This window comes from Neolamprologus brichardi, chromosome 18 (genome assembly GCF_056152115.1).
Source record: "Neolamprologus brichardi isolate AB-2024 chromosome 18, ASM5615211v1, whole genome shotgun sequence".
Classification (NCBI taxonomy): Eukaryota; Metazoa; Chordata; class Actinopteri; order Cichliformes; family Cichlidae; genus Neolamprologus; species Neolamprologus brichardi.
This window is the reverse complement of record NC_142121.1, coordinates 15477961-15733250: the sequence shown is the minus strand read 5'-3', so window position 1 is coordinate 15733250 and position 255290 is coordinate 15477961. Positions and strand designations below refer to the sequence as shown.

Below are 255290 nucleotides of genomic sequence, written 5' to 3'. Positions count from 1 at the left end.
TTTGCTTGTGTAGTAGAAAAAGAAAAAAGAAATTAAAACAAATGAAAGTTTTAGACTTCTGGGTAATGGAAATGCAAAACCACCACAGGATGTGTGCAGATGTAACATTCACAGCGAGCCACAAATAAAACAAAACAAAACATGTACCTCCAAGCTCTCGTCTTAATTGATTCCGCTCAATTAAGACGAAATTCAATTAATATCATTTTTGAACTCACATTTTTGTGACTGAAATCTCATTTAGAATTAAACAGAGTAAAAACTTTATGGCTGTTATACAAGAACATTGAAATTTAGAACTGTATCTCTCCAACGGGCATAACATAAGAATCTCACAATTTCAACTTACCAACTCAAATCTCCCAGTAAATAACTAGAAATTTAAAGTTTTTAAGTAAAGATTTTGAGATAACTTGATATTTTCACATATGATGTGATTTTTTTTCCAGTGTCACAAACAGTTTTTCAAAACCACCTCATATGACAATATCTGCATACATTTTAGATTTAAGCTCCAATTGTCTGACATTTAGATTTTGATGTGGTCAGCGCTTCACTTCTTTCTATTCTAGTGTCATTTCATACCTTTACTTCATTCTCCGATGTTGTGTTTGTTTTACTGAGTTGTGTTTCACTGTTGACTGCTGTAACACTGTAATTTCCCAGCTATTGGAATAAATAAAAAATACTAACACTTATTCCAATTAAATACTCACTTATTAAATTTTCCGCAAATATGAGTTTGAATGTCAACAGCATTACATTTAAATTCAACTTATGATTTGACCCGATTTCCAGCTTCATTTTTTTTTATTCTTGACTTGACTAATAAAATAATCAAAATAATTGTTTCCTATTAACCTTTGTTTAACACATGACAGAAAATAAGTACATTAGTGACTAGAGGATGTTGCAGCATACTGAGCCTTGATAACAGTTATTTGGTTTATTTCAGTCGGTGATATTGGCAAAACTTGGATGATGTCCTAAAATAAAAAAGAAAACGAAATTATAAACAGATGCTGACTTGGTGAAGTTGCACAGCTTTGCAATAGCAAATAAAGTCAGTCAGGTAAACTTAATCAGTCACAGTAGTGTAGAATTAAATCAATATATAACTAGAAATACAACTAAAGGAATGTCTTTGTGAGCAGGATGAGAACACAAAATGCAGCGCTGAAGTCTTTAGGAGACAGAATCACTTTATGTACAAGGTCAGAAGTTTTCTGGTACAAGCACAAGCTATTTATTCCCCAATAACACACAAGGCATTCATTAGTAACACAGTGATTGAGCTCAGAGTTAATTAGTAAAAGACACTCTTGTGTACTTGAGTGCTCTTTATCACGTTCTATATTTCTCGACAGAGCTCGTCACAAAGAACACGTCAAAAATATCTGCCTTTTATTAAAATCAGAGCTGTACAATTCTGAAATAGGTTAAAAAAAAATTACACGCAGTATACTGATACAAAGAGAAGTACTAATCCAGATCTGCCATAATAATAATAATAAAACCTCCCCGAAAGAACAGTCAGCATCATCTCCCATTAAATACATAAACAGTTATATATATATAAAGCAGTTAATTTCCATACCAGCATGAACAAATCGAAATGTCTACAAAACAAAGTGCACATTTTTTTGTTTCCATTAATACACATTTGGGAATTTTTCAAATTATAAAAATTTATGGTGTTATTCTCCGTTTAAATCTTCATCCTCGTCAATGTAAGGGATGTCCAGGTCGTCAGAGCTCCTGTTAAACTTCTTACTGGCTATCTGGGGCATGCTGGCTGGGGAGGGAGTGTCTTTTCGAGGCTGGATAACATCTGCTTTTTCTCCAGATGTGAACTCTTTCTGTTCAGGATTGCGTTGAACCATTAGATGTCCTTTTCTCTGTGTTAGGTCAGCAGGTTTGGGAGGGAGGTCAGGTTCCTGGGTTTTCACATTCGTGATTGATTTTCCTGAGAAAACAAACATTACTAAACACACTTGGTATGATGTAGTACACAAGAGAAGCTCCAGCTGAGGTCATAATTTGGATTAATTGTTAGGGAATTACTGCGATTTATACATAATTCCTCATTTACATGTGTTTCATGGCCAGGCGAGGCCTGTTCTTTTGTAATTTCATTAGAGATGCGGCAGATATAACACCTGAAGTTGGTTCAAAGTGTTGAATATGTACTTTAAAGCTTTGCACTGTAATTTTAAATATGAGGCCCAAAAAGAGATCAGTGCAAGTGAAAGAGACTATCATATCAAAACAAACAAACAAAAAAAACAACAACCCCTCACCCCTCCCCCAAAAACAAAAATAAACACACTCTCAGAGTGAGGGAGGGAGAGAGAGAGCAAAAACTTTAAAGTGGCCAAAATAGACCCCGGACCAGCTCAGTGACATCAAAAAACACAGAACACAGCTTAAGTGAATGGTGGTTTGTGAAAAACAACTTTACAATGTTTAACCAAGTGACAAACTCTCATTGTTACACCCAGAGGAAGGCCAAAGTACCATACCTCTTTACTGACCTTCCAAGTCCAGTGTCCCTAGTAGGTCCAGGCTGTCGGTGCTCAACCATGATGAGGAATCTAAGTTTTCAATGTCAGATTCTTCCTGATCCAGCTCAGGCAACCTGGAGACCAAGTCCAACCTGTAAACAAAAAAGATATTAACATTCAAATGAGAGAAATAAGAGGAATAAAAGGAGTGCAACTACAAGTAAACATTACTAGCTCACTTTTCTTGCTTGATGGACTTGATCCTTTCAATGAGGGTCTTCATCGCTTCATCAGGCTGTGTTTCCTGTGGAACCTTGAGCTCGGACTGTTCAACAACCTGCACAGAGGCCAGAGCAGCATTATTGTGAGCTATCTGTGGGTTTATCTCTCTCTTGTATTTGTTAGTGCTCCCGAACTTTTATAACTTCTACTTAATCATTTACCTACTTTACTTTTTTTGTGCTCAGAACTGTTTGCTAAGGACCATTTGCACCTACTATTTTGGAAAATGTCGAAAAATAGGAAGAAAGAGGAACAAGAACGTGATGAGTCGGCGAGCCTTGCTAGCACAATCACAGCTCCGCTAACCGAGAAGCTAGCAGAGCACAAAGCTGAACCTTTGGCAGAAATAAGAGACACCTACAAGAAGTATGAGACCAAATTTCCAGCTGTGCGGGAAGCGGTGGAAGACCACAAACAACGCATCTTGAGCTTGGAGCAGTCACTGAACCCCAGAAAGGCCAGTTCCAATATGTGTTTCTGGGATAGTTTACTTTTTCTCTTTAGCAGGGTCTGTCTTAATGCAAAACATCACCCGGGCTGATGCAGTTAAAACAGACGCTGTTTGGTGTTGGCATTTGTTCTGCCCTTCCTTTGTAGCGTCCTCTCACCGTGGCTTGTCTTCTGAGTCTGAGTTGATTGACAGCCATGGTCTCTGCGTGTTCCAGCTCCTGGATATTTTGCATCTTTTCCTTGTAGCGCCTGAACTGCTCAGTGATCAGGATCTCCACACAACTGTGCAAAACAGTCAATTAATATTATTATTATTTTAGAAATACAGAGAGTGTCTAACAAGGACTGTGTAAAGTTGCAGTAGTGCACAATATGATCACTCACAGTGTAGTCCTGGGCACGTCCTTCATACAGAGGAGGGGGTCATCAGAATCAGGTGAACGCAGGATGCAGGGGGCAAACACAATAGCAAGTGCACTTGGTGACATCTTATTGTGCTCTTCTTCCTTTGCAACTCTGAGAGAAACAAACGGGTCAAAATCTCACTGGACTTTCACCACATGACTGAAGAAAAGTCGACTCTGCCTACCTGACAAGGTGAAAGATCAGCCGCTCTAACGTGCTGAAATTAGCAGGAGGAAGTTCTTCGAGCTTTTGGTACACGGCCTTTATTCTCTCTTCTTCCTCGGGTAATTCTGGGGATGAATTAACATGGGAAATTTTAAATATCTGCACTCACATTTGTTTATATTTGAAAATACCGAAAATCTTAAAGTCACCATTGAAACACAGAGTCAACATGTACATAGTGTCTGTCAATATTATGCAGAATAGTCACAGTTATAACTGCTATGTTTCTTTTTAAGCAATAACATATACACATAGCAGGCCACATTATTAGTTACACATGTTCAACTGTTTATTAACACAAATATCTAATTAACCAAATGCATGACAACAAGTCAATGCATTTAAACATATAGACATGGTAAAAATAGCAAGCTTAAATTCAAACTGAGCATCAGAATGCAGAAGAAAGTAGACTTTGTGGTGTGATGTGGTTGTTTGTACCAGACAGGCTGGTCTGATTATTTCAGAAAGTGCTTATCTACTGGGATTTCTTACACAACGTTTACAGAGAATGATCAGAAACCGAATGAACAGGAGTTCTCTGGCCGAAAATGCCCTGATAAGCATCTCAGAATGCCACACCTACCTGCATATTGTTACCAACTGTGCCAAACGAAGATCACATTGTCTCATTGCTCTTGTGTCAAAAAGCTCAAATCATCTCAAACTGGTTTCTTGAACAGTTAGTTCACTGTACTTAAATGACCTCCACAGTCTCCAGATCTCAATAAAGTGGAGGACCTTTGGGACGTGGCTGAGCAGGTAATTAAAAATGTGGAGAAGCTGTGTGACACTAACATGTAAACATGGAACCAAAGTCTAAGAGGATGTTTGTAGGACTTTGCCAAATCTGTGTCATAGAGAATTAAGGCATTTCTGAAAAAAAAAGTGCTCAAAGTTTAAACAGTTCCTCACCCACAGCATGCAGAAAGTCGTGGTAGAGAGAAAATGTCATGAGGGGGTCAGGCAGCTCTCTGAGCCAGCGTTTAATGAGGCCTGTGATGGTGTGGATCGGGTAGTTATCTAAACATGCCGTCTCAGGATCTGAAGGTAAAAAAACAGGTCACACACACACACACAAAAAATTATACTCAAAAAGAGGTTATTTTAAATGGCTTTTTTTGCCATTAGGTTCTGGAGATTTGATGACTTTTTTAGAATTTATACTCTTGTAAAATAGTTTTTCTGGTAACTTCGTGCATTTCAACTTTCATTAATTTCTTACTTTTCTGCAGAACCTGGTGAAGCTCCTTCGCTCGGCAGGCCGAGCCCGACTTGCGGTAAATCCCTTCGGTGTAGAGGCCGTTTAGCTCCACGTGCATCAGCAACGTCTCCATCACTATGGGCACGGGGTTGGCTTTAGTGGTGAGGGCGCACACCTGCACGCCAAAGTGAGCTGAGGGTCGTAAATTGCCATCCTATCACAAGATAAGAAGAGTAGACATGAGTCTCAAGCAATAAGAGGGAACGTTTTTATACTTATTCTTTCATACTACGATATTTGATTGAAAAATACCTACCTGCCTGGCACACCGTGTCGAGCAGTCCGTGATGATTTTGCTCAGGCATTTCTTGTGACATATCAACTTACACGCTAAAATAAAAACAGGAGGAAAACACAGTCAAATTGAACTGTCTATTGTTTCTTGAAATGCTCATACAAATTGTTTTCTTAACTCACCACTGCACATATAGGCTTTCTCCATTCCCCAGATGTAGGAGCCACACAAGTCACATGACTGCATAATGTTCACCTGGTATGTGCTGAACAGGTGATCCAGAGGACTGTCAAGCTGTAGACACAAGAAATAAAGCAAGATCCCTCATGAGACTCAGCAAGATTCACGAGAAGTAAATTCAATTATGATATTTCACTTACACTTTTATCCTTTTTCCTTCTCTTCTTCAACGTCTAGAACCCAGAAGGGAAATATACATATATATGAGCTGTACTCTTAAAGTATTTTAGCAACTGAGGATCGACTGAATGCAATAAAATGTACCTTTGCAGGTTCAGACGCTGCTCGTTTCTTTGTGGCCCTGATGAAGCCGTCCAGCACAGACTGGAAGAGGTTTACCACCATTGGAACTTCTCCCTTTTCAGTGGGTCCTGCTAGCGTGTTCACCTTGTTATGGAAGCCTTTCATCAGATCTTTGTAGTGAATCTGGGGCTTCTGATGGTGCCAACAGAAAGTGCAGTTATTCAGCATTTTATTTTCAAGCTATTTGGTCAGTAAAAGTGTAAAAAAAATGAAGATTTTCACAAGGAAAACATGAAAAAGCTGCCTTCCATATTCCTCTGTCATTTGAGCCAACAAGTTAAAACACTGACTGACCTGGACAGAGTACATGCCTTTGATGTTCTCTCTGAACTGCATCGTGGCTGTGAGAAAAATCGTCTCAGCTGGCGACCGATCCTTTCTAGTTTGCAGCTCATTCACCTGATGACAAAGGTGAGGAAAATGTGAACAACTAGAAGTTTTTCTAAACGTGGATAGCTGATATTGAAGCTGAAGACAGGAAAAAATGTGCTAAATATGGACAATATTTACTGCCAAAAAAGGCATTATTTAAATAACTTGTAAATCTGGTTTTAAGGTTGTGTAAAATAACTGGGCTGGCTATAACTGAGACCCATTTCATGGTACCCATCTATGTGTACAATGATAATCTACCTAAGAAGTAAGTCCTGAAAATAGCACATTTATGGTATAAACGAGAGAGTCGTGTGGGTTTAAACTCAAGTTAGAAACCTGCTCCATCTCCCTCTTAAGTTGTGATCTCACCTGATTCCCAAGGAACTCGTCCAGGTTTCGTAGCTCCTTGCTGTCAGTAACCTCTTGGTCCAGAGAGGAGTCCCACTGCAACCCCCGTGTGGTACGGCTGATTCGAATGGTGGGGTTACGATTTGTTTTCGCACTGTTTTGGTTTGTCTTTTGGTTAGAATGTGAAGTGTGCTTGGAGAAGGTGACTGTTGGCAGCAAAAGGACAGATAGCAATATTAGTAATGACATTACAATAAGATTTGACTTAACTGAAGGTTAAATCCTGTAATTTTAATGAAATGCTCATTTTTTAAAAGAAACTGATATTATCTAGTGGGGCCTTTTATGCAAACTTTAAGACAGGGAAGTCAAACTTATTTTACATCGAGGGCCACATACACCTCTCTTTAAGTTTGCGTTAATTCACGCAAAATAAAAAACAAAACTTCTATAGTAAATCATGAAAAACAGGGACTTTTTTTTGCCATTTAACAGTTTATCTGTTACTTAACTATGTTGGTGTAGTAGGAATGGCCATGGAGGAGGTCTTTATCCAACAGTTAAAGCTATAAAACTTGTCAAATACAGTTCCAAATCCAACATCTTTTGACCTCCTTCACATTTTCCAAAGCCTTCCAAAGGGCCAGACTGGAGTTTTTGTCAGACAGATTTTGGCCCTCTGGGCTTTTGTGTGACACCGCTGCTTTAACGGCTATTACACTAAACAGAACAAGTGTGTCAAACAGTGGTATGACAATACACAAGGTAAACCATGGTAGGGAAGACACAACATTTACTTCCCTTTCTTCTCCATTTCCACACAAAAAATGACTTTAAATATCTTTAAATATCTCCTGCAGCCCATTTAAAGTTTACTACATGTCAGTCATCAAAGTGTCAGCAGTGTTGCATTATATAAATACACAGAATCTGCATTTCCAGACTTGTGGTTACCTGCTTTATCTGTTGGAGATTCATTGCTGGGGGATATTCTGGGTGCCATTTTCCTCAGGAATTTACCGAGAGACCAAGCCCTGCAAAAAAGACAACCTGCATAAATTCCATGTAGCAGAATATCAAATTACCTCAGAACGTTAATGTTGGATTTTGAATTTTTATAAATTAACTGAGTGAGGGCTTTACTTATCAGGGGTGCTGGTGTCGTGATGTCCTATGCTGTCCTCATTGGTGTTGTGGATTGGAAGGGAGAACGTTGAGCCATCAGTTATCTGAAACATAAAGATTCAAAAAACTAGAGCACAAATTGTGTAAAGAAGCCAACAGCAACAAAACAAATCACGTTCTGATCCAAAGTGACAGTCGCTCCTTTCCCCCCAACCGTGCTCCCCTGCTGCGCAAGCACCAATATCATCTTAAAGGCTTACATTTAAATTTACAAGTGCCTCCACCAAACCACACCCAATGCACATGATATAACTGCAGCACAATAGTGACAGTCCAGCACCAGCTTCAGTTAAACGCCAAAGAAGAAGAAGCAGTCTCCGGTATCTTAGCTGTGTCCAAGTTCAGAGGTGTCTTTTGCATGTTTCGTAAGCCGCATTTGTAGGTCGATTACGTAACAGCGACATGACAAAGGATGTCCAAATTCGAAGACTCCTCCAAATGCTGCGACAAATGCGTCCTCCTTTTTACCAGATTTGTGTCGGGTGTCTTTTTGGGTCACAAAATAAACTTTTAAGATAAACTTCAAATATTTGCCCAATTTATGAAGACATCACATATTTGCACAAGTGCCCTGACGTTTTCGGAGACGTCTGTTACCCACCAGCTCGATAGCTAGCCGGGTGGTCAAGGCTCACTAGAGCCGGTGTTCCAGATTAACTGGCGTCGCAGATCAACTGGCGTTGGTCGAATAGATGTGTGGTAGACTTGCTTTTAAAGGGCCGCTACCGACAAGCCAGCAAATAAACACCAAATATTAAATCTGTGACATTTGTGATATTACCTCAAACACAGTCCGTCAGTCTTGTTGCTGCTGAACAACAAAATGTTTAAAAATGTTGCGAGTTTACTTGGTGATTTTCTCATGCACGAGGCGATCGCGAAAACGGCAAACAATTAACATCACGCCGATGCTGTTCACAGGACAGCCAGATTAAACGATCAGGAGGATCTTGTATTCGTTATCGTTCCGCTCGTAAGTTTTATTACTCCGATTTCAGCGTTTTCGCTTCACAACTAAAGCATGCAGTTTACTTTGTGTACACTCAAATGGAGTCGAGTCAACTATTGCCACCTGTGGCCAAGTGCCTTAGCCTATAGCCAGATTAACTTGTGACACACACATCTGCACCACGTCTGAATTTGTTTCATGCATATTTGTAACTTTCAATTTTGTCTGTTTTTGCATCTTGCAAATAAATCTTTACACTGAATGAAATGATATTAAGTATTTACTCCAGTGTCCTGTTATATTTGATGGAGCAAAGGGCAGACGACTGAGTTTATTAAACCCCACCGAGACAATCTGCAAATTTCATTAAAAGTTTAATAAACTATCATCTTGTCTTTCTTTTTAGTTAGCACATACCTTAAACACTTCAAGCTGTAAGCTAATGATAGTTATATAAGAGCACATGCATGCTGGTGCAATAAGCTGTACGTTTTACGTCCAATGGATGCATGATCTGATTAGTCGACAAATTGCAAAAGTAATCGGTTACTAACAAAATAATCTTTTTGTGGCAGCCCTAATGTTAAGCAGTCATTAATAGACCAGGATGGCTCTGTAAAGAGGAAATCAACAAGTCATATTTGCATATATGCATTATCAGGGTCAAGGGGAACATATGTTACTTTAATATGTACAATTCCTTATGGTTAAATATTATTAGAAGTTTCAGTCCACAATTAAAAAGACTTGATGATAAGTTAATAAATCAAAACTGATTTAATAATGGACGTCTATTAAATACTGTATGTTAGTTTGTGTTGCATAATCATAACGACAAGAAGTGACCAAACACACTGACATCAGAGCACATAATAATATTCTTCTCATATTCTCATATTCTGTCCTTGCTGACCCTCTCCTCATTTTGGGTGGAAAGACAAGAAAGATCAGAAATTAGCTTTAAAAACGGGCTTTAATATTTCCCTTCTGCTTGAAAGCAACAGCCCATTTTTCACTGTCCTGGCCTGCACAGCAGAAATCAGAAGGCCCAGAACATTCCAAGCTATCCAACCATTTGGTACATACACATGCAAGAGTTGCATGCAGAGAAGAGATCTGGTTGGCAAAAAAATCCCTATATCCAACCTTGGATTTGAGGTCCCGGATATCGGCGCTACTGACCAAGCTCGTCAGACTGGCCACACGGGGACTTATGGGCGGCAGCGGAAAGCTCCAGTACTCGCTCTCCTTGGAGCCACCAAAGTTACACATCAAACCACTGCGGGCGTAGGCTAAGCGCCGCTTGTGTTTCTTGCGCTTGCGGACCCGGACCTTGACCTAATTGGGCCAGGGAAAGTGATGAGGTACGAGGTCTGCGAGACCTCCTTTGATGTGCAAGAAGCCTCCTTTCATGTGTTTTTCACTGTAACATTAGCTCACAGTACACAAAGCTACAACACTATCATAAATGCAGCAAGGACACTAGCAATCACACAATAAGAGCACAAAAATAATAAAGACAGGTTAAATTAAACTTTTTAGGTCAATCACTGATACAGGAGCTGATGTTACCTCGTTGACTGAAGATGAGCTGTCAGAGCCTGATGAGCTGATCTTGGAAAGTTCATCTGCAGACATGGACTTTTTGGTGCTGTATGTACAGGGAAATAAAAGCAATGAGTGATTGTTTGACTAAATATAAAACACTTTCCAATCATTATTAATAGCATGAGAATCTATACTTTAGGATCTTAAGGCAGAAATACTTATTCAAGATGCTTAAACAGAAAGCATGTCATACAGTTAGACCCATAACTATTTGGACAATGGTATCGTCTTTGTAGTTTTGTCTTTGTAGTTTTGAGTTTGAGACTGTGCAGACTTGCAGCTTTAACTCAAGGGTTGTACCAGTACTATTGTACAGGGTTTAGGAATTACAGCCTTTAAAAAACCCCCAAAAAACACAGACAGTCCCCCATTTTCAGAGGCTCAAAGGTAATTGGACTGACATAATTTCAGGTGATTTCATCTGTCCAAAATTCTTTTTTGTCTTCTTTTCCAGAACTGTGCTAGCCCAATCAAGTTTAATGCCTTTCTTTGCCTCAGTGTAAACCCTCTGCTTTTATTACACCATTCATTGGAAGCAAGTGGCAGAACCTGCTGCTGTTGTGCTTTTTGTTCATTTTACTAACTTTATCTCCATCTAACGTTGTTTTTTTTGGCTCACATTCAAGCAAATGAAGTGGCTGTCTTTTGTTTCCCCCAGTCTTTCAAAGTCCAGATCTAAAAGCCTACTACTTGTCTTCCTTTGCACTCTCAACGACAGAGAACTTCCAACACCTGATCATCAATGATGATGTGACTGCCCAGAGCAAAATCTGAAATCCCAGCTGGGATTTGAAATCTGGAGCTGTTCTAACGATCATCGGGGAGCATGTGATCTTTGTGGAATATAAGATGGACCAGCTCTGGTGAGCCGATTAACACCAGAGGGAACAAAGAGTGCAGTTTGATGCGCTTTACATGACGACACACTCTTACTTCCCGGACCACTGTGCGACCTTCCATGGCTTCAGGACTTTTCAGGCAGACTGGGATGTTGATTGCGTAATAATTTCCTGCAGAAATGCATCCGTATTACTCACTAAGGGAATTTGTCATTGCTACTGGTGTTTGGATCTAGTGTGAATCCACACACTGTTTGGATTCCTCTGTCAGCTGATGCGGAGGTCATCCAAATAACCGTGGCTGTGGATAATGACCATCCTCTGCACCACATAGTGGAGATGCAGCTGATCACTTTTCTCAGACATCTGTTTGCACTGTGCTGCCACAAAGACTGATTTAGAAAACCTCGGTCATACCGCACGCCCTACATTCATTTTGGGTTTAAGCTTCTTGCTGAATCATTTAGATTTGGACTCTCTGAGCTCTTCGCTGTTTAACTGAACTCCTTCTTTACTGTAACTTTCAACTTTCTGAGCAAAGTTTTTTTTTTTGTTTTTTTTTTTTAAAAAGCTGCAGTAACAGACATTTTCCCAGCTATTGTCTCATCTTCACCCAATTCACATTCATGAAGGCGTCTCTTGATTGCAGACCTTGACAATGATACGCCTACCTGCTAAAGAATGTTTTGGACTTGCTGGGAGAGGTTTTTCTTAGCTAAGGAAAAAATGTGTCTCCCATTTTGGGCCTTGGTGTGCTTAGCACTCCCTAGTCTTTAAAAATTTATTGGATTTGTTAATGTGGCCACGCCTAAAGTTTCAAAAATCTCTTGGTGGGTTTCTTTTCAGCCTAACAATGGCCTCCTTCACCTACATCATCGTCGCACTGAGCCACACGATCAGATTTTCAGTGAAAATCTACAAAATACCAGTTAAACACTTATCTGCTTAATTGGTCACCAAAGAATGAAGAAACAAGCTTCAACATCCTATTAAACCTTTACTTTTGAGTCTTTGTGAGCTCAAAGTCTTCACTTCAAAAACATCAATAATAAAATGTGCTGTGGTGGTTGCCCATATTTGGACCTTGGATCTAACACTGTATTCAAAACATTTTTCTGAGGCCATATTAGCAGAACCACTGACTGTAGAAGTTGAAAAACTTACTGAAATTTATTTCTCCTATAATTTCTGTGCCAGAGTGCTTCAGAACCTGAATCTCCTTCACTATGTCTGTTGTCCTTCCACTTATCGGCCTTCTCCTTGAATCCTCCAATATTTTTGTAGCGCTGAAGTGTGTTTCCCTTAATGTGGCTGGTGGAGTCATTGTTAATGGAAACTAGATCTACAGGGACGGAGAAGGGTCTGGTGAGTGATGGAGGGGATTTGCCTTGACGTTTCTCATTGCTTCTGTCCCGCTGTACAGCATTAATATTGACTGGGTCAGGCTGCTCCATTTTTTCCTGCCTCTTCAACTCCCTTTTTCCCAAGCTGTTATTAAAAAAAAAGAAAAAGAAAAAAAAAGAGAAATGAATACGAATCCTAACAGTTTTTAACTGCTAAATTCTCATTTTACCTGAAATTATTAAACCAGGGACCATCTTGCTGCCGTAAAGCTGTCACAGATACAGCAGATTAGTACATATCCTATTTTGTCCTACTATTATTTAGCCACCAGAGGGCACTGAAGCGGCATATTTTTCAAATGGTGCATTTCAGCGTACATACCCAGATAAATGCATGCCTTTAAAAATAGATAAACTTGATTTTCAAGGGCACGTGTTTGTGAGCAAACACATATTTCCTTATAGTATTAATCGGAAATCATCTACTGCTTGCTTGCATGCAGCACTCTGCGCCAGATAAATGAGCCTAATGCACTGAGTGTGGGATACATCATCAATTCAAAGAGATCAATCAGTGTAATGCTCACGATCTGAGTAATGACATATCTGAATAATAACTACAAGAGCTGTTACTTCTGTAATGCACTTCAGCCATGTCAGTACCTTTCCCGTCTGCCCCGGTCTTTGGAGCCGCCATCATCCTGCTTCCACTCCTCCATGGACGTCCTCCATGCTGCCTGCATCAATGTAGCGGTTCGATTTTGGGTCAGAGAAAAATGACGCCATCTCCTCTGTAAGAGCAGAAATACTATTTTAGCCCTAATCAAGTATGTTTTTGACTTTGACGAACATTTTCAGTTACTGGCGCAGCAAGAAAAAAAAAAAAAAAGAGCCTAAGTGACCCAAATCTTACTGGCTCAGCCTCAGTGTTTTTTGTTTTTGTTTAGCAGTGAGTTAAACAAAAGTGCTGCACCTGTATGATCATTGTAGCATCTCTTTTGTGCAGAAAGTGGAACCTTATGAGGCACGTGCGGAACCAGCGCTGCAGGGTGATGATGCGGCGCATCACTTCTTTGTTGAGTGTGTCTTGAAGCAGTTGCCGTTCTTTTTCCTTAAGGAAAACCTGAGTAGATAAGAAGATGCCATACATACAATAAATGCAGACACATTTGTGCAGTTAACTCTTCTCTAGATTTTAGCACACACACACCCTGCTTCTCTGACATTTATGTGTGTTTATTAGTTTACTTGCGTCAGAATTCTAAAATGTATTATTGGAATCTGAAATTGTAGTTATTAACGAACGCTTTTAAAGGGAGACCAGAGGCAATTTAATATGGGGCTGATTGGTTTGAAAAGTGATATTGTGATCTACCTTTGTTTTTCCTATTTGGTAAGTCTTCTTATCCAAAGCCATCCACTCAAACAGTGCAGTGATGTGCGCTGGAGTTGCAGCAGTTCCTTGTGGAAACAAAATCCTAAACTTCTCAACAAATTCCTGCCATTGAGAGAAAAACAGCATCAGAAGATGAAAATGAATGAATCAGTTGTTCCTTTCCCGAGGATGATTATTTATATACATTTATAAGTAGAATCACATTAAAACGAGTGCCCACCTCAAATGTGTATTTGGCACTGTAGCCAGACTTCTGGATGTGAACTATCTGCAGTAAGCCTGTATACCTGATTTGGTTTAGGACAAGTTTATCATCAAAGCACAGCTCCTTCTGTTTAAATAAACAAAAAAAAATGATGAAGTTTCTTATCCAGTGAAACATATAAACTTCATAATGATGATGCCACAGATTCACAGATTACCTTTTCAGCATTGGCGCGCACACAGAAAATGAAGAAAGGCTCGGCTTTTGCAATTCTGTCCATCAGAGTTGTGAGTGATGTCTGCAAGAAGCATACAAACAGTGAGCAAGTTTTCATTAAAGATCTTCATCTTAAACGGCAACAGAGTTTTTAAGCCTTTCTGATAGGGTGTCACTTGAGGATATCCCCGTTAAGAATGACATAGTATTAAAATGTTTCCACACCAGGGATATTTTAGACGTTATGCTGAAGACAAACCTGGAACTGAGAGCCTACTGTAGAAGGATTTGATTTTCGGTGAGGATGGAAGATGGATTTGCTGGTTAGGTCGTGCCCCGTAAGACCAATAATGTGTCGGAGAGAACGCAAATCAACAAGGTTCTGTTTGATAAAACATAAATATAACTGTGAGCTTCCTGACTCTAAAACAAAATCAAAGACTATTGATAAAGAATCAGTTAACATCCATGAGTTATAGTGAGGCTTTACCTTTGGAATAATCTGCTTCTGTCGACCGCTTTTAGTTCTCCTGCAGAAAACAGACAGAAAGAGGATTATGAAAAACTGTTATATATAATATAACTGTTTAACCAAAAGCAAACTCACCTTTTCTGCACAGTACAGCAGACGGGCTGGCTGGTTTGGTCGTGACCCATGGCCAAAAAATCAAATGCATCAACTGGTTGTTCATCAGAGCGTTCAAAGGAGAAATCCAGACTCGTCCTGGTACTGCAAGAATGAGAAAACCTCTTTAACTTTATCAGCACAGAACTATTCTTATGTTATGTTTTGTTTTTTTGCTTATATGACCATGTGAATCTTAACTCACTGGATGTTAAGCTTTTTATTCATGTTCCAGTGCTAAACGACATATGTCTTGTTGGTGTCTGCATCGAGACTAATTTCCAATATGTGCCATTCATGTACTTGTGTCTTATATTTACCTGGATAGTTGACTCAAAGTACTCCGGCGCTTATCTTGTATCTCTTTAAAAGACTTCCGCCTTGCAGCAGCTGTGGTGACAGTAAAGCAAGCTAGTTGTACATTATAACAAAAATGAGAAACATTTCACATAAAGAAACTCGACTGTCGGGATAAAGGCTGACAAACACATTAAGGAAAAAAGTCAAACAAAGGTGCCAATGTTGTCCTACAAAGGAAATTCACTTTTCTCTTCTTTTTTTTTAAGATAACTGTCAACCATAACTAAACTACCCACTTAATTTTTCCCGCCGACGTCCCAGGTTCTTGAATACTGTGAGGATGCGGATGGCTGCTCGGAGGACACCCCATCTGAACTGTGCTTCTGGGCTGGAAGCAACCAAGTGATGGATGAAGGAGCGCTCACTGCTCCGCAGAAGTGATATGACATCAGGACGCATGTGCTCTGTGTTTTTCTTTCTGAAGTCCTAATGAACGAGAAATAGTAATGATCAGTACACCACCGTGTGTGGTTCACAGCCTTCGCAGTGTTTACACATGTGTCTGACACTAAAAACTAACAATGCTTCCACAGTTTTCTCTGTGGAGGGAATTAATGATTCACTTGGCTGCAAAGAGTTTTTTCCCCCACACTTCCTTATCAAACAAGGTTACTGCAAAGCCAAAAAAAAAAGAGAAGAATTTTACTCCACCTTGATGTGATATTTAACCCTCCCAGCAAAGTGTTGAATCACAAAAGTTGGCTCTGTGTGTGGAGATGGTTTGAAGTATGGGTTGTCCTGATGCTGCTTCTTTATCTTTTCCAGCAGACTCTTGTCTGTGGCCTCGGTGAGGCTGAAGAAACACAGTGAGAAAGAAAAATACATGACATAAGGCAGCGGTCACCAGCCTTTTTTGGGCCACGGACCAGTTTATGTCCAACAGTATTTTTACGGACCAGCCTTTAAGGTGTCGCAGATAAATACAACAAAAAAAAAACCCCAAAAAAGAAGATTTATTGATAACACCCAGGAAAAGACCCAGGAAAACGGAGTTAACGATAAAAAACGCAAAAATATTAAAAAAATTAAAAAACGCTAAAAAAAAAAAAGAAGATAAAAACCAATAAAAACCCTGAAGACCTGAAAGCCTCAACTCTCGCAGCCCAGCACCAAACGACTCCTGGGGGTTGGGGACCGCTGACATATGGAATAAATGTATGACTAAACAATGTTAAGACGAGATAAAGGCAACCGCAAAAATAAAAAAAATAATTTCATCCCATAGTGGTTTTTTTTTTTAAACTGACGTTACATAGAGAAATAATTACATTTTAAAAAGAAAAGTTGGCTTTGGCATATTTACTAGACTGACAATACAGAAAGTATACAGTGATGAACTGAATCATCTCTACCTGTTATTAGCTGTGATTTGCCCGAAAAACAATTCAAACTGAATTTTTATTCAACTCTTTTTTAATTTAAGCGTTCAGAAAAGATTAATTACAGTCTGTTCTAATGCCATTGTACTTGATTTTTTTTCTCATTACAGTAACGGGTTACAATCATTTAAATATATAACCATTTGAATACGTGTACAACATGTTTTAAACAAAAACAAACTTCAATTAATATTAATGACTGAACACTTAAATAAATTTTACTACAATTAAATGAACGCTACACATGAACTACAGCCGCATTAATAAAAACAATGATTACACACAGAATTATGTCACGTATATCAATGTGTCTTTTACCAGGTCAAATAAAAGCCCATCTGAACTTGTTTTTACTACACTAAAAACTTCTTAAAGTGTGAAGAAAAACGAAAATGAAACAAAACAATCTGAATATGTGCAAAATAAAATTAAAACTGCCCAGAATGTGAGCCGCCTCGCTGGAGGTTTGTGCTCTCGGATACATCTTTGATTTCAGTATATTTTTGGTAACAAATAAACTGATGCAAAAGGCAAAAAGTTTAACTCGTCTGCTAATACATAACTAAAGTATAAAGTATGTCCTCACCGAAGTTAGAATTGTCATTATATGTCATTAATTCAAAATTTCTATTTTAACTACATTACCTTGTAATTAAACAATTAAATAGTTTCAATAATGTAAATTTTATTTGTTTCTTTAACCCCCCCATCACCAATATTAACAAAAACTAAACTAAGATTTCCCAGTAGTTTTAAAAAAAACATTTTAGCAAAAGTAAAAAAAAAATAAAAAAAAATAAAAAATTAGGGTTGATTAAAAAAAAAAAAATTCAAATTAACAAACAATATTTTTAATTTATTTATTTTTATTTATATTTTACTTATAAAGCAAATTAAAATATAGTAAAAACATGTCATAGTTTTTTTTCCCCTACACAGCCAGCCTGAGGTGGCTTTAAGTACTGAAACATTTTCTGTGTCTTGATAGTCTAATTAGAGTGTAAAACGAACACCTGAACTAATCAGACATTTTTATGTAACAAAACAATAATTTCAAAAAGCAAATGAACTATGGAAACTGATTTTTTTTAAAAATAAAATATAGATGAAAATTAAATTAATAAGGTCTACAGTAGTATGAGTTCACTTACCTGCTCTCCTTCTCCAGCAGGTCGAAGAGTCCGATCGACTTCTTGTCGAACAGCTGAACGCAGTCGGTGTTGTTGCTGAACTCGATGTTTTTCCAGACAATGCTCTCTTCCACAAACTCCTCCTGGCATTTATCATAACACATTTACGCAATCATGTCATGTGTTACTGTGAATCAGTCTTCCAAGCTCAGGAATGCCGTTAGTAACACAGTGTTGCAATGATAGTAAATTGAAATTTACCATCCGCAAATTTCAATTCATTGTACATATTCAATTTGTTGTCTGACTGCTCAATATTCTTTGATTTGAAAGTAAAGAAAACAGAAAAACAGAAAAAAATGTTTAAAAAAATGTGGCCATTGAGTGTATGTTGTAAGACATGCCAATATGTGTGTGAAATGCTGTGAAGAAGAACGTATTTCAGAACTTGTCAGTTAAGCGCACGTGTATGGTGTGTCCAGTTGTAATAATGAAAAGAACTTTTTCTTGTTGTAAATGTGTATAAGTAAACCTACTTGCTCAAGCCTGAAGATGTTCTTGTTGATGTAACATTGCAGTGTCTCGTTGGCGTAGTTGATGCACAGCTGCTCAAAACTGTTTGACTGGAGGTTTTCAAACCCAAACATATCCAGGACACCGATGGACAAACACTAAAAACAAAACAGCAATCCAGACAAATTCAAAGGCACCATACTCAAAAGTGTTAATTTATGAGCTAATATTACACAGACCTGTTCCATTTTAAAAAAAGCAAACATATATTAATGGATTTATTTGAATCTAATCGTATAAAAATTGAATCTAAAGTGAAGCAGCCTGGCAGGAATGAATTTGGATATGGAAAAGTAAGGAAAGGCTTTTCATCTCAATTATATCGTTATTATATTGAATCATGCGACTCACTGAGACAGACTCCTCCATGTCTCGTCTGTTCATGGTCGCATGGTTGATGTGAAGGATGATCCAGTCAAACAGAGCGCCGTATAAAGATTGGGCCATGGAGTCTCGCATTGCGACGGCCTGAAAGCACAGGAGCATAACATTACAGTCACATAATATTAGCATCACGAGTGTCAAAACTCGTTTTTCAGTATAAAAAGGGAGTGTTTCCTTTCTACCCTGATGTGCTTACATGCCTCTTCTGTACGGCTTTAACTTGCCTGCTTCTTCCCAGAGTTTGGGAAAAAGCCTCCCCTGATTGCGGTGACAGTAACCAACAGCAAATGATTGCTCATCGGGGAATTGCTGAATCACTAATGTTGCGGTGTCTATACCTTGTTATGGAATGTGGTTGAGGCGTGTTTTCAACTGGTACTATGGACGCTGCTAATAAAGTTACACAATTACACACTGAATTTGCGTTTATTATTATATTTACAAAACACCACAGTTTTTGTCTTGGTCGTATTGTTGTATTTATCTGCTACACATTAAAGGACGGTCCATGAAAATATTGTCTGACATTAAACCGGTCCGTGGTGCAAAAAAAACACTGGGGACCGCTGTTTTAGGGGTTTAATTCTATAAAAGTCTATGAGAGAAACAGGGCTCAAACCCCTTGATCTATAATCTTAGCAACACTTTTCCTCATGAGTTTTGTTTTGGTTCCTGTAAGAGTCAGAATGGAGACTAATTTTGGATTTATTTTTTTGCAGCTTCATACACAGAGTCTAGTCATCTTGATGATGACGCTGAACATGCTGAGGCTTGAGGCTTCCTAAAAAGAAACTAACCAACTACTGGGTGACATCAGGGTGACATCATCTCTCTCTTCTATATAGCTGATGATTAAAATGTGACGTTAATGTAGGAAGAAGGGAATAAAAGTTGACTTGTAAAATTAAAGATCAAGTTAACATTTAAACTACCTCATCTAGTGTGTACGGTAAAGCTATGGTGAAGCTGGCAGTTATCATTTTTCTCTTGATCAAAGTATTCACCAGTGATTCCTCTTCCACCTGGAAATAAAAAGAAATACATAAGTATTGAGGCATTTCTTCAATCTTCTGCAAATGCCACTAAAATTACAGGCTGAGACATGTTTATTTACAAACCACACTGATGCAGTTTAGTTTTCATTTTCTCTGGAACTTAACTGGACCCTTTCAAGTGACCATTACAAATGTAGCAGTATGCAGTACACTGCAGTAACACTAAGTCGGCTGTTTCTGATCCTACCTTCAACAGGTCTGACAGTATAGACAAGACTTCAGGAGGTCCAACCTCCAAACGCGGAGGGTCCTCTGACTGAGTGAATGTGACGTTACCCAAGTGGAGGATGGCGGAGAGGATGGAAAATATGCTGCACATTGGACACAAACACAGTCAGTTAATCTTATCAAATGTAAGAACCAAATGTCCACTTTGTCATATAGTATCACAGAATTTAAATTTCAATATAATCTGTATCCGTAATATAATCTGTCTATTCAACCTCGTCTGCTTCCTCCCACAGTCCAAAGACCTGAATGGATTGTGGGAGGAGGCTGGAGCACGTGGAGAGAACATGCAAAGTCCACACAGATGGATTCAAACCCAAGGGCCTGTCTTGGGGCAGGCACCAGGCCTCCGCCCCTTTAATTAAATAAGTAGAAGAAAATTGATGGATTTTTACTTTTTAAGTGTTCATATTAAAGGTGGTCAGTGTTCCTTAAAGCCTCAGATTGCTCTAAATGACACTGGCAACATCTTCAATGTAGTCATCTCAGCAAAACCCACAAAACAAACGTATGAGCTAAATACGGATTACTTAAAACTGTGAACCATGCAAAGTTAATCTAGTTGTGCCCAAAACCAAATGAGACAGCCAAAGGACACACAATTACTTTTACATTATTGTTTGAACTTTTTTCCCCCTCAATCTCATCCACACATCACTGATGAACTGGTGGCATATTTAACATTGTTTTGTTGCTCTAAATATATCAGTGCTGCCTTTTGGGACATCCAGTACTACTGATACTTCACATTATCTTAAAAGAAAAAAGCTTAAACGCAAGCTGCATGTGTAAGTCTGCACCTCCTTCAATATAAAAAGAGAGTTAATCATGACCAAATCTATGAAACCCTTTATTGCTACTTTTGTTTTTTTAAACTTCCCACCTTTTCAAACTATGAATTGCTGTGGGTGGTTTTTTGTCAGGGAAACCAACCTGAACAGCATGCAAACTATGTTGTTTTTGCTTTTCTGCACATGCCTTGTCCCGAGGCTGCCAGGTGCTTTCGTACAAGCTCTGACCTGTTACCGACACTAGTATAGTATAACTTTTATTCTAGTCTGTAGCATTTTAGCTCTTACTATCATTATCATACATACTGTTTCTTAGTGGAGGGCAGGAACCCAACCATCTCCATAGCTTGATGGAGCCTCCTGTACTCTTGCCCAAGTTTCTCCTCATCGTCTAAAAGCAGGTCTTCCTGTAGAGCATGCAGAACAGAAATACATGTTAAGCAAAGACCGATGTTTATGGATGTAGTTATATAAGAATCCACACACTGCATCATGCAAGTACATGCAAACTGAGGAATGCACAAACCTGTATGTTTGGTTTAACTCAGTAACGCTGAGATCAAATGCTTTCTCTGTGGATTTTTTTGTGTGCATGCACCGGTATGGAGTCTGTATTGCAGTGGGTATCGCTGCTGTTTCCATGTATACTTGTGCACTGGCACGTCTTCATGAGTGAAACTGAGCTGATCATGTTGGACTTGAAATACTGAGCAAAAGTTGCTTTTTCTGATACGTACAAGACTTCAGCAGTGATCGCGTCTTCACAGTGAATGAACTATTAGAGGAAAGAACACGAGAGCAGTGGCAGATGTATACACTGGCAGAATACAAGCTGCTGCACTATGGGCTCAAATTGTGGTAATAAATAATTTGTACTTCTAAATCAAATGCGTATTTGTGAACTGAGTTTTGTAATCTTGTAAACCGAAATATCTGAAAATTTGATGTTTGTGCATCTTTAGATGAGAATTTGTGCGCGTGTAAAAAAGATTTTTGTTCGTAAAAAATATTTACAAGTTACAAATTTTTTCGTTAAGGTCGCACAGGTTGCACACACAAAGCAAAAAACTACGTATAAAACTCTGCGCTCAAGTCCCTTTGCTTGTGTGCAAGTTTAAAGTTACAAGTACAAATTTTGACCCGATTTTTCTTCCTTTCATCTTATTGGTCAATGTCATATCATGGGTTTGGCTGTTGGAGAGGTCCTTTACTGAGCTTCAGGTCCTGGAAGAATAAATACCCTTTTACATGCCAGCCCAGCATTTCCCTTCATCACCACGAAAGAAAACAGTCTGCGCATGTCCGAGTGTACAAGCACTCTTTTCAGGTGGTTAAACTGTAATTTCAGTTAAATCTACATCTATAAACAGGGAGACAAGGGTAAAAGAGTCAGTGAAAAATAAACAAACATGCCAGACTTGTTCTTAAGTCCTGCATTTAATAATGTAATTTAGTGGAGAAGCACGGGCAGTGTTTCAGTTAAAAGTGCAGTTTTTCAGCTTTACGTGAACAGATGTTTATTTCCTGTACATCAGCTGCATAATGAACAACCTCAGGTAAAGCATACATACATACACATCTACACTGACACAACATTTATGTTTATCGTTGGCCAGCAGGTTCAAGTGCCTTCACTGTCCCCTGCTCTGGTTCTTAAACGACAATTCACTACGGCTAGTGTCTCTAGCTTAACATGTCTCAAAACAGAATCGCCATTACCCAGCGTTTGTTCCTCAGCGGGTGTGTCACCACAAGAGGAAAAACAATTAGAGACATGAACAGGTTGGTGGTGTACCAGGGACTCTTTTTAGGGTTATGGTTCCTCTTCATCCTCACAAAGAAGGCAAGTTTTCAGCCCCTACAGATAGCTATTGCTGTTGTTGCTATAGAAATGAAACTGGATTGTATTTACTCCAGTTTGTAGCATTTCAGTTACTGTTGCATTGTGTGGTGACATAGTATAAGTCAATGTTGCCACAAAATCCAATCACCTTCCTTTGAAGGTATGGGCTGCTGGCTATGACACACGACAGATGAATGTCACATGACTATAATGAGGAAAATATAAAAACAAATGTTTATCATCATTAAAATATAAAAGCTACTAAAAAAATTAAAAACATAAATGGAAATATAAATTTTCCCCGTTGATGCAATAAACAGAAGACACTCTTATCAGGTGGTTAAACTGTAATTTCAGTTAAATCTACATCTATAAACAGGGAGACGAGGTTAAAAGAGTCAGTGAGAAAAGTAACGAACATGTCCTAGGTCCTCCATATAGTAATATTATTTGGAGGAAAAGCATGTGTGGTGTTAAGTGCAATTAAAGTGTAGTTTTTTTTAGCTTCATGTGAATATCTGTTTATTAATTATACTGCAGCTGCTTTCACAGGCTTCTCTTTACTTCCAAGAAGTTTCAAGACCCTGTAGGTCTGTTTCCGTAAAACATATCTCGCTGGTTTTCACCTATTTGATAATGTTATATATGGCATGTATTTAAGCTGGTCTTCCACTTTCTCTCTCACTGCTGCTGTAAAGCCTGTGGATCAAAGGTACCTGTTTGAGGTAGAGATAATCCTGTGGCTTTAGAAGATGTAGCTCCTCCTGCTCGTCTTTGGACGCGCCCATCAGCAGATAGTAGAACACATGGAAGTTTCTGCAGGAGAAGCAATTTTCACTTCAACTTTCCTAATGACTCAGCCCCTTTATTGGGCTATGGTAGACATGAGGTTTCTTGTACAAACTGGGGAGTGGTGTGAACATGATTAGTGCCAGAAGAGATTTTCTAAAAATTGCACATGTTTGAATCTTGTATTCTATTTGAGTCTTATTTATACCTCTCACTCTTATCTCTGGTCACCACGCGGCATTTTTCCAGTAGGTACTTTTCAATAACGGCCCTGAACGAGAGACAAAGGAAGAGAACGTCAACAAAACCCATGAAGCTGCCATTGTTCTTTTGTGACACTGGAAGAAAAACTACTATGAAGCAAACGGTTAACTTTGAAGAGACACGACTCAATCAGAGGTGGTCCATGAGAAAAACAATAAAGGGCACTTTACCCTCTGATGACACCACTTTCCAGGTAGTTGAGCTGGATGAACTTCCCAAAGCGACTGGAGTTGTTATTCTTTGTGGTCTTGGCGTTGCCAAAGGCCTGTTTAAAACATAAAAAACATCAGTTTTCAGTAAAATAAACAGACAAATTTATTGGCATGTTTTCCACAAACACTGGCACCCAAACACAGTAAATGTAGGTTTGTGGATGGCAGATTACTGTTACCATTAGCCGGCTTTATGTAATGACATGGATAGAGTTGGTGTAAATGAGTTGTGCTTTAGTGCCCTTCTTATAAATCAGGAGTGAACACAAAAAGGAAAGCAAAAAAGCACCTTCACTTTATAAACTGTTTTTGTGTTTTCTGCAGATTAACCTGTTTTGCTCAGAGAAGTCGCTAACAGCTGTTCATCTCTATTACAAGCAGGAGCACTGAGAACAGAAGCTCATTAAAATTGTGTTTTGCTCATGAGTTCATGAAAACAAAAACAAAAAAGAGAAACAAAAGAGATTTGCTGTCATTTAAGGCCCAGTTCCTTCTTTGTTGGCTGGTATTTTCTGCCTGCTGTTGCTCAACCTCACAAATGTTTATTCAAAAACTAAAACCTATCAGCTAAGCGCTGATTAATGCATCCTTTTAAAATTCTCAACATCAGCTGGTTCTTATACCACCGGCTTTTTGTCTTTTATATTTGTTATCAATTAAACTAATATTTATTTCCCTTCCTTGAAGGAATTTTATGACCACTGTCACGGTTATCAGGTCTCTTCTTAGTCCCGCTATTAAAAGTCTCAGATAAAGGCCCATAATTGTTTGTCACTTAATAGATGCTGCTGACTCATCCATGCCAACCATCTAAAGCTTGCATGCATGTGCGACAGAGTGAGACGCACATGGATTCTGTCTACCAAACGGTCCAATTTGTCCCCCCAGATTATTTGAAAACTTTCTAAAAAGGAAAGCAAAGTTTTGGGGGCTGCTCATTTAAGCCAAATCAGAGCACTTAGGTCAGTTTGACTGTTTTAAAGACAAAGTCACCACCCTGTCACTGAAGTAAGGATGATAAATTGTCTGTGACTGTATTTTTAGCATGATGACTCAATGTGGAAAATCCGGGCGCTGTACCTTGCTCTTTCTTAGGAACCTCAGGCTGTTCAGGTTTTGTTGTAATGGGCGATGTTTACGGGAATTAATTACGCTTCTTCACACTCAAAGACAGCTAATCATCTGCATTTTTTTGGGGTTTTTTGGGTTTAGTTTTTCCTAATCAGGCCCAGGTGAAAACAGTTTGGAATGTCTGAGGGACACAAACTAAACTAACAATAATAATAATAATAATAATAATGGATTGCATTTATATAGCGCTTTTCGGGACCCCCCAAAGCGCTTTACAATACCACTATTCATTCACTCTCACATCCATACACTGGTGAAGGCAAACTACAGTTGTAGCCACAGCTGCTCTGGGGCAGACTGACAGAGGCGAGGCTGCCATATCGTGCCATCGGCCCCTCTGGCAATCACCAGTAGGCGGTAGGTGAAGGACACAACGACCGAGACTGTCCGAGCCGGGCTCGAACCGGCAACCTTCCGATTACAAGACGAACACCCAACTCTTGAGCCACGATCGCCCCAACATCCCTTCTCTGAAGATATCCTTACACTTCTTTCCATTATATGCTCGGCTGACGGTCATGTCCTAACAGGTCAGAGCAGCGGTGCAGACAGTGAGCTAGATACACACACAGCTCTGATCACATGCCAGGAGGAACAACTTTAAAAATCACTGAAAAGTTCTCAAAATTACACCCATGTAAATTTCGACAGACTATCAAATTGCCTTTTAAATTTCATATGAATCAATTTCACATAAAGAACAAAGGCAACTAAATAATGTTGGTGGATGCAGCTGGGAAAAAATGAAAGGTATGTGGAGAGACAAAAAGATAGCTGGTATGCAGTATAAAGAGGAAAGACTTTATACTGGGATCAAGACTCTGCTTGCTGCTCTCTCTAACACGGGTAAAATAGAAATTATACTGGAGAATACGTTATGTCTGTAGAGTGATTATGTATTGACTCTAATGCAGGTGTTTTATTTTATAATTTCTTATTGTTCTGTCTATGAAACTCAATGCTGCCTGTGTAAGAGGAACCTGCTTCTTTCATGTTTATGTGCCGTGGCTGTTGGATGGTGTGTATACAGATCCCAGGTAGATCAGCTTAGACCGAAGCTGATGGAGATCCTGATTAAAAACAAAAAAAATTGGAAATGAAATTATAATTGATGACAATAAAAATAAAGTTGCTAATACACAAAAAAAACGTGGCATTAATTCTGTTTATCGTTGGCAAGCAGTAGTTATTTTATTCTTTCATTAAATTTTGTGGTTCTCCAGCTTGTGTGCAGACAGTCTGCGACACCTTTCACCGCTGATTTGAATATGAATATTATATCAACAGCAGCAATGTTCTGTCTTGTTTTATTTGAATAATGCATTTGCATAATACAGTACTGTTTGACTTATTTGTTCTGTTAGCAGACTGTACTTAATCACACTGACTAAAGCAAAAAAAAAAAAAAGAAAAGTGTGGTAGAGGATGGTTATATGTAAAACAATAAAAAAAAAATCACCTAGCACATTGCTTTAAGCTTGTATGATTTGGCTTTTGACAGTACAGGTGAGAGGTTACTGTCATGACAATAAAAAAAATGGTTTGGTGCTTTTATTGCTAGGTGCATAAATGCTATCATGCTGCTAATATAATCATAATGCTAGGTGATTGCTGGGCAACACAATGACATGATAATGTCTGATATAGTAAATAACCTTCAGGGGCCTGAGATTTTTGTCACGTTTGATTGTCCAACTCTTGGTCAAGGACAAAGAAACAAACACTGAGACAGACAGACACGTACATCATGTAAAATGCATCAAGCACATCATCTAAACGCTTTCGAAATCCTGCTCATTTAACTTCTCCTTTTTTGGGGGCCAATTCCCACACTAAGAATGGTTGGCCTAGCTCATGTTTACCAGTGAACACCTAAATGTCACAGTTGCTGACTTGCAAATCAAAATAAGTAATGGAACTGGTGCCAAATGGACTGTGGAATACTGAAGGCGGAAAAGGGGAAAATGGGACAGAACAGCTTCAAATAATCTGTAATCTCCTTCGATATGTGGACTTGTGAAAATCCATGATCCATGGATTAAACTAACCAGGGGCATTGATTGAAAGAGTGCCTTTTTGAGAGAGCAGAGGGATACAGAGAGAGAGAGAAAACTGATTTATACTTTGTTCTTTATGTTTAGCAGCAGGCCTGCCCAAGCATGTTCTGACACGTTCCTGTTTCTTTTCTCTACTCTGTTTCATTCAAGACAACACCCAGCAAATTCTCCCAGTGGAACTCAGCAATCTCATTCCTGATCACCAATACCTACCCAATCAATCATTCACCATTTCTGGATAATGCAAGGTGTCGTCATCTGCGGACTAAAGACTGCAGATTTTAATGACACATGACAAATAGTCTGAAGTCAGTAGCCGTTTCCTAGCATCAGGAAGATCAAAGCTAGGTGTACTTTCCACTACGTGCCAACAACAGTTGAGATAACACTGAAAGTTACAGGGAAAAAACAGAAGGCCCAATATTTTCAGATTTTAGATAAAAAGGAACAACTCTTGAGGCGTGACTCATGCATACAAGGAAATCCCAGTGGCTTAACTACACAACAATAACCCCCCCCCCCCCCCCCCCCGAAAGAGATTAATGTCAACTGATCCTGATTGCTACAAGAGTGCCTTTTTCCTGCTGCAAGGCCAGACTTTCTGTGGTAAACACTGTGGCGTGACAACTCAGACGTCAGTAAAGATTTATTTTTTTTAAACTAGCAAAATGTTGAACAAAGAAATAAAATACAACAGATAAACCACAGTAAACACAAATAAAGATATACTAAATAAACCACACAGCTAAATCGGCGATTCCCCATAAGCTTTTTGGGAACAGAGCACAACACACTATAAAAGGAGGTAAAGCTCAGCTAACAGGAAAAATATTTATGCTGCAACCTGTTGGAAGGAGAAACTCGCTCAACTTGTTTAGAGCGAAGAAGAATCCATATTTAGCAACTGTCCAGTGAAAAGCTAGTCCTTTGGGATTGTGTTTGCAAGTGGGTGTGTGAATGTATGTGTGCGTGCATAATCGGAAACAAAGTGGGATGATATCCTTTGTGTAAGAGGTTAGTTGCTGTACCAACAAAGAGATAAAGCCTGTACATAAACTCAAACAGAGCATTCTTACACATTTTGGTAGCTGGGAGAGATTTAAGCGAATCTCTGTCACCAAGTCAGCGAACTCCTCTCAGTCCTTGAGCAAATACAACACACACTTAGATACGTTTGAAAGAGGAAAAGCATCTGGCCTAGTTTCATGTCTGCTCTCTGTCATGCATTGTGCAATTGTGCAACAGGTAAATGAAACAGAAAGCAAGTGGGGAATGTGTCGTTACTCATTTACACGGACACTGTAGCATGATGCTGGTGTGATAGAAACAACACAGACTACAGTGAAACTACAGCGGTGGGTTAAAAAAAAAGAAGAAGTGGGAATTCCCAGCCAGCAGACTTTGCTTTACTTTCTGGTGCCTTCACATTTTGGGAAATTGTTTGAGCTTCATGTAAATCCTGATGTGAGACATGTTTGCAAAACACATAGATCACAAACAAAAACAGCAATGCTCATTTGTTTTCCTATTCTAATGTGATGGTATTAATAGCTCTTCAGAGCTTTTCACTAGTAAAGGATTACAGGAGCTTCCTTTAGAGCTGAATTTGTTTGTGGTTTATCTTGATTAAGCTGAGGTTTCTGCTGCAGGAAGTTACTAGTCAGTGGTTTCACTATTTGGAACATTTTGTATTTCATTTGCATGTCTAAAAAAAGGATAAGAAAACAAAAATCACCCTCATCCATCAGAAAACTCGTATCAGCACAAGTCAGACCTCAGCTTGAAGCAATCTTTCCGCTTTAGTCACGTCAGTCACTGCAGCAGAATCAAATGATCAGCATTAGTCCGCTAGTGAGATGACATAATCACTCTCTAAAAACAAAAAGTGTCAAACTTGCGGGCCTGCAAATGCTTGTTTATGCTGCGAGCTGAGGTGAAACTTGAACAAATAGCACAAAAACTGACAAGTCGACATCTATTGGTGCCTGCGATAGTCTGCTGGCTACCAAACCAATCACAGAAGTTTTCAGTGAAGCACCCCTTTGTCCTCCAATTTTACTTTGCAACTGCCAGGAACCACTCCCCAACTGTTTACAAACTAGGCACTTTTCCCTAGAGACCTGTGGTTACCAGGGGGGTCCCCTATTATGGATTTTGCTGCCACAATTAGTCGACTATCAAAATCATTGACGACCAATTATTTTAATAGTCGACGCGTCGTTTGAAGCTTTGTAAGATCCCGAAAGCAGTAGGATAAACGTCAAACAGACAACTGATTAAACAGAAGTGTGAGATGATCGAGAATTTACTCCAATGTCCTGTTATATTTTGGATAGCAAGGAGTAGCTGGCTGAGTTTATTAAACTCCACCAAGACAATCTGCTAATTTCATGAAAAGTTTAATAAACGATCATCTTGTCTTTATTTTTAGTTAGCACATACCTTAAACACTTAAAGCTGTAAGCTAATGATAGTTATATAAGAGAAGATGCATGCTGGTTCAATAAGCTGTATGTTTTGCGTCCAATGGATGCATGATCTGATTAGCCGACTAATCGCAAAATTGATCGGTGACTAGTCGACTATCACAATAATCGTGTGTGGCAGCCCTACTCCACAGTGTAGCAGCTAACACATTCAGATAATATACAAGAAATCTTGGTTTGAGACCGGGAGAAAACACAAATCCCTGTATCGTGGACATGTTAGAAAGGGCACCCAGTGTGAAAATCTGTGCCAAATAACACCTGGTGAATGAGGGCATTTAGTTACACGTGAAACATGAAAGAGCACGCGGACTCCACACAGAGGAATCAAGAACCCCAGGTAAACCACGCTGAGCCACTCTCTTTGGTGACAGTGCTAACCACTACACCACCATAAATGGCAAAAATGCCATTGATCTGAAGGTTTTATGACTTTACAGTTTGCAAACCACAGTGGAATGTAATCTAATGAAAGTAGTGTCAAGATGTATAGATTTAAGTGTTTCACCACATTTGTTAAGACATTCCATTCTGTTAATCTGTCTGATGTCTGGTGTATAGCTGCAGCTTTCTAAGGGCTTGGCCTTGGCCCAGGTGGAAGTTTTGAATGTACTTTTTTTTGCACTTCTTTTATTTTTTTTTTTATTTAGTGTATGTTACAGTGGTTTTACTGGTTTGCCCCACTGTACCGTCAGCTCAAGCAATGTGTGACCCATAAACTAAAACAAGTTTGACACACCTGCTCTAAAATTAACCAAAACTAATATGTTTCAACGAAAAATGTTATTTGGGGTTTGCAGTATGTGCTGGTGAAGAAAAAAAAGAGAGGGAGAGAGAGAGAAAATTGGGGTTACAGGTAGAAATACTGAAAATATGTTTTCAGTAAAAGAAAAAAAAAAAAAAACCCGGAGAGGTAGATGGGTGTGCTGCTATCTGCAAGATCTAAAATCTAAAGTGATAATTTCTCATGCCAGGAAATCACCTCTCTTTTAAAGAAAAGGTTGACTGTTTTGTCAAATGTCACAAAGCAAGGACTGATTTTTTCCAATCGTGGGTTTTGCTCATCGAGTTTGGAGTGATATTTAACAGATAATAGAGACGCTGTGAAAAATGTTTGTGGCAGTTGGAATCAGTCGACTTGGTGAACTGTTTTGGTGAATCAGGAGGCAACAATGTGAATTCTTCAGTGTTTCTACACCTAAATGATAACAATTGAAGGTGATTTTTATCAGATGTTGTGCTATGTGAGAAGCTCTGGTATCTTGTTGCCTCTGCCTCTTTTTTTTGGGGGGGGGGGGGGGGGGGGGGGCAAACTCTGGACTGCTCCAACTTTTATTTTAAATTTTTTCTATATCAGTGGTTTGAGCTGCATCACATAACATAACAGTGACCTACCTCCAACACCGGCCCGGACCCGAGGATGGTCCTTTCCAGCCCGCTGGAGTACATGTTCTGGCTGAGTGAAGTCAAGCAATGAATGAGATAACTGCTGCTTTCAGTCTTCCCTGAGCCACTCTCACCAGTTATCACAATACACTGGTTAGCCTGCCTGTTCAGCATAGCGCGGAAGGTCACGTCGGCGATGGCAAAAATGTGAGGACTCAGTTTTCCCAGTGGCTGGTTCTCGTACATTTTGACGTACATGGGGTTGTAGTAAACAGGCAGGAACTTATTGGGATTGATGGCGATGAGGATCTTGTTGGCGTAGGTGTAGATTTTGTGCTTGTAGAAGCGTTGGCGTAAAACCTCCAGAACATTCTCCTCAGTCAGTGTGGAGAGGCTGCAGAGGTCATCACACTCCCCTGTGCAGATCTCTGCTCTGCACCCTCCTTTGTTGACCTGCTGCTGCTGCAGGATGAAGTAGTACCCTTTGCTCTGAGGGTGCCACTTCTGCACCTCTGTGGGCCACAGCAGGACTCGCTCCAAAGGGGAGTCCCCTGCGTCCAGCGGCCTCTCCTTTCCCCCGCTCTTCCTCACCTCCAGCAGGTCGTATGCCTGGTTGGGGTCCAGGTCCAGAGTAACCACAGCATTGTGGATGACCAACGCCACGGTGTCCCCAACACTGATCTGCAGGGGACAGTAGGCAGCTGTGTCATACGACACCCTGGGGTAGATCTGCACAACACGGGCCTCTTCATCATACTCTTGGGCCCCAGATCCATCTGTAGTGCTCATCCTGACAGTCAGAGACAGTCCTCAGCATAACTCACTGCTCCAAAACCTCAGCAGGGGTCCGCTGTGTAAGCACACACACACACACACACACACACACACACAATCAGGAAAAGAAGGACAAACAGCAGTGTTTAAGTTCCCACTATTCCCATCTAAATTCCCAAGTGAACACCCACACAGATAAACAGCACTAAAGAATTAAAATGCCAAAACGAGCCTCACCTTTTGAGCAAAACCTCTCATTTCATCTTTAAAAGCAGAAAAGACAGCCGCGGGGAAGACGAAGATCTCTGCACCTCCGTTTGGCGCTAACCGACTCCTATCGCACTACTTTTAAGGAGGAATAAATAAACAAACAAAAAACTACCTTCACCTGATTGTTAAAGTAAAAGCGAGCCAAGAAACTGTTAAGAGAGACTTTCAAATGAAGACAGAATAATTTCCCAGCAGGTCGGCGTCGTCTTTACTCCTAGAAATCACAACTTCGTTCAGAAACTCAGGATTTACGTCTCCGCGTCGTCCTGGTCCGAAAGTTAGGTTAACGTTACTTCCTACATTTCTACACACACACACACACACACACACACACACACGAACAGAAACACGCCCGTCGACGACGTTTTCGTACGTCACTGACCTGTAAAATATTTCTCTTTGAATAACAGCAAAAAACAAAAGCATCACCAAATAAAGAAAGAAAGAAAACCAGAGAAGAAGAAGTTACGATAACAGACTGAATGAGAAGTTTAATTGCCCCAATTTGTGTGCACAGGTGAGCGTGGGGTTTCAGCTCCACCTAGTGGAGAATTGGAGTATTACAACCAACTCACACCACTTTTTAAATGTATTTTTAAAACCAGTAACCAATCATATCTACTGTATTTACACTCCTTATTGTCTTTTGATAAATATTTCTGTTTTCATTTGGATTAGGAAATCACTAACACATTTCATTAATGCTGTCTGTACATGTCTAGTCCTAAAATCCTTTAAATTTTCTTTTCACATTAAATAAAATAAATAAATAAACTAGCTGACTATGCAGAGTTTGTGGTACTCAGTCACTGATTAAATGAAGGATGTCTTAGGTGTCCCTTGAGAACTAATGCCGTAGTTTGGTAGTAAACCAAAGATTTTTTTTCCAGCCTTTTGAATCAGGCTATTTTATGCATAAGTTAGAAATAAAAACATATGCAGAAGTGGAAGAACGCACACCATGTACTAACAATAAAAGTCAAAGGAATAATGTCACAATATTTCATTAGAAATAATGAAACCTGTTAGAAAAAGCTAAACTTTATATGATACTTTATTTCATTTTACTGACTGAGCAGTGAGTAAGGAGTGTTTTATTGTTTGTATATATAGTACTGTGAAAAAGTCTTGAGTGACCTCTCATTTCTTCATATTTTCCTGTTAAAATGAGAAACAGGTGCGCTGATTTATTGTAACATGAGCAAACATACATGGAAATACAGTGTATATAAGGCAAAAACAGCTTTAGCTGCCAACAACAGGGTTTAGGCCTCCCCAGAAATTTTCTCTCCTCAACTGTGTCCATTTATTACAAAATACTGCTGATTGCATCTGTGTGGGTTTTAAAGATATTTGAACAATTTCAGAAGTACTGTCTGAGAGCTTTCAGGCGAGTTTTCTTTCATCAACTCACCACAAAACAATGCATTATGTCACGAAAATGTAAAATTATGAATTAAGAAGTAGCAAGGTTATATTTTTAAATCACCTTCTTTGTTTTTTTTTCTTTTATACCGTATATAAAGTTGCTGTTTAGGATGGCAAAGATGTTGAAATCCATACATTAAAAAATGCTTGGTGGGTGCAAAAGAGGTTTCATATAAGATGATTTAAAATTACATGTCTTTTTAAAGGTCTGCTGAAGCTGTTTGTGTGCTTGTAAATAACCCTACAGTGCTTATAGTTCTCAATATGGAGACTCAACGTGTTACAAGCAATAAAAAGCAACACATGTGCATTATTATGCAAATCAATACAAACCTGAAGCAGCCTTTGTTTAATCATGAAGCCCACTGTGGAGGTTTGTACATTTGTACGAACAGTGTAATAATAAAGGGTGTGACATCCAAATGCATGCATAATAATGTCTGCACAAAGTTCTTGGGGGAAACATAAAATCTGACTTTTTACAGTTAAACATAAGTTAATGAATCACTACTTCAAATAAACTGGAGTACGTTTTCTGTCACCTGCTCAAACAGGCTCCAGTGTATTTGAATCCCCTGCTATTATAACCACAGTTTCATTGAAAGAGAAAGCAAAGGGCGCGCCCCCACCTTTTTTTTTTTAAATGCACCGTACACCGTCTTTAATGCTCTCTTGTTGTTCACAGTAGCACTGTGCTCACCTACAGTGAATTAATGAAAATCTATATAAAATTCCATTGCATTTTTGAGTAGGCTCTTCTCATTTTTGCACATCTCTGCAGATTTTTTTTAATGCATGAGTCCACAGGCTGATGGCCCAAGGTGAAAAGCAATTGTTCACACGGCACCTCAACAACTGAGGACGTCCAGAATCAATAGCATGTCTTATGATGATCAGTTTTGCTTATGCTAACGCAGGGCCTGTCCATTCAGGTATATAATGACTGCAGAGGTGTTGGAGCCGGTGTATCCCAATTTGGTGAAGACGCTTGGAGACACGCTGACAGCTTATTATCGTGTGAGGAATGAAGAGAGGCGACGCAAACTGTTACTCAGCACAAATCAGCTGCTGTTGGTAGCGACTCCCTGCAGAGGCAGCCAGATTCACCCACACAGGGAGACAAATTAGGACACACACACACACACACACACACACACACACACACACACACACACACACACACACACACACACACACACACACACACACACACACACACACAAACCCGTTCAGCTATCTCAGTGAGGACCCTCATTGACATAATGCCTTCCCTAGCCCTTTACCCTAACCATTACAAATGAATGCCTAACCCTTACCCTAAACCTAACCATAACCTAATTGTAACCCTGACACTAAAACCCAATTTTGAGCCTCAAAAATGCCTTTAAATGCCTTCAAAAATGTGAGGACCGGGTTGTGTGTCCTCACAAGTGACTGCTGGTTCTCACAAGTATAGTAGAATGCAGATTTCAGTCCTCACAAAGATAGCTAGACAGGAACACACACACACACACACACACACACACACTGGATGGATGAATGAGGACACATAATCTCTCTATGTCATCATTTCTCCTGAAATCATGCTGCCGAGTGTGGTGATAAACATGTTTGTGGTCATTTTTTGCCACGTTGTGATCGTTTTGAGGGGATATTTATGGCATCCTTGGTTATGCTGATGATCATTAGGTGTCACTCTTGTTCCTGCTGGACTGAGCCAGTTCTGCAAAGACACACTGAATCCAGTTCAGTAGGCACATGAGTACACACCCTGGAAAATGATTCATTATTTCACTCCCCAAAGCACCAACTTTGACAAGATGTGGTTCTATTTTTAAGCTCTGCAAAAATAATAAAAAGAAAAGCGCAAATTTGACACACCAGTATTCTTGTGACTCAAATCATGAATAATAACCCCATCAGAAAGTGAGATGTAGTGCTGAAAATCCTCTGAGAATTAGGGCTGTGCAAATTCACACTGATTCAACCTGCTGTTATCTATCGTTGCCCTTTTCTGCCCCTTCTTCAAACCACCCCTTAAATCAGAAGAACCTAAACTACCTTCCAATTTGTCTGGAAATGCAAAGTCTTTTACAGCATTCCTCTTTGTTTTACGGTGCAGCCGCTTTTTGTTCATCCCATGCGTCCGTTCTCTCCACTCGGCTCTCAGTTTGAGGAAAGCTAAGACTCTCAGGTATGCAGGAGTTCATTCTTTCATGTTGGACACTGAACTTAGCCACTGTGAACAATTTCCTTTTTTGTGTAATGCTCACTAATGAGCTAAGTTCTGCATCTTCAGAAAACTCAGCCCGGTGCGTGCCGCTTGCAGCAGGAAATCTGAGCTCGGTGAGGCTCATTCTGCAAGAAAAAGAACCTTTATACAACTTATTATAGTGTGGAGATTTTTTTTTCTTTAATGGAGCTCACAGATGAATAGTGTCTGCTGCAGAAAACAATCAGTTGCTTTCATGTGGTGATTCATTCCAAATGAGAACTCCAGGCTTGCTATAAACCCCCCCCCCCCCCCCCCCCCCCCACATAATTCACTCATCAAAACAGGCTGTATCAGTCTAATCGACCACAAACATGACATAAGATGAGGGGGTGGCCAAAGAGTTAGAGCACATTTTCACTTTCAAATACAACAAATGACTAGCTCTTTTCATGACCTGCGTTTTTAATAACGCTTTCAATCCCTGAAGCGATGTAACAAAATACTCTTCTACACATAAAGGTATTTAGGTCTCGCTAAAGTAAGGCACAGATGACTAAAAGTAAATTGTGTTCATGATATGAAAAGTGCAAGTTATTTAATCGCTGTGTTCTGATAAGCTACAGTTTAACTTCACAGATTAAAAGCTTCATATGGTGAGTTTTAGTGTCTAATACTTTAATACAGATACACAATGAATGTAGTATTTTTCCTGTGAAACACAGAAAATGTTAAAACCCAAAGCACTGAACTAAAGACTGCCTCAGTACTTGAGCATACTACTAATCAAATATCACCACAAAAGAAGAAAAGCTGGCCTCTCACATTCATGATCCATCTTTGTGCAGGAAAAACTAAAAAGATTTACTGAAGAACATGTGAACATTCACGATGCCTTTGTGCCCCAGAATCTTCAAACCCAAATATCAGCTTTCTCTTATTTCTTACCTTATTCTTTCCCCTGGCGAGCGTGCTCTGTTTTCGTCGTGTGGACGCATATAGTTTGTCTGAGCCTCGGGACACGGGCTCAGTTTTCAGAATAAACTGTTAGTCCGCTCGAACGGCGGTGTCATGACATCACCGCTCAGTGGAAAACAACTTGCTCTCAGGTTTGTGTGGCCTCGCTCAGGAGCCTGCACACATCAGCTCTGATGCTCTACACTTTGCTCTTTTCTGCCAGTTAAAACGTCCGAATGTGTTGCCTCTTAACTGCTCTCAGATTTACGAGTTCAGTCCTAGTAAATGCACAGAAAAAGTACAAAACCCCTCCCAAACTCGAAGCTTTTCAAATTTATAAATTATTCCTATAATAACTTGTAGACTCGGCTCTCAAAATGAGTTGGATTTCACTCTCTCACAATGGCACAAATCTCATAAACACATCCCAATAGATGGTTTAGTTTCAAGGGTATCGGTGTCCAAGTGAAGTTACCTGAGCTCGATGGCCATTATGTCATTTTCACCCAGCTTTCGGAGAAGAAAAGGCAGCTGCAGCCTTTGTCATCCTACCACATCCTCCTCCTCCTCCTCCACCTCTCCTGTGGAGAAAAAGTGTGATGATCCCTCTCAGAATCAAATAAGCAGGATAAAAATAAGTCTCCGCTATCAACTTCACACATAATCGTAATCAGGTTCTCTGGATTTCTTCTACTCAGGGTAATGTTATCTCCAACAAAGGTTAGCCGAGCAATGCATTTAAAACTTGTTATTGTAGAAATGAGCAAAAGAGAAGGATACAGTGGCACAGGCAAAAGAAAAGAAAATAGTTGCAGCACCAAATTCTGCTAAAATACTCCCAGAATAAGAAAAAATGCACTTAGGATGATCATTCCATTGCACCTTACATGCAAAGCAAAGAACCAACTGATCTCAAAAAAGCACCTGTTAAAGATGTGAATCCAAACTTACCTGTGTGCAGGGGGGTGGAAAGCAGAATGATGAGACAGAGCGAGGCCCTCTGTGTGTTCAAACCCTTCTCTGCTTTGTTGTTGCATGTTCTTAGCAAGACAGCGCTGCTATCTGCTCCTCAAGCTGTTCGGTGTGAGGTGTGGAGTGAATGAGGGGGGGGAGCATGTGTGAAAAGAGAGAAGGCACAAAAGAGGAAAGGAAGGGGAGGGAAGGGAAGGGGAGAGGGCCGAGGGGAGGGAGGGGGAGAGGATGATGGGACAGGTGTGGAATTTACACACCCCGCCGGTAGCGCATACTATTGGCATACGTGCTTTAGTGTGATGAGTCACCCTTGTTATGGTGAAAGTGAGGGAAAATGTGGCTTTTTGTAAGTAGTCTGCAGGCCAATCTGTTGAGTTTTAAGCTGTCACATTTTTTACATTTCAAGTGACCCCGAAAACAACTCTGCAGCTTCTTTAATGAGCATTTTGCAACAGGCAGATTGTAGAAAAGCACAGAAAACTGCTAGTTTTCATTTTGACATCTGTGGAGCACTTTGCACTGTGATTTCCCTTTTTTTGCCCCAAAAAGCATCATTTATATAACCTCTACCTACTTGCTTACTTACTTATGAACATAACACCCTGAACCTATAGTCAAGGTACTCAAACATTTAATATCAACTGCTAGGGTCACACTTAAAACAATGTCAAGGTGATTCTGATTTCTGGCTGTTTTGTTATGGCTCCATGTAAAAATTGTGAACTACAATGACATAAAAATGTAAAGTAAAATAGTGAAAAATCATTTACAGAAGTACCATATCTCAGGGTTTGGCGGAGGATTGTGAGGACTGGGGTTGAAGCAGGGATCAGAAATCATAAGTAGAGCCCTTGTTGTTTTTAACTTTAAAGTTCAGTATTTTAGCATTTATTAAAGAGTGCAACGCTGATGTGAATTATAAAACTGATTAAGGTCGAATTGCAATAGGTAGTTATGTAGGTAGTGAATAAATTACCCAAATAGCTTAGTCATTCTGTTTGTTTAACTGACACACATTATAATAAGGACTTACAGTAAATGTCTATATTTTTATTATATATATTTTATTATAAAATGTGAGCCCCAAAATTCGAAACTTTCAGTCTCTTTTATGCAGAATGTTATGTAATTAAAATAAATATATATAAATGACACTCATTTAATTACAGTGACCACATCCACTGTAGTTTACAGTTTATTTAACGAGTTAGCAAAGCACATTTAAACCACAGCTATAACCAATGTCCCCAACACAGATACCTGATTTACTCCTCATATGATAACGTTTACCCAAATGTACCTGAACAAAGGCATTGTTTGTCCTTGTACATCCCAGCAGAATATTAGTCCCACCTTCATTAGAAACACATATGCATGGGACTGAGCTCCAGGTAGGAAAGTTAGAAAACACCGAGATATGGATTAACAAATGGCTGATTTTGGTTTGTTGACTAAAAATGGGAGAAATTATTGATTTTGCAACATGTGATTTTGCTTCCTCTTGCATCTGAATATGAATATCTTGTATCAGCATATCGATATTAAAACATGGAGGCACTCTAAACAGTTTGATTTACCAGAGTCGCTACTCCACGAGTGTTTGTGGGTGTTTATGAGACTGAAAGTTAACCAACTTGCAGCAAAGGAGAAGAAAGACACCAGGAGACACATTTACAGTATTTACACTGACTAATGACATCACAGTGCAGCGAGACAATGCATGCTTTCTCCGATGAGATGAATAATATTATATATTCCATCCATCCATTCGCTTCCGCTTATCCTTTTTCAGGGTCGCAGGGGGCGCTGGAGCCTATCCCAGCTGTCATAGGGCGAGAGGCAGGGTACACCCTTGACAGGTCGCCAGTCTGTCGCAGGGCTAACACATAGGGACAGACAACCATTCACACTCACATTCATTCGCACATTCACACCTAGTGACAATTTGGATTATCCAATTAACCTATCCCCACAAGCTGCATGTCTTTGGACGGTGGGAGGAAGCCGGAGTACCCGGAGGGAACCCACGCAAACACAGGGAGAACATGCAAACTCCACACAGAAAGACCCCGGCCTGATGTTGGAATTGAACTCAGGACCTTCTTGCTGTGCGGCAACAGTGCTAACCACCGTGCCACCGTGCTGCCCAATATTATATATTATATTATATTATTCCAGATGAATAATTATTCATCTGGAATTGTAAAACTCTAATCCTGTGTCACACGAGGGCCTCAGTCATCAAACCCTCCCTGTACATTCCTGCCGTCACTCCATCAGGATCATTGTTTTGATTGGACAGCTGCAACCTGATATGTGGCGCTTCTCTACACGGCTGCTACATGTCACTGTCCCTCCGCAGCGAGGCTGAAAAAGCAGGGAGGCTGCTTTAAGTTGTTTTTCTCTGCTCGCCTTTTAAGAGCACTCTGCAGAGAGCTCCTCCCTGGCCCCTAATGCACCCGGTCCATTTAGCAAGGCAGAGCTGTGAAACCCAAGATCACAGGCATGGTCAAAAACAATTTCACCCTCTGATTGAGCCAATATCCACTTTACATTTTGAGGAGAAACAGGAATTTGATATGTGCTACTGTATGACTTCTTCATCTCACAATTTGCTGTGGCGAACATTTCAGAGTGCAGGTTAAACTTGTGAAGCCCTTTTCGCCTGTAACAACCCTGAAAATGTGTAAATGTACCAGTTCTTAACAGCCTTGTAAGACCTTTTTATCTTCTGAAGACAGAAACTGTATTTGTATGAGGGAGAGAAAAAAGGGCACCATTCTCTGTGCCGCATCCAGCAGCAACTCTTCCATGATCTGCTCTGTCCGGTTTCTCAGAGGTCATTGTTTTGGAGCGAGAGTTGCCCCGAGTACAAAGAGATGAGGCGGCTCCTGTGTGAAACCAGATCCAGTCTGGAGTGATGGGCAGCGTATGGCGGGGAGTCCTGGACGCATTAGCCCGGGCTAATGGGCTAGCTGGCTCCGAGAGGCCTGACTGTCCATTATGTGCTGCTACGGCTAGAGGAGTTTAAAGGTAAATGGCTCTCTGACTGCTTTGATAGCCAGCAAGTCCCTGAAGTCTCATACCATTATGTGATGCTGATTTTTAAAAACCTGTCTAAAATTGTGCTGGACAACCAGTTTGTTTATTGGCATTTTACTGCACGGCAGATTTTTGCTTTTAAAAAAAAACATAAACTGATGATTTCTGTCTGGCTTTTCTCTCTTTCAATCACAGTAATGGACGTAGAGATGGCAATGTTGCCTGAAATATCTCAGCAATAAATACTGTGCAGTCATCCATGCTGCACCTATTGCACGTTTCTGATCCCCTCCACTATTCATCTAGCACCACCAGCAGGTCATTGTTTTCACTTCACCAGGTAAGGACATTTTAAAGGCCCGCTCAGTGGATTCATTCAGTCCTGCTGAAGTGGTCGATTCTGTGTCATTTCTGTGATTTCAGCCTCTGTTTTGATAACTATTAGATGAAATTCTGTACTGCTATCAGCTGAAATTAATGACGACGTTTCTGCAAACAAGATGATATTACCACCAGCCACAGCAGCACTGGTATTTAGTGCAAAATACCACTAAATACCAGATGATCAGATTACCTTATTTGAACCTGTGAGTAGATGTGGTTTGCAGTAGGTGAGTCATCAGTCCTCACATGTACATTTTCGAAACATAAGCATATTGAAACACAACGAAGAAGAATAAAGAGTTCACACAGCAGGACATCAACAGCTACACTTTATTCATTTGAGTGATGGCTGCTTGAACAAAGCTGTTTTGCTGCTGATGTGTTCTGCACCTTTGGACTACAAGCATCCGCCCAGAAGGACGAAGCTGAAACTCACTATGCAAAGAAAAGAGCAAGTCATCGGGTAAAATCTGACCGGCAAATCGCTGTAATGGGAAGGCTGGGTTAAGCTGTGACTTGCAGGTGTCGGCATGGTAACGATGTTAAACATGGTAAACATACCAACGGTCGAGCTGTCCTTTTATAGTATTGTGGTAATGTAGGCAAGAAATCTGAACGCTTGAGTCCCATAATGACAGGATCAGGTGGTTCTGATACATCAAAGGTCATTTTGCAGACATATTTGGGGGTCCATACATTTTAGGTTGACTGGTGATTTTAAATTGTTTGTAGGTATGAAACTGAGCATGAACTGTTGTCTGTCTCTTTGACAGACTGACGTCCTCTATGCTGTACCCCGCAATATGAGCTGGGATGGGCCTGAGCCCCCCTTGTGACACTAAAATGATTAAGAAAATGATTTTTGCAGTACCTTTGGAAAAACAAAAAAAGGCTTACAAAACAGAAGGTGTTTTTTTTCCTTTGTTTCATTTCTATCATTTCATAAATGCACAATTGTTATTGTGATGGAAATACAAAGTTGAAGTACTGAATTATCTTAAACAGCCAAGAACAGATGGGTCACAGTGGTAAACATTCTAAATATTTATACACATCACTAATGTTGACAGGCTTATCTGTACTTAACAGGCTGTGTCACCTTAATCAGATTGTTTGTGGCTCCACCAATATTGGTTTGGTTTAAAGAGAAGTCTCGTTAGATTGTAAAGGTTACTGTTACAGTCCCTACATTTATGGCTCAAGGGAACCTGACATATAAAATATATAAGTCATGTTATTTTTAGTAAGATTTTAATAAGAAATTTATAGTTACTTACAAACAATCAGAGGAAGAAGGCCTTGAGCTAAGTCCTGGAAAATGTAACTATCAGAAACAAAACTGGGGGGAAAAAAAGACCTGCTGGTAACTCCCAACTCAATTCATACCTTATAATCTAATCTGTGAAACCAACAGGAATATAAAGCTAGTGCTGATGGAGGTGAAGGAGGAAAAGAGAAGTGGCTGACTACCGCTCTCTGGGTTTATACTCGAGCAGTGAGCAGCTAAGAATAAATCAGAGCAGTGAGAAAGCAGACCAACAAGGGCGACAGTAAGAACACAACAAGTTGACTGGACCAACACGCTCTGCCTCTTCCATCTTTAGGACATACTGGGTCACAGACCATAGTTTTCGATACCTAAGCACTTTGTCAAACATTCACACACACACACACACACACACACACTTAAACTCCAATGGATGAATCAAGGGCAAATTGGGGTTCAGTGTCTTGCCCCAAGATGACCAACTCTTTCTGAGTCACAGCCACCCCAAACATGAGCTACAGGTGGGATATCCCACACCTACAAAACATTTTAGACCAACCTATTAGATAGAGTTTTTCATCACCGTAAACCCCAAATTAGCAATTATGTATAGGAAGAATGGTGCTCCATCCTATCAGAGACATAGAATAAATGCCAAAGTGCACCAACAAGTGCACCCCCCTAATTTATTGCTCATATCCACCTTGAAAGAAACAGCCATGAAAGTGAATGAAAGTGCAGCCTGTCATTTTCATTTGACCTGACATTAACAAAAACGTCTGGATAAATGAGAGAAGAACTTGGGATTGTTGATGTTATTTCACTAAAGTCAAATGGAGGACTCTGCTTTTGTCCTTAAGGTGACTTCGGGATTTTGGCACAGCCCTGAAGGAATGCGTGTGGTAGTTAAAAAGGCCACAGAGGTTGAACAGCTCTTTATGCAGAGAGAAGTAGATTGATCTGCATGCTTTGCTGCATGTGTAGCCAACGGGAAATGTGGAGGGAGTGAGTAATGTAATAGAGCAGGAGAGAGAGACAGAGAGAGAGAGAGAGCACTTAGGCAGCAGCCAGGTTGTTGGATGCACTGCAGGTCTTTAGAGGATGTGCCATAGAGGGTGCTGTTGCATTAATCAGCTCTGGAGGTGATAAATGCCTGAATAAGAGCTTCAGCTGCCAAGAACAAGCATTAAAATGAAAGACAGAGACAGTCTGTGTTTTGTGGGCAAAAAAGGTTGTTTCACTCGGTGGGTGTATTCAGAAAAACATAAAGCAGATGAACATAATTTTACTGCAATCAAAGCTATACTGTTTGGGGATGTAACAGGCATATAAAAAAACATTTTTCTTCATCAAACAGGACTAAAAATGTTAAATCTTCAGGGGAAGAAATGGATTTGTTGCCGACTCACAGTCTGAAGGAAATTTATTCCCGAAAACAGATGACCTTGCAAAACTGTCAAGGATCATGAGTGCCACCTATTGATCATGATGAGAATGTATTTCAGAGGCATAAGAGATCATTTCAATCAATTTCATGCTTGCCTGGTTAAAAATTGGTTGAAAATGTGACAAATTTCACATTATACAAGTGGGATCATTTACTTAGAAGCAGCTTAGGTGATATCCTTGACTTACTGCAGGATCAGCAGAGACCCAGTTGCCTTTAAGAGCAAAAGAACACCTGTGAAAACAACTTGACAGCTGACCTTTGACCCTCCCTGTGGTTACTGGGACTTAGTAACACTTGTGCATACCGAGCTGTCAGCTCAGCTGCAGAGCTGCTCTCTGTGGTCCACGTGGTATCACATGTGGTAATTATAGTGAGTAAATTTTAAGTTGAGCTCCTAAATAAGTGTTTCAGTTTTAAGCTAAAAAACAGAGTAATGACCCAGAAATAGCGGCATGAACTAACAGTGCATATTTCATTGCTTGAAGGAAAGTTGGAGCTGATATGAACTCTGAACTCAGCTTCCTGTGAGTTTCACTGGATTCTCTGTAAGACATATAAATATCTTCAGTCTGTTTTATAAACCTTTTTTGTTGCCTTGACATAAAGAGACGATGAATTTTCATATCTGAGAAACTGGAACTTCTGCTGCTTCAAGAAAATATTAAAATTGTTAACAACATTCAATTTTCTGTCAGTCAGCTTGCCATTGCCTCGTCACTTACAGTTATTGTCAAACACTTGACCTCGGTTTAGCTCAAAGGCAGTTGACTAGTATGTGAAACTCTTCATGTTACTATTTCTCCGTCTTGCAGATGTTTGAGCACATTTAGGGAAATGACTAAGCACAGTTATCTACAGTCATCCTGAGCAGTCCCTACAGGCCTCAGTGAGCTTGTTAAATGTTAAAGTTCATGACCGTACAATAAAAAAAAAAAAAAAAAGACCGAACAAGTATGGCTTGTTTGAAAGGTGTGTCTGGAAAAAGCCTCTTCTCTCTGAAAAGACCATGGCTGCACAGCTAAGGTTTGGAAATTTACACCTAATGAACATCCCTTATCTACAACAGAATGAGTGAAAAAGAAAAGACTAAGGGCTCTTGCGGCCCTTTACCGCTTGTCTGTCCCCGCTTTCCTGTCCTTACTTCACTGTTTCTATCAAAGTTGAAAAAGGCCTCCCTCCAAAAAAGTTAATGCTACTTAAGGTGGCTCTACAGGCTATTGAACAGGGCGTACTTAGTTCTTACAATCTGAACAGTTCCTTGATGCATGTACAGTATATTTCTGATCAAAATAGACACAGACAGCTGGAGACATGAAAGCCAAGTTGTCGTTCCTATTACACTTTGAACTCCACTTGCATGTGCAGTTGCTGCATTGTAATGTAAATTCTCTGTGAACGATTCCAAGCGGTCACAAAAGCAGGCATACATGCAGACATTCACACGGACCCTCGTGCTCATCGTGTAATGATGACATTTTCATCACTCGGACTCAAAATAGGATCAAGGCTTTACTCTGTCTAACAAGTTAGAGTTTTAGTCATTAAACACACAATAGTCTATCTATACTGATCAAAAATATAAAACAAATTTTACATTTTTTTCCTGTTCACTATATTGAACTGGGTTGTGTGACCACTGCAGGAAAAATAAAATTGCTTTTTTTTAATGGAAAGAAAACAGAGACATGAGGAACGCCCTTTGAGCCCAGATCAAAACACTTTATCCACACAGAGATACAGTGTCAAAGCAACTTGTTGTTTTGATAGCAGTAACCAATTTACGACTTTTTTAACACATGGATTAAAGGTTTTGTGCGAGTTACAACTAACAATTCAGGCAGGAAGAGGGTGGGGAGGAAAAATCAGCTGAAAAGTTATACATGATAAAAAACAAAAACACAGATGGAAATATAAAAAAGCTTTACCTTTAAGGAATCTGCCAACTGTTCAAGATAAGTGGAATGCACAAAAATAGAGGTTTTAAAAATCAAAGACATAAACGAGAGAAACAAAATCCATGAATACTGTGTATTTGCATGCTAATCTTGATGGATTTACCCAGTTTGTGTATAAGATACCAACAGGAACTGAACTGGAAATTCATAATTGCAGAATTCTTGTTTTCGGAGATCCTTCAGCAGCTGCCTCGACACTACTTTATTTTAATTCTTCGCAGGTGTGACCACCACTCCAGTACCCACAGTGCATAAATGGCATTCAGCGCTCTCACACATCAAGCATTTTTAGTATGCAGCCCCATGTTTTAAAGCACACTTAATTTTGTTGTCTTTTTCTGCAAGAGCACACTATGTGTTAGACTAGCTGTGACCTAAATGTCCACACCCAGAGTCCTCTTTTCGAAGAGGCGAACATCTGAGGAAGAAATAATCAGAAAATGTCTCTAAAACGTTTCTGTAAATCATGCAGAAAATGTTGCATGACTGCAAGCTGCTGTCTACCAATCAATCTGATGCCCGCCGTCCAAAAGCTCTTTCAGGGAAAACATTGTTGTGACTGAGGCCAGCTGCTGAGGGACATTTCATTTATCTGAAGTGGCGCGCTCAGACGGCTCATGAGCTCACGCTGTTGCTTTCAGCATTTCGCTTCCTTTTCTTCTGCATGAAAGCAGAAGGAGTTTCAAAGTTCTATTTTTGAAAGTTTGTGAACAGCTCCTTTACTGTCTCACTATATCCAGTGATATAATGAAGATCAAAAGAATAACACCATAAATTAAATCACATGCCTGTGTGTTCATACATGAGCGAAGCGAACAAGCGCCGCAGGCTAGTACATTTAAATAATCATGAGTATAAACTGGAATAATTCACATTTTAAATGACTGATCTTTAGTTTTAGCCAATAACTTAATCCTTCTTTAAACCTTTTAAGACTAAACTTCAGAATATGGGCCTGAATTGGACTGAACATTTCCTCATATGATCTTCCCCACAGTTCAGACAGTGAGTTACAGGACAAAGAAGCCTCGGCTCCTGTAGACAATGCTAGATGAGCGCTGCAGCACTACTGCCACTTAAGAAAATAAAAGAGGTTGCGAAGCCAAGATTGAAGATTGAAGATTGAACAGCACAGCGTGTTAAACCACGTTCCCAAACCTGGCTCTTCCTGGAACGGGTTCAGCCGTGGTCTTTCAGGACTGCCCGTCTCTCTTTAATGGGTGTTTATGAAGCTTAAAAGACCTCTCAACACCTCCACTGACCATCAGTAGCTCTTCTAACTCAGACGATAGATGAAGTAATCTTCGCAAACTTTCTGGAAATGAGGTCAGCGGCCGTTTTAATGAGGCTCGATCTATGTTGGCACGCTTCTCCTCAGATTAGACATGAACCAAGTAATAGACTCACCACGAAGAGGCTTTTGCTCTCAAGTGGCTCGACAGTACATCAGACAGCGATTTTTATTCGCCCACCTCCTCATAATAAAAGCCCCGGACATCCATATAAAGATGTATATAAAGTTTTTTTTAAATATATTTTGTCACTGCAGCTTAATATGTCTCTTTTCTTCTGTGTGTTTAAAGTCACTGTTTGAAGATTATGTGAAATGGTGAGAAGCAAAGGATGTTCTGACATTACCTTGTTATCTTGGTGGATCTCATCGCATTATCGTAGCTGATGTGAATTTTAACACAATAGAAAGTGAGGGCCTGCCAAGTTGAGTACAGCTTTGATTTCTCCCTCGGTGCTCTACTTTAAGTGCATCATTTCAAAAGGAAAAATGATGAAGGCCAGCTGCTTCACCGTTTGTGTTAAAAGTCTTCTCTTTCCACACTTACCTCTTTTTCGCGTCCCTCAGTTTGCTGAAATTCCTGAAAGTTTTCAGATGCAAATCTTTAAATGGCATTGAATAAAATATTCAACTTGTGTATGTGGGCAAACATGAGAGATAAGTCTGAATAAAGCGATGATGACCCAAAAATTCCCTTGGCTGTAATGCAAAATGTCTTAAGGTGGTGGTTCTAATATGTTTGCCTGCCACTGGCGGTTGGATTTTTGCAATAAGGTTTTAAAAGCTTAGAAAATGACAGAAAACTAATTTTGGCAAAAAAATATATACGTGTTTTATGTATAGTCAGCATAATGTCAAGTGGTAAGACCATTATTTTACTTTAAAAGGAAGTATCTCAACAGTTATTGGGTCGATTTTCATAGGATGAAGAGCTTCCTCTTAACTTCACCCAGTTACCTCTGTTCTCAAATGTCAAAGTGTTATCGTCCCATCTTCCTAAGATCAAAACCTCTTAAAGGCTTAAAACCTAAATGGTCATGAAAACATGAAAGTGTTCAAGGAGAATTTATGATCAGAATTTCATAATTAAAGGATGCTGAAAAGCATCCAAGCTGAAAAATTTAGAAATAAATAATATTTCTCTCTTAGAGGGAGGGAACACCTTGGGAGAGAATTGATTTCTATACTCTTTCTGCATTCATTGGATTACAGTGATCTGCTCTATATGGTTGCACATGTCTGATATTTAAGGGAGTAGGATATGCTTTACGTTATATCCTACTTAGCAGCCGGTAAGCTCTAAATTACCGGCTGCTAAGTGACCATAGAATTCCCTCTTTTCTCTGTACATACATGTGTAAAAACCAGAATGGTCTTTGCCAACACAATATTTGGAAAGTGTTTGCTTTCAGAGCTACAACAGAACTTGGCAAGAAAGCTTTTAAATAGAGTGCTCCTTTTTTATGGAACAATTGACTGCTTCAACCTGGTAGGAAGGCAACAGTAACCCCATCGGGAACCACTTTGGTCAGCTAAGAACAGGAAACTGAAGCTGCAATTCACCAAAGTTGCCTGCACTCATGACTCTATATTTCTGCTGTGACATTTGGATGGTAGAGCCAAAATTAGGTATGAATGCACAAAGCCAGTCTGCCTTTTATTAGCAGTTCAGGCTGCTGGTGTTGTAACGATGTAGGAGATATTGTCTGGGCACACTTTGGAGCCCTTAGTACCGAGAGTTGTTTAAACACCACAGGCTACCTTACTCTAACCCAGGGGTCGGCAACCTGCGGCTCCAGAGCCGCATGCGGCTCTTTAGTCCTCATACTGCGGCTCCGCGTGGTTTGGGAAAATAAATTAGTATTTAGCTGAAGTGTATTTTATTTGTGTTTAGTTCTTTTTTTTAACTTGTAGTTCTAAATTGGAAGATTATTGTGATATTGAAATATAAAAATAAAATTATATTCTATTATTTTTTCATCGCTCAAAATAAGAGTCACACTCGCGGAAGTCGGTATACCCGCCGAAACGCCGTGCATTTATCGAGACTTTCAACCCCAGGTAGGCCAATTATGGATCTTCGGATCCACATTATGTCAGCAGCTATTCTCCACCATGAACTATGTTAAAGACAAACACCGCTCACGCCTGACAGATGACAGCTTACAGTCCTGCGTAAACTGACGTCGTACAGCCCCGATTAGCAAACGCTGTGCGCAGAGGTTCGGGACCATAAGTCTTATTGTAAACATATCACGGCAGACCGACGATGTTTGCATGAACACGCTTTTCAGCATCTCTTTATTGACCACTTTTCACACACAGTTGCTGTACAGCCGGCTATAGCTTTTCACCTCACAGACCGACATACACCACCAACAACACAACAGCACAGATAGCGCAGACGTAAAGGCAGCGAGGCATGATTGCGGGAGTGGCTCAGGTGCGTCCGCCTCCCCTGCAGCAGCGCTGCAGACCACGCCCCACCGCACGCATTAACCTGGTAAAATACATATTTAGGCAGAATTTTGCAAATATCTATTTTTAATTTTTCAGCAGCATAGTGCTTTTTTACCAATTATTTTTTAAAAGTCAGGTCAAGGCTCCAACTGCCCAAAGGCGATATAAGGGTGGTGGCTGAGAACAGTTTTTGTTTGCTACATGGATCATTTTAGTTCAGGTTGGTGTCTTTCCTTTTGTTATATTTCTTTAAGAGTTCAAAATGTGTTGATTACATAAATAAAATGTAATTTTCTCTGTAGCACTTCATGGATTTCATAAGCAACACACCTTAGTTGTTCACACAAAGCATAAAGGTAAAAAACAATATATACAGTGTTATCTTCATTTTAGATGTCAAAAAGTATTTGCGGCTCCCAGTGTTTTCTTTTGTGTGGAAACCGAGTCCAAATGGCTCTTTGGGTGTAAAAGGTTGCAGACCCCTGCTCTAACCTCTGAAGAATGTATTCATATCATGAAGAATCAGCACTCAAGGTGACCTGATTTTCAAAAAAAATTATATCAGCTCTAGCAGCAATTAGTATCTAACGTCACACAAAATTTGAACATAATATCTTGAAAACTGTGCATGCTAGATTGCTAACAAACAGACAAACAAACTAAACCGATTAGATACTCCCTCCCTTTGGAGCTTAGTTATAAAGGTAAAAAAGGGTCCAAACCGGTACCATCAAGGTGTACCGAACAAAGTGTTCAGTCTGTGTTCATATTTCACATATATATCATAAAATCCATTGCTCTGATATGCTAACATGCTATAAGAAAAGAACCCTTAGCATGTTAGCATGCTCGTTAGCCTTTAGCGGTTTTGTTCCAAGTTTCAGTGTGATGGCACAGAGAAATTGTTAAGAAAGCTCTAAATAGCTTTCAGTTGTCCTGAAATACAAAATGATAAACCACTTTGGCTGATTTATAGCTGACAGCACTCTATGCTGCAGGTAAAGACAGACTGGGTGAGTAGATGAATTTCTTTCTTTCTTTGCTGTTTCCAAGAGCCTGCTGTCAACGCAACACAGAACAAACTCCTTCCACTTACTGTACATGCAGACAAAATGTAGCATCTTCACAGAACATTTGTGCTTTGTTCCCTATTCATGATTTTTCTCTTCAGCAGTTGGATCGTTGAAAGCCAGTCTGTAACACGCTGAGCTTCTGTTGCCTCAAATATGCCTCCTCCTGCCAGTCCTACAAAATGTTTAGAGATGCACCAAATGTTTCATTCAGATTAAATTTATCCACGGGACACTGACACTAATTATTGCTTTGTCTAATTCTTAACTTCAGCTTTTCACCAGTGCATTTTTTATCACGATGAATACTTTAAACACATACTTTTATCTTCCAGGACTTGTAATTAAGTATGTAAAAGCTCTGAGTACTTCTTATTCTATTGAAAAATACATACAGTGCATGTAGTCGATAGAGTTTGGCAGTGGTCATTTCAAATTTTCAGCGCCGGCCTAATGACCAAAGGCACTTGCACTGCTTAATGAAGATAGCTGTGTGGACTTATCTGGGTCAGTATATGTTATTGCTGCAGGTCAGATCTGAGTGAAAAGCAGTCTGACTTTTTGCTCCTCTTTCAGGAGCAGAGTCAAAGCTGAGAGACGTCGAGGGGCCGGGCTTTCATGTCCGTGACTCATGTGTCACACTGTTTACTTCGAAGATGAAATACTGTACGGGTAGGAGCCAGACTCTTCAGTGAGATATTTTTATGTTGTGCTTTAGCTTGTAGCAATGCTGTAGTTTTTGAGTCAGAAGTAACGCCTTCTTGACATACTGAACTTCTGTCTGTCAGAGACGGTCGTGACCATTGGAGTCTTGAAATTACTTTTTTAGCATACAGCAGCTCTCTTTATGACTAGACTGAATAGACTGCAGCGAAGTCTTGGTTATGGATGTTCTTCAGGGGATAAATACATTTAATTCTTCGTCTTTAGAAGTAAAATACATGGACTGTATATACAATATGGGCATAACCTCTGTGACATTACCCATTGCTTGTTGAAGTCTCGTTGTGAAGCCTCTAGCTGAGCATTATTACTGTCATTATTTTGGTGTTTTGAAATGTGAAATGTTCTCAAAGTTTTAAAGTGACTGAGGGAGCCTTGGACACTGCAAATGAGTCTGTAAATTCATAAGGAGAGTGTTTGCTAAGGCCAAAATATAAAGGCACTGAGTATAGACGGAAGCAAAGACCTCCCATTGTTTTTTGATTCCACAATTTGGAGCTTTAGTCTTTGTGTTCTGGCTACACTATGTTATGAGCTTAGCCTTGAGAGACTTTGTTCTTGGGAAGTTTTATTTTCTCCAGTTATTTTTTCATTTTTAAGTTATTTTCTCAGACGTTTGAGCTGGTAAGTCGAAATTTGGAGAAACATAATCCAAATGTTTTGATTTGGCAAAAAGTTTTGTTTGCAGTGATGGAAACAAACTTCCACAGTTTTTTCCACACATTTTCTTGTTGCACCCTGGGGGTTCGGCCTCCTGCTGACAGTTTGAAAGAATGCACGTTTGAATATATTTGGAGATGGGAGAAAAATTCATGTCCCTCTCAAGATAAATTTGTTCAGTTCTGTGCCCATGTTTCTTTTCCCCGAGCCTCACAATAAGATCAGCATTTTAAATTGTAAAGAAACCTTCAGATAACAGATATTTAATGCTGATTGGCTAATACTAACGCTGATACATTAAACTGAGCAGGTAAACATGGCAAACATAAACACTCACTACACTAAAATACAACTTCAACAATATCCTAACATTGCTTTAACAACGCTTTAAACTCTAAGGACTGATCTGTATCCCACCCTAAACAATTTCACATCAGAAACAATACAAATAGAGGGTTTAATCCTGAAGAAGAAGACAAAAATTGCACTCCTTTCTGTCTTGGCGTGGGCTCATGAAAAAAAAATTCTCTTCAATATTTCACACATAGATGTGGTCTTAGAATTGCCTTGATCTGAGGAGGCCTTAACTGCAGCCCTGCACCTGCATTTGCTGTAATGTGTCCTTTTGTGCTGTCAGTGCAGAGCTGATAAAACTGGGCTCCTGTGCCCACCATCTATCTCTTCTCCTTCCCTCTTGTCATCATTCAGGAGCCGCGTAAACACAAGCTGTTTTTTGTTCTCTTCTCTGCACTTTGTCCCCATGGCAAGTGCAATCCTATGCTAACAGGGCAAAATGAATCATTTCATTCCCATTTTCTTACTGTTAGCCATGGCAACAGCTTTCTGCGAGCCATCTCAGCTGTGCTTCTCAAGGCAACACTCTCTCTCCTGTCATTATGCTGTCCATTAGTGCTTTTTGCCATTGTCATTTGGATTTCAGGCCTTTTCTTAACAGCTGGCTGCCACGTGGTGTCCTTGGTGCTGGTCATATAAAGACAAATTAACAACAGCGCCCTGAGGTCATTGGAGGTCTTTGCAGATTCACTCTCTGCATGTATTGTGAAAGGAGTCGCATGTGATGATTCACCACGTTAACTCATGTCAAGGACTTAATGCAATAAATTTGATTTGAATTCATGTAAAGTACATTTAAATGCATGAATATTTTCTGTCTTCTAAAGAATGGTTTTTAAAAGCCTTGCACAAAGAGTTATAAAATAAACCTTTTTTTTTTTAATGTGCTTTTGAGACCTTTAAAACAAAAGCACAGCGTCTCTGAGCTCCCAACCAAGAATAACTTGTGAATGAAATGCATGACGCAGCATTTTCTGTGGCACTATGATGCAATTGAGTTTCCTGGCTTGGAAATGGGAATTGTTTTGTAAATCCTCTTTGGAACAACCTAACCATTGTGCTCCCTTAAAGCAGGACATGCACAAGCACATTGAACCCTGATAGAAGATAAGACCTCCCTGTGCGTTTGATCTAACGCGGTCCTTTATCAGTGAGGCTTGACACAAGTCACTATCCCACACAGGAGATATTGCTTCTGTCTGCAGTTTTTTCTTTTTTTCTTTTTTTTAGCCCATCTCTCTTGTAAGTTAATTCCTGCTTCAAAGCCTTTCAAACACCTTTAGTAAGCAGAAATCTGCATGATTAAGTATGAATCTTGTCAGTTTTTGATGTTTCACACACAGAGTTGTTCACGTATTATTAAAGAAATGTAATCTCATTTCAAGACTAGATGAAATTTTTTTGCTTCCTTTTTTACCGTGATGGGGGCTTCTCATGAAATCCAATAATCTCCTCTCAATGGGAGATCAGTTTGGAGTGAAATTACATTGACCTCATCTACAGATACAGGAGCTCTTCATCCTCATTAAAGCACTCAGAGGGCTCACCCTGTTGTGTACTCGACAAATAACATGAAAACAGGTAAAGTCCTTTTTTTTGTCCCAGATTTATTAACACTGTGATGTCTGAATACCTTTAAGCCCTATTGTATCAGAATATGTGATATTTAGGTTTTGAAAAATTGTTCTCCCATGTCAATACAATCATAGGAAATATAATAAAATAAAAATTATTTTTGCCTTACGTAGGTTTAGGGCTATTTCTCGGTCATGTCAGAGTTAGAAAACTTCTCTCTGTAAAACGTGTAGCACTTTAAAGAGAAGTTTGATAGAAAAAAAACAACAAACTGTGAAAATTCCCCAGAGAGATCTATAGCCACATAACATGACAAAGCCAATCCTCCTGTTACGCCACATCTGAAAAATACTCACCTGGATTGAGCCCCTGTGACTGTAGAGGCCGTTTGAGTAAAGAGAACTCAGTGTCGTGAGTTTGAGAAAGCAGTTCGCAATGATGTGAACTTTATAACATGGTCCCTTCTTCTACTGGAAGCAGCCATTAGCCAGTAGTGTTGGACATAGTCAGCAACAACAGCCCATTCTCACTCCCGAGGCGTAACGTGACGATTTGTCACGTCCCGCAGCGTTCCTGAGGGACTCGAAAGGTGCCATAACCATAACCTTACCCCTAACCTTAACCAGCACCTTAATGACGTTAAATAGTGTTTTCCAAAGCGATTTAAGTAAAATGAACAAACGTGTAGATTGATTCCACACAGTTCTCATGTTTCTCCATTTTTCCGATCTCTTCATTTAGGGACATGTTGGGTGCCCAGAAGCGTAACATGCTGACGATTTGTCACCTAGCGTAAAATATTACGCTTTGGGAGTGAGAACGTGTTGGCAACAATGTTCAGGTAGGCTGTGGTTTTTAAATGATGTTCAACTGGTACTAAGGAGCCCAAAGTGTGCCAAGAAAAGACACCGTTACACCTCCACCACTACCCTGAACCACTGAACCAAGGCAGGATGAGCCCTACTTTCTTGTTGTTTACACCAAACTTGACCATAATATCTGAATGTTGCGACAGAAATTGAGATTCATCGAACCAGACAGTGTTTTTCTGCTGTTGTCCAACTTTGGTGATTTGTTTGAATTGTAGCCTTGGTTTTTACTGCTCTTAGCTGACAAGAGTGGCAACAGGTGTGGATTCTTGGAGCCCATCTTCTTCAAGGTTTGACATGTAGCAAGTTCAGAGTTGCTCTCCTGAATACGTTTGTTTTAATGCTGGTTATTTGAGTTACTGTTGCCATCCTACCAGCTTAAAGCAGTGTGGCCATTCTCATTTGACCTTTGAATTGATAAGACTTTTTCATCCAGAGAACTCACTGGATATCTCCTCTTTGTCAGAGCATTTTCTGCAAAGCTCAGAGAGTTAAGTAGTTTTGCAAATACCCAGATCATCCTGTCTAGCTCCAACAATCATGCCACATTCATATTATTGTATTATTGTAGGGTCCTTACTTTACAAGACAAAGCGCCTTGAGGCAAGTGTTGTTGTGATTTGGCACAATGTAAAATAAAATTCTCCTTTCTGTTTTGATAGTCTGTTTGATTTTTAGGAGGACGTCTTCAGCATGTCTACATGCCTAAATGCACTGAGTTACTGCCACATCAATGGCTGTTTCAATATTAGTGCTAATAACCCATTGAACAGGTGTACCTAATAAGGTTATATTATAAAAGACAAATTCTTGCAAATAACTAATTAAAATAGTAGTCAGCTGTTGCTGTAGCCACTTTCACACCGTGTAAGATCCATACTGTACGGAGATCGTGTGCTCTGATCTGTGTGCCGTCAAGATACCAGCACAGTACGATGTGGGAGTCACGTTTTTACATTTTGTTGTCAAAGTCTCACAACTCTCTTCTTTTTTCAAGAGTTTTACTATTACTTTATTTTTCTTGAATTATGACAACTGCTGAACATCAGAAGCTTTAACTGAAGCTTTTTCTTACATGTAGTTTGATCACATTTCTGCTTGAAGACATAGTTTGCCCATCTTATAGTGTTTTGTTTACTATAATGCTTGCCTGACAGCATGTGTTTTGAAAACACTTGAGAACTATGGCTTTTCTTTGCTGTATAGTAGAAAAATATTTGTTTTATCGGAGTACGAAGTAGAAAGAAGATAGTTCATTCGTGACTGTGAAACCTGGAGTCGAGAAGACAATATCACCACATGGCCCATCGACTTGCATCTGAAGCTTGAGCAGATGGAGTTTGCCCACTTCTCGTGGAATTGAGGATGTTCGCATTTCCATTTCCCTCTGTAATCTAAATTTTTGTGATAACAACAACTGGGGAAACTACATCTGCTCGTGATGACCATGTGATGTGATCCAGAAATTCTCCCAAATAGATCTTGTGTGGTCATCATGAACAGTGAACAATTTCAAACAATGCCTAGACATATTGAGGATATACATTTTTGTTTTTATAGTGGTTGGTCGCTCAGTCATGCAGTCTGACATTTTCTTTGTTTTTATTCAAGTCTGGACTAATAGTATACTACATTCATGTTGTGTACTTGATTTTATATTATGTTACAGTTACAGTAGGGATAAACAGGAAATATGGGCAGAAAGCACAGGGGTTGAGTTGTGAAGAAGGAATTAAACTGTGGATTTTGAATAATAAGTAACTTTTAAGGCAGAAATGCTGAATACTTACAATGAATGGCACATTTCAAAGATTGTGCAAAGGCACAGAAACCTTAAGGACCACTGCAGATTAAAATCAGTACTTTAACTTTTGGAAAAATGTGTTTTTTTTATATGCTGGATTACATATCACAAGGATAATCATCAGTCAGATGTTTCTTGTTGTGTTTGCATGGAGTGGTGAAACTGATACACATGCACACGGTGAAACAGGAGAGGACAACAGAAGGTCTACCAGCAATATAAATGACAGGAAAAACAATGGGACTCGCACTACGCTGAAATGAAACGAGTGCACTTAAAGTATTAGAGAAGTACTGTGATACTAATTAGACAGCATAATAAAAGAACGCAGCTACCCTGACATCCATTTGTTTCTGAAGGCTCAACATTAGCATTTTCACCGCCGCCATCTGAGGGTTGGGACAGACTGTGAAACCGCTTACACACCAAGGATAATCCGCAATATTTAAACATGGTATGACCAAGATAAAAAAAAATAGGCTTAAACGAGTGACTGAACCCATAAACTCTGCAATGGAGGTAAAGTCAAAAAAGTTGTTTCTTCAAGGACCACTTGAAGCAACTACAGCTATCGCCGTCTTGTGGACTTCAGATGAAGGTTTTCAGGCATTTCCACATTGGCTAATTTTGTTCGACCTGAAGGCAACGCCCATGTTTTATAGTTTCTGAGTTAGCTAACAAAAATTTATGTTACTGTAATTTAATTTACGAGGCCCAGGAAGCATTAATCTGTGTAAATGTGTTGTTTTTGATGACAGTTTTGTTTAATAGATGCAGTCACTGGATATTTTGAGCCGACCCCCCTGACATGCTAGAATAATGACCTTTCCCCCTTGGACGCCTGCTTGGGGTGACCCTTGTTTCTCTTTTCTGGACTGAGCGGGTTTTGTCATGTTTCAGGTCTGCTTCCAGATCACTGCCTTTTCTAGAGCTACCCATGGAAAAATCCAGAAGCTATTGTAATTGTCGTCAAACCACATCTTCATTGATAAACACTGAGGTGTCAAAACTCATCATTAATGATACAGGAAAGGCCGTTAAACGTTGTCTTTATGGGGGAAACAGTGAAGGAATGTGTTTTCCTCCTTTTGCTGAACTAAACGCACAAGTGGGAACCTAGCAAGAGAAGTTGTGAGCAGCTGGGGCCAAGCTTGCCCACAATTGCACACTAAGGGTGGAAGATTGAAATGGAGGGAGTGCATACCAGTCTGCAGATCCACATATTTGAAATATGCTGTGAAGCAGACTTACATGCACTCTATTTCAATCCATAAAGAGGTTATTTCTAATGGAGACAACTTTGGTATATTTAATTGTGATGAAAAGGGATGAGTGTTTAGGGGATAAATCAATAAACATAGAGTAACAAGAACAAAGGAAGATATAGGTATTCTACAGAAGATTTCAAAATAAAAGGGCAAAACTCAGGGCCCATAAACTCAGGAATGGATTTAGAGGTCAAGTTAGAAAGCTTTTTTTCTTTTTATTATAAGGCTCATGATAAAAGGACTAAGCTCTCTTCTTTCTTTCTTTCTTTCTTTCTTTCTTTCTTTAGCATGAGAAGAGTCTGTAAATTTGAATTCAGCAACAGAAAAGGGTCAAGCTGATTCTAATTTGTTGGAGCAGATTTACAAAAGCCCTTCTGTTTCACATTTAGGTTCAGTCACTGGGTTAGTTGGAGTATTTGATCATATTCTGATGCTTGCAGACCTATTGAGGGACAACATGGCTTGAAATATTCAGCAGTGTATTCTGAGGTGATAAAAATAAACCTATATATTTATACAAGTTAGTAGCTAGTTCAGAGAGGCTAAAACTAGCCTATATATTATGACAATAAACAGTATAATACAGACAAAACATACTCAAACACTACATATTGAATTATCCACAGTAAGTCTGTACATCTGCAGGTGGGTAAATAGGCCACATGCCATCCAGGACATTCCAGACACCATATTGAGCTCTTGTTAAGGACTCAGTTCGAAATATCCATATGTGCTAATTAGGTCATCTTGACCATGGCGAGGACAAAAGAGTTCAGAGTGGTGAAGTGTGGCTCCTATTTTCTACTCGGTGCTTCCCCTCCAGTCGTGCAGTGAAGCGGGCCGGCTGACAAAAAACAGTGTGATGTAAGAGCTGCACAAGCTGGGAACTTTCTGAGGCAACATGCACACATATACTGCACCCATCTATATGTATGGGCACAGACCGTGTGATAATGACAACCTTTGATATTCCTTTTACCTCGCAGACAAGGATCTGGCTGAGAAAACCCTCCTGAGAAGCACCGAGAACCCGATGACAGGCTGAGGTGTTGCTCTGTCTTCTCTTATCGACTTTCTCGTCTGTCTGTCTGGATTGAATGAATTTATATGTATGAGAGCGAGATGGCTGGAGCGCAGGACTTATATTCATGGGTTTAAAATGGCACAGAGAAAGTGTTCAAATGTGACTGATGACTGCTTTTCCCCTCCCTCTCAGCTAACTGACTCTTTAGTATCGGCAGGATTGTGCTAATAAAAGCAGTCAAAATGTACTCAGTCTGGTTTGTTGTTCTCTATAGACAGATACCAATGGGGCATTTTGTCATAACATTTAAATAAGGCATCTATCCCTTTAATATCTCTGGCTGGAAATGGGGATCAATCACTCCTGTCAGGACTGCTAACAGTCATGTGACTAGAAGCAAGCCTAAAATGGCTGCTCATAGAGATTAACCCAAACAAAATTCAAACCACTTGTTGGTTCCCTTTAGGGATATAGAGCCTTATGGCTTCCTTCAGATCTTTGTTTAGCTTTCAGTGCAGCAGCTCTACCTTTTAGGTCCACCCTCACTGCTTTAAAAAACCCAGCTGTAGCTGCTTGCATACTAAATAATGTACACAGTTATCTGCTACTGTAGCCGACAAATACCCTGACAGAAATTATTCTTTAAAGCAGCTGTAATTAATATTTTTACTCTATCAGGGTCATATGACTCCTAGCTTGTGTAAATGGCGTTTCATGGTGATTAACCCACAGAAATTTTAAACCGTCAGTTTCCTTCAGCACTATAGAGTCTTTGACATTCTTCAGATCTTTGTTTAGCTGTCTGTTTTGCAGCTTTGCTGTCTGAGTTTAACCTCTCTGCTTTCAAAAAGCTTTAAATGCCGACTGTAGCCACCTGCATACCAAATAAAAAAAGTTATCAACTAGTGAAGCTGCTAAAGCATTCAGCATCTACAGTGGCAGATATGGTGGAGACTAAAACACGGCTAGAAGGAGAGGAATTATTATTGGACTTACGGTCATCTAGTGACCAGACACATGTTGCTCTGTAACATCTGGATGTGTCAACAGGTCGTGTTGGTGCATGTTCAGCATTGGAAGTTTCTACTTAATTTATATACCGATGACCGATCACAGCTTGTTCCCACAGAATGCAAGTGGATGAAAATTGAGTTACTGCAGATTTTAAGAATCACCACACACTCAATCTGAACAACTTTACCTTTGTATATTTAAATATGCATATCTGTGCCCACATACATAAACTGCACACAGATATATAAATTCCTCCGGCTGTGTTACACCAATCTTTTCCAGCGGCTGCAGCTGCACTGCTCATCCTCCTGCTGCGATGGATGAATCCCCTTCATCTTCCTCTGCTGTTATTCTCAGTAGTTCTTTTTTACAACCCATTGTTTTCAAAGCTCCAGTTATTTTCTTTGAAAATAAACGCCTTGCCGTCCTCAGCCGCTGTGGACAAAGAGCTGCAATACTGACGCACTGTGCTATTTTGGAGGGAGAGAAAGAGACAGAGACAGAGAGAGAGAGAGCGATCTTGATTACTCATCATGCTTATCTAATTCTGTTTTTTTTTTTTTTGCTCCATTCATCTGGAGATTATCTTATCTGAAGAGAGAAGAAACTCAATCAAACAGATGATGAAATTAACATGGCTTGCAAACATTTAACAGCGTGTTGTTTAAGTGGCATTCAAATCCCAATGTATGGATTTGAGGGAGCAAAGATATCCTGCCTGTGCTTGCCTCAGCAGAAGGAAGTTTTGCACAACTGTTGAGGTGAAGTCACTTTAACTGAGACAGTGACAGAGTGCAGATGATAGGAGAGGCAAAGAACGAGGAGGAAAAGAAATTGGTGTGGAGAGAGGTAGAAAAAAGTGAAAAATGCTCCCCTTGTACAAAGGCAGTGGCTCTGTCTCCTTGACTCAGAGAGCTGTCTACTCCCTTGTGTGTATATGTTAGAAACCCCACCTCCCCCAAGTGCTTCTCTCCACCCCTCCCCTTCTCTCTCAGTCTCTGGCCGAGGAATCCCAGGCAGCGTTTAATTGCAGAGTGCAAAGGCTTTAGTTGGTCTAATGAGCTCAGCACCGGAGCTGGGACTCTTTCACGCGCTTCTCTCAGAGACAGAGATCCATGGAGTCCTTTAACGGAGGAGCCTCGCAAAGCTGCAGGATTTCAGGTGGTGGGTGAAGAAGAAATTCTCAAATTCAGGTACAGCCGACGAAGTGAGAGAATATACCAGAGGCAAGAGACGGAGTAAGAGGTGGAGAAAGAGAAGAGAGCGGGAGAGGGGAGGGGAGGAAACGGGAAATACACTGCCAGAGTGAGAGAGAGAGAGAGAGAGAGAGAGAGAGAGAGAGGGACTGAAAGCCTGCAGCAGCAAATGAGACAGAACAACGAGGCGGGAGAGGTAGAACGAGAGACAGAGAGAGAGGGAGGGAGGTGGAGAGGGGCCCCGTGCAGGAGAGAGGGCTACAGGGTGAGGAAGAAGAAGGAGTAAGAAAAAGTTACGAGAAGTAGGAGAAAGAGGGTATAGGGAAAGTACCTACGCAAAGATTACTAACTACAGAAGTGAAGACGAAAGGAAACAACAGGCAGGAAGGAAGGGGAGGGAGTCTTGGGTAGAGAGTTAAAAAAAAAGAGCTGGTGAAAAGTTTTCTTGTGGGAAGACGCAGATGAGGAAAACAGAGCGAGTGAATGACTGGGCTGGAGAGAGCTGGGAGGGGAGGAAACCAGTTGTTTTCTAAGTCGTTTTCGACGCAAGTCTTTGGACTTCTTCGGACATGTACACAGAAGGCGCACAAGCAACGGGACACCAACGATTTCTTCAGCACAGCAACAATCCTGCCCCATGCCCCTGCCAGCACTGCATCCACTATGAGCCGTACGGCCATCACGGTGGACTGGGATATCAACCAGCATCACCCAGACAGACAGACCACCCATCGCTGGACTTCAGGAGAGACACCCGGGCTCCTCGGGTTAAAGATGTAGGAGGTAGAGCTTTCGTGGTGGACAGAGTTGAGAAAAGTGGTCATCACAGCCCACAGAGGAGGACTGTGTTTGCAGGGCAGGGCCCTTATAGCCAGTCAGATGACTTGAGCCAAGTCTTCCCCTGGGAGTTGAACGCTGCCCAGTGGAACTACCCACTGGAGCCTGGGGTGAGACACTATTCATCTGTCAGAGAACAGTGTGGCTGTGTGGTGCGCAGCAACAGCAGGGCACACCCCTTTAACGCTGGGATACCACATCCTCTCCCTCATCTTCAGGTCAAAGGTCAGGGGTACAGACACAGGAGGACTGTCAGGTACGTCTCTGTGGATGAGGAGGAAAGCGATGGATGCAACTTTGAGAACCATCATTTGGACCTATACAATCCCCAACTGGGCCATTTGCACATGCCAAATGGCCACTGTAGATCGAGGCCTGTGTTCACCGAGGGAGGGGAGGAAGGAGATAGCCATCAGGACCCAGGGAGACTGAAGGGTGGATCAGAGGAGAGTTTGAATGGATGTGGTGGCTTTTTCCCCACTGAGGTCCCACAAAAGAATTTGAACCAAAGCAGACGGAAGGGGTCCTACACCCCTCCCTCCGACATCCCCAGTCCAGAAACCTCAAAATCACCATCCGGAAACAACCACCAGCTCCAGGGTTTGGAGGTGACAAAGCAAAAGAGACGGCAGGATTTGGTGAGGGATCAAATTCGACAAGTGGTGACAGATCTGGAGGATGTGTTGGGGGGTTTGAAGCAAGTTCACGTCGAGATGAAAGAGGTAGGAGGCTCTATTATTATAACTGTATAATCCTTACGTGTACATCAGGTGTCTAATATAGAAAAACCTGCGTCTGGTGCAGATGACCCAGTCTTTCATCAATTCTCTCCTGGAAACTGTGACATTTAAAAGGATTAACACAAAGCTCAGATGCTGACATAACAATCCACTGTGCAGAACAGATTGACACAGGTCGTGTATCTCTGAGTGCACGTTCATGATGAGCATGTCATTATATGTGTCCTTGTGTATACGTGTGTATGTGTGTGTGTGTGTGCATGCTGACTGCATTGTTTGCAACTCAGTCATCATCTCCTACCGAAGCAGTGATTGAGAACGATTTGCTCTGACCTTTTGAAAAACGCTGCCGAAATTGGCAGCGTTCCGGGCAGCACATTAAAAAGCCTGGCTTGAGACAGTTACTAAATTATGCCCTGCTCTTACAGTATCCATTTTGCATGCAGCTGTAAAATGGCATTGATTCACAGCTGACTGCGTTGCTGCAAGGTCTGGCATTTTGCTGTTACAAATAAAAACCGCCATAATAGTGAACTGAGACAGTTGTAAACAAAAGAGATCCAGAGACAAAAAAGAGCTTTAATTTGACTAATTGGTTAAATTGTCTCAGTCTGTTGTAGTTAGAAATAGAGTTTGGCAGCGGAGGAAGAAGCTTTCAGATCCATTACTTCAGTACAAATACCAAAACGTAAAAACAAATTCCTGCATTCAAAAGCCCACAAAAGTTTCCAAACTAAAGTGTTATGGCCTCGAAGAGCTACAGCTATCAACAGCATGTGCTAATACTGATGTATGTAGCATGTGACTGGTATTAAGGTGGAGCAATAGGTTAGGAAGAAATAAATTTTTTTTAGACTTTTTACGTTTTTAAAGTTTTCACACGAAACATGAAGTGTAAACCATTATTCAGTCACTTGTAGAAGCACTTTTAGCGGCAGTAACTTGAAGTGTTCTGTGTGACTTTTCAGTCTCACTTGTTGTTGTGGAGGAATTTTGCCAAAATCTACAACGTTGCTTCAAGTCATTGAGGTTTGCGGGCATTTGTTTATGCACAGCTTTCTTAAAATACCACTTCAGCATTTTGACACAGCAGGTTGAGGTCTGGACTCTGACTGGGCCATTGCAACACCTTGATACTTTACTTTTTTAGCCATCCTGCTGTAGATTTGCAGCTGCTGTGGGGATCATCGTCATGTTGTATGACCCAATTTCGGTCAAGCTTTATCTGTCTGACAGATGTCCTCATATTTGGCTCTAAAGTACTTTGGTATACAGAGGAGTTTGTGGTCGACTTGATGGTAAAAGGTGCCCAGGTCCTGTGGCTGTAAAACAAGTCCAACTCATCACCTCCCCACCTTCGTGCTTGACGTGAGGTTGTGCTGATATGCTGTGTTTGGTTTTCTCCAACTGTGGTGCTGTGAATTATGACGTCTCAACTTTGGTGTCATCTGCCCAGAGGTGTGGAGTCTTGAACTTAAATCATGCTGAAAAGCGAAGTCTTTCTCCTAAACTCTTCCACAGAAGCCATATTTGTTCAGTCTTATAGTAATTGTACCTTCATGAAGTTTAATATTATATTCAACATGCTAACTGAGGTCTGTAGGTGCAGATATTGGGTTGTTTTAAACTTCTCTGAGCATTACACAGTTTGACCTTGTTCGGATGTCCGCTCCTGGGATGATTGTGGCATTGTGTTGACACATGAATGCTACAGACCAGCAAACTAAAGCAGAAAGTCAAATAAAAATGGAAGTACACAAAGTACTGTAACTGAAATTCCACTGCAGTTTGTTCATATGTATTTCTCTCTATTTTCATTCAGGTGGTTGAGCAGATTGATCGTCTCACAGCGAATATCGACCTCAGTGAGGAGCCGCCCTGCATTGCTCAGGGGTCATCCAATAACTTTCACGACTCAACGCATTCAGGAGACCTCAGGGTCGCCATGCTGCCCAATCACAAGCCAGCTTCAGTTCAGGCATCACAGCACGTCGATGAAGACCGCGTCATCCTCAGATCTAACTCTCCTTCTCCTGTCCACATGGCGTCGGTAGTGAAGACCAGCCGCTTCACCCCGCCCAATCTAATTAAGGACCACGAAAAGCCAGGTTTGAACGGCCACCCGCCTCACCTGTACCCCTCGAAAGACTCCAACCACACAGGCCAAGCTCGTCCCGAACCCCACCCGCAGACCCTAGACCCTAAGGTCATCATAGGGAACAGCACCTCCAATCTAAGAACTCAAAAGCCTCCGCCTTACCCCCAAAACGGCCGCTGCGGGAAGGGCCCATACCCACCTCCCAAGCCTGTGAGGACCCCTGCCTACCCTAGTAGAGGTCGCCAGAGCACCAGCATGGTGTGAAGGAGGGGGGTGGTGTCCTCCAGTGCCATGGGGGCCTGAAACATGAGACCCTGCTGTAGTGACTGGAGGTCAAAAAGGGACCAGGCAGGGGAACAATTAATGGTAAGTTTAGAGGAACTTTTTTTTTTCTCCCTGTCTCTCTCTCTCGCTCTTCTTTTACAATGCTGATGTTTCTGTCCGGGCTCACTGCTGATTACGTTGGCTCTGTTTACTGGCAGCGCAGGGTTTAAAGGCAGTACACGAATTGCAGCGTTCCTCCCTTTTTACAAAAAAGGATGTATGTGTTTGATATATGTGTTTTTTTGTGCACGCGCGAGTGCGCGGTGTCTGTGTGTGGGCGGCAGCAAAGGGATTGTTATGAGTCTGCTTTTGTTGATGTCACATGATTTCCCAGTCTTCACTACACTGCAAAACGTGTCTGTCTTGGCAAGTGAAATGAGAAATTAGAGTTCATTCTTGAGTCTGGTTACACATGTGGTTGCAATTAGTCAACAGGGTGAGAAAATTTCATTCGCTGAAGTAAAATTCTTCTTTTATGAGTAGATTTGAGAAATTTCTGATGTTGCTAAATGCAATTAGCTGCTGATTATTACTCATTGCTGTTATTTTGGCTTAAAAAAGCACTTTAATATATTGAATGTGACGGCCTTAAATCTTGAGACTTTTTTTTTGCAGTGTACCTTAGTCATAACTTCGAGGGAACTTGAACTTGGCAGGAGCTCAGCCGTTACTGGCAAAAGAAGACCCCACAGCCGCCTGACTGCAACCATGTGACAAAAAAAAGTCGACATTAGATTTACAGGAAGATCATAGCTCTGCCTCAGAGCTGGCATAATTTACTGTTATGGGCTGATGAGGTGGGACTGAGCCTTTCTTCTCATGCCACAGACAGATGTGTCATTACAGAGTCAGACTTAATAACAAGATGACTCTGTGAAAAAGTCCCTGTAGCAGAGGCGGAAAATTAGACAGCAGATATAGAGTTAAGCACTGGTTTTAAGAGTCCACCTTTGCAGATGCTGAAGACACGTGCGCGTTTCTGTACTTCCCTCTTGTGCAGAGTATGCGTAACTACAATCTATTTTTCTGGCTTCGAGTCGGGCAAGCACAGTCTGGTTTTAATCATAAACCCCCACCACCCCACCCCCCGGCCATGTGCCAAAACAAAATGAGGCAAACTTTGGGTTTATTTGTGATGTCCATATAAACAGAAGCGCTCCACATCCACTGCTGCAGGAAGAGGTGCACATCCAAGGCTGCAGCTTTAGGTCGAATCTGACAGGCAGATGAAAAGGGTCGGCAAGGCGTGCGCCTTTGAACATTCTTTCAGTTGAATGAGATGAGGGTGTAAGTGTAACATAGCTCGTCCGCTCAACACTGTCCTTTCACAGTTTTTCAAAGCATCGTTGCTGTTGACATTTTAAAGGTCTGAGTCATCTGAATTAGTCATCTAGAGCAGGTTCAGTGTCAAAATGACAAGCACAAGACATTCTGTGCCTCCATAAGTTTTTCCTTGACTCCTTTTATTTATCGCTAAAAGATTTTCAATTAGCTTCCTTTAATGTGATCAGTTCCCATGACGTGCATGACTAACACTAAATACCTCATTTACTGCGCCAAAATTAAAGGTAAGACATTTACAGGAGGAATGTTTAAGGCTCAAAGTTGATCACTGGATTTTTTTGTAAAAGTGCCGGCAAGAAAAAATTACAACCTGGCCCGTGAGGACAGTTGCCTGGTTGTATCTTTGCGAGGACTCATAGGTGAATGTGTTATATACAGTATTATGTCTAACTTCAATTAGGGTTTACGCTTTAGTTTTTTATTATTATTAATGATGTTTATTTATTAATATTTAACAAGAATGATGCGTATTGATATATTTTATTGATATCACTATTAGCTAGTTGAACTGGTTGAACTGGCTTTAAACAAACCAGAGGTCATTCGAACAGATAATGAGTGATAAAGTTGTACATTTACAAATAGTGGTTTTAACTGAGGTAATTCATTATGAATAAGCTGCTCCCTTACTTGTAAGAGGTCACTACAGCTGGTTGAGCTGCATATTTGATTTGGTTTTATACTGGATGTCGTTCCTAAAGCCACCCCAAAGTCTGGTTTGACTCCTCTTGGAATTAAACCTGGGATCTCTTGGTTGTTAGGCAAATGTGTAAACTTCAATTCAATTCAATTCAATTTTATTTATATAGCGCCAAATCACAACAAATGTCGCCTCAAGGCGCTTCATAGATACAGAGAAAAGCCCAACAATCATATGACCCCCTATGAGCAAGCACTTTGGCGACAGTGGGAAGGAAAAACTCCCTTTTAACAGGAAGAAACCTCCGGCAGAACCAGGCTCAGGGAGGGGCGGCCATCTGCTGCGACCGGTTGGGGTGAGAGAAGGAAGACAGGATAAAAGACATGCTGTGGAAGAGAGACAGAGATTAATAACAGATATGATTAAATACAGAGAGGTCTATTAACACATAGTGAGTGAGAAAGGTGACTGGAAAGGAAAAACTCAATGCATCATGGGAATCCCCCGGCAGCCTACATCTATTGCAGCATAACTAAGGGAGGATTCAGGGTCACCTGGTCCAGCCCTAACTATATGCTTTAGCAAAAAGGAAAGTTTTAAGCCTAATCTTAAAAGTAGAGATAGTGTCTGTCTCCCGAATCCAAACTGGAAGCTGGTTCCACAGAAGAGGGGCCTGAAAACTGAAGGCTCTCCCTCCCATTCTACTTTTAAATACTCTAGGAACAACAAGTAGGCCTGCAAACCACTATAATGGTGTACATATGTAATAGAACCAATTAAAGCCCTACTGATATAGGCTTTTTACCGATACTTATTATTGGCTATATAAAAATCAGATATTTTAATATCAATATCAATGCCCTCTAGGGGACAAACTATGCAACGGCAATGGTTGCTTACTTGATTTTAAATTCTTTTAGATATTTACTGTTACAAATACCAAAACACATAGATTAGCAAATAGCTAATATCGGCTGATAATATCGTCCTGTTGATAAATTGGTCAGGCTTTCGAACCAATTCTGACCTACAGTCCCAAAGAAGCAGGAAACTGTCCTGCATCCTCAAAGCTCATTTACGTCAATTCGGTTAATATTATGTAAATATACATAATTTAATAAAAATATCAGATTATATTTTCTTTACAAGGGTTTAAAACGTTTAAGAGGTTAAAGGTAAGCTCAAAAATGGACACAACAGCTGACATAAACTGGAGGCAGGTGATCCACAAAAAACAATTCTAACTTACGGGTGAAAAGAAAAAGTTTTCAAGAGATCAAAAAAAAAAAAAAAAAAAAGGATAAAAAAGGATACAAGGAAAAAGAAAGTGGAGCAGAAGCATAAAAAGGAGATGATCCTCGATTCCTTTTTATGCTTCCTTACTTTACCTCCTTACCTCCTTACCTCTCCTGCCAGTGGAGGGGACAAGGAAGAGACCAGAGGAAAGAGGAGTTAAAGGAGTAAACATTTAACAAAATGAGTCATCACTGCCTTTAAAGCAACTTCATGGCACAATTGCATCATAAATTATTTTGTTATAGTCCAACTACTGCTGTATTTTATGGTCTCAGGTTTAAGAGTGCTCATGTTTTATATTTAGCAACACTTTTAAATTCACAACATGGAGAAATCTGACAAGTTATTAAACCTTTTTTTAATCTCACAGAGAAGAGTGAAGGGCAGAAAGTTTGATCATCTTAAATAACTTAAACAAACTGAATGAAAAAGATGAGTTGTATAAAAAGTCCCTCTCCTATCATCGGTTTGTAGGTGCTTTTGCCGGTACTTTTCTGTTTTTAAATATATTTATTTATTTATTATTAGTATTAATTATCTATTTATTTATTTTTGTCTTTAATTTTATTTTTAAGCACTTTGATCAGCACATGCTTTTTTTTTTTTAAAGTACCATATAAATAAAGTTGGCTTGGCTTAGCTTGGCTATGATGCATTTTAGGAATTGAGACATCCTTCAGTACGGCGCACTGAGATTGATTGTCATAGGCGGGAATATGGAGGAGAGGAGGAGGCACAAATTAGTGAAATGAGAAAAGCCCAAAGGCTAAGCGCACACCAGGGAGAAGGGCGATAAAGCACAGGTGAACTCAATCAGCGGGAAGAAAACAAAGGCCCAAATTTATCACAGGCGTTTCTTTTCTTACTCATCATTGCATCTTGTATTAAAAAGTGAGGTGGGCCCACTGGAGAATCAAAGAGAGCAGCATTATCATGAAATATGATGTTTATTTACAAGGCCCTGCTGCAAAGATGGATCGCTTCCCTCTGCTCTCTGATTGAACTGAAACACAGTACTTACAGTGTCTGGTCATTAGCTGTACCTCTGATTCACCCTGAATTTTTAAAAACTGCTGCCCATTAGTGGGAGAAGGTTAAAAAAAATATATAGCTAGATTCTCCGATTTTTTTTATTTGTAACTACTGCACATTTTTTTTCTTAATTTGCAGTGATGCACAATGGGTTGTTTTTGGTGTGTCTGTCTCAAGTTTTGTGTGTGCTTTTTGTCCACGGTTGACGGAGAACTCTAGATCTCAGTGAGACTTCCTTCCTTCCTAAAGGATTTAACCATTAAGAACATGTAGAGCCACATTTGGTAACTTTCAAAATAAAACTGGGAGGAACAGAAAGGAATAAAGACCAACAAGAAGGCAAAGGGAAAGTTTGGCATAAAAACCAAACAGAAATAAAAGGGTAAAGCTAGTAAAACAAAGCATCCGTGGCTGGCTTCTTTGGCGATGAGATTGTGCCTATTTGTTGTTACAGTTTACTGAGTCTGGACTGTAGATTTTCTTTTCCAGTTTACATTTTAAAAAGGATGGAAATTTAAAATGAGTATAGTCTGTGCAGGAAGGAAATAGATCTGATTAAGTCCTGAAACACTTTTTCTATTAAAGTTTAACTTTAAAAATGTGCACCTCATGTTCTGTGTGTTTAGTGTTTAGTGTATGCTGTTTGTATTTTATCCTTTCACTGCTGCCTTGGTTACAAATAAAAGAAGGGAGTCAGATCAGGAGCATCCTTTATAAACTCGACCGTGACCACTTCCAAAAAAACCCACTCCATGGCAGAAATATTGTTCCTCTAAAAGCCAGAAACCTACCGCGGCTTTCTCTGAAACAGACATAGAAGAACAGACAAACACACAAAACTCTTCTCACAAGTTTGATAAAAGCCACATTTGAGGTGCTTCTTTACAAGTCAGCAACATGACTCACAAGGACACACATACACACGACACTACACGCACTGCCTCGCTGTCAGTACAGCACAGACTAACGCTCTGTTTCCATGGCTCCACCAATGAGTGATGCGGCACGAAAAGCCTTGAGAAGAAGCACAGTTAATATGAATGTACTGTGTTTCACTGGGAAGGGCAGGCAGCACCAAGCCTGAGCTCACTGAGGTGCTGAGTTCTGCATTTAAATAATTTTTTCCCCTCTTCTCTGATGTGATGTTTCCAGCAGGAGCTGATGCCACTGAGACGAGCTGTCAGCTGGTGGAAACAGAGCACGGCCTGAAGGTGGGGTTATTTCCAAAGGAAAAGCTCCCCCGAGAGTCGACCTGTGACTGCACGTCACGTGAGCGCACAAGTGTGGAGGAGAGGCAGTCGAACCATCTGAGAATTTAAATGTGTGAGAAAATGATGAGAAGGATAAACTGCAAACTTATTCTCAACAACCATCAACCTGAAACATAAAGGTAGCTTTTCATGACAGTATTTATTTCTACTATTTTTATATTGAAAAAGATTATCTATTTTCAGGCAGCTTATACTAGTCTGGATACTACCTGTACTATATTAAGATTTATATCATATAAACTATGGTGAAGATATTTTCCATATCAACTATTTCTCTCTGTAACATGGCTTTTAAAGTACAAGAGGAAAGAAAGTGAGGATAGAGGAAGCTAAAATTAAATGGCAATACTTTTGATTTTCCTGCACTTTCCTCATGCAAATAAATCCAACATCTTAATCATCTGATTCTTGATAAGTTTCACTGACTGCTGAATGTCCCACTAAATATTAAATATTAAATAAAAGAAATGACACCAGCATTTTATTACCCCTGCCTCTGAGAAATGATTTATACACTCGCTGAGCCTGACTGAAGTGAGAGGAGCTGTTGTAGGAATACTTCTGAGCCTGATCTGGAGATGGCAGTGTGTGATCTCTCATGGCCTTATTCTGTCAGCGCGCTTGAGGCTGTATCCATGGCCAGCAATGCCAGCGTCTGTGTCTCTGTTTGTTTAAATCTTGTCTGAGAATTTCACCACTCTCCTCTCACAAGCGCCTGCTGCTATCCAAGCGCTTGTTGCTTCCTCTGAGAGCCACTACAATCCAGCTCCCTTACAAAATATCCCAGTTTCTTGGCCTCTTTCCGTGCCCGTATTGCTGATGGAAAGCTACAGTGACAGATGGAGCATGCAAACTGTTAACTGTCCTGGGTGTTTTGTCACTCACTGTCTGCAGCCTGAAGCGGTGTAAGTAATTGTGCTGTGTGACTGGGAGGCAAAGTTGTAAAGAGTTGATAAGCTGCTGTGGATAGATGGGGAAGGTCATGTGCTAGAGGCTGTTATTAACTTGTCAACATTAAAAATTAAAAATATTTTTTGGCCCCTCAAGCAGGGCCTTGTATTGCACCATTGTCTGGTAACAATACAGACTAATGCTGCAGCTAAAGATTTTTTTAAATTATGGGTTTTATAATCTGATCTGATCTGAAGTGTTTCTCAAGTTTGCAAATAAACAAAGAAAATAATGATAAATTCCTATCACACCTCAACAGCTCAGTGTTAAGCCAAAAATCATTACAGTTGAATATACTAACCCAACTCTAGCTGTCTGTCAAGCTCTCCAGTTCAGCACTTTAGGCAGTGGATTTAACACTCAAACGCCACGGTATTTTTTAAACAACTGGTTCTGAATGTTGATTTACACACAGAGGAAAATGCACTCCTCAGTTCTGGCCATGTTGATTAGCTGAACGAGAACATTTTTTAAGTTGATGAGATTGATTAAAGCACCATCTCCAGGTTTAAAGCTAATGCCTCTGAGGATATCAGCCATTAGCACTGAGAGTTAAACAGATTCCTTCAGAACTTCATCAAGGTGTTACGATAAAGTTCAAAATCCAGGCATGCATGTAAATAAGGATTTACAAGGTTTAGCAGAGGAGTGAGCAGACCAGTTTACATCTAAAAATGAAAAACCACGTTCTGACTTAAGAATTTCTAAAACACAGCACCGCTATAACTTTGGATATAAACATGGAAAGCTAATTAGCAGGAATCTTTTCAGGGATAGTGAAGTTAGGCTAGCTAGAATAGCTGAACCAATGACTGTAGAAAACATTTACATCCATGTTTCCAACAGTAATTTTTTATTCAACAGACCACGATTTTGGTTGTGTGACAATTAGAGATGGGCAGTAACGCGTTACTGTAATCCGATTACTTTTTTCGAGTAACGAGTAAAGGGATTACTATTGCAAAAAAGGTAATTAGATTACTGTTACTTTCCTGTAAGCACACTGCGTTACTGTGTTACTAAAACCGGGATTTTTTCTGCAAGTGTCTCATGACAATGAGGTAAGCGAGTGCGACATTCGTGGCAACAGCTGTGTGCAGATCAAAAATGGATAATATATTGAGTGCAGCTTTTAAAGCGTGGAAGTACTGACCTTACTTTGAGTTTGATTCCATAAAAAGTGACAAAAACATTAGTGTCCGCTGCTCACTGCGTGGGAAGAAAACTTCTTTTTACAGCAAAAAAACCCCCCTAAACGTCGGAGCAAGCACCAAATACGCTGCTGGAATGTGAAATTCACAGAGAAACTGACGTATCCTTCCACCGACCGCTGCAGCACACCTGCACCAGGGCAAACCTCCGCCTGCCCTACCCCTGCTATACAGGTGAAAATAGAGCAACAGGACCGCTAGTCTTTGATTTTATTTATTTTCTGCTGTGTTCTACGTGCATATATTTGAAAGAGTGAGTGTAAACACAAAAAAAATTTTATGTGCTGCAATGTGCAGAAAATGGGTTTAAATGTTAAACAAATTTCTTCCAGTCAGAGAATGTTGCATATAATTTAATGTTTGCTTCATGCGTAAAGTTAAAAGATTAAACGAATAAAACAAGTTTTAAAAAGAGACTTTTTCATTTGATTACATTATATATGATGGATTATGCAGAAAAAGTAGAATTGGGCTGAAAGATCTATTTCTTTATCACCTATTTAGGGGATAAATCATGTCTTAAAAAGTAAACTAAGTAACTAAGTAAGCAATTTTGAAAATAAGTAATCAGTAAAGTAACGGGATTACTTTTTTCGGGAAGTAATCAGTAATTAGTTACTGATTACTTTTTTCAAGTAACTTGACCAACACTGGTGACAATCGTGACAATAATTTATAATCAAGTGGCACAGGCCAACAACCATCTGACAACCACCTGTTGCTAGGGACTGGTTGGCAAAAGCCTCTGAGTGATTGTTTCGGTTACTGGCAGATTGCCATGGTTGTCTGTAGTTTTTCATGTTTGTCTGTAAAAATCCTGTTACGACCCAGACTCATGAAAGCCATGACCTGCTGTTGATTGCCTGGCATGGGAGGATTGTCAGCTAATGCAGGTAAGTGTCTTACAGCCTATAAAGCGTGTCCAGATGAACTGTTCAGTTTCTTTCTTGTACTCCTCCTGACATCAACCCATTAGTGATCTTTGTGCCTTGGTTAGATTGTGTTTTCTAAATTATTTTATATTTAAGTAACCAATTTGTGTGGACTCTTTCCTTGTTACATAATTTGAGCCAGTTCGTGATAATTCTTGCTAACTACCAACACCCCTTGAAACATGTTCACTGCAGTGCTGAGGAACAACTTTAACTTTTATTTTCTTTGGTTTGCGTCACACTTTTTCAAGTAGTGTTACCACTCAGCTCGTTTTTAGTGAGCATTTGCAGACAAACTGCAGGCAAATAAAGCAACATGTTAAAAACGGTGCAGCTAGTCTGCATTTCTAATTTCCATCGCACTTTTTCAAATGTACACAGTACAGGAAGTTGGTGAATATTTACAGAGAAACATGAAGAACTTTAAGCTTTTTGACGTAGCACCTTCTTCACAAATAAGCACTGTTGATGAGTACACGTTTCCCAAGCAACCAGTGGTTGGACAGCTCTGAGCAATGTGTGCATGATGTCGTGTTAAAAACCTTAGTAATGACATGCTACCTGGTGGCTAGCTACAGAAATATGGTTAGGCTAATATAAAAAATGAGCACAGTGAAGATCTTGTATGAGGGTTGAATTGTTCGTAACCAAAGTTTATGTTGAGAGCCTGAACTGCCTGAGACAAACATCATGTGGAAGGAAGAAGATGCTGAAAAGAGACCAAACTTCAGACAGGAGAGCATCTGAGATGATCCATGCTCCGGTCGAGGTTAGTTATTAATATGTTGCTGCATGGTTTGGATTACTTGCTATGAAAAATTGGCCGATCCTAATCCTATTGCCAAGTGATTCTTTCCTGAAGAGTTCAAATATTTGGTGTGAGCCCATGGGCTGTAGTGTACACTGGGAGTTTTGAAAAACTTAGCTCGAAGACATTCTGCACATGAATTGAGAAACCAAAAATGGCTGCTGATTATTTCTGGGGGGGCTTATTTATCTTAAATAGCACATGACACAATGCGTTACCAGACTTTAAAAAGACACAGCTACAATCAAAGCAGCAAATGCCTGGTACTGGAAACATATTTTTTTTACACCATCGCTTCCATGCGAAAATTCAGAGATGGCATAAATATGTTTGTAGCTACTGTGCGATCACCCAATGGTTTTGGATTTCTGCATTTTGAAGCCAGTTAGCTTCAAAATGCAGCTTAGAGAAAATGTAAATCATATCAAGGAGTCGAAGTGCATAAAAGGCTAAAAGGTTTTGTATCTAAATGATTTTCTCTGGAGCATGGAGCTGAACTGCCATGTCTCAAAAAAAAGTTGGGACATTTTATTACCACCAGTGTATCTAATAAAATGGCCAAAGTGCACTTCACAGAGTGGCCACAGGAGTACCTAATAAGTCAATCAACGTGAAAGCATGTTGGTAATCTGGTCACAGTTTGTTTCTCAGTGATGGCTGTGTTTACTTCTCTCCATCAAATAGAGTGGGAGACAGAAATGCACAGAAAATCCTGATGAAGGATCCTAGAATAGCTCCTTGCTAGACAAAGACAGCAGCTCTTAGTGAAAACATTTTTTGCCATTATGAGCACAAGGATCTGTTACTGAGGTAGTCCATACACTTTCCTTTTTAGTGTTAATAACACTAAAAATGGCACAGAAATTGCTGTTTTAAAAGTGCCTCCACTTCAGTTTTTTCTAAAGAGAGAGGAAACAAGTTAACTTTGGAGTGAATATGAGTGAATATGGAGGAAACATTATAAGTCATTGTATCTTTTAAAGGACATTTTGTGAAAGAGCACAAAGAGAGCAGCAAAATGTCTACTATTTGAAGGGCAAATGTGTAGGTGGATTAAAAATGTAGGAGTAAAAAGAGCCGGAGTAGAAAAAGTTTGTAAAATGAAAGAGCTGAAAATGTTCATTGGGCAATATCATTGCTGATGTCACCCACTCTAACTGCTCTTTGTGGAAATACATTAAAAACTCATGCTGAAATTGACATGAAACTTAAGCTATCATCATTTAAAAAACCCCAAAGATTTGAACTTAATACAGCTTTAAGAGTTCAAGGTGTTGAGGCCATATGATGTCTTTAGCTCAAAACAGGATGAAATACTTAACTATTAAAGTCAGCTGGGTTTGAAGAAGATTTAAGGTTTGTTCAATTATTTCCATTATTTAAAAATGCTTTAAACCCAAAATATTTAAAAAGTTGCAGAAAAAGAAAAGCAATAGCACAATGTTCTCCCTAAAATTGTCTGTCCTTACATGGGGGACATCCCATTTAAACTTTTCTGTACCTTATACTTCTGCTCTATGAGATGCTTCATACTTTGTTAAACAATAGATCCAAAACTCGGGTCTCTTGAGGTTAAGAGATTAACCTTAATTAACCTTAATTTTAAAATGTAATCTAACATTGTAAAAGCTGATCCACAAAATAATTCAGCGTTTTTGAAAACTGAGATTTTACTGAACCTTATGTCAAATAAAAAAAGAAGAAATTAAATATTCATAAGTTATGATTTGCATCATATTTGTTATGTCCAGATATTTTCATTGATTGCTTAAAAATAATTTGTGCAATTTATTTAGTTTTTTGGGGAGAAAAAGTACACTGATGGTGTAGAAGGCTCAAAAACACATGTATCAAACATGATACACGTTATGCACTGCAGGGTTAACAGGAAAAAGCAGCACTTCCTTCCTGTTCAGAAAAATTAAGACATTTGTTTTTCTTTAGAAAAGTTATTAGTTTCTATCACTTGACACATTCATGGTCCACTAACTGAGTCAGCACTTTGAACTGTAAGTCATATATTCATCATTGCATGATTTACTCCTCTAGATTCAATAATATGCTGAAGGAGTGAATACTAACTCTTTCCAGCCTGTAACTGTCAGAATATTTTCTTAATGAAGATACAGGATCACCCTGCTTTCTCAAAGGGCTGGGCAAGAAAGTAAAAGCTTATTTTGTTTTCAGCTGTTATTCTTGAATAAAATATAACTTTTAAGCCAAATATGTTAGGACAAGGAAACTGCCTTCAATCCTCAGGGCACTCATTTTAGAGTCTGCTAGGCTGGATGTTAGCTAATGTCTGCAGAACCTGAAGCCCAGTGGACTTTGACAAAGGCCATGTCTCAGCCTGCTGTCCAAGTCTTGGCCTTTCTGCACATCCTGTCTATGAATCTTGTCAGACCAAAAGTGCACTGGCTGAGCTGTTGGCTGTGCCGCTGTTGTAAATACTGGAGTGAGTTTGGAATGTCAGACACAGATTCAAACCAAGAACAACACCGTCTGCAAGTATTGCCACCTCCAGTTTGTCTAGTCCTACCAAAAATAATACATGAGTAGGATGCAGTTAATGCCAGAGGTGCTCAGTGCTTGTCTGATGGAGTATTGTTTCCTGGTCTGTTTAGGTTCTGGATGGAAAAATACAGCATGATGAACAACTGCAGTGTTTGTCTCAGAGGCAGCTACAACAGCTAGGTGCTAATGGGTCTAACCAGCCCCCCGAAACACAGAGCCAAAGGAGGAAAGAGCAGAGCAGGGTTCAAATAAAGACAAGAAATGCAAGAAAACAAGAAATATAGTGAGATGAAAATGCACACTGATCAGATTTGGGCTAACAAGATACATTATCAGTGTATCAGAGTTTTTTTTTAATTCAATTTAATTCATTTTTATTTTGATTTTTTTTTAAATGAGACCAGGCTAAATAATTTACATTCACAACATAATGGCAAATATTAGCATTAAACATAGTATTTTATTTTAATTTTGCCTTCTTGTCAATATATATATCAGTGTATGCACATTCAAAAAGCAGTTTTTAGGCACTGCTAAAAATCATCATCTTAAATTCTTTCTATAGCTTGATGACCATAATCTCAAGTTCAGCAGTTACAGCAAAGGTCAGTAAAAGTATACAAATGACAAATGTAAGTCTGATGAATTAAAAATTAAGGTCTTTACAATCCTTTTACTGCTGTAACGCTACTCCTTTTCCAGTGATTGTGCTTTTTTGGGTGGCGTGTATCACGTTAGGACATTAGGAATTACTCGGGCTGTGCATTTCTGTCTTCCATTGGACACAAAATCTCCTGCAAAAATGAAGAGTGAGTTTCTGATGATTCTGCTTTGTGTGGTAGCTCTTGGTATGTTTCCCAGAAAGTTGAAATGGCAGACTTAGCAAAAAAAAAAGGAAGCTTTAAAAAGTATTTGAACTAGGCCAAGAAGGAGACAAAGGGAAAAAAAGGAAGATAAAACTGAAAGTTGGTGGCTTAATGTTGCCACCTCCTATTGATGAAATTATAGGAAAGATTTGAAAACATTAATGGAAATAAATTTTTGCAAAGCTTTAATTCTGATGTCTACAAAGTCCACAGGTGTCATACGTTGTTAGGTAATGTTGAAAACACTGACTGTATATGAAAGATGGATATAGTTTCTGGATCTGAAAAGTTTTTAATGACCAGCAGGGGGCGACTTCTCTGGTTGTATAGAAGTCTTTGGAATAAAAACCTTTCAAATCATTTATGACCTTACTAATACTTTCCTGGCAGCTTTATGATCTTAGTCACTAATTTCAATCTCACTGATTGGTTTATTGACTGACAGCGTGATGTTATTTTTCTAAATTATGGCCTTTATCCAAGTCCAAAGGGAGAAAAATGCAGGCTTTGGTTTAGCATGGGTCTACCTTGAATCAAAGCTGCACTGCAACCATCATGTTCAGTTTCAAAACTCCAAGACCCCGATGGACTCTCAGCTTGAAGCTTTTTATTAGAGCACCTAAGCAAGGACTGGGTGAAGTCTGTGGCTACATCCATCTTTTATATACAGTCCATTGTTCAAACAGGGTTACTTATGAATTATACATTTTCATTATATGTGAGCTTATATAAGTTAATTTCCATCGTATACCCTTTCTTGTTTCTCATACTAGAAACCAGAACTAAAAAAACATTTTCAGAGTTTAGCAGAGCAGCATGAAAGCAGGGTGTTTTTTTTTTTCCCGTCAGAAGCCAAACATCCCAGGAATTCATTTTCTAATAATCCCTCTCAGCTCAAAATCAAAACACTGTTTTGTCATTTCATTCATCATTGGGAGATTCCTTTTGGTAAATGAATTTGCACTAAACAGATTGCTTCAGAGAAAAATTAATACAAGTGTTTGAAGTAAGAGATGAAGAGCTTATAGACGGTGCAGTGGATCAACAATCAGAGAACAGCAAATCCTTTGAGCCATCCCTCCAAATACCACCCAAGTCAAAGTACCACCCAGCTTGAAAGAGAAACAGAATTCATCATCAGTTTGACTCCGCTGTGTTTTGTCTCTGAGCTCTGTGTAGTTTTCATTGGCCAAATTTACTACAGTGTGTCTGCTGGTTGTGTAACTGCCCCCCCAAGGAAGTAAGAGGAAGTAGCCCAGTGCGTCTACCCTGCACACCCTTGCTGGTCTTCAGCTGACCTCAGCTCTGTTCTTGATCTCGGCAGGATGACAGAGCTGCTGAGGAATTTCTCTGCTCTGTGCCTAAACCAACCAGCCAGGATGCTCTCTTTAGGCTCAGCCTGTTCCTCAGTTACGTCCCTGCCGACTCTCACATGGCCCCGCTTTGTTGAAATATGACCTTCAAATACCAAACCCTGCCCTTAGTAACGTCTCCAAACACTGTCCACCTACGTGCAGATGCATCCGGAAAATGTCTCTCCTTGCCACAGCAGGCTGCAGGCACATGGCAGACCAGTCCCTTCCACACCTAACCTACCTGTGCGCTTGATTATATTTGCTGAGCCTGAGTGAAAAGTAGTGCCAAACTCCTTTTTTTTCTTTTCTTTTTTTCCTTAGGCTTACACAAGCCTGACGAAGCCAAACTCGAGACTCTGTCCAGATGTTGGTGTGAAGCTACACAGCTGAGCAAACAACCACTGTCTTCTCTACAGCATGACATGATTAAAATGACATGCTGGGCCAAAAAGACCAGCTGAAATCTGACAGAGTTGAAGGTTAACATCTTAACTGCAGAGATGGTAAAGTTAGCCTGACCTACAAGTGGGCAAAACTCAAATGTTAACTTCAGTGGTGAAATATGAAGATAAATACATTCATTTCTTTACTTTAATGATGGTGTAGACTTTAACCTCATAAATCTTCCATGCTGATTATACGTCAGTTAATGTATAATAGTGTCACATATTAAACAGTGTAGACAGTTTTTTGATATCACAGGTTAACCTTTTATCATAAACCCTTAAAACAAAAACGACCCTTTCAAACATTAGTGTATTCATTAGTCAATTTTAAATATAATAAAATACTACTAGTGAAATAATTTAGTAACAATAGTAGAAAATGTGTTCAAAGGCAGAGATACTTTCATCTTGTTTGTGGATTTTTGTGGATTTTTGCTTTTCCCCACCTCAGATTTCACAGTGATTTTGACATTATGTTTTTAGCAAAATACCTTGTGAAATATTAAGAAGATGAAATCTGGGTTAAGATGACTCTAATGTGTTTTTATCCAACACCTCTAGCAATTCAGGTTCATATCAGTTATCAGTTCAAGTGTTATCATCTATCATCCTTGACATTTCCAGTTGTAGCACAAGTTAGATGGCCTTTTTGTTATGAAAAATACGGACATTACTTTAAAAAATACATTTTAAAATACATTCACTTTTAATGCAGTGATATCACCAACACTAAAATTATGCTGTGGTAAAGAATATGCCTAAATAAATGAACAATGTAAATCAGATTGTGAGACTTTGAACCCCTGCACTTAATGCAACCATGGCCACGGACTCTTAGCCTTCATTTATTTTTGTCTGTGAGCATGCTGAGACTTTTAAATCTCTGCTGCAGATATCCTCTGCTGAAATAGTCACAGTCTGTAAATATTGTCTCCAAAATTCCTGGACAGACTGAAATGGAGTCGACTTAATAGGAGCAGGGGGGATTTTTTCCAGACACTTTCAATAACATAGACAATCTATTCTGGCAGGGAAGCACCTTGGCAACTTCCAAACCATTTCAATTGTGTCTAATCTCCCCGGTTCGCTTCTTTTTTTAAGCCGAGGCTGAGCTCTGTTCCGTTGCAAATACCCAACATCTGTGCATTTAACGGCGCATACATTGTCTGTAAAAACATCTGTTTTCCAGTGCATCACTCAAAACCACTTCATAATGTACAAAACCTGCACGAGTAAGTAAAAACATCTTTGAATCAGACAAACCATCATCCACTCAAAGCGAACGTGATTGGAGCAGGTTTGCTTTTTTTTTTTCTTCCGTCACTCATTGCTGTTTGAAACTGTCTACTGCTTGCTGCAAAAGCACGGTTGTCTTTAGTAAAGTTCAGCAACACGCTGGACATCCTCCCTGGCGTGATGTGTCAATCCTCCCACTCAGACAAAATATCCCAGAGCTATTAAAAACACCTCATCCCGGACAAGCCCCCGCGCATGTGAGTCAAACCAAAATGTGGTGAATTCTGAGCCAAGAAGGATTTTACAACCCTTTTTAAAAATATGCATCGAAGAAGAGAATTGGAAAAGGCCTCCATTCATCATGCTCTGACTGTGTTTTAGTAGATATGGCAAGGATGCAGAAGATCTTGTGTCTTCACAGAGGTCTGTCAGCAAACATGCCGCCAGCGTCTGCCTGCAGGCCTGTTTGTCTCTGAGGCCGCACACTGAGGATAGAAACTGCTTTAATCCTGCAGTGTGCTTATGAGTTATCTCAGATCTTACATCACAGCTGTTGTACAACTGTGATGTAAGATCTGAAACTGTCAAAAGTATAATTTATACTACTTTTCTTATATTAAATCAACAGACAATCTTGAAAAAAAAAAATCCAAATATATTTTGGCATTTTCTAACATGAAACTTTGATTTGTAATGTAATGCATCAACACATCAGACTATATTTTCAACACTGTTTTATCATGTCAACATTTCCATTCACTCAGTTATACACTAACACACACTTGTAGAAACATACTCATAACATACATCCTTGACAATTTAACATAAAATGAGTATTTGCAGTTTTCTAATATGTCCAGGTGAAAGGATGAGCTGGATGTGGTTTTGTTTGTTTCCTGTTGTCAACAGATCCCTGAAAAGATCAAAATGAATGATTTCTACTAGGCTTTGTCTGTGTTTATTCAAAACCTGATGCATGTTATTCATCTGCTCCCAAGAGCTCCACTGAAAAATATTCTGAGTCACACTCTTTAACCGGCTGACTTATTTCTTCTTTTATCATCAACATGGATGCTGTGGTTTATTTTTACTGGAGTCTCCATTCACTATCCGGCTGCCATAAATACTGCTGTTTGAATAGTGTTCGCTTACTTAGTATGCTGCAGTTTTAGAAAATTATGTTTTTTTTAAAGCCACATATATTATACATATGCAGTGTGATCCTATAGAAGGCCAGGATCACACTACACAATAGTCACCCAGTAAGAGCTCAGTCCTGGGACATGGGCTGCTTTAACCCTGACCTATTGGAGAATACAACTTCTCTTTGTCTTTGTAAAACCTTCCACCACGTGTTGTGGATCTTCTTCTCAGTTGTGGTTTAGATGTTTTTTCATGAGAATTGTTGACAGTAGCGACAATCTAGAATATCTTTTATGTAAAAACCTCTTAACATCCACCAGATGGGATGGTGATCTGTTTAGGGTTATGTTTAGGTTGTCTCTGAGCCACAGGCTAATAAGCAGGTTTCAGATTCTATCAGTAACCTTTGAGATGTGGTTTCATACATGTGTTTGGACCTTCTATTATAACTAATGTAGCTCCTCTATTATAAGAGGAGATAACCTTTTTCTTATTTTTTCTTATATACAAGGTATGGTCAAAAAGCTCCAGGAAAACTATCATAAAATAACTAAACAAAACAAACAAACAAACACAAAAACATACCTGATTTAATTTAAAATTGAAGACCGACTTCCTTGGTGGTACTTGCTGGTAATTAGAATTGGACCTCCAGCTATGACCCAGCAGTTTTCAGTTGAAGCGTCCTAAGTTTCCAAGCCCGATGGCGACACTTCAGGTCAGGAGTGTGATGAGGATTTTTTGGAGGGGGTTTGGAGGGTGCTCCATGAATTCACCCGTCATGACCAGACTATCAACATGGAGTTCTACAGTAACATCCTAAGTTGTCTGCTGGACGACGACAGACGTTATAAAACATCACTACTTTGCCTGTTGGCTCTGAAGCGTCAATTTTAGTGTTTTGGTTGCCATGGTTTTTCAAGCCTGATTTGCAGAGCATTTGATCATATCTCATGTACAGTTTTACAGTGGTTGATATTCATATGACCAAAGTTTCAAATAATAATGTCACTGTATGTGGAAGTACTGCACTCCCTGTGATCCACAAGATCAGGCATCAGACTGCTCTAAATGCGTGGTCAGTTTCTTTTCCTTTAATATATCAGGCTCTGGGTGTGAGCAGACCAGCCCGATCCAACATGATGTTTAAGGAAGGGCAGCCAATCACTGCTGAAAACCAGGGGACCTTGTTTTGAACTGGTAATCACACAAAACTCCTCTAGTAGAGAGGAAGAACAAATTATGGAGCTGACAATGAGCAACATTAAACCTTATCCCTAAAAGGGTTTCCCCAAAAGACTGGATGTTATAAGGTTAAATAAAACTCTAGATGTTAATAATGTGCACATAATAGTAACAAAACTCAGAAAAAAACATTAACAACGACATCAAATGACAAACAATACACACATTTCAAGCAAGTAAGTAGCACTTAAAGGAACAAACGTGTCTACGAACAGTACTTGTATTTGTTAAGAAAAACAAACCAAAACAAACCAATCGTAGCACATTTCTAGAAATACACAATCAAGTAATTCTGATGACATCACTAGTTCCATATACAAAGTTTGTGTAAACTAATGTTGCATTTATTCTGAATAAATGCAACCCCAAGACTTCATAGCAGGAATGTAGCTCACCATTACAATACAAAATTTTACCAATTGCATAAACCTTTTTTCACTGATGTCGTTGAGCCTGTGCAGTACAGAGGGGGTCTTACTGCCAAACTTCTGCATGTTTCCAGAAAAATTTATCTTTCAACCCCTGAAAACAGATAAAGAGAAAATCGTTAAGCATTAGGAATTAGAATAAAATATATTTGATACAGCTTTGATGCAACAACCTGATAGTTTTCACTAAAACATTTCTGGGAAATGTCTCAGATTTTTGGAACCACTAATTTAAACTAATTTGGATAACGTATATAAAGAGACATCTCGTGTTGACTTAATCTGAAATATTTACCAAATGAATCATTCATTCCAGTTCAATAAAGGGAATGTGGTGTTTTAAAATGTCCAGAGTAAAAAAACACAGCCTACAGTCACATGAAAAGGAACGTGTTTGCAGTACTCAGTGCAGTCCTGTGAAAAGCTAAGATACAAACCTAAGATGTGCTTTCATCTTTTTTTCTTTTTGGTTTCTTCTTCTTCTTCTTTTGTTTAAGAAAGAAGAGACTTTCTCCTGTTAGCCCTTCCAAATAAACCATGTTCAATCTTTTTTCAAAGTGTTGTTGTGAACTTTAATCTTTTAAATGCTAAGTGCAGCCTGTAGAGTCGGAGATGCAGCTGTCTGTTTTTTTGCTGTTTCTCTGAGAATTGCAGTCTGACCTTGAATTTGCTGAGATGTCAACTCCTAGGAAGATTGTGGCACTGGGTTAACACAGACCAACAAACTGACAAAGCTTCTGCTTGCTCACAGTTGCTGTTGATCAGTTAATCAAATCTATTCGATTAGCAGCACTTTAGCTGCTACTTACCTTCCTAATTCCTATGAAAACAGGGTGGACTTGGTTTTTCACAGGACTGCACTGAGCCCTCTAAAAAGCATTGTTTTCCACTCGAATCTATGCTACGATCATGTTCAGAGAAACCCTCTTATAATACCTTGTTATTCGACAGCTGCGTGTCTGAACATAAACGCCTGTGTAAGTAATATCACATCTCACTACGTTGTTGTTGAAGTCTGACTCCAGGATGTGGAAATTGGGATTGACTGTAACCTGACAAAAAAAAAAAAATCATGAATAAATTCTGTAGCAGGAGGTTATAAACATTTATTTCTGTGTTGTGAAATACACATACAGAGAATGAACATGTGACACACCTTCAAGATGTAGTTTCCTGGAGGCACATCAGTGATGTCAATCCACTGACAGTCGATGTTGGCAGCGTAGAGGTCATGGCAACCTGGGCTCAGACCCTACAAAACACAGTCACCTCAGTGAGGTTTATAACTTGAACAGGCGCACGCATATCTGTCATAAGAAAGCATTAACCTTAAACATTATATAGAGTCAGAATCACAGAGCTCATACAAAAGATACAACAGGCAACAGGATGTTTAATTTTATTGGAATAAACCAATGTTCTAGTTAGAAAAACATTTCTCTGAAGTGGATTTGGAGGATTTACAAAAGACAAAAAACACAAAAGTATCTTTATTTCTAATGTGATAAACTAAACAGAAGGATCAGAAGTCTGTTGAATAGCTTATAAACTTTTTTCCATTGTTACATATTTTTCTTTTTTTTCTGTGTGTGTTATTTTATTACTCAGCCTCTCATTTCAAATACCTCCTCCCGTTTCTCCTGTTTGATTGCGTGCTCCGCCCTAATGCGTCCCACTGCCTCTAACTGTCTTCCCTGTGTATTTAAGCTGTATGTCTTCCCTTTTTTCCCTTCCAGACTGTCTTAGTGTGCACTTTGCGTTCCAGCATGCTCTTAATGAGCGCTACCTTGTGTTTTCTACCCATTTCTGTTTCCTGGTATCTGGTTTAGTCTACTCCTCGTGATTTTGTCTGTCTGGATTCATCACCTTTTACCTCAATAAAGACTCGTATTTTCTCCTAAAGCTCTTCATAAAAGTATCTGGGCCTTCAGAATAATGCAAATGAACACTTGCAGTTGTTTTCCTATTGAACTACTTTAAAAAGTCTTACCCATTCTTACTTTTCTTGTTTAGCTCTTATTTGCTATTTAAAGTGGGTCTCCACTGATTTTACAGCTCAAGTATATTTACTCATCATGGTGAGTGGCTGTGAACACAGCTGTTTAATGTCGTGGCTCTGAAGGAGCTTTGTGAAATAAATGGCGAGAAGCCTGCGAGCCAGTTCAGTCAACTCAAGCAGCATTGCTTCAGACACACGTGACATGTCTCACTTTCTTCACATCACCCTCCCAATTTGGTGGTTTGTTTAAGCTTCATAATTTGCAATCTCTGTCCTGCACTGCTGCTCCTTCCACTTCCTTAAAATCTGCCTGTGCATATTTAAGTATCAGGCATGGTAGTGTGCCGGAAGTGTGTCAGTGCTGTGCACAGCCTTACAGATCCACATTGTCAGGGGGCAGGGTCAAAACTCTGTAGAGGAACCGGTGAGCTACTTTTCATGTTTTTGCTGTTGGGCCTGATGCAGTCATAGTATACAAAGAATGTGTCTGTACTGGAGTTACTGTAGTTTTTTAATTTGTTTTTTATTTTTATTTCGATTTGATATGTTTTTTTTCAGTTTCTTTACAGAGTGAGTTTTCATATTTCATTTTAGTTTAGTTTTTATTAATTTCAGTCATAGTTCTAGTTTTGTTTTTTAATTTTCATTGCATGGAGAGAGGTAATATTTAGGAAAATCAATGCAATACAAATACTGACTCATAGTCTTGTAGACATTCAGAGCTTCAGTAAATGCCCATCAATGCCTCTTCAGGCATTAATCAAAGTAACAGATACTAAAACTAATGATGTTTTCTCTACATTTACATATTTTATTGGAGTTAGTTTTCCAAGTTCACAAAATCATTTCAGTCTGCTATTTCTTTTCCAAAAGTCTAGTTTTTATCTATTATTTTATTTTATTTATTTATATTTATCCATGATGTGTTTTTTTTCTTGTTTCTCCTTCAATTTATTTAGCCAATCAGCTTTCTACCTACGGTTAGCGACATCATCTTCGGGCTGCAAGCCGTTGGTTTTCTGGAGGACTTCACATAAATGTGTCTGTGTAGTCTCTGTGCTGGCTGAATTGTGTGAAGCTAGAGCTTTGGATGGATGTTTCACAGACAAGTGAAGCCATAATTCCTGCATTACTCATCACTTCCAGGTTTTTACATGTAACAGATTTGCAGGGAGAGTATATTTTTCTGCTGCTGTAATAAATCATTTTACACCCGGCTTGTCTGATTGAGCTGATCTCACCATGAACTTGAAGACCTCAAATATACCAGAATCCTGGAGAGTCCAATGCAAAAAATGTGTTTATTTAGTCAAATACTGCTTGAGTTTGGCACAAAGGTGGTGATAGTTGATATATAGCAAGTCTCTACTGCTGTTTTAGTCTTTACTTTACAGGGTAGTTCAGAGAGCAGAGAGTGAGGGAACAACACCCAGGAAATAGCCTGAAGCAAAGTAGACTTCAGCCTCCATGCTTCACCTGAGGTGCATAGGTCAGCGATAGCAGTAGCTTTAAATTAAAATTTAAGTGCATGTAAAAGTATCTCTGTCACAAATCAAAATTACCAGATCAGGAATGATGCATCTCATCTCAACTTTAAACCTTCACTTCACAAAGATCTTAAGACTTTGCATGTCTACTGCTGACCTATCCCACAAAGGTATGGAGGGTTCTTCCTGTTAAAAAAGACTTTATCTCCACACTGCCCTCAAATGAAGTTGGGCTATGAAATCTTGAGAGAACTGTTGTAAATCCGCAAGCATCCCGACTCAGAAAACGAATAGGTGGATGAATGTTTTAAATAAAATTAAACCTAACTGAACTGAGCGTCTTCTTTCTTTATCTTTTTCCTCAGCTCTCGTGTAAAACAGATATCAATCCGTGCGGCGTTATATCACATAACATATGATGGTGTGTTACCTGCGTATGAGCTGTACAGGCGTAGCGTCGCCTGAATCCAGGATCACAGTTCGTGTCCTCGAGACAGAAACTGGCCTTGTGTCCCTCGGCCACTTTACGTCCTGTGATAAAATCCAGCAGATCGTAGTTGCTGAAGGCGTCCATGCTGTGGTAGTGTCTGTGGGTGCAAAAGAGATGGAGAAAAAAAAATCAATAGCGGATATTTTGTTATGGCTCAGGAATGTCTAAAAAACCTGCAATTTTATTGTCTTAAGTGAATTTTCAGGGTTTGGTGTTCTTCCTAGTTTGTCATATCTGAATGTCTAATCGCTTTAAAAAAATTTTTTTTTAAGAAAAATGATTTAGGAGTCATCAAACTTACTGGTGACAGCTGTGCCAGTCCCACTGATATCTGGGCTTGAAAGGGAGGAAGTCAGCGGTGCCTTGGTTCTTCACTTTCTGTGGAAACCGCAGGAGGACTCTGAAGTCGATGTCTCGCACAGCAGGTCCATAAGCCGATCTTGGATGGATCACAGGAGAAAAAGGCGTAAGCTGCATTGGAAAAGTGCTACTGGCTGAGCTCCCAGGTCTAGTTTTCTTAAAAGTAACAGAGCGCAAAGGGTTTGTTCCATTGTGCTTAATGCTTTTGGGAAAACCAAACCAGAACATTTATGTCTTGGCAGGACATGATGTTAGACAATCATGTTGGACAATCAGTGCTACGTAATATGATCAAATGCTTTTGTAACTCGCTTAACAAAACAGTTATCCCAGCATGCTTAACAGCTTACACTGGCATAATTGAATGCAACCCTAAAACAACTAAAAGTTGTTCTTAAGCATGTAAAACGATTCCCCACTGAGAAAAAAACAAAACAAAGGACATGAGTATGTGTGTCTGCCTCAGTGTCTACGTGCTGCTCTGTTCATACTGAAGAAGTGAATCACTTCTGGCACCTCAGATTACCTGGCCAGACAGTTCTCCTCAGCCGCACAGCGAAGCGCGTACATCTGCATGCGCTGGACATAGGTACCTGCTTGGATGGCATATGGGTCTGGCACAAGGTCTGGCAGTCCTGTTGGGAGGAGATTAAATGGACAGTCCAAGTTTTTTTTTTCCTCCTGACATCTTAATGTTCCCAACTTATTCATGCTGAGAATAATCCACAGAAATAGACACCCTGAAAATGTAAACTGCTTTGTGTTTGTTGGCATAATTTAACATGTTTCACATTCCTTACAGCTCCAAAAGCCAAATAAGACTTTTTTTTCTCTCGCTCCTTGGCTTTTTGTTTAAAGTGAGACATAAAGTTATGAAAATTGTCCTTAAATAATCAAACAAGCAGATGATTTTAAATATAACAGTGTTTTTGTGTGTCCATAGAACCGTTACATGAATGTAAAGCCAGTAATATTTGTGCCAAATAAGGGATAAAAAGCTGTTTTAAAGTAGTGGCCAAATTAACACTAAAACAGGTTTTGCTTGCTGGAATTATATTATTTTAAAATATTGATCACAGACACAGTTTCTTAATCCACTCTTAATTTCAATAATTTACATTGCAAATCTATCCATTTGGCTAACTATATAAAATACAAAATTTGAAGAACAGCTAATAAATATCATGGATGTCAAACTCATTTTACATCGTGGACGTTCATGTGAAGTGGGCCTGATCAGTGAAACGAAATGATTAAGGTGTAAAGGTTCTGTCTTGTTATCATAAATTTAGAATATAAAGTTTTCATTAATTCACAGAAAATGTACTTTTATGTAGTATGAATGGATCAATAGCAAAAACTGTAAAACTTAATAAATTACTCTTAAAAGTTCAAAATCTGAACTATCCTTTACACTGTCCCGTTGGGCAGACAGAGGCCTTATGTCTGACACCCCTGATCTACATAATCTGACTTCTCTAATATTATATAAATGGAACACTTGACCTACCGTTTTGGAAATATCCTGTGCCGTACCCTGTGCCAGGCGGACGGAGGGTGCGGGCCGCTGATCTCCCTCTGGTCGGATACATGTTGTAGAAAACAGAATTCCTGTGGTTTTTAAGCGGGTTTCGAGGGTCGTCATTGACCATGTCCTCTCCATTGCTGTTTTCCTCAGTAAGTGCAGGAAATACAGCCGGTGCCTCAGACTCATTTTCCAGACCTGACGGGTGTGCAGAGATGGAGCGATCAGTCTGAGCAGGTTGCCTGGAGACGGGCGTCACCTCCGGCCCCGCGCGTAACTGTTGGTTTTGCGCACCAGGTCCGGATTCACCTATTCTAGTATGTAGTGCGGTATTATCCACAGTGACAGAACCTCCATTACCGCCAGAAAAATCTGCTGAACTCCCCGGTGAAGAGGCGTTCGTGGTTCTGGTGAATTCACCATTAAAATGGCGTGCGCCTGGATGTCTTACAACTGCTGCTGTAGGGCGTTCATGTCGCTGTCTGAACCCTGACGCGTGACGATTCACGGGCGCATACGGTCTAACATCGTGTCCAGGTGTGAGAAGTCCCGATTGTGCACTGTTATCAGTCCTGAACTGTCTGGAGTCAGTTGGTCCGGTTCTCACAAGCGTCATTCTTCTGCGCGCTCCAGACATCTGGCTCCCGGTACCATCCCTCCGACTGCTCACGTAAACCCTCGACTGGCTGGTGGACCGATACGGAGCCTGGTACTCCAGCCCAGTGCTCATTAAACTGTAAACCTGCCCGTTGTTCTCCCATTGAATCCGGTGCCGCCAGGGGCCAACCGTGCGCTGCTGCCCAAAGCTGAGGGGGAGTAGTCCTTGGAAAATATATAAAAATAAAAGTGACCGTTTAGCCATGGCAATTAAACTTAATAAATTAAAGCCCACGTGTAAGTTAGCAAACATCACGTAAGTTTGCGTGCACAGACGTAGAAGCTTCGTGGAGAATGGATTAAAATCGGCAGTGCGCTTCCAGTTTCAGCTCTGACACAAAACAACATAGCACTTCTCAGGAGGACTGAGAGATGGAGAGAAGAGGAGGGCTGAATCCTTTTTCCCGGCTCGTTTGTCGAATTCAGTCCAGTTACTTTCACTAAGTCAAGCTTCTAAAGAATTTAACCCATCCCTTGCTGTGGTTACGTGCGGTTAGACAAGTACGTTTGCTGAGTAAATTTCACGCAAGGGTGTAAACTTAACTCAGCCAAATGCATCACCTCGAGCTGGTGAAGCTCAGGGAACACTAAAGAACACAAAAGGAGTTGTTGTGTTTTAAATCACGGTTAAAAACCTATTTGTTTAATCTCGCCTTTCCTGCTTGTTAATGCTCGCACCTGACTCTTAGACTTACTCTACTTTTCCTTATACATATTTTTTATGGCTTGTGCTTTTATTATGTTTTTATTTGATATGCATTTTATACTACCCCTGTGTATTAGTTGCATTGACCTGTGAGTATATTTGATACTTTGCTAAGGCCTTATAATACTCGTGTTACTTCTCTGTCTCTTATGTTAAGCACTTTGGTATACCGCTGGTTTTTAAATGTGCTCTATAAATAAAGATTGTTGTTGTTGTTGTTGTTGTTGTTGTTGTTGTTTAAGTAATATTTTTTGTTGAGCAGAACTTACTTTTTCATTTCAATATCACTCCTTGTTATTTGACACGTTGATCACGGCTAAAATGCCCCTTTAGAGCTAAAGATATCTTTATATGGAGTTAAAAAGTCACCACGACCAGTTTATCAAGCTAAAAAAAACCAAACGAACAAAAAACAACAACAAAACAATGATAACAGCTGACAGTTTCAAATGAAACATGAAGACATGCAACAATCTGGAAAAACTTTGCGTAAATAGTCTTATTGACCACAAGGTGGCACTTTGCATCTGTATCAGACCATCCCAGTTTGCAGTGCCCTAACAGCTATCACGGAGGGAGCCCGTTCCCATAAAATATGTCCATCTTTTCTTTTGTCATTTATGACTATAACTCTTTTTAAGGCTAGCTGTACAGCTTTTAAACACGGTTCTGTTTGTTATGCTCAAAGGTGTTTCTTGGAGGATTTCTTTGTTCATTGTTCAGCTATACCTTTTTTTAAAATCAATATATTACCAAATAAATAATACAAGCAAGCTATTATGTTTAATCTGATTCCAGATTTAAATCCTACATAATATAAATATATTTTGCATCTTTTCTGTTTTATTACAGCTAAGACTGCGATCTGTCTTTACAAATTTTTAATCCACTCTTTAAAAACAAAATACAGTTCATTCGCCCTTATCTGGAGCAGAACAGTATCATGTAAACTGAAACTGCACCACATGGTATTTGGTATTTGAATGAAGTGAGGTGGGGTTAAAGTTAGGTTTAAGATGGAGCGGGGTGTTGTGTAACAGTGTGAAGTTGGCTCAATGGGTCTGCAAGGCTGCAGTTGGACCTGATAGTAGCTGTGTTCGACACACAAGCTGCTTGGGTTCAAGCTTAAACACACGTTTGGTGTATACTATTATACCTTTTTTTAATTAAGTGTGCCAGAAATGCTGGCGTCTCCCACTGCTGCTCTGGACTTTCTGCCCCACAATGCTCTCTGCCAGCTACACAACAGCAGAGCCTGAAGGTAAGCAGGTCAAAGCTCAAGGCACAATGTTAAGATTTTTATGATGAGCTAGTATGTCCCAATCACATTGTATGAACTGCTATAACAGTACGAACCTTGTGAGAGGTTACCTGCAGTAAGTACTGAAAGAAAAACATCAGTCTGCTATTAGGAGCTCGACAGGTGTCTTAAACATCAGCAATTACAAGACGCAGTGACTATGCACAATAACGAAACACTGTCTTATTCCAGACAAGTCCAATATATTAAAATGATTATATAAGTCCCGTTTCAAGCTCCCTATTTTTTAAATTACAGTAAGAAAAATCACTCAGCAACACAGAAAGTGGGAAGAAATTAGAGAACCAAAAACAAGAAAAAGCACAACAAAAGCAACAGACATACAAATCTTATAATGGACGTTTGTGCTGCTGTGTCAGTTCCCTTTAAGCCAGACGTTTTCTGATTGGCTGTCCCATGCAAACAGAAGGTGTGAAGTTTTTGGCTCACAAGAAGTTCCTTTATGTCTACCCAATATTAGAATTTTATTGTTTTTTGTAATATTGTGACAGAAAAAGGGAGAGCACAGTACTTTCAAACATTAAAGAAAAACAGGGACATAAATACAGATAATACTTCATTGTGACAAACAAATATACTTATACTTTCTTTTACTGCGTGTCTTAAGTTTTAAACCTGAAAATTAGCTGAGAGTTTGATTAACATCAGCAGGATCTTTTTTTCAGGTAAGGTATGAGTTAGATATGGGTCACGAACAGGTTAAAAGACACTGACATATGGAGAAGTGCTGCTGAAGTGTCGCAGTATCTTTCCTCTGCTAAAAAGGGCATCGAGATGGTGAGCCTTCATGCTTTTCTATTCTTAGCTGGAGACACCTTCTCTCTTCCAAAGTCTGGCACCGCCCCTGCATCTAGATTTATAAGAGACGCAGATCCTCGGCACTGGTTTGGCACAAGACTTCCCGAGCAGGACAAGTAACCCACAAAATGTAGCCAGTAAGTATTAATGTTGAATTAAGTCTTTCTTGTGTGTCTGAACTGAAAGTAAACAAATCACGACAAATGCTGCCACAAAAACTAATCTGTGACTGTGAATTGGGAGTGCTTGGAAATAAAAATAAACAGTTTCTGGTTGTTTTCATGGTACACCTACAGCAGCAGCAGCAGCAGATCCTTCCCCGGGTGACTAATTCTTTTACACTGAATATATCTTATCCCGTGAATCTAGGTATCCAGGGCTGCTCACAGCTTTGCTTCTTGTTAAGGAAGATGATGGTCTTAAAATGGTTTTACCACAAGAAACTTCCCCTACATGGAATATACCTGTTGCTTTCCCCTGAGGCCTCACACTGCCACTTTGAGGAGTATAATGATAGATCCAGAGGGTTTACCACAGATCATGGGGAGACAATACAGGTGAGATACTGAAAAAAAAATGCTTGAAAAATGACATTTGTTAGTAAACTGTTTTGGGTTCTGCGCTCATGTGGATGTTTAATGCCTGTTAAAGCAAAAAGCTTTAAATAAAACAAGTTCCTTTTTCAGTGTAACCTGAAATAAAATGCTTGACTGTCTAGTGTAGGTTAATTATAGGCTGTCGGGGCGGCAGAGCGTCAGCTTTCTTGTGAAACGCTTCTTGCTTATCTTCGATTAACCCTTGGCACAAATCAGCCCGTCAGCGCTCCTCACATTTCATCAGTGAGACACATGCTGCTGCGTCCATCGTCACGTTTTCATTCACACGTGGCCAATTAGTCTGGTGAACTTTTTATATGTAACCTATTAAAAACTGCCTTAATGTGACCCCGGGCCAAAAACTTTGTGTTTTCAAGGTTAAGCTTGTCAGAGTCCTTTCACTTTACTGAGTGGTTCCATTTTTACAGTTTTATTCAACTTTGTTTCATTTAAAACTTTAGATGTGAATAATTTTCCACATTTGGATCATTTGTTAAAATATTCAGTGTGATATGTTGTAATAAATTAAACAAAACTCTATAAAAGCAGCAAAAACAAGCTGCAACATTACAGCCAATAAATAATATACATGCCTTATATCTAATACATATATATTATATATTGATTTATTATGGGCTAATCTAAATGATAAGCATGTTTTTTTTAACTTGGTGCTGAAACTTCTGTAATTTTAAGAAAAGTTTCCGAAACCACACTGTAGTATACCAAAGTACTTAAAGGTTGAGCGCTGTTATACATTTTTATGTTTGATGATCAAATCACATTTTTAAAAAACATATTAATAAATGAATCTTGTGTTTACTTGTAAAAATAAACGATCAGCCATGTGGTGTATTGTTTCCAATAATTAACAATGAGCAAGTCAATGAAAATCCAAAACTACATTAAATCACTCTTGTGTGGTACATGTTAAGTATTAAAGACTAAACTATTGAATTTTAGCCTGTTTATGTTAACTAAACAATGTGTCTGCTGCTGAGTAGGTGGAGTACTCCTCTGCTGGGAGGGTAAATTTGCACTAATTGTGCAGTTTCTAATAGCAACTGTCAGTCATTAATTCATGGAGTGTACAATCATGTGAAAAAAAATGTTTTCACAGGACTCAGTGCAGTCGTGTCAAAAAAAAACAACAACTAAGTACACCCTTACTTCTTCCATTGGAATTAAGAGGGTAAGTAGCAGCCAGGTGCTGCTAAACAAATGCACTTGATTAATATTCATCAGGAACTCTGAGCACCTCTATGAAAGCAGAGGTTTGGCAGTGGACATCCCAACAAATTCATTACAAGCCAAAAAACCCCAAAGAACAAGAACTCAGACTCTACAGGCTTCAGTTAGCATGTCAAATGTTAAAGTTCACAATGGAAAAATTAGAAAAAGAGTGAACAGCTGTTGTTTGTTTGGAAGATTTTCTAGGTGAAAGCATCTTCTCTCTAAAATGAATATGGCACAACAGTTTAGATTTCAAAGTTGCATCTGAACAAACCACAAGAATTCTGGGACAATGTCCTTTGGGCAGATGAGACAACATCGGAGATGCTTGGGCAAAATGCAAAGCACCATGTTTGGCAAAAACCAAGCGGAGCAGTGGTTGATGATTTCAGCTTGTATTGCAGTCACATGACCGGGGCATCTTGCAGTAATTGAGTCGACCATAAACTCTTCTGTATACCAAAGTATTCTAGAGTCGATGTGCAGGTGTCTGTCTCACAGCTAAAGACTGACTGAAACTCCCAAGCACAGCATAAAATCTACAACAGGATGGATGAAAAAGAGAGGAATTAAGGGGTTACAATGGCCTGGTTAAAATCCAGACCTCAACCTGACTGACATGCTGTGATGGGACCTGTGTATAAACAAATACCTGCAAACCTCAATGAACTGAAGGAAAGAACAGTGAACCAAAATTCAGACAAACAGAAAGTCACTACTTCAAGTTAATGAAGTTTTACTTCAAGTTATTGTTGTTAAAGTTGGTTCTACGAGTGACTGAATAATGGCGTATGGTTAGTTTTTCACACAACTGCATAAAGTCCTGCGAAACTTTCTTTTACACGACTGTTTTTCCTCCTCACTTGAGTTAATTATCTTCTGCTGCCAGGATCATTTGTTGGTATCATGTGGGTCGAGTTTCTAATAGTTGCTGTCAATAACACACATACTGCTGGAGGACAGGACCAGAATACAGTCATGTGTGTATTTTGGCCTAAGACCAAAATACGCATATGACTCTATTATGGTCAGTCATGTGTTTGATTGGCAGAAGAAGCCATGCAGATTAAGCTAACATGCACTTTCAGCACAAAAAGCCTAAATCTTCATTAATTTATCATCTTTTCATAGAGAGATTTAACATTACCCTTTAATACTTGCTGTGTCTGCAGTTCTTCATGTTATCGGCTATTACAAAAATGACAAATCAGTTGAAGATCTCCAATTAAACATTTAATATTTTATCATAACGCACAAAAATTTGTTTGTTTATCACCTACAATTCAACCTTGTGGGATCCATAAGTAAGTATGGAAGTGGGTTTATTAATTTAAAGCAGCTTAAAAGTTATTTGAAAATATTTGAAATGTTTTAATCCCCGCTTAGTGTTACACGTGTAAGTCATATGATAGACCAGAACTGATTCAGTTGTTCATACATGTTTGTCTCAGTGAGCCACCATAAATTTTCCTGTCATTCATTCACTGGTGAAACCACAACTGTTCACATACTTCAGGGGTCCTCGTTCTCTCATACAGAGGCTCTGCTGAGCTTGTGACAGCCAGTCATCTCCTGTGTCACTGCCTCTCCACCCTTATATGGACACCCCGGCTCTTTATTTGGGGGTTTCCATGGCGTTGGGGTGACGTGGGAGCACATGCCACGTATCGAGGTTCTCACCTTACTGGGTGGTTGCATGAAGGCAGATTGTCCCTGAGTCAGACTGGGCTGCGGGAGCCTCGAGTGGGTGTGTGGCAATAAGTGATTTCTGTAGGCATGCTAAACCTATTCCCCTGACACCTCAGGCACTTAGCCTAAATATAAACTAACAGAGCAGCTACCCCCTGCTGCAGGCCAATGCTGGCATGTGAAGACTCCAAGAAACGAATCACAAGACCCTGAACTCTCCCCGACACACCCTGTGTGGCTCTGCCAAGTCCAAGGACAGAGTTGGCCGGACTTTTCTCACAGTAATGTACAGTATGAGTAAACCTTTATGACCAAAACCTTTATCCAACATTGAGCTATTGAACTGAGTATTGCTATGGTTGTCACTGGCCCCTTACAGCAGAAATTGTCTGTTTAATGGTTTAAAAAACGATTCTGTGTCATCAGCTGGAGTAATTAAAACCCCTTATTGTAACCATATAATTCATTTTGGTGCTTGATATTACAATATCAATAAAAGTGAAAATGCATTGCTCAATGTCTCCCCTTGTTTCTGTCGGCTGAGGCCGGGGATTGTGCTATGTGGGTGACTCTAAAGGACTTGGAAGAAGTGCAGACATGGTTCACACTGCTGCTTGTTGAAGCTGATGCCAAAAATGAAAGATTTGCTCCTTTATTTCTGTAGGAGTGTTACAGAATAGGTGATAGAGAGGTTGTGTAATGTTGCTGGATGGGGTGTTGAGCACCTCTGGGAAGCATATTGAAGTTTTCAACCAGCCTACCTCCCAGTGCTAAAGCTTTAGCACGACCTCCTGGTGGGCTGTGACCTCTAAGAGTAGATGTAAGCGAGAAAATCATTTCCCCATCAGAGCTTACAGAAATATCACGCTGTTAATTTCACAAGAGCCTTAGAGGGAGACACTGTGTCTTGTTAAGTGCTCACTGGTTGAAGCTGCCACTTCTTCTCTCCAAGACTACATAAAGCATTTGTTGTTATAAGCAGTAGAAGAAGATGGTGTGCAGGTTTCTCTGAATGACGATCAGAATGACTCTCTGAATAAACCTGAGAATGTCTGAAGGACTTCTCTGTGTTAATTATTATTTTCTGCATTAATCACCAAAATTATACACACTATGAAAAATGAGCAACGTGTGTGGGACAAATCATTCAGCTTAGTTACACAAATAGATGATTAAAAGTAAAATACCTTTAATGAGTATGACTGAATTTATTATATTATATATGTTTGTTCACCATGTTCTCAAATGCATGAATGATCCAAGTACATTTAATATATTGCTTTATCAGAAGTTTTGAGATAAAAAGGAGGCAGGTCTAATAAATAACTTTTCCCTGAAATATTTCAATTCCTGTCTTTCAAAGGGGAATCAGCCACTCCTACTGTTGTGGAGCACTAAATCTTATCTATATGATAAGAAGGCTCATTCAAGTGCAACCAGATGTTATCGGTCACCTTCAGTCAGTCGTACAAATGTTAGGTTTGTGCCTCTAAAGAGGAACTACGTGGATGTGTGTTTGTTTCATGAGATACAGAAGGAAGAAAAACAGGAAACATGAAGTGGTTTCAGTGGGGTTTTAAATCAGGAGACAAAAATCCTTCCAAACAGTGAGACTTTGTTTTTATTTTTTTTAAAATACAGCAAGACCAAAGCTACTGGTGTTTAAACACTGGGCGGTCCAGAGGTGGCTTATCTTTGTTAGAAAAACAACAGTTACAGAGGATTATACAAAAGGCAGCACTTCTGCCATTAGTTCTTCATATCTTACATGATTATCTATTTACAAATCAGGCTTAGAGCTACTGAACTGATGTTATACATTTACTCAGATTTCTATATTTACAAGTTTATACACAAATCTGCTGTTAGACCCGTTCTGCTGTAAAGAGAGAGAGAGAAAAGCAAAGTTAGTCACACTGAATCAAATGATTTTACTGATCTGTCAGTGAAAATGTCCAAGATTAGATTTTTGTTATTTACCTATAAGCTGTTTAGAAGGGAGTTGTTAATGGTTTCATACACTTTGTTGTAAATCTCTTCCTTTGAAGTCATCCCATCAAGGTACTCTGTGCAGAAATGAAAGGAGTATGAGAGCATTTCTGCTCACTGGTTGGTGGTTAAATAGGTTTTTTAGATCTGTGGATAGGCTTATGGACGAATGCGGGGATGCAGAGTCTCATTTATATTTCAAGAGGAAAAGCACTTGCTTTACAAACCTATTCTGTCACAGTTGTCCTCCATCTCTTTCCTGTGTTTCAAGTACATGGGCCAGACGTGGCCATCGAACAGGCCGGCTGGGTCAGGGACCGTGTATGTCCTTGTACTGCAGAGAAAAAGAGATCAGTGTGGGGTTGTTGTGTTATTAAAGGCTGTGCTTTGGTGTCCAGCTCTTAAGGGGATTCTGGTAAAGTCACTGCAGGAAGTTGTTACCTTCTCCTCCTTTTGCACTCCTCATAAGGAATGGAAATGTAGAAACATTTGTCATAGACATCAATAAGAGGCCTGCGGAGAAAGCAGAGGTCAGATTACTCAAAAGCTTTAGAGGTCAGGAGGTTTGTAGGTCACAGTTTAGAAAAAAATGAGTAAGGTCCTGGGAAGCCCACTTGTAGTTGTAGATGAGGAACCCCTCCACGATGAGAATGTGGATCCCCTTCTCCTCAGAGCCGGCTTCTTCGGCTTCAGGTGACAGGCTCACGCCGTGTGAGCGGGCAAACTTGACGGGGTTCTCCTGCCAGCCTTTGACAGTGTTGATCATAGCCTCCATGTCCAGAGCGGTGATCACTGATACAGAACAAGTAGAGAAAAGAGAAGAGCACGTTTTACCACACACGAAACCAACACTCCTCACCAATGTGCTTTAACACACATTAGTCACGGTTAGTGAATGTCTCTAGCATCCACAGAATATTTGATTGAATATCACAAAGTTTAGGATTGGTTGGTTACCAAACTAAAGAAATGTGCAGGAAAGAAAGAGTACATTACTGCATGGTTTTCTTACGCGAAATCCATTCTTACCATCCCACTGTCTAAAGCCGTCCTCCCCGACTTCTATTTGATCGGGTTTCTGAAATAACAGTCACCAATAAAACATTGCTGCAACCTAGTAACCAGTCGGAACTGATCACACCTGGACAGGACAAGTCAAGGACTCGTCTCCACCAAAAGTGAACACACGGTGGCGGCTTTCGATGCGGCTGAATTCGTTTCCCAACGTTAGGCTTAGAAAATCTGACAATTTTTTCATCAAATCTTAAAACTATTCTGAAAGGTACTAACGCTTGCTGTCGCCTCATCTTGATAGTGAAACATGCTTTGAAGTGGAATATCTTGAGTCTGCGAAATAGAGATTCTGATTTGTCTTCAAAAGGCTTAAAAACATTTAAGGGGAAAGTTTAAGAAAAAGGCTTTCGACGTCAGTCATCCTTTACTGACTGTGAGTGGATCATGTAAAGATGGGTGTGGTAGATATAAGACCTTTTGGCTTCTTTTACTCGAAGTGAGGTTTAAGTCTGACTTTAAGTGGGGACGCTCAGCCCTTTCATTAGCTGTCCAGGAGACAATCAGCCAAATGCATTACTAGGCTACTGCCATGACAGGACATCTGCAGGTCAGACTGAGGGTTTATTTCTGAGCACAAAATGTCTTCAAGGACAAATTTTAAAGCAGCGAATGACATATGAAAAATAAAAATGCCTTGCACTAACTCAACTTTAATGCCATTAAATTATTACTTTAGCTTTCAAGGTTACTTCAAATGAGAAAAAAATAAAATACTTTCATGCATCTTACCTTGAAAAAGTCATCCTGATGCACCACACAACAGTTGGGTAATGTCTTTAGTAGTCTATTTGTCAGAGTGGTCTTCCCACCGTTGGTCACTCTGAAATGGGCGCCACTTAGTTTTTCTCTCTCTCAATTTCCATAAATAAACATCTATATATGTATATATATAAAAGACTTACCCTCCGATGCCAATGATGAACTTCATTTTTTCTTATTTCTTTTTTGTATTGGTCACCTCTGGAATTCAGTAAATAAAAGCAGGGAACCCAACCAAAGCAAACACTCTCTCAAAGGCTTCTACTGAAAACCTTTCCCTTCTCCTCCTCCACAAATGTCCCCTCCTTTTACTACTTCATTGATAGACAAAGTCTTTGCCGTGCATTTAAAGGATTTGGCTTCAGTGTCACAGCCTCCCAAACCAATCAGCCTGCTTTGTCTCGTAGCCAATAAGGTGCCACTTCACAGTCCACGGCACCAATGATGGGGCAGGACTCGGGAGCCTCACAGCTTCGTGAAGGCAAAGCCCATAATTTGCACCTGCTCTGAGGAGTCAGTGAACACCAGGCAATCTAATGCACGAATAATCCCACACCCAATACACTTCTTAAAAAGATCAAGAAAATAATATGAGACTAAGGTGTGTGCCACGGTCGTACGTAGTGCCTCAAACAGGAAGCTGTTTGTTTTGTTCTAAAATTTGGGATGCATTTCTGCAAAAACTGAAAAGATTTCCCATTTAAAAGTAGGCTGTGATTTACATGCAGAGGACATTTCTCATAAAGGAAGAAACTATATAGCAAGGATGTAGACTGTAAAAATCATTAAAAATGTAATATTGTGTGCATATATATATATATATATATATATATATATATGTATATTCCAAACAATTCCAAACAATCTGCATCACAGCATAGTGCGAAACCTGTGATTTTAAGGGGTAATTTTCCATGCATAGACAGCTCTGGGTAAATGAAAACCAGGAGCACTATATTTAACTGGCTGTGTCTGACTGCTGCGTCACGAATATTTCTGATGCAACTAGTTGGAGTAAATGGCAGCCAGCCATGTGACCACAGTGTCTCGAGCCACAGGTGTGATAAACCACGGCTATTTCTTTGAAGTTAAGCGCCCGCTGCTTATCAACTCAGATTGCCACACATTCCCGGATGTGTGCCGAATAAACTCGCGTTCATATTGTTTGCACAGTATTTGAGCAATCTATGTTACTACTGCGCTTTTCTTTGTTGGTGTAGGAAGGAGTTGAACTCTGACCTGGAGATACAGGAGCACATGGTCTTTTTGCCAGGAAAGTCTCAGTGGAAAAGTGATGCCTCACACTAAGTTACTGACAGGTCTGATGTTGTGTAGTAGTTTGGCGTTAGTAAACAGAAAATGTTACGTACACGTAAGAACCTGGAGAGTGCAAATCTGTTCCATATAGGGGATCAAACCATCTGGTCTAGCACAGGGAAGCATGTGGTGCACATACGTTTTCCATCCTGGAATCAAAAGACAGACTTACCTTTGCTCTCAGTCTAAATTTGGCTTTTTAAATATATATCCATATGCTCGTTACCAGGGCTTATACACTGGAAGACAAAAAGGCAGATTCTTGTCTGCATGTCTGTAGATCTGTAATAAATATTTTAGTTTAACTCAGCAGAGACAAGCAGCTAGTCTGGTTGCACAACATTAGTAAATAACCAGATCTGCAATGCCTGTTTAGTTTCAAGATGTACAAAGAAAAATAAAAAATGCTATTTGGTGGTTTCAGAGGATGTTGCATAACTCCTTCTGGACAACATGGATCTGGAAAATCGTTTCATCCCAAAATCAGTGGTCAAAAACTCTTTCCAAGTATAGATTTGTTAGCATACAGCAGTGTTATTCAGTCAGCTTTAGAGGTGGTGGTGAACTTGGACAGAGGCAGGCTGTTTCCTGGTGCTTCAAGTATTAATACAAAATCTAAACGTGTTATGGCTCCATGCCTTTGTGTGTCAGGCGTCTCTTTATTCCAATCTCATGGAATTAAATCCATATTTCAAAAGGCAGGATTATTCTTATAAAACTAAATAACAATTAAGAGTACATAATTAAATATAACATCATAATTTAACTCAAGCTGTTTCTCTTTCACATCTGAATGATTGAATTTACACAATAGAACATAATTAAAATAAAAAAAAATGCAGGGCAAAGTTCAGTTTCTAATTGGTTATGTATTGTGTACATAAACAGAAACGGGTTACTCCAAGGGCATTAAGACCTCCATAAAACGCAGCACAGGACGGTCAGGTGACATCCACCGAGCATCCACTGATGATTATCCCCGTTAATAACTCAACTGCCAAAAACATTCTGGACCGAAGATGAAAACACGCAGCTGCAATAAAAGGATGGAAATATAAGCTGCAACGTACATGAGCAAGTCTGTGCTTCTGTTCTCTTCTGTTTTAGGACTCAAGGCTGAATGCGGGGGACAAATAATCATGACAAAACTTGCTTTAGATCACTCATTTATTACAGTTTTTTTTTTTACAAACATTAAATGGCACGTTTTCATAAATAACACTAAGCAATTCATTTAACTCTCTTATTTAAATAGAATTCTTTTCATTTGTAACAATGTTTCTTCCCATCTTGCAAAATTACTTTTTGAAACTTAACAAATGTAACAAAGACAGGAAGGATATAAACAAGCATGCCACCTGCATATTCAACTCTGGAAAACGTGAAAACACACTTTTTGCATCAGAAACATTTAGGAGGAGCGATATCATTGCACTTCTTTTTTTCAGCAAATAGCCAATAAACCAAACAATACCAACACCGTCTGTGTGCAAACACTTTTTTTCTCAAAAATATATTACAAATATGTACAAAATGCTCCCGGCAAGTCTTTTCATTCACGCATAGGCAAAGTCATGCTGTAGGTAAAGGTCAACTTGACATGCAGGACAGTTTTTGATTTAACTAAGCTGCGATGCTTTGGTGTAACTGAACCTTAAGTTGTTAGAAGCAAGCGTGTCACTTGAAATAAGAGGAATATTGAGGAATGATTGTCCTCTGGCTAATAGATCCATTTAGGGGATTTAATCCCAGCTGAGAAGCTTGTGGGCTTCTGTTTTAACGATTCCCCCTCGTGCTCTTCAGTTTAAAGCTCTGCAAGGCAAATACAGAAAGTTTAAGTCCCACTTTAATCCCATGTAATGCAGTTGTTAAAATTGGCAGTGTGTCAGTGAGCAGCAGTAAATCTAAACTACTTGACACATATCAGGTTTGACCATTCATTTTTTTCCCCTGCTTCCTGTGCTGGCATTTAGTTAGGGGACAGTCCCCGTGTCCATTCCCGAGATGTCAGCCAGTCCACTGGCTGGCATCTCGTTTGATATATGAGGGCCTATAGGAACAGTCAGCAGCCGGGGACAGGTTCTAAAATAATCCACTTCACCCCCCCTAACCCATCCCGGCTGGCTGTGGTGGGCACTTCACTCAGTTTATGACAGGCTCGGTGGGGCAGATCAATTTGCCCAATAAAAATAGAATTGATTGGTTGCACGCAGGCAGGCCTGAAGAGACAAGCAGCTGTGCTTTATGTAACATGGGGTGATGTTTGAGAATTGAGTAACGTTTCTTGGATCCACGCACAGTCGGAATTTAAAGAAGTTAAACATGACTTGGCAAAGATGAAAATGAGTTGGACGGGATGAGTGACAGTAGTCAGTCAGCAGTGTATGACATGTTCCTGTTCAGCGTCCAGCACTCTCAGAGAAGAATTGGAAACCTGGGAGGATCAACACCTCATCAAACTGAGCATACAGCGGATGATTGTTGGCTTTTGCACTGCACAGAGACTGCACTGTGTCAAGGAATTGGAAATCTTCGAGTCTGTGTCATAGTAAAATTTGGATCCCACAGCCACTGAACAGAAAGCTGACCCTTTGGGCCCAAGACGGGCCATCATCCAGCATGTGATTTACTGTATCGTGTCTCTTTAGCACACGTAAGCAGATATGTGCAGAAAAGAACATTTCCATGTATGTCGAAGATTAATTACTGTGGGCTGACATTACAAACCAACCTGAAGAGTTGATGTAGGGACACTCAGATGGATGAGTCCCTTACCTTAATGTCAGATGTCACGGCCAACCTCTGCTATCATTGACTTCGGCCTGGAAATAACAGATTAAAATTGACGATAAACAAATATAAATATGTTGCCTGGTTGTCTAAACCATGTTAGGCTGTGTTGCTTAATCAAATCTGTATGTCTGCAGAAGTTCATGTGTTCACAATCACGTTAAAGAGAAGCAACGCACTGATCAATTTGCTGGTGGACCTCTTACATAATATGTTCTTCATGCCAATGGAGGAAGTTGTTTTATTTTTATTGCTCTAACAGATGAAATATAAAATCAGTGGCTTCTTGCAGCCACGGGATTTAAGTGCAACAATATATGAGTACTTTTCCACATTGTAGCTGCATGCGCTGTAGGACTATATGTACTACAAAATTGGATCACCTTTCTTTGGGGAGTGTTGAATTACTCTGCTGCTGGTCTTGCTCAAGTCTGGGGGAGAGGCACATAGTAGTAACATGCATGTTTAAATGAGCATGTGTAAACAAAGAAATTTTAATATAAAATCACTTGAAAACATGTGACTCACCTTTCCTTTTGTGCTCTTATCTTCTCATCGTCATACCTTTAAAAGAAGGGGATAGAAATTCAGAATGAATGAAGTTAAAAGTTCATTGCTCTGTGTTGATGCAGCTCATATGCAGAGACATGTTAAAGAGAATGTTTTTAAAGGAATCTGCAGTCCTGAGATAAAATTCAGTCACTTGTAGAAGCACTTTTAGGAGCAATAACTTAAGCGAATCACTTTCTGTATGACTTTATCATCCTCCCACATAATTGAAGCAGAATTTCAGCTCACTCTTCTTTATAGTGTTGCTTCATGTCATTGAGGTTTAAAGGCATTTGTGTATGCACAGCTCTCTTATGGTCCTTCCACAGCATTTTATTAGGTTGAGGTCTGGACTCGATCCTTTTCTTTTTCAGCCATCGCGTTGGAGATTTGCTGCGGTGCTTGGGATCGCTGTCCTCCTGCATGACACAGTTTCGGCCAAGCTTTCGCAGTCAGACAGATGGCCTCACATTTGACTCTAGAATATTTTGCTATACAGAGCTGACTTAATGGCTACAAGGTGCAAAATACCCAAATCGTCACACCTCCACCACCATGCTTGACAGTTGATTTGTGGTGTTTGATATTATTGAAATGTGGTGCTGTGTATTACGGCCATTTGGTCTAATCTGTCCGAAACTTTCCCCTGGAATCCTTCCAAACAAGCAACACTTATTTAGTCTTTTTCTATTTGTGTTATCATGAAAGGTAAAATTTAACATGCTAACCAAAGCCTTAAGAGTCCGATATGTAACTCTTGGGTTTTTTGCAGTTTCTCTGAGCATTGCATGGGAAGATTGTGGGGTTGTGTTAACATTTGATTAGCAGGATGTATTAATTTCTATGGAAGCAGTAAAGGTGCACTTGGTTTTCCACAGATTCCACAGAGACTTTCTTTTGCACACGACAGTGGAAAAGTTTGCCTGATGTTGGCTCTGTTTCTTCTGTTTAACTATGCACTGCAGTTCTTCCAAAGCCTCAATCATCTTTTGAATTTGTTTTAAAATCAGTGTGAATACTCACCATCTGGACCTGCCATAATTCAGTTTTGAGCACTCTTGCAGATAATAAACAAAAAAATTAAAAGTGAATGCCTACTCAGAGTTGTAAAGCTCATGTTGGATTTCTGATATATTTTTAATTTCTTTCCGTGAGGCACGTTGTAACTTTGCTACATATATAAAGTGTTTTTTAAATATTAATATCATTTTAATCACCTGCTGTTTCGTCTGCACAAGTCCATTTAAGTAAACAGTGAGAAGCAGACATTTAAACAAATGTGAAGAACTGTACATCAGTCTTAGTTATCCATAAACACTGTCTTGTTGGACTGTTTGAATTCTTTCAAGATGTCAGGATTTGGACAATGATGCATGTTTTGTAATTTTGCCTCTGGACATCATATCACAAAAAAACATTAATGATGTGACCAAAGTGCAGACTTTCAACTTTAATTCAAGGAATTAAACAAAAGTATCGCAAAAGTAGATTAGGAATAAAAACTATTTTTATATATTCCCTAATTGTCAGAGAGTCAGTGGTGACTGAACAATAGACTAACAACAGTTTCGTGACCTCTTCCCTCTTTATTCTATAACAAATTAAGCAGATAACAGACCTGGAGTTGAGTCTTGCATTCAGTAGTAAATACTTATGGAGCTGACTATATTGCTGTAAGCTTGCAAAGGAGAGTATAAGCTATGAAAGACACTTGAAGCATCTCAACAGGGACCCTTGGTGGCCGAGAGTACTTACTGCAGCACACATTCAGGAATCTGCACGTGCTCCATGGGGATAATCTGACCGAGTTCCTTCAGGGTGTGAACGTAACGGATCTTTTCCATGAACTTCACACTTCAAAAAATATAAACAACATTGGGTTACTGTCACAAATTAATCCTAAAATATATGTGCATTCAGCCACGTAGCACAACATACGTACTCTGATTTTGAAACAGCAACACTTTTCTCTTTTTAATGTTTTCAGTGTAGCGATGTGACAACTTTAAAATGCTCCAACCTATTTTTCCCTCTCTCTCTTTTGTTTTTAGATTTGTTAAGAGACAAGCTTTCACGGCCAGATGTGTCATAAATATACCTAATGAAGGGTCTTGAGATGGCCAGGACAGTGCGGATGAACCATGTTGGGTGAGCGATGATGAGACACTTTAGATTCTTCCTCAGTCTACAGGAAACAAACAGAGTTTATTACAATCCCCATTATAACTTTTAACTGCATGAAATCCCATGTATATTGATTATCTTCATCTCTAGCATCAAGAACATCTTCAGCTTCACTATCTTCTAATTTCCCAAAATGTTTTCTGAGTTATTTTGACACTGTTCATCTTACTTTCTGTCTATCATCTGGTAGCATCTCTTCAGCCAGCTGATGCCAGGCATCTTTCTGCGAGGAGTTGCTCCATTCAGGTAAACAATCATGTAATCCTCTGCTACCAGCAGCTCCAGGCTGCTCACAACATACCTGAGAACAGACATGAACAACCTTCAATTGTCCATGAAAACAGCACATAAAATCCCCTCATTTGATTTATGATTAAAAGGAGTTCTGATATTTTATTTGTGGAGATAAAATTATATTTCATTTAAAGGGGGATCCATTAAACTCATTTCCAGCTCTAGTTCATCTCATAAAATGTATCTGCAGGATGTCATGCTTTGATTAGTGAGGCCCTGTTTTGAAGCTTCAGGCTGAGTATTTTTGGCATCACCATTTGATGTTTTGAAGCCAAACATGTCTTCCCCGATCCATATCCTACTTTAACCCCCCTTTTCAATGGGGGTGTTTTCTGGTGTCTGTGTGTGGCGCTGCTGGGTAGTCTGTGCTGGCAAACAAATGTTACCGGTCTGGTAATTACTCCTGGGTGGGTCTGGGGCAGGCTTGGGGACTTGGGGTTCTGGGGGCGTGCTACCTCTGGGTGGGGGTTTTGGCTGGACCTGGGGGGCTTGGGTGTATTGGTGGAACGAGGGGCCTCTTTAGCTAACCCTTAACCTGGTTTTTATTGGCTTATGTAGTCTGGGAGTTGCCTGAATGCTGGGGTGGGTATAGTTCGGGTGGAGTGAAGCACACACACTCCCGTTCTCTGTTCGCCATCCAGGGCTGGAAGAGCTGGCTGTCTGGTCAGGGTCTGGGTTAGGGTTAGGCTATATGAGGCTGTTGGGCTGCTCTGCTGCTGCAGAGGCCAGGGAAGTCTACTTGTCTCCATCCCAGAGTGAAGGAGACCATCTCCTTGGTCTGTGGGCTGATTGCCCTTCTTCGGGTTGTTGGTTCCAGGACCTGGGAGTGTATGGGGAGTTTGAGTATGTGTACAGCGTCCATTTCTGTGTCTCCATGTTGTTGTGCATGAGGGTGGGAATGCATGCTTGTGTCTGTGTTGTCCTGTTTGTCTTTGTGTGTCAGGTCAGGTCTCTACCTTTCTTAGAACATCTCAAGCCAATAATGCCTAGTAATGCTCCACTTGTGAAAGTAAATCTGTTTGGCATTTTATGGCCTTCAGACAACAACTCTGATTTCTACACTGCTGGAAAAGACAGGACTCAAAACTCATGCACAGTACTGGAGGCATTTACTGAGGTCATAGGAGCAGAGGATTCTTCTCTAGAATCTGAACTCAGGAGTGCCACCTGCTGGCTATTAGAAATAATGGCACAGATTTCAGGCACTTTACTGGCTCAAGATCTCAACATGACGTCTGTTTTTTTCTAAACAAGCCGTACTTCATCAGAAACAAACGGTTTTGGCTCCCTTTAAGGTCAGGGGGCGGGGCTTCCATGCTCAAAGCCAGAGCATCGTGACTGAGATGACCATATAAGGATATGCTCTCTTACTGACATCACACAGCGCCAAGAGTAGAACAAGCTGTTTGGAACTGACTATTTTGAGCAGTCTGAAATCAGGGATCACTATCTCAAACTTTAATATAAGCTCTCTCATTACAGCAGTATGGATGTAAATAACATAAAAAAAACCATAACAGGTCCACTCTAATTTTAAGAATTATTTGATTCATTATTTTACATCCTCATTGGACTGGAGACTTCCTACATTGGAAATGTTTAATGGATTGTAGAGTGAGAAATGAAGGAATTAAGGTTGTCGCCATGTGATAACAAAGAAAGGATCTTACAGGAAGAGATTTTCCATGATGTACGTGTAGTCGTCACAGCTGCTGTCAGGAAGGTAGCAGGCTGCAAACACGATGATGGCATTCAGACCTTCCCCATAATATCCTGACAGAAGAGAGAGATACAGTTGCTCCATTCGTAGTGGCAAATTATCACTTGGCAGGTAAGACGTGAATGTGTCTGTACTCTTTTACATTTCACCTACGTTTTACATTTAATACCAGGAAGTGGGCCGATAAGATTTATAATAGCATAACCATCCTAAGGAATCCATTTGGGGAAACAGTCTAACTAACCTCCATGTGTGACCACTCTCAGGTACGGCCTGATGACCTGCATATCGATCCGTTGCTCCTGGTCGCCAATGATCACTGTTCGCCACAGACGACCTGACGAGTCTCTCTCCTCTTCGCTCTCACCTGGGAGACGCTTAGCAGTAGCCACAGGTGTGTCGTCTGAAAACAAGGTGACACCAGAAAGCAGCTGCTCACAACACATGTAGCCAACATGAGCAGAGCTGGCAAAGGGAAATGAACCTTTTCAAAGCTATAAATCATGATTTATGATGACATTTAGCATACAAATGTAAAATGTACTCTAAGCTCTTTTTACAACATGTCTAATTCATACAAGCACCTTTTTCTTCTTCTAAATGTTTCTAACATTCAAACAACAACTTGGGGGTTCAGCATCTTGCCTGAGGATACTTTGGCTGACTGGAATTGCCTCGGATCAAACTACCATCTTTCCAGTTAGTAGCTGACCTGCTCCACCTCAGAGGCAAAAAAGGTCCATATTTGTCAATGTAAACAACAATATTGCCAAAGTTACTGCACATAACCTGGTGCAATTCAAATTTTCTCTTCTTTGTAAAATCGAATATCATGAAATCCTGAATTTTTCCACCTCATTTACAATGCAGGCTTACTCTTCAGCACACCTTTATACTAAATATGTGGTATTGGCTTGTTCAGACAGCTCAGAAGCCACACCAACAACAACACACAATACAACTACTCAACATGACTGACAGAGACAACGCCTTTAAACGGAACATAGAAAAAGCGCTGACATCACTGCATGGCTGAAGCACGCGATCAAAAATATGTTACCAGAGAGCAAAAATATCTGCTCCCCTCGGATGTGACCTTCTTGCTTTGCTAAAATTTAATAAACAAACAAAAAAACCTGCTCAGCTGGGTAAAAACGCATCCCAAAAGGATACACAGACCCAGCAGCTATTTGTTTTAAACCAGCACAATCCATCAAAGCTGGAAGCACAGATTTAGACCAAGAAAATCCAGAGGAAAAATGACTAAAAGGGATGTGAAGAATGAGAAGCAGCAAAGGATACACCAAAGGGCTCCTAACCAAAGCCCCTGCAGAGGGGGACAAAAAGCTACTACTGCTTAGAAAAAGCTGTAACATCTGGACCTGAGCTGATCACTGACTGTGCTTACATTCATGTAGTGCACAGACACCTTATACCTGGGACCTGAAGGATCAAATGTAACCCCTCACTAGACTGTAAAACTGCCAGAGCTCCAGAGCAACACAAGAGTTGGGATTGATAATGTTAGAGCCACCAGCCTTAAATTAGTGTTAAGGCTAATTTTAACTCTCTTCGGCTTTTCTCCTTTATTTAAATCAACACACAGTACAATGTAATATCATGTTTTATTGTTATACTTTGTCTTTTGTGAGAGTACCCAGCATTCCCTTTTTTTAGAGTGTGTGTCATTGTTTTCATTGTTATACTGTGTGTGTTTAATAGTTATTGTGTTGTTTTTAGCTTGTGGAAAGAAATATGCCTCTATTCTACATTTGTTCTGGTTTATTACAACTACCATATAAAACTATATCATTGCAAAAAGATTATGTACAGTTTGTCGATTTGTCCTCATTATGTGTTCTAATAATTTCCCCCGTAGAAGTTTTTGGATGCTAAATTTGAACATGCACGTACCTTCCCACTCTAGCTCGTTGCCGTTGTTGATGAACTCCAGTGAGTCAGTCTCATCTGGAGTCTCGATGTCGTCAACATTGATGTCCAGGTCGTCGGGCGTTTCCAGGAAGTCATCAGAGAGCACCGACCCCTCGCTCTGATCCAGAGACAGGTTCATGTCGGGGGCGACCAGCGTGCGACGCTTACGTTGGGTCATGGATTCGCCGACATTCAGAGTGGTGGGAGGATCTAAGACAAAATGTTATGAAAGTATGGATACGCCTTATACGTATAAACATGTGTGTGTCTGTATAAAAATATAATGGTGTCTATTTAGTCCACTTACTGGTCCTGCTGTCAGAGAGGCCACATGCATCTCCATCCTCTGGCAGTGGCCTGCAGGGAAAGACAAGAACGCAGCATAAATAAACAGTTAAATTGGAAATAATTGTACATACATAGGAATTATATCTGGCTTAATGTCTTCCTGCTGCCAAGTAACGATTGTTTTGGCTGTTATATTATAAGTGTTATATTATAACTGTTAAACTAAATAATCTGCGATGATGGAAAACACTAAAAAACCATGAAGTACTAACAGTCAGTCTCAGCATTTTGCTCTTTGCCCTTTGTTTTTAGAGAGGCTGCGATGCGAGACCTGATTTAAATATATTTCACCGTCGTTTGAGAAAGCAACACCAGCAATTACCAACTTCCTTCTGATTTTATAATAGGACGGCTGAAACCTCGGTGAGGGACTGAGCAGGCTAGATTAGAGAGCACACACATATGCAGACAGGCAATAACAGAGACTTGCATACACAGACAAACACACCCCGAAACACCACAAGTATGGACTGATGGAGCTGCTGGATAATTGCTGTTATTAAATTGTCAGTAGCTATGTAGAAGCAAGGTTAAGACCGCACCGACAAGTATTCAAGAGCGAATTAAGCAGTAGGGAAGAAAAAACAATTTTCAGTGTTAAATATTTTGCTTCTAACACAGACCTCCAGGTCTGAAATCCCCCCAGATGAATCATAATATTCCACTTCTCTTACCTAATATTCCACCACCATAATTCATGTGAAGTCATCCTGAGATATTTTTAGCCTTGTTAAATGCATTAAACACACGCATTAGTGATTCTGACACAAAAGCATTTTTCAGACAGTCACAGGACTTTGCTGCATGTACTGTGTGTGGATGTTTTTGGAAGGTAATGAAGGTTTCTCTGATCAGCTTCTAAAAGCATATTTCCCCTGCTGTCAAAGAAAGATTTTGGCCAGCAGTAGAGCGAGTGGCTAGTCTCCCATAGCTTGGACACTGTGAGGTATTTGACTGCTCCTCTTTTTCCATCTGCTGGTTGCTATTTTGTTCGCTGACTTGCTACAGCCTCATCACATAACACCTGATGACTACATCATGGAAAGTACACACCTGCTTCCTTTCGGCCCTCCGCGCACTCACACAACATGTGACAGACTTTCCATCGAAGCTTGATCTCTTTGAAAAAGCTTCTGCACAAATCGGACAAACTGCACGCACAAACACAGACTGCTTGTTTCTCTGTCTCGTACCTGGGGAAGTCTTCATCCTGCCACTCGTCCTTAACCTCCATGCTGTCCATGCGTAAAGTGGCTTCCGCTGTACCCATCCTCTGACAGCGAGGATGGGCTTCAGCTCGCTGTAATAGGCAAACAAGCAAAAGAATTCATTGAGCCGTTCACCAGGAGGTTCACCGAATGGTTTAACACACTGCTAAAACATTCAGTCGTTGCAGCCTTATTAAAGTAGACACTCCACCCAAATTACACAACCTGAATGATGTCTTTTTCTGGCTTCTTATACTTGTCTTTATTACAAACTGAAAGTGGAGATAGATGAGTGTGGCTGCTTTATGATCAGGATTTAACATAAAAAAGTTTTAAGCCACTACCAAGGAGCTTGTTTATCTCTTTGTTTGCTTAGACGCTTAACCTGACCTGTCAATCATTCAGGCATTAAAAGAGACACCTAACTGAAGGGATGAACCAGTGTTGTATCATCACTTAACAGAAAATCTGGGGAAGAACCTGTTTTAAATTATACCTTTAGGCACTTTGTAGCAGCCTGTTGTGAAACACAATATTTGTTCCTGTTTCTTTGGTTGAATCTGTGAAAAATACCACAGATAACACCATGTGACAGACAGAAAATAACATTTTTGCAGCAACAAGGTGTTTCCCCAAAAGCTCTTAGCTGAAAACTCTACATATCGTGGCGTGGTAGTAGCAGACCTAAAATCTATCTACTGCAGATGAACAGCATCTGAAAGTCATGTTCTTTTAAAATGGAAAAAAACAAAACAAAACAGAGAAGATGTGGCATGAGAGATGCATCTGGCCTCTAAGTTGATGCATCTCTCTTCTCCTCACTGACGTTTCCTCAGAAATGACCTCAGTAGAAGGGTGGCTGCAGGAAACTATTCTTAAGAAAGGGAAGCAGGGAGAAAAGGCTGGTGTGTGCCAAATTACACAAGGATTAGACTGAAAACCATCCATAAACAGGTCTTATGGAGGGATGCATGTTTAAGGTCAGGGGAGCAATATAAGAGTGTTTATAGTCGTCTGTAAAACATGGTTGGGACTGAATTTCAGTCGGTGGTGTTGGGAATTATGTCAAAATTGATGGAAACATATATGCAGAAAAGAACCATCAGATTTTGATCCAGCATGCAAGACCATGTGAAAAATGTCAGATTGGAAACAATATCATTTTTTTCAGCATGACACTGATCCCAAACACACTGTAAATGCTGCAAAGCGCACTTGGATAGAACAAAACACACAATGGAGCACTACCAGAGCCTAGACCTCAACATCACTGCAGCGGTGTGGGATCATCTTGACAGACGATGCATTAAAAGTCACAGTATGCACAGTATTGTCTCTAGTTGCATCATGGGAAATGTGTCATGTCTGGAGCTTGACCCTTGGAGGTGACACAAAAATTTTGATATGTCACCCACCTCTGATTCTGTCAGCTTCTCTCTGTTAAATAAAATGAACTTCATTATGAAGCTGTTGCACTAAAGTAGTTGAGTATATCATAAACAGGTGAAGCAATGAACTCAGAGGGAGTAAAGACTGGAATTGGACGATCAGGAAAGCAGCGTAGATGCGTTGTCTTGTTTGTGTCGGGCAGACTGTATTTAAGAACAAAATCTGAACCCAAGAACAATTTAGCCCTATGTGTTCTGTAGTTAAATCACAGAAATAATAGTTTGACATAACCAAGTCCCAGTGGGTTTCCTTCCCCATGATCCCTGGGGGAGGGTGACATAAATAAAACATCCAGTTTCTCATACAATACAGATCCTCAGGGCACAACAAGCACGTGCTTCTGTAAAGCAGATCATGATCCAAGCTTCCATATTATATAGAATCAAAGCCGATATCTCCCTCCATGACATCATGCTCTATATTTGGTATTTGATGTAAAGGTTCACAGTGTTTTATTTATAGCAGCCTGACCATTAGGGATTAGTCATGCACAAAGTAAACATCATGTGTAAGTCTTGTGTCTCCCTATGTCACTCCCCTAGCCAGAGTTCCACAGGCTACAAACGCAGACTTTACTGTGATCCATTTGTCCACTGGGTTGGCACTGATGTGTGGAATAAAAAAACAGCAAATGTGGGCTAAAAGGTGCAGGTCCTCCGGCTACATGTTCCCAGTACAGCTGTATTGTGAATCGATTCTAAATGATGGAGAAAAGAGGTATTTGCACAGCATTGCCTGATAAGAAAGTTGCAGTGTTTGGTGCAGATCCTTAAATGCCATTTTACCTGAGACCTTTCTGCTTAAATTACATTTCAAGTTGCCTTCCTCTGATCTCACACGACAACTGCATGTGGTTTATTGTGGTGCGCACGTCTCTTTCTAAGGCTCAACTGCATGCACAGTGAACTGCTGATTGATGGACACAAAGTAATGTTGCAGCGGCACGTGTTTGGTGGGGATTTATGTCCAGATGGCAGGCCTGTCCTCATTTCCCAAACGCTGTCTCGTGAACTATTGATGCTGTTGCGCTTGGCAAACCTGAGACCTGAAACAGGCGCAACACTTGCATAAATGTTACCACATACTGACAAGTACTCTTTCTTTGATACACAACAGGTGGGATCAAGTGAAGTGGAGAGGTAGTTTTCGCTCGTCTCTGTTATGAAATCATTTACTCAAAGATAAGCATTAATAGAACAGCTGAAGATGAAAGGCAACAGAGAGGTGGTCATGTACAGCCTGAAGAGAATGATGTCAAAAGCCTAAAAACTTCTCATCTTTTCAACATCTCTTAATATCTCTGACAACACTGAAAACAAAGTAAAAAAAATGATCTGTTTGAAGAGTGTGACACCTGAAATCTGCTTCATCCTGACTGTGTAGTTGCAGTTTGATCAGATCAGCTTGTGTTCACAGAAAACCAGCGGCTCCCACGACTGTCATCCCACTGTGATCTAAACATTTCCCTTTTTCCTTTTTGAGACCGCTCCACCTCAGAATAAACAAACTAATAATAAAAAGAATAATCTTGGGTCTTACTGTATCACTCTTATTGAGAAGCTGACAAAGAAAATTTGTGTTTGCGTGGCCTTTAAATGCGTGCAAAGAAGCTATTGTGTCACGACTGCCAGCCCTCAATTAGCAGAAAAACCAAAACCGTCTCAGTGATTAATTGCGTGCAGTCGCAGAAAGAAACAAAGCACTGAATGTCACGTTTGATGTTCTGCCCTCTGGGCCTCCCATCAGTAGAATCTGTTCAGAAGAAGAGCTCTTTATGAGAGCGGAAAGCGGAGAAAACCATGGTTTAAAAGCAGGATACTCACATACTGTAATTACAAAGGCTTTCTGCTTCCCTGCTTCCCTTTCAGATGGTCCCCCTTCCTCAAAGCTGCTGAGTGTGGATCATCGCTGATTACATCTGCAGGTGTGCGTTGAGGGCCTGGGCTGCTGGATAATTTTTGTTGTTTACCCCTGCTGTTAATGGAGGCTGATGCAGAAACTGTGTCCTCCTGTAGAGAGGCGAATGAGAGGAGAGTCTGTCACCATGCAGCAGAAACCATCCCACTCTCACCTTCCCAGCGTCCTCTCTGTGCTGCTTTCTGATCAAAATAACAATAATCCTGACCATGTACCTTTAGCATGTTTCATGATCACTCTCCTCCTCCTCCCTCCACCAACTCTAATGCCCCCACCCCAGGCTTTAATCCTGCTGCGATGATGTCAGCCGTATGGGAACAGTGTTATGATGGTTACGTAATAACAACTGCCTACCTTCTCTTTGATTCTGTCAGGCCACTCGGAGTCAGGATCACCTGTTTCCCTCACATTCAGTCCATTCTAGATTCTCCATCACTGACAGAGTTTGTTTCCTCCGGAGAGCAGGAAAAAAATGGATGTTTCTATTTCAGCGCTGTTCCCTGGCAACAGCATCTTCACCCGTTACGCGCACAGTCTCTCGCTCTCTCGTTTTTTCCCCCACCATCTCTTATAACCTCTCTCTCCCTCGACGAAGCCCCTCCTCCACACAGATTCCCCTCCTTTTCTCCTGCTTGCTGGCTCTGACGCTAATTCACCTTCCTCCCTGTTTCTCCTGCGGTCCTCACAGCTGCACACAGCTCTCCGCAGTGTCACCGCACACGGAGTGGCATCCCTCCGGCATTGCCCTCAATACCCAAAGGGAGCAAGCACAACTTCCAGCTCTTCAGCTCAGGCAGAAAAATTAAATTCAGGTGTTTTTACACTTTATATTAACAACATTTCACTGCACAGCACTGAAATATGCCTGATTTATACAATAAGCGCTTAGCAGATGCAAATTTTGCATTAAGCAACAGTTTTTTCTCTGTAAGAAATCACTTATTTTGTTGATGTTTACTGGAATTAGGATGATTCTATTTCGTTTCTACTTTATTTCACAGAAAATCTTCTGTAGCTTTAGATTTGTGGCTTCTAATGTTGTTATTAATTCCTTTTAATAGTTAATAAGGTGACAAAATATTACATGTTGATATTTTGCATTATTTTCCTCAACAAAAAGCATGCTTTTGTAACGATTTAGTTTAGTTTTTTAGTTGCTTGAACTCATAGTTATTTATTATTTTTTTTAAAAGCACGACATAGTCTATGTCGTGCTCTTCTTCTTTATTTTTTCATTTTTGTCCATTTGCCACCAGGTGGCGTGAGAGTGCTCCACAAGTCAAACTCATCAGTGTAAAATAAGAGTTGGGCTGAGCTGTATTACAGTTTGTAAGGCTAGTATATTCAGCACCCTAATTTAGAAATAAGAAATTTAATCCTGTGACATGTGCCACAAAAAATACAGCTCTGCTTCCTGGAGAAAGCAAACATCTGTTACTTTCATTCTAGCAGTCTGGAATAAGAAGCCAAAGGTTTGATCAGGCTACATTAACATGATGTGCAATACTATTACTAACAAGACTGTTAGTTTTGCCCTGAAGGAGTTAATATTTTACTTATTATACAGAACCCATCATTTTATGCTTAATTTGCAGTGCTGTAGGAAGTGACTGTTCCTGAGAGATGAATCTTTACTAGCAGGAACATTTTAAGTGCTTCAGCAGCAAAAAGATGAAAGATAATAATAAATAGAAAAAATAATTAAATAAAAGTTGAGGAATAGGATAAAATATATAACGTGGCATGGTGGTTAGCACAGCAAGAAGGTCCTGAGTATACATAATATTGGACAAAAAAAATGTCAGTGCTGTGATTTTATCTAATGAGCAGTGTTGATTGTAAAGTCTGACTGCAGCAGGAAGGAAGGACCTGTGATGTCTTCACCTGAGTCTCCTGAGCAGATGTAGTGTGTGATCTATTCTTTCTTGAATAGATCAGAGAACATTCAGGAACCTAAAGGAATTTATAATTTTAATCTCTTCTTAGGGATGATGATCAAGATGTTTTTAGCAAATGTGAGATGAGCCTTTGTGACCTTTTTGGTTTCTCATCTCTTCTTGAGTTTCTTTAGATTCGGACATAACATGTTGCTTTTTGAGGTCTTTAAGCCTGCTTCACTTTGTCACACACGTTATATTTGGATATATTATATTTGGACATGTTATATTTCTTGATTTAACAGATCTGGCAGTGATCAGGCCTGGATGTGGCTCATAAAATTAAACTCAGCTTTACATGATACATTTAATTACTTTTTCACATAGGGTTGGATAAGTTTGATTGCATAAGAGGGGTTGGATAGCCCCTTTCTCCTAATAAATTAAATCATCATTTTAAAACTGCATTTTGTATTTACCTGAGATGTCCTTTTTAAATTTTGAAATTACTTTAATTTTAAATTACCTGAAACATTTAAGTCTGACAAATATGCAGAAAACCAAGAAATCATGAAGGGGGCAAATACCTTTTTGCAGCACTGTATGTCTTAGCCTGGAGTTCTAACCATTACAAACATCCTCCCAATTGAAATTTCTTCATTTTCCAAAAACTTTATCAAGATCTGAAAAAAGTACTGCTACTTACTGGTTTAAATGAAGTGATATATCTGTAGTGGGCAGTCTGGCTAACACCAACACAATCTCCATGGATACTGTGCCCATCTGTGTGACGCCTGCTGCATCAGAATTTGCAGCTGTGGCAGTGTTTGTCTTCTAGTGCAATGGTTTTACACATCATTAAGTTACTAAAAATGATGAATGATCAAAGTTTTAAGCTTGTCCAGTCATTTTTGTGGAGGTGATTTTTTCCATATTTGCTCAGCCCAGGTCTACATTATGCTCTTTCTGCTCTGTTAAATTTGTAGTGAACCACGAAAAGCTAAAAATATTCTAATCATTATTGTACTTCACACAGAGGTCAGATTTCCCCTGAGGTAGAAATCAAACAAGAATAAAGCCTGCACAAGTAAGTGCGAGTTTTATGCTTTAGTAGGTCAAACACACTGTCTGGGTGTCTTACATAAAAAGTAGATCACCTGGAAAAAGTCCAAAACTCGTCGTGAGACCCTGGAGGATGGGATGAAGAAGAGATTCTCATGCGTCACAAATGGACTTGGTAAAGACATGATGGATTACCAGGTCAGACGTCAAAGTGAGAGAAGACTTGACCACTTTAATCGGTACCTAGTACAGACAGACTGTACTAGGTCTGTACTAGGATCTTAACAGATTGGACCCCCTTATGTCTTCAAAACAACCTTAATTCAACAAGGTGCTGAAAACATTCATTACAGGTTTTGGTCCAAAGTCACATGATAGCATCACACAGATGCTGCAGATGAGGCAGATCTCCTATTACACCACATCCTAAAGGTGCTCTATTGGATTGGGATCTAGTGACTGTGACTCGTTCACATGTTAAGGTATGGAGCAGTAAGGTCAAACGCACTGTTTCTGTGCCCGTACAGTGAGCAGTATTTAAACTGTAGGTTACCTGGAAAAAGTCCAGGAGTCTTGTTGAGAGCCTGAAGGATGGGATAAAGAACCTATGCGTCACAATAGGCTATGGTAAAGACGACGTGGATTACCGGGGCAGAGGTCACAGTAAGCCAATTCTTGACCACTCCTCTGTTTGTCTGTATACTCACAGCAAATAACCTGTGGTATAAAGCAGGTGAGCTGTAGTGACACAGGCTCACAGGCTAAGCTGTGGCAGATTGTTATAGCTTGGCAGCATCTCTTTTTTGTTGTTTGAATTCACAACAAGGACAAGTTAAGAAAAAGATCTGAAAGATGTGTTTGGTCTCTTGCGTGCATTAATGAAGCAAGGACGATTAAAACAATGATCCTAAAGGAGTTTTCAAATTTTGTCAAAAGACCTAAGAAAGTATGACAGACAAAAGCAAAGGAGGTTAAAATAGTAAAAACAAAATTACATAATTGAATGGGACCTCAAAAGTTTTCTGTAACACTAATAATAATCTGTAAATAGACATAACAATCATCAAGCAGTAAATTAAAAAAAATCTGACATCTTCATCAGAGAAAAAATCCCACACGAATTTCTAAAATCTCTCAAGGGATATTTCATTTAGACGTTTCCATCTCAGTATGTTCATTAAGATACACTCACAAACCACTTTATTAGGTATACCATTTTGAGATGATTTGAGTTTTGAGACATGGTGTGTTATCCTGCTGAAAGAAGCCATCAGAAGATAGGTACGCTGTTGTCATAAAGGGATGGACATGGTCAGCAACAATACTCAAGAGGCTGGTTTATTTGAACAATCAGTTGGGATCCAAAGTATCCCTCACCATTAAAAGAACACCACCACCAACAGCCTTAATAGCTGCTTGAAGGCGAAATGATTCCATTAATCCATGCTTTCATCATCACTGTCATTTTTCCAATCTTCTTCAATTTTGGTCTGTCTATACTGTAGCCTCAGTTTCCTGTTCCCAGCTAACAGGAGTGGAACTCGGTGTTGTCCTCTGCTGCCATGGTTGTAATACTTTGGCTGCAATGAGTTAGTTGTTGTGCTTTGTATCAGTTTGAAGTATCTGCCCATTCTCCTCTGGCCTCTGACATCAACAAGGCATTTTTACACAGAGAACTGAATATTTTACAGTGTCTGTAAACCCAAGAGAAAGTTTCTGTGCAGTTTTTCAGTTCTGGGTGTTACAGAATGTTTATGTTATGAAAGGGTGATGTCCACAACATCACTAAAATACTCATTAGCTCTAACTAGGACAATATATGGCAGTCATGGCAGACAGGAACGCTTCAGGACACCTTTAAAGTATCATTCAACTCTTTAATTCCTGTTTTAACATGCAGATAACCTGCAAAATCATTTTTAACCAATGCAAACTGCACTTAATGTGTGATAGTACACAAACTGATACAGATATTCTCTGCTTATGTCATATGATTTGGCAAGAGAGGAAGACAGGAAAGCTGGGGACAGTGCACAGGACAAGACACGCAGTAAATGGCCTCAGGAAAGCTTCAAACCCAGCCCTGTAGCTTATGGGTTGCCTGTTAAACCCAGTGAGCTAAACCATTTTTATGTAAATCTCAGTGACAAGAAAATCTTGCTTTAAAATAGGAACCATTTTTTATTTCTACTTAAAGGAAATCAAGACAGCTCTGTGACCGTAGAGTCCACCTTTAAAAACAGTCAATACTGTGAAGCTCAATAGGAAAAGAATAGTATTTTCCAAGTGTATAACACATGCTAACCCTAATATCAATTAAATAACAGTTATAAATAATAATATAGTAACAAAGAGCTGTGCAAAAGAGTTTTCAGTGTTTTAACCTCAAACTTAAATAAGTTCAGTATCATTCATGATAAATAGCTGTATCTGCTGTAGCACTGCTGAATTTAACATCCACTGTGGTAACCACTGTTTATATGAAATGTACGTGTGTACGTTTGCATTATGGAAGTTATTTATGTTTTACCTACAGTTAGTTTTTATTATTCGATCACACTAGTTCCATTGCAGTGATTAGTGCTGGTTTGGCAAGTAGATAATAGTGAACTACATCCAGAGGGTCTATCCTGATCCATCTTGTTGACAAGATAAACACTCTCCATTGTCTGCAGGCTGGCAGTTATGAGCTAAGCTCTTTATCGGTTTTACTCCAGCTACAAGTTATTGACACGGTCTAATCATCTTGACACACATCTAGGGAAGTTTGTATACAGCTCTTGTAAACAGTATCTTGTTTTAAACATACAAAATTTAATTTTAACGTGACCCCTCTCCTCTCCACCGGCCCTTAGCTTTACGCTTTACCTGTAGGACTGAGAAAGATTACAGCTGAAATATGGCATTCCTCATGAATCAAATGTTGGGTGACAAGTTGAAGAGTTTTACCGGAGGAGGTGGTGAAGGTAACGGTAAAGCAGGAGCAGAAGGAAAGGAAACAGCAGAGTCCAAAGGCATGTCCAGAGAGGAGTTTGAGGAGTACCAGAAGCAGATGGTGGAAGAAAAGTGAGTAAACCTTTGCAGCATTGGATGAAACACTGAAAATACGGTGCCTTAAAATAATGTTAACAACAGCTAAACTGGATAGCATGTTCACAACTATTCAACAATATGTTTTTTGCACTGAAGTCACAAACTAGTGGTTAACATTTTTAAATGACAATCTAAGTTTGATGTAAGTGTGAATACTTGTGTGTTATTGTGTGCTTGGACTGGCGGTTTGTCCACAGCATAGCCCACCGCTCATCTAATGCCAGCTGGGATTAAAATTTATGTAAATGTTTAACAGTGTGTAATTTTTTTAATAAAAGGGAAAGATACAACTCATGTTAAGCGCGGGCTGTATTACTCATCGCCAGGATTAGTAATACCAGGCTATCGCGTCATGTTTGTTCCAGAGCTGCAGATAAAAGCATATAGCACCGATAAAAAGTGCCTCTCTTAATCTCAAAACCCACTCGTGAATTACTATTACATTGTGGACCATAGTAGCAACATTTAGAAAGAAAGAGGTTCGTTTTCATTCCCTGTCAATACAAGCTGTATTCTACATTTCAGACATTTGTATGCTGACCAGATCCCAAAAAACTAAATGCGGAGCAAAACACTGTGTTTGTGTGGGACAGTGTGGGACGGGTTAGCATTGGTGGGAGGTGGTCTGAGTTTTCATATGCAAAAAATACCAATACAAGAATCGCTGTAGGTTACCGAATTTGCATTTACAATTTTCTTTTCTTCCATCATATTCACCCAAATCTGCAAAACGTGTTACTTTTCGGTGATGCCTACCTTATGGGCAGAGCATTAGACAAGCTAACTTCCACTTAGATGTAATAATCCCTGCTCTCTTCACATGCACTGGGCATATGCCAGACTTAAGGGCTACTTTGCCCTTTAGTATGAGCTGCATGATCTTAAGACTCATTTTGGAGTCAGCTTCTGCCATTATGAGAAAATACTGTCAGTCAACATTCTCAAACTGTATTGTTTTCTATAGTGTGTGGGTGTGTATTATACAGTCTTACTTGTGCGACTACATATGTGACATCAGCGGATGTGAGACAGGCTTATAGTTTAGCTTTAGGTACGGTTTATTCCCTTGAGGCTCAAATTAGCCAGTGAAGGAGATTAAGCTCTGTTTGTAATGACTTGGTTCGGTTTCAGGAAGCCACCATTAAACATGTCTGTTAAGCCAGTGCGTTTTAAAACAATAATTATTTAATCACCTTAAAATCTGAAGGGATGCTACAATATAAGCTAATTTCAACTAAGTGAAAAAAGAAGGTCTTAGGGCAGACTGTATAACAGATTACAGTAATTTTTGATTTATTATTTACTTATTCAAGTGACAAATGGCAGTTTAGTCTTAATCCAGTTCCGGCAAGTATTGTGGTCAAAAATACAGGTTACTGTTAATTTAATAAAGGTAAGTTCAGCAAGAAAAAAAAGAGAGATTTTTGTGATTTTCTTTTTTATTATTGTTAATTTTTAAATGTTTGTTTATTTAATTATTTCTAAGTGGCAAATGATGTTTAACGGGAAAAGGAATAGTAGTTCATTTAATTAGGGTAAGTGCACCAATACTAATTTCATTTAATTTGTGGTATTTTTTTATTGTGATTTTTTAAAAGTAGATTTTTGTGTTTATTTAAATGTTTATGAATTTTTTGAAGTTCACCAGTTTAAAAAAAAACAAACAAACAAAAAAACCCTTTCGTCTTTAAAGATTATTCGAGCTATATTCTACAACAGGAAGTTGATGGGCAACACTGAATAATAATGTTAGTAGAAGTGATTAAAAAATTGGTCTGCATCTTTGATTTTTTTTAGAATTAGTAAAAACAAAAAAACAAACAAACAACAAATAACCTAACTAAGCTATTCGGGATAAGCTAAAAATGTACTTTTTCGAGTTACTGTGATTCTATTTGAGGATGAACTGCATTTAAGTAGCTAAATGCTAATATCGCCTTTGTGTATAAATGGCACAGCAATGGGAGTGAATGAGGTGAAGGAGTGCAGCCCTGGCCAAAACATCAAGTAACCCCGGATTTGTGTCAACTGCTAGCTTTCCATGTAGCTAATCTTATTATTAAGCAGGGCATTACTGCAGCTACAGTTACAGAAGTGGGCTAATAGCACAAATTACGGTAGTTCAGTGTTTTCAAGGAGGTTAACCTGAAATCAGGAGGTACAGAAGTAAAAGTTCTCTTCTATACCACCTAAGATAACCTTACAGTACAGTGATGCGCATCAGCAAATTGTTATTACTAGCTACACAGCCTTATTGTTATTTTTATTAAAAAAATAAATATTGACAAACTGATACCTTGTGTGCCTGGTTCAGTGCATATTGAATTTTTAATGAATATGTTACACCAATGAAAACCAATAACAACATAATAAAGTTTTGTATACTGCAAGTTTCACAAATTCTTGAGTGTAACATTAATTAAAGACTCACAGTAACCACCATAGAGCAAATACTGGGCCACCTACAGGAGCCGCCCACCCATGGAGACCCATGCCATAAAACGCCTGCTGCAGTTTCTGCGATGATTATAATAACAGAGCAGGATCCCTATTAGGTTCCTATTAAGCTCTTTAAAATGACTAATTAAAGTGTTTGTAATGGCAGACTGCATGGCTAGGTGTCTGATTTTATACACCTCTGGTAACTGGACTTGGATTGACTTTTATGCACACATAGAGACGAAAAGAAAAAAATCAACAGTTTTTAAATTCGTTTTTATAAACACAATGGTGGACAGGGGACTAACTGATAGAGGATCATATTGGGTTTTTCTCTGTATGTATTATTGTAGCATTTACCTTACAATATAGGTTGTTGTTGTGATTTGACGCTGTATAAATAAAATTGAATTGCAGCATATGATGAGCATCAGCTAACATTAGCCTATTATTGTGGCTCTCCTGTAATTCTCTGGTCCTGTTCTGCTGCATAAATGTTGGACAAGTGGTGGTTGCCAGGCGACGATATGTCATTATAACATAGTAAATATATTGTTTTTTGTACATAAATTAGATGTTACTGTCATTAAATGAAAATTATATGTTGCATCATTTGTCCATGCATGCTAAAAATGGGTCCCATTAGCCTGTTGATAAGTGGTAGCTTGGCAAATGATTTCAGGGGGGCTGAGATGTACCTCTACTCCAAGTCAGGTCCCTCAACTTCTGATCACATAGGAAGAGTTTGTGAAGAAACAGACAGTCAGACAACTAATCCTCACAGATCCACACAAGGTCAAACACAATAGATGAAGGCAGGAAAACAAGATCCATGCAGTGAGACTTGCTGATCAGCTTAACAAGATAATGTTTCATACGACATTCTAATTGACGCAGCTGGCAGTCCTGTCTTCATCTGCTAGCAGCATGATGCGTGTGATAACATAATGATATGAAAGGAAATATTTACTTATATTAGATATATTTTAGGGATCCTGAGCATTTTGGAAAATATGATAAATAAATAAATAAAATCATATGATCATACATTAAATGTATGGTAAAAATAAACACAATTACATTCCAGTGATTGATTTACTGTTTCTTTTTCCTTTAACTCACACTCACTATGTGGCAGGGTTGGCCTTGTAACTTGTTCCATTTACTGGCTTACATAAAGTGTGTGCATTTTGCAGGATTCAGCGTGACAAGGACTTTGCAACCAAGAAGGCTGAGAGGGCAAATCTCCGAGTGGCTTTAAGAGATAAATATCGACTTCCAGATGTAAGAAACTCTAGTTGCTATATGTTTAGTTGCATTAACCTTTACATATATCAGTTTATTGTGCCATTTTTCCAAGTGTATCTCATTTACCAATGTTATTTTACTTTTATTATTATTTACTATTTTGATTTATTAATTATATTTATTATTTTCATCACTGTATTACTGTTTTTGATTTTCATTAAATCATTTGTATTACTTCTCCGAGCATTTTATGTGTGTGCAGCAGTTTAATGTCTGTACTATTGTGCTTAAATGTTCTATATAAATATGTTTACTCGACTTGTATCAACTTAATTTTAACTTAGGTAAGTTTACTCTATGACTAGTACTGCATGATTTCTGGCACAACCCTTTTAGAATTACTTTACTTACATAATTACTTTCTTTAAATGGTAAAAATCCATTTTTTTTACACATTAATGCAGTTGCTATTGAACCATACCAGTGCATTTGTATAGTTTTTGTGAAACATTTCATATTTTCATCAGATTTAAGTAAATAATGTTTCCACATGAAGGTGAACACAATTTTTTCAACAGGGATTTGGGGAAAGGATACTTTTTAACACAGTTAATTATACTCGTATTCAAAATAAAATGTGTATTTTACTTATTTATTGTGTAAGTATTGTAAAGTAAGTTATCCTTTGTAGAACATCCAACAAATGTTTTGACATATATTAGAAAAAGCATGCAATTAATTGCATGTATTTGCTATTAATAATAAGAAAAAGACTTGTTTTTGGGTTATTAGCAAAGCTGACTGAGACTCAGTTACTAGTAACACCTGATTCATTAATATGATGCATTTCTGCCCAGCCATAATCATTCAGTCTCTTAAACAGCTCTAAAGTGCGTTTCCATGGTAACTTATTAAATCTTTGGGTTTTAACATCATTCTGAACTCACTGCATTACAATTTTGTGACTTTTGTCACAGAGCACTCAAGACACGGCATTAGTGGAGATGGCTGGGGATGACATTGATGTGCCAGAAGAGCTTGCAAAAATGGTGGATGAGGATGAGGAGGAAGAGGAGGCCAATGACTCTTTCCTCAATAGACTTCAAAACTTGGACATGGACACACTGAAAACCAAGGCCCAGGCAACAATGACGGAGATGAAGCAGAATGCAGAGGAGAAATGTACCCTCATGTGATAACTACTTGTCTAAAACTCAAAGTATAAAATATACAGTGCTCGCATTGTACCCAGGCCTTCACACATTACTTTTCACCTGAACTGCAACATTTGAAATTAAGTGTCTATTTCACAGATAATTGCTTTTATTTTTCAGTCTTCATACTCAGACTACAGGTTAAAGTGCTTTGTTTATGGAGCGCTTCTCTACATACAAGTGCTTCGTGAAATGATCCGGCCATCTTCACTTCACCTTTGCTACTTATATACACAGTATGACACTCAGTACGGTCATTTGTATTATATTTCATTTGTCTATCTCTTCACCTGTCTCTGTAAAAAATGCAATAAAGATTTAAGGGTTCTTATTTCTTATGTTTGTGATATTCATTCAAAAACTGTCTTTAAAGAGGTTAAATTCCCATTAAGGTTAAAGCATTAAGTTCCTAATCTGGATGAGTGGACGAGAGAGAAACTCTGGTTATTATGACAAACTAAAAGATTAAAAGATAAAGTACCTGAACGCCCCAAATATTGTTTTCTTTCAACTAACGTCTATCTGCATCATTTTCGTAAATACATTTATCTCGGATGAGATTTACTGCATATTTGGAACTTTATTTGACAGGACTTTGGATTTGCTTTTATCTACAGAAGACATTTTAGGTCACAGAGTATAATCTAGGATTATGGGCCATAGGATTAATCTAGGACCCATATACCTTGTTATCTCTTCTATTAATTGACAATCATCCCATTATATTTTTTTGTTGCTGAATACATTAAAATGTAGTTTTTAACACCTCTGTAGACATCGGAGATATCCTTAAGAGATATTTGAAATTTCTGGGCAACATGTTTTTAAATCATTTCATTTGGGCAGTGACTGGTTTCAGTTTCAAGTCTTTAGACGTAAAAAGATCACATTTTGTACAGACTTTTAATAATAAGCACAAAGTGCACATTTACAACCGAACACCATGTGACAGATTAGACTTTTCTTCACATTTGAGCATGAGCTGATCACATCTCCCAGCATTTAACCCTCCCTTTCCATTATGCCTGTCATCCCCCTGCTGTTCACCATCCCCCTTTCCCCCTGTAAGCTGACACAGCGCCTTTAAACATTAGCTGCTTTCTTCCTAATGGGATCTCAGGGACTTAAACTGTCATCTGATAAAACTAAGGCGCTTGATAGCTGCGCTGCACCCTCTTAACCAATTTGTACTCAATTAGGATAATGGGGAAACAAGCAAAGAGGGACAGCTTTAATATATTAATATTAATGTGATAAAATGATTATCAGTGTCCCTTGCTTATGACCTGGCTACTATTAGGAGCATCCAGCAGGTGTCATATAAATATGATCTGTTATTAAAGTAGTCCAAACATTAAAGGGCTTTACAAATGATTTATAATTTATAAGTAGATACCTGCCAAAAATGACAAAAACAGTATAAGAGTCTGAGTTATCAAACGAAACAATTCAGCATGGACTAAAATCCGACTTTACATGCACACATTTTACATACTTTACATGCTTTAGTTTACTAAAACTGAGCCATAATTAATCGTATCTACAAATATGCCTTCACAGATATCACATGTCAACATGATGACCTACTGTAACAGGGATTAACTGCAGCGATGGTGCTTTTCCTGGTTTGTTAGCCTGGAGCAAGCTTTTCCGAAGATGACCCTTTTATATTTGGAACCAAGTAAATAAAGTTTCTTTATACAACAGAAATTCATTCCAATTTCTTTAAATGGTAATTATTGTTTTTGTGGAGGCATTTCATTTTCAACATATGTGAGATTTTGCAAAATAAATGCCTGTCAGAGTCACAGCTAACGTTGTTTAGGGGTGAATTCTGATTCTAATGAAATAGGAAAAATAATAACTTTAACAGGTTTTTACTTGCTATTCGTTTTTTCCCCCCTGACATATTGAAAGTTAGAGAAAGGTGACGCTGCACAACACCTTACAGGGTTGGCTTCCTTCATAGTAACCATATGGTGGCTACCTACTTACCAGCAAATCTCTGCCAGGGGGGCATCTTTAACTTCTTTATTTATTCACAGGCAAAAGTAATAGGCTTTTCAGTCTCTCCTTTATTGGAAAACAACTTTGACAACCCAGAAAAGGTGGTCAGCCAAAACCACTTAACCTATAGCCATTCAGCTATTAGATCGGACTGACAATGTAGCTCGGTGGCTCAATTTAGGCCAGATGGCTTTAAACTTGTTTAGCTTTAGGTTTCCACGGATTCTTAACCTTCTCACTGACTCCTAGAAGATGGTTTATTCCCTGCTGCTCCTTTATTGTGTGCCAAAGGGCTAATAATAAAAAAACCAAACAGGATCAACATTTACTACCCAGCAGATTGCTGGACTTATGCAGTTACACTAACTGTTATTAATTATGCAAACATGTAAAATTGAAAACTTCGCGAAAACTATCTATCTAAAAAAAACACTTTACGTCAGAATTCACAGCAAGAGTCTCAGTGAACCTCTTTGAAGGCAATTTGTATTTTTTGAAAGAAAAGTTCTGGATTTTGTTTGGCATGCCAAGAACGCCTAAATATATCTTAAGGTAGGTGGGGTGAGGTCAGTGGAAATCTCCAGTCAAGTCTTTAGGCTAATTAAGGATGGGGTTGATCTCTGCAACACCTACTGTAGCATCTACGGCTTTGGCTGTGCCAGCTGGCATGGGTGAATCTTGCATTCTGTAGAATGAAATACCCAGTGCCACCAATCCAAATCCACTGTGTACTATCAGAAGCAGATCAGCAAGATTATGTGTCGATTATGTGTTGTGCCTTTTTGGCTTTTTTTAAAAAAAGTATCATTAGACAGTGAAAAGTTATTGCAATGATTATAGTATACATGTATATTTGTGTATTCCACTTTGAAAAATGTAATGTGATTAAATCCACTTTTATTTTAATTTATCAAAACTGGTAAAATGAGTAGTGTGAGGATTAAAATCTTTCACTTGCTTGAATGAAACATTATTTTACGTGTTTACAGTGTGCAGCCATTTAAGTGAAGTCTATCTCTGTGTCTTTCCTCTCTTATATTGTCTATAATGAAGGGATTAGTAGGGGGGAAAAACTCTCAGTACAAGCCATTATCTTTCAGACAATAGATTTTTTGAAAGAAAGTTTTGTTGAGCCTTCATTAGCAATGGCCTCCCTCTGTGGTCTGAATGCAGGACACATTTGGAGCAATTACTTGACCAGAAAACAACTGTCAGTCATTCTTAAAGGGGAAGGATTCCAATTAATAAACCTCTTAAACTCTTTGATTTTACTAGCATTCAACCTCCAGCTTTGGTGTCTTGTGCGGTTAAGGAGGAGTTTTGTCGGGGGAGACATGTTACATGTTCTTTCTGCACAGAACTTCAGCAGTAGGTCATTTGCTCAGTTGTTTGCAGGGGATTTCAAGGACTTAACAGGGAGTAACAAATGCCTACGGTAGATATTGTTAGAGTCAGTTGTCTACTTACGGACTGCAGAGACGTCATGTGCGCAGCCTAGCCTGTGGAAGGAGAACGAAGGAAGGTAAGATTACTTTATGTACTTTCTCGCTATGCATTCTGTCAAATATGTTGATAAACACTTTCTGATTTATATTTAGGCATGAGATGAGTTAAATTCACTCTTTTGTGCCCTGAAGGAAATCACAAAATGTATCCAGCTAAATTCTTACCCATGCTGATTGCCTTCCTATTTGACAAACTTGAATCACATTACAATAGAAATGGGAAACAGTGTAAACTCAGAATCAGCTCAATTTACAAAAAAGAAGAAGAAGAAGAAAATTTTACTCACTCAAATTGTTTAATTATGTAAAATAGTTTTTACTGAATTAATTCATAATTCTTCCAACTTTTACCAGAAGCTAATATTCCCAATAGGGACTCCTGCTCTCATTTTAAACTAAAGGATCACGATGAGCAAACTGGGGCTCCCGTAAAGTCCATCAAGACTAATAACAAACCATTAAATTACCTTCAAGTGCAGAACTTTACATTTTTGTCTTTTTTTTCTTTCCTTTTATTTCTTTTGCAGACAGATATGTGAATTGGCTTTGCTCTTGTGGAAACGGCCTGCACACTCCACAAAATTCTGCTCTGCTGCTCTGTGTGAAGCAGAACAACAGGTGCTCTGCCTCGTCTCACTTGGTAGCCTTTTGCTTTTCTCTGACAAGGAAAAAGAGACAGTGTCTCCGAAGGTTCGAATGCATTTGTCAATGGATACCCTGGGAATAGTGGATGATAGTTGCCTAGACAACTATGACATGGCAAAAGGTGCTGGGTCAAGTGCCGGAGGCAGGGTTCACAGTATCGATGTCATACTGGGATTCACTAAAGACCAGGACCCTTTACTCCATTCAGCAGAAAGTGATGAAAGCCAGAAAGCAAATGGAGCAAACCCTCAGGATCCTGAAAAGATGGTCCCATCGGACCACTACGCTCACCTACCAGACCTCGGAGACAGCTCCCAAAATTCTTCCTACCATGGTGAGTCTTTTAATAAAAGGCATAAAAACCAGGGAGTTTTTTCCTCTCAGTTTAAATCATTGAGGGGATTGTCTTGTTAACCAACTAAAGAGTGGAATTAAACCTGTACTAAGGTTGTTAAGATCTTGTACATCCAGTTTAAACATAGTACACACATTTCTGTATCACCGCTCAGGCGCTTAAAGCCATCATGTTAATTGAGTTGCTTTTCTGAAACAACTTGTTTAAATACACTAGTTTTGCACCTCATGCAAACTGTTTAGCAATAAAATAAGTAAGTAATAAATAAGTAATAAATAAGTTCTGTAAGTAACTGACAAACTTACTGTACTGTAATATTTAAGTTTGTGTAGATGCAAGGACAAAAAATAAGCATTACTCCAAACTTTACAGCCCATCAAATTCAAAAGTTAGCCCAAGAGTTTAAATAACTTCAAGCACCCAAATTAAACTGCTCACTACCGAGATTCATCAGCAAAAATCATACATAGATGAATAGATGGTGTGGTTTAATTTTATCTGTTTTGACTAACGTTCTTTTATACAAAATGAAGATGTGAAATACATTTAGTGTCATTTACATAATTTTACTTTACTTTCACTTTGGCACTTAAACAAGAAAGAAAGCTATCTTACTCTCTTCATACTTGTTAGCTGCAGGTGTAGCTACTAACACAAAAACTGATTACATATTATTATGTTTTACTTGTAAAGTAACTGGTACATCTCACTGGAAAGCAGACCATTAAGTTTGCCATATTTCTTCCTTTACCTTCTGAGGATGAAAGTAGTGCCTGTCGATACAGGCAAGGCAGGTGGGACCAGTTTGAAATAAGAGGCCGACAAGCCAACAACATCAGCGTATTTAGTCAATTAACTAAAATTGAGTGTAATAAGTTATAAATATATTATATTTTCTTCACTTGTATTACACTTTTTAGAACACATCGATGCAAACCAACCAATGCTAAAATTGAAAAACAATGTTTAGCTGGATGTTTTAACCTCTTAAGCCCCAAGCCTAACTGATCTCCTGCCTTTTGCCCCCGTATCAGGAGGCGTTGGGGCTTAAGAGGTTAAAACTTAAAATAGAGATGTACATGACTCAGATCTCCAAGAATAAGAATTATTATCGTTCATCGTGGTTTTAGCACAGAAAAGAGCTTGATGTCATTTATCGGGACCAAAGATAAAGATTTAATTAGTTGTATCTGACAGTGACTTGACTGAAGAGGATTTGTGTCTCCCTGGTCTTTCCCAGGAGACAGAGCTGTTTATTTCATTAGCAGCGAGCTGAATGACAACAAAGGAAACGGTTGATATGTAGTATGGCTCTACTGGCTTTTACTGAGGGTTCCTTTATGACAACTCATTAGCTTAAAAAAAACCTATGAGCTTTTATTGAGCTGACATGCTATATGCTACAGATATGTCATGCTACATTGCTATATGTTGCTATAATTTTTGGGAAAATGACAAATTTCTTCTGCCTTGCACACTTTAAAGAGTTAAAACTGTGTGTGATTATAGACACCTCCATATTTACAGTGGCCATGCTTCAGTGTGACTGTTTGCTGGACAATAATACATATTTCATACACATTTTGTGGACAAAGGTTGAATTCTGGATTGTAAAAGATGACACACACAAAAATCCTGTATATGAAGGATGAAATAAAGCATGGTCGAATATACATTTCTGTGCAACTGCTATCTTATTACATATCTTTATCGTGAGTCCCTGCAAGTTAAAAATATAATTCCAAAGCCAAACAGTAGTTCTGCACCAGCTTTGAAACTTGTACCTCAAAACTGTGTTTTAATATTTAATGTAGGGTTTACTATAATGTGCATTAAACACGAGTCCCTTTAAATAAGTTTTAAAGTTTGGCAGCTCAGGTTGATTTGACTGGACGCGACTTTAGAGAGGCAAGGCTGAGACGGTTTGGACATGTGCACAGGAGTGATAGTGGATATACTATATATACGGTTGTAGAGAATGAAGCTCCCAGGCAGGAGGAAAAGAGGATGACCACAGAGAAGATTCATTTATGCAGAGAAGGAGTAGGTGAAAATTGTGACAACAGAGGATGCTAGGGACAGGGTGAGGTGGAGGTGGAGGATCCCTAAAGGGAGCAGCCAAAAGAAGAAGAAAAGCAAGTTGGTTTGTTAAATTAAACATAAAAAAGGAAGCAACCTACATTGAAAGATTTGGAAGACTGTTCTTTGATTTGTATAAAAGCAGTCACTTTCTCCTCACGTGCACTTTTAGAACAAAGATACTTTTTATCCATGACCATATTACGTGGAACGATTTGCTATGACTAATGAGCTTTGGTACATCACTCACATGACTCCCCTGCTCTACATCCATTTCTTAGAAAGCACAATCGGCACTACAACTGTTTACCTGGCTCGTGCAGAAGCCAGTTGTCAGGGACTTGCAGGTTTAACTGGTAGCATCTGTCACTATTGGATTACTGCAGGGAGGAATTCAGTGAAAGACATGATGTCATTTAGACCTAGCCCTAACCCACCCTAAGGTTCATAAGCCTTTAAAGGGCTTTGAAAAGAGTTTTTAATCATTGATTTGTTTTAACATGGAAGCTAATAAAAGATTTCACTTTCTTAGTTGGTGGTAGAATAATGCATAAAACATTTTCCCCCAAAGTATTCACTTCTTATTAGAAAAATATTACATATATCAGGTTTTCTTGGTTTCTGATGACTGAAATAACAAAGGGCAATTAGACAATTTATTATTGTTTGCCATAAAGTAGAAATACATAACAAATGTTGGACATTTAAGTAGTGTGCAATTTAAGCTGAAACATCAAAGTACTTTAAAACCTTAGTTTCACTGCTCGGTTGTGTCCTTTTGTTGTTGTTGTTTTAGAATCTGACATTTTCTCTGGTGACAAATGTGAGGGAGAGATGAGCAACTTGCAAAAGGAGGCAGATGATGCTGAGGGATCACCAGAGACCACTAAAGATGAAGAGCACGCTAAAAAGAAACACAGGAGAAACCGCACCACTTTCACCACCTATCAGCTTCATGAGCTGGAGCGAGCTTTTGAGAAATCTCACTATCCAGATGTCTACAGCCGTGAAGAGCTGGCAATGAAAGTCAACTTGCCTGAGGTTCGAGTTCAGGTAAAGGCAATGTATATGAAGATATAAGCACATGTCATCCAGATATTCTCACAACCTAAACACCAACACAGGGACTGATTGATAGTGTTTACCAATCTTCCATCAGAAATCCATGAAAGAAATGAAAATTTACCAACCGTTTGTGTTTAATGAAGGGTTAGAAAAAATCAAAAAAGTAATATGGAACCTGAGTGGGATGGTGTTGATATGGAAGATTATTTGTTCACCTTTTAACAAAGGTGCTTTTTCTTGGAGGATTCATTATTCAAAGCTAATGATCCGATGACCATATTGCCTGAAACTCTTTGGCATGATTAATGGGCTTTGGTACACCTGACTCCGTTTCTTGGAAAGCCGAATCAGCGTTACAACTGTTTACCTGGCCCGTGCAGAAGTCAGTTAAAGTCTCTGTTTAGATTAGAGAAGGCACGGACTTACAGGTTTAAGTGGAAGCATCTGTTACTATGGGATTACTGCAAGGGAAAATTCAGTGAAAGGCACAATGTCATTTGCAAAAGGTGCAGCTATTGGTAGTAAAAAAAAAAAGTATTTTATTCGGAATCCATTTTAAGGATTTACTTAGTTTTTTCACTATGCTTGATAGCATATTAATCCCAATCATATGGCATTTAACTGTTAATGCCCTTTATGTTCACTGTTGCCCGGAAAGCAACTGTCCACTTTTAGGTCAAATACTGTGCACACAGACACAGAAAAAAATATTGCACCAACTTGTGTAATTACTAGAAAATACATTTGCAGCCTCCATAGTCTCCAAGATATATTTGATTAATTTTTTTTAGTTCTTGCTAATGTAATTCAAGGCTTCCTTGTCCATGCATCATCCCATTTCATATCATTTTGTTCGGTTCAGGTGTGGTTCCAAAATCGAAGGGCAAAGTGGAGACGTCAAGAAAAGATGGACACCACAACCATGAAGCTCCATGATTCCTCCATGCTATCCTTCAACCGTCCACCGATGACTCCAAACGTGGGGCCAGTAGCCAATCCAATGCCGCTAGATCCCTGGCTGACCTCACCTATTTCCAGTGCCACACCCATGCATACCATTCCAGGTTTCATGGGTTCACCTCAGAGCCTGCAACCCACCTATCCAAGTCAAAGCTTCCTTAACGCCCCACCAACGATGGTCCAGTGTATGCAGCCACATATGGGGCCACCTCCTTATCAGTGTCCTCCCAGCTTCAATGACAAATACCCAACGGAGGATGACAGGAGTTCAAGCATTGCAGCACTCAGGATGAAGGCCAAAGAGCACATTCAGTCAATGGATAAAACCTGGCAGCACATGTGATGTGAAGCAGACAGATTTGATTTAGCTGGTTCTCTATCACATCAAGACTATCCCTCCACTCTGTTACATATTCCATATGTAGGGGAAATGATTCCCCTTTGTCAGGGTGTGCGGATACTTCTTTAAGACACTCAAGCTTGCCCAGTCAGGCCCTACAGCTTGACAATAAAACAGCTGTGGAGATGTGAACGGAATGTGTCTCCGAGCCTAAAGGCTGGAGATATAGTCTCTCACTCAGAGATCCGAGGTTACAATGTAACCACATGTTCCGTTAATGTTTACAAACTCCCTTTAAAGCGTTTGACTCGTGTTCCAGTGACGCGGACACGTGATACCAAAGAATATTTTTAAAAATCAATTTTATGTCTAACAAACGTCTAACCATTAAAAAAAAATCACTTTAAAATGTATTTAAGTTTCAGTGACCCTTGTTTTAACCCTACAAATACTTTTGTAATCATTCATTTTGTAAACCTTTAGTGAATCTCTATTGAACTGAGATGAGAGATGATACATAGAGTCATGTTGTCAGAAGTAGCAATGTTTTTGTATTGTACTACAACGTGATGACAAATTCATACTTGAGATTTTATAACTGAGTTGTGTTCTGACTGTTTTGTGGTGGTAAGATATTTTACAACACACACACTGTCACTGTTTATGGATGCATTATGTACAGGTATTAATGATATATGTTATTTCGATATAAGATTTCCCAGCTCCTATGAAGTGATTATGACCAATTAGTTGCCTGTTAAAGGGCTCCAGAGCTCCTCTGTTTTATTGTAAATTTAGTTAGTTTGATGTTTTTCTTTCAGTTGCTGCAAAGAAAGTAAAAATGTGCATTCAAAGCCAGTTTTCCACTAATATCAATTTTGTTTAGTCTTTATAGGGAATATGAGTGTTAATGGGCTTTTGAAGAGCACCGAGTTCTGATGGGGGAGGTTATCGTAAGTCATGGAGCGTAATCTATCTTGGAGGCTAATCTAAACAGACATGCACACCTCTTAACACCTAATTACTGCTTTTAAAGCGATTAACCCTGGATTCTCAGCCATAGACAAAGTGCGCTCAAGTGGCCCTGAAAACTCTTTTTCGAGCTCTGGGCTCTGGCCCCTGCTCTAAAAATGTGACGTGATATTAATTAATTGATACAGAAAATATATTTTTTTTAATCATGACTGCATCTTCATGTTGATCCATTTTGTCTGCTCATTATTTGAATGTTGACTAAATATTCACTTAGGTCAGGTGGAGTTGGAGATAAAAGATTAATGGATGGTGGAAGTCTCTCTTATCTCTTGGAATTAGAAGAGTTGACTGTAACTGTTGGACCACAAATAAACAATATTTTACCGACTTGGCTCAGAGACATGTATGCATTAAGTCAATGCTGAAGGGTATTGGAAAAATGTTCCCTCTCAATTTTCCTTCTGCTTCTTATGGAATTTGCAAAGACTCCTAAATATGCTTAATTCTATATGTCAAAAGTACTGTATTCGCAATACATGTATAAGGGTAATACTAATAAGTAAGGTTATGAGGGAAGTATTCACAAATATTGTCTGTATATCCCATCCTTGAGAAACGGCACCATCAACAGTCAGTTTTACAGGCTTTGCTGCTCTTAGTGATCACCCTGATCATAAAACCAAAGAGAAAAAGAAGATTTAATACAACACAAACGTTTGAAGATGTTTGTTTTCTGTTTTCAATTATATTTCGAACCCCTTTATGTTTTTAGGAACGTGACTTTTATTTTCCAAATGCAAGACCCAGAATAAAGTTACAGAGCACAACTGTTGATTGTGGACCTTGTCTTTCTCTCCACACATCCATTAGCCACCAACATGACTTTGTACTGTTAATGAGTGCTGGTGTACAATAGGCCATGTAAGATGTGACCGAGAGAGCTGGCCTGACGGAGGCCTGTTGTGCTCGTGCAGGCCTGTGGAACTTTGCCAGGCTGTTAGGCAGATGAAGCTCCACTCCATCAGGCCCAACCGGGGGTGTCAGGGGCCCTGCCTGCCAGGACGCTAAGGCCACAAGGGCTCAAGCTGTATTGAGCCCTTGTGGCCAGTAGCCTAGGTGGCTTAACTGCCCCGTTTATTTTGGGACCAATGATTGTATAAAGGGCTATTATGCATCCAAGTACTCTGCAACAATGCCTTTTAAACCTTTATTTAATCTGGATGAAAACTCCTGAGATTAAGAACCTCTTTGGCAAGAATGTCCTGGGCCTTCTGAAGAAATCTCACGCAAGCACACCAACAACATGCAGTCCACACAGCAGCGCCCTGCATGGGCTCAAACTTACACTTGCTCCACACTGATATGTCTTGTCTGATAGACACCATGAACTCCACAACCCTTATTTTTAGGATATTTGCCATCACAGATTGTCAGATATTAGAAAAGCCTCTTATTAGAGGTATTCGGGCTCAGTATAAGGAGTCAAAATTCTCTCTCTGCTTTGCTTTGCAGTTAGAGTGCAAATAAACTAATACCATTTACATGCCTTAGTAGTTAAGCACAATAAAGCAGTAGAATGAATTCAGATGAAAACTGTCTATGCTATATTTAGCCTTAACCAATTCTCACCACACCTTTGTCAGAAAGACTTAAAGCAGCAAATCCCAGAATATGTCCAAGACACACTCAGAAACAGCAATTCATTACACAAATTATTGTGTTATTTTGCTTGGCCAAGCATGACCTTCTCCGAGTCTCAGGCTCTAGTTAACAAGCTGGCTAGCGGGACGTGGTCCACGGTGGAAATAATGAGGGTAAGGAGCGGAAATAATTGGGTTTGATTAAGAACAATTTTTTAAAGGGACACCTTTTTCCTCTCGACAAAACTGCAGATCCCTTAGAGGATGAGGGGGCTTGATCACTGGCGCCAGTTGTTTGTCTTTGCTCCTGTCCTCACTTTGAAAATAAGTTTCTCAAACAGTGCTCCCTGCTTTGTCTCACAGACCTGCATGGCTGTATTTACAGTTTTCAGAATGATATTTTTCTTCTGAATAACCATTTTTAATAATGACAAAGAAAAATGAAACAACATTTCACCCCTTATCAAAATAAACGTTTTAAAGTCAAAAGTAATCACTAGTTTTTTTCTCTAATCATATATATATATAAAATGCATAGTAGACAAAAACATGACAAAAGTTTTGATTATTTATTTCATTTCAGAGATCAGTTTATTAAGTAAACATATAGTTTAAGTCACCCACACTAACTACCCAGCTCAGAACACAAACATAAAATTGAAAAAGATGAAATTATTTTACACCACTAGGAGGATCTGTCAAGACTCCATCTATATTAAAAGAGTATGCTTTTCTGCAGGAAATGTAATTATTTCTGTTTTTATCACTTTTACATGTTAGTAAAGATAAGCAACTGTTTTTTATTTGATGTCACAGAGCAGGGCAACCCCACGCAGGATCCAGTGGTCTGGTGACTCGACTGTAGGCAACATCACTGCTGTGATGTAGTTCAGGTCTGTGCGCTTTGGCTTCTTGTAGATGGGGCACACATAAAGCTTAGGATCCGGAGGGGCAGTGGAGTTGACAGCGAACATGTGAATGACAGGCAAGGGTGTAAACAACACTTTGGGTGAGGACTCGATGAGACGGGTGTTCTTTCTGTCCCAGCCAGCACCATCAACGTACAAACCATAGACATAAACTCCCTCCTGTTGAAGAAAGGTAGGATAGTCCATTATTTTATTCTCTCTTTAATAAAAAAAAAAATCTATTAGTCAATTGCCTGTTATTCACAATTTTCAGAAAATACTGCATTTTAACTCACTGTTGGTGAGGCTGTGATCTCCTCCCTTGTGTGCTTGAGTACTTTGTTGTTGAGTGTGACCGTGTCCAGAGCCCAGCCTTTGTTCGCTCTGGTTACTTCTTGCCTCATGGCTGTCAGAAATCCTGCAAATATCCAAATAAAGACAGGATTAGCATCAGTGTGAAGGAGTTTATTCCCAGTTGATGGTAACATCAAGTTGATGGTGACAGCTGGTTTTTATTTATCTTCATTTGTCTTCAAAGTACAGTGTTAGGGATCGATATCAGCAGTCCTGCTTGTTTTCTCATTGGCTGTATATGATACCAGTAAAATGCTCAAAGGTTCAACTAACCCTGTGGGTTGAAGAAGCCTGTCATCCAAAATGTTTTTGGTCTTCCTTCAAACACCCAACTGTGGAACTGCTTGTTTCTCTCCAGGAGCTCAGTGAACCAAAAGCCTAGCGTGGAAGACTCCCAGGAGATTTTCCTCCACAGGTTTGGCACACGGGCATCAAAAATATTGTCGAGGGCATCACGCAGGTTCTAGGAGTGAAGTACAGACATTAAAACTTCATGAGTGCATTTAATCGTATAGTTTAATCATTATGTGTAAAAAAAATAAAGCATTTCTGAAGTTAACAGTTAAAATGATTCCAAACATGGGGTGGGGCGATCGTAGCTCAAGAGTTGGGAGTTTGCCTTGTAATCGGAAGGTTGCCGGTTTGAGCCCTGGTTTGGACAGTCTCGGTCGTTGTGTCCTTGGGCAGGACACTTCACCCGTTGCCTACTGGTGGTGGTCAGAGGGCCCAGTGGCGCCAGTGTTCGGCAGACTCGCCTCCCTCAGTGCACCCCCAGGGTGGCTGTGGCTACAATGTAGCTTGCCATCATGTGTGTGTGAATGACTGGATGTGTAAAGCGCTTTGGGGTCCTTAGGGACTAGTAAAGCGCTATATATGTTAATATTTGAACAGAGAAGTAAATTTACCTCACTCATTATTATAGTGCCATCGATGGCCAACTTCAGGTCTGTCAGACTTATGCGCACCAAACTTATAATCCTTTGCATTCGATCTACTTCCTGACGTAGGAAGATGTTCATTGGGTTAAGCGCTCCCATCTTCAAGAGCCTCGCTTTGACCTTAACCAATCAAAGTGACAGCCATTAGATTTTAGTTCATGTAAACGTGACAAAAAAGCATTTGAACAGACAAACTGACCTCATGAGGTACATAGTTAGGAGGCAGCTTCTCCAACATGTCCTGTGCCATGTTATAAACAACAGACTCTCGAGTCACTCCTGATCCCCCTCCACTTTGCTTGGGCTGAATATTTGTGATTGTGTCTAGCACTTCAGCAGATGTGTTTGTCTGGTACCTGGTTAATATTCGTTACAGAGCAGAAATGCGTGGTTAGAAATTATATCAGCAATTACAAGCAAAGCATTCAATGCTTCATGATGACCATGTCCTCTCCTTACGTGATATCAGCATTAGAGTGCAGTCCTAATGCCTGGGGTGAATCCACAGTGGGCAAGCTCTGAATATATTCCATGTACTCGTCCACTGTCTCGCACACAGGAATCTTATAGCCCGTGTAAAAGCAAAATGCTGGATCAAACATCTTTTTACTGAACCACACCTGCAGAAAGAAATGCAAAATGCAGAGTAACCAGGATATAAACCTTTATTCATCAGTGAAAGGTAACTCAAAAACAAACATAAAACTGGGATTCTTACACGAGAGAAACACTTCAACAGGCGTTTGTCATAGTCATCTGTGACTCTTCCTCCATATTGCACCTCAGCTAGCATGTATTGCACAGTTACCCATGACACATCATGCTGGAAAAAAACCAAACAAACCACACACTGGTAAGTGAGGGCAGACGATGCAAACTCATTTTTCTTTTTTAGCCTGTCCCAGATGAATCCTCACCTTCTTGCAGCGACAGTCATCCAAGTGCTTTTCAACAAATTCAACACTTGCTGTGAAATCAGCTGAGTTGAACTCATAAGGTATGTTCCAACCCAATGGTCCGAACTTGCGTCGCTCCTTAAAAACAAAGCAATAAATAAATAAATAAATAAATAATTTTAAAAATATGAAACCAAATCAATTTACATGGCTTCTCACCAGGTCCTCTAAAAGGTCCTGCCTGACAACATTTTTGTCTTCGTTACACTGGCTCCCCAATGAAGTTTAGGGTTTAATTTATAAACATGGCGATCACTTTCAGAGCCCTTCAGTCAGATGCCTTCCTATATCAGTGAATTACTTCAACCAAACATAATGTCTAGATCTCTGGTGTCACCTTATCAATGCTTGTTGGCTGTGCCTCAGTCCAGATTAAAGACAAAAGGTGACTGTGATTATGGCCCCAGAGCTTTGGAACTTGCTTTCATTGAAACTAAGATGTCTGGACACTGCTGATATCTCTAAAAAGAAACTTAAAATCACCTGTGCACGTTTGCTTTTATTTAGCATTATCTTTTAAAGTTTTTATTTTTAATTTGGTTTATATCAACTTCTGAAAATGTAAAAGACTTTGAGAATTTTGTTCTTGGAAGGCGCTATATAAGTAAACGGTACTAACAAACAATCAGGATCAGAGTAACTGCAATTAAACTTTGACAGACTGGTGAAGGTTTTTAAATAACTGCAGTATAATTAATAAATTCAGGTAGATTGCCAAAATGTTGCAATCAGTGTGTAATCTAGCTATATTCTTATGTCAAAATAGGTTACTGAGGGTCATTTTGTAGTCAAATTGTCATGCTGCAGACACTACATTAACTTTTGTGGGGGATTTCCTGATGGCAATTAATGCCAAACTAAATTAATCAATTCATGTGAATTTCTGTATAACCTGATATCACTGCATTTTTTGCATGATAGCATGAAATTTCCAACTTCACCCAATTCAATTTAAAAAAACTGATGTAAGACTGTAAGATCCCAAGCTGACTGCACACAGGCTCAATAATTCTGGTGTGGTTTTCAACCAGTTTTCCCCTAGTGTGCCTTTAAATTCAGAGCGATGATTCTCACTTATCATAACACACACATTTAAGAATTCTCGAAGTCAGTGATCCTTACATTTGTATATTATTCTGGCCTGAATCATGTCAGGAGCTACACTGATTATCTTAACCTGGACAGTACCTGCACAGCAGTGTGGAGAAAGGCCACACTGTACAACAAGGGCTTCCACGAGGGCAGGTTGCATGCTTCCAACTGCTCCCGTGAAATTCCTGCAAATGTTCGTTTCAACCCAGCACGTATTCCCTGGGGTGGATCGTTAGTAAATTTGATGGAGCACTAGAGGTAAAGGGTTGAGAAATATTTGCTTTAAGCTTGTACACAGCATCGGGTCAAGATGGGAAGTAATAAATGAAGTGCTGCAGCATACAAAAGCTTTGTCAAATGTCACCTGTAAAAGTGTGATGGAGAATCGATCGTGTGGCTCCGTGGTGATCCACACTCTAAAAGTATTGTGCATGGTGTCTGCAGCTGTGATAGTATCGAGCAGCTCATCCATAAACTCCAAGCCCAGGTGACAGTTTTGCAGTAACACCCAGCCTCCCTATACGTATCCAGGTACAGAGACCACAGATTAGGTGAAATACTCAGCCATTATTAGGGTTATAGTACAATGTGATTGGATATCGTAAAGCTCTTATTTAATACTCTATCTGATAGAACATTACTCAACAAGCAGTATATCTGAGAGCAGACACAAAGAGGTCAGCAAATTTGTGCATGAGCAGGGAGGCAGATGATTAGCAACTGGAAAACAAAAACTCGTGCTAAAATGAAGTGCTAAGGATCATGCTCTTCATTGAATTGTATTCACACCTCTATCATTGATGTCTTAACAAGCTTCCTTGCATGCACCTCTTGTCCTTGTCCCATGGAAATTGCACTACATTCTGTAGGATGAAACAATGCAATGACAAATCATCTTCTAAGTTAAAACTACAAACTAAAGGTTGTAGTGTTGTTTTATGGTTTAGTCAAACTCACTAAGTTGAAGTTTCTTAGCTAGTGCTTCAATTTGCTCTGTGGGATCTGAGCCCATAGAAAGGAAGCAAATTAAAGGGGTGCGAGGGTCGCTTTCCTCCCATGTGCTGTGAAGGTTCAAGATGACAGGCTCAGCAAACCTCATGCCTAAAGAATCTCCCACATATTTTACAGCCTGAGACAATGTACGGTCAGGGCACCAGGACCTGTGGGGAAAAAACCCCAAACTTATATGGTTATTGTCTTGTGTATGTATGTGTATTTAAACACAACCACATAAAAAGACCAGCAGGACAATCCAACCTTATCAACAAGAGTTTATGGAAAACATCAAGAGAGTTGTATCCATCTGGAATGACACCCTCTTCTGGTGCATCAAGACTGACCCAAGCTTTCCAATGTTTTCCACTTTGAGACACCTATAAAATATATCAATATTAACTCTGTAAGTACACGACAGCAGAAACCTCAGATTTATGATCTGTGGAAAGTAGCCTCACCTGCTTTACAATGTTTGTGAATTGTGGTAATTTGCTGAGCTCCACCAAGTTTAGCCATACCATATCCAAGATCCAACTGAATGGTTTTGAGGGGCAGGTCTTCAGGTCCAGAGCCGCTCCACCTATTTAGACATTTAATGAGCTCATCATGTTTTATAGCAATAACAGAAAGGTGCAAAATTACATTTCCTGGAAGTGCCGATGACCTCACCTTTAATAAGAACCTGAAATTTGTTGTGCTCTATTTTGTTATTCTGTATGTCAATCTTGAGGGCCAGCAAAAGGGTAAAGATGAACTTGTGGTTTTCATACAAGCCTCTGACGGTGTATCTGAACACCTCAAAAGTCAGATATTCAATGATATTTGCAATTCGCTTCTGGGTTTTTGGGGACTTTTCAGACCTGCAAAAACAAATTCACAGTAAGAGTAAGTGGACTCTTACTTGCTTACTCTTACCTTACTGTTAGAGTAAGCCATACTTACTCTAATGTGAATTTTATCAAAGCCTTATCCTTCATACTTCATAAGAGACACACGTTTTTCAGTATATAAACTGGTACTGGTGAAAACATACCTTTCCAGTGACAGGTCAAAGATTTTGAGGAACTGACTCAGGGACGTCTGGTACATGACATTAACCATGCTCATCTCTGTGATGAGGAAGTAAAGGATGCTGCCTCGAGAGGCAACAGGACGATATTCTGCTTGAGCTACATTGATCTTCACCTCTGCTTCTGCTGCAACGCTGAGCTTTGCACTAACTTCTGCTGCGGTTTGCTTAGTTGTAATCAGAATGCCGATCATTGAGTCGTCATCAACTAAAGAACCTTTAATCACACAGAAACAGCTTTTTTAATAGAGCAGTAAATAAAATACAAGTATGTCTTAGACGTTAACATACAGAAGAAACAGGGTTACCCTTAGTACTGCTGAGTTTGTACAGCAGGTTGTCTTCCAGCTCTTGCATTTTTCTCTTATTAGCAGTCACATCTTTAATTAGCTTTAGTCTTTCGGCTTCTAATTCCTATTAAATAAATAATTGTCAAATTTCTGTGTAACCAAATGCCCCATCAATATTACATGCATGATACTGAAATAACTTTTCATCAAACACATTAAAAAAATGCACTGATTTTCACAATTCATTAGTACATTTTCTACCACTAACCAATGTGAGGGGAGACTGTTTCCCACTGACCTGTTTCTCTTTGAGGATAACACGGCCAAGCAGCTGGTTCTCTAGACCCTTCATGTTAACAGTGAAATCAATGATGGAAGTCTTGGCACTGACTTCTGGGGAATATGCTGGATTGGGCAGCTTGGTGGTGATATAGAGTTGGAAACCATCCATTACATTTACTTCTTTGTCTCCCACTTTGACCTAAACAAATCCGATTTATGAGACAGCACGGTTTAAAGAAGTAGACGTAAAGATTGTTGAATGTTAATGGTTTGATGATTACCTTGAAACGTGTCCCAGATTTGACGAAGTTTTTCTCAAGGACATTGTCCAGCACAGGATCCAGATCCTCAGCTATATCTTCAATAAGCAGTGGATTTCCCATAGAAAGAGAGTCTTCCAAATGATTACGAAAGAACTTGTGCTTCAGTGATGTGACCTGAAAAGACAAGACAGCTTGCCTCCATAAGATGCATAACTAAAACAACCAAGTTTGTTAAAAACAGCAACATTTAATTGTAATCGACAAAGTACTTGGAGTGAATTGGCCATTTCTTTTTTCTTTATCCAAGCCTTTCCCTGAGTCTGGGGATCAATGAGGAGGGGATATCTTGTTGCTTTTGTGACAATGATACCATTCTGCACAGACAGGTCATCTCCAGGGAGTCCCTGAAGGTTCCACTCACTTATCTTAAACAAAAATAGGATGATAAAAGTCTTTAATAAGTCACAAATATCCTTTGAGATGCTAGTAGATATGCAGAATTAGATTTATTTTGTTCTTACGGTGGGAGGGTCCACTAGGGCAGAAATGATGTTGAGATTTTCTGTAAAAGGGATTTTATTACTCTTGAGCTCTGCCTCCCAGATGTCCTTCAGCAGCATGTCACGGAAACTCTGGTTGAACGGCCCGCAATAAGACAAGAAACCAGTGAGCTGCAGCACGTCACCCACCAGTCTGCCAAGAAAAACAGAAGCAACTTGCCTCATTATTATTCTACCCCAATCAACACACAGCAAAACTGCAAGCAAACATGCAGACATGAAAAAAAATCCCTTCTTAATACAATATTTCAATATAAAATGTGATTCTTTGTAACCTGTTTATCTGTGATTTAAATTCTTTGCTCTGCTCTGTCCAGCGAACTTTCTCTCCACTAAGTCCATCAATAAGTGCAGATGCAGCCTGCATTTTATTCTTGCATTTCTCAGCATCATCCAGCAGGTCCTAAAAAAGACAAAATCTTGAATGATCTACAATTTCAAATTCAACATAAAGGCTTATGCAATATTAATAACATTTATCAGGGTGTACTGCACCTGTTTTTCTTTCATAGCAGCATCACATTTGGCCTTGACTTTGTCAAACTCTGCTTGCTTCTCAGCAAGCAGAGCCTCTGCATTCATTAGCTCATTATTTGCAATTCTTAGTCGGTTTTCTTGAACAGCCAGGTTAGCCTGGAGAAAGATAAAAGACACTGAGATTCACAAAAAACATATGAGGCACAGAAGTTTCATTACACATACTAACTAATATAAAAAGGCTATATTGACCTCTAAATTACAGACTCAAAGAGGCTGAAAGAAGAAAGCTTAACAATACAAATACAACAGTCCCATGTCAGGTCTACTTTGTAAACAAATTATGTCTTTCTGTCACATTGAGCATTAACATCACCTTAAGTGGCAGCACTTCTTTGTTGATCCCAAAGAATGTGGACATAGCCCGGGTCCATGCTAGCAGACCAGCTACATTACCACACACCTTCTTTGCATTTTCCATTGTGTAATCTTCCATATCAAAGTAAGGCTGTAGCAGTTCTACTGTTTCCTCATTAATTTTGTCTTTCTGGAAATGTTGGAGGGATGTCATGAAACCAGCAGCACTCATAAGCTAAAAGAGGACACAAACATATGGCAAAGGTATCAGATAAAATAGCATTCAGTGATGTGCAACTCTCATAAACCTATATTTTATTCTCAGGAGACTACAGAAAACATCAGATGTTTAAAGTGAGAAATATACCATTTAAAAAAATGAAAGATTCAGCACAAAGCCATGCTGTTGTGATAGAGGTATGAGGATGAGGATGCAGTGTCCATGTTTTCCAAAGATTTTCAAATTTCAATTCAACTGATTACAGAATAGTTTTCCACTTTTAAACAGGATTTAGCCCAGGGACGACAGCAATGTTACTGCATCATGTGCAGACATGCAGGCATGGTGAACTGTTTTTAACTGACAGTACCTAAGCCCCTGTGGTGTTTTCCATGACATAATCATGCCTGTTTTTAAACAAACTGTATCATATTGAGTTTTAGACTTGCCCTTTGCACACAGATTTCTCAAGATTTTCATAATCGTGCAATAATTTTATGTACTGTAGATGATGAGCTATTCAGTCTATCTATATTGAGGAACACTGCTATCAAATCATCTAATTGATTTGTTACCAATTAAGCTAATTAAGCTAATTAAGCTAATTGGTTGCAAAATGTTTCTCCTAATTTTTCAGCCTTAAATATTTTGCTGGAAAATAACTCCATTTAGTGAGTTTTTATAAGAAACGTTTTTGTTACCTTCAGTGCTTCTGCCCACGATGGCTTAAGACACTGTCGTTCAGGATCAATGGAGACAGAGTCTAACTTCTTTTGAAACAAGAGAAGGCAGGAGTCCATGATCCGCATAATCAGATGTGGCGGCTTGGCTAATTTTCTCACAGTGGCGATATCAGTTGGCTTTATGGTCTGTAAAACATTTAAAGTATATGTACTGTGTACATACAGTATATATAAGAGAAGTACTTGTGTATGTAAAAAGTAATCACAGAGGTCTCACATTCAGTGCGGCTTTAGCCTCTTCTAAAGCTGGTTTAGCAGCCTCTAGTTTAGCTTCAGCAACAATTTTCTCTTTTCCAATCCCCTCCACAATTGTCTGGGCTTTATCCTTCACAACTTGGACCTCATTCTTTACAATTGTAGCAGCTTCAGCACTGACTGTTACCTCTGCCAACACCTATGTAAACGTAAAACAAGATGGCATGTTATAAAATGTGTAAAATATCTACATAATATACATAACATTATGTCTATAAGTTGTGCATTTTATTTGGGGCGGGGTCAAAGGAACCACTATGTATTATTTACCTTGTCAGCTTTGACAGATGCTACAGCAAGCTCTTTTTCCTTTACTTTTAGCTCTTTGGATAGCTCAGCCACAGACTCACTAGCCTCTTTTAGTTTCTCCAACCCTGGAAAACAATAACAATTTGAAAACCCCTTTTTCCTGAATAATCTTTGCAAAGTAATCCACACATGCCATCTACAGATTTCCTATTGAACTTTCTTACCAACATTCATGCGTTCTGATAGTATGTTGATGCTGTTATACTTTTCAGTGTACAACGTTTTGTAACCATTTATAAAAGAGAGGTAGGATTTAGGGGTAACATGAGTTCGTCTTCGGAATCTAAAAGATAATAGATACAATGCTGCATTGGTGTAAAATACAAATTATATACAAATAGAAGAAAAAATTAAATTATATACATGGATATAAAATCATTTAAATGTAACAACATAAAAATATCGTCCGTGTTTTATACCTCTCAAAGTAGCTTTCACATGTGACAGATACTTTGTCATGGTATGTTCCCATAGCCGTCACCACAGACGCTTTGACTTCAGCAGAACAAACCATATTAAACTCAGACAAGAAATAATTGGATACAGCCACCAAAGCCTCATTTGGCCAAGGGGTGAACCAGTCCATCGTGCAGCCAGAAATCAACCCTGGAAACTTCAGAGACCGGGAGCGAAACTTCGGTCCCACCTGTCAAGGTTGTGAGACAAAATGTGCTTCACCACAGACTCATACAAAATTGTATCTTTAATGTAATATTATAAACAATACAGGTAAACAAACGATACAAAGTCCCAACCTCTGAGTCACTGCTTTTGTGAAACAAGTATACAAATCTTTGACGTACCGGTGAGAAGCAAAGAACAACATGGAGATTCTTTCTTGACCGTGAAATAAAATACTCGTAAAGGTTGTCAAAAGTTGGTGGAATACGAGGAAACTCCTTTTTCATCACAGGTATTAGGTTCTGGGTGATCTCTTGGATCTCATCTTTAGCAAAAAGATTGGAAACCTGCAAACAGTCAATTCACTATGAAGTCATCTGGACCAAATATGGCCACAAATGTAGCAGTTTTTAATTACATGGTCTAAATTTTGACTTTCAGCTTGGATCAAAGTGGATTTTTGTGGATTTAAATATATCTGAATTTTTTAAAGATCCCCACCTCTCCAGATGAAAGAACATTGTTGAGGTACTCAAGGAAGGCCTCATTCTTGATATCATTATCAGTAAAGATAAAGGTGATGCCTTTGCCTTCAGCCCCAGCTGTCCTATACAGCACTTTCAGGTCATCCAGGAAATTGGTCATGTTGTATGTTCTAATAAGAAGACAAACACTATAAATTCTGCTAATTAGCTAAACCCCAGATGATGCACATGTGTTTACATGCCATAACATGCCAGGTGCAACCATGTGTTTTCCCCATGCTTTTGACCCTCAATCTATGGCTTGTGGATCCCTGGGGCTCCAGGGCACCCAGTTTGAGAGCCAGTGGTATAAGGACTTTAACTTATAATATAAGCAGCATGAGGTAACTGTTGTGAATTGGCACCATATTGATAACATTAAATTCACCTGAACTGAAGGTTTAGTTTTTCTGTTCTTACCTGGTCAATGTGATCTGGAAGACGTGGTATCCAGCTATGAATGAGGCTAGCCGTGTAAGGCTCTGTTTACCTGATCCTCCGACACCCACAAGCAGGGCATTTCCTTGGTCAGTTCGAATTATTCGTGAGATCTAAAGCATTGGAATAAATCAGCATTAATTGTAGCCAGATATAAAGGAAATGTATTAGTTGGGCCTGTAGTCTGACCTTGACGAGATGAGTCATTGCATCTGTGAAGAAAACCAGATCCAGAGTCGAGCCTCTTACGATCTCATTGTGTTGAGTCTGATACATCATTAGTTTCTCTGATAAGAACTTGAAATTTGGCACCTGAAAAAGTGAGCGTTTTCTTTCTGATTAGTATGACAGCTTTCTATATCAATGTTCAACAGTATCAATATTGTACTGTGGTTATAAATACAAATCTTTTACCAGTTCATAAATTTTAGGGGCATCAAAACACGCATCCTCCCCTTCTTCTCCAGTTGGCTCAGGTGCATCTCGGAGAAAGTCCACAAAGTATGGCTCAGGATGAAGTTTTGGGACAAGGCTAGGATCAACATGCTCTTGGATCACCCGGGATACACCCTTCTCAAACCACTCTCTGTCCTCTGAGCAAATAAACCTACAGCAAAATGATGTTTCAATTTTAGCATCTTTGTTATGCTTATAAAGTGATTTGATGGATAGGAGAACTCTACCTGTCAGCGATCACCCTTGTACATTCACTCTTGAAAAGAGCCAAGAGGGTAGGTATATCATGACACTCCTCTGCCTTGATGTTTAACATCCCTTGCCAGATCCGAGACAAATCTCTCAAATTGAAAATGTAGTGGAACTTGGATGGTGTGGGAAGCATTTTTACCTTCAATGTGAAATCATCAAATAAGATGTCTTTATTAATACATCCACTTTTATAATCTGTTCACATCATCTTTTAAGTAGTTACCTTTGTCCACTGCCATAAAATCCTCCCAGCAGATACAAGGTGCTTAACCATATCTGAAATGCTCTGCTTGAATTTTCTGCATTCATGGAAGTAACCACCACTAATTATACCTGCAAAAAAATTGCATCAAAATAATCTATTTGTGTGATACAACTAGTAATGAGGGGAAACAAATTTTGAGGTACTTACCAAAGATCTTATCAATTGAAGTATTTGATGGCAGAGTACAGTTAAAGACAGTAAACTGCCTCTTGAGTCTTTGAGGGATGTCATTTCTCCCACCACCAGGGTGAATCATGGCAGCAAGTATCTGCACATCTTCAATAGTGGAGAAGTCTCCTGGTTTGTCCAGACTGTACATGCCACTCATTTCCATCATCTGTCGAACTATCTCATTGGTGATCTGGTTTGGAAAGTTATATAAAGGAGTTATGCCTGAATTACTGTTCAGTGGAAAATCTACACCGTAACCTTCCACATAACCTGACATGCACCTTCTAAAAATGCATTTATGCATTTAGGTGTTTTTGGTTATGTCCTAAGTTATGATGTAGATTTCCCAGAGAAGTCTAAATCAAACTTTACTAAGACTGGAAGCCACATGAAATAGTAAACAGTATATTTGCTGTTTTGTGTATTTTGTAAAATAAATATATATATATATAATACATGTATATATAAATACCTGATCTCCCCATTCATTGACAACTGGCATGTTTATATCATCAATAAAGACTGTCATCCTGCGTCCTCCTGGGGGTCCATAGGTGCTGCCAATTCTTTTCTCAATGTAACTTTCCACTGTTCGCTGTATATGTATGTATATAAAAAGCTTTTACTAACAAAAAGCCATATAGAATTTGTTAAAGATAAATATAAAGAACATTTTATAGGTTACATTTTACCTGAAACATTAGTGGTTCTGTTGCAGATGAGAAGTTCAGCGTCTTTGATAGGTCTGTCTCAGGATCATATTTTTTTGTGCAGCTTTTTATCATCACAGTTTTAGCAGTTCCTTGTTCTCCAATGAGCAGCACAGCCTATTTATACACAAAATTTAACTGTAACAGAAGTACATACCAAGGATAATCATATGCTCTTTTATTTAATATTCATATCTTAAAGGAGACCTTGTGTTGTTTAGCAATGGTATCCAGCAAGAAAGAGGTTCTTGTGTTATCCACATTGGGAACAAGAATAGAAGTGTAGTCAGGCAAATGGTCAGTTGGATAGATATAATCACCCACATGGTTGTTCCAATGACACCAATCACCTGAAATAAAAGATGAAGCTCTTATAGTAATTCAATTTCAAAATGCAAAAGACAGCATAGGGGTTTTATGTACTGTATAAAATGTTTTTACCATTTGTGCCAATCATGTACTCAAACATAGTTTCCCCTGGCTGTGTTGGAGGAACATCAATATTGCTTTCATGACCTCTGATGTAAGTCTCTAGTTTGTCTCTATCATCTAACTCCAAAATGGCTCCAAGGCTCCACATCAGACAGAAGGCAAAGAGACGCTCAAGGTGTTTGCTACCAGCAAAGCCTCCTGTCTCCTTGGTTGGGAGGAGGCCTTCCAGCAGATTCACAGACTGAAGGTGGAACATAGTGAGACAATTCAATATTTCTAATTAATTTAGAAGCATCATCAATTTCTTCTCATTTGTCAGAATACATACCTGCATGATATAGTTACACTCCAAAAGCTCCATTTTGGGTTTAAGGTTCCGCTTCATGTACAAGTAAGCATCCTCAAATATCTTGTCATATAAACTTAAAATACTTTCTGCCTCCTTTGCGTTGCGCTTGTTAGCCCATCCCTAAAACATAAAGGCCACATTCCATCTGAATACAGTATTGTAACAGCAGCACTGATTCTTTTCTCCAAACAGTCTTTGAATGGAAAATTTCAAAAAACAAGCCTACCCTGAGTATGGGTTTCCAACTGAGAGCTGATGAGCTCATGAAGACCATACCCACCCGGGACACTGTAGCAGGGGAGGCATTATCCATGTTGTGCACCTCAAACACCAACTTGCAACATGGTGACATTGTGATGCGGTCACCATTAGCCAAGGTCAGTGTTTTGTTATCATCCAACACAGAATTAAGATTCTCAATCCATATGGCGTCGACAGGACCATCAAGCACAATCCATATGAACTCCCCTGAAGTGTTCACATTTTAAAGAAATGAAAAATTATATATATATATATATATATATATATATATATATCTGTGTGTGCGAATATTCATTAAATATTGTATCATAAACCTTTCTTAGCTTTGAGTGTCCTCCTCCATAGTGTGGAAAATATCCCATCTGTCCAATCATTGGTGGCTGCATCAAGACGGCCAAACATCTGCGCAGCAGTGATTGCTTTGGGGTTCATGCGCATCTCCCTATGCGGGGATCCACATTCAGTCATAGCTCGCATGAGAATGTTGATGACTGTGGTCTTCCCAGCTCCACTTGGTCCTAAAGTCATCAGCCCATGCCGCACTCGTGAAGTCTCATAAAGCTGATAGTGATGTATCAGTAAGAAAGAGTGTTTTCCAAAGAAAATCCAAATAACAACAGCAGATAAACACGCAGATGGTACCTGAACAAGCTTGAGATTCCAGGGAGGATGGTTGATTATACCGGCTGACTGCACTTGATGGGCAACAGCTGCCTGAAGTTCAGCATATGTGCTACTATCCAGCTGGATACCAGGGAACAGGTCATTGATGAGACTGAGGAAAAGTGGCTCATCCTCGTCCACCTGAAACACACACACACACACACACACACACACACACACACACACACATTATATATATATACAGTATATATATGCAATATATTACTGTCAAATATTTGACTAGGTTTGCGTCATACCAGTTTAGACAGATTCATGTCACGCAGCACTCTCATGACAATGCTGGACTCTGTGTCATCAGGCCGTGCTCTTTTAGCAGCCCCAAGTGTTCGTAACACGGACAGGATGTTCCTCAGGCCAAAGTCATAGTGGACCTAACAAAGCAAGAGCTTAGCTTTAGAGGGTTAATAATGACTTATTATAGGAACTAAACTGGCCACATGATTATTACCTGTTTTGTAAGTTGTTCTTCACACAGTTTATAAAGAACAAAAAACTTCTGGGCTAAGATGATGTTGTCATTGAATCCACAACTGGCTAGCTTAACTCTCATGATGATCTGTCAAAGGCAATAGTGAAAACAAATGGTTAGAAGTTAAACAAAAAAGATAATATTTCTCCTTAACAAAACTAACCTTTACCCACCTGTCTGTCTGGCACCATCATAGAAACCGTCCTGAATTGCACTTTTAAATTTTCAGGAAGTTCCTGACGACCGGCATATCCGGGGTTCTATGTATTGAGTGACAACATGTTTTACTATATTCATACTAAACATCTGCTGCCTAGTAAACATATAAATCCTGTATCTTACCATAGTGATAAACAGGCCAAACTCTGGATTCAGATCCACAGTGTCTCCATCAGTAAAAATGAATGTGCTCCTCTGGTTCTTGCGTGCCGTCAGAACTATATAGATCTGCTGAGCAGCAACAGAGAGCACTGGCAGGTCGATTCTGTTGAACTCATCAAAACAACCCCAGGACCCTGACTGTGCGAGGCCTGAAAAAGAATGAACAATTTACCAAATGTGCATATTTTTGGAATGTGAAAAGAAGCTGGAAAATCTGAGTAACAAAACATGCACACACAACTGAAGACCCGCGTAGATTTGAACCTAAAACCAAAATCTTTCTATGAGCAGCATAAGATAAAATGAAATCTGAGTGTTTTGCTCATTAATCCAGGTAAGAAAAGTTGATTCAGTTCACCTGGATGTCAAGACCAAGGAAGTCACTTGGGTGAGAGATGAAATGTTTCTCCCACTGAAAATGCTACACAATAAATTTTCTAAGATATCTGATAATTTGATTAATTGCTTAGGATACCTTTATAAATCCTTCCAAGTCCTCTGAAGTCCATCTGGTCAGAGCAGTTGAACACTACAACATACTTGCCAAGACAGCGACCCATGTCTTTGGTAGTTTCAGTTTTCCCAGTTCCAGCCGGTCCTGCAGGGGCTCCTCCCATACTCATACCTAGAGCTTGGGCTAGTGTGATGTAGCACCTAGGTAAACAAGAAGGGGTTAATGGATGTACCTTAGTACTTAAATCTATATAAAAAGTAATTAACAAAATCTCATTATTTACTTGCCTGTCTGTCAGTGGAGTGATGACCAGACGATCAGTACAGCCTAGAAACTCATTCTGATAAATGAAGTCAACATTAGTAATAGACACAATGACCTTATCCAGGTAGCCCCTGAAGTAAAATCTGCTCTGCTTCAGCCATTCGAAGTCGCCTACAGATTTTATACGCTTTTTCACCTGAGGAAAAAGCAGGACATGAAGAGGAATGGTTGACCATAACAGTTTAATAATAAAAAGTTATCTGTGATAGTTGATGTGGACAAGTAGCATTTATCCAAAAAAACCAAAAAAACCAAAAACTTACTAGGTCATTAAATATATCAGTCTGGTGCACATGAATTGTGACAAGTGTCTCATATTTGACTCTGTCAAATTTGCTGAGGTCATAGGTTGTTTGCTTGATGAGTGTAGTGAGCAGACTCAGTAATTTCTTTTGGGTAAGAGGCATGATGTGCTTGTCATCTTCTGTTTGGTGCAGGGCCTTCTCTGCATCTCTTGTCCAAATCATTTGGATTCCCAGCAAGCCCACCTAAAAAGTACAAATCAAACAATACATGAAAAGATGCGTCATGTATAGTACATACAGGTAAAGTGGTAGAAATATGATGCTACATGAAAGGTACTATGGGGTGGCTGTAGCTCAGGTGGTAGAGCAGGTCATCTACTGATCGGAAGGTTGGTGGTTCGATTCCTGGCTTCCCCTAGTCTGCATGCCAAATATCCTTGGGCAAGATACTAACCCCAAATTGCTTTCCGATGCATCCATCGGAGTATGAATGTGTGTGAATGTTATCTAGAAAGCACTTAGAAAGATGTGCTTGTGCGAATGGGTCTGAATGGGTGAATGCACAAGTTGTGTAAAGCGCTTTGAGTGCTCAGATGAGTAGAAAAGCGCTATATAAGAACCAGTCCATTTACCATTTACTACTGTCAAAGATATCCAAACTTGTTATTTTACAAACGTTGGAAAAAGAATGAAAAAGAACCATGAGATCTGTTAAGCTGCCTCTGCCACTGATAAAGGAAAGAAGGAAATGTGACATGAAAACAAACAGTCATGTTGCTGGATAGTTTAATCTTATAGAGAGTAACGTCTCAAATCTTTAAAATCTTGAATCCCTTTAAACACTACTAAATGGTGGTTGGTATTACAGATGGAAGAAAAAAAAATCTCTGTTACACTTAAATGAACAAAATATTTTAAAAACTCATGAAAAAGATTTTACTAACAGCCACAATTCAGTTTTCCTACCTGTGCTTGAAATTTGTTGAGAAAAGCAAGAAGATCAAACTCCTCATCGTCTAGCTCTAGATCTGCAGCTCTGATAACAGAGTGCAGTGAAGCCTGTTGTTGCACCAAAAGCTTCCTAAGCCAGATCTCAACTTCTCCCTGAGCCATTACAGGACTCTCTAGCTGAAAACACAGAAACACATTTGCTATGTTGTACCACACCTGTGATAAAAATTGGAAAAATATTTGCTGTCAGCCTCAATTGAACCTTATTCTGTTTGAATATCTATTTATTGTACCCTACACTTGTCTGTAGAAAATAGCAATCTGATATAAATTTAACTTTAATTTGAATTTGACTCTGTTGACCGCTTGCAAAAGTTATTTGCACTAAACGTAACAAATGCAATTCAACATATAGTTGTATTACAGCTCTAAACTGAAAATGCAAATAGCATTAAATACCGGCAGTTTCTCCCCTTCTTGTGAAATAACAGCTATGATCTTGTCATATTCTGTTGTGTGAAACTCAGCTTCTTTTACGTTGTCAAACACTCCAAGAAGATGTGCCTGAAAAACAAATGCATCTACAATTATTTTTGCTATTTTACCCAAAATCAAAAACCCAAAAGAAAAAAAAGAGAGAGAAAAAAATAAACAAAACCCAAGAAATCAGATTTCAATACACAAACCATTTTCTTAATATTTCTATCCTGATCGTCTCATTCTTTGCCCATGAAAACTCCAAATTTAAATTGTATTTCTTATTTGCTAACATGAGTTTTTAACATATCAACGCAGACAAACAAATTAGGCCTTTTGCAGTAGCAGTATAATTACATTGTTTTATACTTTTTTATTTAAATTTAAGTTTCTTACAGTGGCAGTGAATGTTCTGACCTGAATTGTGTGAGAATCACTGGCTTGTCCAAGGATTTCCAAAAGGGCAGGATCAGACACAAAGAAGAACCGTGGAAACAAGAGTCTCTTTTTCTCAAGATACCTGTGAAACAAGATCATATCATCTGCAGTGTACACATTGAAGTAGTACAAGTATTGTTATAATTATGGGGCCCATTTATTCAATGCCTTTCTTTTTATTGCAAAGCATCTGTGGGTGACAAAAGGACAAAAAGGGGAAGAAAAGGAGGGGAAGATAAAACCTGGAGTAATTATACTGCATAAAAAGTGCTTGAGTAAAAAGCTAATTAACTAAATAGTTAAATAATGTCATGTAAAAAAAATTTAAAGACTGAGCTACTCTTTACTCTTAAACTGTTGCAACCAACAGAAAGATGCAAACTAAAACAAGGATGGTGCCAAAAAAATTACCCTGCAAGAGATTTCTGACAGAGCTCTAGTTGTTTCTGAAGATCCGGAAGCTTTTCTCTCAGAGAGGGATCACCTACACAGCACTCCACAGCATTTGGGACCTTTTGTGCTCGCCGCATGATTTCAGTCCAAGACTTGTCAATATTCTGAAATCGATTTGCTTCCTGCAAACGGAAACATTTTTATGTTAGCATTTACTTAAGGATGCTTTCAAAATTGTTATTTTCAGGACACAGGGCAGAATTAATGAACTGTACCTGTGGCAGATCTTTGGCAATGTCGCCCCCAACAAACACAGCCTCCAAATAGACCCACAAGTTTTGCACTATAACCCACTGTTCAATGACCTCAGATGATGTTGAAAGCTTGAAGACCCAATCTTGGATCTCTGCTTTATGGAAGGTACTGTACCTGTACAAAGCAGACAAAGCTTGTTAAGTTCTTTAAGACATTGCAGAAATGGGAATATGTGTGGATATTTCACATCTTGAATGATTACACCCAAACTAATCTTTGTCACTTCTAATTTTTCTGGGCTGAATGATTTGTTAAGTTAGGTAGGTCTTGCAGTCTTGCCCTTTTATTACTCCAAAGTATCAATGTTTCTAGGAGATCAAGTTTATAAAAATCTGTTACAAAATTGTAAGCCGGGGTTTATTCTGTTCTACCTGTTGCTCAGCAGTGAACCTAGCACCATCAAACTGTCCTCCAAGTTGGTGAGAATCTCGGATGTTTCTGCTCCTTTCAGCATCAGTTCTCCTCTATTCTTAAATGTCATCAAGCTCAGGGTCTGAGCAGACCACAGCTCTTTTACTTGTGATAATTTGGCCTCAATATCCTTCTCCTTTACAGCTGATATGCAAATGTCCTACAAATACAAAAAGCCAAACTTGGGATGGTGCATACACATGAGCAAATCAAATCTATAAGCTTGAAATTGAAGTAGATTATAAATGTCAAATCTGCCAGCACACCTCAATGTCGTCCTTGTACGTCAACAAAGGCGCCTCCATGATGTTCTCAAGTATAAACGTACTGGACTCCACCTCAAAATGGTGTCCAGTCACTTGTGCAATACGGTCCCAGTGTCTCCGTTTCATAGACTTGTTTGCCATCATTTCAAGAAGAGGACACGAATCATTAAAATCATCAATGGTCTTTTTTAGATCAAGAAAGGCTTGCCAGTCCTTTAGTGCTTTGGGTAGCTTCCGACACCTATAAAAATTGGATAATAAACTTTTGTTAAAATGAATCCTCTTAAAAAAAACATTCACTACACAACAAATTTTTAGGTCTGTAAGTTATAATAACAGATATACTCAACCTGTTCTGAAAATCCATAAGTTCGCCATTGATCTTTTCAATATCCACTTGTATCCACAGTATCTTATAGTACCCACTAATCTTGTTCATCACTGCATCATACAGGCCATAGAGTTTTTGAAGCAGATCAAGCTCTTTTCTAAAGGAAGCATTAGGAAGCATAATGTTTGAATATATTTTATAATGTGATAGATGTTAACACTTAGCATAGTATTAATAGAGATGCAAAAGTTATTCTAGCACAGAACAAGGTTTGATTTTTTTTGCTGATGTACCTTTTCTTGTGTAGACAGTTGTATTCTGTAACTGGTAAGCCAAGAAGCTGCTGTCCAGAAGTATATGTGGTGAAGTTTTTCCAAAGCTCTTCAAATCTAGCCTGCAAACAAAACATACAATTAAATCTCGCAAGACTGTTTGTTATGTTATGTTTTCTTGCCCTATCAGCTCTCTCTTATCTAGTAATCATTTACCTCTAACTTATGTGAATGATTATAGATTTTCACACACTGAAAGAATTGAAACTGTTAAACGATTTAACAACGTCACCTGATAGATCTGAAGCATGCGGCTGGCTTCTTGTGGAGCTAATCCTTCAACCAAGGGGCCTTCCTGAAAAACGAGACATAAAATGAAGAATAGGTTAATATGAATACGCTGATTTATTGAAAACCACCTGCACACAGTTTTTAAGATTACTCACAGAATCAAACTGTTCCATATAAGTGTCAACATCTTTTTGGAAGATAGCCACGCTCTCGAGAAGGTCTCGTTTGAACTTGGGTTGCATACGAACAAGCTCATATTGCACCGATCTCTGCGCAAGTCAATATCAAAAATAAAATCAAGATCACAGCTTATCACATTTACAACACACAAGATCACATTTATTTTTAAAAAAAAGTCATCAAACAAAATATGCATTAATGTCATGATAATACTTACAGCTTTAGACTGGAGCATTGTGAATGAGTCTCTCAGACTGTACACTTCTTCTACTTCTCTTTTGGTCTCTTCTGCTTCATATTTTGTCAAAATGTCATATGCTTCCTGTAAATACATTCTTATATTTAAATGTTCAACATTTAGCTCATTCTGAACACGCAGGCCTCTCATTTATAACTAACAGTAGTAACAGTAGATAGTTAGATACAGTTAAAATTACATCCTCAAAATGTCTTTCACTAAAAATTTCTGGGCTTTATTTAATGTTGTTACTGGTACTCTGCAGCAGTTCATATCACTTTGTTTATTGTGTAGTGCTATTGCCAGTCCTTTGAAATATCTGCAGTTACACAATACACTTAAGCAACTGATACCTCAATGGAAATCAGTGTCATGTCAGTCTGTATTTCAGCTTCTCGAAGCGTAGACAGGGCCCCCATAGTACAGCGTACATCTTCCAGATTAGCCACAGGATGTGATAGCTGGATAAGGTAGTTGTTCAAATGTGTGTGTGTGTCAGTCATTTTCTTCTTGTACCTCTCCTTCAGGTATTTGCAAATTAGTTTCTTCCAGGCTTTTGTCTCATCTGTTAGGGCCTTTTTCAGTGAACCTGTATATAAAGGAACTTAGCATTAGTCCTCCAGTTCTCAAACTAATAACCGCCTACATGTGACATGTGTAATAAAACACACTAAATATCCAATTATCCAGTGGTAGCAGAATGGAATTCAATCCTGGTCCTCACAAATAAAAATTACCTGTTGTTAACTGAACAGATTCAAAAGCAATAACAGGCTTGATAGCTTGAATTTCTTGCTCAACTGAGTCATAGTGTTGGAGTTCAGATGTAATGTGGATCAAGGATGGGTTGCTTGCCATGAATTCCTTTGTAGAAATTAAGAGAAGGGATATGATAATAATATAACTATATGAAAACAACAAGGAACATGTCATGGTGAAAGAAAATCAAAGACAACTAACTTTGACTTTTGCGTTTTTGTCCTCTTCCCAGATCGCTCTGAAAGTATTGAACTGTTTCAGAACATTGGCTGCTCGTCCCTTCTGAGAGTTGATTGCTGTTTTCAGAATGCCCACGAGTTTTTTGATGTCCTTGTGTTCCACAACAAAGTTAAATAAATGATCTTTTTCTGCAGAAACACAAATAAACAGTCAAAAGTACAACCAACGATTGTGCTAACAGCTAGCAGTTGACAGTTTCATTCAAAGTTTAACATTTACTTTTGTAAATGGTATTTTATGGGTGAGTGAGCCCATAAATTCAGCAGGAAAGTATTTAAAGGGAAACAGACTTCTACTGGACCAGAAGTCCATTTGCAACCACAACTATCACCATCTAGTGGCCTTCAGATAGAATGCAAGCTAGAGGCACCTCTGAAAGGTACTACCTTCATGTCTTACACAGTCCCCACAATAAGCTTAATATTTACAATCTTCAATCATAATAAAGGATGTCTTTAATTTAGGAGCTGTCATTCTTGGAACTTGTGCATCAAGTGTGTTTGCTCCTGTATGTGCATACTGATGGTGAGTTACCTGTTTTCTTCCTTTCATTAGAAGTGTACTCCCACTGCCAGGCAATGCTCTTGCTAACTTCCAACACAGAGTCAGTTAGTTGATTTATGGCCTGCTGGATTTCATCTAAAGTGGGAATCATTACCTGATAATGACAAATATCAGATATCAAAAGTAGATTTTCTGTTCAACAAAACTTGCAAAGAATTCCAGATCTCTCTGTCCTACAATGCAAATACTGCACTTTGAACATGTACTGAAAGAAAAGTAGAAACTCACCACGTTGGGTATATCCAGGTGGACTTCAGATTTTATTAGCGGAACTATCACAGGTTGAGGCTTGGATTTCTTGTAACTTCTGTAGTATATTGATGAAAATATGAAAGAGTTCTTTCTCTTTGACTTATGATACTGCACTGAGCACATACCAACTAACACAAATATACTTACATAGCACAACTAATCCTCTTTTTCAAGGTGTTCAGAGATAACTTTGTTGTTTTGAGAACTGCATCAAGTACCCTTGCAGTGAAGGATTCATAAAGCTTCTTAAACTCCTAAAATTAAGATTTGTATGCAAATCAGTCGGTCAACTGCACATAGCAGAAGTGTTTTACAGTTGTTAGACAAATATACCTTTTCGAATTTAGTATTTTTGTCTTTCATTGAACTTTCTGCAGTCCCTCTCTCATCCTCATGAGCAATCGTGTGTCTCTCTCCTGCGAAGGTCATGGTCCTCCCGACTACAGTGTTGAAAGTGTGAAACGCAAAAAATACGTTTAAATACTTAATTGCTGCGTTCACTTGTATTCAACACTTAAAACTCTGCCTTGACATCACCTGACACAGGTTCCTCAACAGTCTTGTAGCCTTTTGGTTCATAAACAGCACTTAAAACAGTGTCCAGCTCTTCGATTGCTGTTTTGACATGACTACATTTGTAATTCAATGTCTTCGCCCACTTTTTGCAAAGATTCTAAAAAGAGGTTGAGATGTGTATTTGGTGAATAAGGCACAACTTATTTGTAAAGGCAAATTAAAAATGAGAAGAAGACTTTAGCAGAATAATCGTTAAATTATTGTAAAGAATTTAATTAATTTGATTTCGGTTGATAAACATCTAAAATTTGTGTTTTGATTTGGTACGAGTAGCCATACCTTATTATGGTCAATCAGATGCTGAACTGAAGTTGGATCATCTGAGAGCTCAATCAGCACCGTCTCTGAGATGTCTTTAAGGACATCACCAATGTGTAACTTGTTAATATTTAGCACCTGAAAAAGAAGGAAATGTGGTTCTTGCTTATTATAAATGCACAATAAGGAAAATTTTAATGAATGACACAGAAACAGACCTTATTCACAAGATGCTGGAGCTCATACAAAGCCATGTCAACTCTTTGGAAGAACTCGTCCAGGAGTAAGGATGACCAGGTGAACAGCACTGCCCCACGTTGAAGAGCAGATTCAACCTTGCGAGTTACCAAAGACATTAAAGCTTATTATGATGCAACAGCCATAAATAATTTTTTTTTAAAAAGCATGGCAACAGCAGGGCTCTAGAGTGCGACCAATTTGGTTGAGACCTAATTTCTCAATGGTGCGACTAAAGAAAGCCTAGGTCTCACCAGTACGACCAGTCGCTCGAGTAAAAAAAAAATCTTCGTAACTCTGAAAGCCTCCGTGTGGTCAACAAGAGACACACATCATGCCCATATCGTGGTCGTAACCAATCGGGGATAGTCAAGGGAGGGACCTCTCTGATTGGCCGTGGTCCAGATATTCCTGTAGGCCTACGTGTATGTACATTTGAAAGTGCAGGCTGATAGAGAGAGGTGAGTAGCCTAGGCCTGATAGAAGTGGATTGAGTTGTGGGTAATGGGAAAAGATGTAAAGAACAATTGATAACTTTTTCGTTAAGTTGAGGCCTGATCTGTCTGAAATTCATAGCCAGTGCTCTGACATAGAGCCATCAACCTCTCAGGTAATGGGTAATGTCTAACACTGGTCATGAGACGGCATCAGATAATGAGCCACATACAATTGACTCCGAGCCAGAGCCCACTGAAAGTAAAAGGGGGAAAGTGTATACATTTCAAAGAAAGTGGCTTGACCAGTTTCCCTGGCTAAGATACAGTAAATCTGACAACATGATGCACTGCATTTACTGTCATGAGTGCGGAAAGAAAAAGGGGGAAAAAAGGCCAAATTACAGGAGTTGGCCATCTCAAGGGCCTGTGACTGCAAAAGTCCATACAATAGTCCATAAGATATCAAGCTGTTCAGATGTTCAGATATTAATTTATATTTCCTTTTTATTTAATATATCTTGAGATGTTTTAAGTTTAAATTTCAGTTAAGTGAAGCACTTTAAGCACCAGCACTTTTTAAGTAACTTATCTTTCTTGTAGAACTGTGCTCAAATAAAGAACTTTGTGTTGACAAGATTGTTAGCTAATTATTTACAAAAATCAACACTGTCTGTATGGACAGCAATTTAAAAAAAAAGTGAACTGAAAACTGCGGTGTTAAGCGATGCGGTTGAAAAATTTGGGTGGACCTAAGAAAAAAGTTAGGTGCACCAGTGAAACCGTGGCAAAAAGTTAGTCTAGAACCCTGAACAGTGGAAAACATATTCACACTGCCCTTAACTAACAATGTTTAACAGCTGAGACATTTCTTCCACAAAATGCACCATCTACTGTAATGTACTTACATTTTTGATTTTTGAAGCCATCCAGCTGGAAAAGTCTTCAGGTATTTTCTCACAAGTGGACTCATAATCTTCCAAAATTGTCTATAAAAAAGGACAACAAGTTGTTTTATCCATCCACTCGCTTCCGCTTAACCTTTTCAGGGTCACGGGGGGCGCTGGAGCCTATCCCAGCTATAGGACGAGAGGCTGGGTACACCCTGGACAGGTTGCCAGTCTCTCAGGGTTAACACACAGAGACGGACAACCATTCGCGCTCACATTCACTCCCACGGGCAATTTGGATTAATCAATTAACCTATCCCCACAAACTGCATGTCTTTGGACGGTGGGAGGAAGCCGGAGTACCCGGAGGGAACCCACGCAAACACGGGGAGAACATGCAAACTCCACACAGAAAGACCCCGGCCTTATGGTGGAATTGAACTCAAGATCTTCTTGCTGTGCGGAAACAGTGCTAACCACCGTGCCACCGTGCTATAATATAAAGTTATTTTAAAGTTTATTTTAAAGTTAAATAATCATTTTGTGAAAAAACGAGTTATTACTTGCCTGTAATCGATGGTGATCAGCACTGAGTTTTGTTTCGATGTTGAGAAGATGTAAGGCTTGCTTTGGAACCAGGAGATCCATCTTCACCAAACACTTTGCCTCCCGTATGACCTCAGTTACTTTAGGATCAAAGTTGATAACTAGCTTTTCTGTCTTTGGGTGACGAACCAGCAGTGCGACATTTAAGACTGTTGTGAATAACACAGAGAGTAAAGTCATACTAACAGAATCAGATACGGTGTGCCATCAAGGTTATCAGCATATTTAATTTAAGCCAACCATGATTCATCTGCGATACTTCCTCGAGCCATGCTTGGTGGTAAATACACTCAAACTTTACTAACGAAGCTGCAGTCTGATTGTACATTTTGACTGCATTTCGTCCCTGAGGACTGAGCAGGATGTCCGAGTTTTCCTGTTTAGGATGACAGAGTGAAGCAACATTAAAATCTTTCAGTGCTAGTAGCTTTAAAATGTTTGCTGACAGAAATTTAGCTTTACTTTTATGTGTAACATGGGTTCCTCTATTTTTTTGAAGAGGTGCCTGGCCCAACCAATTCGTCCAGCCACAGGAGGCATGTCCCTAGCAAGTGGAGGGTTCTCTTTGTGGTTGCCATAGTGCTGCAAAGGAAGTTTGTAAAACAAAATCTGTGCATTTATATTTTATTTTAAATGGCATTAGCAAATAACAATAAAATAGGTACCTTTCTCACAAGCTCTACTTCTGAGACATAACGCTGAAGAATATGACTCAAAAGATGGGGAACGTGTGCGTTAATGCAGGGAATGTTTAGCCTCTGGAAACTACAAATTTAAAAAAAACAAAGTAATAACAAATAATTACAGTATTTAATGTTATATTTCTAATATAATATTTCCAATGATATATTACATTGCTTAAAATATCATATATAGACACTTACCGCTGTATCAGGTGAATGGCACGCTCAGATGTCTTCACATGTGAGAAGCATGAATTCATAAAATTCTGCAGCTGGTTCTGTAGAAAAGGTAACAAATGTAACCTTCATTAGTACTTTATCATGTTTCAGTTGTGGCCATGTCTTAATGAGTGATGTCTGTGATTAGTGGTTTTGTGTATATGTAATATATACATATGATGCTTCCTGTTTTAAACAATGCACAGGAAAACAGCAGCTACATGTTTTAGGCATAATGAGTACACAACTATACATACCTCAATGTAACAGATTTGCTCTGTAAACTTGACAAAATCTGCTTCAAACTCAGCACTCCTTGGAGCCAACATATCATACTGCTTTCTTTTCAGATTCATGGCTATAGTGTTGAACTGTCTGGCTAGAATCTCAATGCCCTCAATGTTGGACTTGTTAAGTGATTCAAATGTCTTGAACACTGTGATTATTTGTGTGATCTAGAAAAAATAATGCTTACTGTTATATGGCAAAGCATTATGACAAGACTGACATACATATTTTAGGAATTAAAATAGACCGTACCTTTTCAAGCTGCTTGCAGAAGTTGGAAAACTTCAAAAAAATTTCCATCTCTGAAACCTCAAAAGGCTTCTTTCCAGGTGCAGCCATTGTTTCCATCTTTGTTTTCTGGAAACAAGACTTATATTCCTGGTACAAGGAGGTACAGTGCTGCAAAAGACAAAAGATTAACAACAGCAGAAACTGTGTACTGCTGCAGTCATGCCTCTAAGACATCTAATAACACTGATGTGTACTAATCACAGTGTAACAGTCACCTGCACTTTTGTGATGATGTTATCAGCATCTTGGTCCCATATGAGACGTTTGCCATTGTCAGTAATGTACGATCTGCACATTGTAACCATCTGATTTGTGACCTAGAAGAGTTTTCAGTATCACATGTTGTACAAAGGGAATTGGATCTTAAATGTTTGTTCTTTGAATGAAATGAAAAAACCCAACAAAGTAAACTTACTTTGATGAACAGTGAAGATATAGTTTCACTCGTGTTGTAGTACAGTGAAACTCTGAAAATCATGTGAATAGTACTGATGACATTTTGCACATTTTTCATCATGGTAACCTGAAATGACACCAAGTATAGTCACATTATTTATAATATATTGTTTGCTCTGATATAATTTGTATTTCTTAAGTTTGTAATGAACAACTTTACTGTACAAAAATTAAACTATTAACAGGCTATTATCCATATTTATTTAAAAAAAAAAAAACAGTATGTAAGATGGTCACTAATGAATAGTACATGGACTATGAATTGAATACTAGCGTTGTTTCTAAGTGTAAATAGGCAATTTTTGATCATTTTATTGTGATGTAGTCTGGGGCAAATAAAAGACTATTTTAAAACCTGTCAAAGACCTCCTGTATTCAATGCATAGCAATAGCTTTTGTTTGTTATTGCCTACATTTGGTAAAAAAGACCATACTTTCCCCCCCAACACTGTTGGTTTACAGCCTGAATGCTTTACAATTTATATACATATCTTTAAATAGCTGTGTATGCGATATAGGTGCTTTCATACTTGGCTTGTGCTTTAACATCAGTTCATCAACAAAAACACGGTTTGGCTCAGAGGTAAAACTTTATTTAATACTAAAACTTCTAACAATTGCAAGTTCTTAATGGAAAGGAATTGTTGACTGTACATACCGGGTCACTGATGTAGAGAGGTTGAAGAACTTTCTCCAGTGTGTTCAGGAATTTCACATTGTCTTTTGCCTCATTGGCACACCTTGTTATCCTAGTATCCAGCTTCCGCCACATCTACAGAGGTACATGTTTATGACAGTGATGAAGGTAATAATATATGTTATTTATTGTAAATGTTTGTTAATTGTTAAATGTTTGAAAGAGTAATTTAAATTTCTGATTTTATTATAATTATTATTATTGTTAAATTTTTAACACTTTTTTTGTACATAAAATAGAGGCAATATCCCTTGAATTATATGGTCACGATGCAAAATATTATTAAAAATACACAAATCACATTTATGGATCCATGATACATCATAGAACAGCGAAAATGAGTAATTACTGATCATTCAGGAATAATCTTACTATTATATAATTTGCATGTAATTTTTATTATATATATCAAATAGATTCAGTTTTTCATATTGCATCTATATACACAGTGTTATAGATGCAATATGTCTGAAGGTTTGTTTTTTTTTTAGATTTCGATATTGTTATTGTTATACCAAAGTTATTATTGTATAAGTGGGCCTAATGGCATCATAAAAACAGAATAATAACTAAATACTAAAATACTAAAAACTGTGTAGCACAAATTATTTTTTAGTGAGGAAAAACACCTATTAGTGTTTGCCTCACTTTCACTGTTCATTGTTGTTTCATTGTTATGTGTGGAGGAGCTGTCTGACACCAACCTACAATAAAATGTTTACCTTTGCTAATTTTAGAACACAGGTTTTTATTGAAAGAGTTTTATTCATTGAGCATATGTTTGAAGTGAGCGACTGACTTTGCATTTTTGGACACACGTGAACAAGATTAGAAATAGGTATATCAGAGGTGTGGTAATTAAAAAAATTATATTGTGCAACAAATAATGTTGTTACAGTATACCAGTACATACATTATACTGCCAAGTATTATCTTACATTAAACAGTGGACATAAAAATAAATACTATAATAGTGTGACTGACACTGAGAATGAGTACCTTTACAGTTTTGGATCTGCTAATATGGAGCACCATTACCACCGTCTTGCACTTTTGGCTTTTGATGTGAGTGATGATAGAGTTGAACCTTATAGACATTCCTTTCCAGTGCTCTAAGTCACTCAGTGGCCCTTCTGAATCAGCTCCTTTTCTCAGCTGATCACTCTCTATGAGGACCTGATGTACAGCGAAAAGGTTACATTAATTCAGTCAGTACTCTACAGCAAGTTTTTCTTTTCCTTTTTTCCTTTTCAGTCTCTTCTTTCATTTCCTTTCTCTCATACTAACAAAATATATACCATTCATTTATAAAGTCATCATCTCTGGCCAGTAAACTGTATTCCTTGAAGCCACTGGTTCATAGGCTGCACTTCACTTGTGCGTTTTAATGATTTAACAAACCTGCTCAATTTCCTTGCACCACTGCAAAAGATTTTTTTCCAGTTGATGGACCATCTCACAGTTGGCAGCTGCAGTTTTCATATCATTTAGGCTGGCCAGTTTAGAGAAGTCAATATGTGTGAATGTAGTCAGATGAACAATGTACTTGTTGCTTATATGGATTTCTGCAGGACAAACATAACAAAGTACAAAATTATTAAATTATTGAAACCAGCCATTTAGCTACAGTATGTTGTTCTGAAGAAACAATTTTTTTTACCTTCTAAGGAGTCAAGACAGCGTTTTATTGTGTACACTAAGTTCTCTTTACATTTTACTCCATGTCTGGACTCTATAGTGCCCCAGTTTTGTGGTGCATCGAGAGCAGGCAGTAGAAAGTTGTAAGTGTTCCTTATTCCTTTCAGGAGGCCGTCTCTGGCATCAACTACTGAAAAAAAGATCTCCTACAAAGTATGGAGACAAGTCACCCATAATGTCATAAAAACCAAAGCCAAAACATCTGGGATATAAATCAAAGTATTTTAAACAGATTTATTTTCTAACAGCTGTACAGTTACATTGTAAATAGGTGTGGACGTCAGATTGTTTTATAATGTTAGTGAAATGGTTGGATGTCAAATGTGACCTCAAGATTTAAAAATATGTTATGGAAGGAGGGTTAGACCATATTAGCTTTTTCCTAAACTAATGCAGGGAATGCTGAAAAGTGACAAGTTTATTATGTGATGTTTATTATGTGAACACAAGAATTATAATGTAGACTCAAGAATTTCCCCGCCATGGGATCAATAAAGCCTTATCTTATCTTACATAAACTGCTCAAAAAATAAAAGGAACACAAAGATAAGACATCCCAGATCTGAATGAATGGAATATTCTTATTAAATACTTTTTTTAGTAGTTGAATGTGCTCAAAAATCACACAAAAATTATCAATGGAAATCACATTTCACAACCCATGGAGGTCTGGATCACGCTCAACATTAAAGTTGAAAAACACACAACAGGCTGATCCAACTTTGATGTAATGTTCTTAAAACAAGTCAAAATGAGGCTCAGTAGTGTGTGTGTGGCCTCCACGTGCGTGTATGATCTCCTTACAACGCCTGCGCATGCTCCTGATGAGCTGGCGGATGGTCTCCTCAGGAAGCTCTTCCTAGACCTGGACTAAAGCATCCACCAACTCCTGGACATTCTGTGGTAGATGGAGCGAGACATGATGTCCCAGATGTGCTCAATTGGATTCAGGTCTGGGGAACGGGCGGGCCAGTCCATAGCATCAGTGCCTTCATCTTGCAGGAACTTCTGACATCCACATGAGGTCTAGCATTGTCTTGCATTAGGAGAAACCGGCATATGGTCTCACAAGGGGTCTGAGGTTTTCATCTCGCTACCTAATGGCAGTCAGGCGAGCACATGGAGGGCTGTACGCCCCCCCCCCCCCCCCCCCCCCCAAAGAAATGCCACCCCACATTAGTGGCCCACTGCGAATGGAGTCTGTTTCTGACTGTTTGAGCAGACACATGCACATTTGTGGCTTGCTGGAGGTCATTTTTTAGGGCTCTAGCAGTGCTCCTCGTGCTCCTCCATGCACAAAGGTGGAGATAGGGGTCCTGCTGTTGGGTCTGTGGTCATCACCTGCAGAACCCCTCCTTTATTGGGGATGTCTTGCTAATTGCCTATAATTTCCACGTGGTGTCTATTCCATTTCTACAACAGCATGTGAAATTGATTGTCAGTAAATGTTGCTTCCTAAGTGGACAGTTTGATTTCACAGAAGTGTGATTGACTTGGAATTACAATGTTTTGTAAAAGTGTTCCCTTTATTTTTCTGAGCAGTGAACACAAAGACATATAAAATGCACAATTAGCGTTTTAAAAATAATTTCCAACCCAGATCCTAAATCATATCTGTATGTCCAATGAAAACTTGACCATACTGTTGTCCTCTGAATTTAAAACACTTTATTGTGTGTTTAAATGGGATTTTTTTCACAGATAAACCATTTTCTTTCAGCATATAAAGAAAATTCTGACATGCGCTTGGAAGTAAGTGGGACTTTTATTTGATATGTTTTATATGTTCTATTGTGAATAAAGTATGGGCTTATGAAACTGATGACATTATGATTTCTGTTTAATTTACATTTTACACACTGCCCCAACCTTTTTAGAACTGGAATGGTTATAAAATCATATATCTATATTATATATATGGTTGTTAGGTTGTTAGATATGTTTTTATAACGATTTTATATGGTAAAATTTTGTTTAAATGTATATAAAAAAAATATTAGTTTTTTTTTTATACCATTCCGATTCTGAAATGGTTTGGACAATGTGTAAAATGTAAATAAAAACAGAAATCATAATATTATTAGACAGTATCTCACAAAAGTGAGCACACCGCTCACATTTTTAAAAAATATTTTGTTATATCTTTTCATGGGACAGCATTGAAGACATGATACTTTGATATAACGTAAAGTAGTCAGTGTACAGCTTGTACAACAGTGTAAATTTCCTGTCCCCTTTAAATCAACACACAGTCATTATTGTCTAAACCTCTGGCAACAAAAGTGAATACACCCCCAAGTGAAAATGTCCAAATTGTGCCCAATTTGCCATTTTCCCTTCCTAGTGTCATGTGACTCGTTAGTGTTACAAGGTCTCAGGTGCAAATCGGAAGGTGTGTTGAATTTGGTGTTCAATCCAACTTTATTGATAAAGCACTTTAAAAACAACACGGTTGACCAAAGTGCTTCCCAGTAAAAAACAGTAATAAAAGTTAAAAACCATACATTAAACAGACAGAGAAAATTAATTAACAGTAAAATAAATGAATGAATGAAAAAAAAGATCAAATAAATCGGTAAATATTGAAACGTGAATAAAACAGACAATATAATAGACAATAAAAAAAACTAACAAAGTAAAGAAGATTAAAAGCAACCCAAAACTGATTAAAACTGACTACAAGCTGACTCTGGTACTACAACAAGAAAGCCCACAAACAGTTTGCTGAAAACAAGCAGACTAAGGACAATTAGTCAGTAATTGTGATCTGATGAGACCAAGACCAACTTATTTTGTTCACATGGTGTCAAGGATGTGTGGCGGCAACCAGGTGAGGAGTACAAACACAAGTGTGTCTTGCCTACAGTCAAGCATGGTGGTGGGATGTCACTGTTTGGAGCTGCATGAGTGCTGCTTGCACGGAGGAGCTACAACTAATTGAAGGAACCATGAATGCCAGCATGTACTGCAACATACTGAAGCAGAACATGATCCCCTCCCTTCAGAAACTGAGCCACAGGACAGTATTCGAACATGATAACATCCACCCATCTCCATGATGTCATCATGGAGGGGTGGAAGAGGATTTCAGTGGTACCCTGTGAAGCTCTAGTGATCTCCATTCCCAACAGAGTTAAAGCAGTGTTGGAAAATAATGATGGCCGCACAAAATATTGACACTTTGGGCATAATTTGGACATTTTCACCAAGGGGTGTACTCACTTTAGTTGCCAGTGGTTTAGACATTAATGGTTGTATGTTGAGTTATTTTGAGGTGACAGCAAATGTATACTCTTATACAAGCCTTACACCGAGTACTTTACATTGTATCAAAGCGTCATATCTTTAATGTTGTCCCATGAAAAGATACAATAAAATATTTACAAAAATGTGAGGAGTGTACTCACTTTTGTGAGATACTGTATATTGATATTTTAATTATATAATAGTTATAGAAACAAACCACCATACAAATTCAGTACCCTCTTACCTCATGTACGTTTTCAGAATTCACAGCTATGTCCTCTCTTGTCCGTATAAAGTAGCAGCAAATACCTGTCAGGGATATTTGGGACAAATCGGGCATAAACAGCCTCAGTGTTTTTTCTCCTTTTGCAGCACCAGGATATGAGCGACCACACTCTGCAATAAAATAGAAATAATTTTGGAAGAAAATTAAAAAATGAAAATGACACATAAAACAGATCTTAATTTTTTCTGCTAAAACTGGGATATTTCACCAGCACAGGGATAAAATCATTAATTATCACATGAACTTGGTAAAAACTCCAATTATAACTGGCCTTGATAATCAAAAAAGTTAAATACTGTAATCCTAGTTTGTTTTAAATTAATGGTCAGTATTACTTAGTATGAAATAAAAAAAATAAGCAGGATAACATGTGACAGTCAAATACTAGAGTTGAGATTTATTCCAACCTGGTCCTGGCGCTGCAGACTCTTGATACACAAAGGAAATGGTTTTGCAACCTCCTTTGGCAAAAAAATGATCAAAAGCAGCCAGCTATTCATGATAAAGAAAGAAAAAGAAAGACAAAAAATTGTGAACTGAAAAATGTGTAACTGTATAATATCAGATGTGTTTAAACCATAATTGCCATATCAACATAGACAATATAACATGTGAAATGTATGAGATGTTTTGACTTTTGCTTGTTCCAGTTGTACTTGCAGCAGCCAAAATATACACTTCTGATTATGATATTTTTTGCTTTTGATATTTTGCTTCCAAGGAGCCAAATGTTCATGTATTTTTTTAAGGCTGCTTTGAGCAATAGTTCTCCAGACTTTCTGAAAGTCTTTTCGAAGCTTTTCTGTTGACATTGACTGTCTTCTCTAGTCAAGTCCTTGCATCAGATCATTTTCCGAGACACTATTTCTTTGTTTGTTAATTCCTGACCTGTGAATCACTAAAGGGTAAAAGACTTAACTCAGTGGATGAACCAGTTAACCAGTCTATTATTAACAAATAATAGATGACTTAGACGACTTAAAGAACCGATTTAAAATTGTACATTTTGTTATTATCAGCCTGTCCAAAAACACATAATTTTTGGACAAGGTTTGACAAGGATAAAATATTTTTTTGCACCACCTATTTGATTCTCAGTGAACTATTAACTGAAAACTTGGTCCTTCAGTTAATCTATCTATTTTTCACTGAAGCCTCAACAGAAATGGGATCAGTAGAAGGATGGCTGTCAAGAAGCTATTCTTAATTAAAGGAAACAGGGAAGAAAAGGCTGAGGTATGCAAAATTACACAAAAACTGCTCTGAAAATCAGTGGCAATAGGTTTTACAGAGTGATGAATGATAAATATGAAATGATTAAAACTGTTGTTAGTATCTACGGCAATCAGGAGAGCGGTACAACGGTGAGTGTCCACATCCTGTAAAACACGGTGCAGGCTTTGGTATTATTTGGGGATACAGCCAGTGGTGTCGGGATCAAAAATTATGGAATTATAAACACAGAAAAGTAATCTCTGATTGCTGCCATGCAATACCATCAGAAAAGTGATTGACAGTGGCTTCTTTTTTCAGTATATCAATCATCCTAAATACACTGCCAGTGCAATAAAAGTATATCCGGATAGAATTTTGAACATAGTTTGTCAAAGTATATGGGAAAAACTCACAGAAGACGAATCTAAAATAAACTCCTCTACATCTGTTGGCGATAGGGCCAGTCTCTCAGCCAAGATGTCAATGATATACTTGTGTGCAGGGGTGAGGAGCTTTTTTCGCTCTTCTCTTGCCTCCTTATATTTGGCCTGAGAAATACAATAGATGTTAATTGTAGTAATTGTAACTGCTCCGACAACAAAAGTGGTCGATGTCAGTAAGGTTTCATTAAAGCCATTATCAATTTACCTGACATCCAGCCTCGTTTGTATTTTGGCTAACTTCTTCCATCGTATTGTTTGGCAGGAGTACTCGCCTCCTTGATGTTTGAAAAACTCAGTGACTCTTTGACTTATTCTGCCTGGAGGAGGAAAAAAAAAAGAAATGTTATGAAAATGAATAACTAACTAACTCCAAAGTAGAACACAGTGAAAAAGTATTTGCCTCTTCCTCTTTTTTTTTTGCATATTTGTCACATTTTCATGTTTCAGGCCATCAAAGAATTTTAATATTAGACAAAGATAACCCGTGTAAATATACAAAGCAGTTTTTAAATTATTGTATAATTTATTAATAAAAAAAGCTATCCAAACTTCATTTTGTGGAAAGCTTAGGTCAATTTCACTAGTCCCTTCCAGGCCTGCTTACTGTCAGACCATTTGAATCAAAAACCACTTGAAAAGATTCTGTCTGACAAAGATAAGATAAGATGAGGTAAGATAAAGCACTTTTAGTCCCACACGTGGGAAACTTTTTTTGTTCACAGCAGAGAGTACGTTTAAGTTTAAGAGCAGTATAAGTTAAGAAAAACACAACAGAATAGGATAAAATAAGGGTTGGGATAAGGGTGAAAAGGGTTACAAAGCCATTTTTAAGGTTTTTGTTTTGTTTTGTTTTTCTTCTTCACTTTAGTGAGATTCATTATCCACAAATGGAGAAAACTTAGAACAGTGGGGAACCTTTCAAGGAGTGGCGGGCACAGCAAATTAGTTCAAGACCTCACTTGCTTCAGGTAGGGTCAGGGTCAATAATAACAAAGACACTGAACAAAAAGAAGAGTTTCAATGAAAAAACCACTGCTGACCACAAGAACACAAAGGCTTGTCTCACATTTACCAAACAAAAAAAAAACAAACAAACGAAACAAACAGAAAAAAACCTCCTGAAGAGCCACAAGACTCTTGTAAAATATATAGTACATATTTTTTTCTGAAGGTTTGTGTCTCATTACATCTGCCATAAAACTAATGTAGGACCATTAAAGGAAAATCACGCACACTTGGTGGTGGTAGTGTGATGGTCTAGGGCTGAGCAAAGTATTAATTAAAATTGTATCAGTAAAACAGAACTGGTTTTCAATTAAAGTGGCACTGAGGATAATATAATTAATAAAAAGTTCTTCTTTCTTTAGTCTTTAAGCTTTACTGCCATCTGAACGAGCTAACTGGATTATTTATTACAAGTTGGAGACTTGTTATCGAGGTCATATCTTACTTATATAATTCTAACCTTTGATATTTTCTGCCCTTACCAAAACGTGGTCATTCGATAAATGGTAGCTTTCTGTTGGGCACATGTTTGTGCCAGTTTTGTTTTAAGTAAAAAATAGTATTTTGTTTCCCGTTTTGCAATCGTGGAAGTCACTTCCAAGTCCTGCAGTCGTTATGAGCCGTTACTGATACCTGCTGTTAACGCAACAGTTGAAACGAGGTGTCACGAGCCCAACCGTTACCACACGTTATAAATGTTAATATTCACAGTAAACGTAAAACACAAAGCGTTTTTCATAGTTTGGGGGGACTTCTTGTAGTCGTATTGCTGACTGTCCTCTTGAAACACGTCAGATAAATAAACGTTCACAGGACAGTCATTACTTTACACTCTTTATTTGTTATTACCACCCTCTACAGGGTGGTTCCCGCACCAACACGACCGACATAACTCAAACAACAACTGATCTTGGACCAGGCTACGGACAGGACATATGTTTCGTGGTCTACTGTGATTGGTTCAGCCACACCGTCTGTTTGTCCAATAGCGGGTAGACATCTGTTCGCTGGAGCAACTCTAAAATATTCCCCTCTCTTCCTCCTGCACAGTCTTTTTGCCGTCCTGCCCGGCGACGCTCCTGCAGAGCTGCTGAAAGTTAAGCTTAAAATGGGGAAAATGCAAGTCTTAGGAGTAATTGCAGTAATATTAGCAGTGTACTGTGTACATGCGAAGATTTACTTTCGGGAAGAGTTTCTGGATGGTGGTAAGTTGTGCAGAGAATTTTTATAACTTTGCAAGGTTAGCACTTCACTGCCTGTTAGCTTGACTTTGAGACATCGTTGTGTCACAAAAAATGTTGTCTAGACTGTGAGTCCTCTCAAAAATACCACCTTTTCCGTTAAATAACCGAAAGTGCATTGATAATTGGCAACATTCATTAAGGTCGAAGGGAGCAGACGTAATATCGATATCAGTTAATAATCGTCGTCCAAGTTGCAGTTACTGAAACTAAATTTCGACATTGACAATTTGTCGTCGCATCTACAATTACTGGGAAATTGTGAGACGATTTTCACGACGTACCATGCTCTATTGGCGCGGGACTGTTAATCCTCAGCAAACTTACTGGTTGTTTTCTGAACAGATGAATGGAGAAGTCGCTGGGTGAACTCCAAGCACAAGTCAGACTACGGAGAGTGGAAACTCACGGCTGGCGACTTCTATGGCGATGCAGAGAAAGACAAAGGTACATGTTCGGACTTTCTAATGTAAATCTTCATTACAAAGTTTTCTTTTGATCAAAATAGCATTTACTGTTGTCCAAATGACAGCAAGGCACTTGACATTTAATGTTTTCCTGTTTTGTTTTTTTTGTTTTTTTTTTTAAATTTTTTTATTTCTATTATAGATGTGAAAATGAGTCATTTGATCATAATAAGCAGTAGTAATGTCTCGAATAGCCCCTACAAAGTGCCCTCATGTCTGATTTCCATTATGGTTCCTACTTCTTTATGTTTGTTTAAAGCTGAACAAACTATATTTAGTTTTGGTTTGATACTTTCATTTTCAGGTCTGCAGACAAGCCAGGATGCACGTTTCTATGCGGCCTCTGCCCGTTTTGATTCTTTCAGCAATGAGGGTAAGCCTTTGGTCATCCAGTTTACAGTCAAGCATGAACAGAAAATCGACTGTGGTGGTGGCTACGTAAAAGTCTTTCCTGCGGACTTGGAGCAGACTGAAATGCATGGAGAATCCTCTTACTACATTATGTTTGGTAAGTAATAATGACCTGTGTGATTTACAGTGCTTCTAGCTGTCACTGGATTTGATATGTGTAATAATTAATTTTATTCCTTTCCCCTAGGCCCTGACATTTGTGGCTACAGCACCAAGAAAGTTCATGTAATTTTTAATTACAAAGGCAAGAATCATCTCATCAAGAAAGAGATTAAATGCAAGGTAATTCTTGTGTTTTGAAGTCCTTATTTTTAAATGGGAACCTGCTTCTTCACCAAAGGCTTTAGTCTAAACCCTGCTTCTTTTTTTTGCTTTTTCTTTCTAGGACGATGAGCTGACCCACCTGTACACACTAATCCTGAATCCAGATCAAACCTATGAAGTAAAAATCGATAATGAGAAGGTGGAATCTGGCAGTCTGGAGGATGATTGGGACCTTCTGCCTCCTAAGAAAATTAAGGACCCTGAAGCCAAGAAGCCAGAGGATTGGGATGACCGTGCCAAGATTGATGATCCTAGTGACACAAAGCCTGAGGTGAGTAAACTCAGTACAGTCATTCTACCACCTCTTACTTTGCTCTGCGCAAAGAGTTGTTTATTTTAACCTTAGTATTTTGTGTTTTTTTTTTTTTTCTTTTTTCTCTAGGACTGGGACAAGCCCGAGAATATTCCAGATCCTGATGCTAAAAAGCCTGAAGACTGGGATGAGGATATGGACGGAGAGTGGGAGCCACCCATGATCCCCAACCCAGAGTACAAAGTAGGCTAGAAATTGATCACCAAAATACTTTAATATTAATATATAAAATACTTAAAATGCTTTTAAATTACATTACTGATAACCCTTTTTAACTTCCTGTATTTCAGGGAGAATGGAAACCCAAGCAGATTGATAACCCCAACTACAAAGGAGCCTGGGTGCATCCTGAAATTGACAATCCTGAATACAGCCCAGACTCGAACATCTACAAGTTTGACAACATTGGTGTTTTGGGTCTTGATCTTTGGCAGGTGAGACACAGTTCATCTTTTAAGGTATGTGGTAGCGGCAGTTGAGCTACAGTCTAACAGTTTTGGTTTTGTTTTGTTTTTTCCCCCTCCCTCCTCAGGTGAAATCTGGTACAATCTTTGACAACTTCCTGATCACAGATGATGTGAAAGAGGCAGAAGAGATTGGAAAGGAGACATGGGGTGTGACAAAGGTCTGGCCTTATTCTTTTTAACTCATAACTTGTTGTTCATGCAAAGCACAAAGTCTGCCCCTATGAACTACTGCTGTAATTAAAAGACTTGTTGTTTTGTTGTTGTTGTGATTCCTTGCAGGAGCCAGAGAGAAAAATGAAACAGGAGCAAGATGACCTGAAACGAAAAGAGGAGGAGGAGAAGAACAAAGAGCAGGACACTGAAGCTGCTGATGATGAAGATGAAGAAGAAGAAGAAGAGGAGGAGGAGGAAGAAGAAGAAACGAAAGAAGACACAGACGAGGCGCTTTCAGAAACAGATGAAGAAGAAGGAAAGCTTAAAGATGAGCTTTGAAGGGTTGTTGGCATAGAGTTTGTTTGTTTGTTTTTTTATTTTATTTTTTCCCTTTTTTGGGGGCAGGGGTGCTCCCTCAGGAACTGTCCTATATTTCCCAGGGGTATTGTGGCTGCTGTGCATCCTTTCCCTGAGATTTGGACACAACCCAGCTAAAGGGTGATTTGCAGTAGATTGGAAGGGGGGGGGCAAATGGTTTGTAACATACTTGGGGTCTTTCATTTTGATCTTGTTAACCCTGAACTGCTGGATTAATTCTAAGGTTTTCCACTCAAAGTACATTCTTTATTTTGTAATAACAGATAATAACGATAAACCGTCACCTGCTGTGTGCTAGATTTTTAGATTTTCTTAAACTAGCCCAGACTGTATATAAGATTAATCTATGCAGTCTGTGGTCTGCATGTCTACTTTTTTGCAAATGCCCTTTTGTTTTTCTTTTAGGGTGTTTGAAAGAGCTGAAAATGTAGTAATTATATTAAATTAAGAACATCAGCCACTCAGATTTCAACGTTAACTCTGAAACAGAACATACAAAGCATAAACCAAAAGTTGTGACCATAAAAAAAATATATATGTGAAGAGACAAATCAATACTATGATGACTTCTTTTGGTTATGTATGCAGCACTGTCTTTTTCTTTTGTCCCCACACTCTGAATTGAATTAATTGATTAGGCATGAATTGATGGGACCTGCATCATATTTTGAAAGTCTGGACAAACCAGTGGTGAGCCCCTGTGTGTGTCTTATTTTTATGGGACAGAATGTTATTGATACCAAAGTTTTTATTAAAAGATTATAACCTTATTGTCCACTGATATTTTGTGTGAGAGAGTGTTCACAGTTTAGAAGCACTGCTTGTGGTTTAGATGTAAATTAGTGGACTCCACGCCAACTGTTTCAAAAAGGAATGTCAAATGAAGTTTCATTTCCTCCATCTGTGAATAAAACTCTTCTAAAGATTCAATTCAATCAATTAAGAAGTTTCTGTTTATATCCAAGCTTGGTATGAATAAATATACTTTTTTTTTTTTTAGAGAAAATACTGGAAATTTAAAAAAACAAAACACTGATTGTCAAATGCATACTATTTTTTCCTTATTGTTTCACCCAAGAGCAATAGAAAAAATATTCATACTGTGAAAGTCACTTCATGTCAAGAAGACCATACATGTTAATGATATCTAGTGCCTGCTTCATTATATCTTCCCCAGAAAAAATTCTGGAGAAGTATAGAAAACGCTAGTATTTGGGGGCCTGTAATCCATGTGTCTTTGGGTTAACTACAATTACACTTCACCTAAGAATATATATATATATATATATATTAGTGTGTGTGTGTGTGTGTGTGTGGGGGGGGGGGGGGGGGGGTTCTGAAATGTAGTTCACAAATAGCCATGGAAATTATCTGGTGTAAACTTAAAAACTGAAAACAAAATGTGTTTGTAAACAGTAACATAAGTCTTCATAAAATCTGCCTGTTACTTTGTATGATTTTTGGTGTACCACATCTCGAAAAAATGAATGTGGGACTAAGGGACATCTGAAAAATTAAAATATAAGACAAACTATTTAGCGTCAATCCAGTGACTGCATTAAACTGAATGTTTTTTCTAATTCATTAGAGACCTTAAAGGACACTAAAGCTTGGATTTATGGGCTTTATCCACTCGTGTATGTCTTAAATTTCTGTAATAGAAAAGCAGCAGCGACGTCATCCCTGTAAGACCCACGTGTTGTCTGCAGCCAATGAAAATGTAAGACGCTGTAGGACCGGGTACTAGGGGTTAAAAAATGCCGTGTAGTCCCAAGTAAAGTTGGACACCTGCTGACCACACATGCAAACGATCCCAGGCCTCTAGGAATGAAAACCTCATTTCATTTTAATAGGATTCAAATTTGCGTAGTTGCTCTGCAGCTCTGACAGGGGCGCGGTGTCCACACCCACCGGAACCGCGGTCCCCGCCGGTCCCCAGGCGCTCGCGCCCGCTCCCTTTAAGGACTCTGTGCGCACTCCCGAGACACCAGGAGATATGGCGGCGTTCATGACTCTGAGTCAGGTAACAACTCCAAACAGCTCAAGAAAAGTAATAAAATTTATTAGAAAGCGTTAACATCTGACAGCGACAGCGTGTGATCTGACTGCTTTAGGTCTTCATAAGATAGGGTGAATATAAACTACTGTGAACGCTTGATTAAGCTTTCGCTGTCAACTAAGTTGACAGGGTTAGCTAGGTTAGGATAGCAAAGTTAGTGTACGCTTTAAAGGATGAGGAAAGCGACTGCTGGCGAAGACAGTAATGAAGCTAGTGTAGAGTGTGGTGCTGTCGAAAACAAAACACGACTAAGTGGCAACTAAAAAAAGATGGCCTTTACTTTATGAACTAAATATGTTGGAAGTTTGTTGCCATTGAAATTAGCCATTCGTTTTCTAGCAACTTAATTTAGTATATTTGATGCTTAATACACATTCATTTGTAATTTGTTTCCTTCAGTTATCAAGTGGAAACCCAGTTTATGAAAACTACTACAGACTGGTAAGGTCTACGTTGTTTGCTGTTGCTCCCCCCCCTCACTTCAGATCATTTACTGTGCATTCATCTCTGTATGATCTTTTATGTAACCCCATTCTTAAAGACACTTCTATCCTCTGTATCCTCCTGGTAATTTCCTCATGATTCTTTATAGCTCGACCCAGGAAACACAGGCAAAATATCAGCTGGCGATGCAGCTCAGTTTCTTAAGAAGTCTGGCCTGTCAGACAACACACTGGGAAAGGTGGGTAACAGTGTCACCTACAAGTACACACAACACACAGTCATGTATTTGACCCAACTAAAATCTTGTACCTTTGCATTTATTCATGTACGTATTTTAGATTTGGGATTTGGCAGATTCAGAAAGAAAAGGCTATTTGGACAAGCGGGTAACGCAGAATTTCTTTGTAAATTTGACGGTATAGTCGTGCTGATGCATGCAGAAAAAACAGGATTTGTTCTGCTTTCTTCCTCTTTTTTTAGGGTTTCTTCATAGCTTTGAGGCTGGTGGCATCTGCACAGGGTGGAAATGACATAAGTCTTCACAATCTCAACCAAAACTTAGCTGCACCCAAATTTGTAAGTTATAATTACAAATAACTCCAAAGAACTGAATTAATCAATAATGTTATGGGAATTATTTCTGTGGATTATATGAAAACTTCATTATTTAGTGTCTTAGAAAATAAGTTGATGCATTTTATTTCACTTTGTCTATTTCTTCTTTTTTCTTATAGAAAGATACAAGCAGCCCATTACTAACTGTTTCAACAACAGCATCTGATTCACAGTGGGCCATTAAGGTAAAATGTTATAAGGTTTCAAGAACTGTCATGAGGATATCACAGAAAAATGGGCTTGTCACCTAAACTTGAGTTTGTTTGTTTTTTCTTTATTTCCCAGCCTGATGAAAAGGGAAAGTTTGAGGGAATTTTTGAGAGTCTGTTACCTGTGAATGGCCTCCTCCCTGGTGATAAAGTCAGGCCAGTTTTGATAAACTCCAAGCTACCTCTGGATGTGTTAGGAAAGGTGATGTTACATGTCAAGTAATACTATGCAACCTTTTTTTTGATATAACTGTAATTTTAACAGTTTGTTAAAATTAAGCACTTACTCATTGTTTGTGCAGATTTGGGACCTAAGTGATGTGGACAAAGATGGACACTTGGACAAAGAAGAATTCACCGTGGTAAACTGTGATTCCGTACTGACATATTATCTGGGTTCCCTTTTTTATTTGTAATAATTGGTTATACTTTCCATTTTACAGGCTATGCATCTTGTGTATCGCACCATGGAGAAGGAGCCGCTCCCCACTAGTTTACCCGCTTCCCTTATCCCCCCTTCTAAGAGGAAGAAGGCTGGGGTTGGACTTCCAGGTGCTGTTCCCGTGCTGCCTGCTCTGTCTGGCCTTGGAACTGGTCCAGCTCTTCTCAAAGAAACTTTACGCAGCACTTCTCCTCTGGTCAACACCACTCCCCTCGGCACTGCTGCTCTCTTTGGCTCCGGTGCTGCCAACCTTTCTCCAAAACAGTCCTTTAAGTCCAGTTCTCCGGTATGTTGCCTCACATTGCTTGTGTGGACAGTATTATTAGTCGAAGTTGCGCAAATGCCTCTTTTTGGCCGTTGAGCCATGTGATTAAACCTAATATATAATATCAATGTAATGGACAGCACAGTGATGTTGCTTCAAAAAGTTTCCCCTCCTAGGGTTGGTCTTTGTGGAGGTTGCATGTTGTACCTTTACCTGCATAAGTTTTTGAGTCCTCCAGTTTCCTCCCACAGTCCAAAGAGAAGCATATTGTGTCAATTGATGATTTTAAATTGGATATGTGTATACAATTGAAGCACATAATAAAGTGCTCTCTGAAGCTGATGTTGGTGGAAAGCACTTTGAATGATCATATCAGATATGACCATGCATATCAAACGAATGGTCTATATGGACTATTTGTTTGATGTAATGAGGGAAAAATCACTACATTTGTTTATTTATTATTTTTTTTCTTGGTTCTCTCTACGTGTCACAAGGGCAGATTCTTAACTCTTAAACAAGCTAGGTTGCCATGTATTAACTGTCTTTTGTTGCAAATGGGTAGACTTGTTTTGCCACATTGTTCTGAGCATTGTTCAAAGGCCAACCTCTCTCTACCAGGATACAGCTTCAGGGATTTTAATTTTGGAGAAACAGGTTTTCTTGAAAGTAACGAGTAGCAATACTTGTACTACCTTTGTACCTTGACCACTTGATCAGTTGTTATGTTGTTCTGTCTTTTTTTTTTTTTTTTTAATTCATGGCCCTTTCTGCTTCTTTAAATGCTTTATCGTATATTTTGTTTTTTAATAGTTTGTTTTTTGACAGAAATAAAATGCAAGGTCATCTTTGCATTTTTTTGCATATATTTTTTGCATTTTTTATTAGCTTGATTAGTTACAGTTTTAATGTCTTGTGTATGTTGTGTGAATGTTTGTGATAGGGCAGTGAGAAAGCATCCTGCATCCTACAAATGCAGTTCCATCTAGCTGAGGACCGTGTTTTTGTTCTTTTTTTGTTGTGTTTTGTTTTTACTGATCTGTTTTAACCATTCCATTGTGCAGATTCACAAATTCCTCTTGTTGTATGAAGTAAACCTGTCTGCACTGAAGAAGAACTGTGTGTTTGTTGTATACTGAATGCTGTGTTCATCATTTCATATCGCACAATGTCTTCTGTTGTCTCTAGCCGGCGGTGAACTGGGTTGTACCAGTGGCTGACAGAGAGAAATATAAAGAAATTTTCAAGAACACGGACACTGACAATGACGGCCTCGTCAACGGCGGCGATGTCATCGAACTCTTCATGAACTGTACGCTCTCCCAGACGATGCTCGCACAGATATGGTAAGACCACAGCTCAGCTCAGACATATTTAGAGATTTTGTTTGTTGGGGTTTTTTTGTATGTTGTGAATAACATGGTCCCAAAGCACTACAGTGTAAGAAAACACAAGCAAATTACATTTTCTTCATTACACCCTCACAGTGGCTTTTAAATACAATAATTCATATATGGTTGAAGTGCAGACTTTCAGTTTTCATTCATAAGGGAATCAATAAAAGTATTACATTAATCATTATTAGGATAAAAATCCTTTACATTTAATGACTGCCTGAATTCTAGAACACATGGGCATTGCCATATACTGTCTCTCCTCCATTGAAAACCTCTGCCAGGCCTTTACTGCAGCCACCCTTAGTTGCTGCTTGTTAGCAGCTCTCTATGCCTTAAGTTTCGTCTTCAGTTACTGAAAAGCATACTCTGTTGGGTTGAGATCAGGTGACTCACTTGGCCGTCAAAGAATATCCAATTTCTTGCCCTTGAGAAACTATTCGGGCTCTTTTGCAGTTTGTGTTGAGTTATTATCCATTTGTGCTGGGCACTGTGTTGCTTACACATTCATAAAGGTGTTTGATTGTATGTGTACCTCCTGGAGAGTGTTCTTGATTTGGTTATATGAAAAATGATGGGTCATTTTTCATAACCATAGAAATAATTCTGTCATCATGAACTTCGGGTGTTCCTGAGCTTTCAATTGCATTTCTTCTTATTAGGAGAGAACAAGTTTGTGGATTTGACCAGTCCTAAAATTGTTGCCATCTCTCTGATAGGTTTTATCTTAACGTGTACATTTAAAATCCACTGTGTTGGTGTCACAAAAACTGTTTCATTGTTCAAAAAGTTATAGACCTAACTCTTTTTGTTGCCATTGTGTTAAATTGGTGAAGATGTCAACATTTTCATACATTTTTACACTTTGTCCTGTTTTGATTCAATTCAGTTTTGACTCTGTCAGAAATATTATAATTCTGATAATTCCTCTTGGATGTATACTGTTCAAAGAACTCTCTAAACATTGTAAGTTAAAAATGCATCATTCCAAATTATTTGACTATTTCTGTGCAATTACGAAGGAGGTGAAAAAAACCAAATCAAACAAAAAAAAAAAAAACAGAACTGACACGTGTGAGACATTATCAGAGGTGTAAGCATCACAGCAAATGCCTTTGTGTCAAAGTAACTGAGGATAAAACAGAGAAAAATGTGAAGGAGATTTTCCTGGCTTGATCTTTTATAGCATATAACCCCCCTGAAAATACGCTGCAGTAGATCAAAAACTAAAGAAAACCACGAATTAACATGTGGACATTACCTGTACAAAGACTGATGCTGCTGAAGCAAAACAGAGCAAAGTTACAGCGATTTTATCACTGTCGGAGATTATTTTGGGGAGAGAAAAAATCAGAAGCTGACAACAATGTATACAACAGACTGGTGCGTAATAGGCAAGTGAATAATGCAGGAAAATAGAGGTTTTTTTTTTAATGGGAAACTGGTCTCGAAGTATAGAGGTATATTGGTCAGAGAGTGACGAAGCCTGCAGTTCAGAATCTGTCAGATGTCGGCTTTCGGCACTCGACATGTCCATGTACGAGCTGTCGGGTTAACGACGCCTTGTTTACATCTTTTTGCAAAATCCGTTTACCTGCTCTTTAATCATTTGCTGTTTTAGCTGTTTGGCAATTGTTGAAATGTTTTTGTGAGCTTTTAGCTGAGGTTCTGGCTTTTATGGCAAAATACATTTATATTTAAAAATTAATTTTAAATGAATCAATATCAGATTATTCAGATTAAAATCAATTTGAATGGGGAAATTGCTTTTTTTTTTCTCTATTTTTAAAAATACAAACATAGTCAGGAGGATTCTCCCAGATAAAGCTATATAGCACCATCTTGTGGCCACTTAAAATTAGATTCAAGAAGTTTATTGTCATATACAATAAAAACACAAATGGTTACAATGAGCAATGAAATTCTTACTTTGCAAGTTCCCTTCACACAACTAAATACACAAATGACAAAAAAATTAAATACACCTAAGAATAGAAAATAATAAAGTAAAGCGAATGCTGTGTAAACAAGAGTAGGGTGTAGTTAAAATTTTAAAAGGCAGTGCAAATATTAATTGTTTATATTCTATGAAGTTGTATTGTAGTGTATATAAATGTTCAAAATTGCGAATTTATAGGTCAAGTTATTGAAGGCATTGACAAATCATCTGAGTTCAACCAAATGACTACATTTGGTCTAGAGAAGTGCAACAGAAGTGTTTTTTAAAAAAAAAATGATTTAAAGGATGCTCACTTAACCAGCATAAAATGGACTATTTGTCCGTGGTAACCACTCAGTGGGGATTTATATTTGTAAAAATTGCTGATATTATTGCTCAGAAGTATGTAATAGGGTGAGAAAAATGTCTCCTCTTCCTCCATAGGGGACTTGCTGACACAAAACAAACAGGCAAGCTGAACGAGGAGCAGTTTGCTCTAGCCATGCATTTGATCCAACAAAAGGTCAATAAAGGCATCGACCCTCCCTCTACTCTCACTCCTGACATGATCCCTCCATCAGAACGATCTGCATCATCAGCTATGGGCTTTGTGAGTTCTGCCTGTACCATATTCCAACCACTTCTCCATCTGTCTGTTTGCCAGTTTATTACAATTTTTTTCCTTTTTTACAAAGTGCTTTTTAAAAATTTGCATCTGTACCGTCAGTGTGTTTACCTTCATAACTTATGCTATTTAAGTGGTTCTTATTTATTGCTTTCTAGTCCTCAAATGCAAAACCTTTTCTTTTTTTTTCTTTTTTTTTTTATTGTTTACAGTTTTTATTCTTTTGCCTTCTTGGGATCTTTTCTATCCTGTCTAACAGAACTATGTGGGGTTTGTCTTCTGTGAGACCAGAACTTGGTTCCTTTTTTAAGGTGCACATTGTGAGTAGTTGGGCCTTTGCCACAAGGTGGCGCTCTTGTTCTATTATATTCTCTCTCTCTGTTCCAAAGAGAAGGTGAACAATAATATGGGAACATTTAAAGTGCTGCCACCTGCTGTATTTTCATCATCACTGGCTTGACATTTTTTGATCTTCAAGGAAACGCAGCATAAGAGAATACCGTTCTATTATATTACAGAGGATATAATAGAACAAATCATTTTTAATATGAGTAGAGAAATGGGGCCACTGTTAAGTGGGCAATCAAGTAAACCAGCATGTAACCTTTTATTTAAATTTATCTGGGGGAAAAAACATGAATTACCATTACCAAGAAGTTAGCTTTTTATTTTTCAATGAGTGTAAAAGTAAAATTTAATCTGTCTGAACTAAGTGGGTTTAAGCTTGACTGCCAAGGTGAGGAAAACAAATCAGTTACTCCAGTTGAGCTTTTCAGACCAATCATGCTTTTATTATTAATATTATTAGATTAATGTCGTCATTACAGTAAATTCTAAGAAACACAATTTAATTTAAATGCACTGAAATTCTGGGCCAATAACAACTATAAATAGGAAATGAACCAATAGCTGATGGTGTTGGCATCAGCTATCAGTTATATTTCTGTATTGTTCTGCTACTATTGTGTAGCTCTCATGGATAGTCTCCTATTTCAGGTGAAACGCGAAGCTTAAATAGATTATGTGTTGTCTTGGTCTGCTTCAGCAATTTTGCGAATTGCCCAATATTTTTCGTTTAGGCCTCTTGATACGGCATGGGTCTGTTTAACAATGAACAGTCTTCCAAAATTTACTGTTGCATTGAATTCTTTTAAATAGCCTTGTGTGCAATTTATGTATCGTCTGGCTGGCTTGCTCCTACGCTAACTGTGTGAGCTGTTTGTATTTCCTTCCTCTGACTTTTGTTTCTTTAGACACAACAGCGGGGAGCACCTCTTTCCCACTGCATATCACTCACATCTTCCCTGACCTCTTTTCCCTCCTTGTACTCCTTCGCCTATTAGAACAGATTCTTCGTCGTTCGCCTGTCCATTTCCCAGTCCTAATCAACTGTTTCTGTGCTCCCCTCCAGTCACCCTCATATCTTCTCTCCTACCTTTTTTCTCCTGTCTAACTCGTCTGTCTCAATGTCTCTCGCCTCAGGACGGTATCGGCTACACAGGATCGACAGAGCCGACAGGTATCAAAGAGCTGGATGACCTGAGTAAGGAAATATCTCATCTGCAGAGGTGAGCCCACTAAACCCTAACTAGCAGTAGGGACAGTTTTGTTTCGCTTCCTGTGGGGAAAAAGTAGACAAGCTTTTAGTAAGGTGATGTTCTAGATCAAAGTTTTTTTCATACTATTGTACTGTTTGTATACAGGATGCATTGTACTCAACAGCTGTCAACATACTTCTCACTGTGTAACTCTATACAGATTGCTGACAAACATGAAAATGAATTGCATTAAATGGTCACAGTTGACTATACCTTTGTCGGTTTTTGGACTGTTAAATATATTGTTAAATATATTTTTATTATCACAAGAGACATTAATACAATCTCAGCTGAAGTAGCATGCTGCTTTTTGATGCTACATAATTTTTTCTAATGTAATTTGGCACCAGGGTTTAATATAATCATTACCCCAAATGGCCCAGAGTATGTTTAATTTAAAAAAACAAAACGAACAAAGACCCCACACAAAAAAACATGTTGGGCAACTTGATTAACTGGCTGCTGGCCTTTTCTGGCTATTGACAGCAGTCCAGGAAGTCATGGTCATGAGTTAACATTTGATGTAAATAGTTTTTTCTTGCAGTCAGTATTTTCACCCTATGGCCAAACTTGTGGTGTAAGAAGGAAGCAACTAAGAGAATGTGTCAAAGAATAGTGTATAAAGACTGCAGCGTATGGAATCATTCCATTAGCATTTACAATTCAAAATAGATTTGCGCATACTGTAAAATACATTTATAAGCCAATAAAAAGTATTAAAAATTCATCTCAAGTAACCTTTTTTTTTTTTTTTTTAACAGGGCACTTGATAACGCACCAACAGTGACATAGTCATAATGAATGTGCTGCAGAAGGACTATGAGCGAGTTTAGCCTCTTTTTGTTTAGTCTCGTTGCATTAGGGTGGCTTGACAAAACTAGAAAACCACAGTCAGAGATAACAGATATCGCATCACGTTAGCGGTTTCAGCATTCTTTGTTAAACCAGATATTTGGCTGCAGGCTCTGTGTACGTTCACGTAAAATGGGGCAGTTGATGAGTCGCTGGAGATCTGTAGTGTCTGTATAAAAAATAAAATAAATACCAGTAAAAAGTAACACTGTAGTTGGAAATAACAGATGAAAGTAATTGTTGTGAATTGATTTCCATTACAAGCACACAGAGTGCATCAGTTCACATTAATGCATTTATTTTACTGCTCGGTGCTGATGCCCATTAGACCTCTGAAACGTTGAACTTTTTACATTTAAAACATTAAAGGTTACTAGGTGTGTTCATTTCTTGTAAAATAGAAATCAATGTTGGCAGATCATTTTGATTGAATATTTTAATTCTGATTTCTCTCATCCATTATGTTGCCTGCAAATCTAGACAGAAAAATGAAACACTGGGTATAATTTTTGTCATTTGCCTCTCTTTTGTTTGTTGGTGAGTGATGTCCATTTTATAACCTCTCTGCCATTGTTTGGCTCCTGTTTTTCATCTGTAGAGACAAATTCATCCTGGAGCATGAGATCAGAGAAAAGGAGGAGGCCCTCAGACAAAAAAACAGTGATGTGCAGGTAAGACTGAATAAAATAAAATAATTTAGTTTGCCTGGTTAAAGTTAAGTTAAAGTTAATGGTATTCATGAGTAAATTCCAGTCCATTTTATTCTACAATTTAAAAGTTGTCAGAAATACTTCAAATCCAGCACAAATTGCATCATTTTGAGGGGAACTCAAGGCTTAATAACTCAGAAAAGATCATGCCTAATAGCTATACTTTCTGCAAACACATGTACCTCTGTGTGGGTTTTCCTTGACCCTCAGGACTTGCAGAATAATTTGGAAAGGGAGAGCAGCAGCTTGCAAGACCTGGAGTCCCAGAAGCAGGATGCCCAGGTACGCCTGGAGGAAATGGACCAACAGCGCTCCAGGCTTGAGGGAATGCTTAACGACATCAAGCAGAAGTGCCAGGATGAAACCCAGAAGGTTAGAGATGTGACACACTGAAGTGATGCGCATGTATTTCAGTTGAGAAATGTTATTGGATTTTGTGTTTGGCTACTGGTGACAGTGGTACACATGCATTTGTGGTTTTACTGTAGTGTAATCTTTTTGGTCTAAGCTGATAATGGTTTGGTGTCAGTGCAATCTTAGATATCAGGCCAGATGTCAAAACACTGGTCATCTGAGGTTAAGATTTGTTTACATGAAAGTGGTGAGAGTTAGTATTTTTAAACACATTCACCACATATACAATAAGGTCTTTGTTTAGAAAGTCAGTGTAACTGCTTAAGAGGCAGCTGTGCATATTTGGCTTTTAGTTTGTTGGCGCAAGATGGATGTGAAAAAAAATATATATGTAAGAAGTGAAGCACTAATTGTATTTAAAAAAAATTTATAATTGAAATCTACAATTTCTAAATGAACAGCAAGCAGGATGTTGATCCTGTAGATATAAACTCCTTTCTTTCTTTTTGTTTGGAAGATTTCATCCCTGCAGAGCCAGATCCGCTCACAGGAGACTGACCTCCGCAGTCAGGAAGATGAACTGAGTCGCACCAAAACGGACCTGAGTCGAGTCCAAGAGGAGGAGGCACAGCTAGAGCAGAGATTGCTGTCCGGTCGGACTCAGCTGGACAGCATCATTAAGTCACTCAAAACCACCCAGGATGAGATCAGTCAGGTCAGTTCAGAGGGAAAGGCAACAGGTTACTTTAGGATGTTGTGCCACTTCAGACCACCAAGCTCCATAATAGCAATGTTGGGATTAAAGATCAGGTTGGAAAGTGGGATAAAGGTCTAGATATCCAGTAGTACTAATAATAACACTTATACAGAGGTAGAATTGAATTTATGCTTATGTACTAGTGAAGTTTCAACTAGTACATAAAGTTAAATTCAAGTTTGAATTGAACTTGTTTTTTTTTCTTTTCTTCATTTTTGAAGCAGACATTTACTCTCTTATTCCTCTGACAGTCATATTTATCATGCTTTAAAGGTACAAAACACCTAAACCGCTTACAGCCAGTTCTGTTTAGTGACTTTAATGTCTGGTGCATTCATCAGATTTGAGCACCATGTTTGTTTCTGTTAGCTGAAATAAATCCAGATTACAATCCTGCCTAAAAACGACAGCCAGCATTTCTACCCGAAAATTTGTTAGCCCCAGTTGATGCAGATTTGGTTACTGTTATGCTCCCTTTAAGTAGTGGAATTATTGTATTATTTTTTTTGTATTTATTTTTCTTTTGAAGTCTGTTTATTTCAGTTGGTGTCTGGAAACCGTTTTCTTATTTCAGTTTAGTTTTTAATATTTAAAAATGTTTCCTTTTACTTTAGATTTTCTTTAGTTAAGTCTAAAGACTCTAAGTTTAGTCTTTAGTTCTTTAGTTTCATTTTCAGTTTTGGCTTTTTCTTTTGTCATGATACAGCGAACGTTTGTCAGGGCCAGAGGAGGTCACAGTATTTGTATTGTCATAGTGGAAATTATTGGTTCATAGACTTGTAGGAAGTGAACAGTGAATGATTTAACCTACCTACCTTTGGACATAAGTGGATAGATATCAGTGTGGTTCTTTAGAAGCATGTTGGTATACTGTAGATTGACATTCTTTGTGTTTTTTTAGGCTCGTGGTAAGTTGTCATTGATTCAGGAGAGCCAGAAAGAGTTGACCAAGACCATTGAGCAGTACAACAATGCTTTGAAAGAAATCAACGCAGGAAACTTGAGCAACCTGCCGGACCTAAGTGAAGGCTTTGCTGAAAGGGAGGATGGAAGTTTCAGAAGTACGGTGAGGAGACCACAACTACCTATGAAGGATGATTCGTTCACAATACAATTTTAGTCTAAATCCAAGAAACTCAATTTTTCTGTTCTCTAATAATCTGGATTCAGATTTTGTTTCCTTTGTCGTTTTGCTCTGGAGATGCTAGAGAAGTGCAAATGTACCCAGACTTGTAACGTGGAAGTTAATTTCTGGATATTTTCCGGGTACATCGGTAAAGGGCTTTACTGATAAGATTGTTGCTGATTTGTTGTTTTCTGGATGGTTAATCAGGAGGGCTCTTTAAAGTCAAGGATAGCCATGTTCAACAACAACAGTGCTGCCAAGGAGACTCGAGCAGACCCCTTCAAGATGGAGGATCCCTTCAAATCTGACCTCTTCAAAGGTGTGAATACTTCAAGTCTCCTTATTTACTCCTTTTTCTGTAACGACTGTGGCTCCGTCAGCTGCTGCTTGCATTCAGTTTGTATCCCTTCTAATGAGCTTTTCTTGTTAGAGGATGTAAATTATGGTGGTGTCCTTTTTCTAGATCCATTTGGAAGTGATCCTTTCAAAGAAAGCGACCCTTTCAAAGGCACCTCATCTGAAGACTTTTTTAAGACAACTGACAGGCCAGACTTGTTTGGATCTGGAGACCCCTTTAGCAGAAAACCTGTACCTCCAGTCAAGGTATTGACTTTTTTCCCCCCCTTCCCCAAGTGATACTACTTTGGAGTGCTAATATGGCTCTTTTAGATGCAGTGCGATTATTAGTTCAAGAAGATTTTCTTTTTTTGTGCTTGCAGATAAATGGAAAAGCAAACCAGAAAGAGATTTGTGGCGTGGTCATAGTGTGTACATTTTAAATGTGTTTGACTGAATTAAATCTCACTCTGTTTGTTTTTGTTTTTTCCCCTTCTTTTGCATTTGTCAGCCAAGTCCTTTTGGCAGCAGTGACTCCTTCAGATCAAACAGCCCAAAAACAAAGGATTCAGGTACAGAAGCAACATGGGAAGTCAAAGCACACTGAAAGAGACTTTAAATCTCAAATTATTAAAACCCAGAATAATTTGTTTGCACATAGTCCCAGAGTTCTTCAGTTTAGCATTTTTTCAATTCCACTTTTATTAAAATAGCAACCAGCTCATACCAGCAGTCATCTCAAGAACCATAACAATCTGATGATCCCCTTTAATCAAGTACTTTGAGAGGCAAAAAAAACATATTTTAACTTTAACAGGAAGAGGCCTCATGTAGCTAGTTTGTCGTACATAAGTTGGACAGGTTATATTTAAATATGTTACTCATCCTTCTCCATTCGCTGTTATTGAGATGATGATGTATGATCGTGTTTTCATGCACGAATCCATGCCGATTTCCACGTATAGTCATCCCTGTACTAATAAGAGCAGATTTTCCAAGCCTTTTACTGAAAATATGACTCTAAAAGCAGACATCTAAACATAAGAACTCTCTTTAGTTGTGAAACCCATCTTAAAAGAGTCTTTTTGCCCATTCTGGGTGACGTGTTAGATTTAGATTTTATTTTGGGGGGAGCACCAGGGGCAAACAATTTTTACTCACTGTGGCTTCAATTTTTCCTGTGGTTTCGGGCTATTATTAGTCAAGTACCTACACATTTAACTACTGACCAACTAAAAATACCCCCCACCCCCCACCCCCACCCCCTGGAAAAACAGGAGGCTAACCGGAGCCAAGCATAACAGAAACTCTGTGACTGCTGGTCCTTCTCTACTAGAATACACTGCCACTCCTTTAACCAGTTCCCTCCTGCCTCTGTCCTGTCTTTATACGTGCTGCTGTTGAACTGCTGTGCCTCTTTTGGTGCGGAAGTTGTTTTAAGTTGGTGGCTGCTGCTGGTTGATGCTCTGCCGTGCTACACGTGTTTAAGATGAACACAGAGTCGACTGTAGACCTGAGCTGAGTTACTGTGCGCAAAAGAAAAACACCGATCCTGCACATGAACGGGTCTTTTGTGGTCGAACACTCACAACAAACATATTCTCTTACGATGTTTTGTTTTTTCACGGTGAAAAAATGCAGGGTTTTTTTTCATTAAGTGGCATACTGCTGAGCTTCAAAACAAGCCAGGCATGGTTATAGTTAACGGGACGCCAAATGACGCCCAATGCATACGTCAGGTTAAACAAAACCTCTGCTTTACAGGTTTTTTTGTAAAATGTCATGGAAAATTAAACGGTCATGCCACATTGCCTCTTCTGAAAATAGAAAACAGGCCCTTTCAGAATAAGCAAGATGCAGAGAGGATTTTGAATGTGTGGTTTGGGGCTGAACTTCATTATAGTTTCTGGCTCTTTCCATAAATGTATTCAAATGTTCCAAATGCGTTTCAATGTACTCTTGTCACAGATTTGTTTGGGAAAGCAGACCCCTTTGGAAGCAACTCTTTTGGAAGCAAGGGGGGTGGATTTGCTGACTTTAGTCAGATGTCAAAGGTAAGCTCTGGAGACTTGAAGTTATGAATCAGTTGCACCATAAAGCATAGTTTTCCACTAAAGCTGAAGAAAGCCGTGCTGTTAATTTAACTTTCATCGTGACTGAGGTCTTGTTTTTTTTTCCTTCCAATTTATCACATTTCTGAAAAGAGTCGACCTTGTATAAGTCCAGAGGCTTTACATCTTAGCTGACATTTCTGTTGGGGTCATCGTTTTGTATACAGTTAATGGTTTTTCTTTTCTTTTTGTCTTGTGTCTGAGAAGAAGTCGGACAATCCTGTACTCCCAATCCCAAAGAAAAGTGTGCCTAAGAGGCCTGCACCTCCCTATGGTAAGCATCGGGTTTATTCATATGTATATCTATATAAAATAACATAAAACGTGTTTTTGATGAACTTGACTGCACATGTGCAGGCATGGTGTTCATAACTAGGAAATAGAAATGGGTCAGATCTGCTAAACAGATCACACTTTTTTTTTTATGCCAGTGATGATGGTACATTCTCTTTACTCATATGTAACTCAAAATAAAAGCATAATAACTTTTGGGGGTTTTCACGGCGAGTAACCGTCCTGTGAAATAAGGATTTGATGCTTAACAGTGGTGGAAAAAAAAAAAGAAAAAAACAACTTCCCTATTGAGGTGCTAGGGTGCTGAGAACATAATTTCTTCTTTTGATTTGGTAAACAGGAAAGCTGCTGGCAGAGATACGAGTCCTTTAAATGATAATGTTGTTATTAAGACTCTGCCACAGTGATGTGTTAAGATATTCTTGTGTACAGGATGAGGAGCCTTGAGAACAACTTTCTCATCCTTTTTTTTTTTTTTTTTTTTTTTTTTTAGTGGTTTTGTTCGTGTTGTTTTTTTTTATGCACATGTGAATTCACACATTACCTAGAAGCCATGCCCAGTACATGCCCTTCCGCTGTGACCTTGCACTTATTCTTGTAGCAGAAGCATCAGCCTGGGAAAGTTAGTGTTCCCCTTTACCGCACAGAAAAGGGTAGAGATGAGTAGCCACGGTTTGTCTTGAACTAGAGACGTGCTTCACGTGTGATGGGGAAGTGAGAAGTCCACTCTCACAAACTGTGGGCACCGTTGACTTTCTGTATTACAAGGACAGTTGCTCAACAGTTAGAACTTTTAATATATTTTTTTATTTGATTGGATTTATTCTTTTGCAGGTGTGTTGCAGCAGCATTTGTAAACAACTCTAATAATACTTGTTTTTGTTTTGTTTTTTCTTAATCAATTCTTTTTAATTTGACAAATCAAAGAATTCGTTTGTCGGAAAATTGAGCCCTTGAATTTGCAGGAGCAGCCTGTGCTGCATTGGTGCACAAAGTTCGTGAGATAAACAACATTCTCACTTATTAATAGTACCATCATTATAAGAAATGTGTGCTTACTGTACACAAGGGTGTGTCCATCTTTTACAATTGCAAGTTCCAAAAAAGCAACCGTGTGCATGTTTAAGCTTCACTGCATCAGTGAGCTGTACTGAAAAAGGTGTTAACCACATTTTTTGAATCAATGTGGCTTTCCCCTGGGTAACTACTCTGCTTGCATGAAGCTGTTGGCTTCCTGTGAATATTTAGTGGCAAAGTATTATGCGTTAGCCTTTAAAGTGTGAGTTCAGTTTCCCAAGGGGGTATCGGTGAGAAATATCTCTAATGAAGATGCTAACAGCAGCATTTTCTGTCATGTTGGGGTTTTTTTTATATATATTATCTTATTTAAATGTCCTTCCTTCTTTGATAGGTTTGAGTCCATCAGAGCTGCTCCAGAGCGTTGGCTCCACAGCAGACGGTGCAGACTCTTTCTTTACGACACAGTCGAATAAAACATCCAAAGATTATCCTATGGGTTTTGCAAATTTTGCATCTGTAAGTGTAGTGTACTTGCTGTAGAGTATCTGTGCCTGCACAAGCTGCTGATCTCATCTCGATCTTTAGATTGCTGTGTTCAAGCCACAGAGGTGTCAGCTCTGTGTCATTGGGTCTCATTCTGTTAACGCCCCAAAAGCAGTGTGTTCAGAAGGCACTCAAAGAACTTTTGTGTTTACTGGCTGTTAACTAACAACTGACAGAACATGTGAGAGCTTTTCAACTGCTTGGTTTAGAAGGAAAGTAAATGATTGCATGACTGAGTTGGACAGTCCCTCTGCTAGTCTCTGTCGAGTTATAGATTGGCTCTGTGCACCTGGTAAAGGGGCTTGCATGCTTGCTGTCATTTTTGACTTTGCCTTTGAGAGGAAGCGAGGATTTATAAACTCATAGTTGGCGAGTTCATGAACTTGCCTGGTCAGGTATCACTTGAGGAGCATTTTTCAAGTCTCGAAGTGCAAGCTAAAGGCTTATTCGCTGTCAAAGCATGATATGCCTCAAAGCAGAGAACAACAGAGTAAATCTTCCCCTTTATGTCCCACCTTCCGCTTATTTGCCATCTTGTATAGCCTAACGGCTGACTGTGCTCTCATGTGGAGAGGTGATGCATGGCAGCTTTTTGTGTCTGGTTTGTATCACTTGACATGATATGTATTTATTTTATCCCTCATGCCAGCATGACTTTTGTGAAAGGGATTTGTGGTTTTTATATCGAGCTCTGTGTTGTAATTTTTGTTTTTCTGCCAGGATCTGAACATGTTAAGGTAAGACTGTATAAAGGTGTGCTTTTCGATTCTTTGCATGTGAAAAACCTGTCAGCAATGCATACTCTAAGTAAAGTGATTCTCGAGCATAATTATTTTCCTGCATTCTTGCATCCAAACACAGAATTTGGGAAATGTGACCACTGATTTGTTGTAGTGGCGCAGCACCTTCTTTGCTGTCTTGTGTGATGTAAAAGTGAAATCTAATTGTCTTTAATTTGCATTCAACTTTTGATCAGTATTTTTCTGTGTATCAGATCATTTAGCTAAATAATACAGTTTTTTGAGAATCAGCCCAACTAGAAACGCTTGATTTTTAGTTATTTATTTTAAATTTTTTGCATATTTCTTCCAGTGTTTCGTCTGTTGTGTCTTATACGACTACATTCCTGCTTTTTATTGCGCACATCTAATGTTTGTGTCTCTGCTCCAGTTTGGAAGTGAGAGCGAGCAGCTGGAGTGGGCCAAGCGTGAGAGCGAGCACGAGGAACGGGAGAGGTTGAGGAGGCTGCAGCTCCAGGAGCAGAAGGACCTGGAGCTGGCCATCGCTCTCAGCAAGACCACCATGCCGAACACCTGAGCAGGCGTGCTCCAGCACAACTTTCTGTCCCCTTCTCTTTTCCTTACAGCCCACCGTCTACAGCCTCGTGACAACAGTACCATCATTGGCCCGACATGACTAGCACCCCCTGTTACCAACTTGTGCAAGAGCCCAGTGTTTCTGCAGCTATGACTGTACTTGTGTTCAAATGACTCCACATTTAGCTACTAGTTAAGGTTCATTGCTCCCAAACTATGTGGAAACTATAATCAGGGACAATATGGAGGCACTTGATTTAAGCCTTGCTTCATCCTCCAAGAACATGGATTTAACGCAAGCCAAACCGGCAGGGTACTCGACTACTACAACCTATATCTAACTCCATATCTGGTTATGGCTAATCAGCCTTACCTTATCCAAATTTGTGGGGGCTTTTTTGAAGGTAAAATAACATTTTAAAAATATTTTTATTTTATTTAGAAACGAAAGCAGCTAATTTGTCATGAATGAAGTGAGATACATCCTAAAACTGTTTTTATATCGCTCAGAAAAATCACAATGAAAGTTGAAACATTTGCTCTGCTGACATTCAATTGACTTTTTTCAAATTTATTTTGTTTTGTTTTTATTTTGTTTTATTTCATTTTTTAGGAAACCTCTTCTTTTAGTGTATATAGTTGTACGGTTTTATTTTGAGCTTAACCAAATAAAAGACGGGGAAAAAACCTCCTTCCTTCCTGTCTTAAACAAGTTATGAGATCATCAGTAGCATGATTTAGATTCTCATTTTAAATGCTACTAGTGTTTCTGGGCATTTATGCTTTCATAGCTAATATTTATATAAGTAAAGTGCATGAATTAAAAGAGTACTGGAATATATTGGAAATCCTAAAGATGCTAATGATAATCATTACGGTCTTCCTTTCCTGTGAACCCAGCTCTGTCCACTTGGAGCGCTCTTCCTCTGCGAACAGCTTGTTTGTCAGATAGATCATCATTGGTTGCATTGTTGTAACACCCAAATAGCTCCCTGCAACTAATGCCTCTATTAAATGGAAGAAGTGTAAACCTCTCTTGTTTATACTGGTGCTGTTACACCTTTTTACTACTTCTGCTATTCAGCCAAATCGACCTTTTGGATATTTATTATTTTTCATATGGATTTGTGTTATCACTGTCTAGTAACCTAGTGGGAAGACTTTTCTGCAAATGGCCTGAATTATTGCATCCTTGTAATCATACAAAACACTAATCAGGTTTATGTGGCACATAATGTATGCACTGTTATGTTCCAGAGCCTACTGGACATGCACAGAGTGACAGCGCCTTATTTGTCAACACGTTAACACTGTAATGTGTAATTGCTGCACATTATGTATATAATTTTGAAGTAAAGGTTTGAGTTGCTCAAAACTGTAAGGACTTTTAATTGAATAAAAGTGATTTTTAACACCAAGCACAGAGAGCGGTAGGTCTGATTTCTTAAATATTTCCACAACAGCATAGAAAGAAGTGAGTCAGGTGTAATTGCAAAATTTATGTTTCAATGGTAAACAAAGAATGAATATACAGCAAGTGGCCTTGAGAAACTGGTGCTGAGCATTGCATAGACTTGTTATGAAGGGGGGGTTAGTTTAATTGTTCTTGTGATGCTTCTTTCTAAATCTAGTTCTTGAAGTAAAACTAGAGTGAATCGAACATTGATTGTTTTTATGTCTTAGAAGTCTGGTTTGATATTGGAACAAAAAAAGTGAAATGAGAATGACATATTTGCATGTACTGGGTAGATATTTTTGGCCCAGTGTGTACTTCCTCTTTTTTCGTTTTAAAATATGATAAATTTCAGTGTGTCGATAAACGCATTTGAACTCTGTTTGCATTTGCGTTTTATTGCTGCAGGTGAATTTACTATACAAAGTAACTGAGTTACACTGATTCAATTAAAACTGTTTTATTAAGTTTTTAAAAGACTAAGCTTTTTAGAAAATGCCATCTGGCTTTTATATATGCACTCAATGCACTCTTTGATGCGGGCGAAACGACTGCTCACTGACACTATGCAGCCATAATGTGCACGGACTTGGATACTTTGAAACTGTAGTGCAGAGTGACTGTGTGTAATTGTAGTATTAAGGCTCTTTGATGTCCTACTATAATTTCTACCCATCAGAAAGGGAGTCTAAGGGCTCCCTGATGAGGGTTTGCTGTGCCCCTCTGTCCAGACGGCTCCTGGCTCACTCTGTAATTATGGAAATGGAGTGTTTGTATTTATAGGCTAAGCCCACAAGCGGCTGCCCTTCTCTGTCTTGCAGCTGCAAAACATCACAGTGGAAATCAAGTGCTCGTGTTTTAAAATTCGATGTACAGTTTAGAAGAACTGATGTGACAGTCCACAGGTCTACTGCACCTTTTTACAAGCAGTTATGATGAGTTATGTTGAGTGGCTGAATGTATCCAATAAAAAAGAAATGTGTGAACAAATTTAAGGAATGAGTAAGCACGCAAGCGAAGTAAAGACTTCTCAAGCCAAAAACTTCAGTTCCATTTTTTTTAATATTTACAATAAATACATGATTTACAGTATAAAATCCAGGTACTTTTTTTTTATATATAAATTTAAGTAAAAAATAAAGCACAGGACATCAAGCCCTGATAGTGTACAGAGGGGCTGGAACCAAGAGTTTCACACTGAGATGGACAAAAAGCATTTAAAAAACAACAAAAAACAGTATAGGCCATTCAGACATTGAGGCAGTTTAAATAAAACATTGTCTTTGCACATATTAGGCAACTGTATGTGCATTGCACTCCTGTCAGCAAGAACATGTACTGCTTTTTTGGCCATGTCTTCTTTCACAAAGAGTTTTTTTTTTTTTTTTTTTTTTTTTTTTTACTTTACAGTAGCACAACACAGAAAGGCACTTTTGTGTCAAACACAGCATTCCAGTTCTGTCAAAGGAGAGTAGTATATACAGGGCCAGCCCCTTCTTGGTCTGCCTGCTCTAAAGCAAACAAAGCTTTTCTAAAGCTTAAACAACCAAAGTAGTACCAGCTACGTTATTAAACAATAACACTAAACATTTTTTGAATTCAATATCATAATATGCGTCTTTGGTCATGTGAGGAATATTTTAAATAAAAAATACAGTTGAAATCGTAATAATAATAACACAACCCCCCCCCCCCCCCTCGCCCCGAGTCCTTATGTGGGTTACTTCACATGTGTCTCTTCATATGAAGGGCCAGGTGGTCAGACCTTGAAAAGGCGCGCTCACACAGGTGGCACTGGAAGGGTCTGTGTCCGGTGTGTTTGCGGAAATGACGGGTAAGCTCGTCGGAGCGGGCGAATTTCCATCCACAGCCTTCCCAGCTGCAGTGGTACGGCTTCTCACCTGCGTGAACAAAATTGGAAAAAAAGTTTATTAGGCTGTGCTGAAACGGAATTTTGTTTTGATCAATGCGCTGCTCTGTGCGTAACTGCGCACTTAAAAAAGATCGTAGCATACTTCAGCTCAAACTTACCGGTGTGAGTGCGGAGATGTGCCTTCAGGTGCGAGCTCTTTGTGTAGGTTTTTCCGCAGCCTGCAAACGTGCAGGTATGCGTGGCTGTGCGCTTCCGTGGCCACGTGCGCCTGCCTCTTTTGGGTTTGGACTCCAGCAGTTCGAGGGGAGATGAGGGTGGAGTAAGCATCACCCTCTGTGCGCCCGGCTGCAGGCTGAGAGCTTCATCATACATGCCAAAACCAGCATGTGGAGCGTGATAGGCCATCTGCATCTGTGGAGCCTGAGGGTGGTGCTGGAAAGCCACAGTTGTGTGATATTTCTGCTGAAAGTTCATGGGCTGGCATAACTGTCCCTGACAGTCCGAAACTCCCTGGTCATTGGGACTCAGCGGCGGGGTCATGTTGCTGGCCGCTCGGGGAGAGATGGCCACTCTTGGCTGCTCAAAGGACATCATGCACGAAACGTTGCCTTCTTGCTTGATTTTGCTGCAGCTCTGGGGCACCATGCCCATTACGGGACCATAACTGTCCATTGGTGGCTCTACTTTGATGTTCTCCGGGCGGGGGAAATGCGCCGTGCTGGTATAAAATCTTCCCTGAATGCTGGGGTTGCGCGTAATGCCATAGCTGTCTGTTCCTTCGGAGCGGAGTTGTTCTGTCATGAGGCTGGCGCCGTACGGGGGCGGCGGGGAGCGATGGTCGTCTGCTGGGAACGATGGCATAGAGTTTCCAGTCGTGTACATGTTGGGGTCGGCGGTGCCCAGATAGTCCATCGCGCTGTCTGAGCCAGTTGTATTGGCGAGAATAAAATCCAGATCCAAATAGTTACTCAGATCCTCGTCTTCCTTTTTGTTTTGATTGTCCAGGTTTTGTACCATTTCAAGCATGGACCAGCTCGAAGAGACCAGTTTGTCCATCTCTCCCTTCCATCTCTGCAGGAATGGGGAGAAAACAGCAGATGAGAAATAAGCGACTGCAAAGTTTTTTTAGAACCAAAATATATATTTTTTCGAAGCAAATAAATTACTCTTACATGATATTTATATTATTACAAGCAGAATCAAAATCACGGATATTTAAAAAAACAAACACACACAAAACACATACACACAATTGCGTGACATTGTTTCAAACTTACATTTTCCCAGGGTTTTTCTCTTTGGTTTGAGAAAGTCGAAAATGACGGTAGCATCACTCCGGATAAGGCCATCGTTGGGTAAAGTAATACAAGTTTCTCTTGTCAAAATCGTGCTGTGTTGAGCGGCAGCCGCGCAGGGGTCTGTGCGCCTATTTCACTGTCGCTTCTCCACAGTTTCACATCAAATACATGAACAAGTTTAAAAGTGGTAGGAGGTCCTCCGAACCTTATAACCCTATTCCGAGCGCGCCTGGCCAATTGTGAGAGCTCAGGAAACAACGTAAAGTTTGGTAAATTTAGCGCTTTATAAAGCAGCTCGCGCAGACTCACTGCTCACTTGAGTGTGACAGGCAGAGCGGCTCGCACCAAGCCTCTTTGAAAAGGGCGGGCCCTAGCCCGGCCCCTCCCACATTGTGACGCAAGATATTTGAAGTTTGTTTTTTTTAAATTATAAACACACTGTATAGCAACCATATATACTTACGTAATAATCTAAAAAGAACAAGTACAGTGACAGAAACTGCTGGAGGCAAAGCCGCACCAGCAACTTAAAAATAAAGGCTGTCAGTACTCGAGTTAATCACCAGGACACAAAGGAGATGTGGCTTTTCTGATGAACAGTAATAAAAATATAATTAGATTGGAATTAGCGGGTTCAGCTCTGGAAAGAAACTGAAAGATTTGCCACGAAATAAAAAAATATATGCTGGATGTGGCATGCATTATTAATTATTATCTATTTATTATTTTCTGATCTCGATGCCTCTATAAACCTCTTTTTCTTTCACACTTCCTTGCGCACTGGTCCAAGAGCCTCCATTAAAGGGGTTTCTATTTAAATAAACACGTTTTTGTTAAACTTATAAGAGCTCAGTAAAGATACGTGCAGTGTAGGTGTCTGTGCCGGCTCATTATCATTAATGGTAGATGCTTTTTGTTCTCTCACAACGGGCCTGTCTAAACAGGCGCCAGGGTCGCCTGAAACTCCCCCCCCCCCCCTTTTTTTTTTTTTGAGGGGGGTATTATCACGCTTTGACCATTCCTGATATAAACGTCATTTAACCTACGTCCCGTTCACATGTAAATGGCATAATTGGAGCTACTGGTTTCGATTGGGTTCGCATTTGCATCACAAATCAGCGTTAGTGTTTGTTGCTGCTTCGGCCGAGAGATTTGAGGTTTTCGCGGCGAGGAAAGGGGGATTGTTTTCTGGAGGAATCCGAGGAAGTCGTCTGGCTCCAGAGGTCATGAAGACAGGCTTTCTGCAGGGTACGACTCCGCACTTTTTTGTGCCACTTTTTCCCAAAGTGTGATGGAATTAGAAAGATTGGTGCCTAAACTTTATTCATTGGATCCAATTCAACATAGAATAGTGCAATGAAAGAAGAGATTGTTTTAAGAAGCACGTGTTTTATTAAATGTCACACTGAAGCACGATTAGTGGAGGCAATTGGGGATGAGTAATGATTTAGATTACCTGTAAGCAGCCATTTATCTGCACGTGAAGCTGATGTTAAGCTAGTTTTTTTGTAAGTTTAATGTAGACTTGTTATTTCAGAAGGAAAGCTTCCCTCTAAAATGCAGCACAGAATAAGTCAAATAAACCTATGCAACTCCAAGATAGGAACCTGAAGTACACACTATATTTTAGGTACTCTCCAGCTGTACTTTATGTAGGATTTAACCTGAAACCCCAAGAGAGACACACACCTCATCCTCAACCTCAGCAGGTTAAAAAAGCGCAAAAGTACTCAGTGTGCCAATGACCTGATCCAAGTCAGCTTCTAATGACAGATACACCACCTCTCATCAAGCTGTCATGTCCACCACCTTCACCAGTAAACTTTCAGCTGTGAGGTTTCCACATCCTGAGCTCTGTCAGCTCTGTGTGTTCAGTGGAAAGTGCGTCACACAGAAGAAGTCCAGTAAGGCCAGAGAGGAAATGTGTTTTTAGAGGCAGCGCAGCAGCCGGCCTGATGTCTGAACCCATGACCGCTGTTGTTGACCCTTGCTCTGCGCCGCGAGCCTTTTTTTTGCTTTGCTACTAGTGAGAGTGAGAGCAATCTCACTTCCTCTCTTACTCAGTTACCTTTGCTGCCCTGTAATGCCTAATAGATTACATTTAGGCAATTACCAAAGAACTCAAGGTTGTTAGAGACATTGCTTAAAATCTTCTTGCACCACTATGTTTAAATTCAGAAACCTTATGCAAGATTTGTCGCTCTGCTAAAGCCCACATATGAAAAAAAACCCAACAGGCTGTCTCAACAGTATATTACACCAGTGCCATTTGAACTTGAGCATTTTCCTACATGCTTTTGTCTCACTTAAAGGGAGCGCTCTTAATATTTGCCTTCTTTCTAAGAAGTTTAACTTGTAAAAACAAAGAGGCTAAATATTTGTGTTTTTATGGCATTTTTGTGGCTTATTATTTAATGGTCTGTTGCAGTGACTTCGACATACTTTATATATGTCTCATAAATGTCAACAGATTCCTTTCAGGACACTTGAACGGGGGGAGTCTAGGATGAAACATCAGGTTTTTCTACCCACTGAGCCACAGCTGCTGATTTTATGTTTATACAAGCTCTTGCTCAAGGTTTGTATTTATAAAAAAAAAAAAAAAAAAGGTGAAAAAGACAAGAAGGTTAATTTGGCTCGTTTAATTATCTGTAAATAGCCCTGAATTTGTACTTTATCTATTAAATAACCTCTACCTGAAGCCTTTTACAGACTTACTGATTCTCACAGTGCACATTTTAGATACTTTGTTTCAACTAACACAGCTTAATAGGAAATCTTTGACTCAACGATGCTGCACCTGGCGGATTCAAAACCAAGCCAAACATGACCGAAACGTTTATACGCGAGCAGCCCATGCCCACGTTAAACTTCACTCAGCGTGCACTGGTCTGTGAAGCAGAGCAAATTGATGTGAAAGGCAACAAAAGTAGTTGGCATGTCTTGTGGGAATACTTCGTACAACATTTAGGAGATGGGTTTGTATTTCGTTCTGAGCTGTCACTTCCTGTGGAGAAGTGTGCATACCCGAGGAGAGAATTTCATTTGAGCGCACCGGGCAAATACTCATGCTGGACATACGATGGGCGGGACACTCTTATGACTGCAGCAGCCCACGTAAAAACATCTCTCAGGTTGCACTCAAAGATTTGTAACAAGTTCATAAAGAACTGGCACTCAGTTGATCCCTGTGGGGAAAATTGCCCCCACGTGCTTTCCACTCTACAGAGGTCAGAAGTAAAAAAGGAAAAACAGGACAAATATCTTGGTTTCAGTGCACTTGTCAGTAAAAGCGCCGTCTCTCTTGGAGTCAAAGATTGCACTTTCAGCTCTTACTGCAGAAGAGGAACCACTAAAGTCATCATATGGCAGGATTAAGTATAGATTAGTACAATTTCCAGCGAAGCCTCTTTCCCTGAACTGAAATTTACACAATAGTTTTACAATTGGGCAACGATGTAATTTCACAATTGTTCAAACTATTACTGTTGCTGTCTTATCTGTGCTGTGAGGTGTTCAACTTATCAACAGGCTGTCATGTTGCTCAGGAGTAATGAGGCTGCTGACATGTTGTTGCATTAACAGCAGCAGTCGTTCTGTAAAATCTATTCTTTTCTCTTAGATAAACTTTCCCACGTAGGACTGTGACAATACTGTTGAGAATTTTAAGCATCCTCTTTTGTTTTTGTCCAACATGCTTTTCAGGACTTGGTGTAAAATAAAGACGAGCTATTTCTAAAGAGAACCTCCCATCCCTGTGCAGCCAAAAATGGAGAGATCAAACAAACTACAAAGTGCAGTTTCACAGAGAGAAAGCACAAAAGAAGAACGAGACAATGCTGTTCTGCGAGAACATACCTCAGCAGAATAATACTGTACACATCATGTCCGCGTCCAGTATTTCTTTGAGTGTGGAAAGGCAGATAACTTAACGGGTTTCCCAAAATGCCAAGTTTCTGACAGAATACAAATGGGAATGTTAAAAACACCAAGCATGAGGTTTATTAGCTCATCACGCTGATGTATGCTTCATGTTCTCCATGATGAAGCTTCATGTTGTCACTGCCGAAATTGTTTTGGGCTGTTTAACTTAGTGACATGAGCACAGCCGTTCATAGTGTTTATGTCACGTCTGCAAGTGCTTCATCACCCGCACTGGGGATTTGCCTTACTGCGTTAACTTTCATGGAAAAACAGTGTGTAAGTGTGAGAGAGCGGACTTGGCGGGCCCGCTCCGACATCCCGACTGGGCGAGAGGCAGCGAGAGTTTGAGAGTGAGTTGGATCCTGCTCTGTGCTTATATACCTCGGTTATTTTTAACCACCCACCCCCTTGCTTATTACAGCGTTTCCCCCCTCCGAACACTCAGGAAGCACGTTTGGCTCCTTTTCCTGCTCACATGCGGCCAGATTCAAACAGAATCAAAGAATGATAGCATTGAGGCTCGCCGTCCCCTCTGCTGGAAAAAAAAATGTAGGGGGATGTGGACAAGGTGGGGGGATGGGGGTTTCGGGGGGGTGGGGGGGGGGTGGGGGGGATGTTAAGCAGAAAAGGTTGGCACACGCCAGTGGCATGACATTCTCAGAGCTGGCTCCGATCCTACACTAATTTCAGACACCGTCAAACATTTGTTAGAAAAGTCAGCCCAGAGACAGTCCTGGAGACTTTCTGTAGCTGCTGGGGGCCTTCAACAAGGTTGCTTTGTTGAATTAGCTTAACTAAAGTGCAGCTGAATTTCACAGCGACACTTAACTGTCACCATTCAGAGCTGTCAGTACCTTTGTAGATCATTTTCATTTCTTCCTTTTAGCAATGTGTTGCATGACATTGCCTAAGTGTTATATTGTTAAGTAACTGAGTTGATACTAAAGATGAAAGATTATTGAGAGACCAGTTCAACTCTTGACCTTTACTACATGCTTTTTTGTTTTTTTGTTTTTTAAAGTGGTTCACTAGTGAAGACTTAAAAAAAAAAGCTTCATGAATATTAATTGCATTCAGTTGTACACCTACAAACAGAGAAAACCAGTTAAACCAACCAAAGCCGATCAAGACAGCCTGAATGAATAATGGGATCCAGAGCAGGATTAGTCGCATTCGACCGCATTAGCGCGATGTCGGTTCATTTAATAAACTGCCGTGTCAGTTACAATGTTGAAAACTTGTAGACAAAGGTGCAATAAGCTCCTCTTTTTGTTCTAGGCTCTATCTGGCTAATAAACCTGTTTGTCGTCTCTGCTCACAGAGAAACAAAGACCACATGCTGGCCCCTGCTGCGCTCCACAGCACCTCTGCGTTAAAACAGCCAGCGTTTGGCTTCCACAGAGCCCAAACATGTGTCCCAACAACCAGTGCAGCTTTCAGCAAGTGTTATGGAAAACCACCTTTTAAAAATATGCAGCACACTCAGGCTATGGCAGGAATACTGGCTACATGTGGATATAATTGAGCCAGTAGAGCACAGAGGGGATGGGCCCCAATTTATTAGCTGTTAACACCAGGAATCATACTGGTCCAACTCGTCACACCACACACACATGGCTTCTCAGACAGAAAAAATGTTGCTTTTTTAATTCTTTCTCTCTCAAAAGGTGCAAAGAAAGGTGCTTTTTATTTGATAAATGAGAATAGGGGAGTTCTCCGGGGCTTGAAGTGGGCCACTCCAAAAGGCACTGAAACACTTTCAGATACCCTGTGGACACATAACAATTCAAAGTGCTGCTTATTGTATTACACAAGCACTGAAAGGCATAATCCACCTTTGAAAAAAATACACTTATTAGTTCTCTTGCTTAGAGTTAGATGACATTCATACCATTCTAATCAGAACTTGGCACTTTTTCAATGTGCTGGACAACCGCAAATGCTTCGTGATGGATAAAACTCCAGAGCCGTGCTAGCAGTACCCCACTGTCCTCCCTAAAGCAAAAAAACCCTGCAGTTTCTCAACTGCACGACTGGTGTTGGCGCCAAATGAGAGTTAATCACCATAAAACAGGGCTGGCAATTCATTTTCTCAAGGGGCCACATGAAAACTGGGACTGTTGTGGAGGGTCACATGAATAATAAATTCACTTCTCCTTCATATTAATGTAATCTCCTCATACTCCGGTACCGGTAAGAGCAAATATTACAATTAAGTCCTAATTGTGGACTGCCCACCCCTGCCCTCTTCTTCTTCCATCCTTTCTTTACAGCAGAAATAAAGGCGTTTATTTCCTGATACGGTCTTTAAGGTTAATTTCCCCGTTTGTGGCCACTGTAAGGGTTGTGAATTTTTATACAACTACCACAATAAAATTGTATTGAGGGTTAAAGTTATGAATGATTAAGCCACTTTCATTGGTGACAAAGGAGGCTACAGATGCTAGCTGCCTGCTAATTGTAGTCTGTGTTTGTGCGTTGAAGTCCGTGTTTTTTAGACAAGTTATGGTTTGATGTGTGGTTTTAATGTCATTATATGTTAATTCATTCATTCAAAAAGGTCATTTAGGGCTTGAAAATCAATTTTTACATTTTTCCACTCTGCAAAAAGCAAATAAACATAATTCCTGAAAGGTCACACATCTCTTTTAAAGTCACGTACTGACTTTGTATGATGTGCGAATGGTATTCATTAATAATCCACTGTGCCGGTATAAAAGGCATTGTGCTTTTTCTGTTCTGTTTGCACTAATTTGTAACCTGACTAGTGTCAGCAGGTTAACTCAACTGCTCGATCAAGCCTTTGGTTGTGATGACACTGCAAGTCCTGCTGAAAACTGGAGTAGGCCTGTGCTTTCCCCCCCGCTATAGTTCCACAACTTCAGACCTGTGCACATTTGAACATGCCGCACTAAACTGTGCCAGCTGTTTAAATAACATATCCATGGCCTCGACACAGGTTCCCCATTGAAGGCACGCTCGGCTTGATTGAGTGATCGAGCCTGCAGTGTGCTTTATAGTGTGCACACTTCAAAATGGCGACATTTGTGGAAAGCCTAATAAAAACATTCCAGGAATAAGGTATGCGCCAGGTATTTCCTCCCCTACACCTTACCATTCCTTAAGTGCACTCGCCTGTTTTCACAGAACCGCACTGTTTCAGTGAGTGGACACAGATCCTGTACTTGTGAATGGAGTTGTGTTTTTGCTGAATGGATGACACTAAAAATGCGGCTCCCTTAAAAAGCAAAAGATTTGTGCTCTTTGAGCCAAATTTTTGGGAGCTGATTCCTCAGTCGTTTGAGAAATGGGGTGAGGTTGTAAAACGAATGAAACGCTGTGAGTGGGCGTTATAATGTATGAAATCCAGAATGACAAGAGTGCATTACCTATCATTCGCACAACTGTCATGGAAAATGGTGACAAACTCACATCGGAGGGCGTTAAAAAGGTCAGGCTGAGTGTCAGTAGAATACGGCAAGATTGCATCAGGGTTACATGACAAAATGTACTGTATATGAACATTTCTCAACCTCAGGATCAACATTTCAGGGTTACGCAATACTTAAAATGCATTTTGAATTTCCTACCTTACTCATCATCTACAATTCAGTGTGTAAAATCAGGTGTCCATGTGTAGGGTCATCACTAAAAGCAGTTTTTATTTAATTTATTGTTATGCACATATATATACGTGTGTGTGTGTGTGTGTGTGTGTGTGTGAGTAAAAAGTAAGTGGATGTGAAAGTACTTCTTGTGATTCAAAGGTCCAGGCATTAAACTGCTCTGAATGCTGAGATCTTTTTCTGCCTACTCTTGCTTTCAGTTGTTTGAGCCTTACACTCCTACAGCTCAAACTTTCTGTTTGCGACGGGCAGCCAACCAACGAGGCAGGTGCTCACAAAGCTTGGTTTCAGACAACGAATGAACTAAAGGTCTGCTCCGAGGCCAAGTCTAACATAAACAAGAATAATTATGAACATTTTCTTTTTAAATTGTACATGAGTTATATACTCTAACTCTTTAACAGCAACAGAGATATGGCAGGAAAGGAAGAAAATTCAGATTTCAAAATTATGACTGAGCAACAAGTGGAAGCCGTTGCCACACCGTTTAGCAGCACAGAGAGGAGAGGAGATGTCAGTTAAATCCTAGTCACTTTTTACAGACAATGTGATGAAGATGTGATTAACATGAGTACAACTCCTCCACTGCAGTCTCATCTGATGACATTAACCAATATACGTTTGATCTTGAGAGCTTCTGCTACAGCCTATGTGCATGCAGCAACAACTGTAACAGAAAGTCACACTTACTGACCCAAATGAACAAACCGGAGATGTGAGGTGGGTGATGATAAGTGTAAAATCTGGGGGTTGGAGCTTCGCTACATTTTAGGATATACACAGGAGAGTTGTTTTACAGTACTACATTGCACACTTTTTTGATTATTTCCCCCAATTTCATTGTAATATCTACTGTGGCAGCTGATTGGGTGAAGGTTATTTGAGTTGGACAGCACTTTGGTTACCATTGCTGCCTCACTGAGTTTGAAGCCAGTACTTGGACTTTTTGGAGTTTGGATGTTTTCCACATGTCTGCGTGGGTTAACTGGTGCTCTGTCTCTATGAGTTAGCCCTGCAACCGACTCACAACCTGTGCAGGATGTATCCCACCTCTCGATCTATGGCAGCTGGAATAGCCTCCAGCTCGTTTGTGAACCTGAACTGGAAAGAAATTGAAATCAACCCAGGTGAAGTCTGATCTCTTCTGTGTTTCAAAGGCAAGAGGCTTCATGTTTTCCTGCAAGGTGTTCAGCAGTCAGTCAGTAACTCATCCAGGTGTGGCACCGTTGTGGGGGGATCCTCTGCACATTGCAGATGCTATCTCAAAGACGCACCGGGACATTAACCCCCAGTCAAACCGCAATAAAACACCATTAGTCTTACAGTGGGTGGTGGGTAAGAAAGATGCTGATATATGGAGTTTAGTGTAGTATACTTAGTATCACTTCTTCTTTTCTTTCACAGTGTAATTTGGAAACTGGCTACATGTTTGATTGAAAGATAGCTTCATGCGATTGCTGGAATGTCGGGGGTTCAAAATAACAGATGATTGAGTCAACTCTGAGTGGAAAAACAGCTAAATCAGCCTCTTCTATACGTTTTACAGTTGGAAACAGTTAGAGGGAGTGTTCAGGTGTTCAGGGTGGATCTACAACTGAGTAATTTAGATTTTTGGGTTTGGCTACTAAAACGAGGAGAAGATAACAACCTGTGGTTGTCAAACAAACGAGATCCGGTGTTTACCGACATTTTGGCACGCGCTGAATTCATATTTTGATGTGTCCTTCTTTCACTCTTAGCCTGCTGACAGGAACTGGTATTTGTAGTGTGGTTTTGTGAACTAACCAGGTGGGTCCAAGATGCACTGAGTGAATCCACACCAATGCAAAATACTCACTTCATGATGTGTGAAGTGTGCTACCTCAACGGAGAGAGTGGTTTGCTGAGCCGCATGTCGGTTTCCTCTCAACTTTCAGCAGTTTCTTTTGTGGCTATGTGCAATCCACTGATGGAACCTGATTTAAAATCTGTTCGAAGCCGTTTACAGTTGGAACATTTTCATCTGTTTTAAATATGGCAGTGTTTTACTACTCCAGTAGAACTGAAAATACCCACGCAGTTACCAACACAAAGTCAAAGATAGCTTTGAAAACGCCCAAAAGGAGTGAAGTGAGTCAAATTACTTCCGACACTGCATAGCTAATTGATTTATTTACTACACCTGGCTTCAATAAATGGACCCAAAGTGCAGGTTACTGGCCTATTCAATGCTGCAACTAAGGTATAATTACACTGTAATAGCTCAGGGGCCTCACTGGACTGGTTACCTTCAAACTCGCCCTCTTCCTTGCAGCGCTTCAATAACTTATAACTATTGTTTAATCTGTACCTCCTCTCTTGCTTCCTGAATGAGGCCCACTATTGATCAGGTTGTAATTTATTTGCTTTTCATGACGGGGATGAATACTGACGAAGGTTGGTTCTTATCATAGCCGAGGGAATGATGATTAACCAAAGTCAAATTCTGGCATCAGAATAAGGGTGACTACAGAAATGTATAATTAACATGTATCTGTATCGTCAGAGCCGTCAGAGCATTTTTTTCGTCATAAGTCAGCTCACGGTCAGGTCTGTTGTGAATGACAGGGGTTATTACTACAGGGAAGGACTGCTGACATAAGTGCTCCGTGGTGTTTTATGACTGGGTCTCTTATTCATCAACAACTGTGCCGAAAATATGTGATCATTTTGTCCTCTTACTGTACGAGTATGTGCATACGCAAACACCCACGCACGTGCCCAGTGCTTAGCAACTGCGTGTGTTGTGACAGAGCGAGGAGAGCTAAATCGGAGGAACTCTTACTGCTCGACATCTGAGCCTGTCACCACTCCTCGGAGGCATCTTTTAGGGTCGCAGGTCAAAGCTGGCTGCTACCCCGAGGTGTCCTTGAGCCCATGACCTTTGAAGGGCTTGGGGTCTCCACCCTCTCGACCTTGACTGACCGCTTAAAACTCACCTGAGCTCTGCCTCAGGCGATTATCAGGCCCATCTTGTTTGCAGCTCAGATGAACTGTCAGAACCTGTTCTTGCACTAGCTCATCACGAGACCTTTTGACTGCGCCGTCCTTTGACTAAGCGCACAGATAATGACTCTTGGCTCGATTAATTCCTTCTTGCTTTTGTTCCCATTTGAACACTTACAACTGTCAGCATGCCCGAGCAACTCTCTCCAGCGGGACAGGTCACGTACTTCAACCTGTTGCAGGCTGAGGGGATAAACACACTTGATCCATAAATGCATGTGCACTCATGGAGCGAGAGCTCTGCAGCTCTGGGTCACATTCTCAAATGCAGCTGTTGCGTTTAACCTGAGGCTCAGACACAGTGCAGGAGAAAAGCCTTTGCTAATCTACCTGCCTGGCATGATTTGCAGTGCAGACATTCTTATGTTAAAGGTACAGAGATGTTGTTTTTTTGCTCTCGTGACAAAGCATGCATGTGAAAGTACGTCTTTCTTATGCTATGGGTGTGGTCCTTCTTTCTTCTGTTCAAGAATGTCACCCCAGCATAATGAGAATCCCTGGATAATGTACTTGTGTATACATACATCTGTCTATCATGCAAATGAAGCAAATAAAAAAATTATTTTAAGGAGGTGGTGGAACATTATTCTCAGTTCTGCTTTAGACTTTTTAAGTAGTTATATATTGGAGGTTGTGAGTGTATTTTGAGTTGTATTACCGAGGTGTACTCTGGTTTAATGCAGCTGGTAACCACTTCCTGTTTTTCGAACAGTGAATCTTCTCACAGTTTGGCCATAATTTCCTGAAGTGTGTGTTTCGTGTGTGTAAGCACAAGCATTTGTGTGTTGTGGCTTAACGCAAGCTGAGGTGGCTTGCATGTTTGCAGTGAACAATCACAGTTCCTCTCTACTCAAGGTGGTGCACCTTTTCGAGCTGCAAACGGCGAGGCTGGTAAACATTTTGCAGCTTATATGAGTGTGTGTGCATGTGTGTGTGGTTTTTTTTCGTATGCATGTGCAGCCATGCAAATGTATCTGAACGTAGCTTATTAAGTGTATGTAATGGCGATGGTTTAATGGAATAAAAATGAAGCTGAAGACTCGTTGTTTATTAATGCAATCAGGAATCGCCGTTCTGGCATCATGCTGTACGATTCCCGCTCAGCTTAAATGTTAACATGTGAGATTTGTGTTAACACTGTGTCCTGATCTGTGCATCTCTCCCTTTTTAGAGCTTTGTCTGTGATCAGCTCAACAGTCTGGACCTCACACAGCTTCATGACAGAGATTCACATTCCTGTCTGTGCAGAGGCCCATGTCTGATGTTGTCTTTCAAATCAGAGATTAACAGGAACACATGTACGCCAGTTGTGTATATATGTGTGTTTCTGAGTGAGCCAAGGAGACTCATACGCGGACCCTAATTTGTTTTTGCAGACTCTGAGGTCAGCAGTGCCAAGATTTATACTCAACTGGCTTTTATCCCCTCACCCCCATTGAACTGCGAAAGCCTGACAGATACGCTGTTGGCTTTAAAAACGTAGACAAAGACGCACATCACATTTTTACATTCTCTGTGTCAGATGCATCTGTGATTTCATGATTAGTCATGTGAAAATGCTTATGAGTTACTGATCCTCTCTATCAAGGTTGCACATCTGAATTTAAATTGCGATCACCTAGATACTGTTCATGATTTTGTAAGTTGTTGACTTCCTACGGAAAGCCATGCAGCAACAAAGAGCGCACAGATAATCTAGCAGCTGCATCACATAGGTAGCCACACATGCCACAAGTTGGAGAAGTGGGCCTGCCTTGTGGGGGAAGAGGCTCCCCACTGGTTTTACACACAGAGATAAACAGCACATTTAACTGAAAATAGATCTCCTTCATCTCCCTTTGACCTAGAATTTGTGCACCCACACTGAGGGTTTTCGAACTCAAACCAGTTGTTACCTGCGTCTGAACAGCTGAGGAGAAATATCTAACATTTAGCAGCTCATATGTGAAGGCCTCAGCCCAAAGTAGCCCCCATAAAGCAGAGGGTCCGTGACCAAAACCTGAATAAACTGTCATCCTTCATCCTGAAATATCCTCATCAGAAGACAAACTGGGGTTATAATAGAAATGTATGGCAGGGTGTGTCGTGTTATGAAAATGCCACAAATTATGGGCTGGTGGGGAATTGTTCTAATCCAGCAAACCAGTGCTGCGGAAACAAAGCTGCCATTTTGGAGAAAGGGAAAGAGCCCGTTATTTCCTGAGTCCACGCTGAGATCTAATGGATCGCGAAGAAGTTGTGTGGGTCTGCTGGAGGTTTTGGTTTCTTTTTTTTTTTGAGGTGGGAGACCCCACAGTTTGGAGGGTTTGGGGGTTTTGCGGCTGTGAGTGCATGAAAATATCTTCCACTGAGACTGCAAGACAGATTTTTATAATTAGGGTCAGTTCTAATCTAAATAAGGTTCAGTTTCATGTCTTTTTTTCACATTTCCCCATCTCTCAGCAGGCATATGTGAACAAAAGATATCGGCGAAAGCACCTTATGTATTCGCTTGAGTAATTTAAGTCATTTCTCTTTGTCTTCTGAGTCATTCTTTACTAATAATTCACGGCACTTGCTCAAACTAAAGCTTTCATCAGATGTTCAGACGCAGCTATGTCCTGGATCATGTTGTGTTTCTGTGGCTCGCTGCTTTTCTTGGAATGTGCGCTGACTCTTTGATTGTTCTGTTTCCTGTGATTTCAGAGGCCCTTTGTCTCGACATGGTAACTCACTAATCAGGGAACTCCGTCATAGCTCCCCGTCGCTAGGCCGCGCTCCCCTGATGTCACCCTCTATGTAATGATATTTTTGGCTCTGCTCTCATGTCTCTTGCAGTCCACTGAAGCAGAAAAAAAAGTTACATTTTGGGAAGAACAATCACCTTTTGGAATGTGCCGAGTGAAAAAAAGAAACTGTGGCATGAGCTAAAGAGGTGACAGCTCTGTCACAAGGCACGGCTCCAAAAGTGAATACCTAAGAAAAAAGAGAGATTATCTATCAATCTTTTTTCAACTGAAATTCCTTTCACTTTCATGCCTGTGTATGATTTATGCCTTGATATACTTTAGGCTACTGGTTACATTCATTCATTTTTCTCTATTCATAAACTGTGTGAAAAGAACTGGTTTTGCCAGGACTGAAGAATCATAATGAGGTTAGTTTTTTTTTTCTTTTCGTACTCTGGGTTTCCCCCATCTTTTTTTGCTTAGACTGTGGTTTTGTGATGTGTTATGGGATCCATGAAACAACAACGAAACCAGATGTGCTTAGTAATGCGTCTATATACAGTCTTAACACATTTGCAGAAGTTGAACTGAGAGAACGCCGTGTAGTCGGTGTTAAAACTTTGTGCCGTCTAAGCTTTCTGGTAAAGCTTCTGCTCTTATATAGCAGCTCTCAAAATAACCCCCCTCCCATTGGCTGAGCGCGGCCGGGTCGGTGAATCACATCAGGCCAATTAGAGAGTAACACTTCCTTTACTGCGAAAGATGTTTCCTGTTGATAGTAAATGTATGGCCTGCCGAGGAGCAGAGAAGGGAGGGTGGGCTGACATGCTGCCAGTGTTTCCCTGACCTTTGTGGCCTTCGTGGAGGAAAAACTGATGGTGTTGTTGGAGCGAGGTGTGTGTTTTGACTGTGTGTATGTGTCCATGCGGTGGAAATTAACTAAGCACAGTAACTCAAGCACTGTTTTGAGAATCCTTGACAGAGTATTTTCACTTTATGCTCCTTTGTCTTGATGCATGCTCAATCATCCCAAAAAGTTGACTCTGTTCAACTGGACGTCCAGAGTCAACTTTTGAGATTTATTATTTGTAATTGTAATTGTTTCCCATCACAGTTTCTCTTTTGAATATATTTGTCTAACATCTGCTTGCTTTTTAATCTTATAACAAAAACTATTTTATGGTAGTTTTAGACAGAAGTTTTTGTTTTCCTTTGTATTCCCTCTATTCCTTGATTGCTTAGGCATTCCTCTTCAGGACATTGTCCCCAGGACGTTGTCCCCCTCCACACTGCAAAAGCTGTTCAGGAATGGCTCTAAGAGCACCACAAAGAGGCCAAGGTGTTGGAGATTGTCCAGATCTCAATGTGATCAAGCATCTGCGGGATGTGTCAGAATGAACCGGACCCTCGGAGGCCCTGCTCAGGAACCTCACAGGATCTGAGGGATCCAGTGCCAGACACCTGGAGGATGACCAGCAGAGGTCCCCTGCTCATGCCCAGTCAGGTCAGAGTTGCTTTGAGGGCATGAGGTGAACCTCACAAAATGCAAGGAGGCTTATTTCAATGTTTAATGTGTAATCCACTTTGTCAGTAGCTTAAATACTGATCTATGAACTAAATCTAAACATTTACACTTAATCTTCTACATTTTACTAATAATACTGTGTGTTTTACTTCAGCTTGTTTTTTTTTAAATTATGAATACTAGATCTATTTTATCAGTTGCTCTTTTACTCTGCATCTGGATCTTTTCTCACCACTGCACAGCAGTGCTGAGAAAAAACGGAGAGGAAACGCTTAAACATACACACACTGACACATGCAGAGGATTAGATTTACTCTGAAACTGACTCATATCTGCCATGTCACATCTTCGCCCGTGTCACTGGTCAGAGGAGACGGCTGTTTCACAAGCCTGTGACAACCTAACGGTGTGAAGTGGTTTACTCTCTGCCGGAATTATAGCTTTGCTCCGATCAGCTCATTCAGATGACATTCAGAGGCTTTAATTACAGAAGCGAATAGATGTGATGTTTAACTTTTTGAGGGGCAGATGTCGTGCGTTTTTCACAGCCATCAAAACAAAAAGGAAACCGCAAGGGGATCATTTTTCCCTTTTTGATGTTTGTGAGAAAAAAATCAGGGTCAAATCTGAATTCTTGAGTTTCTAAACTGTTGCTGAAGAGTTTCAGCCTTTCAGTGACCAGTCTCACCCCTCACGCCCACCTGTTTCTGTGGCCTGCATAGACCGAGGATTGTTTATCTCTGATGGTGCTCTGCTGCGGAGTTAAAACTGTGGGGCCCAATGGCTGTGGCCACAGGTTGGAGGAATGTCTACCGTCTGGACGGGAAAATGTAATCAGCTGAGATCAGCAAATTAGAGGCCAGTTTCTCTTTCTCCCTTCTCGCTCTCACTTTCCCTCCATGTGTTTCTCATGCATGCAGGCCCTCTTACTTTTCTCACTCTGCGTAGCAGAGTCGTACATGCACACCCTCACACACATACAGACACGCGTTCCTTCAGATGAAGAAAAATGACACCTTTTCTTTCAGCTATTTCCTCTGTTTTTACATACTTGGGCCCGAGGTACAAGAGGCAACGTTGTGTTTTCATGTGACAAAACACACAGAGGTCTGTGTGGATTCAGGAGAGGTGAATAGTCTAATTCATCATTTGGGCTTAGGCATGTCTAAGCCTCATCTGGGAATATCTCTATCTACAGTTAAAAAGTGCAACTGTTGGCACTGTCTCTTGAGCTTAAAGGAGCTACAGCTTAGTCCTGTCCTCTGTTTGACTGATGACTTCTCTGGAGAATCAAAATTCCACAGTTAAAATGTGGTTTAACCTGAGAGCCTGAGTTTCTCTATAAAAGTTCTGCTGTTACACTGAGGAAACAGCGTTTTGCTTGAATCTTTAGTGATTTTGGCCACATTCATAAAACAATAAGGAGTTTTTAATTTAAGCAAAAGCACAAAAAACACATAAAAATCATCCTTTACTATTTCATTCATGCATTTAAACCAAGGCCATGTGCATATTTCTGATCAACTTGTTGCACCGTAATGTAGAATTCTATGTTCTGTTTAAACTTTGAATAAAATGCACTAAAAAACTAAAGAGAAGAAATAAAAGTATATGTGATAGTAACTCTGGATCTCTGTATTATGTAAACATTTCACTATAAAGTACTTACTAATAGTAAATGGAGGCCAGAGTGTTATGAGATTAGTACTGTGTATGAAATTTTTTTTTTTAAACATGTCAGACCCATTTTTAAGTAATGCCTTTCCATGTATTTTTAAACACAGACCCTTTTGTTCTTTTTTCCTCCTTTCCCCCATGAGATTAAACCTGTGTAGCCACACACAAAGGACTCCCAACAACTGGTGCATGCATGTAGTGCACTTAATGTAGACAGAAAAACTGGAGCATGCACAAATTTCCAGTATTTAGTTACAAGTTTAGTATGAAACAAAAATGAAGCCAAGTGCTGTTCCTTAAATGGACACTTCTTTGTCAGTTAATTCCAATAGTGCCAACTTTACCACAGAAATACACGTTTGCAGACAAATTTACATGTTTACACATCCAAAAACTGTTTTGCTCTCTAGCTAATGAATCCATCCACAAAACCTGTACAGGGGCTGGGTTTTTATAAATCTTGGGTATTTAAAATGGATTAAGACTTGAAGTTATGCACAAATAAAGCTGCTTCAAATCAAAAGTGGGTTCCACAACACAAGAGTTTGTAGGTGATAGCTGTCTACTACACGTAACCAGAACTACTCAGTCATTTTTCTTGTTATGTGGCAAATAGTACGTCTCGCTGTGTTCCTGTTTTATGGTTGTATTTTATCTATACTAGTACATGCCTGTGCTATAGTATTGTCCAACCTTTTTGTGACGCTGGCTGTGAACTGAAAATGATACAATGGTTTTATAGGGTGTTCATGGTACATACATGGAAAAAAATTGTAATTTTAGCTAATTGCGAGGCAGTATAAAGGTAGCATGATGTTATCTAAATGTTAGATACAGATAAGAACCTAAGAAGGCCATGAAGTCAAGAACATTCTTACTTGTGTCCCACGTTTGGTTGCTCAATCCCTGATCATATAGGAGTTGACGGACAAAGAAACAAACGCACAGACAGAGATTTCATGTATTACAGTGAGATGTTAGCACTAATTAGCCAGTATCTGTGCATCTGTGCAAGGTGCACCGTGCATGGATGGATGATCTGATATCGTCGTGTTGGTGTTGTTCCAGGATCAACATTGCAAGTGACCAATCACATTGTTGTGACGTTATTCTTTGATGCGCCAAGCCATTCGTGCATTTATGAAATTCCAATGTTGCAAGGACACTATCAATTCTGCTTAGCGTTTATTAAAGGGTTAGGGTCAGGGTCAGGGTCCGTTGATCGGCGGACAGAGGCGGTTTCTCCCAGCTTAAGTACAGTTTTTTGTTTTACGGCAGTTTTTCCCGAAGTCGCAAAAGTATGACATCACAACATTCTGATTGGTCACTTGCAATGTTGATCCTGGAACAACATTTACTATGTTGATCTGGGAACAACACCAACATGACGATATCAGATCGTGCGTGTATGGATAGGCCTTTAAAATCAAGCTAGCTAACATTAGCCAATGATTAAGCACAAAATCTGTCATTTGAATGTGGACACTTCTGGCTCTAATCAAACCAACATCATAATGGCTGTGATGGTAATTACAGTAGGCCACAAGCCCAGTGGGGATATCACAGTTGCTATGTCCATTTGTTATAGACAGTCTGTGTTTTAATTTAAGAACTTGTCATTACCACAAGCAACCGTATGTGTCACTAAACACTTACTTCCTTTATAATATAATTTTCTAATGTGTACAAACCCAATTCCTCCAGATCTGATAGAACCATCGACCCATTGATAAGTTTTCCTCTGCTTATCCAGTTTACTTTTGCAGTGGGCAGGAACCTGCCTCTAGACACGAGTCATCAGTCTAACGGTCAGTGCGCTACAATGTGAAATACTTTGCTTCCAAAGTTGCCTTGTATCCAGTACAGGGTTTTTAAAAAAAGGTACAAAGTGCTTCGATTCCACAGCAGTTAACTGGTAACAATAACAACGCAAACTGTGGAAGAGTCGTGAGTTTCACTCGGTTGCCGGTAGCAATGACTGCAGACACACTCGCAAAAATATGGGATGAGTTTTTGACTATAGTATGGACTTATGTCGTGTGTCCATGTGTTTATTCCTAAATAAAATGAATTTTATTCATAAAGTGCCTCAAGACCTTTTAACTACAGTGCTATTAATATACTTTGAAAAGAGTACATTAGTAGAGCCTGAGTAAATGGGTTACTTTCCCTACACTACAAAACACACCTGTCATCACTCACATATCACACAGTATATAATAAGTCTCACCACAGGCATTATTTGTGATAATTAAGCCTCCTCAGTGGACATTAAGAGTAACAGGTCAACCACAGGCACGCTCGGGCTGCACTATATTCCTGTATGCCTGTCACGTACACTCACTCTCACACATTCTCACTCACTCTCATACACATGTCGATAACCACACTTGTAATGTGAACCTCGCTGCTGAGGAGAGCAGTCTATAATTACAGAGCAATGGTGGGGAAGCCATAATCACAAAGACTCAAATAGAAATCTGAATCAACAGATGATTCCAGATTGTTTCATTCCCTCTGTTTACACAAGGTCATTGTGATTTACATTTGCAAATGGAAAACCTATTGTCCCTCACACAAATGTTAACATTTCTCTGATTGAGCGTTTAGGAAGCTTGCAAGTGGTGATATACAATTGTGCTTTTTTTTTTTTTGCTTTCGCTCACAGCCCACATCAAAAGTGTTCTTTTCAGCCTGGCAACAGCTTAAACAAAGTCAGCGTCATTCTGATCATAACCCCTGAAAGAAAAAAACAGATTGATTTCAATCAGTGTCCAACTGTGAATCACACTTGTGTTTTTAACCGCTGACAACAGATGGCTCTTTGTGTTTCAGTTACACAAACAAACACAACATTTCCACTATTTCAGTCCAGCTGGCGGAAACCGTTAAAAGAGCAGAAACTATAACACCTCTGAGGCATGAAAATTAGATGTAATGCACATTTTCTTTCCATATAAAAGAAAATAATTTAAATAGAGGTTTAGGTCACATTGTTTATAGACAGCTTGAGCATGTATGATCTACCCTATCTATCTATCTATCTATCTATCTATCTATCTATCTATCTATCTATCTATCTATCTATCTATCTATCTATCTATCTATCTATCTATCTATCTATCTAACTTTGTCGTTTGCTGTAGCTTTAAAACGCTGCTGTTTAAAACACTGTCGTTGCTCAATGGCAATTGCCTAAGACACCCCATTCCTGGGAAATGAATGCGTGCCCTTGTTCCAAATTTAGTTTTTACCCGCCACCATGGTTTGCTATTTGGTCTGCCATTTCTCAGGGTTGTGGGCTTCTTTAATGAGCACTTTGATCCCACTCAGGTCTGGCGTTGATGTTTACGTGACCCTAGAGAAAAAAAAGGGAAAAAAGAGCAAACGTATCCTATTCTTTGTGAGAGACCAGCACTGTGGTATCAGGACCCGGGGACCTCGTACTCATCCTCAGCACCCTGTGAGCGTCCGTAAAAGAGGTCATACCTACACTTTCCAGCCAGAGAAACGCTGAGTTTTCTGTGGAAAGAACAGCAGCAGATGGGAAATGTACACTAAGGAGAGTTTTGTAAAGAACAAAATATGAAAATGATTTTGAAACATCCACTTGTCCTGTCAGATTTATCTGGATAACCAGTTCATGTTGCAGATGTTAGGGGCAGATGTTTTATAGCTTCATTTGTGCACTTGATCAGGATTTCTCTTTATCAGCCCCATAACTTTCATAACTACACTACAACAGTTTCTTGGCTCTACGTACCACATATTTTATTTCCAGCACGGCTTTGACATGGACCAGCTGTGTTGTGAGCGCAGCGGGGCAAGTTCCTCCTAATTGGCTACATCTGTATACTTTCACTGTAAAAATCCATAACTTTCCAAGCTGTTTTTCCTCCATTTTTTTCTGAAATGTTACACCTTAAAGTATCTCAGATTTACCATTGCATTTACTGTAGAGAGAAGGCTTCACAGGGGTGGAACGCATAAAATAATCACTCTCAGTTGATACTTTATCCTAATTTTGCTTGATTTCATTTGACAAAGACATTTAAAGTCATTTCTGTGGAATTTGATTCTATTTCGTTAACTTGTGCTGCTCCACTAACAGCTAGTAAATTTCTGCCAAGCAGCTGAAACTCTAAAGCTCAGAAATTGCTGGGTATTTGCACAGAGCGCACTGAGTATATGCTAAGCTTTAGTCTGAGACGAGCCCCCTCACTGCAGTCTGCTGTTGTCTGCTGCAGGAACAGTTACAGCAGTTCCTCTTACCTTAGCATTTTTACATGTTTGTGTTAGTAAGTCTTAGCATTGCTGGGCACATTTTCAGTCCTGCCAGAGACTGACAGAGCCCACAGACCTGTTCTACCTGCTTCCAGCACACACTATTATAAGCAATTAGAACTCAGTCAGTTCCTTGTGTGAGAATTTTCAGACGTGATTCTCTCTTTATAAACTAAAGCAGACAGCCTGCTCTGCTTTAGTTAAAAAATCTTCCATCTATCCACAGTCTCCCTCTCTGCCCAGGTGCAGACACCCTACAGCAAGATCCCCCGAGCACAGAATAAAGCCAGCAGCAGCACCAACACATGTGACAAAGCATAAAATGGAATACTTGGGCTGGAGGTGGGTTGCAAAGCAGCTTGACTCAGCCCTTTATGAGAGATGAATTCGAGTGAATTAAAATGGTGTCAGAGGAGACATCAGCCAATACAGGTTGCCAACAAAATGACCATATGTACTTTAATTGCTGGCTGACCTTGACTTCATGGCCTTAGAAATTTGGTATCTAACCAGATTCTTACTCTGGATGGCATTACCTTGGCCTCCAGTAACACTGTGAGGAACCTTGGAGTCATCTTTGACCAGGATATGTCCTTCAATGCACATATTAAACAAATATGTAAGACTGCGTTCTTCCATTTGCGCAACATCTCTAAAATTAGAAATATCCTGTCTCAGAGTGACGCTGAAAAACTAGTTCATGCATTTATTACTTCCAGGCTGGACTACTGCAATTCATTATTATCAGGATGTCCAAAAAACTCACTGAAAAGCCTTCAGTTAATCCAAAATGCTGCAGCAAGAGTACTGACAGGGACTAGAAAGAGAGAGCATATTTCTCCTGTTTTGGCTTCCCTTCATTGGCTTCCTGTTAAATCCAGAATTGAATTCAAAATCCTGCTCCTCACATACAAGGTCTTAAATAATCAGGCCCCATCTTATCTTAATGACCTTGTAGTACCATATCACCCTATTAGAGCACTTCGCTCCCGCTCTGCAGGCCTACTTGTTGTTCCTAGAGTATTTAAAAGTAGAATGGGAGGCAGAGCCTTCAGTTTTCAGGCCCCTCTTCTGTGGAACCAGCTTCCAGTTTGGATTCGGGAGACAGACACTATCTCTACTTTTAAGATTAGGCTTAAAACTTTCCTTTTTGCTAAAGCATATAGTTAGGGCTGGACCAGGTGACCCTGAATCCTCCCTTAGTTATGCTGCAATAGATGTAGGCTGCCGGGGGATTCCCATGATGCATTGAGTTTTTCCTTTCCAGTCACCCTTCTCGCTCACTATGTATTAACAGACCTCTCTGTATTGAATCATATCTGTTATTAACCTCTGTCTCTCTTCCACAGCATGTCTTTTATCCTGTCTTCCTTCTCTCACCCCAACCGGTCGCAGCAGATGGCCGCCCCTCCCTGAGCCTGGTTCTGCCGGAGGTTTCTTCCTGTTAAAAGGGAGTTTTTCCTTCCCACTATTGCCAAAGTGCTTGCTCATAGGGGGTCATATGATTGTTGGGTTTTTCTCTGTATCTATGAAGCGCCTTGAGGCGACTTTTGTTGTGATTTGGCGCTATATAAATAAAATTGAATTGAATTGAATTGAATTGAATTGCCTGGCCTAGTGCTACTCTCAATTTAAGTACAAAACAAGTAGCTTGGTGACAGGATCAATAAAATGGGTTATAAATTGTGCGTTTGTTAACTGGGAGAACTTTGCTGGCTACAGTTTAGTTGTGATTTAAACGTTGGCCAGGCATTTTTATCAACTGAAGTGCACTTAAATAAAAGTTAAATTATTTAAATGGGATCAGTTGAGGGAACCTGGGGGCCAAGAACACATTGGTTCACTTAAGTAAATATGTGCTTAATAACCTACGAGTAAGCAGTCTCAGGAATATTGTGGAAACACGTTAAATCAAATAAAAGCCCTTCACACCAACTTGTTCTTGCTGTTGCTGAAAGAAAGAGATTTTAAAAGCTTTTACATTATCCCACATGAATAAAAGTGTACAGCAGGTTTTGTTCTTTTTATCGCCCTGAAGGCATCAGCAGGCAATACCACATTCCAACAAACGATTTAACAGCTTTATGGGCACACATTATACAACAAAAAGCTTCAACCGGGAGGACTGAATGTTCTAGAGTCAATCAGCATTTGGCATGGAGTCTCACCTAATGTCATGATGAAGAAAGCTTGCCCTGTTTCACTCTGTGGGAGCAGCCTAAACTGAACAATCCAGCCCAACAGTAACCATACAAATAGTTCAGCAAAAACACACATGACAGCACCTGGAAAACAACCCATGAAAATACAACAAGGGGTTAGGCACCACACTGGGTTATATCAAGTTGGAGAAGATGTTGCCTTTGTACAAAAGTTTAATCTCTTATCCTGTTCGAAAAGGAAGTCAGGATATGCAAAGCTACCATAACTGCCTGGGTGACAGGTGTGTTTGCTTTTCAAAACCTGGAACTGGAAGAAAGAGACAACCAGCCATAGAAGCAGAAATTAAGTTAGAAAGTTGCACACATTTCTTTGAACTTTGTAAAACGTACCCAAGGGACGTTTTCCCACCCTTTGTTAAAAAAGTCTTGAACAGTGTGATGGGAAGTTTTGAGAGCCAAAAGACAGAAGACAGCTTGCATGCTGATGCAATGAGTCAGAGGTTGCTGTTTGCACTGGGCTGTTAATCACAAGTGTGTATGACCATGTGAGCAGGTGGAGGAGCAGGAGCTGCATAACTAATCCAGATACACAACAAAGAATTTAAAAAAAAAAGTGCATGAAACAAAAGCCTGGTATGCATTCACATGCATATTCACGTGTTTACACACTTGAGGATGGTTTGGTGTGAGGAAGCTTTAGGGATTAATTCAGGTGTAAATGGCTGCAACCCTATGCCTGGGCTTGTCTGCTGTGCACCCATCCACGTGTTCTGGATACCCATGTGTCAGTGGTTATGAGTCACGCCAGACAACGATGTTTGCCCAAGTTGCTGTGACTCACTCATGCTTGCTCGATGGGACCCGAAGTGTTGTTCCTTTCTCATGCAGTGCAGTAAAAATGTGCAACTTTTTGCTACGCTAATTGATCCGTCGTTTTCTTCCCTTGCACCTTGCCTGCCAGTTGAAGCTGCCTTTAACATTAAAGATGGATTTGACTCCAGATTCAAAAGCCTGCTCGTGAAGATTATGCTAGTGATATTTTGAACAACATACTTCTACATAAGCCCATGCAGAGTTCTTGGCTTTGGAAACATGCGTGGGCGATGTTAGTGGCGTGTGTTGGTGCCTGACCAAGGGTTACAGCCCAGCAGAGACAGGCTTAGCCTCAGTGCTGATACAGAGGCATTATATGTATCTTATCTCTTCCCGGGCTCCTTAAGTCTGATATACACCACTTCAGCGGAGTTTTACAGCAACACAAAAAATGGTCATAAACATAAAATGACTGACTGATAGCTGCACTCAGCTAAAGGATGCCCTCTAATTAGCGTGTTTTATGAGCCCAGGATCCACAGTGAAAACATGCTCACGCTGTGCCAGAAAGCAAACACTGCCTGGGAGGTCACGGTGGCCAGAGGGAGCTTTGGAGTGTCCTCAGACCAAGTTCAGGGCAATTCATAGAGAGTATCCCAGTAGACCTTTAGCCTCCATATGTTATTTGCTGATTGCACAGTTAATTATTGTGTGACTAATGCGATAATTTCATGTGTAACTGCCCAGAAACGATAAGATATTGTAAAAGACTTCACCATCATCAGTACTGTTTGGCAGCGGAAATAGCTATAAACTTGTCGCTTTAAAAACGATTACACAGTAATATATTAGAAACCAAATGTAATATTAGAATTCACTTGAGCTTTTCTATTTGCTTCCATTGCCACACTTTCAGAACAAAAAAAAACCTGATGGAAAAAAAAAGATTGATGATCCTTTACCCATGATTCAAAACAAGCCTTTTTGTTCTGACGTAGATTTTTATCAAGCACAGTGTTTTCTGCCTAAGCTGATTTTCTGCTGTTTACAGTAATCTGAAGCGCCGTGTGGGTTTGCAGTCAGTGCAAGCTATCGTTACCCCTCTCCTGTGCATGTGACAGTTTTAGTGAGCAACACATGTGCTCCAAATGTTAAGTGGCGTCACTTTTTTAAACACACAGATGTGTCGGTGTTGGTCCTGCATCAGCATATTAATGTTGGCCCAAATGACCAATCAGGTTATTGTGACGTCACAGTTCCACTATATGATGAAAAAAGAAAAAAAATGCCTTTGTTTATATAAAACTCTCTTCCCGAACAAATAATAAGCATTTAATATGTCATATTTGTTCATTTGTTAATATAAAAAGTATATTATGAAGTTACACCCGGTTTCCTGTTGGCCAAGTTTACGTTATTCAAGTTGGTTTGCCAGTGATAGTTTTTAATAGCATTAGCTTACCTTTTAGCTATTTGTGAATGGTAACTGGACTGATTTGAACGACATGCTACATTCACACAATTCAAACAAGCACAAGCATGTTATTTCTACTTAATATTCAGACTCCAATAGAACTTCGGATTTAGTATCTTTCCCAGGGATACTTTGGCACGATGACTGGAGCAGTCAGGGATCGAACTATCAACCTTCTGAATAGCTCTACCTCCTGAGCTACAATTAGCATCAGCTATCTGAATTAGCATTAGCAATTCAGGTGGCTAAAGATTCATATATCATTGGTCGCAATGTTGATCCTAGGCAAACATTGTAATGATGTAGGAAAAAGACCGACGCAGGGATCTCAGAGAGTGCTTAAAGAAAAGAAATTCTAATCTAAATTCTAATAATTCTAATCTTAACTCCTTGAAGTGAATTTATGGAGACACCTGGTGTCTCCTAAATCGGAGAACCGGTGAGGTCTCATCCACACCAACAGCAGGGAACCTCTCGACAAACGCTATTTAAATGGTTGAAATATTTTACAGGTTCCTGAAGACAAAAGAAGTAAAAACAAGAGAGCTGAGTGAGATGCTGGAGAGCTCCCCATCACCCCCTGGTCAACCAGAAAGAGGGAAGGGTTAATCCCCGGTTAACACTGACCTCCTCAATCAGCAGCTCCTCAGCACCGCAGTGATAAACATGAGTAAGAACAGGATTCTCCTCATGCATGGAGACGGCTCAGCGCCCCAAGCCTGACCCCAGAGGTAACGACAGATGTGCCACTTGATTCTAAAGATACAGCTGTATTAAAGGAGAGAGAGAAATGAGGCGAAGGTACTGAAGATGCAGCAAACACAACTTTCTTGACGTTGCTTATTTTGTAAAGTAATTGCTCATTTATCAGTGAAAAAGTTCCACCTTTCCTGACAAACGACAGAGCAACGCAAACACTAGTATGGTAACAGAAAAAGGTCAGTTTTTAGAAGCAGCGAATTCTCTATGAGCCTGTATAAACGGGTTTCAATTGTTAGATGGAGAAATCCATCTCTGCTTCACTTTTCCCTTTGAAGTAAATGTGAAATGTCTCCAGCTATCAGTCAGCTTAGCAGTTATGCCTTCTCTCTATTGTTGCTTCTCGTGTTGCGTCTTGCTAACACTGGCTCAGAGGGTAATAATGATGCCAAATTCTCAGAAGACGGGCTAAGGAAATGCTGACACTTTCCAGGTGGTAGGCTTGGTACAAGTTTGAATGTCAGATTATATAAGTAGTCCAAATGAGAATGGTTAAGAAAATCAATTTATGATTGAAGAAAAAATAAGAAAAGGATATGAGAAATCTACAGAAATTCAACCTATTATTTATTAACCCCCCTCACCGCCCCCATTTCTTCTGCCCTAGTACATTTCGGAGAAATCAGCATGCTTTTTGTCACTCTCACAGCTGATAATATGCCTGCTATCATCCAAGGTAAATGCAAAGTTCAGAGAATGTCACAACTGTTTGCAAAGCATTGGGCGTTGACATGAGCTTTGCAGTAATTTGCTTTTTTTTTTTTCATTTGTAACTTATCTGTATTTCCATTGATAAGGTGAAGCTGATTCATCAGTGTCAAGGGGTTTTTGTGAGCCTCGAGTTTTAATTTTTCAGCTTGATTAATGTCACGACTATACGTTGAGCACACGGCAGTTGGATGATAGCGAGGTTTCTATCAGACGCTTGTGTGTAAGTTATGCCTATAAATCAACCGTGGACGTGTTTTTGTAGACGTGTAAGACAACGTGTAGGTGTGTTTTGTGTTGAACAGGCTTATAAAACTATTACTACATTCCATGTGTGTGTGTTTACCTGTCTGTTCAGGTCTCATCTTTAACCGCACCCTCAAAGTGTTTTTATAGTAACAGGCACAGATTCATGTCGCCTTTGAAGCAGACATATAAAAGTCTTTGGGTGAACTGCATGCCGGCATATTTTTACTGTGGTAGTTAACATTTTTTATTATTTCTTTTTTGAAAATTATTATTATCCAAACCGATCCAGTGAAGCACTTATTACGTTACAAATCTGCTTGTTTCCTTTTATATCTACAGGTTTGCCTCCTGGAGACACACAACACAGTAAAATGTCCATTTAAGTGAAAAAAAACCTTGGAAACTGTTCAGCTTTGTTTACATCTTAAGACACTAAAACAGTTATAGAAACGACCGCAAGGCTACTTGTACAGAACATCCCAGAAAAAAAAAGTTAAACTCGCAAGTATTTTTATGAGCATCATAAATGAAATATGCACTTCTGTTGACTGACACAGAAAAATAAACCAAAGACACACTAGGTACATTGCGTCTGCCTTTTAAAGTAGAACAATCTGTGCCGCTCAGACCTGTTATTTTGTAATTATTTACCCATAGTGAGAAGCATTAAGTCACACAGGTAAGGCAATTTAAAGGAATGATATTCTCAGAGACAACTGCGTAAAATTCCCTGCAGATCACTTGCAGTCTTTGGCTGCAAGTGATCTTTCTGTTCCATTTCTTGCACCTCCTGACTGAACCTGTTTGAGAAGCGAACATAGGGAACCTTAACTTGTTTGATTGCTTTGCAGAAAGAAACAGTTCGTTCGACTAATCTGCCACTTTGAAGTGGCTCTGGGACTCAGAATACGTGTCCCGGTGTCTGAGACCGAAACAACAAATGTTGGTGAGATTTAGCCAAATTTTTATCTCTGGAGGCAAAAATAGAGTAACATGTGTTTGGAGGAGGCTACATTGAGTCAAACAGTATAACCACACTCACTTAAACACGAACGCACTATGCACCTGTGCAGGATTGTGCTTAGAAGAGTTGATAGCAGACTGAAAGGACTTGACATTTGTTTTCCTAATCACCCGCGACACCTCCTTTCTGTTTGTGCAGAGCGAGAAGTATCAGGGAGCTCAACAAAAGCCCCATTTACTCGCCGTCCTCATTTGTCCAAGCGTGTTTCCCTCCAGCTCCCTGAAACCACAAGCTCATTATTTCATCCTCTGTAATGTTAGCTTTTAAATCCACATCAGCACACTCATTTGGTTAGAGATGGCAAATATTTATGCAGTGTCAGAAAAACACATGCACACGTGCGCACACACAACCGAAAAACACATGCATATGTGCGTGCACATTTTTTTTTTTTAACTCTTTCATTTGCTCTTTCATTTCATTTCTTTAAGGCTGGAAAAAGTTATACTGTATCGCCCGATGACTGAGGTTTGATTCTAAATTTGCTAATGCTTGTTAACCTCTTAGTAGAAAAAGAGTCAGAGCTAGCAAGGGAATTTCAAAATAAAAGTAACAAATGGTAATAAAATGATGAAAAAAATCTGATTATGCTGCAGTATCGAGATCGTGATAAGGAGAGACTAAACATTCCTGATGACCGTTCTTGACACAACACGTTAAAAACAACAAATTCAACCCACTCGAGCCCTTTGGTCTGTGCCAGTATCATTAATCATAATGTCTAAGTGTTATATGTTGTTAGGGTATATATTTTGGGAGCGGTATCTGACACTAGGAGTCTCTACTACTCCGGTCCATACTATCCCACTGTGCCTCAAATAAGAGAAGCTTCAAAGTCTTCTGCTTCCCTGTGTGGCTGCTGAATGTTTATCCCAAAATTTGCAGAATAATTAAACAACAAAAGCGGAGATGCGAGGGAAATCACCAAGAGCTGTTTTTAATAGTTTGCCGCTTAGATTATTTTGTTCCCAAAAGATTAGACAACAATGCATTCAACCCTCCAAATGTCTCTGCAGCTCCCTCTCCTTCCCCCGTCTGTGTCTCAGGTTGCCTACAGTCAGGTATGATGGCCTTAGGCCTCCGGTTAAATCCCCAGCCCAGACGTCTGCAGTCCTGGTCTGTCTCTTTGGGAGTCCTGAATTGATTGCTGCTTTAGTCCCCTGTCTATGTTAATGGGAGCCCTGCATTGTCAGGGGCCACTTGCATTGTCAGGGGGTCCTTGTATTATTGTATTACTGAGGGGTATGAGGGGACTCGGCTGCCAGCAGCTTGTTGGTTGTGTTGACCTTCTGAAATGGGGACCACCTTAAAATCTGTGGAAAATACCCCAACAATAATGTGGAAACAGTGCAGCTGTTTCGATTGACAAAATGCCAGTGAAAGTGAATGATGTACGCAGTCATGTGAAAAAGAAAGGCTTCTCAGGAGTCCTGTAAAAAGTTCACCCCTAATACTTTGATAGGAGCAGCCAGGTGCCGCTAATCAACTGCACTTGATTTTAACTGATCATCAGCAAGTGTGAACATTTCTATAAAAGCAGAGGTTTTGGCAGTTAGGTTGAGGGTGTGTGCCACGATTCCACAATCTTCCCAGGAAATCTACAACATGATGGGTGCAAAAGGAAAGAATAAAGATCTTGCAATGACCCAGGACCTTAAGAGAGCTGCACATCAACAAAAGGTTTGCAAACCTTAATTAAACAAAGTGGTGAAGAATACCTCCAAAATGATGTTAGAGACTGATAAACTTAAAAAAACATTTACTTCAAGTTACTCCTGCTAAAAATGGTTCTCCAAGGTACTGAATGGGGCGTGATTGGTTCTTTCACTGGAAAGCATAGAGTCATGTGAAAACTTTCTTTGTCACATGGCTCATATATAAAAACAGGGACTGCATCCAGGTCACGTAACACGTAACAATAATAAAAGTGTTTTATCTATCTATTAGCTTTGTTTTTGCTGCTGTGGCTGAAAACACTACAGAAACTTAGTAGCGTGTCTCTGCTGTCACAGTGACGCATTGGATGAAACACGGACAATGAACTGAAAAAAAACCCATCATATAATGTATTTTGGTATTATATTTGGTAGTGAGTTCCTAAAACTTTAACCATAACAAGTGAAAAAAAATCTGCCAGTTCAGCAAACACGCATTCTGTCTTTGTTAGATCTTCCAGAGGATGGCCTCTCCACTGTATTATTTTGTCAACCCAAAGCAAAGTCATATAATTCCAAAGCTGAATACCCAAAGGTTAAAAAAAGGGTAGCACAGACACAAAGTCGGAACAAGTTTACAACAAATGTTTTGCGGACATGACCAGAATAAATGGGTGAAACCGAGATCTGCCAGCATTTCATGTCTGTGTTATCTTTTGTGTGTTTGGATGTTGGAATACATGTTTTACTCTTTTCCCAGCAGAAATCAGCTTACTCCAAGAACATGTAAAATTGAATAGTGAGTGATTTCTTTATGCTTACGTTTTAAGTTTCAGATATATACTAGGACTTGGCTTTTTCAATGACTTCTCAGCACTGAAATCCTCGAGACTGTCGTTTGCACACTGCCTGCGTACTGACACGCTACACCGAAACAAACCTGTGTTTAAACGCACTTATCTCCCCCACCTCAGCTGTGCCACGCTTATGTTTGGACTCCAGGTTGTTCCTGCAGGATGCTGTAATTAACTGTTCCAATCAATATCTGGCTCAGCGCTCTCTTTCTTGCTGCGTATCGGTGTTTTGAATTCTTTCTTGTGTTCCTTTTAAAGCCATTGTTTCCTCTCAACTAATCATAGACCGTTCTGCTATCAGATCAGGGAGTGCTTTAATGTTCGTCAGCAGGCTCAGAAACCAGGCGAGCCTCACTTTTAGAGAACTTTGAAGCAGAAGAGAGACAAGTGCGAGGCTAATTTTGGACATTTATTTCTCTCTGAGGTGAAACTTTAGAGTGATACTTTCGATTTCGGTCACTGAATAATTACATATCAAGACCGCTAAACAGGCTCGACCCAGCGCTAATGCTACAAGCTTGGGAGAAGCTTGGTCATGGCTGAAAAATGAGCATGGGTCATGTTAGGTGTTGGATAATCAGCATGAAAGTGATCTGGGGAGGGGGGGTGTTGAAATATTGATTTCATATATTCTCATATGTAAACCAAAATAAAAACAAACTATATATAGTAGCATTTGGAAACACAACACTTAAACAAAACCCAATACTGATGGTCATACAGATAGCCGAGAGGTTAACTCGTCAGTGGAGTCAGGGATGTGTGTGTGGGGCTCATGTTTCACAAGCTCACAGTAAATCTCGGTGGATAATGACGGTGGCTGAATCTGCTTCTATTGTTCACCTGCATTGTGTTACATGGGAATGAGGACAGCAGGAAACCTACCTTTTGTTGAACTCAAATATTTTGTATTATCACACCAGTCCTGGTACATTCAGATGTACAAAAAAACCCCCCAGAGCACACGCACACATACGTCTGCATCATTGGAGAGCTTCACCACTTCAAAGGCTTCAATCTGCGCGCAAAGCAAACAGCAGGAGGAGGCAAATTAGAAGGGGCGCATGGGCACTTCATCAGAGGAAGAGGAAGCACACTGGAAGAACCTTTAATCTCTCGCAGGCCTTCCAAACCGAACACCCAAAAGGAGACGAGATGACACTGATCGCTGTAGTCACATCACAGAAACAGAACACCGACTGCTGTCCCAGATGTTTTTGTCCCCGGTGTAACAGAGGTTAGGTTTCGTCATTCTACAAACCTCTCAGTGAGCAGCATCTTTTGGGTATTATGTTGCTTAGCCACGTTGATAATGGATGATGTAACTAAATGAAGTACACTTTTTTAAAATTTGTTTTTGGCCTGTTTTTATGACAGGACAGTAGAGAAGGGCCAGATAGTGATGGGTGAAATGACGTGCAGGAAATGGCCTGGGGCAGAATCAAACCTGAGCCCCCGGAGGAGTCCTTTTGGCGTATGGCTCGCCAGGTCAACCCACGTACTTAAAGTTTCAGTTTAGCTCTCTGGCGCCCTAAATACAAAGTAAGTAGACTCCTTGCAGAGTTTTCTAGTGAAATTAAATTCTATTAAATGTTTGATTTTCATGTCATGCGCAGGCTATGTTTAATTCCACGTTAGCCCCATTCAAACACAACAATCCCTTCTCTTGTAACAACAACCAAGTTCTTTTATTCATTTTCAGACCCAAAGCAAAACGGACACCTCCTCGTTTTCAGTCAGGTCGTTTTCGTTCTAGTGTCTCGCACTTGTAAAATGAAACCAAACAAATGCTGTGAAATCATTAATTGAAGGGATGAAGATTTAGAACAATGTTTGATGTAAATTGTAACCTTTGCAGTAAGCCTGTGCGTTCCAGCAGCCCGGCTTAACTCATCATCCTTCTCCTTTTGTGACAACCCTCAATTGCAGACTTTTTAAGCAGCGCTGGAGATGTGTCGTAGATAAGCTTCCAGCTTAACGCAGACAAGACTTCTCAGTGGTTTCCTTAAGGCACGGTGTTCCCGTAGGCTCCGGATTTTGTCCTGCAGTGTCATATTTCAGAGATGTTACTCAAATGCATTAGAGTTACTCTTTCAATTAGCTGTAAGGAAATGATCTGAAATGAGTGATGTTCTTCCTAATTATGATTTAGACGTGTATGGACAAGACCAGGAAAGGCCACAAGAGGAGGTGATTAGTGGCCATGGCTTTTTAGGCACACTCTTTAATTACAGAAAAAACCAGTGGAGGTAAAGCTCCGTCATCTGATAGCATCTTGGGCAAAGCAAGCCCCCCCACCCCCCGATCCTGTCTCTCATCAACACCAAACACTATGTGCCAGTAATGAAACTGTAAGCCCTGAGGTCTCTCTCTGTCCCCAAACTAACAAAGAATGACAATAGAAGCAAATCTCATTTGTACTGCTAGAAAAAAGGATTTCAGCTACAAGAAACAAAGGTGTTTTCCAGCATCTGGATGCATCTGTGCCCTGTGATTACTGAATTCATTTATATGTGCGTTCTTCCTCGAACAAAGCAATGCACGACTTTCCTGTGGTGGTAAAAAAGTTCCACAGTGGATTTCTTGGCGCATGCAAGTGATTTCTAGTGTGCAGCTGATTAACATCCTGCCGATCTCATAATGACGCACCTTACTCATCCAGCGGCGGCTTCCTTTTGATTCAGTTTAACACTCGCTCTGCTTTACCCGGCATGCACCGCCGTATGTGTATAAAAACTCCAACTATAAAACAGATAAAGAAAGTCAAAGGCAAAATTTTATGAAACTACATGAGCGATACTTGTGAGTTATTTGTCCAGGTGGGGCTCCTCAGGCAGGTCTTTCCAAACCCAGGAGGCAGGTCAATTCTGGTCTTTAACCTTGACAGAAGAATAATTAGGACACCTTTGCGTGAAAATTTAGGGTTGTTTGAGGTATTAACAACACTGAAACAAAACCTGCGGCAAATGTAGCAGCTAGGACACATTAGTCAGTAACTTGCGGATCAACCAAGGAGTAAAGGATTATTCATTTTGCACAAATAGGTGCAAAAGTAGGTAAAAAGTTCTTGATAAATGTGTACCTATAAACTGCAGTAAATAAGATAAACCACATAAGGAGGGGTACACTCAGTCTTTGCTGTAGATTAGATTAAAAATAGGCACATCACCAGATTAAACAACACCTATGGCAAATATTTTATTCATTTTGAACCCGAGATAAGGCCTTGACCTTTGCAAGATATTCGGAATAGGAGAACGTGCGACTGGGAAGGTGTACACTCACTGCAGTCCTCCTGCAGGTCGTGTGAACTTCACAGATAAAATGTGCTAATTACCCAGCGTTAACACTGCAGTCATCATGCCCGAGCACACCTCGAACAATGAGATGTGATGTAAAGACCTGTAAATAGTCTGCCATAAGAAAAACGTGATCGGGTTAGGCGTTTGGAAAGCAAGTCACGGCCTATACCAGCAGCAATTATCCCTTCTCATTCTTTGTTCTGTTTAACATTAAAATGCCTCTTTGATGAACTTAGGATGAGTAATAATAGATGAAACCATGTGCGGTCTTGTCCTTTTGCTGCCAGCACGACAGACGAGATGAATGACTGTTACCTGTGATGCACAGTTTATAGGGTACATACAGGACAGAGTGTTCTGGAGCATGTGAGGAATAAAAAAGGTACTTTGTATTTAATACCTGAAGAAATCTCTCTCACCGTCACCAGTTAAAATTACATGTACAAGTAACTTCTAAATACTTAACCCTTTATTGTGAACATCTTTTTCAGGGAAAGCCTGAAAAATAAAAAAAAATGAAGCTATTTTGGTAAGAGTCGTAATCCATAGCTCAGCTTTTCGGTAAGTCTTTACAGTTCAAAAGTTCAACAAGTTAGAATTAGCCATCTTTACAGTTGTTGATTTGGAGCTGTTACAGTTAAATGCGTACAGTTTTGAGATGTTTCTATATACTTTATCAACTATGTAAAACAAAATAAACGGTTGTTGAATTGGTTGGTTACACAAACAGCTGTAGCTGTTGAAAAAAAAAACCAAATCACAGGAAGATGGTTTTACTTGGGGTTTCCTCACTGCAAAAGAGAGAAAAACAGTGCACCAATCAGCACTCGTACAGCTGTTATTACACAGAACCTCAGAAACTTTCATATCATACACGCAAATTCATGTCCAAAAAATATATGTTACTCATAAAGAGGGTTAAAGATTGTATGACTAAGATTTTCGTTTCCATCTACACGGCCTTAATACATTACATATTTAAGGCTTCGATAGGGCTGTCAACCAATCCCAGTGACTCACAGATTTATTTGCACGCCACAGACCGTCCTGGCTTTCAAGCCAGACTTTCTGTCCAGTGCTTCATTAAAATGGAAGGAAAGCGAATGTTAAATTTTTTTGAAACAGGCTGATTTTATGACACAATCAGCTTCTTAACTACATGGGTTTGCTTAGCTTTGTTCAGCTGAGGAAGAAAGCTGAGTGCAAGTCACTGATATTGCAACACAAAAAAGACATAAAAGCTGACAATATCTGACTTGGCATCATGATATATTATTGCTTCACTTTGTGTTTGTCCAAGGCACAGATGCGTTATTGAAATTCCTCATCATATCAGTAAACTTTAAAAAGGTATTTATATTCTCTGAATCACTAACTTATGCACAGAATTCCAACCTTTACTCTGAAAATCCACCCATTATACAGTAATCAAAGTAGCTTTAACCAGTTACACCTGTTACTGAGAAAGCTGGGTGCTGTTTCTTTTCTTGGACGAAGTTGGAACTGGTTTCAACTCAAGTGAACGCCTACCGATCATAAAATCACCAAACTGGACAATGAAGCTGGAGTTGTTAAAAATTTATAGTGAAATACCCCTGCCTTTTTCGCTCAACCTCGTGCTCTCGAGCAGAACTCAAACATTTACTGACCCTAAAAATAAATGTTTTCTGCAGATTGTATAATTACATGGTGCGGGGAGCGGGGATGTTAGCGTGTAATGTGATGCCTTTTTGTGTGTGTTTGTGAAGGGAAGGGGTTGCGGAAAAGGGAGGGAGATGGGGCTGGGGAGCTTTGGTACAATATAATTAAAATAGGATGGCCTTCGCGGAGCTCGGCTTGTTATTGTCTTTTCAACCTCAAAAAGACAACACGTAAAAATAGACATGTTTTCTTTCTCTTCTTCTGTATAGTTTACAGCAATTCGATGAATGAAGTCCGCTTTGAGGTGGTGGCGCTGATCAGCACCTCGGGAAACGACGGCCTCTGCTTGCTCTCAATCCCGTTTTTGTACCTGTACATACCAGTTGCATGTATGTCTGGTGCAAAACTGCCTACACAATAAATCCTCTTTCATTAAAAGAAAACAAATAGCCTTACAAACTTCAGGTAAAATTTCAACCAGTCTCACCCCGGCCTGGCTGGAGCTGCTTTTTTGACTTATGCAATTCCATCCGAGAGGTATTTTATTGAAGTGGTTGCCTATTTGCCCTCACATTAAACGCCTGAGGAATGTGTCCCTGGGTTTGCTGAGGTTGTTTTGATGTGCATTTAAAAAGCCTGTGTGTACAGAAGGAGCTCATTCACAGCTCGCAGCGACTCAATGGCTTCATTTGTCCTTGAAAGTAAACACTCACAGAGGAGGCCCACAAATATGGCCTTTTCAAATGCCAAAGCCCCCTCGGCTCTCCATCTTATGTGACAATGAACAAATTCCTATTCAAAAGCACTTACTGTGCGATAGCGTACCATTGTGGTGCCTTCGACACACCTGAGCAAATGACTGAACCGCATCACTGCTGAACAAAGCTCGCCTTGAACTGTAAAAGTGACAACCAGGTATGATGCACTCACGCTGGACGGATGCCACATTTCATTACTTAAAAACCTGTTTGGCATATTGAAATGGGTCCAAAATAAAGATGCTTCACTGGGGATTAAAATGCTTCTCTGGGGCAGAGCTGCCTGGGTCTCTGACTTCCAACGGTTTTCATCTGTCTTTCACCCACAGGGCAGATCAGAGATGAGAACGTAGCCTTCCTGCATTGTGACCACCCCTATTAATACAGCTGGATTATGAGTGTTACTGCCAGTGTAAGTGCTTCATATGAAAAAAGTCAATAATGTGTGACATTTATGAAATCTCATCATTAACAAATGCAACCTTTAACAAGCCTTTTGCAATATTTAATTATTACTTTTGACACTACATGTTTGAAATATGCCGGGTTGAGAGCAGGAGGAGACCCGTATCTCTGGCAGCGTCGTGTCAGGAGGGGTATCAGAGTAAAAATCTATGCCAAATCAAACATGTGGACCCCAGCCAGTGTGGTTTGCCACTGGGAGTACGGGAGCAGCCAAAGATGAAGAAGACTATTCCTTTATACAGTTACCGTCCCAGCAAACATGATTTAAACTCATGACCCTGGTCTAAACTGATCGCAGTATGACTGCAAATACTGAACTGTACAAGGGCAGATGATTGTGTTGATTTTTTGAGAAATATCAAATTAGATTCTTGCATATATTGATTAATAGGTTTTTATTTGTATTTTCTTAAATGGCAGCTGATCTGTTCATTACATGATTGCAAACAGATGGTCAGACAACATTTTTTCCCTGTACACAAACTAGGATTAGTGTCACCTGTTTTGTTTTTATGGGCTTTTTTTGTTTTTTTGGTACTTTTTTTTTTTAAGAAATGAAGGCAACACTTTCAAATCAGTTGTATTCATGTGCATCTAAATTCTGTCTGATTTGTTTACAACTACCACGTCTTTGTTCCTGATGTCAACGTCACAAAACCAGGAATGTCATTCTTGAAATGTGAAGTGAGTTAGCTCAGCAGGACAGGAAGTGGGCATGGAAACTTAAAATTGTCTGAGTGGGTTGCTTTTCATTCTTTCTATCAAGAACTTTTTGGTTTTTATTCTTATCAATAAGGAGATAGTAAGTAAAAAGTAAAGTTTAAATGGGACAGGTGTCCGGGCAAGAAGTGCCTCCAACCCATACTGAGGTAATGTATGCAAGTGTTAGCTAACTTTAGGAACCTCTTCAGCGATTTATTGTTTTTGTGCAATTTCAAACATTATCACAGACTTTGAACCAAAATGCACAGGTACGATAAACATTTTGATGAAAGGCACCTTGCTTGCATGCTCATCCACAACCCAATCTCACCGCAGTTTGTTGTAGTTAATGAGAGTTTTACACCAGAGAACCAAATTTAAGTCATACAGGTCGTAGCTTTTTTCACATTTGTATGATTTTTAGGATTAGTGTCAGCTTGGGTTTAGAAATACAGGGTTGCCCTGTCTTTTAAAACGTTGTTTTCTTGGTTACCATGGTGACGGCTCTAATTTCACAAAGTGCTCTGAGAGTGGAGCGTCATACAAAAATAGCTTGTCAATCACAAGGTACACCCACCCTGAAATATCCTCCATTTTGACTCTAATGGGGAAATGATTCACAAAGCGAGTATCATGTTGTGTTTAATAAATCATGAACCTGGTGACTATCGGAAAAGTGTAGAGAGATCCGCGGAGCTGAAGGATCATTTTAGACGTCTTGAAATATGGTCTTGTTGTAAACAGAGAAGTCACTCCCTGCTATTTCTAGGAAAGAATCCAGTTTTAACACACTTATGCACTGGCTTCATTTTTCAGAGCTGTCTGGGTTGGAGTAGTAGACTAATTATGAAACTTTGTCAAGAAGAAGATTCTTTTCATTTGACTATATTACATGTCTTCACATCACTGGTGACAAAAGGGAGCATTCTTGCATCGAGCAACGCTCGCTTGCTCTTTTTGTTGGCATATTTGTTTTCGTGTTTGTTACGTCAAAGGCAAAAATAAAAACATGTGGATTATACGAGTCATGTGTACGCAGTCACGCAATCTCTTCATCAGACTCAAATCCTTAAAAACAACAAAAGAATACCGCAGCAACCAAGCCTTCTAAAAATAAAGTCAAATATTTGTAACCATGTCTGATCTGATTATCTGATAGTCAGAATACCGAGACACAGCAACACATTTCACTCTGCAGGTTCCCACTGACTCATCCAGAGATGCACCACGCCATGCAGCAGTGTGCGTTTCTCAAGGCATTCCCAAGTGAGGCGTGTGCGTTAGCGCGTCTGTTATGTCTTTCGTTGCACTTATTGCACACGCAATCTTGTGAGATTTTGACAGCGCTCACTGTTAGCATCTCAGGAAAATGTGAAGAATTACTTCCGGTCCAGCAACAGCTTAAGATGTTTAAGACGGTATTGTTGTATGTGTTGTTTTGTTCACAGGAGCCTGACATTCCCCGAACACCTGTAAAATTCCACTCTGGATTTAAATAGCTGATGCAGCCAAGGGGCATCCACACAAACCAAGACGCATATTTTAGCTAGAGGAAGTGTTTTTGTGCATGGCCAAAAACAAAACCCTTATGATTGACATGTGGTTCCCATGCCAAATATCTAGACACTGTGTTGTGTGTTTTTTTTCTCTTTCAGAAGACAGTTTCTCCATTGGCCACAAGTACCATTGTGTGAATAAATATTCTTAAAACCTTAACTGCTTGTATTCACTTTCAGTTTGTTATATTTCTATTCAACCATACATTTTCTTCAATTTACAAAATTCAGGTTTACAGGGTGGCTGGAGCCTATCCCGGCTGTCACCAGGTAAAAGACAGACAGCCAGCGTTCACACCTACACCCAATTACTTTCACCAGTTAAGCCTGTTTAATTAGTCAGCCGTTTTCACTTATGCACTGCAGACCTGGATGTTTCTGGAAATCATCCCCACATGCCGGGTGGTACATTAACCGTTTTTCTTCTTCTGCCAATTCTGTAGTAAAAAGTCTGATTGTGCCAATGTGAGAATAGCCAGCTAGCAATTGGACATCGTGTGCGCTACCTCGTGCCAGCGTTCAGACTTGTGTGAACACGTTTTGCCATTTCCTCCTTTGCAATACATGTGAGTAAGGAAAACTGTGGAAAATCTCTAAATCCTCCAAAATTGCCCAAAGTGCATGTGGGGAAAACACACACACGCACACACACACACAAACGTAACATCTACAAACCAAAGGAATTTAAAGCAGAGCAGTATATAAATGTACACTGACATATTATTGCCTAATAAGCTACGGTAAATGTAGTTACTGATAAAGAGTAAAGTATAGGATGTAAAAAATATTCTATTTTTAATTCAGTTCAATTCAATTTTATTTATATAGCACCAAATCACAAGAACATTCACCTTTACTTTATACTATAAAGTAAAACCCCAACAATAATAAAGACAAAACCCCAACAATCAAACTACCCCCTTACAGTGGGAACGACAAACCCCTTTTTAAAAGGAAAAAACCTCCGGCAGAAGCAGGCTCAGGGAAGGACAGCCATCTGCTGCGATCGGTTGGAGGTGATTGGAGGAAGACGGGATAAAAGACACGATGCGGAAGAGAGTGCGAGATAAATAATAACTCAGTGCATCAGGGGAAGCCCCCAACAGCCTAGGCCTTCTCCCGTTAACAAAGGGGGGATTCAGATTCACTTCTATTAGGACATGTTTTCTTTTATCTCTGCTTTGGCCTCCACCAGTGAGCCATTCGGTTAATATAGAATGAATACAAACAGCAACACAGCTAGAAGAAGGAAGATTGGCAGAAACGTCACATACTAGGTCAGGTAAAAATAATAGGATTTGTTTTAGTAACAACCACAAAATTTGTTTTGCTTTCATGTTGTTGTTTTTTCTGAATGATTTCCAAGAGACACTTATGAGATCAGCACACTTAAAACACCCAGTCTTGTATAACCTCATTAGTTTTGTTTTTGTTGGCTATCTGAATGGAATAATCAACGTTCGTTTTCACAAACATTTTTTCTCAATTGTTCTAAAAGCAGTTAGACAGGTGATCTTTCATGGGGTCTGATTTAAGTAAATAAATTCAGTGAAAGAGAGGCTTTTCCTGTTCAGTGATCCATTTCTGAGTGACAGAAATGGCGTTTATCGCTGAATGAATCAAACTTCCTTTGTCTGCTTGTTTTATCAGATAGCTTTCTGTAACACCAATAACCTGCTCTGAACAAAAGAAAGAAGCGTTCTGTATGTAGTGTATCAGCATTGTCCGAGCTCGCCCCATCAGCGTGCGAATCATGTAAATTGCAGGGAAGGGTGGGTATGCACGCTGTAATTTCAATGGAATATGTGCGCTTAAATTTAGAACGCGGCGTGGTTTGGGGGGGCAAGCTCACAGAGGAGCTGGGGCCTCTGGCTAGTGATTGGCTGCGTGTTGTGCTAACAGACGGGGCCTTTCCACTGCTTGTGACGGGCGGCTCTGATGTGGGCGACCACGCGGCCCTGATGATGGGGTTGCATGTGTTCCTTGACCCTGACCATAATGGACAACTTTTACCCGCCGGAAGAAAATTACAGCCCCTCAGGAATGTTGCTGTTATTATTTTTCCTTCTTCCTATAAAATTGGAGAGGACATTTCAACGTGTAAGCAATTACAAAACCATTGCAGTTAACCATCCACGGAGGGAAATGGGCTTTTGTGTTGTTGTTGTCCATGTAGGAGGGTAATAGATGATTAGCAGGGAGTGCAGATGAATTTATGGGGGATGTTCAGCTAAATTAGACAAAGGACAATCAACACATTTGACTAATTTCTTCCTCTATAACCCGCCTACTACTCCACTAATTCTCTGCCGTAGCCGAAACACATCAGTCACTCAGTTTCAGTCAGATGCAGATGCTGCGCATTGTGCTGCAGTGTGAGTCAACAAGCGGCATGCACAGTTTTCATTCTGAGGGAACGCATGTTTCCCACACAAGTTTCTAACAATATAACTCAAATACTTTAACACATCTCCTGTGGGACCGGAGCAAGTTAAACTCCTCTGACTTTTAAATCATCCTCGAAATATATATCCTCAAGGATTCCTTCAAACCGACCTGTGTATGCTGGTAAAACTAAAAGTGACTCACTAAAAGTCGACTCCATATAAACTGAAATTGCTTGATATATTTGGCTCGAGTCATTTGGGTAAATTTAATGGGGTCTGCGAGGAGCTAAATAGAATTACCACATGGGTCAACACTAAAAGTGAGGCTGGTTTGGCTACAGTGGGACAAGCATCTGTTTAAAAGCTATGAGCTTGACACAAACGGGGAAACTCTGGCTCACCCTCCTCTTTTTGGAAAGCAGACTCCAAACAGCATACAAACAGGTGGCAGAGCCGAGTTGTTTCATCCCCCCGTGCAGTGAAACTCCTCATTAGGATTTAGGTCAAGAGATTCTGCTGAACTTTGAGACACAAACAGATTTCTTTAGGGAGGGGGCGGGGGGGTCCTTTGGTCGTTTTTTTGAAGTGTTGAGATAAAGATCACTGAGATTAGTGCAGCTTGAATTCAGGGAGATGACTCCAAAGGTCTTCTGGTGGGTATTGAGGTTCCGTCAATGATTATATCTGCTGTGGAGGATCAAAGGAGAAGAGCTTCAGCCCTCGGGGATGCTGCTGCTTGTTGCTGTTCACCTAACCTGGGCTTACCCTGCCTCACCTCACCTCACCTCACCTGTCCTGGCTGGTGCGCCTGGGAGAGAGAACAGAAAAGACGTAGACACATTCGGGCTATTACGCAAACGCCATTCTTTAACTTGCATTTCTGTTAGCACCATGAATTTTAGCTGTCATTTATAGTCTGATTCACCACTTACACCCACACATGGATACCTGTGGCTCGTTTAGCACCATAGAAAGCACTCTAAGAAAGACATCTCTTGTTAGAGGTTTCTTAGCTGCTGTTGCACCTTTTTATGGTCAATACGCCGGTATTGTGCAAAAGTCTTGAGCCACCCTTTGTTTCTTTATAGTTTGCTTCCAAAACATCACTCATACTTTTTACACTGATCTACAACACAGCAATAGTTCCCCAGGCTTTCTGAAGGTCTTTGAAAGCTATTTCTGTGGACACTGGCTGCTTTTTCACTCATTTTCATTCCAGTCTTTGTACCTGACTGCTTTCCAAGCAGTGGTTTTTGTTTGTTCAGCAACGTAACACTGACCTTGAAATTACACGAGGATAGAAAAATTTAATTGTGTCTTTAGGCACTTTGTTGCTAACAGCCTGTCACTAAAAGCACATAATTTCCCAGTTTCTTCAGATTAACATATGAATAATGCCAAAGGTAACATAGTTTAACGGGCGTGAAATAGTTTTTTGAAGAACGTGACTGAAAATGTGGCGTATCTCAGCATGGCGTGCAGCGTGTCCTTAAAATATTTGAAGAAACCAGACAAGCGGAGGCTAAAAAAAGTGTCAGGGTAAAAACTGTCTATAGTAGATGACTATTATGTCTTCAAGAAAGAAAAAGTCCAGCAAATGCCTGAGACAGGACCCGAGTGATGCATCTGGCCCTACTGTTCACTGACATCAGACCAGAAATGGTCTCAGTGGCTCTCAAGAAGCCATTCTTATGGACGGGAAACAGGGAGAAAAGGCTGAGGTAATGATTACACAAGAACTCGACTGAAAATCAGAAGCAATGGTTTCAAATTTGATGAAGCCAAATGTTGGTTCAAATCATGGTCAGTATGTACAGAGAAAGTCAGGAGGAAGTCATGGTTTGGGGCTCTATTTCCCATTTTCCTAGCAAACTACAAAAAACAAACAAACAAAAAGTTGAGTGGCTCAAGACTTTTGCACACTATTGCATATTATCATTGCACAGCATGCATTTTCTCTCACTAACTGATTTTAGTCTTGATTTTAGGCAGTTGCACAACTAATGAAATCTTATTTAGCCTGTAGTGTCATATCCATAGGTGTCTTTTTCAGTGTTAACACCAAAAAAACCACTTCAACATTTTTACTCCTTTGCTTCCTGTCACATCTTTCACTAACTACAGTCTAAGAAAATTAACAAAATTGCCTAAAAAACATATAAATTCCTTCATTACTGCGCTGAAATGTATCATAAGAAGGTCAGTTTGTAGTACCAAGTTTTTGTTTTTTAGACTTTTAAGGTTTCAGCTGAAAATCTATTCATACTCAGCAATAAACCAACTTTGTCATCTCAATTTCCTTTCAGGTCTCTTATTTTCTGCACAATAAAGTATAAAAAAAAATGTCACAGTGTAAATTTTTTGTAAGGCAGCTGTATGCAAGCACTAGTTCAGACGCTGTGTAAAGTGCGTGCCGAAACCTTTCTATGCAAGAGAGGGCATAATTCACACAATCCTTTTCACAATATTCATTTTTACCTATAGTTGTTGGAGGGGTTTGTAACCATGTTAGTGCCCTCAGATATACTCCCACAATGACAAAGAAGCTTTTCAGGAAAAAAATAACAATGGATGGTATTTTAATTGTGATGGATGACCTCAATTTCCACGTATTATATTTTTTGTACCCTGCTGAGACAAGTAGCTAGTGGCTCAAAGTTAGAAAATCCACCTAAAAACAAACATCGGGACTTGGAGAATGGTTGTCAACAGTGTAAATGGTGCAAGAGAGCTGCCACAGCCTTATTCACACTTAAACTTCCTTTCAGCAGTGAGCAGCTACACGCACAGTAGATGTAAAGACGGAGCTCTTGTAGAATGGTGAAAGCAAAGTAGGATTTCCTGTGTAGTTAACAGAAGACAATGTCATGCTGTTCTGTGTAACTCAAACACGTGTCCTTTACAGTGCAGGTGATTTGCATACCTTTTAAACGAATTATTTCCTGCGTGTTTACTTGGGACAATAGTGATGCCAGCGCAGATTAAAAGGAAATATCCCTTGTGTATTCCTGTTAAACAATGTGCATGAATCAACTAGGAAGCATATTCTATGGAGATAATTACACGGAAAACAAGAATAGCAGTAAAACATTTCCACACTGTTAACATGTTAGCTGGGAAATGTGATTTTGAAATTTTGCTTCCTGTTCAGAGATTGGAAACTGCAGCCACTGATTCAGCCCTGTTATTTATTGCTTGAGCGCCTGAAGATCTCCTGTGGGCACGAGAGTAAATTGCCCCCTCGGTGTAGATGCTGAGATAGAGATCACAGTAGTGCACCCTCTGCTTTGGTGTGAACCCTTTCAGACACCTGTGACTGCCGAGAGTCAAGCCTGGGTTGAAAAGGTCAATTTAAGAGGACTTGCTACAATAGTGTCTTCTTGTTCTTTTTGTAAAGTCATTATCAAAAGTGCATTTTCATATGTTGCGTTAAAAAACTGCAGTGTTCCTCTTTTTGAAATCAAGGACTGCAGATGTTCCTCATTGTGATGAAACAAAGCTAACAATTGCTAGCCATCGGCATCCACCAGGAATGGGAGAAGCATGAACATTTGTTAACACTAAGTTTAACTTTAGCTCTTTGTATGTTTTAACTTTGCTCTTCCCTGTGGCAGCTGATGGACCAGCAACAGCATAAGCAAGAGTAGCCCGCAGGCTGGTTGTACCACAGAGGCTACTTTGGACACTGGCTCCATCTGACAGCAGACGCTCTCTTCAGGTAGACGGGCTGTCTGACACTGCCCACGGGCTGCCCACGCTTCCATCGCTGAACCATAATTTCCTTATTAGAGGGTACTCGCAAGAGCCTCAGTGAATTGGAGGCTGTGGAGCTAATCGGCTATAACTATTTGCAGGTTCTACATGAAAAAAAGAAAGCCCATCTTTTATTTTAGCTTTTGCCCACAAAGGATTGATTATAGGCCTCTACCATTAGAGAAAAGTCAAATACTTGTGCCATTTTTTTTTCTTAGAGGGAAGGTGATGTTTGCCCTACACTAGCCTTTCTGTTTGTGGAACCATCTTAAAACAATTAATATAAAAATAACTGTTTAAAACAAAAAGTCACAATATCAAATATTAATCCATCCATGTTCATGGGCACCACAGTGTAGTAGTTTATACATTCAGTTAGTATGTGAAGGTTCAATTCCAGTCGAAGACACAAAGATGGGTGCAGAACTGCCAAATCATACATGTGGCGCTACTTGCTGCAGCAACCCCCATGCTGAAAGTAGCTTATCTGATTCAGGGTCACAGTCTGTCTCACCTGGCAGTGTATACCCCAGACAGGTTGCCAGCCTATCACAGGGCTAACACAGAAAGTGACAGCCATTCATATTCCCACCTACAGCCAACCTAACCCATGCATGTTTTTGGTCATGGAAGGAAGGCACACAGAAAGGCTCCGGCCTGGATTCGAACCTGGGACCTTCTTTATGTGACATAAAGATAAGATGTATTTTGTTATTACGTTCTTTATTATTTGTTAATAATTTATTTATTCACTACAGTTTAAAAGGTGTGGTTAAATTAAAATAGCTGTTGTGTGGAAGCTGCTGGTACCAGATATCTGTGAAATCAAAAAAGAGCAAATGTCATAAAATTCCACTAATATTTAACAGAAACTCATTTTACTACAGTTAAAAGGCTGTTTTGAAAGTGTATCTATTATTCAGAAATTCTCTGGTAAGTTCTCCATGTTTGGTGCTTTAGTGTTTCATTTTTCCTAAACAAGCACCAAACGCACTGTGACAATGGGATTGTCTGTAGTTTTGCAATATTTCCTTGCATATTACTGGAGAAGCTAAAACACTGATATGATAATGACAAAAAAAAAAGTGCCTGAACAGAAAGTACAGAGCAATGCTCTGCACCAATGAACCAACTGACCCACCATTATTGCCTGCTTATAAACATCCTGCTATCATGGCTAAAAATCTACAGAGACTTAATGCAATCACTCAAAAGCTTAAGACTGAACGAAAGCACGTGACACAGCAGTGAACATATGTACCAACCTTTCCTTTCCATTGTGAAATACCAAAGACTCCAATCCACAAAATGCCATAAATAAGACACAATAATTATATAGACAGAAATCTCCTTAATTGCTCTCAGGTGGGTGAAGGTTGTGTGTCTCTGTCTGCACACATCATACCACATTTACAGGTTAATCTACGTGGGAGGCAGCAGACGGCGGCCGCACCTTTGAGTTACTACACAGCATGTCTTCACACACTGTGAAGACATGCTGTGTTTGCTGAAAGACTGAAGAAAGAGCATCAGTTAATCTCATTAATTAAGTCGGGGATTTACTATAAGTGGCATTTTGAACACGTGTGTTTATTTTGGGAGCGCAATTTGTGTAATTTACATTTCAGAACGTTTGTTTTCAAAAGCTGCGGGACGTTTGAATTCTTAAACTTTCTGCGTCGTATGCAGAAGCACACAGTGAGCTAACCACGTGCGCAACCACGCTACCCCAAATCATAAATGGGGGAGCTTTTAAAGCTCCTTGAAGAGACCCCATCATTGCGCCACTGAAATATATACCCATGAAAAGAGCTATTTCTGGACCGAGCTTCTTCATGTGGTTGAATTTCTATTTTTGCCTCACCCTTGAATTTAAACTGAATGATACAGTATACCCTGACCGTATTCCCATCCCAAATTATACGAGGAGAATCATCTCCAGACAGGGTGAATCACATTAGGTTATCATGACCAGCACAAAGTCAAGCAAAAGTTGTAGTGAATATGTCTTCAAACCCCTGTCCCAAGGATGCATCCAAAGGGTTTATTTTTACTCAGCTGTGAATGGTTATGGCAGCAAACCGCCATATGGCTGTAAGATTGAGTGGTCCTGGTGGAAAATGGGGACGGAAATTATAGAGGGGGAGAGCTGGTGTCACACAGGCCTCTCATTGCTCCTCTTCTCCACATTTAATTGGATAAATACACAACTTTTCTGTGGGACTGGGACACGGTGACTGGTCGGGTTCATGAGGATACTAATCACAAGCATCACCTGTCTTTACAGCAGGAGAATTTGATCTTTGAACGTTTTATTGGATTGCTGTAAAATTTAGCTTTTTCACAACAGCATTTCACTCAACACCAGCCAGTGCTACGTCAGTGGAAAATGTTATTTATTAAGGATACATACTCACTGGGCACTTTGCTAGCTACAGCTGTTCGACTGATTGTGCTTGTAAATATCTACAACACAGTGCATTTAAGCATGTGGACATGGTCAAAATGACCTCCTGAAGTTCAAACTGAGCATCAGAATGAGGAAGAAAGGTGATTTAAGTCACTTTGAATGTGGTATGATTGTTGGAGCCAGACCGGCTGGTCAGAGTATTTCTGAAACTGCTGATCTGTCAGGATTTGGTTGTGTCTGAGGGTTTTGTGGTCTGAGAAAGAGAAAATATCCAGTGTGCGAAAATGCCTTATTGTTGTCAGAGGTCAGAGTAGAATGACCAGATTTCTTTGAGCTGATAGAAAGGAAACAGTAACTCATGTAACCACTTGTTACATCCAAGGTATGCAGAAGAGCATCTCTGAATGCACAAACTGTCAAACCTTGAAGCAAATGGGTTACAGCTGCGAAGGACGGCAGTGGGTACAGAGCAGGAAACTGAGGCTCGTCAAACTTGGACGGTACCAGACTGGAGAAATGTTGCCTGGTGTGATAAGTCCCGATTTCTGCTGCAGCGTTCAGATTGCAGGGTCACAGTTTGGTGAAAACAACATGAAAGCACAGATTCATCTTGCCTTATATCAACAAGCTGATGCCTGTGGAATGATATGGGGTTGTATTGTTTAGCATATAGAAATAGATATAGATACAAACCAGCCAAACAAGTGACAGTAAAATAATTTTCATTCTATTTTGTTGGCAGAAAAAAGGGGTTGCCGAAAGTATTGTTGTGTAGATGTACACTGTAAAATAACAGTTTAACACAGCCAGATCCAACTGACAGTAAATAAGTGTAATCTAACATGCAAACTTTAAACAGACTCCCGTCCCAAGGATGCATCCAAGTGTCAGCTCTTCAGATAGTTGCACTGAAATTAGTGTTAGCTAAAAGGTTTTAGTATTTTACAGCAAAGCAACAATCGAAGAAAAAAAAATCATAGAAAGGTAACGTAATAAAAAAGTGTGGGAATCACTAAGTAAATTATCAGTATGCTAAAACTATTTCTTATTCAACAGGAAAATACCTTCATGAAAATCAGTGCATAAGTAAATGACTTTACATTTCCATTTTGACACAGAAGTGTTTTTTTTAAAAAAAAGCATTTTGTAATGTTTTCTTTATTTCCACGTTCCACAAGCTGTTTTACCAACAGGAAATGAGCTGAATAGTTCTTTGCGCCGCTGAATTAAATTCAGGGTTAAATTCCAAAGTATCAGCTGTAATATCGTGATATATTATGACTGATAAAATGTTTCTATTTACAGTCAAACTAATACAAATCTGGTTTTATACATGTAACAAAAAGAAGAAAAATATGATGTATGAACAGGGTTTATCCTCCACTCTGGGGCTGAAAACGTGATGAACTGAAAACTTGGCTTGGATTAAAACTCAATCGGACAGATTTTAGGGCAAATCCTCCTGAACTCTGCTGTTTTGATGTGTCTCTTTTGTCTCCTTTGGTAATCCCCTTGTTTTCTTCTCCTGCGCAGACTAGAATTTTAATATCGTACTAGTTTCAAAATGTTTCATAAGACAAAGTTTTATGTGATCTAATATGATTCATAGCATAATATATAATAAATGTTACATTCCCACACCCCAAATGTTGTTTTATTTCCATGATATCGTCAGCGGCACAGCTGGAGCACTGGAATGGTTGGGTGTTTTGATTATGAGCTCTTAACAGCAGTTGTTATGAAAGCTTGCTCATTCACTTTCCCTGCCCAGACTGTCACATCGCTTCACGTTTCTGAGTAATATAGTGATTTAAAGTTGTATATGACTTTGCCTTTTGATGCTGGGCATGTTGTACATGGTATCATAGTCTTGAAAAGTTTGTTGTGGCGCAGGACAAGCTGTATTTTGTGCGTGTGTTTACTTTGCTGTTGGCTATCCAGAGCCCTTTTCAAAGCGCTAGTATAAACAGATTCAAAACTAGACACAATGATGGATCCAAAAACCATTTAACCTCTTTAGGCAGGGCTTTCCTCAAATGTGAGCTCATTGATCGGACTGTAATTACCAGCACTGTTTGAATGCAGCTATTGTAAACCGTTAATCTGAGCAGAGCTGCTGTAAGAGGACAATGAAGCCCCGCTGCAAAACGTCTAGCGAGTGACACTGATGTCAAACACATGTTTCCCCCCGCAGCCCAACAGAAATAGACAAGCCTATTTAGAGGGCTGGTTTGCATGCAGGCTCCAAGGACTGATGTTTGCAATCTGGGAGCCACAGCGGGTTTTTACATGATCAGTAATTCAAAAAGTGGTCGGCCAAAGAATTCATCTTGTGCCTCTTTGTTTTGCTGTTGCCATGCACTTGTGCTAAAATATCATTTGGTGCAATAGGCCAGCATTAAGACAGCAGAAAGTATGTCGGACAACGTCCAAGGCCTATCAAATGTCCAGAAGAGCAAGAGAAGGGAAAACACAAATATTTTCAGTAGCAGGGAGTGAAACCAAAAGGCGCCCTGGTGGACAATCAAAGTGAATTAGGGGGTTTCTGATGAGTGCGTCAGTGTTTATTACAGCTGTTACAGTCCAGATAATATCCAGATGTCGATCTGGTAGACGTGTAGCTGGTTAAAATAGCAATTTGAAGGTTGGAAAGTAGAGGTTTGTCCACTGTGGCGCTGCTGAAGATCTGCAATTGCCATTACCCAGAGTGCAAGGTGTCTTTGCTCTCCCTTTGCACTTGTCTTTCTTTATGCGGATATGAAGCAAGAACTGAAGGTTAGTGAAGCCTCCTACAAGCCTTTGAACTTAGATCTAACAGCCAGGTGTCCTCTGCCTTCTCAAAGAGGATTTTACCCTCTATTGTGCTAAAAGAAAAGACTTCTCGATTACCAAGAGGCCTCGAGCAGCATTTATTTTAATGGTTTTGTTCAGTGATAGAAAAGAATAAAAGCAAGACTTCCGTCTTTGTTAATAAGCATAAATTATTCCCAGAGAAATGTCAACATACACGTATTCCTATGTTCAAGAGTTTTGGGTTTGAGTTTTTTTGTTTTTTACAAGACAACTTCCTTCTCACACAAGCCGGACAGATCTCTGTTTGTTCAGTGGGGGGTTGTTTACTTTTCAAGCTTTCCGGTACCATCACAGAGTTGTGAAAGGAAAACATTATTCAACCTGCCCCGTGGGCTTTTGCTTCAGGTTTTTACAGAACCGTCATTAAAGATATGTCATTTTCTCGTAATCCTCCTGCAGTGTGGGGCATGTCGTGGCACTGTAAACACCTCACAATAGAGAAAAACTTACAGAGAGCCAGTGTTCAACCAGGAGGCATATTTAGAAAGTATGCCTCTTGTCTTGAGTTTCAGTTTTGGTTAAGAGTAAAAAGAGACCATGTTTGCTAACTGACAAAACAAACAGAGCTACACTGACGGCAAGTGGTTTGTGTCTTTTTTTTCCTTTGGATGCTATGACTGTCTCCAGGGTAGCTTTCCGTGAATCAAAGCAACAAAGCTCTGAAACAAAGGCTGGGAAAAAGAGAATAAATAATAAAGACACACTTCCAGTGAAAACATACTACATATTAATAATGCCCGAAGTTACAGTCGCTATTTCCAAACATGTCTCTGAGTAATTCATGAAACAGCTGAAGCTGTGGTTAATAAAGGTGGTTAAGGAAGACATATGAAACATAGATATTACAGTAGCTCCCAGCCATTTGGCATGTGGCTCCTGGAGTTAGAATGACAACAGGTTACTGCATTAGTGTAGTTATTAAAATTAATTTTACAATCATCTTCTTGAATTTAGATATTGCTTTTAGACATGATTGTGGTCCATCAACCCTTTAGACCACCACTTTGTTTTAGAATGGTTTGATTTATATCTATCTAATAGATTCATTTTGTTCATTTAAATGTGGAGTCCTCCTCACACACAAAACGTACTCATGGGGATCCACAGGGTTTTATGCTCGGGCCACTACTTTTTACATATATATGCATGTTTATACACGTTTCCCTTAGAAAATATTATTAGAAAACATTGTGTTCATTTTCTCTGCTATTCAGATGACATTCAACTAAAGGAATGTATTTGCTTATAGATTTTAATAGTACCTTGTTATCTTAACCCAGCACTTTGCTGTCACACTGCAGGCTTACTTTTGGTTTCTATAGGGTTTTTAAAAGTAGAATGGGAGGCAGAACCATCGGGCTTCTGTGAAATCAGCTCCCAGTTTCATTCCCTGTGTGTTTATACACAACTACTGCATTTAATCATTAGTAATTACTAAACTCTGGCTCTCCCACATTGTGTCCTTTGTCCTGTCTCTCTCTGCTCTTCTTGTCTTTTCCTTCGACTTCCCTGAGTATGGTTTTGCCACCAAACGGGGTTCTCTGTTAGGGTTTCATTGTAATATTAGTCTTTACCTTACAATAAAAGTGACTGTTGTTGTGAATCGGCATAATATGAACCGTATTGAACTGAATTGAATCGAAAAGTTAGACAGATCAGCGTGACAGTCATTTTGTTTCTAGTTTCCTTTCTAGTTTTACGGCATTGCTAGAGGGTCACTGGAAGGCTACATTATTATGATGTTCCACTTGCTTTGTGTGTATCAGAGGTGTGGTCGTTCTTGCATTTGAGAGAAACAGAAAGTAACATTTTTTAGTTGATCATAAATGTAGAAAAAACAAAGGTTTTGTGCAAAAGTTTTCTCTTTCATATCCTTCTAATCGTTTGCTGACTCCTCTTATGT

At 39.5% G+C, this 255290-nt stretch overlaps 11 protein-coding genes and 1 long non-coding RNA gene across 22 annotated transcripts; 6 read left to right on the top strand and 6 right to left on the bottom strand.

Annotated features, from left to right (window-relative positions):
* Window positions 1-950: 950 nt before the first annotated feature.
* On the bottom strand, window positions 951-32522 carry myo9b (myosin IXb). Of its 4 annotated transcripts, XM_087831399.1 has the most exons (41): window positions 32077-32519; window positions 31075-31915; window positions 23964-24058; window positions 23738-23800; window positions 23457-23556; window positions 21204-21304; window positions 20066-20189; window positions 19756-19845; window positions 18791-18907; window positions 18403-18537; window positions 17888-18009; window positions 16009-16150; window positions 15594-15783; window positions 15318-15387; window positions 14980-15102; window positions 14863-14902; window positions 14632-14754; window positions 14374-14454; window positions 14172-14282; window positions 13931-14053; window positions 13529-13678; window positions 13219-13346; window positions 12377-12700; window positions 10338-10416; window positions 9912-10103; window positions 7775-7860; window positions 7586-7665; window positions 6653-6837; window positions 6203-6307; window positions 5870-6040; window positions 5746-5778; window positions 5548-5659; window positions 5387-5460; window positions 5092-5284; window positions 4782-4910; window positions 3826-3931; window positions 3621-3752; window positions 3395-3518; window positions 2744-2841; window positions 2535-2656; window positions 951-1966 (listed from the first exon to the last, which is right to left on the bottom strand). In XM_087831399.1, exons 2-41 carry the CDS (start codon window positions 31852-31854, stop codon window positions 1698-1700), a joined length of 5622 nt encoding a protein of 1873 aa, XP_087687525.1. In that variant the 5' UTR covers window positions 31855-31915; window positions 32077-32519; the 3' UTR covers window positions 951-1697. The 4 variants fall into 4 exon arrangements, 3 of the variants coding, with proteins under 3 accessions (XP_087687525.1, XP_087687522.1, XP_087687523.1); XM_087831396.1 differs by lacking the exon at window positions 9912-10103; XM_087831397.1 differs by lacking the exon at window positions 9912-10103 and having other exon boundaries at window positions 1840-1966; window positions 2523-2656.
* A 28375-nt stretch (window positions 32523-60897) lies between these two features.
* LOC102785888 (uncharacterized) lies at window positions 60898-71137 on the top strand. 2 transcript variants are annotated; one of them, XM_006792226.3, is made up of 3 exons: window positions 60898-62643; window positions 64484-65125; window positions 70551-71137. In XM_006792226.3, exons 1-2 carry the CDS (start codon window positions 61654-61656, stop codon window positions 65021-65023), a joined length of 1530 nt encoding a protein of 509 aa, XP_006792289.2. In that variant the 5' UTR covers window positions 60898-61653; the 3' UTR covers window positions 65024-65125; window positions 70551-71137. The 2 variants fall into 2 exon arrangements, with proteins under 2 accessions (XP_006792289.2, XP_006792288.2); XM_006792225.3 differs by having other exon boundaries at window positions 70548-71137.
* Window positions 71138-82291: 11154 nt separating this feature from the next.
* Window positions 82292-90674, bottom strand: LOC102786358 (protein-lysine 6-oxidase-like). 2 transcript variants are annotated; one of them, XM_006792227.3, is made up of 7 exons: window positions 89648-90674; window positions 88664-88772; window positions 88079-88216; window positions 87718-87874; window positions 84958-85053; window positions 84738-84853; window positions 82292-83895 (listed from the first exon to the last, which is right to left on the bottom strand). In XM_006792227.3, exons 1-7 carry the CDS (start codon window positions 90570-90572, stop codon window positions 83889-83891), a joined length of 1548 nt encoding a protein of 515 aa, XP_006792290.1. In that variant the 5' UTR covers window positions 90573-90674; the 3' UTR covers window positions 82292-83888. The 2 variants fall into 2 exon arrangements, with proteins under 2 accessions (XP_006792290.1, XP_087687584.1); XM_087831458.1 differs by lacking the exon at window positions 82292-83895 and having other exon boundaries at window positions 84698-84853.
* A 2546-nt stretch (window positions 90675-93220) lies between these two features.
* LOC102787656 (uncharacterized) lies at window positions 93221-111164 on the top strand. The gene is made up of 6 exons (XR_436943.3): window positions 93221-93281; window positions 93514-93701; window positions 107192-107288; window positions 107515-107570; window positions 109605-109732; window positions 109976-111164. It is a non-coding gene; the product is annotated as an uncharacterized LOC102787656 (long non-coding RNA).
* On the bottom strand, window positions 98222-100816 carry LOC102787357 (nicotinamide riboside kinase 2-like). 2 transcript variants are annotated; one of them, XM_006792230.3, is made up of 8 exons: window positions 100628-100816; window positions 100455-100545; window positions 99681-99729; window positions 99266-99443; window positions 99093-99164; window positions 98879-98985; window positions 98643-98728; window positions 98222-98541 (listed from the first exon to the last, which is right to left on the bottom strand). In XM_006792230.3, the coding sequence occupies exons 1-7, from the start codon at window positions 100651-100653 to the stop codon at window positions 98643-98645; spliced, it is 609 nt and encodes a 202-aa protein (XP_006792293.2). In that variant the 5' UTR covers window positions 100654-100816; the 3' UTR covers window positions 98222-98541. The 2 variants fall into 2 exon arrangements, with proteins under 2 accessions (XP_006792293.2, XP_035764184.2); XM_035908291.2 differs by having other exon boundaries at window positions 98222-98538.
* Window positions 102951-116790, bottom strand: atcayb (ATCAY kinesin light chain interacting caytaxin b). 2 transcript variants are annotated; one of them, XM_006792228.3, is made up of 14 exons: window positions 116547-116790; window positions 116099-116284; window positions 112812-112918; window positions 111578-111627; window positions 111253-111480; window positions 109583-109741; window positions 109289-109391; window positions 107494-107625; window positions 107239-107325; window positions 106896-106994; window positions 105120-105155; window positions 104975-105022; window positions 104577-104623; window positions 102951-103613 (listed from the first exon to the last, which is right to left on the bottom strand). In XM_006792228.3, exons 3-13 carry the CDS (start codon window positions 112886-112888, stop codon window positions 104584-104586), a joined length of 1059 nt encoding a protein of 352 aa, XP_006792291.1. In that variant the 5' UTR covers window positions 112889-112918; window positions 116099-116284; window positions 116547-116790; the 3' UTR covers window positions 102951-103613; window positions 104577-104583. The 2 variants fall into 2 exon arrangements, with proteins under 2 accessions (XP_006792291.1, XP_006792292.1); XM_006792229.3 differs by lacking the exon at window positions 116547-116790 and adding an exon at window positions 116408-116508.
* Window positions 116791-121844: 5054 nt separating this feature from the next.
* Window positions 121845-127456, top strand: cplx4c (complexin 4c). The gene is made up of 3 exons (XM_006792231.1): window positions 121845-122197; window positions 125860-125947; window positions 126889-127456. The coding sequence occupies exons 1-3, from the start codon at window positions 122031-122033 to the stop codon at window positions 127105-127107; spliced, it is 474 nt and encodes a 157-aa protein (XP_006792294.1). The 5' UTR covers window positions 121845-122030; the 3' UTR covers window positions 127108-127456.
* A 3053-nt stretch (window positions 127457-130509) lies between these two features.
* On the top strand, window positions 130510-137872 carry rx2 (retinal homeobox gene 2). Its single transcript, XM_006792232.3, has 4 exons — window positions 130510-130654; window positions 131165-131616; window positions 134513-134769; window positions 135644-137872. Exons 2-4 carry the CDS (start codon window positions 131334-131336, stop codon window positions 136082-136084), a joined length of 981 nt encoding a protein of 326 aa, XP_006792295.1. The 5' UTR covers window positions 130510-130654; window positions 131165-131333; the 3' UTR covers window positions 136085-137872.
* Window positions 137873-139251: 1379 nt separating this feature from the next.
* LOC102786971 (dynein axonemal heavy chain 8-like) lies at window positions 139252-176376 on the bottom strand. 2 transcript variants are annotated; one of them, XM_087832494.1, is made up of 93 exons: window positions 176168-176376; window positions 174908-175019; window positions 174673-174807; window positions 173452-173536; window positions 173003-173154; window positions 169475-169658; window positions 169216-169379; window positions 168814-168990; window positions 167776-167889; window positions 167077-167184; window positions 166877-166978; window positions 166623-166769; window positions 166340-166537; window positions 166065-166141; window positions 165846-165945; window positions 165643-165762; window positions 165421-165556; window positions 165142-165329; window positions 164593-164673; window positions 163232-163348; window positions 163035-163151; window positions 162717-162852; window positions 162513-162619; window positions 162327-162433; window positions 162156-162234; window positions 161898-162021; window positions 161325-161491; window positions 161102-161228; window positions 160718-160953; window positions 160344-160448; window positions 160102-160215; window positions 159948-160010; window positions 159677-159777; window positions 159403-159540; window positions 159053-159293; window positions 158747-158946; window positions 158336-158489; window positions 158079-158242; window positions 157647-157749; window positions 157212-157316; window positions 156768-156929; window positions 155820-156044; window positions 155520-155692; window positions 155254-155432; window positions 154740-154927; window positions 154571-154657; window positions 154377-154484; window positions 154165-154299; window positions 153887-154048; window positions 153559-153805; window positions 153210-153451; window positions 152963-153103; window positions 152644-152875; window positions 152410-152552; window positions 152185-152319; window positions 151965-152087; window positions 151469-151682; window positions 151280-151389; window positions 151032-151195; window positions 150763-150955; window positions 150538-150660; window positions 150331-150461; window positions 149888-150041; window positions 149569-149733; window positions 149185-149411; window positions 148930-149048; window positions 148727-148830; window positions 148419-148595; window positions 148160-148327; window positions 147258-147473; window positions 146900-147037; window positions 146680-146807; window positions 146366-146537; window positions 146114-146269; window positions 145863-146018; window positions 145598-145780; window positions 145318-145423; window positions 144974-145226; window positions 144610-144800; window positions 144399-144520; window positions 144202-144317; window positions 143902-144104; window positions 143734-143807; window positions 143309-143461; window positions 143041-143196; window positions 141814-141930; window positions 141615-141719; window positions 141356-141516; window positions 141096-141252; window positions 140864-141016; window positions 140232-140421; window positions 139901-140022; window positions 139252-139784 (listed from the first exon to the last, which is right to left on the bottom strand). In XM_087832494.1, exons 2-93 carry the CDS (start codon window positions 174947-174949, stop codon window positions 139497-139499), a joined length of 13662 nt encoding a protein of 4553 aa, XP_087688620.1. In that variant the 5' UTR covers window positions 174950-175019; window positions 176168-176376; the 3' UTR covers window positions 139252-139496. The 2 variants fall into 2 exon arrangements, with proteins under 2 accessions (XP_087688620.1, XP_087688619.1); XM_087832493.1 differs by having other exon boundaries at window positions 176190-176376.
* A 361-nt stretch (window positions 176377-176737) lies between these two features.
* On the top strand, window positions 176738-180396 carry calr3b (calreticulin 3b). Its single transcript, XM_006792233.3, has 9 exons — window positions 176738-176912; window positions 177294-177395; window positions 177720-177923; window positions 178014-178108; window positions 178212-178421; window positions 178533-178646; window positions 178754-178897; window positions 178996-179088; window positions 179210-180396. Exons 1-9 carry the CDS (start codon window positions 176816-176818, stop codon window positions 179420-179422), a joined length of 1272 nt encoding a protein of 423 aa, XP_006792296.1. The 5' UTR covers window positions 176738-176815; the 3' UTR covers window positions 179423-180396.
* Window positions 180397-181440: 1044 nt separating this feature from the next.
* Window positions 181441-199889, top strand: LOC102787262 (epidermal growth factor receptor substrate 15-like 1). Of its 3 annotated transcripts, none has more exons than XM_087831506.1 (23): window positions 181441-181484; window positions 181920-181961; window positions 182113-182202; window positions 182303-182350; window positions 182445-182540; window positions 182699-182764; window positions 182865-182990; window positions 183091-183150; window positions 183232-183516; window positions 184684-184841; window positions 187273-187438; window positions 188936-189021; window positions 190502-190574; window positions 190824-190985; window positions 191485-191682; window positions 192626-192790; window positions 193058-193169; window positions 193314-193453; window positions 193698-193758; window positions 195155-195240; window positions 195505-195571; window positions 197875-197891; window positions 198325-199889. In XM_087831506.1, the coding sequence occupies exons 1-23, from the start codon at window positions 181458-181460 to the stop codon at window positions 198469-198471; spliced, it is 2478 nt and encodes an 825-aa protein (XP_087687632.1). In that variant the 5' UTR covers window positions 181441-181457; the 3' UTR covers window positions 198472-199889. The 3 variants fall into 3 exon arrangements, with proteins under 3 accessions (XP_087687632.1, XP_087687631.1, XP_087687633.1); XM_087831505.1 differs by lacking the exon at window positions 197875-197891 and adding an exon at window positions 197003-197127; XM_087831507.1 differs by lacking the exon at window positions 197875-197891 and having other exon boundaries at window positions 198325-198466.
* Window positions 199890-200966: 1077 nt separating this feature from the next.
* Window positions 200967-203422, bottom strand: klf2b (Kruppel like factor 2b). The gene is made up of 3 exons (XM_006810171.3): window positions 203074-203422; window positions 201955-202867; window positions 200967-201824 (listed from the first exon to the last, which is right to left on the bottom strand). The coding sequence occupies exons 1-3, from the start codon at window positions 203143-203145 to the stop codon at window positions 201649-201651; spliced, it is 1161 nt and encodes a 386-aa protein (XP_006810234.1). The 5' UTR covers window positions 203146-203422; the 3' UTR covers window positions 200967-201648.
* Between the last annotated feature and the right edge of the window lie 51868 nt (window positions 203423-255290).

What these genes read in the sequence shown, in the direction of transcription:
- calr3b (XM_006792233.3), top strand. Translation starts at nt 176,816, where the DNA reads ATGGGGAAAATGCAAGTCTTAGGAGTAATTGCAGTAATATTAGCAGTG. An exon ending in CTCTTACTACATTATGTTTG is followed by an intron (nt 177,924 to 178,013) that starts GTAAGTAATAAT and finishes CCTTTCCCCTAG; the next exon opens with GCCCTGACATTTGTGGCTAC. An exon ending in AGACATGGGGTGTGACAAAG is followed by an intron (nt 179,089 to 179,209) that starts GTCTGGCCTTAT and finishes GATTCCTTGCAG; the next exon opens with GAGCCAGAGAGAAAAATGAA.
- LOC102785888 (XM_006792226.3), top strand. Translation starts at nt 61,654, where the DNA reads ATGTACACAGAAGGCGCACAAGCAACGGGACACCAACGATTTCTTCAG. An exon ending in TTCACGTCGAGATGAAAGAG is followed by an intron (nt 62,644 to 64,483) that starts GTAGGAGGCTCT and finishes ATTTTCATTCAG; the next exon opens with GTGGTTGAGCAGATTGATCG.
- rx2 (XM_006792232.3), top strand. Translation starts at nt 131,334, where the DNA reads ATGCATTTGTCAATGGATACCCTGGGAATAGTGGATGATAGTTGCCTA. An exon ending in CCAAAATTCTTCCTACCATG is followed by an intron (nt 131,617 to 134,512) that starts GTGAGTCTTTTA and finishes TTGTTGTTTTAG; the next exon opens with AATCTGACATTTTCTCTGGT. An exon ending in TGCCTGAGGTTCGAGTTCAG is followed by an intron (nt 134,770 to 135,643) that starts GTAAAGGCAATG and finishes TGTTCGGTTCAG; the next exon opens with GTGTGGTTCCAAAATCGAAG.
- LOC102786971 (XM_087832494.1), bottom strand. Translation starts at nt 174,949, where the DNA reads ATGGAAGAAGTTAGCCAAAATACAAACGAGGCTGGATGTCAG. An exon ending in TGATGGTGCCAGACAGACAG is followed by an intron (nt 154,485 to 154,570) that starts GTGGGTAAAGGT and finishes TGCCTTTGACAG; the next exon opens with ATCATCATGAGAGTTAAGCT. An exon ending in CGTGGGCAGAAGCACTGAAG is followed by an intron (nt 147,474 to 148,159) that starts GTAACAAAAACG and finishes GTCCTCTTTTAG; the next exon opens with CTTATGAGTGCTGCTGGTTT.
- LOC102786358 (XM_087831458.1), bottom strand. Translation starts at nt 90,572, where the DNA reads ATGTTTGCTAACTTACACGTGGGCTTTAATTTATTAAGTTTAATTGCC. An exon ending in CCTGTACAGCTCATACGCAG is followed by an intron (nt 85,054 to 87,717) that starts GTAACACACCAT and finishes TGTGTTTTGTAG; the next exon opens with GGTCTGAGCCCAGGTTGCCA. An exon ending in CAGGAAACTACATCTTGAAG is followed by an intron (nt 84,854 to 84,957) that starts GTGTGTCACATG and finishes TTTTTTTGTCAG; the next exon opens with GTTACAGTCAATCCCAATTT.
- cplx4c (XM_006792231.1), top strand. Translation starts at nt 122,031, where the DNA reads ATGGCATTCCTCATGAATCAAATGTTGGGTGACAAGTTGAAGAGTTTT. An exon ending in AAGCAGATGGTGGAAGAAAA is followed by an intron (nt 122,198 to 125,859) that starts GTGAGTAAACCT and finishes TGCATTTTGCAG; the next exon opens with GATTCAGCGTGACAAGGACT. An exon ending in ATAAATATCGACTTCCAGAT is followed by an intron (nt 125,948 to 126,888) that starts GTAAGAAACTCT and finishes CTTTTGTCACAG; the next exon opens with AGCACTCAAGACACGGCATT.
- klf2b (XM_006810171.3), bottom strand. Translation starts at nt 203,145, where the DNA reads ATGGCCTTATCCGGAGTGATGCTACCGTCATTTTCGACTTTCTCAAAC. An exon ending in GAGAAAAACCCTGGGAAAAT is followed by an intron (nt 202,868 to 203,073) that starts GTAAGTTTGAAA and finishes CCATTCCTGCAG; the next exon opens with AGATGGAAGGGAGAGATGGA. An exon ending in ACATCTCCGCACTCACACCG is followed by an intron (nt 201,825 to 201,954) that starts GTAAGTTTGAGC and finishes TTGTTCACGCAG; the next exon opens with GTGAGAAGCCGTACCACTGC.
- LOC102787357 (XM_006792230.3), bottom strand. Translation starts at nt 100,653, where the DNA reads ATGAAGTTCATCATTGGCATCGGAGG. An exon ending in GAGTGCAAAAGGAGGAGAAG is followed by an intron (nt 98,986 to 99,092) that starts GTAACAACTTCC and finishes TTTTCTCTGCAG; the next exon opens with TACAAGGACATACACGGTCC. An exon ending in GGACAACTGTGACAGAATAG is followed by an intron (nt 98,729 to 98,878) that starts GTTTGTAAAGCA and finishes ATTTCTGCACAG; the next exon opens with AGTACCTTGATGGGATGACT.
- myo9b (XM_087831399.1), bottom strand. Translation starts at nt 31,854, where the DNA reads ATGAGCACTACAGATGGATCTGGGGCCCAAGAGTATGATGAAGAGGCC. An exon ending in GTGCCAAATACACATTTGAG is followed by an intron (nt 14,054 to 14,171) that starts GTGGGCACTCGT and finishes TCTCAATGGCAG; the next exon opens with GAATTTGTTGAGAAGTTTAG. An exon ending in AAGTCCATCAAGCAAGAAAA is followed by an intron (nt 2,657 to 2,743) that starts GTGAGCTAGTAA and finishes TTTTGTTTACAG; the next exon opens with GTTGGACTTGGTCTCCAGGT.
- atcayb (XM_006792228.3), bottom strand. Translation starts at nt 112,888, where the DNA reads ATGGGTACAGCGGAAGCCACTTTACGCATGGACAGCATGGAGGTTAAG. An exon ending in CAGGATGAAGACTTCCCCAG is followed by an intron (nt 111,628 to 112,811) that starts GTACGAGACAGA and finishes CTTTCCCTGCAG; the next exon opens with GCCACTGCCAGAGGATGGAG. An exon ending in ATCTCAAGACCCTTCATTAG is followed by an intron (nt 106,995 to 107,238) that starts GTATATTTATGA and finishes TATTTTTTGAAG; the next exon opens with TGTGAAGTTCATGGAAAAGA.
- LOC102787262 (XM_087831505.1), top strand. Translation starts at nt 181,458, where the DNA reads ATGGCGGCGTTCATGACTCTGAGTCAG. An exon ending in GCCAGGATGAAACCCAGAAG is followed by an intron (nt 190,986 to 191,484) that starts GTTAGAGATGTG and finishes TTTGTTTGGAAG; the next exon opens with ATTTCATCCCTGCAGAGCCA. An exon ending in GTTTTGCAAATTTTGCATCT is followed by an intron (nt 197,128 to 198,324) that starts GTAAGTGTAGTG and finishes TCTCTGCTCCAG; the next exon opens with TTTGGAAGTGAGAGCGAGCA.